General features: G+C 46.8%; 1 protein-coding gene across 4 annotated transcripts; it reads left to right on the forward strand.

Moving 5' to 3' along the window:
• Positions 1-15828: 15828 nt before the first annotated feature.
• Rnf144a (ring finger protein 144A) lies at positions 15829-137057 on the forward strand. Of its 4 annotated transcripts, XM_028893745.2 has the most exons (9): positions 15829-16022; positions 41126-41307; positions 94289-94434; positions 108866-108970; positions 109136-109196; positions 115805-116012; positions 119773-119920; positions 125485-125574; positions 133043-137057. In XM_028893745.2, the coding sequence occupies exons 3-9, from the start codon at positions 94300-94302 to the stop codon at positions 133172-133174; spliced, it is 879 nt and encodes a 292-aa protein (XP_028749578.1). In that variant the 5' UTR covers positions 15829-16022; positions 41126-41307; positions 94289-94299; the 3' UTR covers positions 133175-137057. The 4 variants fall into 4 exon arrangements, with proteins under 4 accessions (XP_028749578.1, XP_037054077.1, XP_037054076.1 ...); XM_037198182.1 differs by lacking the exons at positions 15829-16022; positions 41126-41307 and adding an exon at positions 50833-50918; XM_037198181.1 differs by lacking the exons at positions 15829-16022; positions 41126-41307 and adding an exon at positions 67166-67223.
• The last annotated feature ends 151301 nt before the right edge of the window (positions 137058-288358 follow it).

Below are 288358 nucleotides of genomic sequence, written 5' to 3' on the forward strand. Positions count from 1 at the left end.
TTTAGGAATTTACTTGAAGTCAAGTTTTGGAATGTCTTGAATTGTTTCAAATAACAGGAAATTGTCTTATTTTGACTCTGCTTTGTGCTTGTTAAATTAAGGTGACGTGAACTGAGGCTTGAAATAGAAAGAAACCCTGCTTTTTGTGATACTAGAGAACTGCAGTTCACAGGGTCTTTGAAACCCTCAGATTCTATCATCTGAAATGAAATTTAAGAGAAAGAGTACACTCAGCAAAGTCTCAATAGCCAAGAGAGCTCAAGTTTGGTCATCTGCAAAGAATACCTCAGCGCTGAGGATGCCTACTCTTCTCAGGCAGAGAAGGCAGGGAGAAGTGAGAGGAGAGAGGGGATCACAGGAAACACAGAGCAAAAACAGAAGCTGGAGAAACCAGTGAAGGGGAGCCAGAAGCCAAGATAATTTACAGTGTATTTGAGCTCCAATAACGACTGACTTGAGAATTCTTTGTACATGACCTTGTAGAGTGATCTTGTTTGCTGCCTGGTTCTTGAATGCCATGTCTGGGTTTTCTCAGCCTCTGGGTCAGTTGTACCTGACACAGCACAGGGTGTCTCTAAATATTCATATTGTAAATCAAATGTACAAGACATGTCAACTGGAGCTACCGAGCCTGGAAAAAATGTAATTCTTGCGATGGAAAGGGAAATAAATCTGTAATTGTTTTTTCTAAGAACACCAAAGACATTACAAACAATTTTTAAAACTACTTTTGTGATCTCTATGCAATAATAAATGAGAAAATCTCACTTAAATACAGGAACAAGAGTTTGTGCAAACGTGTGCAATTCTAAATGATTGAATTCAATAGCTCCATCATTTTATTATGCAAATCTGTATACGGATGGATATTTTGTGTAAGTACTATGTCTAGCTCACATCTCAGTATCCTATGCACACACAAGAGAAAGTGTGTCATTAAAAATAGGAAAATACAGATATAAACACATGCATTTTTGCATAAAGAGTTCTAATGACCGGAGGGGTTGGTTTTTAGAAAGAAAAAAATAGTAATTTGTATTTATTCTTTGGGAATTTCATGCATGCATTCAATATATTTCTACACACTCTTTATGTCACCACTTCAGCTCCTGCCAGGTCCCCCACCTATGGCCCTCTCCCAACTTGATGTCCTGGTCTGTTGATTCTTAAATAATCTAATGAGTTTAATTTGTGTTGCCCATATACTTGTGTATGTGACCCATCCCATTGGAGCATGGAAAAACTGCCAAGGGCCATACCCCTAAAGAAAATTGGTTCTCTGGTCCCATCAACTGTCAATAACTCTTCAGCTAAGAGTGGTCTTTATAATCCCCCATCCACACTGGAATGTTGACTGGCAGTTAGGTCTTCTCTAGGCTACCACAACCTTGTGAGTTCACCAGAGCAATGGTTGTCCTGTCTAAACATCTCCCCAGTCTTCCTTGATCTCTGGCTCTTACAAGCTTCCTTCCCTATCTTCTGAAAATCTCGCTAAGCTTGGAAGGGAGGTGACAGGATGTAGATGCTCTATTTATGGGTGAGTGTTCACGGTCACTTGTTCTGTGACTGTAATTTTGACCAGTTATGAGTATTGATTTTAGCTATGTCTGCTACACAAAGATGCCTCTCTGATAAATACTGAGAGCTGCTGCAATTATCTATGGGTACAGAGAGATATGGTCAGAAGTTAGTTTCATGCTATGTTCTTTTTAGCAAAATAAGGGTGGTAGGTTTGCCCCTAGGGTCTGTGAGCTCACCAGCCATGGGATCTTTGCCAGATTTACAGTATCAGGCACGTGTTTCCTCTTCCCTCCTTGTAATGTGCCTTCAATCTAATCAGAAAGAGGTCAGCCACCCCCATAATACTCATGCCACTATTATATCTATTGGGATATCTTGCCTGGTTGGCCATTATTGTATCTTTCATGGTTCACTGCTGCATAAAACAGTTAGTTGACTTTACTCTGAAGTAGCTGGCATAGCCCCTTCTGGGACCTTGAAGTTTAGAAAGAATGGAGGAATCTTCTAGGCTAATGCCTGCCTGATTTTTGTTAAGTCCTGTTGTCAAAATTTGTGGTTGTTTCAGCACTAGGGTCTTACCGTGAAGTTCTTCTGGACAGCTGAGAACAGTAGCCATTGGCTGTATTGATTTAGGGGTTCCTGCAACCAATAATTCAAGGGAGGATATTCCACACCTGGCACAGGGCTTTGTATTTGGCAACTATGTCTTCTGGGCTGCCTATTATAACTCATAAAAAGTAACATACATATATATGTATATGTGTGGACTTTTGTATATGTATGCGTGTATATATATGAGTGTATGTGTTTGTATGACGTTTTTAAAGTTGCAGGTTTACATATAGCTTTCCCAGGCATACTTAGTATACAAAGTTTTTGGTATTAAACCTGTATTTGGACATTATTGCCATCTCCTTTGACAGCTTTGATGACAAAGTCAATTGATAATTTTAAAAGTTGAGTAAAATGTAAAAGGAATAATTTGTCAGTTTTCAGTGTCCTTAAAATTCGTGAGGAACAAGGCTGTGGCCCTTCTCTGATGATGTCATTTTTGTGGTGACTTCCACAAGGTGGCACAGAGCTGGCTAGCTCTGCTAGAAACTGTGTGGCCTGCAGAGCAAGAAATGGTAGCTGTGCTTGAGTTGTGGTTCAGTTGTGGTTCAGTTGTGCCTGCCTAACAGACAGGAAGCCCTGGGTCTGATCTCTATCTTTGCATAAAACCAAATGAGTGGTTCACACCTGTAATCTCAGCACATGGGAGGTAGAGGAAGAAGGATATTCACAATTGCACAGTTAATTTCAGCTACACATTAAGTTTGACTCCAGCTTGAGTCACCTGAGACCCTGTCTAGAAAAAAAGAATAAGAGAAATATTTGTTGCCTGTTCCTTGACAGGAAGAAAATAAATCACTAAAAACTTTGCAGTGGAGATTCCAGCAATGTCTTGATACAAACCCAAGTGACAACCTTCTCCAGTCCTTTCAGAGCACTATTCGGATGTTCAGGGAAAGCTCCCCTTATTTCCTAGGGGACCTATTACAGAAGACTTCACCTGTGTAGTGAAAAGTGGGGAGATTCCTCGTACGGTGGCCACTGTTGGGTGGCATGTCAAAGATAAAGATAGCAGCTCTCCTGATCACAGCTGAAGGGGCAGGAGAAGGAAGCCGGAGGTCCTCATCAGAGAAAATTGCCCAATGAAGTTACCTTTCACCCTGAGGTAGACAGTCAAGGCTACCTAGATGAACTGGACCATTCAGAGTCACCCCCAAATGCATGTAATTTGGATGGGAAACATTGAGTTCAGAAAATGTAAGGTGCACACATACTGTAGAACACACAGCAGAGTGTACACTAAGTAGTGTATGTTAATGAAACTAAAGTTTGATTCTGTCTTCCACTACATGGAAGACTCCTGCCTTATTCTGGAGGAGAATGTGAGAATTTCCCACGAACTAAAATATCACTGGAAAGCCAGCAGCTCAGAACACCAGAGGTGTCCCGAATGAGCACACTCTGAACACATCTGCTGTGCCCAGTGCCTTTCTGATGGTCTTATGGTCAGCATGGTACAACCCTGGCTTCACATGCCAAGTTCTCTCTCAGCTCAACCCAAGGCATTAGCCTGGACCTGGATTGTTGTTAGCCACCACGAGGTGACATCCCAGGTAGCCATGCATCTGCAGATGTCATGAGGGTGTCACACCCAGTAGAGACCCCACTGTGTGGTCTGGCGTGGGTTGGAGGGCTGCACTGTGACAGCACACGGTCACCTCCACTCCACACTGTCTTGGGTAACACAGAGACTGCCAACCCCTCCACTGCAGATGGACCTTGACAATGGGAGGAAGTCTTGTTGTCCCCTCCAGACATCACCCCATGATCTCTGAGGCCATTGCCTCCAAAGGAAAACCCGCCCTTATTTTAAAAAAGGAAGGGAAGTCACACTTGCTTTCCTCTTCTTTGTTGTTATTTAGAACTTTTGGATTTATGACTTCTGCTGATATTCCCAGCAGAGGACAGAGGATTCCATTCCAGGCTCTGTTTTTTGTTTTGGTTTGGATTTTTTGTTTTGTTGTTGTTGTTGTTGTTGTTTTGTTTTGTTTTGTTTTTTTAATGAGCTACAAAAGGAACCAAGGGCTCAGTATTGACCTTGGCATTTTGAGAAACATTTGTTACAACTTTTGCATTTTGCTATTTTCAAGTTAATCAAAGATAAATTCCAGCAATTTTGTTTATTTATTGTCAATTTGAATTTTATATAACCTAAGAGGGAAAGTAACCATAAAAATGTTCAGTTTATAGGTCTAAAGTTAAAAAAAAAGAAAGAAAAGAAAAGAAAGTTACTTTGAGTATAAATTGTCGTGATTGGCTGAGGATTTTAGCAATACTCCCCCAATAAGCTGTCTGATCCCCACAGAGTTGAAACACACATGGGCAAACCACCATTAACTTCTGTCAACTGGATAACTAACTGTGACTCAGTGTGTACCACCTGCTGCCCTACAGGATGTTCAGTGTAGACACACAAGTGTGAAGACCTCCTTCCTGCCACAAAGTTGGAAAGGAAAGAATCAGAGGAAGGCAAATGGATAGGATGTGTTGGGGAACTTTTGTCCTTGGCCCAGCTCTCTGCCACCTCAGTAGCCTCTGTCTTATCCTGTCAGGAGAAGCCTGTCACATCGCACACGCACAGCGGCCATTTGACTGAGACCCTTCAGATCAGCTTCTCCACAACACCGTGCCCACAGTCCACTCTGCTGTGCTCTATGCTCTCACGTACCTCAGTGCACAATGTCTAAACAAACTCAGATGTCTGCACTTAGGGGAGGTCTGTCCTGCTGCCACCCTGCACTGCACTTAAAAGTACACGTCCTCGGGTCCCAAGGATACACTTCATTTTGTCTTGGTCGGTCTGTTATCACAACGACAGCAGAGAGAACTAAAACAGAAATTGTGAGGTCCCGGGAAGCAGGGCCACTGCTTTGATGAGGGCGATCACGTGGCTGTAGGGCCTCTGGAACAGCAGTGTGGGGGTACGTGGAAGGGTTTGGAACTTTAGGGTAGAAAAGCTGTTGAATACTAGAAGCAGAGCTTAATGATGAGTTATTGTGTGAACTGAGAAGATAAGAATGTTGAGAGGAATGTAGGCAGGATGGCCTGGTTAATGAGATCTCGGAGGGGAGCAGGGATTCTACCAGGAATTGTGCTTAGGGACCTTTCATGTGGTGCTATGTTTACCCTGCCTGTGCTCTGAGTACCTGTGTGAAGTCCTGGTGAGAGATGGTGAATGAGTTTGCTTGACAGGGAGAATTCAGGACAGGAGAGCTGTGAGGCTGTGGGGCCCTTATGATTGCTGATGGGTGTGGGAGGGTCCAGCCCACTATGTGGGGCCACCCCTGGACAGGCAGTGCTGGGCTGCATAAGAAGACAGGATGCTTAAGCAAGCCCTGGAAAACAGCCCAGCAGTGTTCCTTCACCACCCTGCCTTAGTTCCTGCCTCCAGGTTCTTGCTCTTTGTGAATTCACTGCTCTACATGTCCAAGCCACCCTTCCCATGGGCAGGAGTGTGTGAGTGGGAGGGATGGAGTCAGAAGAATTCAGAATCCTGCTCAGTTCTCAATACCTGTCTGTTGACATGATTGGGATGCCAGAAATGAGTTTATATGAATAATCACAGTTGTTCTAACTGAAAATTAAACCATAGGAAAGGATACCAGTTTTTACCCTCAGAGTCCATCCTGGATGTTGGAGTGGAAGGTGAGACATGGGCATTTATTATGGTGCATTTTCTTGCTGATTGATGTAGGAGGGCTTGGCTCTCTGTGGGCAGTGCCACTCCTGGGTTGGTAGTCCTGTGTGCTATGAGAAAACAGAGTAAGCCATAAAGAGCAAGCCAGTAAGCAGCACCCCTCCATGACCAAATTCTGCTTCCAGATTCCTGCCCTGTTTGAGTTCCTGTCCTGACTTCAGTGATGAACTATGATACAGAATAGTAAGCAAAACAAATCCTTTCTTTCCAAAGCTGCTGTTGGTTCTGGTGTTTCATCACAGCCATAGAAACCCTAACTGAGGCAAAAAGGCAATCTGGCCTTTTCAGCTTTAACTACGAGAGGCATACAGCTCTGCAAGAAAGCACAGACAAACCACCTGTGCACAGGGCTGAGACTGTAATCCACAGAGGCACGTGTGAGAAAGATGTTTCACAGATAAGAGCGGGGAGAAATAAATGGGTGCTTTGTGTTTTCTTTGAGAATTTCACTACGACTGACTGCCCTCTTCTTCTTCTTCTTCTTCTTCTTCTTCTTCTCCTCCTCCTCCTCCTCCTCCTCCTCCTCCTCCTCCTTCTTTTTTTAGATTTTATTTATTTATTATGTATACAATGTTCTGCCTGCATATATGCCTGCAGGCCAGAAGAGGGCACCAGATCACATTATAGATGGTTGTGAGCTATCACATGGTTGCTGGGAATTGAACTCAGGACCTCTGGAAGACCAGTGAGTACTCTTAACCTCTGAGCCATCTCTCCAGCCCCAACTGCCCTCTTCTTATTTTGAAGCTTTTTGCTTTATTTTTATTGGAGGTACCAGTGCTTTCCTGGTTGATCTGCTGGTTTCACACCAGGAAACCTCACCCAATGGGCCATGCATGTCATTACCACTGTCTGTCCTAAGACTTCTGCTCTCTGCTTTGCAGTCTTGGACTCTTTACTCAGAAGTAGAGCAAGAGTTGACATGCATCTCACAGAGCCATGAGTGAGAGCATCTGGAACTCCCTGGGAGATGCTGTTCATGGCCCCAGCACCTGATGATGTTGCACGAAGGGTGTATGTTTTACACTGTCACAGCTCCTCTAGGATTCTCTACAAAACCCAAGAGACGCTTTGCCTTTCATGATGTGGCCATGAGGATGGCACTTGCACAGCTGCATCCTCCCGGTGATGAGGCTGCCTGAGTCCGTCACTCTAAAACAGGAGTTTGAGTAGAAGAAGGTCACCATCTCACTCTGAAAAAGCAACAATGGCTGTGTTGGTGCATTCCGCCAAGGTCATGGGAGCATGGGCAGGAGGGACTCTGTCGGGAATGTGGAGTGTGGCTGGCTTGGTATAAAAGCACTTGTGCCTCCATAGAACATTTCCCAAGGAATCTGAAATGAGACCCAGTCAAGGTCAACATGAGAGGAACCAGTTCCTTCTCTCTACCCAATAGTCTCAAATTGAAAGTCACTATGCTCTCTAGCTTTTTGTCAGCTTGACACAAGCTAAAGTCATCCGAAAGAAAGGAAACTCAACTGAGAAGAATGCCTCCATCAGACTGGCTTGTGGGCAAGTCTGGGGGTCATCTTCTTGATTTGTTGATTGATGCGGGAGAGTCCAGTCCACTGTGGGTGGTGCCAACCCTAGGCAGGTAATTCTGGCTGAGCAAGCCATGGGGAGCAAACTAGTAAGCAATGTTCCTCCTTGGCCTCTGCATCAGCTCCTGCCCCGACTTCCCTTCATGGTGGACTATAAGTTGAAAGATGAAATAAACCCTTTCCTACATAAGCTGATTTTGGTTAGTATTTTATTACAACAATAGAAAAGAAAACTAGGATAATTATGTAGTCAAAAGCCTCTTGCTGTGGAAACAGTGCATGAACTTTACTATGTAACCTAAACAGCGTTTCAATTGCCTGTTTCCAAAAGCCATCAAGAAAATGCTGCTGCAATTCCAGTCTCTGCCACTAGAGGGAACTTAGCCAATTGATTCCCTTGAGTATTTTCCAGAAATTCTCTACTTTTTAATCTACTTTTCCGTATTTGATGATTTTTTTTTTCTCACACAAAATATTCTTACTTCACTCTAATTCAACTAATACATGCTTGCGTGTGATATGGAACAGGACAGTTTCCTGTACTTTGTAATTTTTAATTTTTTTATTTGAGATGGGGTCAGTCTATCTATGTGGCCTAGGTTTGGGGGAACTCAGGAGCTCCCTATGAGGGACACATCACCATGTCCAACTTTTATATGATTTTGAGAGAGAGTGAGTGTGTGTGTGTGTGTGTGTGTGTGTGTGTGAGAGAGAGAGAGAGAGAGAGAGAGAGAGAGAGAGAGAGAGAGAGAAATGAATCATGTTTCCCCCTGAGGAGTTTAATATTACCTAAGCTAAAACGGCCTCCATATAATCAGCTTACATGTAAAACAAATCTAGTTAAACCCGGGTGCTCTCTTTAGGGATGAAAGCCCCCAGGACATTGGCTGATGCTCAGTGGGAGATTAGGTCATGTGATCGACCTTAATGTAAATTTGAAGCTGAGGCCAAAGCTCCTGCTTTTTTCTCCTTGAGGGGAACTGTATTTCTCTTAGGGAAAAAAAAACAGTATGAGCCAAGTACATGTGCTAAATGAGGTACTCTAAATGCACCCAGCTGCTTCATCTATCCTGATTCCACGTGCATGTGCAGGATGTGTGTGGCCTCTATGCTTAAAACATTCAAAAACGTTTTTAAAGAGGAGAATAAGAACATTCCATCATGAGAGTCAAAATCAGCTTTGGATTAGATAGTGATTTTGCTTACTTCTTTAATGAAACCTGAGTAGTTTTTTTGGTGAAACACATGCTTTCTCCTGGGAAACTGGAAGAGACTTTGATTTACATTCTTACCTGTTGCCGACACATGTTTTGCGTGAGATTAATGTCCCAATTAGGATGACAATCCTGTGACTGGGATTTTATAGTAGAAGCTGAGAGGGTAGGACACAAATGAGCACACTGTGCTGGCTGGTTTTACATCAACTTGACACAAGCTACAGTCATCTGAGAAGAAGGAACCCCAGTTGAGAAAATGTGTCCGTATGACTGGGCTGTAGGCAAGCCTGTGGGGCATTTTCTTAATTAGCAGTTGATGGGGGAGGGCCCAGTCCATGGCGGGTGGTGCCATCGCTGGGCTGGTGGTCTTGGTTTCTTTAAGAAATCAGGCTGAATAAGCCACGGGGATCCAGCCAGTAAGCAGCACCCCTCCATGGTGTCTGCGTCAGCTCCTGCCTCCAGGTTCCTGCCCTGCTGGAGTTCCTGTCCTGACTTCCTTCGGTGAACAGTGATGTGGAAGTGTGAGCCCAATACACCGTTTCCTTGCCAACTTGTTTTTGGCCATGGTGTTTCCTCACAGCAATAGAAACCCTGAGGCAGCATGTTTATGGGGGCATTTTTCCATTATTAATGGATGTGGGCAGTAGCAGCTGGTCCTGGGTTTATAAGGAAGCCTGAGCCAGTGAGCCAGCGAGCATTCCTCATCGGGTTCGGCTTCAAACTCCTGCCTGAGCTCCTGTGCTGTCAGTGATGGACTGTGGCCTGGAAGTGTAAGCCATATAAACCCTTCTCTCCCCTGAGTTTCTTTTGGTCACAGTTGGTTTGTCGGCAACAGAAAACAAACTCGAATTCCTGGGCTTGGAGTCTGCACGCTTGGGCATCAAACATAGTTACCCACTGGGCCATTCTGCCACCCCAACTAGCCACATGTTTAGGAAACCAAACAATTCGTGTCTTGGAACATTCAGACCCACGGCAGATGAAAGGACCAAAGGAAACACCAGCACCACCACCACAAATGCTTAGAGCAGACAGCGATCCAAATGAAGCACTGCAGGGGTTTCCATGGAGTCCCAGCAGCCTTGGTCCCGGTCTTACCCCCATAATCATAATCCCCCAGATCTTTCCATTGGCAGGTGGTGTCCAGGCCTTGTGGATAGATCCTAGTTCTAGCCTGCCTGCCACTGTGGTCTAGTAACCATGAGGACATGTTCCCGAGCCTCCCTTAGCCATCTCCCTGGGGCAAGGGGAGCTTGCTTCCCTGACTTAACTCAGCTCAGGTCTTTGAGGAGGAGTGTAAGACAGAGGTTGACTGGCAAGAGCTCCTGTGGAAAATGTGAGGGGAAACAGGGGGCCTGGATGCATTTCTGTGGAGCTCTGAACCCCATGAAGCTCTCTGCTTCAAGGCAAGGAATGCTGGGTAGGCTTTGACTTCACCAGCAGTGCCTATTGGAAGCATCTTTGGGTGGGGCAGTTTCCTTAAGCTCCCTATAATGCCTAGGAGGGGAGTTTCCAGCATCCAACACCACAGCCAGCACTCAGGGCCTGGAGTGCCTGGATTCTGTCTGTGTGACATGAACACAAGACACTGGAGCATCCATTGCATTGCAGAAATCTAAACCAGTTATATATAATGCAGGGCATCCATTGCATTCTTCAAAAAACTCACTCAAACCTGGGTGTGGAATACCATATGATGTCTTCTTGTCTTTATTTTGAACCTTAAGGGTCATTTGCCATGGGGCAGTGTCCACTGTGAATGAAATTGGGGTGCTGAGTTGTCAGGGGGCACAGCCCTGGGGTCCTTTCCTGCACTCTCTTCCTGTCTGTATTCTGTCTGGACTCCTTCCAAATTCTAATATTTGAGATGGTAGCTTCTTTTTTGGAGTTTAAGATTGGTCGATGCGACTTGCTTAGCATTGTGCTTTGTTTCTCTCTAGAGACATGAGTATGTACAAATCAATGCTGCTCCAAACTAGTATACGACAAATGTGTTAGTTTAGACCAGACTGTGCTGCAGTGATTTCTACAGCTTAACACATATGACCTTCTTAAGGAGTAGCCAGAGAACCATTGACTTCTCTGGGGCTCCCACGGACTCAGTATAGACAGCTAAAAGGCCAATATGAAGAGTTCAGCGAGGTTGAGCATTTCGGACTCTCCTCTTTGTCTTATCCAGAAGTGCAGCTCCTGTGTATGTATACCCAAGAAAGGAGCTGTGTGCCCTAAGGGCAAGAGAGATGGAACCCAGAGGTGAGACTTTAAATCTCTGTCACAGCCAAGTCCACCTACATCGAATGTAATTTAATTATGCCTTCTGAGTTGAGAAAGCCTTTAAATTTGTCAAGCCACAGGGGCCAAATTCTATTGATTACTCTGGAAAAAGCAGTATAATAAAGAGCGAAAAGATGACTGAACAAGCCAAGAACCTTGGGTAGCAGCACGCTGATGCCACTACCTGGCAGAAATCTCAGAACTGGCCTAGGCTGCTTTGTGCTTCAGGCTTTCATAGGAGTGATGAAAAGTCTGAGCAGAGGTGTCTCTGTTTTATATTTTGGCTCTAACTACATTCTACAGCATTTGGTTTTGAGACACACACAGCTAGGGAAGGCAGGATCCATAGACTTTTCTAAACAGGATCCCACGTGCCTACGCTGTCTAACCAAGGGTGACCTTGAGCTTCTGATCCTTCTGCCTTTACCTCCCAACTACTTCTGGTTTATACAGTTCTGGGCATCTGAGCATGCTAGACAAGCACTCTACCAACTGTACTACATCGCCAGCCCCCACGTAACTTCCTTTGACAAATATGTATTGAATGTCTGGAACTTTCCCTGTCGGTACTGAGAATGGCAATGAATAAGATACACCACGCCTCCATTCTGGAAGAAAACCAGAAATAGAAAGGCCTTGTTTTCATTAACAGCTCAACCTTTTCACTAAGTTTCATTTATTTTCCTGCCTTTGGGAGACACTTTTATTTTTATTATCACACTTCCCCCCTAAATTTTAGTTACACGTGGGCATGTTCCAGGTGCTCGCCTTAGCTTGCTGGGTAAATTGGTGTCTAAAAAGGACAAAATTTATCATCTTACAGTTTGGAGGTAAGTCTATTAGCTAGACTGGATTTTCCATAGAAACAAAATCACTAGAAAAATATTCTATACATTTATACACACATATAGAATAAAGTCCATTTGTATCTATATAATTATATCATATAGAAGTTCAAGATCTAGTGTGTACATTAGAATTGGCTCTGATGACTATGAAGAGGAGGGCTCCTAAGATCTCTATGGGCAAGCAAGATGCCTTAGAAGCTGCCTTTGAGATTCAGTCTGAGCCCACGGGCTGGAGAAGCAGGATAGAGTTACATGGATAATGGGGAACAGGCCAGAGTGACTCCTGGACTCTGAAGTTCAAAGGGCAGGAGAAGATGGGCGGTCCATGCCAGCAGAGAGCAAACTGGTGCTTACCTTCCATCCCCTTTCAGCCTTCAGTGGGTTGGACCATGCTCCTAGGAGGGGTGGGCCTTCTTTATCTAGTCTACTGGTTCCAGGGCCAGTCTCTCCCACAGCTCCACAGACATCCAGTAGCCCAGGCAAATTGACACAGGGTGTGCTATGCTAGGGGTTGGAAGTGTGAGCTGCAGATGTGGGTGGGGCTGGCTGCCCAGGCACCTGCTCCGGGCCCTCCCTGTCCTCTGATAATTTACCCACGTCATCTTTGAAATGTCCCAGTTTGCAGAAGGCTCTCCCATCCCCAATGCATAGCGCCAGCCCTGAGGAAGTGTGAACTCGTATTCTGGATTTCCTCATTTCCTAAGGACAGCAGTCATAATGGACAAGGACCAGCCTACTCTGCCCTGACTGCCTCTTAACCAATGCCCCCTGCCTGCTGTCACCCTCTCTGCCAAATGCTCATACTTTGAGGTATTACACAAATTTCTTGAGGGCCAGGGTGGACACAGATGCATCCGTGGCAGTGTGGCTAAAGGATTGCCACAGAGAAATGGCTGCTCTACCCATACCTTCTCCAATGTCTTCTACTTGGAGAACAGTATCTCTGCCTTATGTGCATGTGCACCACAGATAGCTTTTCCTGAGATGTCAAAGCTGAGCAAGAGGCAGGCTCTGAGGCAGGTGTGGGTGTGGCCCGAGAGTCTCAGGAACTTCCGTTCTTCCTGAGGCTTTGTACCCCTGGGGTATGCAGTGTCACCTGAAACTGCATCCCGCAGAAAAGCACACTGTGCCCTTGCTTCTGAGTGCCTTTCAGAATGAGACTAACAGGCCCAGATGGGCCAAGGGTGGGACATGGTACCCCCTGCCTCCAGAAGCATGAAGTCCCTTGGGATCCTGGGTTTCCCTGAGGAGAAGCTGAAAGAGGAAACGACGCCCAACGCTTCACTTCCCTCTAGACACCGAGAGTCAGCTTAAATAAAAATATCAACATTAAGCTGACGCAGGAGGGCACGTGTTTGAGAGAAGCCTGGGTTAGATTTTGAGTTCCAGTGCAGGGTTAGACTGTCTCAAAAGAAGAAAGAAACAAATCGAAAGAATGTGAATTCTATACTTAGAATGTGCGACCAGAAGTTTAAACAAATTGCATTGTCCATTTTGTTCTTTTTTTTTTTTTTCTTTCTCCTTTTAACTGTAAGCCGCAGCTTTAAACTTCCTTCAATTGTGTCTGGGAGAAAGCTTCACAATGGGTTTCCATTGCTTCGGCCTCTAAACCATTTTCATAGGCACTGGTGCTCTGGCCCACTCCCCCTCCCACTGAGAGTGATCATAAGGTACCTACCCAGTGATCAACAGACCCTATCAGTAAGGTCTTTCAAATACGCCCAACGTGAACACCTTGAGAGGAGATGGTCAGTCTTCCCCTGGCAAGGGGCTGGACTGAAGAGCCACTGTGAGGGTGGAATGGCCTGAAGAGCCAGGCAGCTTTCTGGGTAGAACGGCATTAGCTGCTGAGAACTCAGAGGAGCCAGCTTCATTCATTATGGAGCACGTTTTACGCTCGGGCTCTGTGTGGGACTTCATGGAAAGATTCTGTAGACTAGTGATCTAAGCTTCGGAGTCAATACCCAGCACAGGCAACATGGTAAGTACCATAATCCACATTAAAAACAAAATACATATATACATATTTGGAGATCCAGGGATTCAGAGAGCATTGGAAGATTCAACAGGTTTCACAGAGAAAACTGGAAATGCGCTGCACACACAGTCGGCTGCAAACCCTGATTTAGTGCCCGTGCGGCAGCCTCACTCCATCTCTCCAGCGATAGTTTCATTAGCCAACACATCAGGTCACAGGAGTGAGGATGCACAGTGACCACATAAGCACTGGTCGGTGTCGTCAGCGCCATTTGATGATGGTGGGTTTTCCACCTTCCCCCAGACATTCACAGGCAATGTGTTTCTAATCGCTCATGTCACGGACAGCACAGAACACCCCCAGTACACCTGCTTCTCCTTGCTGGGAGCTTCCAACCTCCCCAGCAAAACCTCTCAATCCTTCATTCATAACTTTGCTCCACAGCCAGGCCTGGGGAGGTGTGAACACATTTCTCTCAGAGCTCAGGCCTTCGGGCAAAACTATTTCCATCTTCCAGTGAGAGGCCGAAACAACAAAGTGCCCTTGTTAGGATCCTTCACACTGCGAGCTTTCTCGGACAATGGCGTTTATACAGAGTCTGGCACGGACCAAGGCGCCGGGAGGCCAGCGCGGGTCCTTGTTTTGTTTAATCTGACTTTGGCTTATTCGACATAGGGTCTCCCTCTCTAGTCCAGGCTGGCCTTGAGCGTGGGACCCTTCCGCCTCAGAGCAGAGCTCAGAAATGCTAGGCTTGCGTATATGAGACACCTCATCCACCAAGCGCATGGTTTTGAAGACTAGAGACATTCCACACAATAACTGGTGAGGATGTGGGCGTAGGGGCTCAGGACAGCTCATTCAGTACAGTGCTTGTCACCAAGCCTGAAGACCCATGTCCAGCATCCATTTAAAAATACAGGTGAGGTGAATGCCTGTCATCCGAGCCCTGGGTAGTGTGGGTTGATCATGGAGACATGAGGGCTGCTGGAGCTTGCTGGCCAACCAGTATCGCTGAATTAGAGGGTTTCAGGTTCAGAATATAAGGAAGAGATAGAGGTGGACACCCCAGTATTGACCTTTGGTGTGCATGCATACCCATAGATACGTGTGTAAGCACAAACGTGCACACCCAGATGAGAATGTACCAGCCAAAGAGAGACTGTACAGAGCTTTAAAATCCTGTTGCGGGGCAGGAGGGGGGTGACCAGAAAAGTCAAGTTAGTTAATGGAGTCTCTCCATTCCCCCAGCCAAACGGTACAGTCCACGGTTGCTTGGGTCCAAATGCTTCGCCTAACATCTGAGTAGAGGGAGTGTGTATTGGAGTGTTTGTGTGTTGTGTCCCCCCCAAAGGGACTTCTATAGTTAACTCTCACCCTCTGGCATTCCCAGAACCTTCCAAAATATCCCTACCAGCTGGGGGATCCAAATAGTCAAAACACTTCCGTGTGGGGACTTTTCATTTCAGCCATCATACATACTCACAGGCTTCGTTCATGTCTGCACGTTCACCGTGGATTTAACACATGAACTTCCAGGAACTACCGGAGGGAGTGCGAAGACAAAAACTTAATGGGGATCCCCATCCAGTGGTGGATCTCAGGTTCCAAGAGAAAGAATTGCAATGTCGTGGCCGCTGCTTGCCATAGGTGTGCAGAGCCTCAACCTCAGGCTGCAGGTTGAGGCCTCTTCTCCATCCATCTGCTTCCAGGTGTGAGGGTGAAAAGGTGATGCTTGTCCGTGGGCTTACAGTCTTCATCGTCAAGTACTCACGGGCAGGATCATCAAGCAGGTCCTGGCAAGCCCAGAGGCTCCAATTTACATGGCCGGACCCCATCCCAGGGTCCTAGATGCCCAGGTGAGGGATATTCCCAGCTCCCGCCTAGCAGCGTCAGGCTGCTTCACGCATTTCTTTCTAGCTGCTGGTACTTGTTTTTATAGTATTGAAGCAGGGGTCCACCTTCCCGCGGCCTCTTTGCATCCTTGCTTTCCTCCAGGGCATCCCCATCAGTGAGCTGACGGGGACCCTCTGGGGTTGCTTTAGAGGGGACTACCCGCCGGTGCATGGACGTTGCAGCACCTCTGGACGGCAGGGGGCGCTGGCGTGCGAACTGGCTCTGCCTCCCGCGCCCGCGCTTAGTGCGCGCTCGCGCCCCGCCGACCCCGCGCGCAGTTCTCGGGGCGCAGGGCGGGGAGGCATAAAGGGCGCTGCGCTGCGGGGCGGGTTGCGCGCGGGAGGCTGACGGGGCAAGCGGCACCCGCGAGCCGGCACCGGGCGGGGCCATCGCAGCCGCGCGCAACGAGGCCGAGCGGGAGCCCGGACCGCGCGGGACCAGGTGGGTGACGCGCGCGTCCCCTTTGTGTCGGCATCGCCCGAGCGGGCCGCGCGGGACGGGGCTGTGCGGGGGCTGATAATCGGTCCCCCCCCCCAACCCCTGCTGCCAGGCGGTGACCCTCGGACTCCGGAGCGGAGGTTGGAGGGCTCTGCTCCCAGTGTCCGCTCGGGTGGCGCCCGCGTCCCCCTGGCCGCTTGCACTTGGGGATGTGCGCCGCGGGGCAGTCTCCAGCCGCAGGCGCATGGTGCCCTGGGCTGGAGTGGCCCGGGTGGGCGGCCGTCTGCAGGCCTTGGGTGGACTCCCGCCGCGACCTGGTCGTGGACAGGGTTGAGGGCGTGGGGGAAGGTCGGGTCGGTTCCAGCTGGCAGCGGCAGTGGCGAGTACCCCGCAGTGCTCGTCTGCGCCTGGCCGTGGTCATCGTCCTCTGCTGGCCTCTGGCCCAGGAGTGTCTGTGTCCCTTGCGCCCCGCCCGCTCTAGAAAGTCCCCTCAGGTCTCGCGCATCCCGCGCTCCGCAGCGCTCCCGGTTTTCTACACCATCTGTGGAGCCCAGAGATCTAATCGCTCGTGCTAACAGGAGGCTTCCCGGCCGCTGGGCGGGAAGAGGCGACTTCTTCACCTTAGGCGGGTCCCTGGTGGTCGTTCCTAAAGTTTGCTCTAGCTCTTGTTTGGTCTCTTTTTCAGAAGACATTTAAAAGGATGCTTTTTTTGGGGAACAGTTATCTGCAGCCTGTGTGGTGGTGCGGGGTCAAAGGCCGGGTACCGACGACGAGTCAAGGCCCTGGAAACCCTTCCCAGGGTGCCTGTGACCTAGGATGGAAGGACAGTCCCATCTTGCTTAGGACAGTTTTAGGAAGGAAGTACCTTCCAGGAGTCGGTGCCTGGGAGACAGCTCCTTCTCAATGACGCTGGCGAGGGTGAGAGTTTAAACTGCTAAGAGATGTGTAGAAATACAATGCCAGATGGAAGGCAAGGTGGTCGCAGCGCCCTGGGGTGAGAGGGCAGAGCCTTTCTAAAGGAGGGACGTGGGGTCAGATGACCCATGAGGCATAGCCAGGGTGGCGGGAAAGGCCCCAGCAAAGGAATGCAGAGTGTGAAGGACCTTTCCTACGGGGTTGCCCCCTTGGCTCCCTCAGAGCCCAACAACTTGCTCCTTATGCCTTGTCAGTGATACCAGAGGTCTGTCCCCCCCCCCCCCCAGTTTCTTCCACAGTTTTGCTTTTGTTACATTTGAAAGACTGCTCAGGAAGTATGTCTGGAGGGGTTTTTGAATTGCAGGCCAAGACTCTGGACTTGCCTCTGTGGAGTGGGAACCGTGGGTGGTCTTTCAGGAGACCAGCAGACAGTCCTCACTTGGCTTCCGAATGGCTATAGCCGTGTTGAAGAGGGAGGCCTGGGGCCGGGTGCCCCTTGTGGCCTCTAGAGCCAAATACCAGCCTTTCCCACACATACCTATTTCACTCGCCAGGGATCCATGTGAGCCTCCTGGGAAAATGGGTGCCCGTAACTCAGCGAGAATAGGAGGGAAATTTTCCAGACCCCACACAATTTGAATTCTGGAGTAAACATTTTGATATAAAGGCTCTTCTTTAGTTTTTGCTAGTGAGTTTTTGTAGGCTCTCCAGCTCAGGCTGGCCCTATGTAGCTGAAGATGTCCTGAGCTCCAGTGAGCACCCCTGGAGTACTGGAGTTAGTGGAATGGACGGCTATACTCAGTTTATGTAGTATGGAGGTTGGAGCCCAGGGCCTTGTGAATTGTGAATGCTAGGCAAATACTCTACTAACAGCCCCTGGCGTTCATGTTCCTAAAGATGTTCCAGTTCTCATGTTGATCCCCCCACCCCCACCCCCATCGAGGGGAACTGCTGAAGGATGAACTCAGAGGCATGAAGCAGGAGTCCACAGGCCACGAGCAAACGGAAGCTCTGGACAGTCCTGTGCATGTAGTTTACAAGCATCTCTCAGAACTCCTGTTTGCAAGCTTGCAGTGCCTGTTTTCCAGTCTGTTCCTAGACGACGTGGCTTCTCCTGGGCCTTATTGTGGCTTGGGACTTGGAAAAGAAATCACACACCGTGTTACAGAAGCTGCGGTGTTCAGGGCTAACGTGCCATTCTGCTCGCAAGCGGTGGTAGGGCCCCACGCCAGGAGCCACGTTGCCTGACTGAGAAGGCTGTTTTTTCCACTGTGGTTCCTCACTTGGCCTTGCTGCCTCCTTTTGTTCAAATATCTCCTCTGGAAGGCCTCTTTCTATAGTGGCAGAGAGAGCTGGAAGGAACCTGTCCTGAGCCACTAAGGGTTACAGATAGAGACGGGTCCTCAGTCCTCCTGTGACTCTGAGGGCACTGTGGCTGGAGAGGAGCAACCAGGTGCCCTGGCTGCATGGGGCTGTGGTGGATCTGGCCTGGAGTTAGTTCTTCTGAGCATCTATCATCCTTTCCCTCGTCTCTTATTGGAATAGGACGGGGATGTGTTTGCTCTCCTGAGAGCCTATGATCTTGAGCTGTTTGGGAGATGCTCATCTGACCTAGAAGCACCTCTAGTCCCCCCGCCCCCCGGGGTGTTTCCATATTGAGGCTGGTTGAGAGGTGTGTGGAAGGCTTCTTAGGAAGGCAGACTGCTACATCTCTCCTGGGTCTTGGTGGAAGGTGCCCTTCATTCCTTCTAGGCTGGAGAAGTTATTTGAGGCTAGTCTCAGTCTTTTGTTTCCCAAACGCAGATACACATGGATACTTTTTCTTAATTAGCTGGAGAAATTAATTGAAGCCACTGCTCACATGTCTGCAGGGCATTGGTTCCCCTCGGTGTTTCCACCCCACTGTCTGACCTTGGCAAGTGTCTGCTTGCCTAGATGGCCCCTGTTCCCGCGGGAGAGCCCCAATGTGTTGACCCAGATGTTCTCCTAGGTCCAGTAGCAAAACTGCAGTAGTATTTTCTAGAAGAATTGATGCTATAGAGTAACCTACTACAGATGCATCTGTTTGCGTGGACTTTTTACAAGGAAAGGGTGTATTTTTCACTCCCTGAAGGGTGGCTGTTCTCCAAGGCTGCAGGGTGAGTAGTAAGCTAGGGAAGATGAAAGGACCTCCTCGCTCAGCAGAACTGGGGAAGGATTCCTCTAGAGCACTTCTCAACCTGTGGGTCTCGACCCATTTGGGGGGTCGAATGACTGTTTCCCAGCGGTTGCAACCAGATATCCACACTGTGATTCATAACAGCAGCAAAATGACAGTTATGAAATAGCAATGAAATAATTTTATGGTTGGGGGTCAGCACCACGTGAGGCGCTGTATTAAAGGGTCGCAGCATGAGGAAGGTTGAGAACCACTGCCCTCGAATATGAGTTTTTAAGCTGGATGCAGCATTAGGGAAGAGTCTGCTTCTAGAGTCAGCTTCCTGTTGGCCTGAAGTCATGTGTCAGCCGGTGTTTGATTGGGCACTCTATGTTGGATGCTGGAATGGGAGGAGACAGGACTAATGTCCGTTAAGCCTTGGTCATGTACAGGCTTTGAGCATCATATGGACCATAGATGCAGCTCTCACAGCCATAGGACAGGTATATATGGTCTACTCCCACCTAGTCCAAGATCTCATGGGGTACATGTGGAAATCGGGCTCAGAAGTCTGCAGAAAATGAAGAAAATATGGCCTCCATCTACGGTGTAGATCAATGTGGTAGACTGTGGTAGCATCATAGGCTTTGGGATCAATGTGGTAGGCTATGGTAGCATCATGGGTTTGGGGATCAATGTGATAGGCTGTGGTGGCATGGGATTTGGGATCTTGGGCCTCCAGCTTTCCAGCAGTGGTGGCTTTTTTTTTTTAAATCTGTTTTCTGTCCCTGTGTTAAAACACCATGACCGAGTCACTTAATGAAGAGAGTTAGTTTTAGCTTATGGTTCCAGAGGGATAAGAAGAGTCCATAATGCATGGCAGCAAGTGGCAGGCATGATTGGCCAGAGCAGGAAGCTAAGAGCTCACATCCCCAACAGCAAACGGAAAACAAGGTGAAATGCAAGTGCTGTGACGCTTTGAACTACCTAAGTCCCTTCTAGCGACACACCTCCTTCAGCAGGGCCACATCTCCTGAATGGCCTCCAAGAGCTCCAGTGACTGGGGACCAATTGGTCAAACGCCTGAGCCTATGGAGGGCATTCTCATTCACACTACCATGTGATGGCCACTAGGAAAGGTCTCAGAGTCTGACATGCGTGGGGCTGGCGGGCTCTGCTGGGTTGTTACCTAACTAAGGACCGTAAGCATTTGATACAATGTTATGCTTCTGGGAGAATGTGCTAAGCTTTCAAAGAACGAGTTTTCACACAGTCTCTGCATCAGGGCATGCTTGGGTTTGGGGTGGAAATACAAGAAGAGGGGGGTGGGTCTTGAGGATGGAACTGTTTGACAGATACATCAAACTAGGTTGTCCCCTGACCTCCTGGGAACTGGCCAGACAGCCCATCTCAGATTGTGGATCTGTTACCTGACCAGTGGCCTGGGAAGCTCACAAATTCTGTTTACCACCCGCCCCATCCCTATTATGGGCTTCCTGCACCTTCTTGTAAAGGTGACTTCCTTTCTGGAATCAAACACTGGATTTCTATATCCTTCCCTGGGCCTCTTTACACCCTCCCCAGTGAATCTGCTGTCATCCCTTGAAGGAAGCCAGCCTGCCGTCAGGGGCCCCCACTGTCCCTGAGTCCTCACAGGACTCTGGGAGGAGGAGTTTCCCTTCACAGAAACATTCAGTGCTTGGCATCATTAGCCTCCTTTTCCATATTTCCCTCTTAAAAAGGAGCATCACAGGTATCACTGGGCTTTCATACGAAGCTTTGTGCTGGTCCCCTGATGTCCCTCAGCCTCCTGTCCACTTACTCCTGGTTATTCCCTGCTCAGACACCTCCAGCAACCCCATGGCCTGTGCGGAGCCCCTGGACCCCTGGGTTGATCAACCTGTATGGTGATATAATGTGTACCCCAATAAAGCTTGCCCGGGGATCAGAGGACAGAGCCAGCCACTAAATTAGACATAGAGGCCAGGCAGTGGTGGCACACACACCTTTAATCCTATCATTTGGGAGGCAGAGATTTGTCTGGATCTCTCTGTGAGTTCAAGGCCACACTGGGCTACATGAGAGAAACAGAACCAGGCAGTGATGACACACACCTTTAGTCCCAGGAAGTAATATGGTAGGACACAAAAAGGTATATAAGGTGTGAGGAAACAGGAACCTGCTGTCTTGAGGCTGAGGATTTTGTAGAGGTAAAAACTAGTGGCTGGCTGTTCTGCTTCTGTGATCTTTCAGTTTTCACCCTGGTATCTGGCCCTGGGTTTTTTTTTTTTTTATTAAAAGACCATCTAGGATTCGAACAACATTTAGGTCCCAACATGGGGCGCGAACCCACGACCTGAGATTAAGAGTCTCATGCTCTGTGGACTGAGCTAGCCGGGCTTTGGCTACAAACCTGTAATCCCAGGGCTGATCTCTCAGTAGCTGCCGATTTGGACTGTTTTGCTGCCGTCTGTGTCAAGACCAGACTTCAAATGATCTGCCCGCAGATAACACCTGTTTCCTTATCTGGAGAATCACTCATGTCTTCACTCTTCCTGACACTGGTGTTTTGCAGAGAAGGAAGTGGAAGTACACAGAGAAGAGGCAGGACGACAGAGCTAAGGCTCAGGCCTAGACCCAGGCTCCCCTGGGCTCAGAGTTCCTGTAGCCCTGGCTCCCCTAGGCTTATGTCCTCCTAGGCTTACATTGCCCGAGGCTTAGCCCCCACCCTCCCTCCTCCTGTAAGGTAGATTTTCCTCGGTAGCTACTTGATGACAACTTTCCCTCAGAACCCTCCGTTGCATTTATCTGTTGTGATGATCTGTGTAACTTATTTCCTTTACTAACCATCAGCACTACAAAGACAGGAACTTACTCATTTGGGAACCCCTCCCCTCCCCACGGCCCATTGTACTCTTCCTGCTCTTCCAGGCTATGAAATGATTGACAGTACTCCAGAGCAGCTCGCTAGTTGGGGTCTCTGTGGGTAGATCGTAAGTGAAAACCAGGATCATTGAGCTGTCACTCTCCAGGGTGACCACAGCACATCCCATGTTACTGGCCCTTTGTTTGGAAGGTTGGGTTGGAGCAGGGCCAGTCCGATTGGAGCACTGGCTCTGGAGGAAGGGGGGTAGAATCCTGCCAGAATGCACAGTAGAAGCTCTGGGGTCCTGGACTTGGTATGCTGAGTGCGTAGACAACTCCATTCTGACAGGTGCTGAGGGTCTGATAGACACATGCTGCATCTGCAGCCTGAGGCTGCATGTGGTACAGAGGTGTGGCCCTCCTCCTGAGGCATCCATAGTGTACCAGAAGGAGCCATTGGATGAGACTGACACATCAGGTTAGGACTAAGAACTAGGCTGTACTCAGCAGGCTGGTCTGCGGGAAAGTGTTCTGAGGAAATGCTCTGCGTTGGGTGTGGTGGTGGTCTGTACAGGTTAGGTGCGAAAACAGGCGCTCTCTGGTGTGGGCAGGTTTCCATTTGAAAGTGCTGAAGAGATGGGCTGGCATGTGAACCCCAGGAGCAGCAGGGGTAAAGGAGTTTCTCACCCTTATGTATGGAAATCCTTCTGAAACAAAGACCTGAGTGACTGCCTCAAAAGTGGTGGGCTGAGCTGTTCACAGGTGTGCTTGCCAGCCGAGGCAGGAGGAGGGCTTGTGCTCTTCCTTAGGGAGGGAGCTGCCACGCAGACACACTCTGCCTTAGGAGAGAACAGCCTGTGGCCTCTGAAGATTGCATCCATGAACTTGTGCACTCACAAGCACGGGCAGGTGTGTCCAGGACCTGTGCATTGGAAGTGGGCAAGTATGATCAGACGCGCAGATTCATTTTTCCTGACCATCCGCCATGGCTCTTGGTGGGCTGAGCCTTGCGGTGTGTCACATTGAGCAAAGCAAGGGCTTCCAGATGACTGTGGGGCTTGGAAGCCCAGGTAGGGGAACTTGTCAGCTAAAAAGTGTCTATTTCTTCATGACCACATGGCCATGGCCACAGTTTGACACTCCAAGTCCTCAGGTGGGCGGGTCAGAGCTGACTGGGTGTGTGTGGAGACCCTAATTCCTTCTTTGCTGCTTAGAGATGTAACTGCTATAGGCAGTCTGCAAGATAAAGAGACCAGATGTGGCAGGAAATTGAAAAAAAAAAAAGGAAAAGATTCCATCTGTTTGAGGCCCAAGAACCTGCCTTTCAACATGTCTCCCCAACTTCTGTCCTTGCTCTGGGCTCTCCCCAAGTTCCCTGTCCCTAGGCCCAGCATGTTAGTGCTTAGAAAGGAGAGAGAAAGTCCCTGCTATCCTAGGATGAGAGCTGGAAGTTTACACAGAGTGAGATGGGGGTGGGTGGGGGGTTGGCAGCCGCAGGTGATGGCCTGGAATCCAGGCCAAAGTGTCACTCTGGTCCTATGATCATCTTTGCCTCTGCCTCTTGTCATCTATCTGTCCCCATAAGGACACACTGGATGAAGGCTCACCCTGCTTGATGGCATCTTAACCTGCAAAGACTAACAAGGACACATTCACTAATGGCCTGTATCGTGCGCGTGCGTGCGTGGTGCGTGCGTGCGTGCGTGTTGTGTGTGTGTGTGTGTGTGTCCCTGCATGCATGTGTATATGTTCATGTGTGTGCGCCTGTATGTGTGTGTTGATGGATGTGTGTGTGTGTGTGTGTTTATGTGTGTCTGTGTATGTGTGTGTGGTTGATATGTGTGTGTATATGTGTGTATGTATGTGTGTGCTTGTGCATATGTTCTTGTGTGTGTTGATGGATATGTGTGTGTACATGTTTATGTGTGTGTGTGTGTGTGTGTGTGTGTGTGTGTGTGTGTGTTGTGTGTGTGTGTGTGTGTGGTTAATGGATATGTGTGCCTGTGTGTAGTATGTGTATGATGTGTGGTATGTGTGCTGGCTGGTTTTAACTGTCATCTTGACACAACCTAGAAGAAATCCCTTGGGAAGAGAGTCTCAGTTGAGGATTTACCTAGATCAGGCTGGCCTTTGGGCATGTCTGTGGGGATTGTCTGGATTGTTAATTGAGGTAGGAAGGCCCACCCTGGATGTGGGCAGAACTGTTTCGTGAGCTGGATTCTGCACTGCTGAAGAGTGAAGGAAGTCAACTGAGGAGCCAGTGAGGAGGCCGCATGGCTGACTCTGTTCCACTCTGCTCTTGGCTGGGGATGTGGTGTGACCAGCTCTCTCAAGCTCCTGCCCTGCGTCTTCTCTGCCGCAATGGACTGTAACCTGGAATTGTAAGCGGAAATAAACCCTTCCGTCCTATCTGCTGCTTTAGGCCATGGTCTCTTGTTACTGCCACAGAGATGAAAATAGGATAGTATGTACACAGCCTGGAGTGCAAACACACACACACACACACACACACACAAACACACACACACAGAGCGTGCCCCCCCTCCAAGTAACTGTTAGTGTTTGTATGTATTCATATAAGTCACCATATATTTTGGTAACAGCAGAGTGTCTACTAACAAGGACTTGAACCCACAGGTGTCTGTTTTCTCATCACAAGGTATTGGGGGTCAGTGGTTGGAGGCTGAGGTAGCTGCCCTGGTGTCCCTAACAACCAGGCTCCCCTCTTTGCTTCTCCATCCTTAGGACTCAGGATACTGGCTTTTCTTGCACACTGCTCTTCGATGGCTCGCCTCAGCTGTGGGCTTGTGTCTGGATTTCTAGGAGTCACGTGTGTGCCCCATGGCATCTGCCCCCTTCAGTTGACTCTGGTCTGCTGTCGGGCTGGAGCTAGGCTGCGTTAACACAGGAGTTGAGAGGTATGGAGACTCTGCCAGCATGGAGGAGCTCCAGAGGCTGGGGTGAGGAGGCAGAGTTCATGGTAAGAGCCAAGGGTGTGCTTGGCCGTGCTGGGCTTCCATAAACAGCTTTCCCTGTTATTCCTAGAAGAGCGGGAATCCATAGGGGGCAAGGTTCAGGTGGATGTTTGTACAGCTTCTGTGTGCTCGATGTGGTGCCCCCCACCCCCAGGCCCAGTGTGAGTTGCAGAGCCTTTGTATCTTTCAGTTGCATGAGGCCCTCTCCAGGAGGATTTAGTGTGTGTGTGTGTGTGTGTGGGGGGGGGGGGTTCATCTGTATCTTTTCCCACCAAAGCCCTGCAAGTCCAAATGCAGTCTCAACTATTCATTATGTTCGTTTATGTTATTAGTTCTTACCTACTTTATTCACTTGTCAGAAAGTCCCTGGTTCTGGGGTTGTGAAGACTGATTGAGGACTCTATGGGGAGGGTAAGGACTTACAGGGATGTGGGTATGAGGGATTGGTGAGGCCTTTCTATAACAGGTAGGGCATTATATTCTGTGGTGTGCAGAACATGAATTCCTAAATGATCGGCATTTCTTGCATTCCACTTGCCCTCTAGAAATCTGTCCAGCTGGAACCCACAGAAGCCATTTGCTCCAGAGCCACAGCCTGTCCCTCTCTGATGGCTGTGGGGTGGCTGACCCTGCAGGGGTGTCGATTTCCACAGGCTGAGTAACGACCGAGCCCCGCCCTCAGCCAGACACTGTCACATCCTGAAGGAACTGGCTTCATCTGCCTTTGAAATTCCTGCCGGCCAATTGGCTGCCCAGAGTGGCTCTTATCTCTTAATGCTTTAATACTCCCTGGCTTCAGCCCTCTCTGGCTCTCTGCTCTGCTTCCTTGACAGCGACTTTGTTTTCCGCTCTGTCCTGGATTCAGGCAACAGGTCCAGCTCCAGCTAGGAGCAGCAGCTCAACCGGGCCCATTAGCGGCAGATGTAGGCCGTGAGTGGGTCCTGCCTGTCTGGCAGATAGGGACTGTGTCTCTGGGTGTCAGGACCGCCCTGGTGTGGCTGGCAGCCATAAACACAGGCAGATGGAGGAGATGGGACAGCCCTGGAGCCTGTGTGTTGTGGGGCTTGGCAGCTGGCTGCTCTGGCTTGTCCTCTTTGCGCTGTGTGGAACGTGGGTGAACAGTGTGAAAACAGAGTGTGGAGCGCCCGTAGGGATTTCTCTGTGAATCACATGTTGAGATGACTGTATTTTGGCTGCATCGGGTTAAATAAAACACATTACTAATTGGACCGGGGAGATGGCTCAGTGGTGGTTAAAGTACTTGCCACATAGGCATGGGGATCAGGAGTTGGAATCTCTAGATCTGGTTTAAACGCCAGGTGGGCGTGGCAAACACAGGCTTCCCGGAGCTGGCTAGCTAGACTGATTGATTGAGGGACCCCGGCTCGAAGAGGTGGAAGCGTGACTAGAGGATGGGTCTAACATCAAACTTCATATACTCTCATGTACGTGTGACAGGGCCTTCATAGATACATGCACCCACATGTATGTGTTCACACATATGCAGACTTACAAATACCTATGTACACACACCACACACACACACACACACACACACACACGCACACGCACACGCACACGCACACGCACACACACACACACACACACAAAGAAAAAATACAGTACCTAAAATCAGTTGGGACAGTATCCCCTTCTTCCTACGTCTTCTCCCCCACCTCCTCTTCTTCCTTTTCTTGTTCCTCCTCCTCCTCCCTCTTCCTCCTCCTACCAAAAATACACATTCACCTGTGCAGCTGGCCTCCTCTTTCCCTGGACGGTGGCGCTGCTGTGGAAGGTCTGACTGAGACAAGCAAGCTCTCAAAGCTAATGACCTTCTGACTAGGCCCATCCCTCTCTGGAGAAGTCACTTTCCCAGGAATGGGCTGGCTACATGGTGGGTCCTGGTGCTGTGTTTTCACAGATGATTGTGAATTGGGTCTAGTTGACACTGTGGATTCCCACCCAGTTTGGCCCATCTGCGCATGCCTGAGGCTCTACCATGGGGATTTAGCTACTAACTGGGCTCAATTCAGCATCAAATTCGATGTTCTTCAATTTATTTATTTGTTTGTTGTTTTTAGTGTGGAGAGCTTAGCCTTTCCCTTAACAAAACTCCTCAGCTTTGGAATATACCTGACTGCTCCTCACCTTTGCCTCAGGTTGGTTGCCAGGTGACTCAGTTTCCCCTCCTTTCTCTCGCCAGCCCCTTACACAGCTACTGGGAACTTCCTTTTAGCATTCTGGCCTTCTAGGTTCAAAGCAAGTAGTAGCTGTTGAGGGTGCAGGGTAGCTGGTGGGGAGGGCCTCCCCTCCCCTGTGCTTGGCCCTATGAAGGCACACATCCCGAACGCTAAGCCCTCATCCCAGCCAGCTGCTCTGTGACCCAGATTCTACTGTCCTTCCGTGACCCCTGTGCTGCTGACCCCCTTTCTGAGAAGACTTTTTTTTCTCGGTGTCTCTGTGTGCGCTTTCATAGCTGGCCCATATCTTATCCACGTCTCTGAAAGCTCCGGGCTTTGCCTGGCGTGTGCACTGTACCCTGGGCCTCCTGGAGGACCCCTCCTCCCCCTCACCGGCCTCGGTCTTTTCTCACTTTGCATCTGGCTCTGGTGTAAAACTCCTGGCTCTCCCACTTCCTGTCCTGTGCAGTGGCCGTGTGTGTGTGTGTGTGTGTGTGTGTGTGTGTGTGTGTGTGTGTGTGTGTGTTTCCAGCAGGAGTCAGGGCCTCATGGCTTGCTTCCCCAGGTGGCTCTAGCATGGTAAGGACAAACGGGGGGGAAGCCACCACCCCTCTGTTCCCTAGCAGAGAGCTTTGCCAAATGGGGTATTTTCAGAGCCTGAAAATAAACGTATTAGCTCTGAAGTACAGAGAGACAGACCCGGGACGCATGCGTTTTATTGTGTCAACAAAATAGAGCTCGCATGGGACTGAAGTCCAGGTACAGTGAGACAGATTACCCTGAAATGAGGTGCTGCTCGATGTTCAGGGGGTGGTGAGGGGGTCTGGCACATCCTTGCTCTGAACACTGTTTGGATCTGTCTTCCCAGGCAGTGGGGGAGCAGCTCAGATCTTCAGGGAACAGAGCAGCCGATGGGCTCCCGGGACAGAAGCATGTGCCAGGCACACTTAAACATTTCCTTCATAGGACCTTGTAAACCATACTTCAGTGTGCTGAACTTTTCCCTGAACTCCAGGTTGAGCCTAGTGATGTGTGAGTGTCGTCCTAATACATGGGAGCCTGAGACAGGAGAATAACAGTGAGTCCAGACCAGCTCCAGAGTGAACGCTAGGCCAGCTTGGGCTGCATTGCATGGCCTTGTCTCAGAAACCAAAAAGAAAGGGCAGGTTGGAGGAGAAGGAAGAGGATCCATGAGGATCACAGGTGAGGGGCTAAGGGTGTGTGGCTCAGATGGTCGCGTGCTTGCCTGGGCATGATGTCTTTGGCTGGATCCCTAGCTTTGCACACAGCCGTAATCTCAGCACTCAGGAGGAGGAGGCAGGTAGATGAAGAATCCAAGATCCTCCTCTGCTGCTACATAGTGGGTTCTAGGCAGCCTGAGCTCCATGAGACACTGTATAAAACAAAACAAAACAAAACAACAAAACTCTTGCTTGAGGTATATGTTAGTGATTTTCAAAGCCATGCACAGGCATAAACCAACTCCTGATGAGCAAATAAGAAAAGTCACTTAAGGGTCACACAGTCCTAGTGTGTGTTGATTTGATTAGATTTGAATCTGTCGGTGTGGTGTTTGCTTTCTACCCGGTTCTGTTTATGAAGAAATGGGGTAAAGTTACAGTGTTACTGTGGACAGCCACAGTAAAGACCTTGGGAGATAAGATAAAGGTTTTCTTGGTAAAAATGAAATCATTAGTACTTAGAGTTTGTTTTTGTTTTTGTTTTTTAAAGGAATTAGCTTAAAGGAACTTATCTTTTTTTTTTTTTTTTTTTTAATAGATGAACTAGCTCTGCTCTGAGAAGGTGAAATGTATCTTGGTGGCTCAGTCAGAGAAATAAATCTCTTGGCCTGAGCTTGGGGAAGGGCTAGATTAAGGAAGGATGTATTATTTTTCTTTGCCATCTAGCCAGCTCCAGAAACCATGCTAAATGTGGAGAGAAATAAATGATTTATTCACAAATGCTTAATGTTTTCATTTTCGTTTTTAAATGTAATAGCCCCGAATGGAAAACATCTAAATATGGCTAAATAAACATCATTCACTAATTAGATAAGATTTTTGGAGATCGTGGCCCTGGGAACAGGGTTAGCTTATGCAGCAAAAATGATTGTGAGACAGGATTTTGTGTTAAATACGGTTTGGTTTATCAACATGGAAAATTATGCTAAGGGAAAGACTCATAACTCACAAGGAACAGGGTTTTTTGTTTTTTTTTTTTTTTTTTTCTGGTTCTTGACTTTTTTTTCTACTGTGGTTTTGTATTTGGCTCCTTGTGTCCTCACTTGGGTTCAGCCAACCATGGACTGAAAACACTCAGGGTAGGACCTTTTCCTGCCTTGATTTTGCTCTTGACATGATCGCAGAGCTTCACAGTGTATGAGACAGAGTGTAAAGGGTAAAGCAGAGAGGGTGTGAGCTATGTGGGGGTGGGGGTGGGTTCTGTCATCAGTGACTGGGACACAAACACAGCCCTTTCTCTCTCTCTCTCTGCAGGACCCTGGGGAAGTTCTCTTCCTTTAGGGAACCCCCATGTAGGCAAAACCAGGGTTCCTGGCTTCATAGACTAAGTTAGGGTTCCATGGTGCACCAGGATGAAGCAGGATTGGGAATTTACCAGCTGACATCTTAAAGATAGCTCTCAAGCAGGGGTTTTTAGAAAGACAGATGATTTGAATGCATACCAGGAGGAGGAAGGTGAGGTGGGCTTCTCTATAGGTTTCTTTACAATGGGTGTGTATAGGATTCTGTTGGCTCTGGTGCTGGGCATATTTTTTTTTTTCCTCACCTTGATACAAGTTAGAGTCATTTGGGGAGAGGGGACATCAGTGGTGTGTCAGCAAGTCTGGGGCATTTTCTTGATTAATGATTGATGTGGGAGGACCCGGTCTACTGTGGGTAGCCTCCTCCTTTGCAGGTGATCTGGGCTTGTATCAGAAATCAGGCTGAGCCAACCACGGGGAGCAAGCCAGTAAGCAGCGCCCCTCCACGGGCTCTGCTTCAGTGCCTGCCCCGAGTTCCTGCCCCGACTTCCCTCACTGATGGACTGTGAACTGGACGTGTGAGCCAAATAAACCCGTTCCTCCTCACGCGGATCACGGTGTGTGTCACGGAACAGAGAAGCACACCAGGGCCACTCTCCAGTCACATCTCTAACGGTCGCTCGCTAAGGCTCTTTCTCCCCCTTTGTCCAGAAAGGCCACTTAACAGGAAGAGGAGATGTTCAAGGATGTTCATTTGGAAATGGAGTTGTAAGGCAGATTAATGGACATCGTTTGGATTTATGACGAAGAGTAGGAACTCAAGGTCGACACTGCTGTGTCGCACACTTTGCTTACTGTCCCTGAAGGGTGTCCTAGGAAAGTGTAAGTTGTCTCTGTGGGTAATTTGGGCTTTCTGGGCATTTCTGCTGTTTTCTGATGCTGTCAGCTGGAGGTCAGCCAGGCCAGCTGGAGGTCTTTCTCACCCTCTCCCCCCATCATCTTCCTGCCTTTCTCTCCTGCCTCAGCAGAGACTAACAGTTTATGTAAGGACTGGGGCATCTATAGATTTTGGTGTCTGGGAGGCAGAAGCTGGAGCCGTCACTGGCTTGATCCCAAGTGATGGCTGTGTTTCATTTCAGAGTGAAATACGTTATTTTAGTGTAAAGTATTAAACAAATTGTAAATTATACTTTATTTTGTATGTATATGTGTGAATTGGCATGTATATGTGCATCCGTGTGTGTGTGTGTGTGTGTGTGTGTGTGTGTGTGTGTGTGTGTGTCTACAGTCATACCTGTGGAGATCAGAGGATTTGCAGGAAGTTCTCACCTTCTACCATGTGATTTCTGGGGATTCAACTCAGGTCATCAGTCTTGGCACAGATGCCTTTGCCCACTGAGCCAGCCTGCCAGCCCTCTTCTACCAAAAAACTTTTAAATGTAAATGAAGGTTCACCCCAACACACATATGGTATTACTTCACACACGACACGCATTTCAGCAGATGAGCCAGAGGTCTAAGGTAGGCGTTTTGCTGTGGTGGCTTAGAGAAAAATGAGTAATAGACCAGGAAGGAAGGAGCCCCGCTGTTACTAAACCAAACAGCAATGCGAACATCAGCACTCTTTCGGAAGGGCTGCTCGTTGGCTCCCGTGTGGGTCAGGCCCCTGCAGATCTGCCTGTGATGGTGAACCTCAGAAGGGAGGCGGCAGCCTGCAGAGTCAGCATGCATGGCACCTCCCAGTGTGGCAGCTGTGGTCAGGGATTGTGCAAGATGAGACCAGATGAGGTCAGAGAAGAAGGGTCTTGCCCAAGCCCTCGGCCGCAGCGGGACTTACGCGGAGGCCTTTGACTTCCACAGATGTCTCCAGTTTGCTCATCTATATGGTGAGAATGCTACCAGGTTTACTCTATTCATGGGGTTCCTTTGAGGACTGAAGACATCATGCCTCTGAAAAGCAAAGGACAGTCCAAAAGGGAAATCCAAGGTGCCTCTTGGTGGGAAAGAATGAGACTATATCATGTAAACAGTGGGGGGAGCGTGGGCCTGGAGGTTGTGTAGAGTGTTGATGAGAGGTCTATGGGCCCCGGGCCCCAAGCCCTGCACTGCATAAAATATGAGCAAACAAATAGTAGAAGTTAGAAACCACTAACTGTTGTCTTTAGTTTTCAGCTAAAGGTAGAAATCCCTAAATGAACAACACCCCATTCTCTCCTGTTTTTCTGTTTTGAGCCTTGTTTTGTGCTAAGAGTGTAGTGACATCTGTAGCCCATGAATGATGTGTGTGTGTGTGTGTGTGTGTGTGTGTGTGTGTGTGGTGTTAAGATTGCAGTAACACCTGTAGCCCACATGAATGATATGTGTGTATGCACACATATCTGTTTTTTTTCTCTTCTTTTTTGTCCATACACTGATTGTTTCTCACAGTGTCTAGGGGAGCCTAACCATCTCCAGGCTGGGGCTTTTCCTGGGTATCCTTTGGCTACTGGTTTGGGTTTCAAAGCAGGAGCACGAAACTTGGTATGATTTCTGTGTTGTTGTTTTTTTTTAAAATTCATTTGTTTTTGTATTTATGTGTCGCTTATGGCTTAGGATGTTTCATGGGAGCCATAGAGTTCAAATGGGAGGTTATAGATCAACCAGATCAAGTTGATTGTTGGTGTTCTTCAGATCATCTTCCTCTGTTCTGGGTTTTGTTTTGTTGTTTTTGTTTTCTTTTGCTTAGTTTTGTTTTGCCTGCTGAACTTGTCCATTTCCCATGGATGGTGTTAAATCTCTATTTAATGGCGGCTTCTCCTCTGCTGTTTTAGCAGCTTTGCCTTGTGTGTCTTGGCACTCTGTTGTTGAGTGCGTACATGTTTTTATGTCTTCTGGTAGAATTTGCCTCTTTACATTCTGCACCCTGATAGGTCTTGTTTTAAACTCTTTGTCCTTCTGTTTTCTTTTGATCAGCTTTAGCATGGTGCATGTTTCTCCAACCCTTTACATTGAATCTGCTTCTGCAGCTTTTCAGTGAGTTTCTTATAAATAATGCAATGCGCGATTGTCTTCTTTTCACTCTTGTACTCATATTTTAATATCAATAATTTGAGAATTTCATAAATGTATACAGTGTATTTTGATTATATTCATTTCTCCCATTCCTCCCCTTAATTTCTCCTGGGTTTATCCATGCCCTTTATCCTCTCCTAACTGGGTGCCCTCTATTTTTTTTTTTTAATTTAATAACCCAGTGAGTCTACTTTGTGCTGCCCATTTACTCCTCTGTATGAGGCCATCCATGGGAGCAGAGTGGACCTGTCAGGGGTGATACCTTTAAAGCAAAAAAACTCCCGATTCCTCAGAAGCAATCATTATCTCCTCAGCTAGGGTAGGGGCTGATGAACCCTTCACTCTCCATGCTGGAGTGTTGATTAGCTTGGTTGTATGCAGGCAACTACAGCAGCCCTGAGTTCCTGAGTGTGGTGGTCCTGTGGTGTCCAGAAGATACCTTTTAGTCCAGGCCTCCCCAGCCCCTGGTTCTTACAATCTTTTTGATCTTTCTTCATTGCCCTGAGCCCACAGGAATGTGACATGCAAGGTACCATCTGTGACCAAGAACCACGCGGACACTCACTCTCTTTACTTTGACAAGTTGTGATTTTTGTATGAACAGCCACCCACTTCACAAAGGAACTTCCCAGATGAGGTCTGATACCCACATCTTTTAACTGTTTTTTTTTTTTTTTTTTTTTTTAAGACCACTCGTGTTTGAAGTGATTTTTGATATGGTGGCCTGGCAGCTATAATACCTCGTGGATAGCTATTTTCAATGTATTGTCTTTTTCCTTTTCGTTTTTCTGACTTTCCTACTTGAATATGTATGGGATTGCAGGCTACCACTATTAATAGCCCATCATTATACTTAAAAAAAAAAAATCAGTGATTGCCCTATAGTTCGGAGTCTGTATTTATAAACATAACGCCCTTACCGAAAGCATTATGCCACCAGATTGTGTAGAAAATGGCCCTTGCAACAGAGTGTCCATCCTTCCTAGCTCCTGCCCCTATGATGGGCAGTAGCCATGACTCTGATTTCACTTCTCTATGCAGGGCTTATGACCTGGCTTTGCCCTGGCACTTTATTTTCTGATTGTTGTGAGAAGTCTCTGTTTCGAGACTTGCCTGGCTTCTGCCTGTGACAATGGGAGTTTTGACCCTTTAGGTTTCCACACAAGGAAGCTGGTGTCTTTGGTTTCTACCTTCATTGTGTCAAGGTAGTGTCCCATCACAGTGTCCTGCAGCCCCTGGCTGTGATGATGGAGAGGGCTCTTGTCACACAAGGCTCAGAGAACTGTGGTAAGAGGCTGGGCTGTTTGGGGATTTTGAGAATTGACCTAACCTGTACGCCACTTCGGAGAGGCCCTTGTTCTTCTGGCTTTGAGCCTAGCGTTATCACCTCAGAATAGCTCTGGGTCCTTTCACATTGGTGAGATGTTTAAAAGGCTCTATTGACCCAGCGCTTTTTGCTCTGATAAGTGGGCAGTTACCATCTGCATGCTCTTTGCATGGAGAGTTTCATCTTCTGTCATCTGTGGTATTAGATATAACTGATTTAGACACGCAGATAGCCTTGGAGAAATGGAACTTTCCCTAGAAATATGTCATTTCAACTTTAGCTTTTAAACGGAAACTACAAAAGGAGCCAGACTTCAAAGGTTAGATTCTATTTGTATGAACTTTACAGAAAGACGCAAGACCATGGGTACATACCAGAAGATGACTGTGTGAGCGATCTGAGGGGTTTTATTTTAGATTAAAATTTTCTTTATTTATTCATTTCCTGGATATGCACGTATTCGTGTTGGCTGTACCCTCTCACTGGCCTGAGGTCCTGTTTTGAGGTCACGTAGATGATGGTGTAGCTGTATGATCCTGTGAGATAACCAGCCACACTGACTTGTAAACTCTAAAAGCTCAATCTTACATTATGCGAATAACATGAATGTAATACATTAAAAATGCACATGCCGGACAGTACAGAATCACATGATCGATACAAGTCACTTCTCCCTCCTGTCTAGGCCTTTGGTGTTTGGATAGAGAACCATCCATGCCTGCATGGCAGTCTTCTTGTTAGGGCCCCCATCTCTTCCAGCACACATATGTTTTAGATAGAAAAATAATTCATCTTGCTCTTTGGAGAAATTTTCCTCCTGCTCAGCAAACACAAACCCACCTCATTCTTCTTAAAGACACGTCGCCCAGGGAACGGCTTCCTGAGTCCTTTAAAGTCACAGAGTGTTTTATTGTCGCATGTCTCTAAATAAATTAGATTTTTTTTCTAGTGTAGCGTCCCGACGGCAACAAGATTCTTATTTTGTGCCTGCTTCGGCATCCAGTCGGGTAAATCAGTTGGTTCTTTCTGAGCGTCTTGAAGCTTGAGAATCAGTTTTGTTTTTTATGAGTGATTTCTTTGAGTTAGGAGTGATAGTTGGATAACCAGAGGCCTTTCCTTTCAGCAAGATAATTATAAACAAACAACAACAAACCCCAAAACAACTAACCCTCAATTAATTGATATCCAATGAGCCAATGAGAGTGCTTCAGGGCTGCCTTTAGAAATGCATCAGTTGCTTAATTTACCTCAGAGAAGGGCAAGTGTTAAATAGGTCCCTTCAAGACAACTCGAAAGGGATTGCTGTGGTGCACAGGGTAGCTTCCCCATAGACAGGACTCTCAGTGTAGTATGCATACAAACAGAGAGGTGCTTTATTGAAGCCAGACAAGACCCCCATTCATATTGAAGGCTAGAAGCTCACACATGTGGAAACCTCTGCCTGCAGCCGCTGTGAGAACCTCCCTGCCGAGAGCCGGAGTGAGTTGTGATGAACAGCCGCTAGAAGACAGTCCTGGCCTTGGGAATGGAAAGACCTGGGGAGAAGCAGCCGGGTCCTTTGGGTCCTTTCTGTTGTGTGTCTGTGCAAGGAGTCATAGGTCCAGGTCCTTCCTTTTGTAGTCGTGGCCACAAGCAGGTGAGCAGAGGCTAAATGTCAGTATACCAAGTGTGTGTGTGTGTGTGTGTGTGTGTGTGTGTGTGTGTGTGTGTGTGTGTTGAGGGTAAGCAGTGAAAAAAAAGAGAAAGCAAGCCCTGTTCCTCTGTGTGGCCAGGAATGCAAGGGAATGAGGCCCTTCCTGTAGGGCTTTAACTCAGTTTGTGGTATGTTATACAGGGTGTATGTGATCCTTTGTCAGACAAAAGAAAAAATAAGAAGTGGGTAAAGTTTACTGTGCCGAAGATTGTTAATCTCTGAAAATCTAAGGTTGTACAGGCAGAAACTAAAAAGTTCCAAAGAGGAGCAAAGTGTGGAGTCAATTCCCTTTTGGATTAAATTGGCCACTGACGCCCTTTCTCTTTTTATCTGGCGTCCTCTAGAAGAACGGTATGTCTTCCGTCCTGCTCACGGAGGTAATCTTATTATACACGTATTTTGCACTTTGTCTTTTTATTTGCAGGTGTGTCTTGGACATCTTTCCAGATCAGCACATGAAGGGCCAGCTCTTTCTTACTCCTGGGGATGGCATCCTGTCACTGATTCAGCTTCTTACCCTCAGTCACATCTCCCAGTGTTTGCTCCTGCAACGACTCCCAGGGCTGAGACATCATACTTCATCACCCCTCCTGTGTGAGGGCCCCCTGGTCTGGTCCTGTCCCCTGACTTCCTAAAGGATACTGGGCATCGCTTTGGCCACATTGATTGCTACTGGCACCCTATGCTGTGTGTCCCTGTGAGTTGTCATTAGAGGGGTGAGGCACATCCGCACACGTCTATTGTCCTTTCCTCCATCGGTGGCCATGCTCGGATGAGCTCTTGGCAGTCTCCTGACACATAGAGTTCTTCTGTCTGGCCCAGAGCAGTCCAGGGACCCATGCTTGCCACCTGCCTAGAGCCTCACAGGTGTACACATGGTGTGAGAAGTGCTCTGCCACTCCCGGCCAGGTGCTCCACGGCTCACAATGAAAACCTGGGAGCATCTTTGGCCTTTTCTCTTCCTCCCTTTCTTTTCTCTCCTTCCCCCTTCTTTTCCCCTCCTCTCCCCCTCACTGTGCTCTTTCTCCTCCTTTTCCTCACTTCCCTCCCTCCTCCCTCTCCATCCTGACCCTCCCCTCCCCTTTCTCTACAGTCATTTGCTCCGGAAACACTCTTCAGAGCACATCTGGCCACAGCTGCTAGGGCTCCCCCGAGTCCTGCACACCAGCCTTGCTGAGCTAGTTCCTTCTCAGCTGTCTTTACACCCTGCTTCCTCATTTCAGTCAATCTGTTATTGCTCTTCAGGGACTGCAAGAGGCCGGTCTAAGAAACAGCACCCTTCCCGTGCAAGGCTTTACCTTACTCCGTCACTTCCGACTCACAAGCGTACACATGGGCGTGCTTGCACATGTGTGTGGATAGGTATGCCTGGGCACGGACACTGAGAAGGTTTATCAGGCCTGTCCCACCATTCCACAGGCCAACAGATTCAGATTGTCATCTACAGCGTTTACATTTGTGCAATCAAATTACAAAATAAAGTTGAAAAAAAAAAGTCTCATAATGTTTGTAGTTAAGTATGGTTTTGTATTAAGCTGTCCTGGCTGTCCTGGGGCACATGCAGCTCCAGAGCTATGGTTGGATGTGCTGGGAAAGGTGCCAAGTGATGATTCCAACTTTGTATTCTCCTCACAAGCCTGATTATTTTAGTGACTGCCTTTATTTAATACGGCATGATCACATATAACCCTCTTCTATAGAGATGTGCATATACCTGGTGAAAGGAATCAGTGAGATCATTTCTTAATGTTTTGTGCATAAGCTTGGCCTTTTGGGGCTTTTATATTTGTGGTGGCATCCACAAATGTTCGTACGAAGACATGAATTAATTAAACGCTATTGGGATTGTCTGCTAGGAAATGAAAAGTTTCACTCCATAATTTATTATATTTGCTCACTAGGACTAACGGAAGTGAATTTTGTTAATTTCTAGAAGGGTCATGGGAAGACTTGGGGTTCCATGTTGTGTAGAATTCTTTTTTTTTTTTAGTTTATTTATTTATGTATTTTATGTATATGAGTGCTCTACTTGCATATATTCTTGTATGACAGAAGAGGGCATCTGATCCTATTATAGATGTTTGTGTCAGCCACCATGCAGTTGCTGGGAATTGAACTCAGGACCTCTAGAAGAGCAGCCAGTGCTCTTAACTGCTGAGCCATCTCTCCAGCCCCCTTGGAAGGAAAATTCTTAAGATCAAGGACTCCTTGCCCATCACTACACCAGTCATACCTACCTGTCTCTCCGCCAGAGTCCAAGTACAGTTGCGGGACAGAGGGTGCAACCAGCGTGTCCACTGCTGGTGTCCTCAGAGTGGTTATGGAAACTGGCAGGGCTCATTGGATGCACATGGAGAGGGCTGAGCACCCACAGGTCTCATCACTGGCTCATGTTGATGGGTGAGAGGTGCTGGATACTCTGGAGTCACAGTCCTGGCCTGGGGACTGTATACTGGAATATGCATGACAGATAGCCAAGGAAGAGACACCGACACTTTAAAAAAAGATCAAACTCTATTGCTCTTTATGTATTCTCTTCCCTAAATCAGTAAGCCAATGAGAGATAACTTAAAACACCTTTACCACTTACCACCATTAATAGTGTCTCCAGACAACTTAGCTCTAAAAATGCAAATGAGGGGCTGGAGATGTGGTTCAGTAGTTAGTAACTATTACTGCTCTTGCAGGGGACCAGAGTTTTGTTCTTAGCACCAACACTGGGCAGCTCACAACTGCCTGTCACTCTAGCCCTGGGGAATCTGATTCCTCATTCTCGGCTCCATAAGTACATCTTCAGGCACAGGCACATACACATACACACACATACCTGTCCATAAATAACAAAATACATTTAAAATGCAAGTGACTCATCATTATGGAAGGCATCTGTACATAATACATGCATTCTATGTGCCTCATTAGCATATGTTAATTATACATGGTAACAGGGTTCCTTGTGGCATTTTCATACGTGTGTGTGTGTGTGTGTGTGTGTGTGTGTGTGTAATGTATTTTGATCATATTCACCCCATTTCCCTCTCGTTTCATCCCACTCCCACTGGTCTCCTTCTCCCCAATTGATATCCCTTGTACTTCCATGTCTTATTTGTGCCCATTTTCCATGATAGATGCAAACAGGCTTTGTGACCATGAGCTTTGGGAATGAGGGAGCCAGTGGGTTTTGCAGCCTGAGAGGTTTGAAGATCAGGGACACAGGGCTCCTAGCTCTGCACCTGGGTAGTTTTGCAGCTGGCTGGCCTTGGCAAAGCTCTTCTTGATGCAGCTCAAAAAGGCTCCAGTCACCAGTGTGCTGTCTGAGCAGAATGCCTCTTTCCTGATGGCGGTCGCAATGCTATTTCTAGGCTCTTCCTATGTGGGACCACCAGCAGCAAGGTACATCTCTAGAAGGACTGCGTTGTCTTTTGTCTGAAGAGTCAGAAGTTATTGCCAAGTGAAGGCAGAGAATAGACCAGTAGCCTAGTAGTGGCATTTTCTGGAATAGGCGTACTGAAGCCATTCAAGGCCAGTTGCATGCAGGTGAGAGGCTTAGGAGTAGGGGGTTAGGCCTCTGCCGGAGAAATAGAGTGAGTGTTAAAGGCCTTGGGCGTGAGCAATCTGCTTATGAGTGTTAAAAGAGATAGGAGCGTTTGCATGCTGTATGGGAAAAGCCTGATGTCCTAGTGTAAGGGAAGAGAGAGGGATACACCAAAGAGACAAGGGTCTGTCTACCAGGATGCCCCGTACATGGCTGCTCTTAAAGCCCTCATTGAAGGGACCAGGAAGCCTTTTCATACTGGAGCAGGAAATGGCCACTGATGGTTTGTGCTCCATGACTGTAAACCCATCAAAACAAGCACAGTTCCTTCAGGAGTGTTGCAGTCCTGGTGAGCAAAGCCATACTTGAAGAAAAGCAAAAGTTTTAGAAATTCTGGTGCAATCTTACCCTATACTCCTGGCTTCTTCCAGGGGCTTGTGCTTACCCTCCCTTCCTCCCCCCCTCTTTCCTTCCCCTCTTCCTTTCCTCCCCTTTTAAGGTAATAGGTTTCCATTCCTGCCGTCCATAGCATAAAACTCATTGTCTTAGAGTCCCCATGCAGGGGTTCTGAGTATGTTTGCAGATGGTCTTGTGACCGTCACCATGACCTGATTCCAGAATGCTTTCGGTAGTCTCCAGTAACCCAGGACCATGCAGTGCATCTCAGAAAACCAGGCGTTGCCTTTCTCTCTCCATTGATTTGCGTGTTGGGACGTCTGGCCCATGAGTGGTTACATATAATGAAGGGCTCCTGTGCCCAGTGTCCTTTACTTAGCATAGTGTGTTCAAGATTGACCTTCAGGTTGGGGGAAAATGGCTCAGTGAGTAAAGTGCTTGCTGAGGACCCAAGTTCAACCCCTCAGAACACATGTGAAAACCCAGGCATGGCTCTTGCAACCCTAGCACTGGGGGATAGAGACAGAAGAACCACCGGGCTTATTACCCACCAGCCTTGGTCAAGTGGTGAACTTTGGTGAAGTGAGAGACCCTGTGTGAAGTTTTGTTAAGTGAGAAACCCTGTGTTTAAAAAAAATGGGCGTGATTGTGATTTAAGAAAGACATCCCAGGATCAACCTCTGGCCTTCATTACTGTCTGCACAGGTGAGCATGCCTACACCACACACACACACACACACACACACACACACACACACACACACACACTTTGTGTCTTAGTGTGAATCAGTACTGTAGTTCCTTTCAAGACCAAAACAGTTGCATGGTCACGCAACACTCACCAGTTAATGGACATGTGGGTTGTTTTCACCTGTAGCCTAGTGTGGGTAATGCTACTTTGATCATGTGTGTGCAGGACTTAGTGTGTAAATGTCCTTTCATTTATCTCAGGCATTTCCTGGGTCATAGGCCACCCTTAGCTTTCAAGATCTGCAAAGTGTTTCCCAAGCAGGCCTCGCTGCTTCCCACCCCCTACCAGCCCTGTAGATTTCTCTGCATCCCATTGGAACCATTTAATATAATTACTAATGGAGAGTGCGTGCCCGCCTTCACGCTGTTTACCATGGCTCTTGTTTCTCCTAATTCCATTTTTCTCATTATGCATTCTTGAGTTGTGTTTTTTCAACGTTGCTTTTCTTGAGGGGAAGAAACTTTCCATTGGGTGTCTACTATAGAGAGCAACACTCGCTGTCTCCCTGTAGGAATCCTGCTGGGACGGAGCTGGCTGGTTGAGGACTGGAGGATGGTCCTCAGTGATGGGCTGATCTGTTAATTCACTGGTGGCATTTGCCTTTGTTGCCGTCATTGTTTCTCTAGCAGGCTCTCACGTTCTATGGATGCTTCCTGGGCTAAGTTCTCAGACAGCTGTTTACCCAGCTTGGGCTTGGAGACAGAAAGATCATTGTCAACACCTTGCTCCTTCTTAGCGTCTGAGCCTTGTCACCCTACAGCTATTCCTGTGCTGACCTCTCCATTCTCTTGCTCCCTAGGTACCTGGTGCTCTGCTGAGTCTGGCGTACCCAGGGCTCCCATTCTCAGCTGGAGGGGCCCTCGTACAGAGACCTCTTTCTTCTACTTAAGGGAAGAGGAAACCTGAATGCTCACCAGCACAGCGGGACCCCAAGACCTGGCAGGAAGATACCGCCTCTCCTCACCTCTGCCCTTCTCACAGGTACCTTTGGACTCTGGAAAGGAAGGCTTAGAGACCTTCTCTTATCTCTTTCTCACTGTCAGAGTCTAAGTGCCGGGGGAATAGACCTGTCTACCCTTCTTATGCCATGTAGGTGAATTCCTTGCGGGTCTCTCCTGGATGAGTTTTAAGGAGTGCTGTGGATGTACTTACATTACATTTATGCTTCATAATGTGTCGCTCTTTGGCTGCTGCTTATTTTCACAGTGTGAGGCTGATGTCGCTAATCTCATGCTGGCGCTAAGTGACGGGTTTAGAACGCTGTTGTCACTTATGTGACTCACGGGGGCAGGGGTGGTCTCCTGTATTCATTCATGCTCTGGCAACATAAAGAATGAGTTCACGTGTGTACCTGGTGCTCTTCTGACACAGCAACACCAGGGCTGCCTCTTGCTGTCTGTCAGGTGGGAGGTGAGAGGACAGGGTAGAAACAGCCGTGGGAGATACCATCTATAGCTGATGGTGTGAGGAAGTGAATTATGATGCTTGACAGGGCACAGGTGTTGTAGAGAAAAGAAAATATAGGGAAAGCTTTATAAGTACACACACAGCAATTTTTATGGGTGGCCAGGACTTTGTAAACAGGTGGGATTTGAACTCAGACCTCAAGGAGCTGCATGCTTTAGCCACTTAGCATCTGGGCAAGAACATTGCTGAGGGAAACTGAGGTCACCAAGGCCTGAAAGTGGTGCATCCTGGCAGCTTGCAGAGGCTCCGTGGAAGACAAGAGTGTCTCAGAGGGAGCCTGGGAAAGCCAGAGTCAGGCAGGGTCCAGAGATGGCAGGAATCTGGGTTGTCTGACATGGCGGCCATTCAGAGATTTCAGGTCCCATCATGGGAAACCTGTGCAATTTTATTGAAGCAGAGGAGGAAGGGAATCCGCATTCCACCCGAGTAGACTCACTTTGGTGGCTGTGATCAAGTCGACTCGGAGGGTGAAGGACAGACATACACTAGGAGGTGGTCCCAGCCACCAACCACCAGAAGAAATCACTGCGGCATCAAGGCAATGCACAATGGCATCGTATTGTGCGGGCACAGAAGGCACAGAGAAAAGTGGGCAGTCACTAGATGTATCTTGCAGATAGATTCTATAAGATGTCATGAGAAAAAGGTTTATGAAATAATGTCTTCATACAGCTGGCCAGGAGGGAAAGGGGGACTGGGGAAGGTTTGGATTCAGGAAGGAACTGGAACGTTCCTTTTGTAGACGTGTTGAGTTTGTGATGATTCTGGGACGCCCCAGGGAGGATGCTGCTGCACTGGCCGCTCTCCCCAGAGCCTACGTTAAAAGACTGATCCACACTGAGGTGGAATGAATGGTATTCTGACCAGTGGCCACTGCTTGAAGGAATAAGATGTGAGGTGCCCTGTGAGGGAAAAATTTCGAAGTTGAGCTGTGGGACCTTCTAGCTTCAGGAAGAGCATGAGTGGAGGGTTGGCTGGAGAAGGAGATCTACAGGAGACAACCAGGAAGGAAGGGGAAGCAAGAGCTGGCCACATGAAGGCATTTTCAGAAGGGAGCCACCAAGGAGCTGTGTCAGGGGCTCATGAACTGGGTGAGGTGAGTCAGACTGATGGATGCTGGGATCTGAGCCATCTGGGTCACTGGTGATGCCAGTGGGGTGGTTTGGTCTGGTGGCTGGGGCGGTGCTGGCAGGATTGATGGAGACAGTTGGGAGGTGCTTTGAGCAGCCTTGCTGCAGAAAGAACAAAATCAATTGATTGTGCAAAGTTCAGAAGAGTTATTTATTTTTTAGCTGGAAACAGTCTCCCCAATCTGCGTGTTGGGGGATTGACTGCGTCTAATGACATCGTGAGCGTGCTGCTGAAGCCATTCTTGTCTCTGGCTTGAGGAGGCACTGGGGCTTACCGTGGGAATGCCGTCGGGGGATATGTAGCTATGCTGTGTACTGGGTGGAAGAAATCTACAGGTCTGCAGGTGTGTTTCTTTGTGATCTAGGAAGACAGGTCGTCTGCTCTGATGGTTAATATTGACTGTCAACTTGACAGGATCTAGAATCATCCAGGAGACGTATTTTTGAACGTGTGTGTGTGTGTGTGTGTGTGTGTGTGTGTGTGTGTGTGTGTGTCTAGAGTGGATTAATTAAGACAGGCAAACTAACCCTAAAGGTGATGGCATCATTCCATGGGCTGAGGTCTTGAACTAAACAAAAAGGTGAAAGCTGGTTGGGCACTGGCATTTGCAGGCATCTCTCTCTCTCTCTCTGCTTCCAGACTTCAGAGGCAACGTGACCAAGCTACCCCACGCTGCTGCTACCGTGAGCTAAAATATTAAACCTACATGGCCCAGCTGGGGAGTCGGAGGCACACAGTAGTAGGCCACGAGCTGAGTTGCTGTTCGGCTAGACAGACAGGGACAAAAATGAGGGAGAATGGAGCTGCTGGCATGCAGGAGAGATGGGGAGTCTGCTCACAGTGGAGGCTGAGAGATGCAGTGAGAAGGGAACTGAGTCTAGTGATGGGGAGGTTCACACCCTGGGAGTCAGGACTTAGAGGTGGTGAATGTGGGTACCACCTGTGGCCCTATGAGTGATGAGGGACCAGAAATCAAGAATCTCCATGGTACTTTCTCTGAGCCCCAGAAACGCAGGCCCTCTCCTGCCACACACTCATTATTTGTTCTTTAAAAGGCTCTGCTTCGGGAATTTCAGACCCACCCTCCACATACCCACGTTACCAGCTTGCTGTTTTGAGGACAGGGATGCATTTCTTTGCTCAGTCAGTACCGTGGTCAGGTGCATGGTGCCATCAAAGGTGACATTTCAAGGGATATCCCGCTGCCCCGTCTCTTCCTTGGGACACAGTGTTGTGAGCTTGTATCTTCTCTTGACATTTTAGGATCATGGCAGCACTGTCTGCAAGGAACTTACTGGTCCAGAGAAGCAGGCTCTCCCAGCTGTGGGGTTAACCATCAGGGAGCTGACCTGAAAGCTTTCCAAGGCTGAGCGGATTCTGCATTCCGTCCAGCGTCCACCCACACCCACCTCCTAGGACGTTTGTTTAGGAATCTGTCTCAAATTCCAAAAAGTATGAAATGGCTTCATACTCAAAAAAAAAAAAAAAAATTGGGCTAAAGAGGCCAAAATACCAGAAAATGACATTGTGGCCCAAGCAAAAATTATTTGCAAGTATTTAGGGTTGAAATGACATGGTTCAAGATCCCTCCAGATAACCTCAGTCCACATCTGGTAGGGAGTAGTGGAGTGATATATACATTTCTGCTTTCGTTCAGATTTGCTTCCCTCTTCCTCCAATTTGGAGACTAGTCTTCATTTTTAAAAAAGGGGTGGGACAAATCTGGCTGAGAAAGTTTGGCTGGGCCTTGACCACCCTCCCACCTTGGGGACGGCTGGGAGTGAGAGAACCCCATCTGGTTATCCCAGCTCTCCGCTGCTGTGCACTGGGCTTCATAGCCTGCAGGGCCAAGGCAGCGGTGGACCTCCAGCTAGGTAGACTGGATCAGACAGGGTCTCTCACTATGCTGAGGCTTGATGTTCCAGCTAGGATGGTTGGCTGGTGAGCTCCTGAGGTCTGCTGGCCTCTGCTCCCTAACACTGGGGTTAAGCATACCACACCCAGCTTTTCATGAGTGCAGGGAACTGGTATCAGCAGGTGCTTTCCACACCGAGTGCTCTGGCCCTCTGTGTAGCTCTGCGCCTTTCCTGGAACTCACTCTGCAGCCCAGACTGGGCTCAAACTCACAGAGGACCTGCCTGCCTCTGCCTCCTGAGTGCTGGGATTAAAGGTGTGCTCCACCACCGCCCGGCTTTTTCCTGTGGTTCTTTATGTGACCCCATTGCGGGGAATTTGTGGGACATGCTTGCAGATAGACACAGGATAGTGATGGTACGTTTCGGAGCTTCTGTCCAAGCAGCAACCCGAAGAGCAGAAGACCCAGACAGAGAAGCTGGGGCATGTGCTGAAGGAAGATGAATGTGTCCTTCCTCTGACTTTAAAGCCAGAGTTGCTTTTATTATCCCCTCAAGGCCAACAGTAGAGTTTCGTAGACGCACATTCACATTGGCAGGAGTACCGTGCAGCCTTCTCTCATACTCTCTGCATAAGTAACTCCCCACTTCAGCCCCATTTACTATTGCCGCATTAAATATAAATGAGAAAGCCATTAGTATCTTGGCCTTGTCCTATGCTTCAGAGTGGATGGCATAATTCTGCCACTGCAACCTCACTTTAATCCTGACTTTATTGCTTATGATAATCATTGTACGAGTTGTGCCTGGTCATGTATTTCTCAATGTTTTGGGGCCTCTGTCTCTTAGCATTCATATTATACACGTGGAATAGATAGTAAAAATGAAACACTTGAATTCGAAATTTAGGTGAGGCTGCTTCTGATAGGTACAGGTGTAATGGATAGGTTAGAACATCATCTTCTTCCTCTTATATTTCTGGAATGATCAAAGCAGCCAAATGGTCCTCACCAGCATATCATTAAAGAATGTTTGTAATAAAATCACAATCACAAGCTGAATTCCTTCCCTCCTCCTGACTTCTTTCTGTGTATATGGACCTGAACAGTACGTGTTTAAGAGACAAGTCATGGATACAGTTGGGTTATTTATGCAATTCCCATGCAGCCTTTTGATATGTTCTAGTTTTTTTTTTTTTTTTTTTTTCTGTTGCTATGATGAAACACTCTGATCAGAAGCAACTTAGAGGAGGAAAGGGTTTGTCTCAGCTTGCACTTCCTGGTCACAGTCCATCACTGAGGGAAGTCAGGGCAGGAACTCAAGCAGGACTTGAAGGAGAAAGCATGCCACTCCTGGCTTTTTGTGTGGATTCTGGTATCTGAACCCAGGTCCGATGCTCTTCCCCGCTGAGCCAACCCCTCAGCCCGTGTTCTAACTTAATCCTATGGTTCCTTATAGCTGTAGTTATGACCCAGGCACTCTCCTGTCACACATATGTGGGTTATTGTTCGTCTCGGCTGCCACAAGCTCACTACTATCAATATTCTTGTATATCTTTCTCACTTGCAAATGCATTTTTTTTTCTTGATCAAAATGCCTACAAAGGGCATCTGTGCCGAAGAGAGGTACATTAATGATCAGATCCGAGACCATCCTGGTGATTTCCCAAAGCATGCTAAGCTCTATGCTTGCTCTCACCAGTAGACAACCAGTCTCCTTCCTTCAAAATTGTGCTTTAAAAATATCCTGTTGCGTTGTGCTGTGGGGCGTGTTAGTTTTTCCCCAGTTCGTGGTGTCGTGACTGGCATGTCGGCGCTCACCTGCACACTCCATCCTTCCGATGGCTAATGGCCGCTTTGTCCTACTTCTACTTCTGCCCTTTGTCCATTAGGCTGTATCTTCCCTCCCTGACTTGGAACCAGTCTTTATACGTTCTGGAGAGTATTGGTAGTGTTGCCTGCTAAAAATAGCAGCTCCCACTTTGTGCCATTGATTTTCATTTTCTGTGAAGTGTCTTTTTGATGGCCGCACACTCCTGGCTACAGCATGCAGAATCTTATCAATGTTGCCTGACAGTTAAGGGCCTGACGATTAAGGGCAGGCACCTGAGATGCTCTATATCCTGAGGCCCCAAGGTGCTCCTTTATGTTTTCTTTGGACAGTTTTGTAAATTATTGGGTGCTACTTCGTGTGTGGAGGATATTGTGAGCTGGTGTGATTTTTATCCATGGGGGACAAACAGCACACGGGACTCATTGATTAGCCTCCCCACCCCTTTTTCTCCACCAATCCTGATGACATGCTGTGACGGTCTGAATAGGAATGTCCCCCAAGACTCATGTGTTTGAGTGCTTGGCACCTAGGGAGTGCTTGGTACTATTAGGAGGTATGGCTTTGTTGGAGTCGGTGTGGCCTTCTTGGCGGAAGTGTGTCCCTGTTGGGGTGGGCTTGGAGGTCTCAGAAGCTCAAGCTATGCCCGGTGTGGAACAGTTCACTTCTTGTTACCGGCAGATCAAGATGGAGAATTCTCAGCTACCTCTACAGCACCAGGTCTATGTGCCGCCACGTCCCACCATGATGATAGTGAACTAAACCTCTGCAAGTGTAAGCCAGCTCCCACTAAATGTTTTCCTTTTTAAGAGGAGGTGTGGTCATGGTGTCTCTTCACAGCAGTAAAAACCCCGACTGAGAGCACAGCCACACTGTCTTATGTGTTGTGTGTCTGTCTGGGGTTCCTCCTGTCCCTCTTTCTGCTCATCTCCGTGTCACTGTTTCTTATGGTGTCACCGTAGCTCCTGAGGAGCTTCCATATTTGGACTCCAAGAAGTTGTAACCTCCTCCTGGCTCTATGTAGGCCTTTAACGTTCTACAAAATTGCAGAGTTAGTTGATAAAGCATCATAGCATCAGACACAAAAAACAAAGCAAAACTCACCCTGACCTGGACAGCTTTGTCAACCAGACACAGTCTGGGATGAACTGAGAGGGAAGCCCTTGACTGAGGAGTGGCCCAGATCGGCTTGACCTTAGGCAGGTCTATGAGAGCCATAGTATTGATTGTTAACTGATGTCGGTGGGCCCTGTTCACTGTGGGTGGGTGGCCCCATCCCCACCTAGGTGACCTAGCTTGCATAAGAAAGTTCACTCAACTTGAGCAGTCTAGCAAGTGAGCCAGCTTGCAGTGCTTCTTCATGTGTCCTGCCTTGAGTTCCTGCCTCAGCTTCCCTCAATGGTGGACTGGGACCTAGGAGTGTAAGATGAGGGAAGCCCTTGACTCCCTTTGGTCATGGTGTTTTACCACAGCCAAGAGAAAGGGAACCAGAGCACAGCCTACACCAAAGCAAGGACATAAAACCAAACCCAGCAAACCCTACTGAGGAATTGCCTGGCTTGCGTTAGCTCTGCAGGTCGACAAGAACTTACAGCCATTTTTTTCCCCATTGAACTTGCTTATGGGGACATTGGGTCTCTATCATATGCCTTCTTCACAGCTTTGTTTACTTCAATCTTGTGCTTTTGTATAAATGAGCCTTATCCATCTGTGCAGTCTAGTTTTATGTCAGCTTGACACAAGCTAGAGTTGTTTGAGAAGAGCGAACCTCAGTTGAGAAAATATCCCTATTAGGTTGTCTGTGATGCACTTGTTTGGGGATTGATATGGGAGGGCCCAGCTCTCTGTAGGTGCTGCCATCCCTGGGCTGGTGGTCCTGAGTTCTGTAAGAAAGCAGGCTGAGCAACCCATGGGGAGCAAGCCTGTAAGCAGCACCCCTCCATGGCCTCTGCATCAGCTCCTGCCTCCAGGTTCTTGCTCTGTGTGAGTTCCTGCTTTTACTTTCCTGGACGATGGAGTGGGACCTGAGAATCAGAAATTGAAATAAACCTTTTCCTCCCCAAGTTGCTTTTGGTTATGGTGTTTTGTCACTGCTGTGGAAACCTTGCCTGGGACACACTCTGATGTGGAGTTTGTTCCCAGCTGCCTGACTTGGGGAACAGCAGCCGTCAAAGTCTGCCCACACATTCATTGATTTTTTTTTTTTTTTGGCTGACCCCACATAGAATCACTTTATCACATCTTCAGTGTTCTTTAAAATCTGTCTGAAGATTCCCCTACCTATAAAATTCAGTTGTGAATAATGAAATACAGGTTACTCGACTTCATTTTTCTGTTTGTAGTAGAGGAATTTCTGCTGAGGAGGAATGGAAGCAGTGAAGTAATTAAAGCTGATTTTAATTAAAGCTGTGTGTTGTCACTTTTCTCTCTGTGTTTGGTGTACTAGGCTAAGGAAGTCCACACCCCCCCTTTTGGTTTGTGTTTCAGAGCTCTGTCTTCTGTTTTTTATCACAGATGCGTGTTGAGGTTTCCCTCAGTGTGGTGGGATGGACTAGTTCCCCGCCAAGGTTTTTTTCCTGTGTTACGTGACACGTTGCTTATTGTAATGTCAAATTCTCTTGTGTCCTTGGAGAAACATGTTTAAATACATGTCTCACACACATCTGGATTCTATTTGCTCATATTTTGTTTTAAATTTTTCTTCCTTTACTCATGAGAAAGTTTGGCCTATGCTTTTTCCTTTCTCTAACTGATTTATCTGATTTAAGAGAAAAGTGGTTTTCTTAACTCTCAGTTAATCACTCTACCCCATTTCCTCAAAAGATTCTTTTGATGTGATGTGAATTACATGCTCTTGACAGTTTTGTTGGGCTCAGTTATAGCTGAAGCCTAGTGATCCATTATGGGAAGACACTGTTGGGAGCAGCATGTGGGTGCTGGGAACTCAACTCTGGTCTTCAAGATCAGCGAGTCTTCTTGACCTCTGAGCCAGCTCTCTAGATCCTTAGTACTTCATGTGAAATTCACCTCAAGTTTGTACATTTTTTTCTTTAAAACCTCAGAGGGAAGCTGACTTGTCTTTATTGCTGCTGAATGTTCAAGAAGCTCCATGGCTCACAGCTGACTTCATTGTGCAGAGCATGCACGATGGTGGGAGCCCTTCTCGGCTAGGAGGTGTCTCAAAATCATTGTGTACATGATCAATGAAGAAGGAGTGACTAATAGCCAAGGTAGCAGCAGCATTTTGGATGAATTTGAGCTAAGTGGGCAGTTCAGATCTCACTCCTGTGTAAGAGCAGGGGCTTCTGCCTGTGTCTTACACACATGAAGAAGGAACATAGTAATTGTAAGATTGGTAATTTTCTGGCTGGGAAGATGGCATAGTCGTTAAGAGGTTGCCACACAGGTCTGAGTTTGATGCCCCCAAATTTATGTTAAACAAAAGCTTAGTGCGATGGCATGTCTTGTTATCCTGGGCTGGGAGGGACAGAGATGGGTGGATCCATGGGGCTTGCTGAAAAGCCAGTCTAGCAGAACTGGCAAGCTCTGGCTTCAGTGAGAGATCCTGTCTTAAACAGCCAGTGAGAGACCCTGCCTTGAACAATAAGGTGGAGGGTGATGGAGGCACTTGATGTTCAAATACACTCTCCACACCTTCACACACGTGTGCAGAGATGGGTGATTATCAAGTCTAGTTCTGGATTTATTTCATGGTTTCATATTTCCTGTTTTTTTTTTTTTTTCTTTCATCACCATAGAGGGATGTAGCTAGAGTTTTCCTGCCTGGCCCACAGTCAGGACAAATCTTTGTCACCCGCCAGTCCCACAGGCGCTCAGACCCAACCAAGTAAACACAGAGACTTATATTGCTTACAAACTGTATGGCCGTGGCAGACTTCTTGCTAACTGTTCATATAGCTTAAATTAATCCATTTCCACAAATCTATACCCTGCCACGTGGCGCGTGGCTTACCGGCATTTTCACATGTTGCTTGTCCTGGTGGGCGGCTGGCAGTGAGTCCTTCTGCCTTCCTGTTCTTTTATTTCTCCTCTCAGTTAGTCCCACCTATACTTCCTGCCTAGCCACGGCCAATCAGGTTTTATTTATTGACCAATCAGAGCAACTTGACATACAGACCATTCCCCAGCACAGCCAAGTGCAGACCATCTGAGACTCAAGCTTGTGGTCCTAATCATCCTCTCTACGGACCTGCTGGGTAAAGCCACGAGGAACCCAAGAACAGGCTCCCACAGGACATACAGAGCATCCCACAGCAGAGGGACCTGAGACTTTCACCTTCCTTTGAAACAGTGAGTAGTGTATTTGATAAGTGTAGAAACTTCTTTGTTTTGTTTTACTTTCTCCAGTGACTTGAAATTTGGGCATACATCAAGGTTTCACTGCCAGGTGCATTTACGAGGTGCCCATTGGATGGAGTGGGGTCCCTTTCTTCTGCAGATCTTACTGTGAGTTAATGTGCGTCTAAATGTGGAACCATGCAAAGTTCAGCTTTGAGTGAACGGTCAAGATCATTCTGTGCAGTGGTTTCCAGACATTATTTTGGGCATGGCCATGCAGTGATCTTTTCTCACAGGTTACCTTAAAACTAAGTTCAAACAGCATTTTGCCCAGGCCCAGATTGGAACAAACCCCTGTGGCCTGTGCTCAACATGGTCTCCCAGCTGATGCTCCCAAGACAAATTCAAAAAAACCTACAAATTCCCCAGGAACTTACTTTACTCTTGACCCCATCTCAGCAGAGTAGAAACCAGATACAAAGAACTTCACAGGGCCGGCCAGTAGCTCAGAGTGCCTTTCCAAAGCCAGGTACAATGGCTCCTTCATGCAAGGCAATTTAGGAAATGGTTACACTTCCACTTTTATTACTCCCCCTTTTCCCCAAAGATTTGCTTACTTTTTAAAATTTTATATGTTTGCGTGTGACCTATGTGTATGTATGTGCATTGTGTGTATGCCTGATCATGCCCATAGAGGTCAAAAGAGGGTGTCAGTTCCTTGGGACTGGAATTACAGATAGGTGTGAGCTATTGTGTGGGTGCTAGGAACTGAACTTGGGTCCTCTGGACAGGAAGCCCCTGCTGTTAACCTCTTGTTGCTTCTTTAAAGCCAGTCTCCTCTCAGGACAATTGCTCACACTTATTGCAGCCTGGCCCCGGTCACCACAGTTCCAGTTCTGAGTCTGGTGTGTCCTAGACTTGGGAAGCCTTCCTAGTGTCCAGGGATGGGCATGGGGACAAAAAGCTCTCTGGGCTGTCCTTTATTTGCTGGTCCATGCTGGGCTTCTCCCTGTTTGTCACAGGGAGTTGGTTCTTCCCAAGCAGACAGACCACATGCTATTTCTAGGCTGTAAATTTCCAAAGCTGTTTCCCCATCCACCTCTCCAACCACACGCTGGAAAGAGACGTGTGTTTCCAGCTATAATCGGAACACTTAAATACTGGTTAAATTCAGGGGGAATGCAAAATCCGTACATATCCTGACCCTCAACGAGGCTATAAAAATCTGCCATGGCCAAAGGCCCTCTGGGGGCCTTTCAAAATAAGGTGATCCTTTTTAACCTTTTAAGAGCTTATTGGGGGGTGCCAGAATAGCACAGACCACATTTAAAGGGTTGTCTGATTCATAGGGGACTTGTGTCTGACCGCTGAGGAGTCCTGGACGCTCACTGGCAAATTCTTTTCTTGTTTCTATTTTTACTGGAGATGAGGTGCCCTGAAAGGAGATCATTCCATTTGCTGGTAAACTCCTGAGGGTACTCCCTAGCCTTGGGGTCCTTGATATCCAGTGCTGGGACTTTGCCTGAAAGAGGTGTGTCAGAGGCACCCCCTAGGAAGGCCTTGCAACTGTCTGCCTTACTGGCCTCATTTGTTGATGGGTGTGCTTTTGTATTTCAGCCTAGACTTTACAGTATACATCCCTTGGTGGCTTGTGGGAAGCTGCCTAGTCACAGGCGACCACAGTGAGGTACCCTGGACTTCATATGCTTGCTTGGGAGTGTGATTGGCAGTTGAGTCTTAAGTTTGAGAATCTCTTAGACCCAGATTCCCTCTGTTTCATAGAATCCTTGGGTCTGTCTGATGCTCTGTCTGTTACAGTGGTATCTACAAGGTTGCTTGGCTTCCAGCCAAGAACAATCGTCCATGCTTCTAAAGGCATGCATGCACGCATAGAGGGCTCCCCCTCACACGTGATCTGATAGCCGTGCAGAAAATAGACACACCATGGGGAGAGCACAAGACGCTTTCCAGTCAACCCTCACCTTTTAGAGTCTCAGCCTATGAAGCTGCTCAGCTACTTCCTTCTTTTTTTAAAAAAATTATTTGATGGGGCTGGAGAGAGTTCTCAGTGTTTAGTTAAGAGCACTTTCTGCTCTTGTTGATGACCTGGCTTCAGTTCTTAGCACCCACATGGTGGCTCAGAACCATCTGTAACTCTAGTTCCAGGAGATCTGATGCCCTTTCCCAGCCTTTGTGGGCACCAGGCACATGGTACACATACATATATGCAGGTAGAACATTCATACATATAATTTTAAAAAATTACTTGTTATTGGTGGTAGTGGTGATGGTGGTGGTGGTGATGATGCTCTCTCTCTCTCTCTCTCTTCTCTCTCTCTCTCTGTGTGTGTGTGTGTGTGTGTGTGTGTGTGTGTGTGTGTGTCTGTATGAATCTCTGTGTGTCTGTGTCTGTGTGTCTGTGTGTGTGTATCAGGGACAACATTGTAGAGTTGATATTCTTTCCTCACACCTTGACATGGGTACCAAGTATCAGACTCAACAGCAAGAGCCTTTACCCCCTGAGCCCTCTTGCTGGCCCCACAGAATACTCTTAAATGTCAAACATCTTGAGACACCTGTAATTGAACCCATCAGTGGCTCCCAGGGCTGTGTGAACTAAGTTGGACCCATGAAGCAACTCCTAAGGGGCTGCCTCTGCTTCTCTAGGCCACCAACACATTTCGAGTGTCCTCCAGAGACTTCAGTCCACCCTTCAGGTCACAGGACGCTGCTCTGTCTGAGATATACCTGCTCTTCGTACAGGTGTCTGTGGGAAGTGTGGGAGTGGCTTTTTGGAACAGTATCATGAACAAGATGGTTACCCAGCAAGTGGCTCATCTGATGTCCCTTGGGCATTGGCAGAGCTGGGACCAAAGAACATGCTGCACAGGGTGATGGCATGGGGAGTGAGCACCCTGTGTTGTCCATCCTGAGCCTGTTTCTAAGCAGCTTTGCATGGTTTACCCAGAGCTGCCTCTTCATGGTGTGTGCCCGGGTCTGACCAGTACAGCAATCTCTTGGAGCAGCATCTGGACTCAGCAATGCACCAGTTCTCATTGTCCCCTGACATCTGGGAGAATACCTGGAGGTACACCCCGAGGGCCACCTCTTTGCAAACGCTTCTATTTTTAAGTAAAAGAAATGTCTTCACTCCCTCCCACCCCGTTTCCAATCTTAGAACCGTGGATTGTCTTGTAAATTCTGCAGGCCACCACGCACTCCACTCCCACCACCGGTCCCAATCTGTCTGTTTTCACCAGCTCCCTGTCAGAGTCTCAGCTTTTCTTCTGGGGTTACAGCTGAGGCTTCTAAAGTTGGATGTATGCAGACTGGGGATGGGAGAGCCAGCCTGGGATTCCAGGGATATACACATGGATCGCTGGAGGGCCGCTGTCACCATTGCTCCGAAGGTGACAGATGGGAGCATACGCTGTCTTCTCTAGCTACAATGTAGGGAGCCCATATGGTCTCGCCCTCAAAGTTGGGACTTGATCACCACTCTGCTTGGCCTGAGCAGGCTCTTTGAACACGGCTGAGCTGGGCTGTGGTCCCTTGGCACACACGCTGGTGGTGTGCTGAAAGCAGAATGTCAAGTCCGTCTCATCCAGTGGGCTGCTAAGACAGGGACAGGATGCCACAACACACCAGGACAAGCCTTTCTCACGGTCTCACTGTGTCTGTTGGTCGGTGCTCAGTCAGTCTGGCTAAGCAGAAGACAGCGGTATATATCCAATAGATCAGTGTACTCAAATGAACGTTCCAGACCCGGGCATAGAGATCTCCAGCCCCATCAGCATCTATCTTTATCAAATACCTCTTACAACCCGCGGCTGCTCTTGATGTATCACTTCCCTTAGGGAGTTCTTGGCCCTGGCCTGTGGCTCCCGCCTCGTGTCTCTTACACGGGGGAGCATTACCGTGTCACAGCAGTAAGCTCACGGAACTTTAATAGGGTTTTTGTTGTTGTTTTTGTTTGTTTTTGGTATGCCAACTCATAGCCTTCTGTCCACTATTCTGGGAAGGTGCATGTGACCATGATCAAGTTCCTTGATCATCTGATTCTCAGTCTTACAGTTATCTAGGTAGACATCTCTGGGGCTTGAGCTGGAGTAGATGTGGGTTGTTCCCTAGGTTTTCCCTGCAGCACACGGACATACCAGGACTCTTTCATCTTCCCATGTCACACTGTCTTCCAGTAAGTAGACTCACTGTGTCTGGAGGAGTTCATGCTTGCAGCAGCAGGGTATAGTCATTGTTTCTGATCCTAGTGCATCTCAGCAACATCGGCGGGTATTTACTTTGAGTGTTTCTCATGGAGCCTGGGTGTTCACACTCTTCATTTTCCCATGGACTCTTTGGTGGTCTGACATGGGCATCTGAGACACACATTTTCTGACCTCATCCTCACGACAAGCATTTCTTCTCTTAGTTATAAGGATCTCCATCATCTGACAGGAGCCACCTTGCTGAGATGTACTGGTCTAGCTTAAGCTCAGGTCGGCCTGGGCTCATATAACTGCACTCACTTTCTCTTGCTCTGTCCGTTTTCCCCTGGGCGAATTCAATGCAGGATTTACCCCTGGAGGTACCTGCTGTATAAAAGGCATTTATTAACACTGCAGGGCAGGGGTTTCCTCAGCAACCTGGAAGGGACGGCAGGGAAGGCTAAATCAGGACCTGGGTTTGGTGACTCATGTGCCATGAGTGATGTGCTGTGCAGAGGGCCAGGTTAAGAGCAGCCATTTGGGAGGCCTCTGGACCTCTGGACATAGCCCAGGAACTAAGTGCATTCCACTAAGCAGCAGCTCCCAAGTTACTCTTCCAATGATCCTGTGCTTGGGGCGTGCTCTAGGTCACTGCATAAAGCATTTCTGTCCGACCCTTGTTACTACCCTTGAAGCAGACACATGGGTGTGTGTGTGTGTACATTCCCTCTAGAAGGACAGAGGCAGGCCATGTGGCACCTCGGAAATATCTCTCCAGATCTGCAACTCTGAGAATCAGATCTGCAACCCTGAGAAGGTCTGATCGTGGGAAGCCTTAGAACTTTGTAATCTGCTCTTCTAGCACAATCTCTGTGGGTGGCCAGGAAGTGGGAAATGGAGAAAGGAAGCAGGGGGGTGAGGTGGACATGGGAGGCAAACAGGGCCTCTCTTCATACTCGTAGGGAGCTAGGAAACCAAGGATCGTGGCTCGCTTTGCAGGACAGTCAGACGGAGCTCTGCTGCAGCCATTAGGGGAGTCCCCTCAGTCCTGTGGGCTCCCGTGACAACCTATCACTGGGGTCGGGATGGAGTTGTCTGGTCTCTGGGGCCTGCATGTACCTGCCCTGCCCTCATGGAAATCTGTGGGCTCCCGTGACAACCTATCACTGGGTCGGGATGGGTTGTCTGGTCTCTGGGGCCTGCATGTACCTGCCCTGCCTCATGGAAATCATTGTTCTCTCTATTCCCACCCTGCTGATTCTTGGCTCCCTGGAATGCTCCCAGTCTTCACGTTCTGAGATCCTAAGAAATAGTTTTCCTTAGAGATGGGCAGCCCGTCCCTCCTGACTGGGAATGCGTTCTGTGGCCGTGGAACCGTTGGAAAAGTCAATGGAAACAGAGGAGGAGGCAAAGTAAACTCTGCTTTGCTTTTTGCCGGGAGACAGTCTTAAATCCTCTTGTCTCCTTGGAGAAGCCTCAGAAGACATCCATGCCTTTGCGGTGGAACCTGTACAGCCCAGCCAAACCCTCCGAGGTCTCTGGGTCTATTCAGAATTGGTCTTACGGTCTCCATTTCTCATCCAGCCCAGCTGAGGTTTGTCGCTGGCACTTTGGAGGGAACCTTCTTTGTTCCTTGGGCAACCTTAACGGGGAACATCCTGTGGGCCATGAGTGCAAAGAGGAAAGTGAAGAGCAGCATACAGAACATTTTTTTTTTCTCCTCTGAGACCGGGACTCTGGTTGCCCAACCTGGCCTTGAACTCACTGTGCAGCTAAGAATGACTTTGAACTTCTGATCCTTCCTTCAGCCTAAACTTCCTGAGTGCTGGGTTTAGAGCAGTGCATTATGAGACCCGAGTTTACATGGCGTGCGGGGAACCCTGAGCCCACAGTTGCATGCACACTGTGCAAACAATTTCACCGACTGAGCTGTCTCCCCCCCTCCCCCCCCGGACTCTCACGTTAACTGAAGGAGAAAGCTGAGGTTTAGGAGAATTGGTGGAAGGTAGAAGGGTCCCCGCTCACTCTCACTCACTCTCTGCCTGGTTAGGTGTTTACTTCAATTCACCCGCCCCTTAGTCTCTTCACTTGGCTGATGGGCATGTTTGGGTCATTTCCTTGATTGCTAATTGATGTAGAAAGGCTCAGCCCACCGTGGGTGGTGCTGTTGCTGAGCACCTGGGCCCGGCCCGTATGAGAGAGGTCGCTGAAGGAGATGAAAACCTGGAGCAAACGAGTGAGCAGCATTCTGTGCTTGTTTTGCTTTTCTTCAAGCTTCTGCCTTGAGTTCCCTCGCTGGACTATAACCTGTAAGATGAAATGAACCCTTTCCAAGTTGCTTTTGGTTACGCTATTCATTAGAAAGCAAACGCGGATGCGCCTCTTTTCAGGGACACCAGCTCTTGATATTTGGAGTTGCCCCCCCTTGCTTTCCCAAACGGCCCGTTCACTTCCTTCAGGTGGACGGGAAAGCTGACGTCTGTAGTGTTCTTCCCGTGACGTTGAGATTGGCAGTGAAGTCACTGGTTGGTGTGAGGCCGACTTAAACGATAAGGGGGCACGCACATCCGTAGTCACGTGTGCATGTTTAATGTGCTTGTACTGGAGAGCTTTGCTTGATGTTTGGAATAAGGTTCTCGGAGCCCTCCGCTGCCTCCCGGCCCGCGGATTTATGGTTTGTCTTCTGTGCGCCTTTTCTGGTAATTTCTTTTGAAAACAGCCTGCGATGCTTTTGCAACTGGGAAAGAAATAACCAATGCTTTCTTCTCCTGAGGCTACATTAGACCAGCCCACAGTTTCTCATCACCTCCTCTTGCATCATAGGGAGGCCTGTGGTTTCACAGATATTTGGTTTCTGCTCAGTTTATGCATAAATATACATAAATTTGGTCTCCCATTATACACAGATGTGAATGGTGATAAAGGTCACAGGCAGACCCGATCTGGCCAGGAAAGTTCAAACTCATCTGAAGGCAGAGGTCATGGGCTTCTGGATCTCCATGGAACTTGGACCATTTTGTGTTTATGAGATTCTCAGATCCTCACTGAGTATCTACTGTTTCCTGGACGAGTGAGAGTATTTCTCAGGATTCAGAGAGACGAGGTGTAGAGCCAGCCTTTGGATATTTGAACATGCTTGGAGAGACTAGAAAGGTATAATAAGGGTGTAACTAATGTTTTATGTTTACAGCTGATGACATTCAGAGGGTTAAGTCTGATGGTGGATGGTTCCCCCAGGAACAGAGCTGGGCATCTTCCACCACTGTGGGACTTTCTGCTCCTTCTGCTGGAAGCCTCTTCTACTCACAGAGGAGAGCCCTCCTCCTGCCTGAAGGCCTCCATCAGTAGCATGTTTGAGTGAGGCTATCCTGATGACGTCACCTGGCATGCTCTGTCCCTACTCCTGGGAGTCAATGAGCAATGTGGGATATAATGCAAGTACAGAGGTTTTTTTTTTTTTTTTTTTTTTTACTGTGTCTGGTCTCCGCTGGAAATATCACTGTATATCCAGGTGTAACCTTAAAATCCTAATCTTCATGCTGCTTATTTCTTGGTGCTGGGATTATAGACATGTATGGTATACCACATATGGTTTTATGCATGCTAGGGATTGAACTCAGGGCTTTGTGCATACTGAGCAAATATTCTCATCAATTGGCGACATTCTCACCTTCCTGAAAAATATCATTGTTTATTAAATATGCCTAAAATTTTGTGTAAACTGTTGATCTCTGGCTGTAAACTATTGAGTCCTTACCTTGCCACTGGCTTGCAATCCTGGTTAACTAAGGTGACAGGTGAAATGCATGACTCTTCCTCAGCAGCCAGTAATCCATTAGTTATTTGCACCCCTGTTTTGCTTGGTTACATAGGCACCTGTGTCCCTTCATCCTGTCACCAGAGGCTGGGGGATGTGGACCCAGGGCTGGCTCCGGAATTCACTTGGCGAAGTTGAGCTGGTTACAGCTAGAAGGCTTTGTGATCTTTGGGACCATCCATATCTTGTTGACCTCGTGGGAGCCTTTGAATGTGTTGGTCACCAAAGAGGGTGATGCGATGGTAATGGTGATTTTAAGATGTGGATGAGGACTGGAGAGTTGACTCAGTGGAGAAAGTGCTTGCCACACAAACTTGAGGACTGGAGTTCAGATTCCAGAACTGTGTAAAAACCACGCAGGCATGGTGGCAGCCTCTAATCTCAGCACTCTGGAGGCAGAGACTGAGGATCCCTGGGGCAAGCTGGCTAGCTCAATAAGCTGGCATTGGTGTTCAGGGACAGACCCTGCCTGTCTGAATGAAGTAGAGAGCTATTGAGGAACATACTGGTCATTAACTTTCCCCATTCATGCCTCCCTCACACTGTGTGTGTGTGTGTGTGTGTGTGTGTGTGTGTGTGTGTGTGTGTGTACTCACATACATGTGAATATGCATATATGTGCATGAAAATCACACACACACATACACAGCAAAGGAAGGAAGAGGGAGAGGAAGGAAGAAAGATGAAAGGGTGAGAAGTCAGAAGGCCTAAGGAGAGTTGCACCAGCTTGCTTCCACACTTCAAACTTTCTCCATCCACAGAAAGGCTTGATTTCTCTACTTGGGAGTAAGAAACATTGGTGGTTTAAGATGGTCGTGTGAGCATACATGACGATATTGGTCAGTAGTTTTAAATTGGAGTTACTCTTTAATGTTAGCCATTTTCCCCACCCTCCCCCTAGGATGCAGAATGATTGACCATCTGTAGTTGTCATAACTGCCATGTCTTCCCGGCACCAGAGGTGGCTGTGTCCTGAGATTCGATTGGGGTGAATGATAAGTTACCCGTGGTCCAATCACAGTTACTACTGCGTGCAAAGTGGCCACTGTAGACAGCAGCATTTTAGGTGGAAGCCACTGGAACTCACTGCCTTCCCATGGCAGCCTCTACTCCAGCGGTCCTGAAGTGTGAGAAGATGTGGGGGGCACCTTTTCTGAGGGGTCCAGGACTGACTGTGTGACTCAGAATATTTCTGAGCAGTGGGTTGTGCAGCTGGCAGGAAGGGGGTGGCAGGGCAGGCGCACAAGACGCTGTTTCAGGTGATTGCTAGGAAGGTGTGTTCTCCAGGGCAGTGGTTCTCAACCTTCCTAGTGCTGTGACCCTTTAGTACAGTTCCTCATGGTGTGGTGACCCCCAGCCACAAAATTATTTCATTGGTACTTCACAACTGTAATTTTGCCAGTTATGAATTGTGATATAAATATTTGATATGCAGGATATATGATCATGCAAACCCCCCAAAGGGGTTGTGACAGATTGAGAACCACTGCTCCAGTGGGACACTTTCCAGCTTCCTCCAACTAAAGTCTAGTTCATTTGATATATTACTGCAATTCACCTGTCTTAGTTGCTGTTCTATAGCTCTGATGAAATACCATGACCCAAACAGCTTATTAAAGAAAGCATTTAATTAGGGAATTGCTTAACGTGTCAGAGGGTTAGTCCATGATCATCGTGGTAGGGAGTGTGGTCCAGGCAGGCATGGTGCTGGAGCACTAGCTGAGAGTTTACATCCTGATCCACAAGCAGGAGGCAGAGAGAGAGAGAGAGTGGGCCTGGCATGGGCTTTTGAAACCTCACCCCTACCTCAACAAGACCACACCTCCTCCAACAAGGCCACACCTCCTCCAACAAGGCCACACCTCCTCCAACAAGACTACACCTCCTCCAACAAGGTCACACCCACTAATCCTTTCCAAACACTTCCATTAACTGGGGACCAAGCATTCAAGCATATGAACCTTTGGGCGCTGTCCTCATTCAAACCACCATACTACGTTTAAGAATGTTAAAAGAGACTCAGTTCCTCACCCAGAGACACAGCTCCTGTTATCGTGACTTTCTGTAGCTGTGATCGAATAGACAGGCAAAAGAAGGGAGAAAAAAAGGGCTTATTTTAGCTTAGAGTTCCAGGGCAACAGAGCCCCTCGCAGTGGAGAAAGGTGTGGCTACGGAGGGCTACACTTGTTGGTCTCCCTTTGTCAGCGGTCAGAAAAAGCAGAACGAGAACATGAAGTGGAGTTGACTAGAAAACCCCATTAAACTACTTCCTCCAGCCAAACTGCACCTCTCCAAGGTGCCGCAACCAACTCAAACAGTGCCACTCACCGAAGACTAGGCGTTCAAACGCATGAGCCCGTGCGGGACACTGCACACTCAAATCACGACAGCTCCTTTACCACCTTCCTGGGGCTCCCGAGATCGCCCAGTGTAGGAGGAGGAGAGGGCAGCTTAGTGTGAGTTGTGGGGATGCCAGCTCACCACTCCTGCCCGCCCTTACCTTCGGTTTCTTTTGGCCTGCTGTGGGAACAGGCATTTGCTTACATGAGAAGTGTCTCGGGGGAGCCCAGGCTGGGGCAGAATGGTAGCCAGGTCCACAGCTCAGGCTCCTACCTAGAGCATCCTCAACTAATCGACGGTAAAGTGTACAGGCTGCTGCCAATCCTTGCCTCCCGAAAGGGCCGACTGTGGGTCTGAGTGTGCGTTGGCATCAAGAGTCCCCTAGGCTTAAGCCTCTAGTAGCCACACCGGTCGCTCAGAAAATAGCCACCTTCACTGACTGGCTGTCTTTGATGCACTTCTCAATGTCTGTAACTGGGTTCCGTGGGAAACACTTCCCAATATCATCTGCGTACACTTGAACCATTGCGGGCTTCTGGGAGCAGTCCAACTCAGAGCCCTCTGCAGATTTCTTTGTTCTTAAGCATGAAGTGAGTATGCCCGGGAGCTTGTTGGGCACATGATTAAAGAACAGAGAATATGGGTGTCCCTTTAAACTCAAAGCAGTAAACTGGCTCGGTAGGGCTTTTGTTTTAGGTCAGAGTTCTGTTTACAGTTCAAGGAACACAGAGGTTTTCCAGAAATGGGTCTGTGTGTTCTGTAAATTGTCCATACCCCTAGGGCAGGGGGACATGGTTGCCTCTTCAGAGGATGCTTGTTTCTGGGACGCCTCTGAGACCCTTTTAAACTGCACACTCCTGTCCTATGGCCGACCTTCCCGAGGGTATTGTAGCCATGGCTGGAGAAAAAAATGGGATTGTAGATGAAGGCAGAATGTCACTTCCCAAGGTGATGCTGTCCAGGGACGGTCAAGGTCAACATGCCTGGATCCAGCTCATAGCCATCTTGTCTGGCCAGTCCTTCAAGTTCACTCTCCTCTATAGATCACTCTTGAGAAGGGTGGGTGAGGCATGTTCTAGAACATTTTGGTTGTCTTTAATTGCATTAGGAACCCTAAAAGAGAGTACTATGTGAGATGATTTAAGAGTCAGTGTGGAGGGGGAGTCATTTTGCAGAGAGTGCCCAGTGCACACACAGGGCTCAACAAATGGGTCAGCCCGAACCACAGCATGGGCTCCTGACTGGTGTGGCCAGATCTGCCAATTATTCCTTGCTTTCCAGCTTGGGGGAAGCCAGTGATTTATTCTGGGGACACTGAAGAGACTCCTGGAATTGAATGAGCTCTTGTGGCTGTGGCAGTAATGAGGCCGAGCCTGTGAGACAGACGCCTGGCACCGAGGACTGAGCTCTGAGTATCCTTGCCAGGGAGGTGAGTCTGCCCCTGAGCACAGCAAGCCAACACACTTGACAAAAACATTCATTTCCTCCAGTTCTCTAAAATAGCAGCTGGAATGACCTGTCCATTTTTATTTGTTTATCTTTACAAATCAGTTTAGCCACAGTATTGGGGAGAGCAAATGGATTCTTCCGTGGAACAGAGTAGATACCCCAGTCCAACAAAGCGGCCACCAGCATGTCTGAGGATCGTCCTCAGAGTGATGGTCAGCATTCACAGTGTCCTCTGTGTGTCCTAATGCCTGCAGTGGACCAGGGAGGCTGGTCAGTGAGGTCTGAGGTCAGTGACACTGTGGCCACGGCATGACTAGAGAGACCAGCACCTGGACTCAGGCATACCCAGTGACTGTTGCCTCAAAGCACAACATCCCATCGCTACCTTAGGAGATGCTTATCCTGGGGGTGAAGCTCCTGGGGTGACGGCTATGGGAGTGGGGGCAGCCATTCTGGCCAGACCCCATGATCAGGGCCCAATACGTAATAGTATAGCCGCAGCTGCTAACGTTCGGATCCCCAGTGGGGCATCAGTGTTGGTGTGGATGAATTGCAACCCCCTAAACTTCAGGATTCATACTGCAGTCCTTACCGGGGCTTGGGATCTAAGAATGTGAGCTGATTTGGAAGGCAAATCTTGTGGTCAAAAGGTATATGAGGAAGTTTGAGAGCGCATACAGCATATACCATCAGAGAGTCACAGTAGCTCAAAGCATCAGATTGGAAAATCAAAAAAAGACTGCTACTTGTTGAAGGAGGGAAACACAATGTAGGAGACAAGGAAAGGCAAGGACGTGGGGCACATAGTGAAAAAAAGTACGAGAGGCCCCAGACAAGGAATACTGACACAATCCCTGACTCGTGGCTCCCAGAGTGGCCTCCAGGAACGCCACAATGAATTGACAAGTTCCCAATCCCCCCTTTAGCTCCAGGGTCTAGAAATATGGGACAACGTCATTTCTATTGGTTCAAGCCTGTCTGTGATAACAGCAGCACTGTAAGAGACAAAAAGCATGCAGATACCATTTTCCTCATTGTATGGACCAAGGCCCAGAAAATCAGGGGCTTTATGAAGCCTGCAGAGAGTATGCTAGGCACTGTGGGACCCATGCCTAGAAGTTAGCCATATGTCAGCCCCAAGGTGCTGGGGCCAGTTTTCTCCCAATGGTGATCCCCGGGCTGCCAGGTGATTTCCTGCCAACAGCCTTTTTCTTTACTCAGAGTTTGGAACCCCATTTATTATTGTAAAATTACAAACTACACAGAATTTAGTGCCTAGAATTTACTCCCCCGGCTTTCAAAAATCACTCTAGCGAAGTATGTTTGGCATTTAAGAAGCTCTACCCATTTACCGTCTACTGCTCTCAATTTGCGGATGAGTTAACACACATATAGAAATTAACATTATCTGAGGAATAAGCAAATCCATCATCAGCCTTGATTTCCTCCAGCCTCACCAGTGATGTTTTTGTTTTACGATGAAATACTGAAAGGCAAGGAGATGGCTCACTGGGTAGTGTCCCCACACAGGAGGATCCAAATTCAGATCCCCAAAACCTATGAAAAAACAAAACAGGCACTGTCCTTGCCCCTCACTGACGACGCAAGGGTGGTGGTGGTGGTGGTGGTGGTGGTGGTGGTGGTGGTGTGTGATGCCAGGAGAACCATCCCGCCCTTCACAGGAAAACTTGCCCCGCCTCTCATGGGATAGCTGGCCCCACCCATCACAGAACTGGCCCCGCCCCTCACGGGAGAACTGGCCACGCCCCTCAGGAGAGCTGGTCCCGCCCCTCACGGGAGAACTGGCCACACCCCTCAGGAGAGCTGGCCTGGCCTCTCACTAGCCTGCAACCCTACCTGCACAGGATGGTGTGCCTGCGCACCGGAGAGCTAACCCCGCCCTGTTCTGGCCTCCACAAGGCTCTCCTCAGCTGATGGCTTCTGGAGCACATACAGGCGGCGAAGGACTCATGGGGCTACACATTGACCGTGCTCCAGTGAACATATGAACAACACAAGATGGACTTTGTTTTTGTTTTTGTTTTTGGTTTTTTTTTTTTTTTTTGAGGGGAGGGTCACAGGGTAGAGGGAAGGACATGGGGAGACTGTGAGGTGAATGTGATTGGGGCGTATGATGTGAGATTCCCAAATAATAATAATAATCATAAATAAAAGGCACTGTGGTATATATGTACCTTCATACATATGTATGCAAATAAATCAGTACATGCCAAAAAGCATTTTTTTAATGTCAGGCAAAGGTCGGGGAGGTAGGCCGACCCATGAAAGTCATTCGTCAGCCAGCCTAGTCCACCCTGAGCTCCAGGTTCACCATCTCAAAGGGTAAAGGTAAAGAGCAGTCAAGGAAAACACTCAACTTGAGTTTGGTCTGTTGCCTACACGTATGTCCACGTGTATGCGGACACACACGTACACCGATGTACATACACACCCCTAACTCAAGAGAAAAAAAAACTACACAAGAGATTTACTGACATATATCATAAAGCATTATTAGCAATCTTTCTATTAATTAATATTTTAGCACTGGGAATTGTACATCGACCCTTCTGCATGTTCCATAAGACAACAGTCAAAGTCTCGGCATGTGAATTCTGCACACCAGGATCACTCCTGGCTCCACCACACATCCCTAAACATTTTGGGGAGCCACATTTTTTTCTTTGTTTCTTTTAATATGAAGTGTGGCTTCCTAGAATTCCCGGTAACCATAGACAAGCCAACTGCTGCCATTTTATCTAACATTATTATGATTTTTTAAAGTACATGTTTGAGTGTTTTGCCTCCACGTATGTCTGTGCGCTGTGCACATGCCTGGCTTCTTCCAGAGAAGGGGATCTGGTCTCCTGAAACTAGAGTTAAAGATGGCTATGAGCTGCCCTGTGGGTTCTGGGAATCGAACCTGGGTCCTTTGAAAGAACAGCCAGTGCTCTAACCACTGAGCACTCTCTCGAGCCCCTACCTCCTCTGGGCGTCCCACTGTCTTTCTGCCTGGTTTTTATTGCAGACACTGTCATTGGCTGGATTCAGCAGCTGGATTTAGCCATTCACCAGGAAGTCACATGGGTTCCTCTGGGGACAGGAGTGCAGAATTCCCCTGAGCCCCCTCCCATTTCCAAGCCTGGAACCCTTGCCTGGTCTCCAATTGCTCCAGCTGTCTGGTTTCTTGGGACTGGCTATTGTCTTTGGCACTTGGGGCCTGGTCATGGTTGTGGGGAATGTCATGGGTGGGGACGCTGTGGACCAGTCGTTCTACTGGAGATGGTAATTCCCTGTGTGGTTCAGCCCAGACCCAGAGAAAGGGAGAGAAGCAGGGCAAGGTGAGTTTACTCAATGCCAAGAATAAAGTGAGACCCAGAGAGTTCCGTGGGCAGCTGACATGCCAGGACTCCTTCTGCAGAGCCAGTGGCAGGAACAGATAAGGAGACAGGAGTCCAGTTCCCAGGTCATCCTGTGCCTGCTCACCACAGGGCATCCGCATGAGTCCATAGCTACCCACTAGGCTATTAACAAGCTGCTAAGGTCCACTGAGAGAGGCATTGAGGGCAAGATGTGTGAAAGTGCGAAGGTCCAGGAGAGCCGTTCTTTTGTGCTGGGATGTAGCCCAGCTGTTAGGGTGCTCGCCCAGCACGCATGAAACCCTGGGTTCCATCCTCAGCACCACATAAACCGTGGTCGATGGTTGTGTGGCTTCAGAGCTCAGGAGGTAGATGCAGAAGGACAGAATGTTCAAGGCAAGCCTGTGGGCTAGTGAGAGCCCACCTCAGAAAATACAGCAGGATGAGAAGAAAGCTGTGCTTCATCAGGGAACTGTCTTGCTCTCAGCAGTCCCCAAGACCCCAGTTGCCTGTCCCTGCTGATGAGACAAGGGGCTGAACCCTCCCCATTTCAGCTCTGCCTCGTTTTTCATCTTTCTCGCCTTGCCTGATTTTTTTTTCTTGATAGTTTGCAAAGCGCAGGCATGGCAAGGCTGGTTTTATAAGCAGAAAGGCTTGGGGAAGGAGCCCCCTTTTCTACACAGCTTTGGGGGTGAACTGCTCCCCCCATAAGGCTCTTATCAGTCCCGCAGCCTTATGCAAGTGACTGTAAATTAAGCTGATGCCGCGGGAACCCTCCCACCTCACTTGAAGCCTCAGCAAAAGCCACGAGTCAGGCGGATTCTCATCTAGCTTGGTAGTCACAGCCTGCACTTTCATTCTCTAGCTGCCACCTCTCTCACAGCTGAGCCGTGCTCACGCTGAGCGGGGACTGCGAGGCCCTCCCTCTTGGCTTGACATGGGTGCATGTGTTAAGCTGAGTGACATCGCACACGCCGAGGGGCTTGGCTCACCTGTCAAACTTGGGGAGCTAACCTTTCTTGTTGCTGGGAAATGAAAGTGGAAGTGTCATAATTTCCTGTCCTGTCGCCCCGCCCTCCCTTCATTCTTCATGAGGCTTGTCGTGTGGACGATGCGATCTTCTGCTTTGGTGTGACCTTCCGTGTAGGTAGGGCCTGAAGGAATGCAGCCCCAGATGGGTTGTTCTTGTCTTCTTAGCTGACTCTGCCTCCTGGGACTAGAGCAAGGGTTGGGAGGGCTGTCTTGTCAGTCCCCAGTCTTCCCTGCTCCTTCCGTTTCTCAGAATGTGGAACAGTGTGTCTGTGATGGTGTGTTGGTTGCACTTGTCCCTGGGACCACAAGTGACATGGCTGCAGGCTGTGGCTCCTGATTGCGTCCCCTCCTAGTCAAGGGCACCAGATGCGGTGTTGAGACTAAGGACTCGGTTCTTTTTTGTGGTTGCACCTAGGCCCGTCCCTCTGTGGGGTGTTCTGTATGTCCTGTGGGAGCCTGTTCTCGGGTTCCTCATGGCTTTACCCAGCAGGTCCGCATGAGGATGATTAGACATGGATCGCAGCTGGTGGTCTGCACTTGCTGGTGCTGGGGATGGGTCTGTATGTCAAGTTGCTCTGATTGGTCAATAAATAAAACAGCTGATTGGCCTGTGGCTAGGCGGATATAGGCGGGACTAACAGAGAGGAGAAATAAAAGAACAGGAAGGCAAAAGGATCACCTGAGCCGCCCCAGAACAGAAGCATGTGAAGACACTGGTAAGTCACCAGCCACGTGGCAGGGTATAGATTTGTGGAAATGGATTAATTTAAGCTATATGAACAGTTAGCAAGAAGCCTGCCATGGCCATACAGTTTGTAAGCAATATAAGTCTCTGTGTTTACTTGGTTGGGTCTGAGTGGCTGTGCGACTGGCGGGTGACAAAGATTTGTCCTGACTGTGGGCCAGGCAGGAAAACTCCAGCTACACATCCTCCCAGCAGAACCTTCTTGCAGATCTGGGTGTCTAGACAAGGCAATTTTGCATGACGAATGTGATATGGTGTGGTGGTTTGAATAGGCACTCATGTGTTTGAATATTTGATCCATAGGGGGTGGCACTGTTGGAGGCGGGGCCTTGTTGGAGGAAGTGTGGCACTGTGGAGGTAGGCTTTGAGGGCTTGAAAGCTCAAGTCTTGCCAGCGTGTCTCAGTCTTCACTTCTGCCACCTGAGGATCCAGATGTAGAACTCTCAGCTTCTCCAGCACGTGTCGGCCTGCATGCCGCCATGTCCCGCCATGATGATAATGGACTAAACTTCTGAAACTGTAAACCAGCCCCAGTTAACTTTTGTAAGAGTTCCCATGGCCTTGGTGTCTCTTCATGGCAATACAACACTGACTAAGGCATAATGGTCAGCTGTTAGTTAGTCAAACCCAAGTCCTCTCCTGATGGTGGTATAACAGTCAGAACCCCAGGGGTTCTATTATCCAAGAGGCCCAAGAGCTGTGGGGTGTTGGGGGGATTCACAGCCAGCTTCCCTGTGCTTCAGACTCTGACATTGACTCATTTCGTGACATTGGGCTCCCTGTAGGATTCCAGCACCTTAGCGTTCCCATCTTTAGACAATGTGGTTGCAGCATCACAGGGACAGATGGAAGACTTTGCAATTTAGTGGAAACTTAGTAGCTGAGTTGTGGTCAGAGCCGGCTGCTTTTGATGTTCTTGGCTGTTTGCCGAGACTCTCACCAGTAGGGAGAATATTTACTTCCCAGTACCACATTAGGCTAAGGTGGCATCTTAGGCTGCTTGTATAGTCTTAACACTCTTGTCTCAGAGTCACCAAGGGTTTCACCACAGACAGCTTGGGTTTGTTTCCCCAGCCTTCCTCAGTTTCTCCTCTGCACAGTATTACCATTACCGACACACGAAGTACTTCCCTAAGGTGGCTGGACCTAAGCAGGCTTATCCCTTCCTCTGAGAGCCATACGGTGGGGAGTTTCTGTGTCAGGCAGGGTGGCAGTGCAGAGTCCAGTGGCCATGGGTGGACAGATGGGTCAGAATTAGTTTGTGACTGTCTTTATTCTGGGCTCATGGATTTGGAACCCAAACCTGATTTCAGAAACTTGGTGTCATGACACATAAAGACTTACACAGAGGGAAAGGCTTGGGATGGAGGTGTCTTTTTGAGAGTCACTGGTCTCCACCCCATAGGTTGATATCTGGCCCCTCGCCTGCCTTTATAAATAAGTGCATTTGGATTCCAGCCAGGGCATGCGTTACACATTATCTCTGCCTGCTTTTATGCCCGAGCGTCAGGGTTTAGTGGTCCACAGGGTGCTGTGGTTCACAGAGCCAGAAGTATTGACTGTGTGGTCCATATAGATACAATCTGCTGACTGGTGGCCTTCCGGGCACCACTGTCACCAGGTCCTCATGAGCTGAAAAAGATGTGGATTTTAGGACAGACTCAGGTCCGGCTCAGTCCAGATTTGGACTTCACACACCTCTTGAGTGTTGAACAGTATAGAATTCTAGAGGAAGAACAGCCGTCTGAGCTGGGTCTTCATACTTAGAGTGGCTGAGTCCTGACGGTGGGAGTCACGTACATGCTAGTGGCATTTCCCAGTAGAACCGCTGAGAGTGTGGTGATCGAGAGGGTTTAGGATGTTGCCACTGTCAAGGGGATCCTCATCACTTCGTCCGCTTCCTGTTTCAGTTTCCCACCATCAAGAAGTGAGTTTACATTAGTGTGTGGCTCAGGCCTGTCATCCCAGCTGCTGGGGAGGCTGAAGCAGGAGGGTTGGAAATTTCCAGGCCAGCTTGAGTTGCAGAATGAGTTCAAGGCCAACCCAGACAACTTCATGGGGGTCTCTCACATTTTAAAGTTGAAAATAGGATCGGGAGTAGAGCTGAAAGGCAGAGCCTGGACTGCAAGAGGCCGCAGGTTTAATGGGTAGCACCATGCACACCCAGATGCACATGCAGCAATGCATGCCTAGAATAGCAGCATGGGGGAGTGGACACCAGAGGGTCTATGAGGCTTCCCAGCCAGCCATTCTAGATGAGTTCGTTCGTTCCAGCTCAGTTAGAGACCCCTGCTCCAAGAAATAAGTTGGAGACCCACCCACCACTTTGATCTGGTACTGCTTGGTGTCTGAACGTGTAGTATGAACCAGAACTTCAGGTCAGTACATCGTTCAACCCTCATCAGAGAAGGATTAATGACCTCAATAGATGGTAATTAACGAAGGACCCCACAACTAGCCAACACGTAGAGAATAAGGACTTTGGGAAGGCCCAGCCCTAAATAGAATGTCTATATCACACCCCTCCCCTCAAAGGCTCAGGAATCTATGCTGCATAGGAAGCAGGAAGAGTGTAAGAGCCGGAGGCAGTAGGTGTCTGTGGCACCATGCACAGGGTCTGTCCAGGCTGACAAGTCCCAGCATGGAGAGGGGCATGTGGGCATGAGGTCCTAGCCCCAGCCAAGAAGCAGTTGGCATTTGATAGCTAGTAGGTGAAGGAAAGTCACCTTCAGTGGAGTAAGTGACACAGGGCACACTGACCCCACACTCCAGTTCAGGCCTTGCGTCCAGTAGTCCAGTAGTCGACCAGCACAAACTGCACTCCGTGTGTTGTTGTTTGGTTTTGTTATTTCTAAAAGAGGCAACAGGAGACTTGGTAGGTCGGGAGATGGGGCAATGAGAGGAGTTGGTGGAGGGAAGTGAATATGGTCAGAATATATTTATGAAGTTCTCAAAGAATACGTTATTTAAAAAAAAAAAAGAGCTGTGGAATAATTGAGAAAGCCACCTGACATCAGCCTCTGGCCTGTAGCCAGGGAGCCCCAAAGATCTACCTGTCTCTGCCCCCCCCCAGTGCCGGGGTTACAGATCCTACATGCACCCCACACGCCCATGCGTCTGACTTTTCCGTGGGTTCTGGGCATCTGAACTTAGGTCCTCATGTTTGGACAATAGACTTTTTCTCACTGAGCCATCTCTTCAGCCCAACTAGTCTTATTTCTTAATTCTTATTAGAATTTATCTTGCTCCCCCCTTCTTCTGTGGAAGAATTAAACCTCTTTCCTAAGGTTGATGGGCTCGAGTTTCGACTTAGAAATGAGAGATTCTTGCGTCACTGCTTAGCTCTGACAGGGATGAGTCAAAGGCATTGTTCTATTTGACAATAGAGTAAATTTCGGATTTTAAATTAGGAAAAGATGCACAGGAGAGCAGACATACACGGACACTTTTGGAACTCAGAGTTAGCGTAATACTGTGTCAGCTGAACTTGTGATTTATGTAATACCAAATGATGTCTCCTACATTCCTGAAAGAGGCAGACAGATAGAATGATTGGTCACCAGCCTTTGGTTGAATTAAGACAAGTTATAGACCATCTATTCTGAATGACCATAATGGCCATGATGCTCCATTTATTAAAATCTTTGTAACTTCTAGTATCTATGAAGTTCCCCGTTGAACTTCATTAAAGGTGTATATTAAGAATTCTGGCTGATTCAGTCAGTAAATTGCTTGTTGTGCAAGCATAAGGACCTGAATTTAAACCCAGTACCCATATGAAAGGCTTGGTCTAGTAGCATGCGCCACGCCTGGAATCCTGGTGCTGGAGGTAAGGAGGGAGACGAGAGGTTTCCTGGAGATCAGTGAACCTGTGAGTTCACTGTGACAGACTGTCTCAAAATATAAGGAATGATAGCTGAAGTTGACCTCTGCCTACTACATGCATACACACACACACACACACACACACACACACACACACACACACACCAGCACACATAAATACAGAAATGCATAAATAAAAGCTCTCTCTTGGGGATCTTGCTGACATTTGCATGTGACCATTCTGTGCCTGGTCCAGCCCTCCCCACTTTCTTAGGTACCAGCTTCAGTGAACATCTTGGCATCTTGGTCTAGTGCTTACACCAGTAAACACAGCATATACTGCGTATCACTGCATGCCTTGCATCTTTTACATACATGTGTTCTGCAGCTTTCCTGTTCATCTTTCCTTGAGTAGCTGTGGTTGGTGTCATGAGCCTTCTCCTTGAGTTGATTCTAGTCTCTTGGCATTACAAGCAGAGTCACAGTGACTAACTTTGGCCCAGTGCTGAGAAATGAGGTTACTGGGTCAGTGAGCCAATAGGTAAACTTTAGGTAGATATTGACACACTCCTGGGTTCATAGCTCATGTTATTTTGAACCACTCTCAGTGGGGTGTCCCAGAAGCTCATAACCTCACCAACAGTTTCTCTTGCCAGGCATTTGGATCGTTCCTCGTTTGCTTACTGGAAATTGCATCTTCTGGCCATTTGATTTTTTTTTCTGTGCACATTACATTGTTCTGTGATTAATAACCATTAAATCATTACTATTGATTTGCTGATTTACTTTTTGTTATTTGTTTTTGTGAGACAGTCTTGCTTTGTTGCTTTGCCTATGCTGGAACTTTATATGTAGCCCAGGCTGCCCTCAAGCTTTGGGTAGACCTCCTGCCTCTGCTCCCTGAAAATTGGCGTGATAGATGTGCCTTGTGCCTGGTCTTTTAGTTGATGGTTTTTGAAGCCTTGTATGGATTAAAGATGAACATTTTTGTTTGTTTGTTTTTTGAGACAGGGTTTCTCTGTGTATCTCTGGCTGCCATGGAACTCACTTTGTAGACCAGGCTGGCCTTGAACTCAGAGATCCTCCTGCCTCTACCTTCTGAGTGCTGGGATTAAAGGTGTGCATGACCACTTCCCAGCTCAAAGATGTACTTTTGCCTATGATCAGTTTTGCATTGGTTTTATGTTTTAAAAAATCTCATTGGCTTTGAAGTTATTGAAATTTATTTCTACAAAGGAATGTTGCAGAAAGAAAAAGAGTCTCTCTTCCTTTTAATCGGATAGTTTTCCTTCAGTGAGCATGCCTCCATCCCTTGCAGTGACCCCACAGTGAAAGTGGGGCAGACTTTGGAAAATCTCCCCTCAAAGCACTGGCTAACTTTTTTTTTCCCTTGGTATGGTACACACTTCCCTTTTCTGCTTTTTCCAATCCCTTTAACAGGCACATCATACTTGGAGCTTCCTAATATCATAGGAAATGCCTTAAAGAACATCCTCACATCCCTGATTTGTTCTGTAGATGAATTCCCAGGACAGGGGCTACTTAATCATAACATAGAAACATTTCTAAGCCTCTGCAATGCTGCCCATTACCTAGCAAAAGTGTCATTTCTCTGGATTTTATCATCCTCTACTTTTATTTATTAATTTCTTCAAGACTCTAACCAGGTAACTGCAACTTTGTAAGTGTTGGTTAATTTTACAGGAGGCCCCTGGGTTTAGGAGGGAGCTAAGAGGTCAGGTCCTGCAGCATGTGCACAGAGCCTGCCAAAGACAAGCCTGGGGGCCAGAGCCAGGCTTGTTCCTCATGCAGGGTCATCCCACCAAGGCTCAGACGACTGGACATGTGTCTTATAAACATCTCAGTGTATATGGAGCCTAATCACACCGAACCTCCATGTTTCCCGTTGAATGAGCATTTTTGTTTCCTAGAGAAGATGACACCTTTCCCGGGCATATACTCTGCATGTGTGCTCACACCACATGCACCACGCTAACTAGCTGGCACCACAGGTGTGTCCTGCTACTAGGAGGAGGCAAGGACACTCCAGCCAGGGCTTCTCCCTAGGTAGAGAGTCCTAGGGTGTCAAATGAATGTTGTTACAGACCAGTTCCTACTCTGTGCTACTGTTGGGGTACATTGCCGGGCTACAGTAATGGCCGTGAACAAGGCATGTTCAAATCACTAAGCTCTGGGAGAGTCTGACTCCATAATGAGAAACAAAATCAACATGGCGGATTCATAAACATGGGACATCGAGAGTGGGAGGGATGGAGTCTGATAGTCACTGTCATTGGAGTCTGTAGGACAGAAAGACTGATGATAAGGTGTCATGGCACCCGTGTGGCTGTTCGGACACCCCTGGGAACTGCATCCCAGCCTCCCATCCCTCCTCATCTTCACATATGGATCCGCGGACTAGTGGAGAAAGGAAGCCTGCCATCCATTGTTGTCCTGGGGACAGGGAATCGATCCTGGAATGTCCAGAGCCATATAGGTGACCTTCAAGTGGCAGAGGCCCATGGCAGCTGTGAGTGAGGCAGACATGGTCTGGATGGAGTGACCCTGTTATTTTAGAGTCTGTCATTGTGCATTAATGGTTCTCAGGTGGGTCCTCAGGAACACCCGGTCCCACTAGTCTCATTACCAATTTTACAACTGTGTCCTCTCCCCCAGGTGGGGCCTCCAAGCACAGGGACATCTGGCCACTGTTGTAGGAATATTAACCCCAGGTTGAAGTGGGATTGTAAATAATCACCTTTTCTAGACTCTTGTTAAGCGAGTATCCCCAACAGGCATGCATCTAGCCTTGGGGACTGCGCCCAGGCTGTCTTCAGGTTTTCTTGGGAATAATTGGAAATCCACATCTCTGTTTCCCTTAAGGAGAAGTTGCGTCAGTTCATCTGGTTGCGTTCAGTTCCCCTAAGGTTGGTTGGGCTGCACACAGAGCTGCATGCTGGGATGTGTGCAGCTGGCTCTGCCGTCTGAGTCCTGACCGTTGGTCTGGGTTTTGCTTCTCTGTGAATCTTCTCGCTCAAGTCGCGCTCCATTTCTGCACCTGTGTGGACTGTCACCATGTCAGAACTCATTCTGAGTAAGTTTGGTAGTTTGCTTTTCTGTCTGATAGAACATTACAGAGTGTTTATCCCCCAGATGGAGTATTGTCTTCCAGGAAAAGGGGACACAAGGGATCTGGCGTATTGTTGCACTGTGACTCTCTATTGTGACCTTTCTACCTGTGAGCTTGTCTGAACTTGAATTCCCCTCAGCCAGGACCCAAGGGTAGAAGGACTGGAGTAGCCGTGGTGTTCCATTAGTGTAGACTGGCAGACAGGGTCTAACAGGGAAGGGGCTGAGGAGTGTTGGAAAGAGACATCTACGGAGCTCCTAGACAGGGAGGAGAGGAACTCAACTCCACCCTTGGTCAGTCCTTTCTAGGGATGTAGTGTTCTCCCAGCCTTTCTCATGGAGAGGCAAGGATTAGCAGGTCCCCCTGAACCCATGTGTTAGGACAAATGTTCGCTGGGATTGCCTGTGAGGGAAGGGAGAGGACTTCTGTGAGTGTGGTTGAAGATGTTGAGCCCTGGATTTCTAAGTCTGCACCTTGGTAAATTGGTTATCAGCATGTCAAGGCTTCTGCTGCCAGCTGGAGGACTTTTTGATGGAAAGCATATTGCTTTCTCAGAGTGTGACCGCTACAGTATGTCTACAGATGTAGCAGTCAAATAGCAAACACCCATGCGTAAGGAAGTGCGTTTGTGAAAAGAACCCAGGGAGCCTGTAGCAGTGGGTGTGCTTGTCTTCACTTGGTAGACAATGAGTGTAGGAAATGGGCCCGGATTAATGAGTTGTTGGGGGAAACTGTGTTTATATCATTCTTGAACCTCAACATTTTATCTGTTGAGTGAAGACAACTGATCTAAATTTGTCTCTCTGGGATTTACCATGTTCACTAGGAGCTACAAAATAATGAAATGTGAGAAAATACTACGGATAATTCTAAGTGTGTCACGAGATGATAGGGAGCATTCTGGGTTTAGAAACGGGGTGCGTGGTTGTTGCAAGTAAGCGGAGCCAATAATACAGACTGTTACACTTATTTATCGAGCATCACTAACTTTACAGGCTACACCAGTCTCTTCAGCTTCCCTTTCACCAGGTCCTTGAGGTCTCACTTGGAGTTGTAACCAGGGCAACTGCAAGTTCTTTGTTCCTTCCTAATTTTATTACCAATGTGCATATCAGCCAAATCGTGGATCACAGGTCACACGTGGTGTATTGATTACGGAAAAGGCTACAAAGGAGTCAAGATGAGTGGAAAGAGTCAATGCAGGTGGTTAGTGTCCTAAAGAAATAAAAATGATCATAGAGATGTGGGGGAAAGGGCATACAGACAGTGCCAAAGAGGATGGCAGGGATGGCAGGGAGGATTGCCCGGAGCTGAGTCCTGCCTGTCAATCTATTTAGCAGAGGCTGTGAGAAATACGTGGAAGCAGTCACTGACAGAGCTCCAGGTGGGTGTGCCCTACTACACCCTCCTTAACGTGTGTTTGACAGGCTGCTGAGGGGGAGTTGGTAGGTGTGCCCAGCATCTGCTGGCTTAGGCTGTCTGCGTAGATAAATGGCAGCACACTCCACCTTGAGAGTTATTCTGCACATGGGGTAACTCCCAGCAAGCTGTTCTACACGGAATGGATGGGACAAGCCTCTGGTCGGTGTAGGATGCAGTGGCTCTGTGCAGCGGGCCCTCTCCACTTTATCAATGGCCAGGGCCATCTGCTTGGAGGACGGTCCGCCCTCCTCACCTAAGAAGCAGGTATTGCCCAAGGGAGCCTAGCCCTGCTCTAGATCCCGTTAACAAAGGAGAGAGCAAAATGCAGTAGGGTGTTTCTTTTTTGAGAAGTTTCATCTTTTGTTTGTTTCTTAAAAAATATAGGTAATGTCAACACCAGCTCCCCAAGGGGCTTTTCTTCTTCAAGGGGGGGGGCAAATACAGGCTGCTAAATAGGGTGTCAGAGAGTGTCTCTGGATGACAGACAGAGGGGAGGGGCAGAGGGTGAAGGCGGACTGGACTGCTTTCAGCAAAGAGCAAAGAATTAGGTGCTTAAAGAAATGGCAGTTTGGAAATGTGAGGACCTCCGACATTGTGGACATCATGCTGCTGAGGTGACGGGGTTCTTCAAGCTCACTGCACCTTTATTTATTTATTTTTTAAAGAATATATATAAAAAGACAAAGACTTAGGAGTTGGGGCCCCATGGAAAAGAATTCCGTAGCAGGGCTCAGATGGCTTCATATGTGCATGTGTGAGGACTTGACCTGAGTGTGTGTCTGCAACCCCTATGCACAGAATTCATGGGATTCGTGGGAACTGGGGGCCAGCTTGCCTGGTGCTCATGGCTCACTGCTTTTCTGGGCTCCGACCTCTCACCCACTGCCCTGGAGGATGTGAGGGCTAGAATTTCCTGACATGTGTAAGTTCCATTCAGGAAACCTCCCCTGTGCCTCCCCAGCAGCCCTGCCCCAAAACCAGGGAGGGCAGATCCTGGAAGCAGGGGTTAGCAGATTGTTTCGTACAGGGCCAGAGGGTTAACTATTTTGAGCTTTTGCAGACTTGGTTCCTTTGTTTGTGTATGTTTTGTTTACTTGTTAATCTTTAGAAATATTGTGTGTATACTTGTCAGTGTGTGTGTGTGTGTTGTGTGTGTGTGTGTGTGTGTGTGTGTGTGTGTGAGAGAGAGAGAGAGAGAGAGAGAGAGAGAGAGAGAGAGAGAGAGAGAGAGAGAATTTATCTGACCATGGGTGTCTTCTGTATTTCTCTGTCATCACCATCATCATATGTGTGCACACACGTGAGCACATGCCATGGTGTACCCATGGAGGTCAGAGGACAACATTTGGAAGTCTGTCTCTTCCCATCCTGGGTCCTAGGATCAAACTCAGGTTGTCAGGCTTGTGCAGCAAGTGGCCGTACCTGCTGAGTCCTCTTGCCATCCCGGTCTACTTTATTATTGTGTCTTTGTTGGTGTTTTGGCTTGCTAGTATGTCTGTGCACCATGTGTGTGCAGTGCCCTCAGAGGCCAGAAGAGGGCGTTAGATCCCCTTGGACCGGAGATGCCATATGGGTGCTAGGGATGGAACCTAGTCCTCTGGAAGAGTAGCCTGCTCTTTGCTGCTGAGTCATAGCATTTCCGGCCTAGTGCCCCATCTGCATGACCCCAAGTCTTTAGTAAGAGAGGAGCAGCCTCCAGAAGAGGACACGGATGTTCCCAAACCCCTGTAAGTAGCAGAGATGCCCCTGATTCTATCCCAGCCTGCTGGGGATGGCAGCAGAGTTCTTCCTCGGGTTTCTGTGTCGCTCTGGGACTCAGCCTTTCTCACACACCATCTCCTGCTGTCAGCTATTCTTTCAGAGTGTCTGTAGAACAGATCTACTTGCCATGGGCTCTGATTACCATGGTGCCTGTGGGGATACTCTCCCCACTTCCCAGCGTCTTACCTGGACTTGTCCCCAGTCAGCCACTGGGCAAGGCAAGCAGATGTCTTCAGGGATGGACTCCTGTATTAACACACTGTCAATGCATCTGTCTGTTCCTTTCTCTTAAGCTAAAGCTTTAAAGTGCAAGCCCAGCATGTCCAGGGGCATTCCTGTCTATCACATGTCTTTATGATCTTAGTTGGTCACACCCAGGAATGACCTACACTGCTCAGGAATGGGCTCACCCCCTCTAATGAATATGTATGTACAGGTCCCTTGAATAAAATTGCCATGCCTCCTTCATTCCAGAGGACATGGCTGTAGAAGACACTTCCTTTTCCCTTGCCCCCTGGCACGCTTCTAAGTCTTGACTGCTTATGTTACTGTTTCACTCACCGAGCGGCAAACCCACTGCATCTGGTTACGCCTTCGTCTCCCATCAAAAACACCCTTCCCCCATGATGCCTTGTCATTCTCCCTGGTGGACCCACGGCCGGGGTTGTAGTCTCTACCCAGAATTCCATCCCTTTCTGCTTCACCAGCATTTGAGCTGTATGATCTTCAAATTTGTATTATTGCTGTCTATCGTAGAGCGTGAGTTCCTAGAGGGGGGATATGTCTGTTTTGTTGCCTCTCTTCATTTCTAGAGACCGATTCAGGGTCTGGGCCGGGAGAACACTCTCCTGATAGAGTTGTTGGGGTCAGAGTCCTGCCCCGGAAGCCCTGAGCGGGGCTCTTGTCACTCATCCTCAGCATGCTAATTAAAGAGACAAATAATCATGAAAATCAGAGAAAGACTTGTTCCCTGTGGCCACATTGGGAAGAGGCACAAATAAAGGGGTCCATCTTCAGATACCTGACGTGAAGTTTAGGTTCAAAAGAGGGCAAGCGACACCTGTAACCAAGCAGTCCTGGTTGAGGTGTGGTGGTCCTGCCCATTGTTGACTCCTCATTGTCTGGGCTCCTGCAAGGTGGTCTGGGTGAACTGTGAGCGACCTTGAGACCTTGAGAAGACACGTTTCTCCTCAGGCTGGTTCTAGGCATCAACGTTTTCCTTCTCCGGTTGTGAGACTCCTAGGGAAATTCCAGTTTCTTGGGGGCCACTTTTCAATGGGCTATCAGTCGCTTGCCTCTTTTTAAAGTGTTTCTGCTCCCGCCAGGAGGGTTGTACTTTGGAACGATTAGTGGACGAGCACCTTCTGTGGTACCTTCTTTAGTTTTGTTCCACTTTTGTTTTTTATATTTTAACTTGGCACCAAAGCTGTACAAATGGATGGGATGCCAACATAAATATTCCATGCCTGTGGATGCCGTGCGATGTTTGGGCCAGGGGCATCCATTGCCAGTTCTCGTGGTAAAACGCTTGCTTGCTACATGCTTGAGGATAGAGGCATAAGAGCACACAAATGTGTTTGACCATGTTTATATTGAGTATTCCCCTACCTCTGGGCCTCTGCATAGTCCTGAACACATGGTGATGCTGGAAGATAAGGTGGCTTTATAAAAGGGACTGTTTTTGCCAAAAAAAAAAAAAAAAAAAAAAAAAAAAAAAAAAAAAAAAAAAAAAAAAAAAAAACAAAAAACCCACTAACTCTTCCTTTGGGCTTGCAAACAGCCAATGGATTTCCAGCACCAAGGCACAGTTGGCTTCTCTGCCTTCATTTATGTCTGTCTCCTTTGCCCTAAACCTCGGGTTAGTTCTTGCTCAACTCTGCAGAGGTTGCTCCGCAGGTCTCTGCAGGAGACCCCAGCTGCTGCCAGGGTCCTCCTGAACCTGGTGATCTTCCCCCAAGGCAGGAGATGCAAACCTGAGAGCAACTGAGGTTGTTCCAACAGGTAGCTGCCAGCTTTTATTTACAACATCCTGTTCCAGACCCCTGGAGTGGTGCCTAGAAGGCTTTAGTCATTGTCTGCACCTTCTAAGAACAGGAGGCCTTTGTAGACATCACCCTAGACTGCTGGGGGGGGGGGACAGAAAGCAGCCCCCATACCTCCACATCCCACACATTAAGTAATTTCTCACTGCTGTGGCAAAATACTGAATAGAAATAACTTAAGGAATGTGGAGCTTATTTTGCATCACAGTATGATGAGGCAGTTGAGTGTTCTCAACCTGTAGGTCCTGACCCTTTGGGGGAGCATCAAATGACTCTTCCACTGGGGTCACCTAAGGCCATTGTATGATTCATTACAGTAGCAAAATTACGGTTATGAAGTATCAACAAAGATAATTGTATGGTTGCGGGGAGAGGCGCCACAAGAGATGGAGCGGTATTAAAGGGTCACAGCTTAAGGAAGGTTGAGACCAACTGGGGTAGTCCGTCGTGGTGGGTAAGTTATTACAGCAGGCCTGTGAGGGTCTCAGTATAAATTTCAAATTCTCTGGCAGAATTGTGTCAGGTAGACGGATGCTGCTCTGTAGCAAAATAACAGCAAATGTAACAGCCCTCAGGGCCCTCCCCCTGTCATTTGGTCCCCCTGCCCTCAGCCTCCTGATGAGATTTGCCAAGCCAGGTGCTCTGACCAGAGTAGGCAGAGAGTTCCCTTCCACTGTGCTCTGTGGGTGACTCCTGGCCTTGTTTGGCCTTCGTAATTCTTCATCCACAATACCGCTCCAAGCATCCAAGATGCCTAATACCCTTTGCTTAATACCTGCTGAAGAGTAAGTGGAAGAACGACGTGTATGCAAGTGGAGGAGTAAGAGGAGAAGAGTTTGCTGGGCATAGTGGTCCATACCTGTTGTCTCAGAGAGATGGGAGATGAAGGCAGGAGGATCCGGGATTCAGGGTCCTCCTCAGCTATATAGTGGGTCCCAAGCCAACCTGGACTGCATGAGAATCTCCTCCTCTCTCTCTCTCTCTCTCTCTCTCTCTCCTCTCTCTCCTCTCTCTCCTCTCTCTCTCTCTGTAGGAACTGTGAGGTTGCAATTTCAGGAGGCTTGGAAGGCACACAGTGTGGAATGTGAGGTTGACTGACCATAAGAATATATCCATTTGACCCTGACCTGTTAGCTGAGTTGACGTTTTGCAAAGTGTATCTTGTCTTCATCTCCTCTCCCTTTGAGATGACTCCCGCTTTCTGTGAGGAGCATGGTCACATGACTCCAGGGAGGCCAGAAGCAGATATTTCACAGCTCTGAGAAGGTTTTGGCTTTGAGGAATGGAGCCCTCCCCAGCCAGCCTTGCTGGTTACACCCGAGGCCACTGGTTTGTGAAGAAGGTACAGGCGCAGCTCCAGGTTCTCATGGTCACCGGTTCCCAAAGCTGAGGTTAAACCTGAGTTTTTTCTGAGTCTTCTTGGAGTTCTCTCTCACCCTGATTTCCTCCTCTCCACTGGGCTGCCGCCATTCAGTTCTGTTCTTCTCACTCAAAGGACAGAGGAGCTCCCGACCCAGAAATTTCCCAGGCTTGTTGCCCTGGCAGCAGGGGCTTCTGTTCCTACCCAGATGGAAACAACTATTGTGCTCCCCTGCTGGGCTGGCCACAGGCCTGTTCTAGACCACCGCTCACAAACACCCAGTTAAAGGAACCACAGAAGCTGCAGATGAGGAGAGAAAACACCCTTCCCCCACCCTACAAACGGCTCTTTGTGCAGCCCAGAGTGCTCCAAGTCCTATCACTCCGGGGCTTTGCAGAGCTGTGCCCGCCTTCTCCCGTCTCTTTGCATATCTGTGAGCGTGTGCCCGCCGTCGTCACTGCCAATGGAATCGATGCTGAGGTGTCTTCCTGTGACTGCTGAGGGAGTCCGCTAGCATTTGAAGCTGAGGTGATTCTCTCTGGAAGCAGAGGTGATCCAGAGAACCCCCTTCAACCTCAAACATGTAATGACTCAGTGCTTGATGTTTAAAGTGCTGCTCTCTGGTCGCCGAGTGTCATTTTTAGTCTGAGGACCACGAACTGCTGTTGAAATAATTAGCCCTTTATGTGTTCCTTCGCATTTTGTTCCTGGACGTGGGTCAGGGAGCTCAGCTGTCTTTGGCCTTCTGTGGGAAATAAGCCGTGATGATAACGATACCAAACATGAAATTTTTTTTTTTTTGTTTTATTTTTGAGATTGTAGTATTTCATGCTCTCGGAATTCCTTGGTTGCTCATAGTTCTTTGTGTAGTGTTAAAGCCTTGTGGGTTTTCCCTTCCTACTTTGTCATATTGGTTGCTATTATCCTTTTCAGCTCATATTAGGTGGTCACGTTGGTGGGAATTTATGGGCTCTAACATCACTAGGAGACAGTCTCACAGCAAACTCCCTGATCTCTGGTCTCTGGCTTTTACAGTCCTTCACCTCCTCTTCTGCCATGTTTCTGCTGAGCCTGGGCTTCAGGAGTTGATTTATAGATATATCTGTGGGACTGGACTCCACAGCTCTGGATTTTGATTGGCTGTGTTTCTGTATGATGGCATCCATCTGTGTTCAAAGAGACGATTCCTTGATGAGGCAATGAGGACTATATTTATCTGTCAATATAGGAACAAATATTTAGAGGATATATGTTGGGGGATTTATTAAAGCTGTAGGTTCTCATTCTAGATCCATGACTTCACTAGCCCTGGGTAGTCGGCTAGGATTCCTGTATCAGGCAAGATTTCCTCCTTGAGTGGATCTTAAATCCAATTAGAGAGTTGTTGGTTACTGCCAAGGTATGTGCGCTGCTACTGGGCCCTTGGGGTTATTGTGCCATACTTGCTGGTGGTTCACAGATGTCATAGCTGAAGATGACAATTCATTGTTTAGCTCCTTTGGAAGCTTGCAAGGCACCTTCTGGTACCATGAAAGCTAGTCCTTAGGGAGGGGGGACCTCTGGTTCCTGTGTCTGAAGCAATAGAAATTTATCTGCCGCCTCTGGGGGGCCACCAAGGACAACAGTAGTACTCGACCATGCCCAACCGTAGGGGTGTGTTGAGAATTTTTATCACTAATGTTTTGGGAGTCTCTTGGATAACTCTGACCAACAACTCAAGGCTTCTGTTGCCTCGTGTTAGGGTTTTTATTAGATGGTTTGGCCTGTTGGAGGGACCTTTGTCACCCCAAATCAGAAAGTTTTATTTAAACTATATGTGTCTGTTTATATACACATTTAAATGAATTAGAGGGGATTTTTCCGTAAGTAGTTAACAGTTATGATTATTTAGGACTTTCCAGGCATCCTTACTGGTATTTTACATCTCTCCTTTCTTCTTTTGCATTTCTCTCCTTCTTTCCTCTTTATTGCTTCATGTATTTTCTTTAGGTTTGGTTTGTTGGGTATAATATTTTTAGGCTGCTTATATCATGGTTAAGTTTTCCTTTTGCCTTCAATTACTTAGCAGATAGTTTTGCTGGGTATATTGGTCTAGGCTGGCCATGGTTAGCGATTTTGCTGAGTTATATTAGTCTAGGCTGGCTGTTGTAGTATTTTAGGACTTGGAAGGCATCTTTTGACTTTCAAAGTTTTCATTGAGAAATCAGCTGTTACCCTGAGGGTTTTCCTTCATTTGGCACTCGAATTTTTTTTATTTGTTTGTTTGTTTTTCTCTTGCAGCTTTTAAGAGGAAAAAAAATACTTTCAGTGCTGTGCTGGCTAGTTTTATGTCAACTTGACACAAGCTAGAGTCATCAGAGAGGAAGGAGCCTCAGTTGAGAACATGCCTCCATAAGATAGGGCTGTAGGCAAGCCTATAGGGCATTTTCTTAACTAGTGACTGGTAGGAGAAGGCCCAGTCCACTGTGGGTGGTGCCATCCCTGGGCTGGTGGTTCTGGGTTCTAAAAGAAAGCAGGCTGAGCAAGCCATGGGGAGCAAGCCAGTAAGCAGCACGTCTCCATGGCCTCTGCATCAGCTCCTGCCTCCAGGTTCCTGCCCTGCTTGAGTTCCTGTCCTGATTTCTTTTGATGACCAATGGTGCTGTGGAAGTGTGAGCCCAATAAACTCTTTTCTCCTGGAGCTGCTTTTGGTCATGGTGTTTCATCATAGCATAGAAACTCTAACTAGGACAAATACACTTTCTGTGTTATGTATGTGAAGTGTTTTCACTGTGATATGTCATGGAGATTTTCTTTTCCGGTCTTGTCTGCTTCATGTTCTGTGTCCTTCTTGGATCTGCATGGGCGTGTCTTCCCTTAGTTTGGGGACGTTTTTTGCCTATGGTTTTCTTGAAGATCTGGTCTGTGTCACTGACTTGAGGTTCTTCTCCCTCATCTAGGCTTGGTGTTTTCGTCGTGTCCCACATTTCCTGTACGTTCCTTTCCTGTGTTTTGTTGTTTTAATTCCTATCCCTTGCGTATTTGGTCTAGGTTCTCTCTTTAATCTCTAAATATATATTCTGTTTTCTACTTGATTAATTCTGCTTGTAGGACCTTTCCTTTGAGATTCCTGGTTGTTATTGGGTTTTTCAACTCCGTCTCCGTTTCAGCTTGAGTCCTCTACAGTGTTTGTATCGTCTAAGTCTTTGTCATTTTCACCAGCCCTACAGGTTGTTTTTTTTTTCTTTTTGTCGGGATGGGGAGCATCACTCCGACATTAATTCTCCTTGATTTAATTGAGTTGTTACTTAGTGTCTTCTTTACTCTCCTTGAATTCTTTGATGAAATGTATTGTTGTTCATTTAAATTCTGTGTCCTGGGGCTTATCTAGGTAATTCTCCTTGGCTGAGCACAAGCTATAGCGATCTGCTCCCTCCAGCTATGTGCAACTGTTTCCAATTAGTCTGTTTCTATTTTGAATGCACTCATGGGTCAGAAGCCCCACTGTCTAATCCACCCTGGGATGGCCCTCACAGATACACTAGGAGGCTTGGTTTCTCAGTCTCCTGTGAGTCTCTCAATCTCCAGGTCTGAAGTCAAGATTAACCATCATGATGCTTCCTCAAGCTGGCCCGCTGGAGGCTCAGGCTGGTGTTGGACATTTCTCCAAAGGCTGTTCCAGCAGGGTTTCTTTCTGTGTGTGGCTGTCCCTTTGTTTTTATTACCTCCTGTGGGCAACAGCAGCTCTGAAAACCACATGGACTTTTTTTTTTTTTTTTTTTTTTTTTTTTTTTTTTGTGGTGCTGATGATGCAGGTACAGATCCCTGACCACTCAAGTGGAGGGGAACTGTGGTCTCTGAACAGTCCCCTGCCACAGTTCTGTATCAATGTACATCCCATCTAGCCCCCCGACCCATCTCAGTGTCCAGTCGCGGCTGCTGTTCGTGTCCTTGAGTTCCTAATGACGGACCTGTGACCTCACCTGGACAGGTGTGTGTTAAAGGCACTCCATGGCAATGGCTGTCTTTTTAGTGAGTGGTCTATGCCCAGCCCTGAGCCCTGTGGCAGGTGGGCAGGCTCCCTCTTTGGTCCTTTGCTCTTGGGTCTGCCCGGCTCTCCCAGTGCAACACCTTAATTTAGGGATGGGCTTTATGGTGCAAAGCCGTACTGGGGAGCTGTCTTCTTACAGGAGGTATTTCACAATCCAGTTAATCCCCAACATAGAGCCATGTTGCATGTATCATACATTACTCATTACCATATCAAAACCTTAATGAGCGGGATCATTCAAAATCCACTAAGAGACCTATAAACTTTGTTTCCTCTAGATTTTTCAGATTTTAGTGTCATCTTGGGAAAACCCTAGCTTAGAATGTCCTCATTCTTCCCCTTTGAGTCTACATTTCTGGGATGGGGTGGGGGGGCTTTTAAAAATATACTTTATTTGGTACAATTTAGGTTGAGATTGGTAAGTTTGGATCTAGAGGTAGAAAACGGTCAAAGATAGAACAGAGAGTTCCCCAACACACACACACACACACACGCACACGCACACGCACACACACACACACTTCCTCCTGTGACATCTTGGGTTATTATCATGGTCAACAAACCTATGCATTCCTCACTGAAACCTTCACGTTATTCGGACTTCCTTTACCTTAACCCAGAATCCTACCTTACCTTCCAAGGTCAGAGTCACTCACTTGCATGGTTTCAAGGAAGACACTGGCAGTTTTGAGGATGATTGGCAAGACTGGTGAGGATTCTCTAGACTATTTCTGAACACTGTTTGCAGCGTTCTTCCCCCTGTAAGACTGGGGTTGTAGGTTTAAGGAGAGGGCCACGAGGCAAAGTGTCAATCTCACCCAACCCAGTCAGGGGTGCACACTGTCACCTTGCCTGACCTCTGTGACACCCACAGTGTGTCTCCATCAGAGACAGTGTGACATCACCCTGCCTGCCACCCTGCTCCCTGTACCCCTGGGCAGGTGGTCTCTGTGTGCAGCCCACCTGAGTCTGAATTGTGCTCCATCTACCCAGGGGAAGTAGCTACAGAGGCCAGCAGAACTTTCTCACACAAGATATGTGTCTTTTCTCTTTTTTTTTTATTTTGAGACAGGGTCTCTCTGTATAGTTTAGCCTGATCTGGAAGTCACTGCCCTCCTGACTGTCTCCCCAAGTGGTGGTGTGCCAGCATGGACTGTCATGCCCAGCTTGAGATTTGTGTCAGATTCCCTTCAGCTGTTTATCTGTTTAGTATTTTTTTTGGTAGCTGCAAGGGCACTAGTTTTGTATTTGGGGGGTCACAGTTCAACAGCTGCTCAGAGCACTCAGATGTTGGCTCATTGAACTTTTGGATGGCTTTGCACATTGTTAATGCAAGTGGATTGTTTTGAGCATGTCCCTGTTTTGTGGCACCATGGGGTTTTCCATGCATCTCAGAACCCCCTTTTGTCTCTGTTAGAATCAGCCACGTATCCTGTACCTGCTGGTTTATTAAACTGGACCACGTTAGTTATTGGACTGAGGATCTGGGCATGGCATGTATTTTGTATAGAGTCCCATTCCCTCCATATCCTCTCAGCTGGTGTACAAGGAGCACACACACACACACCAACCAGTGTGTGTGCCAGCATGTCACCTAGAAATGCTTCCCATCTGCTTCTATAGTAAGCTGAACTTGAGTTTCTACTTAAGTTCTGTTCTGTTATCCCGGGATCTCCAGCCTCTTTGCCTTGCTTATCTTTAGTCTCCTACCAATAGGGGTGCCTTGAGTTCAGTGCAGATGAGGAAGTGATGAATGAGAAAGATCAGCACAGTTTCTTGAGCAGCCATGTGCTTTTGTGCACACATGTAGAGGACACCAGGGCCCTTAGGGTCTCCTGATCTGTCACTTCCCACTCCATTCCCTTGAGATGGGGTCGTTCACCGAACCGAGTTCCTCATTTGATGACGAGGCTTGTGACCAGGGAAGCTGAGGTTCCCTTTTGGGGTGCTTAGTCTCATCAACAACATAATTTAGAAATAGACTCACGAAGCAAAGGACAGTTTCATTAGAGCCTAAGAGAAGCTGCTGGGAACAAGAGACTGAGAGAAAGAAAGCCCTGTCATTTCTGTTAGGCATGGAAAGAAACAGCTTATTAAGAAAGAAAAGTGTATCCCCAAGAATGGGTTTTCCTGCTGAACTGAGAAAAGTACCCCAAAAGTATCCAGCCAGGTGGCAGTATATTATCTTTCACAGCCTTTGTAGGTCATAGGCTGTGTGTTGAGCATGCACGCCCTGTTCACTGGATGATGCCACTGGAAAGAAGGGCTCTGACTCTTCCACACACTGCCTTCTTTCACATGCTAGTCTTGATGTAGCTGTTTTCGTTCCGGCTCTCCTATCCCCCCAGACTGGCTGGACAGCCATCCCCAGGGATCCCCCTCCAGTGCTGGGGTTACCGGTGGGGACAGGCTTCTTATGTAGGTGTTGGGGACTCCAGGCTCAGGTCCTCATGTTTGTGTGTCAAGTGTTCTTGCCCACTGAGCCATCTCCCCAGCTCCCATTGTCTTTTATATCTTTGATTATTATAATTATGGACTACCTGCCTATGGAGAGCCCAGTCTAGAAGAATGGATCAAAGCACTGACCATTGCATAATCTCACTTGAAGGTAAGGAGAGAAACTGACAGGTGTCATAGAATTCTGATACCACACCTAACTAGAAAGAGTCCTGGTAAAGAGTGGTTGGACATTACTATGTATATTCGGCTCAGTGCCTGGAACCCTGAGCCTGTGTGGACCTTGAGTCAGGTGGATGTGAGTGGGGACTCTCATATGAAATGATGCTGACCAGTGGTGTACAGGCTCTATGGTGAGTCCCTAGCTCCTAAAAACCCCTGACAGAACAGCCTACTGTGGCTGCACTCACCAGTTTCTGACTTAGTAGATCTGGGTTGGAGATTAACAAAACACTGGACAAAAGCAACTCAAGGAAGAGAGATTGTATTTTGGCTCATAGTTCAAGGGTGCGGTCTATGATGGGGTTGCAGGCATAGCAACCAAAGTCACATCACATCCACAGTCAGGAAGTAGAGAGTGAATGCTGGTGCTAATTCTCTTTCTTTGTCCAGTGCAGACTCTGGGTTCATTGAGCGGCACTACCCACAGTTGGGATCTTCCTACCTCCATTAACCTAATCTAGATAATCACTCACAGGATGCCAGAAGCTTGTCAGCTAGGGATGGTGGGTCCTGTCAAATTGATCTCACAGGTTCTCAGGGGCAGCGGCGGCGGCTGCTGCTGTTCTAGAGTGAGAGAGCACCATGGGGCACACATCAGAAAGAGAAAAGAGGAGATAGCTGAGGACTCAGAGACGTCATGGGAGCTCTGTAAAGCACCAGGCACAGAAGCTGAGCACAGGGGGCAGCTAGAGTTTAGAGCAGTGGTGTGTGGGGGATGGCAAGGGAGCTTGATTAGGAGGGAGAAACATGGCCTGGTTTGAGAAGGTCATGAGATAAGGGGAAGATAACAGTGCCCTTTTCTGTCCCTTCCTCAGCTTTGCTTTGAAGATGTTTGGGTGGCAGGGCCTGCAGATGAGTTGGCTCTGGCCGACATTCCCATCAACCTTCTGTGAGCGTGCTAAATGCCTTCCATGGTGGGCCGTTAGTCTCCTTCAACTCTTTCTTGCCCTCGAGTCCATTCCTGTCCCACCACAGTGCCCAGCCCTTTGCATAAATTCAGTTGCACCTAATAAATATCTTGTCCTACAAACATTTCGAATTACTTGAATCATGCTTGTAATTGACCAGACACCCCCTTAAAATAGTCTGTTTGTTTTCCTAGGACTTGACATTCACATTAGGAAAACAAAGACTTTTCTTTTTTTCTTTCATGGTGCCTTGTGATTCCCTTAGCATATTCCTATTGTAAGTTTGCAGCTGTGCAGTGCTTACAAAAATCATATTCATGCCATCCTGTGCGTGCGCGCGCACACGCGCGCGCGCAAAAGCCCCGATGGACTCGCACAATATCGGCATTTTTCTTGTGTCCTGTTGTTGTTGCTATTGGAAGCGTGGTTTTGTGTCTAGTTCAAAGTCTGTATACTCAACAGGAAACAATACAGAAGTGGTAAATCAGATGGGAATCTGACTTCCTTTGAAGTTGCTTATGTGGAAGGGGCAGAGGTAGGGGCAGAGGCTGACCTGTCCCATGCCCAGTGCAGTGGGAAGCCTCATTGTCTAGAGGGCAAGTGGAGAGCATGGACAAGCCAGAGAGGAAGCCAGACAGTTCAAGCCCTCCCAGCTGCTCCAAGGGAGGCTGTAAACAGGAAGAGGAGCCGGGTGCTGAAGCTGGGGAGGGGAGGGAGGCAAGTCTCGGGAACAACAGCTAAGACAGGGTAGGGCAGTGGCCTGAGACAGGCCGCGGAGGATGCAGGAAGTTGCTCTACCCCAGGCCAGAGCCGATAGAGGGTGTGGGTGTGGGAACTCGGGTCTCCGTGGATTCAGTTGAGCTCTACTTGTCTGCATTCGGTAACCCACCCGGGCTGGTGATGTTCCATCTTGTATGGTGATGGGCCATATTGTACAGCTCATGACCAAGCAGGGCTCTGGTGTTTGCTTCTTGCCAAGGTCCCAGCTGCTGGATGGAATGTCTGGAAGGGCCCTTGTCTGGTCCCCTTCTCTGCTGTTATCTTTTCCTCCCCTTTGCAGACTTAAGGCAGACTTGATGGGTTGTTTTTCACGTTCTTTGACCTGACATGTGTAAATGACTCTTGCTTACCAAGCTGGCATTATCTGTCTTCTCGCTCTGCAATTCAATATGTGTCGTGACTGTACATGGGTTTTACAAGAAGATAGGAGGTTTCTGTGGCCTGATATGTGACAGAGCATTGAACCCAGGCCCATTGAATTCCTCCCCGGGGAGTGCCCTGCCACACTGCTTTGCAAAAATCGGGAACCCGTGCCTGTCTGACATTGTCAGCAGCAACCTTTTCCCCTGCCTCCACCATCCAGGACCAAGAAATCAGTTAGCAGAGACTACTCCCTGGGGGCATTTCCAGTCTTGAGTATGAAGTCTACCAGCCCTCAGCTTGAGGGAGTCTTGTTAAGGTTTGTGAACCCTTTAGGACTAGTGGCCCTTCTTAATCAAAACCCAGTCACTTTGTACAGTGTCAAGTATAAACTTGTAAAACAAAATTAGGGATTTAGACAGGAAAAAATTGCAGAGAGCTATAAAACAAGCAAGTAATTAGCAAACTATGGTCTAGGATCTCTAGACCTAAAAAAAAAAAAGGGTTGGCATTTGAATAATAATAATAATAATAATAAACTTTTGTTGTTGTTTTTTATTCTTTTTGCTCTTTTCTGGGGAGCCACATAAACCACACATGAAGACTTAGTCTTACTTATGAATGCCCGGCTTTAGCTCAGCTTGGTTTCTAACGAGCTTTCCTTAACTTTAATTATCCCATCTACCTTTTGCCTCTGGGCTTTTCCCGTTCTCTTAATTCTGTAAATCTTACTTTTGCTCTGTGGCTTGCTGTGTAGCTGGGTGGCTGGCACCTGACGTCCTCCTCTTTCTCTGGCTCTTTCTTCTCTTCCCAGTTTTCTTCTATATATTCTCTCTGCCAGCCCCACCTTTCCTTTCTCCTGCCTTGCTATTGGCTGTTCAGTTCTTTCTTAGACCAATCAGGTGTTTTAGACAGGCAGGCACAGTAACACAGCTTCATAGAGTTAAACAAATGCAATATAAACGAAAGTAACACGCCTTAAAATAATATTTTACTACAATAAACTCAGGGTGTATGGATATGCTCTATATGAACACACTCTCAGGGTTGGAGAGGTCCACAGTCATAGTGTCCTCTTGTACCCCCAAACGCTTAGAAACCCTGAGAACCTCTTGTGCTATCAGCTTTGGCTACATTAGGGCACATGTTTAACTCATCTCAAAGCCTCCACTTCATCCACCTAAAAGTCTCTTTATCTGTGTCAATGAGTCCTTTATACCAATGGGAAATATACTTAGTGCAGAGTAAGTTAATTGTAGCCATTGACTGCCCTGGAAAGCTGCTGGTCCATTCTTGCTGCCGCCCATTCCCTGCCCTGAACGCAGGTTGGTAGCCCTCATTCCTGAGTGATTCCAGAGCCATGTGGCTACTGCCCCCAGCCCCTCCCCTCTTCTCCTTGGGCTCTGCTCCTGGGGCCAGGGCTCCGCATGTGTCTACCCTGTTCCCACAACACTGGTCCTTGTATCTTACTTGCCTTGTGTGTTTGCAGTTTGTACTGGTTCCTTTTGTGTCCTAGATACTTTCTCTCTCAAGGGTAGCTGGTGTCACATCCAGCTGGCCCTGACTGAAGTTTGCACACAGGCACCCAGTGAGCCTTGGCTGACTGAATGTGAGGAAAAGTATAAATGTGTAAACTGGATCTGACACCAACTGCAGAACATGGTGGCATCATGGGAGTGTTCTTAGAGCAGTGGTTCTCAACCTGTGGGTCATGACCCCTTTGGGGGTTGCATATCAGATATCCTGCATATCAGCTATTTACATTGCAGTTCATAACAGTAGCAAACTTATAGTTATGAAGTAGCAACTGTGGTGATATTGTGTCCCCCAATATATTGTATACCCTAATAAACTTATCTGGGGTCAGAGAAGAGAACAGCCACTAGATAGACATAGAAGCCAGACAATGGTGGCACACACACCTTTAATCCTATCACTCTGGAGGTAGAGATCCATCTGGATCTCTGTGACTTCAAGGCCACACTGGAAACAGCCAGGCATGGTAACACACGCCTTTAATCCCAGGACTTCAGATCTCATGTCTTGCTTGGGAAAGACACATGCCTTAAATCCCAGGAAGTGATGGCAGAAAGCAGAAAGGTATATAAGGCGTGAGGACCAGGAACTAGAGGCTTTTAGGCTGTTAGCAGCAATTCAGCTGAGAGCCACTCAGAGAGGACTTAGAGGCTTCCAGCTTGAGGAAACAGGATTGGCTGAGAAGTTGGGGAGGTGAGATTAGCTGTGACTTGTTATGTCTCTCCGATCTTTCAGAATTTACCTTAATACCTGGCTCCCAAGTTTTTTCCATTAATAAGACCATCTAGGGTTTGTGTTACAAGCAACCAAATAATTTTATGGTTGGGAGTCATCACAACACAAGGAACAGTATTGAAGGGCCGAAGCCTTAGGAGGGTTGAGAACCATTGTCTTAGAGTGATGAAGCCACGTTGGACATGAGACATCACAGGGAAGGAGGAAGATGTCTGTATGATCCCTCCTCATCTCACCCTTCCATGGACTGGGATTGTCAACCCCTTCGCACACATGTGCAGACTGAAGTCCACACGGGTTAAGGACCTGCATGGTACTGTTTATGGGTGATAGTTTGGAAACATTAGTTCTGTCCTAACCCAAAGCACACAGGGTTCCGCCCCAATGCTAAGCTCTCTCTTCCTCCTGATTGGACTGTGTGATGGTCAATCTTTATAACTGGGCAGCACCTGGAGCCACCCAGGAGACACACCTCTGGGTGTGGCTTTGAGGGTGTTTCTAGTGAGGTTTTGATTACAGAGACCGAAGCCCCAAATCAGATCAGAAGATCTGTGGTTAGAAATCCCCTCAGGTATCTGTGAATCTTTCTGGGATGCTGGAGCTGTTGTTTGCTAACAGTGGTATATTTCTTTCCTGCATATGTCTTTGTCATTATGTGCACAGCGCTAAGGGGTGAGAGGATACAGCCCTTGCTCTCTGCTCTCACTCGGGGGATGCAGGTCTTCCTGTCTGACTGCCTCATTCACAGTGGGATTTAGATGAGGAAGGAGATGTGCCATACCTCTGCATCAGTGTTCATCTTAAGATGAGAAGCGTCGAGTGTTCAGATGGCTAGAGGTAGTTTTAATGGATGCTATTCAGCTCCAAGCTTGGCAAGCATGAGTTTGGAAAACAGACTACTAGAATCACAAAGCACATATTGAAGTGTCATGGGTACCAAGTGCTTAAAATCAAGTGGCAAGGGCTGGAAGTGAGAATTAAGATCTCCAGATACAGGAATGTGTTTGTGCAAACAACAGGCAATCTCTGGGGGGTGGGATGGATCTTTAGACAGGGGTTGACCTGAGAGCTTGAAGGTCCACCTTTTCCGGCTCCCCATAGTCCTTTTGGATGCCTGGCTCAGCATGAATGATCAAACAGCCAGCCTGGTTAATGCAGAGTAACCACTGTGCAACAGGCAAACCCAGGTGGGCAGGGGACACCAGCCGTAGGTGGCTTGGCATGTGACAGAGGAAGTCCTGCAGTGTGGGGAGCGAGTGTCACTGACGGTCTACTGTACCCATTTGACTCCTTCAAGTGAGCCTGACTGCCAAGCACATCCTCGCTGTCCAGAGCTAAACGTTCTAGAAGATGGGCTTGCTTAAGAAGCACACGGGGCTGAAGGTGTGGCTGGGGTAGCCCAGTGGGGAAACAGCATGCCTTATGAGGGCAAGAAGGGCCTCAGAGATGGGCTTCATTGGGTCCTTCCCCTCAGATGTTTCTCCACCACAAACTGGGGAAGAGTCAAATCCAAGCAGTTGACTACCTTAACCAAAGCCGCTCTTCTGTGGTTGCTAAACTTCACCCTTCTCGAAGGCATTCTTATCAAATGCACCACAGAGGGTTGGAGGGAAGGATGCGGGGGTGTGTGTGGTCCTTTTCCAATTCTGAGGATGAGCACCAGATTGTAAAATTACCCCACACAGACCTGAGGTGGGGACCCCTGGATGAACCTCCCCAGAGGACCTTCTCTCCATCCACAGTCATTTGGTGTCCCCTCCCCAACCATCCTGGTCCCATTATAACCAGGAGGTGCGATTGATTCTCAACTGTGTTTCTGTAGAAGCCACAGGAAGGAAGTCTTGAGTGTGCACGTTTCTCGTTTCAGACTGTTCTGCGATGACCACAGCGAGGTACCGGCCCACCTGGGACCTGGCCCTCGACCCGCTGGTGTCCTGCAAGCTGTGCCTCGGGGAGTACCCAGCGGAGCAGATGACAACCATCGCCCAGTGCCAGTGTATCTTCTGTACCCTGGTTGGTCTCTCTGCTCAAGTAATGCGTTCAAGGAGGTTGTTGCTCTCACGCCCAGACACACCAGGCCACACTGGGCACTAAATTTTTGTGGGAGCCTAAGTGTCTATTCAGACTCACACATAGGAGAGGAATTCTTCAGGCGGGTGGCCAGAGAGGAAGCTTTGTGTGACCATTGCTTGTGGTGTGGCGCCCAAGCCGTCACTTAACCAGGATTGTAGAAACGGGCGGCGCAGTTAAAAACGCGCAACACGGCACACGTTCTTCTTGTTAGACAACAGGCTTTTCCGTACCTCCTGTTCAGTTTAAATGATAAGTATGCACTTGACATGGTGGCAAGGCTAACCTGAGGGTCGTGTGCGGCTATAACATGCGACCATTAGTGCCATCTTTCCCCGCAGAATGCTGAATGACAGTGTCTACCGCTGGAGGTCAATTTTCTTATAATTTCTTGGGCTCAAGTGATGTGTTCTCAACAGGAATATAGAGACTCCTAAACTCAAGAGGTTTGGGTTTGGGTCTAATTCAGACATGATTTTTTTCCTTTTCTATTTTGTTTCTGAACATATATGTGTATGTTTATCTGCTGTGTGTGTGTGTGTGTGTGTGTGTGTGTGTGTGTATGTGTGTGTGGTGTGTGTGTGTGTGTGTGTGGTGTGTGTGTGCTGCATATAGGCCAGAAGAGATCATCAGATCCCTATAGCTGGAGTTATGGCAGTTTAAGCCCCTTGATGTAGGCACTGGGAATCAAACCTGGGTCCTCTGGAAGAGTAGCATGTGCTCTTAACTGCTGACCCATCTCTCTAGCCCCAAACTTAGGATTTTTATCCATCATAAAAGAAACAACAACAACAAAAACTTAGCAGGAAAAAAAAAGAGTAGTTTAAAAATGAAGAAAACGTTGTTGACTTGGTTTTTCTGATTTTTTTTTCTTGGTGCTTAAAGAATAGGAGTGGAGGAAACATTAATAGAGCAGGCCAGAAAAGGCATGTTGACCAGAAGGTGCAGGTGCGATTGTGTGACCTGACTCCGATGTGTAGAGTGTCGGGATGGGTTAGAGTGCTGTGTTTAGTGTGAAGCTGTGCTCTTCCAGCCTGAGTGTTCTCACCAGGGTGTAAGGCAAAGCACAGTAGCACCTGCAAGGATATGATCCAAGCTTCATCGATCCCTTCACAGTGCTTGCGTGCAGGGCTGGGGAGAAGGCTCAGGATGCACAGGGGCTGGGCATGCAAGGCTGAAAACCCGAGTTCAGATCACCCGAGCTCACATACAACCAAAAGCACAGCGTGAGTGTCTGTAAGCTAAGATGGGAGGTGGGGGCAGGAGGGGTCCCTGGAAACGCCTGGGTCGCCTGCCCTGGCTTACACAAAGGAAAGAAAAGCAGTGAAGACACCCTGTCCGAAGCGAGGTGGAAGGTGAGGACCTGGATGTCCTCTGCACACCCCCTCATTCACGCACATGAATGCACCTGCTGCGCGCGCGCGCGCGCGCGCGCGCACACACACACACACACACACGGAACATCAATCATCAAGTCAGGCACCTTAAGTATACTGTTTGTGTTTGTCAGTTACATATTACTACAGCTGGATGGCAAAATAAAGTACTAGAGTGCCTTTAAAAAGTATGGAAGTAGGGCGAGAACCCTCTATAGACGGTTCTTTGAAAAACCCCATCGCTTCTGAACTTGACTGTCATTCTGGCTGCAGAGTGTTGGCAGCTAGCTTCCCGTGGCGTTGAGATGAGAACATGGCTGGAAGTCTTTCCTACCTCCCTGCCTGGGTGTCTTCACTGTCCTGCCCATGGCCTGCATCCTCTGTTTCATTTATGCCTTCAGATCGAGGAGCCTGAGCCTTAATTAACTCCCCGTCTCAGTCCCAGTAGGTTCTAGTCTGCCTCTCGGAAGCAGAAGAGACTTTCTGGTTCATTATGTATCCCCTCAACCCCTAGCTTAGTGCAGGACTCATAATAGCTAATCAATAAAGGCTCAGGACATGAACCAAAGTGATTTGGTCTCCGAGCTCACATTCAAAGACATGTGCCTCATGAAAGCCCCGGGGAAAACTAGCATCAACCTGCTGGAAAGGAAATTGCTTCTGATGCTTTCAGGAGGTGGGGCAGAGCAGCCGGGGGAACAGGAGACTAGAAGATGATGGAGTGGTTCCTCCCCATCTGATTAACGCGGGGCTCAGATCTCAGCCAGTGGATGAGCTAGGACGGGAGCTTGTCAAGTTATGCCGAAAAGTTGGCGTTCTGCAGAGTGCCTTCCAATTGCCCGAAGGGACGTTTCTATGGCTCCCACCAGTCCTCCCAAGCCCCTCTGCCTTCAGGGCTTTGGGGCACATCTACCTGCTTCTCTCCAGTCACCTGGAGCCGTCAGAGCCCCTGCGTGGTCTTTCCTCTGGAAAGACTCGTCTTCCTGCCCCCGTGCCGAGACTTTCCTTTCGTTCTTGTTTTTGTTTCCGTGTCTGGAGAATTCTTATAAAATAAACAAACAGCTCTAACTCACGCCCAGGGCTTCATTTAAGTCGAGGAATGTAAGAAACAGCCATTGTTTTCCTCAAAGACGCCAGGCCAGAAGTACCAAGGAGCAGTGTAATTTTATGGCAGTTGTGATTTTTTTCCCCCACTCCATAGCCATTTTCCAAAACTGAGAATGCTGGAGACAGGCGTCTGGTCTGTGTCTTCTCTGTAGCTCTGGGGTGTGATGTAATCAGGACACCTGTGTGTTGGCTGAGAAGGGTAAGCGGTGTCAACTTGCCATGTCACTTACACATCATCTCCTCTGCTGGGGTCACTGGGGTCACAGCAGTGTGGATAAGCCATCGAGGAGCTAGGACCCCTAATCAGACAGCCAGGAAAGCAGTACAGTTCTGTCACACTGAAGGAAGGCACCCTGCTTCAAGACAGACCTGCGCGGGGAATAGTAATGTTGGATCCGGAGAAGGAAGATGTTTTTTTTCCCACAAGACCCTCTTGATGGCGTGGGTCAGGCTGACATCTGTGGCTGGCCATTGTATGGGGCCTGGGAGTCTCTGCAGAAGGAGTGCCTAGCTGTAGGGCGATGAGTTTGTGCTCCACCACCAATTGGTTCTTTGCTGGTAATTAGGAGCCTGGCAAGGTTTCAGACTCCCAGTCTTCTCTGGTCTTCGTATCTGGGAATGTGCATTGTCTCTGAGCAACGAGATTCAGGAGCTTTGTCTCTTTTCTGTCACTGACAGCTCCTTCCTGTCCCAACCTGGGTCTCTTTGTGGTGCATGTCGGCTGCTCATGTCTGTGACTTATACCAGGACTGGGCCTTTTTACCTTCATCTCAGCAGGGTTTATAAACAGATGCGGTGGCTTGAAGGGTCATTTCATAGCCACATGTCCCTAGATGAAGAGGAGGAGAAATGTTGCCAGTAACTGAACCAGAAGAACAATTCTTTCCCAGGAAAAGACCTAGCCTTAGGACCTGACTCCTGGGTTAGCTAAGGTGGGTCCATTGATTGGTTCAGCCAGGGGCCTGGAAACTGTCTCCAATCTCTAGGCTAGTCTTGCTAGACCTCAAGACCCAGCAGGCAGGGAAGGGTTCTGAAAGAACACAGGATGCTGCTCAGGGGGACAGTCGGAATGTTCCGACTTTAGTATGGAGAATAAATACCTTTCCATACTAAAGACTTCAAAACTCAGCCTTAGCAGCTGCTTCCTCTCTCTACAGCCACAATGCACCTTCATTACTGGGCTCCTCCCACTGCCTTGGTTTTCCTCTTAGCCCTCTTTGAAGCTTCTTGATTCCTCCATCATCTGGAGATGGAGATTTATTTAAACTTATTCTTTCCTTCACCAGGCACTGTGGTTCTGTTTTCTGATCTAGCTCTGCTGCTGTGAAGAGTCTGCCAGGACAGCAGGGTTGTGCACCCCTGTACTTGTAGGTTTATCAGGGTTTGGAGAAACGAAATCTGTCTTGCCATGTTGAAGTCAGCTTGCCCTGGTCAGAGAAGATGCTAGCAAATAGTTTCCAAAATGTTACTGAGCTTAGGTACTGTGGTGGTTTGAAAGAAAATGGTCCCCAATAGGAAGTGGCACTAGTAGGCGATGTGGCCTTATTAGAGTAGGTGTGGTCTTGCTGGAGGAAACGTGTCACTGTGGAGGCGGGCTTTGAGGTCTCATATATGCTCAAGCCATGCCCAGTGAGACAGAGCACTTCCTGTTGCCTGCAAGCGAAGATGTAGGACACTTGGCTACTCCTCAGCATCATGCCTGCCTGCAAGCCACCATGTAGCACCATGATGTTAATGGACTAAACCTTGGAAAATGTAAACCACGCCAATTAAATGTTTTCCGTTGTGAGAGTGCTGTGGTCATGGTGTCTCTTCACAGCAATAGAAACCCTAAGACAGGTACTTTTGTATAGATGCACATCACAGGGAAAACTGATGAGTGTGAACAGACTGTCCTGCCAAATGGAGTTAGGATCCAAGAGCCTGATGGTTAGCCTCACCCTGTATCCTAGTGTCTAGAGGTCAGGCCTCATCTCTGGACCACAGAGGATGCAGATGAGAGAACCAAGGAGCAGAAGAGGAGAGCATCCTGGGGTTGGTCCACCCCGTGGGGAAAGGCTAGGTAGGTGACTTCAGATGCAGGGAGTGAGTTTCTATGTCAAGAGGCTGCAGAGAGCTGATTCCAGCTGCCCAGGGGCCTGAACTGACTTTTGTGTTCTGTGCTCTGAATAGCTTCCTGACTGGAATGGATTCCTCACATTCTCTCACACAACTTATGTGCCACAAGCAGAGCATTTCCATGCTCACCTCAGACTCAAGGTTCTTATAAAACTCCCTCATCCAACTTGACAGAAGGAGTTGGGGATAACACACATTGATGGCTTAGGGTGGTGCTGGTTGGTTTTTTTTAATTATTATTTATTTATTTATTTATTTTTTTTTTTTGTTTTTGTTTTTTGTTTTGTCAACTTGACATAAATCTAGACATATCTGGGAAGAGGGAACCTTAATAGAGAAAATGCCTCCATAAGATTAGCTTGTAGGCAGGTCTGTGGGGTACCAACTTGATTAATGGTTGATGTGAGAGGGCCCCTCTACTGAGGGCAGTGTGCTACCCCCATGTCCTTGGTCCGGGATGGTATAAAGAAGCAGGCTGAGCGATCCATGAGGATCAAGCCAGTAAACAGCACTCTACATAGCTTCTGCTTCAGTTCCTGCCTTGAGTTTCTGCCCTGACTTCCTTCAGTAATGGATTGGGACCTGGGAGCTGTAAGCTGAAGTAACCCCTTTCCTGCCCACGTTGCTTTTAGTCGTGGTATTTTATCATAGCAACAGAAACTGAACAAGACAGAAGTATTACCAGGCATGAGGTATTGCTGGGATGGACCTGGCCCTGTAGCTTGGGAAGAATTGTGGAAGGACTTTGGAACTTAGGGATAGAAAAGCCATCAAGTGTTCAAAGCCTGGAGAGCTTTGTGGGAATTTGCAGGATAATACTGAGAGAGATGCAGACAACGAGAGGCTTGGCTTATGAAGTTCCAAAGGGAAAATTGAGAGTCCCTTAAAGACTGTAAGGGTATTGGTATAATATTTTGAATTCAGAACTACTAAAATGAAACCTCTGTTTTGCTGGGACCATAAATGCTGGTCACCTGTAGCTGAACAATCAGCAGTGATGAAGAAGAGACCAGAATCATTTAATAGAATCTTATGGAAGTGTTTCCTCGGGGTCAACCCACAGAAGTTGTGGTCTAGTTGCAGCCAAGACTGCACCTTGTGCTAGAAGCCAAACTTGGAAATGTGTAAGACTCTTCCCATGTGGTACTGGTTTTGGAAACATGAAGGGGTCATGAGGCTTGTCTCTATGAGAGGCCATTGATGGAGGTACAGCCTCTGTTGCAATATAAGCCTAAGGATTGAAGGGGTTGTGGAGAAAAGTTGAGGCTTGACATGGTTCAGTTCCTCTCAGACAGCCTACGAGAGGCTATAGGCAAAGGCATAGCCTAGTTGTTGTGGAGACCTGAGCATTTTGGAGATGCCAGTACCTTGGCATGATAACCAAGGACAGCAACAGCTATGGAGGAGATCTAGCGCCTAGGAGACAAGCTCTGGATGGCAGAGCCAGAGAAGTGGAGCTCTTCAAGCCCTTTGGAGCCCAGAAGATCATGAGTGGGTCTCACACATTAAACACTGGGCTCTTTACATTGTTGAACCTTGGTTTTGCTTTGGATTGATTGTGACTTTGGCCTAATTCTTCTCTCTTGGTGTAAGAATGTACTTGGATTAGATTAGAGAGGCTTGGACATTAAAAAAAAAAAAAAAAAGACTTTGGATATTGTAAAAAGAGACTGAACTCGTAAAGTGTTTGCATTTAAAAGTTGGGACTTTTAAAAATGGCAATGTTTTATATTATGATACTAATATTAATGTGTGATCGTGGGAATTAGCAAGAAAGGAAAGTTTATAGCTTAATAGGTGATGTGTTTGTGTGTCAAGTTGACAAGGAGTCAATTGTGCTGGTTGGTTTTTGTCAACTTGACACAAACCTAGACGTATCTTGGAAGAAGAAACTTTGAGGAAATGAAAAATTGAGAACATTCCTCTATAAGGCTGGCCTGTAGGCAAGTCCAAAGAGTACTGTCTTAATGATTGATGTGGGAGAGCCCAGCCCCCTGGGAGTGGTGCTGCCCCTGGGCCTGCTGGGTGGTCTAAGAAACCAGGCTGAGCAAGCCGCAAGGAGCAAGCCAGTAAGCAGCGCTCTCCTGTGGCCTCTGCTTCAGCTCCTGCCTCCAGGTTCTTCCTGGAGTTCCTGTCCCAGTTTCCCTGAGTAATGGAAGGGCCCTGAGTGTTGTAAGCGGAAATAAATTCTTTCCTCCCCAAAGTTGCTTTCAGTCCTGATGTTTTATCAATGTAATAGAACACTGACTAGGACAGGGCATGCTGAAGGCCTTCCTGTGTCCCTTCTCTGTTCTGCTCCTAAAAGCCTGTGGCATGGACAGATTTCCTCGTCCTGGTATCTTAGGACCAACAGATGTGGAGGTTATAACGGGCTGTCAGGAGTGTTGCTCAGTACGCCCTGATTTCCAAGTCTGTTCTTCCTATTAGCATCATCAACTTTATTTATTTATTTATTTATTTATTTATTTATTTATTTATTTATTTTTGGGTTTTCGAGACAGGGTTTCTCTGTGTAGCTTTGCGCCTTTCCTGGAACTCACTTGGTAGACCAGACTGGCCTCGAACTCACAGAGATCCACCTGCTCTGCCTCCCGAGTGCTGGGATTAAAGGCGTGCGCCACCACTGCCCGGCCAACTTTATTTTTACATGGGACACTGATGAACTGAAATGGCAAAAGTGAATACACACACACACACACACACACACACACACACACACACACACGCACACGCACGCACGCAGCGCACACACACATTCTCTAAGTGATGCTGCCCTGGCAGCCATGCTGTGCTGTGTCCCACTGAAGTCCGTGTTTTGTCCTGACAACTTCTGCTATGCAGAGCACAGCCCATAATCCTGACTGAAGCAGGACAGTTTATTGAGTGTCCTTAGTGTCCTCAGTTCCTTCCTTGAGTCTTCACTCATAGCCTTGGGGTGCTTTTGGTACGGCCTTCCAAGCTGCCTTGTCTGTGTCCTAATATACAATGTGACGGTCACCAGAAGCTTGGGGATGAGGTTCTTTGTGCAAGAAGAAATGACAGTTCCTGTCCTGGCAGCAGAGCGCCACATGGCCCCTTCTATTGAATAATCACTGTATAGTATACTTGCCACCAGAACCTGAACATCTAATATATAGGTATGCCCTCTACCTATATATTAGAAGTCGAAGAGGGACAGTCCCTGAAGCTCTCATGTCTGGTGTCCACCGCGGCCCCCAAGGAGAGCTGGGTTCCTCTGAGGCAGATCTTCCTTCTAGCCTTGTCTGAACTTGACTGTCTAGACTTTGCCTCTACCTCCTAGTCCTCCTTTGTGCCCGTGGGATCTGGCCGTTACCCGATGACATCTCCACAGATCTCCTCTGCCCTGGAGATTTTCCTTCCCTCTTCCCATCCTTGCTACCAGCCTATCCAGTGACATCTTGTGTGGTAGACAGTTGCCCCGTTAAACAGAACTGAGTGGCATGTCCCAGAGAGGAATGCAGTCTCTCTCCATATCTCATGATGGTCTTTAAGAACATGTTACCCCCCGCCCCATATCACTTTTCCAAAAAATGGAACAAGGAACTTGGGGCTGCTCTGTAGGCATTTTCTCACCCACTGGGGGTCAAACTCACAGTTCCTTCCTACGGCCCACAAGCCCAGGTACCTTCTGACCTGAGAAGGGAGCCAAGGTTACCTTCCTCCTTCCTGCTTTGGGGACAAGTCTGGCCCCTTGTGTTCTTCCAGGAAGCCCGTCTATGACATGTATAAGTAGATCCACCCCATATCCAGTGTTGAGAAGACTCTCTGAACAGTGTGCTCTGTAGTCCCCCAGCCCATTGGCATGATGTAACAAATATAAAACTCCAGGTTTCAGTATTTGGTGGAATGATTGTCCATTGTGTAAAAAATCATGTTTCCCTTGGGGAGCCTGAACAAACAGAGTTGAAGCCTCAGTGTTGCCAGTCTGAGAAATAACATGTGATCATGTGTCATATGGTGAAATGCTCAGACTTCCAGTCTCACCACACAGCCTGTTTCCCCCACCACCACCACACACACAGGATTTGTTACCATTCCACAGGCATAGAGGGTTCCTCTGGCCTCAGCCCCTTCCTCAGGTCCCAGCATACTTCCCTGTTAAAAAACCTGTCTGCGTTGAGCTGACTTTAAACCCCAGATGGGGACAGATCAGCACCTGTACCAGTCAACCCTCAGTCCATACCTTCACTGGGTACTCATAGTTCAGGCCCTCTGTGGACCCTAAAAGGTCTTCTCAGTGGCACCCACAGTCATAATCTTCTGTGTGCAGCCTGGAAGGGTGTCTTAGTTCACTCTTGACTGGAAACCTGTAGCTACAGGCCCCAGATATCCCATTCCCTGGACATCAGAGTAGTCATGGCTACTGTGTAGAGCCTAGAAGGGAAACAGAGGGATGCAGATGCTACCACCTCTCACACTACCTTGTGTGTGTGAGAGTGAGATGTCCTCTGATGCTGGACAGGGGCACTGGGTACTGGATGCTCCTCAGACACCAAGTTGGTCATGTCATGACCAGGATGTCCACTCTATTTTGGACTAGTGAGCTGAGTGAGGCTGGGAGGTAGGAGTTTTTGTTTTAGTAATTGAAACATTTTAAAAAGTAAGGCTGAAGGTAAGGAGTTATAGGAGGCAAATAGGTAACTATTTATGAAGTGTCTCCATAGTGATAGGCGATACCTGCCCTTCTAACAGGGAGGTTATCAGCACAGATCAAGCGATGAATGGAACAGGCACAGAATAACCAGACACTGGCAGCAGACACGCTTGTTAGGTACCCTTGTGCAGTTGAGAGAACTCTTCTTAGAAGCCTTGGGAAGGTACCAGGGAGGTTAGTATCTGTTATTTTTAACAAAATCTAAATGTTGTTTTTAACTAAATCTCAGTCGTTCGATTTTACCAATAAAGACTCAGGAGCCAGATGCTGGGGTGAAAACCTGCTAGGTCAGAGAGGCGGAGAAAGCAGCCTGCTGACCTTCTTCTCCTGCTGTCATCTCAGAAGGAGACTTCTTCCATCCCATCTGAAACAAAAACTCCAAGCGGAGGTCTCTCCCTTCTCCTTCCTGGGCATTTCTCTGTCCATCTTCCTACTCCCTCCTACTCTCTGTTTTTCTTCCTGTCAACTGGTTGCTTGCTCCGCCACTAGACCTGTGGTTGACTTTATTTAATCCTGTTTACAATATTCAAGCAGAAAGCTCTTGTGTGGTTAAAGGTATGTGCGAGGGCTGAGCCACATCACAACTAGAAACAGATTTTTCCAACAAATACCGCAATCTTGGGGTTCACAGTGTGATCAGGTACCCCGGTGCAGCCAGTGGTGATGCGCACTTGACCAGTGAGTGGTAGAACTGGGCTCCAGAGAATGCAAACTACATTTACTTTGGAGACACGGTCTCCCTGTTTTGGCAGGACACAGACTAATAAGAGAGGGGCAGTTTCCTTCTTGTTTTTAAACAGGTAAAAAGTCTGGATTTTATTTTTCTTTCATTAATTTTTCAGAGACGTTCCTATTTTGGAAGCTTTTTGAGTGACACCAGGGCCTGTGGTCTTAGGGACTGCTCTTGCCGGAAGAGACGCGTGGGCAGTTTGCAGTAGGTCCAGGGCCATCCTCATGATGGTTCAAGGTTCTCGTGAAATGGTCTTAAGAATGCTGTGCTCTTCAACCATCTCCTGATGTGCACAGTGCCCGTCTCGGGCTCTGCAGCTCGGCTCTCTGCAGGCCGGTGTGGGCAGCTTGCTGCAGGCTCAGGTTACCAAGCCTTCTGCAGAGACACAGCATGTTGGTGGCTAGGTTCTGGCTCAACTGTATGTTGATCTGTGCAGCACCAATTCCCCACTGACTGGCACTGTTGGGTGTGGATAATAGAAAGAAGAATGCTAAGCCGTTCTGACCTTCAGAAAACTTGCCATCTGATGGAGGAGAAACAAAGAGTTACTTTGCTACTAGCTAGCTCCAGAAACACTGGGAGAGTGCTGACGTCCAGCCATCACCTGGGGCGTGTGTCTCCGCAGCTCGAATGCTGGAGAATGACATTTCCCATGTCTGCCAAGCTTAACCCACACCCTGCGGTGGAAGGCTCCCAGATGACGGTTTTAGCCATTCTGACAAGACTGGTTCATGGGTGAGTCAGGATCCAAACCCAATGGTGATTCCAAGGTCCTTGCTCCCGAAATGGTACTCTTGGGGCACACTGCTTTTGTCTGCATCTACCCCTGAGTGGTCTTTGTAAACCGTGGTTTGTGATTAACCCAGGCCACCCGGGTACAAGCGAGCCACCGTGTCTGGGATCTTGTCATTGCGGTGGTAGTAGCCAGGCAGGCCTTCAGAGTCAAAGCATTCACGGTTGACTAACTGGAGTTCCAGGCCAGTTTCCGTGGCCCACTGTTCCTTGGCAGGAAGCTTCTGGTGGAGTGGGAGTGTCCTGGCCAATCTGCAGAGCTGTCTGTCTTTTCAACTCTTTCAAAGAGTTGGAAGCCACAGTGGAAAGTGTAATGCCTGGAGCATTCTGTGGCCCCGTTCCTGCTCTCCACTCCTTTCCATAGTCCATGCTGCTTTCCTGAAGTTCCTTTTGTCTCCCAAGCCTTCACTGACACCCGGTGACACTGTACCTTGATGTCTTGGTTTGTTTTCTGTTGCTGCGATAAACACCATGACGGGAAGAAGAAGGGATTTATTTCGTCTTGCAGGTTACACTCCATCTTTGAGGGAACTCTGGTAGGGCAAGAACTTGAAGCAGAAGCTTTGGAGGAAGGCTGCTCACTGGCTCATGCTACCTTTCTCACACAGCTCACGCCCACCTGCCTTCCTCTATCCCTTGGAAGTCAAGACAATCCCTCATAGACATGGCCATGGGGCGATCCGATTGAAGCAGTTTTCCAGTTGAGGTTAGCGCTTCCCAAGTGACTAGGTTTGTGTAAAGTTGACAATAAAAACTACACTTTGCCTCTGTGTGTGTTCAGATGTCAGTTTAGTGGATATAGTCTTTGTTCTGTGAAAATTTTTTGATGTAGCAGAGATGCTTCAAAAATGATTGCTTGTGCTATGAGAGCCTCTGTGTGTTTGTGTGTGTGTGTGTATGTGTGTGTGTTATAGTGTGTATGTGTGTGGTGTGTGTGTGTGTTATAGTGTGTATGTGGTGTGTGTGTGTGTGGTGTATGTGTGTGGGGGTGTGTGTATGTGTGTGGTGTGTGTGTGTGTTGATTCTTTGAGATAGTTTTTGCTATATAATAACAGGAACTCAGCGTGTAGCCAGGATGACATTGAACTCATTATCTTCTTGCCTCATCCACTAAAGTACTGGGATTACGGGACTGAGTCACCAGACCCAGTGTAAGGAGTTAATTAAGGAAGATAAAGAGGGGGAAATCAGACAGAAAAGCTGGAGCCAACCTTGGAGTGAGGCACATGTGCCCTCGGGGCTCAGTGCTTATGTTTGTAGCAAATGGCCTTGGGTGGCGATTAATTCCCAACCCCTCACTTTCACTGTGGTAGTGGTAACACCCCCCACAGTTTGGGTTTTAGGACTGTTTATTGATCTAACAGGCAAAACAATGAACAACAGTCTGGTATTTGGAAGGCATTTGATTAAAGAAAGATGATACATATATCAGAAACTGCCTCAGTTCCTGAGGCATGTCCGGGGCATGTCTATTTATTGTAACAGACGTTTCCCTGGTTTTCTGATTTGTGTGTGTGTGCATGTACTCATTTTAAGACATCTTTTTGCCATTAGATTGGAAAACAAGGCTTGTGAGTCATGACCCACTTAGTATCTGGAAGAGGGCCGCGGCTGGTTTCGATGGATGCAGGAGCAGCCACGCTGTAGTAAACAAATCAGTATTCCCATGACCTAATCACAGTGTGTGCTGCTCAGAGATACAATCCGTCGGTCTGCTGAGCTTGCTCTTGGGGCTACTGCCACCCGGGCGTGACTCACATAAGCGAGCCTTTGACCAGTGTAGTTGTGAGACGTCCCGAGGGCACACATCTCACACCTGGTTTAATTGTTGTGTTTCCCGTTTAGAGAGAATGAGGCTGGGTCATTATGTTGGACTCCAGCCAAAGTTGTCCGAGTTTTCTGAGTTCAGTTGGTTTAAGACATTCCAGGATCCTCCAGATTAGATAGATGTAATTATAGACAGTAAGCAATGATCTTGTTGCTAAGGAGTTGGGCTTTTTTACGCCTGTGACTGCGAAAAGGCTTACCACACAGGCGGGCAGATGAGACAACAGCGCCTGCCTACTTAGCTACTATACCAAGATTTGTGCCAGGCATTGTGATATTCTTTATTTTTTTTTTCTGTCAAGAAAGCCTAGTAAGGCAGGCATTCCAATTTTATTATCTAGGGAACTAGGGGCCAAAAGTATCAAGGATGTACCCACCATGGCCTCAGCGGAGGGATCAAGATTGCCTGAGTCTGTCTTGACTCCAAAGACTACAGGGTAGTATTCCCTTTTCACATTGCCACCATGGACAAGGCATAGCACTTCCATGCCTGCCACACATAGAATAGACCTTTACCACGCAGCCAAGTGTCACCTCATAGCAGGTCAACAGTGCTGTCTAGATTGGGGCTGGGGCAGCACTGTGGCCCTGACAGGACTTGGTGATACTCCTGTATTTACCTGGTTACCTGCCCTCTCTTGTCTTGGGAAGGCCTCCCATGGATGACAGTGAGTTTGTTTCTGATAAACCCCACCATCTTGCACCTCCAACACAACTCCAAAGCCTTTCTCATCCACAGGTAGATGTAGGTGGGCCGTGTGCAGAGCCAGAGTCCTCATCCAAGCCCTGGCCAATGCATGAAGCTGAGACTGATGGACAAGGGCCTCTGCTTAGAGCGGTGGTTCTCAACCTTCCTGATGGTGCAATCCTTTAAACAGAGCTCCTCATGTTGTGGTGACCCCCAACCTGAAATTATTTCCATTGCTACTTCATAACTGTAGTTTTTCTACTGTTATGAATCACAATGTAAATATCTGATATGTGACCCCCGTGAAAGGGTTGTTTGACCCCCAAAGGGTTCATGATCCACAGGTTGATGAACACTGCCTTAGCACCCGGGGCGATACTTCGCACATGATGCCAAGTCTCTGGAAAAAAGCTTTGAGAATGCCTCCCTCTCTTCCTTCCTCACTTCTTCCTTCCCTTTATCTTACCATCCTCCCTTCCCTTCCCTTCCCTGTCATATTTGGTAATAGCTGTTTTTCTCCCTCTGGCCCTTACAAGTCTTTCTGCCTCTTCTTCGCCTATGATCCCTGAGCCTTGTGAGTAGGAGCATGGCATGGCTGTCCCGTTTTCGAGCTGAGCACTTGAATGTCTCTTATTCTGTGCACATTGGCTAGTTGTAGCATCACTCCCTACTGAGGAAACTTTTCCATGAAGGTTGAGAGATGCACTTCTCTGTGGGTATGACGGTCAGAACTCAGGGAGCTGTTTAATATGATGTCCACTTAGCAGAAGAGTCATATAGACACTTCACCTCTAGGGCCTATTGACCTAGACAGCCACGTGTCATATGCAGTTCACAGAACTAAGTATGAGTTCCATCTTAATGACAAGACTTTAAATCCAATCAGAAAGCGGTTGATTATTCCTGTAACAGTCATACCACCATTGTCCCCACTAGGCACATCTTGCCAGGCCAGTAGTTAATGTGGTTCCCAGGTTTAATAGCTGGCCATTTGCTCAACACATCACTTTGTCTCCGGTATTTGGGAAGTCCGGGTGTTTACACACTTTTCTTTCTTTCAGTGCCTGAAACAGTATGTTGAGCTCTTGATCAAAGAAGGACTAGAAACCGCAATTAGCTGCCCGGATGCTGCATGCCCTAAAAAGGGCCACCTTCAGGAAAATGAGGCACGTTCAGGGAGGGAACACATGGTTTTGTTGCCTGTGTACGGTGGGCTGTAGCTGGCTTCTCAGGACTCCGTTGTTTTCTGCTTGGCCTCATGTTGGGTTACATTCTAGCCCTCTGCATATGACAATCCTGACGTCTACTTTTTTTTTTTTTCCTCTCTGCAGATTGAGTGTATGGTTGCAGCTGAAATTATGCAAAGATATAAAAAGCTACAATTTGAAAGAGGTAAGTGGCCTGCTGTGTTAGCCAGTTTTGGATCCTACAACAGAAGGTGGATAACATTTATGGAGCTTTCTTTTGGGAGATATGAGTGTACATCATTGGATGGGAGTGAAAAAGGATTCAACAAGGGCTGAAGCATGGTGTAAATTGCACCTCTGAAATAAGGTTGGCTTGGAATCCTCTGAGCCGCTCACAGCCTGGCAGCCTGAGCTTGTGACCTATTTGGCAGCCAGAGGGACTCAGGAGACACTATTTATATACAGAGATTGGGACTTCTTGCTGGCTTAAGGAGATCCCTAGTCCATATTTTTCTTCAGCCGGGTTTGGGTCTAGAGGTGTTGCAAACTCTTAGCTCCTCCCTGCATTTAAAAGACCCAGCAGTGTGTGAGGAAGTCCTGAAGCTCAGTACTCCTGCAGGTACTGCTGCTGAGCACTGAATCTACATTCACCCTACTCATGACTAATTACACCTTGAAGGCTTAGGTAGCAGCGCTCATGAGTTAGTGAGCCTTGGGCCTCAGTGAGTATCCCAGGCCTGACATACCACAGTCCACTGTGATCACACCCATGGCAACTGGGTGACCTCCGTGGTTCCTAACTCTAGTGGTGGTCTGGCCACATCTCCAGCTCCGAAAGCCAACTTCCCCCATCCTGTTGGGCCTTTTACGGACCTCTCCTTACTAGCTCCAGTCCTGGTGAAGACAGAGAGATAGATGTGTGGAGCACTGAGACAGGCTGAATGCCTGCCGGGTGAGCCCTTCATCTTTCCTCTCTGGGGCTCTGCAATCATAAAATGGTGTTTGAAAGAACCTACAGACCCCATTTGCTCTGCTGTCAGGGACTTGAGGTCACCGGCAAAGGGCAGATGGGAGACAGTGTGATGCACGCGGCTCCTGCTGTAGGGCCTCTAGGAAGGCACCCAGTGAGTGCTCTGCCCCTGCAGGAAACTGTCTGTGACCACATCCCCTCTTCCTAGACACTGTGAGCCGGTATCACAGGTCTTCTGTTGAGTCAGATCCCAAGGTGATAATGCTTAGGTGGAAACACAAAATGCAGAGCAGGATGCAGCAGCCGCAGCGGCAGAGTGGGTGTGGATCTGCCAAAGCCTGAGCTTTAAAAAGAAAACAGAAGAAATGCTAGAGGTCACCTCTAGTTGACTTAAAAGTATATATACAAGTATGTGTATATGTACGTGTGTATGTATTTGCATGGATAACTTCAAACGTCAGTCGGGCTTGGAGAGATGGCGGCTCAGTGATTGAGAACACTTCACGGTTCTTGCACAGGTGGTGACTCACGACCAACTCCTACTCTGGTTCCAGGGGGTCTGATGCCTTTTCCGGCCTCCGTGAGCACACCAGGCGTGTGGTTCACATGAATCCATGTAGGCAAACACATATGTATTGCATACGTGCACATAAAATTAGATTAAATGAATCTTTTACGAGGTCAGTAAGGATTTTTGATGGCTTCAAAATTTGTTTTCCAGAGTCTGTCTCTTTAGATGGCGTACATCATTCACACTGGGGCAGCTTACCTTCAGTCTGATGCTGCACAGCATTAAAGAGAGAGCTAGGAGTTCTAAAGTCGGTTAATTTGGATTTCTGAGAACCTCAGACTCTTTTGAACTTGTTTTCATGGGATCTTAACAGAAACTGGGAATTGTTTCAGTCACAGGAATATGAACTTTCTGTGACATCAAATGTAATTCAAAAGTGCAGTTGGATAGGTTTTTCTACCAAATAATTATAATCTTCCTTTCCCTCCCCAGTACTCTGGCTTCGTCTAAAAGATTCTGGCTCTTGTGTCAGAAATGAATCACCTTAACTCAGGTTAGAAAAATACCGAAAACTATTACTAGAAAACATCTTAGCAGCCGAACACTGAGTGAGATTTTAAAAGGATTTGGACTTACTAACACAGAAGTGCTGGCCGAGATGGAATGTTAGAAGTGGGACTTAAAAGATAGCTGTGTACTCTAGCCAGCACCTTGGACGAACCTGGAGATGTGACCAGAAAGCTAACTTGGCCTTCATTCCTTCAAAGTTTATTCCATGGAGGATGCCTTAGGAGGAAACTCATTTAGATGATTTTCTAGTGCTTTTAGTTATAAAGAAGTCCTACAGTGAGTTTAAACTTCAAAAAGCTCTTTATTTAGCCCCGGTGTATCTCAACTGACCCGGCAGCCTGGATTTTCCTTTTAGATTTCCTTTAGATTCTTGGCCTCTGCCCCTGAAGTCTTTGGCCATCTGGAGGTCAGGGAGGGTTCTGGGGTACTGCCCTTGCCTTCTGGAACCTCTGTCCCACTGGGATCACTCTGGCACCTGAGTGAGGAAAGGCTCTAGAGAGAGGTCCACGGAACACACTCTTGTGCATGCCTGCCCTGCAGCATCTGAGTGTGTCTGGAATCTGTCTGGAGGTTTATGGTATCCCAACTTGATCCTTTGGTGCATTAAAAGAAAAAAAAATCTTTGAGTGATTAATAACATGGCCAGGTCCATTTCCAGCTCTGACAAGAACCAGGATCCTCCGTTTGCAGTGTCTTTCCCGCAGGAGCATGCCTAACACCACAGAGGAGGACCAGGACACTAGGTGCATCAGTCAACAGCAGCAGGGAACACATGAGGGTTCTGGTCCCTCAGGATACTTTCACATACCATCTGTCTTTAAAAAGTAAACTGCCTTTATGGAAAATGGTCGGATATCTTCTAATAGAGCTCTCGGGGGTCTGCCTCACTGAGGGTCCTTGAGAAACTCACGTTAAGCTGGTCTCCTGAAGAGAAGTATGTCCTTGGCAGACTGGAGTTCTGACTGGATTCTTTTGTTCCCCCCAGAAAACATTGCTTGCTTCATGTTAACACCTCTCATGCACATACATGTGTGTGTGTGTGTGTGTGTGTGTGTGTGTGTGTGTGTGTGTGTGTGTGTAATATAATAGATATAATATACCCTCTGTAAGATGCAGCGTGGACAATGGGTTATTAGTAGACGCTGGCGACGGGAAAGCTGAGCGACACTTCTCTACGTTCTGAGAGAAGCACATGAGTGCTGTCTGCTCTGAGCTCTGTTACTGATGCCTGCTCGTCTGCACAGCTGGCAGAATCAAGCAGTGGGGAGAACAATGAGAATATTAATAGATTTCTGCCAGGGGTTGGGGCTGCACTGTTGGCCTCACAGCCCACGGAGGATGCTCGCAGTCCGCTCAGAGGCAGATCACTTCACTCTGTCTGCAGGGCATCTCTCTGAGTGACAATCGGCAGGGTCATCTCATGGCCGTGAGTAAAACAGTCATAGACTTGGAGTTGTTACCATGGAAACCTTCCTTAGGTCTCCCCCTCCATGCCTCAGCCAAACGGGCCTTCTGTGATAAAGGTGCAAGGAAGCCGCCTCTCACTGCTGTCAGGGAGTTGTAGCGCAGGGCAGGAAGTGTGTGAAGAGAAGCCTGCCCCAACCCCCACTGATGTCTGGGGATTCCAGAGCACCGGAGGGTCAGCAGGCAGGACATAGGGGTTCCCAGGGTCTGAGACAGGAAGCCTACTCCCAGCAAGGTTCAAATACAGCATGATGTTAAACAGACAGAGGCCTGTGTCCATGTCACATGATCAGCACACTGAGTCCCCGTGTCCCCGAATGTCATTTGGAGTACATCGTATCTGGTCTGGGGCCAGGCTAGCTCCCCCATCACATGCACAGAGGACTGGTAGGTGAAGTGGAACTTATTGTGTGTTGAAGGCAAGAACTGCTACCAGAGAGAATCCTGAGGGTTTGGGGGCCATGGGAGCTCCCTGGGATTTCCTCCCAGCACATACCTGAGGCCTGTGAGTGTTTTGGGGGGAGCTCTCGGCATCCCAAGCCTGCAGGGCAACACTTCTCTATGGCCGCCAGTTCTGTCTCCACACAAGTCCACACATTCATTGCCCATGCACCTCCTTCAGACAGCAGACAGGGGCAGCCCCCCAAGCTGGACAGTAGCCGCTGTTCATTCTCTCAGTTCCAGGGGCATCTCAGAGGTTTTGCAGTATTGTCATGGAGTCCAGGCGGTGTGTAATGCAGGCTCTCAGTCCTGGAGTTCCTCGGGGGTCACAAGCACCATCTCAGGCCCTTGCTCTCCTATCAAGATCCTTTTATACTTTTGATGAACTTACCTTCATATATGAGGCAAGGAGTTGCCTTGGACTAAAGAGTCAGCCAGCCGTGGCTAGTGGACCAACCTATCTATGACCCCCAGCTGCTCTGATTTATGTTTCCTCAGAACCTTCATTTATGGGTGGTAGTCTGCTCTTAACCCCAATAGCAAACCAAGTAGATGTTACAGAAACCCCCAAATCACATGGTCCTTAGGAACATAAATAATCCCCACCCTGCCCTTTACAGAGGTTGGCCGGCCTCTGATACAGTGGGTAAGGTCATTATTGAACTTATACCTGACAGACTTGCTCCTTCAGCACTGAACAGAGTGTCCCCTCTTATTGAGGGACCTGGAACCCATAGAAAGGCACACAAGTGTATGAGGTCAGGACTCTGCAGTTTCAGACCTTGTCACTGAGGGTTTATTTGCCTCACAGTGGGGAGTTCTGTAAGCCCATCACGGTGGGGAAGGCGTGGTGGCAGGACATGAAGTGGCTGGTCCCATTTCATCTGCAGTCAGGAAGCAGAAAGAAATGAATGCTGGTTCTTAGCTCGATTTTGGCTTCTTTTTATTCAGTCCAGGACCCCAGTGCATGGGGATGGTGCTCCCTACATTCAGAAGGAGTCTTCTCATTTCAGTTATAGAAATTTAGAAGCTGCCTCATAGACACGTTCAGAGGCTGTGTGCTAGGTGATCAAGACTCCTGTCAAGCTGACAGTCAGTGCTAGTCATCTCAGCCCTCTGAACTCCCAGTGGGCTGGGTGTCCCATGGAGTAGAGTTCCTGTCCTGTGTGATGAGCCACAACCATGTCTAGCTACCTGGGGTAGGGCCCAGACGTTTGCAAACAAGCACCCTTTGCCTTGCACATTAGCAAACGCCTTTTATACGTTTTCTCATCACAATTCAGTGTTCCCCAGATTGCCTCTCAAGATCAGCCTGCAGACTGCAGAGCTGAGGACCAGTGGCCCACGCAGCCCTGTGGAGATGATCCTGTAATGGGCCATCTGGCTTTGCCGTGGCCCCTGTTAGAATGTTAGCCTCCTGTTGGTGTCTCTTGCCACAGCTGATGAAAGTTCAAAGTCCACTAGAGAGGAAGTAAGTGAGACGCCGGGCTGGCTCACTATGGAGGCCAGCTAGGGACGAGTTATAAATGCAGGTTTGGGGTCAGGATGAGAAGGAAGGAATGCCACCATAGCCTGATTTTAAACTAAACTTCCTGACCAATCCCTTAAGAAAGGCTTTGCAGTAGTTTGGGCTTAATATGCAGGAAATGCAAGCTACTAGTTTTACCCCTGTTTGGACTTGGCAAGAGAATCTGTCTTGGGCCTGTGAATCACCCTATTAGAAGACTAATTTATGAACAAAAGAAGGCACCCAGTTCTGGAAATGCCAAAGCAAAGACCATGGTTTGTACGCTGCCTTGAACAGGTAGAAAGGCAGTAAGACTAAGGCAGCATCCTCCTTCCCCGCTTCCTTTTCACCGTGCAACAAAAAGTTTGCCAGTGTGTGAGCCTGGCACTGGGTGGGTGTTGAGGTTTCAAGACAAGGCTCTCACCTGACTCCAGGAAACGTGTCCTGGTTGTGGTGGGAACAGGGGGGGGCGGGGAGAGTTGCAGACAAGGATCTGGTGATATTGGCACTCAGAGAGACTGGGCTGGGGGAGCCCTTCTCTTCTCTGGAATGTAATGGAACTGGGGGGGGGTGAGATGGCGGCTGTGGGAGCCCTTGGCCTACCAGGTACAACCATGAAAAGCTGGAACCAGCTTGGGGGGAACTGGATGAGCATGGAGGCAGTGTGAATCAGTTTATCTGGAGCGTGTCTGGCTGGGTTACCTGGATGTCCTCCATTATGACGGCCTCAGTTGTCATGCCGGTGTCAGGAGCCCCCCACTCCCCAGAGACCACCAGGTGTCCCAGGAGTCGGAGTTCCTATGCAAAAGCAAGGAACCTTTATTGCAAGCTTGAACTTGGGCTCTCTGTCCGTTCCAACACAGTGATTGGGTCAGGGAGAGCCTCGAGCTCAGTTGGGGTGGGGGTGGGTAGGTGGGTAGGTGGGTGGGTTAAGGAATAAAGGATGAGGGGGGTAGGGAAATTCTGCATTCAGATGGGGGATGAACTCCTGATTGGGCAGGAGTGAGGTAGCAAAAGTTTTATCAAACAGGGATTGGTACTGGCGTCCCTGCAAGGAAATTGGCAACCTTTATACAGATTATGTAAGCTATCCTTAATGTTCTGGAGCGTCTAGTACTTGTTTGTCTCAATTCTGATTGGTCCCCCGCGGGTACAGCTTGTGGCTTTTCCTGGTGATGGTAACGGTGAGGCCTAGTCCCAGGACTGTTCGTCTGCAGCCTGTCATGGCTGCACCAATGTTCAGTCAGGCGTCTTCACCATCAGTGCCCCAGAGGGCCTTCTCCATGCTCCCCGTCTCCGGTGCTTGCGATGTCCCGAATCTGACTTCTGTCTTCCGTCTCCTTGTGCTAGAGGTGCTCTTTGACCCTTGCCGGACGTGGTGCCCAGCATCCACCTGCCAGGCCGTGTGCCAACTCCAGGACATAGGACTGCAGACGCCCCAGCTGGTGCAGTGCAAAGCCTGTGACATGGAATTCTGCTCTGCGTGCAAAGCCCGCTGGCACCCGGGCCAAGGCTGCCCCGAGACCATGCCAATCACCTTCCTTCCCGGGGAGACCAGGTACCCCTACATAGGAGCTGTGGGAGAATGAGTGGGCTGGGAGCCGAGAGCCGGGGGCGGGGAGCCGAGAGCCGGGGGCGGGGAGCTAAGAGCCAGGGGCGGGCGGTAGCTGAGAGCCGGGGGCGGGGAGCCCAGAGCGGAGAGCCGGGGGCGGGGAGCCGAGAGCCGGGGGGGGGCCGAGCGGGGGCGGGAGCCGAGAGCCGGGGCGGGGAGCCGAGAGCCGGGGGGGGAGCCGAGAGCCGGGGCGGGGAGCCCAGAGCCGGGGTCGGGGAGCCCAGAGCCGGGGCGGGGAGCCAGAGCCGGGGGCGGGGAGCCCAGAGCCGGGGCGGGGAGCCCAGAGCCGGGGCGGGGAGCTAAGAGCCGGGGGCGGGAGCCGAGAGCCGGGGGCGGGGAGCGAGAGCCGGGGGCGGGGAGCCGAGAGCCGGGGGCGGGGAGCTAAGAGCCAGGGGCGGGGAGCTAAGAGCCAGGGGCGGGTGGGAGCTGAGAGCCGGGGGCTGGGAGCTGTGGCTGGCACAAGGTAGGCTTCTTTCTTGTAAGTGACACCTGAGAGCATGTGGCCATACATCACTGGCCACAGTCCAGGGTCCACCTCAAGAGTTTCTTTTAGGCTTGTGGTTTCCTTGTGAGAACATTTGCCAGGTACATCGCAAGTCCCTGGGAACGTAAAGACGTGTAAAAACCACTCTCTGCTCCCTGCAGGCAGCGATAGACGCACTGTGGGCTATACACCCGGATTAAGTCCTTTGATAGCTGTGGTTTTTCCGCATCTACCCTCTGTGGGAGGGGATCTGAAATGGGAGTGTAGGAATAAGAACACTGGCCATATAGTGAGTGCTGCTTACAAGGAAGATCACTGGTAGGTCCGTCCACAGGCACCTGAAGTAAGAGCCCCACATCTCTCTAAAATTGAGTCTATTAGCATATGTCAAAACACAACTGAATTTCTTCCTCTTGCTCCTCCCAGTCAGATAAGCCCAGCTGTTTGCTCAGGTAGACTTTGTCAGTTAATTCCATGAACTTTAGAATTCAACGGAGTGAACCATAAGGAACTGGTTATATCAGGGGCATCTCTCCCCAACAAAATGTAGACGGCCGTGTAGTTCAGCTAGGCAAAGTGGCCAGCCATGCTGCCGACAAAGAGACTATCATGACTGCCCTCTCCCTACCCAAAGGGGTCTTCCCCACCTGGTTCCCCATCTCCCTTGTTTTCCCATCCTCAGGAAGATGCCCCCGCCATGCCCCAGCTACAGATCCTCTGTTGATCTCCCAGCCCAGCACTGTCCTCTCTCACTTTACTGTCCCTGGGCCGACAGGTCCGTCTCCCACCATGTTCCTTCCCAGAGCCTCCTTGCTGCCCTTTTCACAGGACTCCCATCTCTTCGTTCAGCTCTGTCGCCAGGGTAGGGTTGGGGTCTGCATCCTTTGCTTTCCTGCTGCAGTTTGGGTGCGTTGACCACCATCCAGGACTTACTGTGTTGTAGGTCACTGTTCCCGTGGCTGATGCTTCTGCTGTCAGGGGCTCTGCATGCTTGACCTTTGACCTGGCATATATCAGGCATTTAATGCAAGCAAAGATCACTGAATTTAGATGTAGGGTTATAGAAGCAACCAGACTCTAGGAAGACATATACCCGCTGGATGGCTGGTTAAAAGTAATCAGCAGAGGTTGATGTCCAGGGAGGGGAGAGCTAGAGGCAGATGAGGCATCTACTCAGGGAAGCAGTCCAGTTGTTTGTCTCCAAGAGTAACCCCCAGTGAGGGAGTGAGGGAGTCCTGCCTCTCAGCAGGAGAACAGGAATGGAGGACCCTTTCTAGTGGAATAAGGAGGCTCCCAGCCCAGGCATTTTCCTTACTACAGAACTTCCTTAGGGACTAGAGATGAGCTTGGACACTAGACTGCTTGCCTAGCTAGCATGCAGGATGCCCCATGTTCAGTAACTACCCCAGTAAATACACCAGACATGATGGCACATGCTTGTCATCCTGGCATTCAGATGGAAGTTGACACTGAGTATCTTCCTGGATTACTCTCCATTATATATTTTGAGGCAGGGTCTCTCAGTTGAATCCAGAGCTCATCGGTCAGCTAGACTAGCTAGCCAGCTTCCCTTGGGGACACCCTGTCCTTAACCTGTCTCTAGTGCTGATATTGTAGATAGATGCCACACCAACCCAGCTCTTATGTGGGTCCTGGGGATCCAAACTCTATCCCTTGTGCTTGTGTGGCAAACACCCTCCCCACTGAGCCATCTTCCCAACCTTTCCCAGAATTTCTTAACCTATCCCCTTCCACTGGTGGACAAAACAGAATCCCCTTCACTCAGTCACACGAGTCTCATTACACTTAGGAAGCCGATGGACATGATCATGAGGAATGTTCACTGCCCATCATCACACAGGTTGTGCTAAGGCATCATTAACTCATGTATATACTGTGGCCCTTTGGAATGCTCCTCCTCCAAGATGCACGCTAATAGTGGCCCCGCCTGACTTCAGCTACTGTGTGTTCAGACACAACACTGACTGACTTCTCTTTCCAGGTCATACTGGTGTGGTGGGTTCTCACATAGTACTATATGTACCCCCATAATCTATAGTCCATTCTCTTGGCCTTTGCCATTTATTCTTCCAGATGTTGTCATGAACATATATATATATATATAAATATATATATATATATATATAAGAGAATAGCCATCTTTTTAAAAAAGGGGGGAAAAGAATGCTATGGGTGATCTTCCTCAGCCATGCCTAAATATCTGTTTTGCTTTTGAAACATTAATTTTAACAGTGTTGACTTCTAGCTAGTTTTTTACCAGTTACTATCTTAGTAACAGTTCTATTGCTGTGAAGAGACACCATGACCAAGGCAACTCTTATAAAAGAAAGCATTTAATTAGGGGCTGGCTTACAGCTTCAGAGGGCTAGTCCATGATTATCAAGGTGGAAAGCAGACAGGCATAGTGCTGGAGCAGTAGCTGAGAGCTTTACGTCTTGATCTGCAGGCTAGGCATTGGACGGTGGGGTTGGAGGGGGAAGAGACTGCTGGGCATGGTGTGGGCTTTTGAAACCTTGAAGGCCACAGCTACTCCAAAGGCCACATGTCCTAATCCTTCTCAAATACTCCCTGGTGGCTAAGCATTCAAATATATGAGCCTGTGGCAACCCTTCTCATCCAAACTACCATAGCTACTCTGCAGGATACTTTCTTGGGCTCACACTGAAGACTGAGGCTTGTAGAGGTGTCTTAGAGCTGTTCTGTGGAGGAGTCAGCGTCTGCTACCAGACTTGAAGCTATAATAACCATTGCACATCCCTCCTAGGTCCTCAGGGATACAGTAGTGACCAGGTAGACCTTCTGAAGCAAGCCTGTACCTTCATGTGTGTATGTTTATGACTGATTTTTTTTTTTCTGACAAGACCAAAGTACATAGAATTTATTATCCACTCTTTGGAAAATGCACACATTTCTAAAGCCCCAGCACCATTCTCCAGGTCCCCCCAGGATAAGTTTTGAGGTTGATATTAGATTTTCTATAGAAATCTAAAGTTAGGTAAGTAGCTGATATTGCCTTTTGTTTTTGTTTTGTTTTACCTTAGACAGGCCTATTCGCCCTGTTTCTTTTGCATTGGCTTTAGTAACCAGAGGTCTGGGGTTCCTGCAGTAGCGAGGTGCTCCAAGGTACCCCCAGCACAGCCCTGCTGCTAGGTCTGTCTTGACCCCCACTGCTGCACGGCCCTCATAGCGTGTCTCCCACAGCTCTGCTTTCAAGATGGAAGAGGGCGATGCACCCATCAAGCGCTGTCCCAAGTGCCGGGTGTACATCGAGCGGGACAAGGGCTGCGCACAGATGATGTGTAAGAATTGCAAGCACGCCTTCTGCTGGTACTGCCTGGAGTCTCTGGACGTGAGTACTGCGCAGCAGCCGTGAGCTCTGGGTTCCGATGTGTGGGAGAGGAGGCTGGGGGCCATGCTGGTGAGCGAAAAGTAGCACCAGGGGGTGATTCTCCTGTGTTCCCGGAGGTGAAGCTTGGTCACTAGTGCTGGGTACGGAAGCTTAGGGCAGGCTTGGGGTTCAGCTCTATAACTGAGACGTGTCAGGGTCTCTGAAAAACACCCGGGCTGGCAGAGTCATGATCCACGTAAGGTAAGAAGGGAATCTGGTTCAACTGGACTTAGCAGCCGGTGCTGGTACAAGCTTCTAGAGTCTGACCCCGGGCAGTTTATTTTCGTCATATTTAAGCACAGTACAATTTGGGAAAATGTTTCCTGGTGTAACACAATCCTGTGTTCTCGAGTATATGTCACTTTTTCTGTGGAGATGGGTTTTATAGATAGGCTGAAGGGAGAAACTAGAATGGTCTCGGTCATGCAGATAGCTCAGGTCCTTTTGCTCCTAACAAAAGAAGAGGTCTTGAATGTTCTAGGGTGTCTTAGGGTCTGGCTCTTTAGGGCCAATCCCGATAAGCTTGGATGTTACAATAGGGTACCCCAGATTGGGTCACAAACAACAGACTTCCATTTCTCACAGTTCAGGTGCTCGAGAGATGGACTATGGCCCCTGGCAGATGGGGACCTGATGAAGGCTCCTTTCTGGTTCTTTGATGACTGCCTCCCTCCTGGGCCATGTTGGGAAGAGCAAGCTCTGGTCTCTCCAATCCTGTCAGGGACTCCATCCTCATGACATCATCTAAACTTAATCATCCCCCAAAAGCCTACCTCCTGACACCACCATACTGGGACTTGGAACTTCCTTGAATTCCCGCATTTGGGTGGTAGAGAGCACATTCAGTTAGTGGAACAGTGGGAAAAATGAAAGTGCACACAGCAAAGCATGCCGGGCATCGGGAAATGTCTGTGCCTCGTCTACAGGGAGGGAAATCTATGTTCCCTTTGCCGTCTGATGTTTCTAGCCCAGTATAGCAGGGCTTCTCCCATGTGCTCTCTGTGCCAAGGCCCTTATGCTGCTGCTGCTGCTGCTACTATAATGGTTTCTTACTGTCTCCCTCTCTGGTTTCCTCTTCGCTGCTGTTATGATAAAATGCTCTGATCAAAAGCAATTTAGATAAGGGTTTCTTTTGTTTGCTTGTTTTGCATTTTAAATTTTACAGAGAAGTCAGGGCAGGTACTTGAAGAATCCGTGGGAAAATGCTCCTTGCTGCCTCACTGGCAGCCAGCCGGGCTAGCTGATACAGGCCAGGGCTACCTGCCTAGGGAATGTCGTTGCCCACAGTGAGCTACAGCCTCCCCCATCAATTAACAATCAAGACAATGGCCCAGAACAGGCCCATGGGCCACTCTGATCTGGGCAAACCCTCAATTAAAAGTCCCTCCTCGGGTGACTCTAGGCTATGTTGAGTTGACAGTTGAAGCTGAGCAGGAGGGCAACTTTCCAAAATGATGATATTATGGCTTTGGTTTTGGGAGAGTTTGACCATGTACACTTTAAAATTCTATCCTTAAAATATCGATTTAAAAATCACCTGTTAGGCATTGTAGTCAGCAAGGGTCCAAGTGAACTGAACTGCCCATCCTGATGGGAGTCTATTTATATCTGTTCTAGATGTGGCAGTGATGGTTAATTTTAGTAGGAAGCCATGATATGCTTAAGGGCTTCATTCACAAACTTAAAATCACAATAAATCATGTCTTTAAGACCTAGTGACCATCATATTATTTTCTGGCATCAACTTGACTGAATTAGAAAACTCCTAGGGCATTAGAGACAAAAATGTTTTTGTTTTGATGTGTGTGTGTGTGTGTGTGTGTGTGTGTGTGTGTGTGTGTGGATTACAGAGAGGATTAACTGAGAAAGGAAGTCCCACCCTGATTATGGGTGGCCCATCCTCTGGCCTGTGGTCCCAGATAGAATGAGAGGGGAAAGGGAAAAGGCCAATCAAGCGCTAGCCTTCCTCTCTCTGCACTTCGAGATCTGCCCACATGTGAACAAGCAAACTCAAGTTCCTGCCATCACGCCTTCCCCACCATGATGGACTGTGGTTCCAAACCACAAGCCCAGTAAACCCTCCCTTCCTTATGTGGCTTCTTGTCAGGCGTTTGAGCAAAGCAAAGAGTGAAGGAACAGTGCAGACCTTATGAAAGTCCCTGGGTGTAAAAGAAATGCCCCCTTCAGTATGCGTGCATCATATTCAGTAGGCCCATTCTGCACCTGGGCAGTTCCCCAGTGGCGGACGATGGGTAACTGTACATGGTATCAGCATGGAGGGAACATCAGTTAAGTGTTTCAAGGAGAGCTCACAGAAGGTGGAAGGGGCCAGATGCAGTTGAGGGAGCCAAGATCATGGTCTTCAGGGTCCAGCCCCCCTGATGGGTTATACTTGCCATGGTAACATACTCCTGGCAGCGTCTGTGAGGGAGGCTCTAGATGGAGATAATTGAGGTTAGATGTGGGCTGGAGTCCTGCACTGAACAGGAGGGAGGAAGCTAAGTGACTGTGGCTACGGTGTGACCCATGGCCTCAAGCTCCTGTGTGAAGCCATGCCGCCTTCACCATGATTTACAGATGTGGTGGTATTGTGTTCCCCAAAATATTGTGCACCCTAATAAACTTATCTGGGGTCAGAACAGAACAGCCACTAGATATAGACACCAGAAAATGGTGGTACACACGCCTTTAATCCTAGCATTGGATCTCTGTGAGTTCAAGGCCACACTGAAAACAGCCAGGCGTGGTAACAAGAGCCTTTAATGCCAGGAAGTGATGGCAGGAAGCAAAAAGATATATAAGGGGTGAGGACCAGGAACTAGAGCCTGGTTAAGCTTTTAGGCTTTCGAGCAGCAGTTCAGCTGAGATCCATTTGGATGAGGACTCAGAAGCTTCCAATCTGAGGAAACAGGATCAGCTGAGGAATTGGCAAGGTAAGGTGACTGTGGCTTGTTCTGCTTCTCTGATCTTCCAGCGTTCACCCCAATACCTGGCCTCAGGTTTGTTTTTATTAATAAGACCTTCTAACAATTCTGCTACATACAGAACCTTCAAACCATGAGCCAAAAGGGACCTCTCCTTAAGTTGTGTGATAATAACAAAGTAGCTAACACACACCGCCAGGCAGGAAATATTCTGGCATATGGTGAGAGCACATTCCAGGGAGAGGCTAATTTTTGATGGCCCACTACACAGTGTGCCATGGAGCAGAGGCTGGGGGTTGGGGGTGACTGGAACGTGAAAGCTGAGCAAGAGTTTGTTCACTGCCAAAGGGAACAGGAGGTGTTGAAGCCAGCAGTCACCAAAGAACCGGACACAGTAAAAGGAGGTGAAGGTGTGTGCCGCCTGACATGGCCGGAAATGCCGGTGAGAGGAGGCGAAGCCAGGGCGAAGTCATGACCTTCCCGGTCTCTGTGTGCGAGGTTGAGGGCTCTGACCTCCGGCGGGCCTGGTTACCTAACAGAGCAGCCATGCGAGGAGTCGTCTGGGAAGTGGGCATGCCCTTTGCCTGTGGGTCAGTGTTATTACCAGAACTGTTAGGATCAAAGCGTGGACTTTGAGTAGCTCTCACAACTAGGCTACCCAGCCCCAGTATCCCAATTAAAGAGACAAATGAGAAGCAGAGAGATTTGTTCAGTGTGGTTGCGGTTGGGAAGAGGAAGGGATAAAGGAGTTCAGTGACACCCCACCCCTCACCCCACCCCCACAGCTCTTATCTTTCAAGTGTCAGCATGAGGCTTAGGTTTAAAAAAAAGAGCAAGAGATAAGACAAAACTTAGTAGCCTTGGCCAAGGTTGGCCCCACCCATCATTGTCTCAGCTGCAAGGTAGCCTGGCAAGTTGTCAGGAAGGTGTGAACTCTTCCCTCATGACACCACCTCCCAATCTGGTCCCAGGATTCAGCCTGTTTCTTCTAAGACTCCTGGGGAAATCCCAACTCCATGGAGATCATTATTTTCCGATAGCTGTATAGACAAAGGGTTTGGGGTGGCCCAAGTGTCTCTCTTTAGAATGTTTCCACCTCTGCCAGTGTGGTCACAGTATCTGTGGAGCGTGGCCGGGGAGGCTAGAAAGCCAGTCTAGCCAGTCTTTGCCACTGGCTTTCTAGGAGGTTTGGATAGCCAGTATCCACTTTCAAGGATGGAGAATAGTAAAGACTTGGAAGCAGGTGATGCCATGTGGCTTGGTGTGTGTTTTTGAAAAGGACTTCAAAGCCTTTTAGAGAGCCACAGAGCAAGGTGCAGTGATAGGCAGATTGGATAAACGAGACAAGTGCACTTAAACCATTCTCTGGGCAACTGTACATGAGCAGGAAAGGGTAACTCAGAGTCCAGGGGGAGCGCTCACAGCAGGCAGATGTGGCCAGAGGAGTTTCAACAGAAACATGCCTGGACTAGAAGAGGCTGTGAGCTCACTCACCTGTCCAGGGAAGGTGAGACAGCCGCTGAACTTCTGCCCCCGGTGGTCATTGTTGGGAACTGCATCATAAAAGCCAGGGTTTGCCGCCACAAGGCCGTGTATTTGGACCCTGAGAGGCTTGACCTTAAGTCAGCAAACTCCAGGGTGGTTCCCTTTCCAGCACCAGAGGCAGAATGGCTTCCCTGCCCCATAGCTCTAGCAGAGTTGACCCGAGAGGCCAGAAGTTGGTGGGTGGGATCCTAGGTTTCTCTGGTTTTCTTGTCCTTTCAGTCATATTGGACACTTTACTTCAAAGGAAGCTTCCCATGGTGGCCTTGGTTATACGAGCAAAGGGTGTTGGCCTTTTGGTGCTGTTTTTTTACCTGTTTCCTGTTGATGATGGACAGTCAGGGCCTTCTGTGTGTGGGGTGGGGTGGGGTGGGGTGGGAGGGTGCAGAGTACCTGTCCCTGATACCCAGTGGTCCTGATACACATTGAGGTCCCTTGCTGGAGGGGTAAGAATCCTCAGAGATGACCGACACAGTGAGCCCTCAGCCCAGCAACCCGGCAGTCTGGAAGTGACTGTCCTAAGAACGCGAGGAGAGGCCATGTGGAGGGAGGCATGGAGCAGACAGTTCTCTGTGCGCTGGGAAGGGATGCCTGCTCACTCCAGACAGGAGGAGACCATGTAGGTAGAGGGTGGTTGCCGGACTGGTTCTTGAGTAAAGAGAAACACTGCAAAATGTTTCTGGAAATCTGAACTGAGGGAGGACTGGCCTGGTGAGAAGCTGGTCTGGTCTCGTGGGATCTGACACAGGCAGGCCCAGAGGAAACTCCATCTTCCTCTGTAGTCATCCGTGTTGGTACAAGTTCCAGAGACAGGCCTTATACCCAGGAGACGCTTCTCTGGCTCAATACTGAAAGCTGGCCCCAGGACTCCCTCTATGGAATGGGGCTAACAGCTCCCTCTGGCTGCTCTGTGAAGAGGGATGGTGGCCCAGAGGAACAGCGTCCAAGTTTCCGCACATTCCCCCGCTGTCACTCTTGCCTGGGTCCACACACTGTGTATCTGGAATATAAAACATGCGGAGGGCCGAGTCCAACATTTTTGACCTTTGCCCTTCGCAGGATGACTTCCTTCTGATACATTATGACAAGGGACCTTGTCGCAACAAGTTGGGCCATTCCCGGGCATCGGTGATCTGGCATCGGACACAGGTAAGAGGGCTGTGCACCTCGAACTTTGATCTCAAGGAAAGTGTGTGTGTGTGTGTGTGTGTGTGTGTGTGTGTGTAGGGGGAGGTTAGAGCTCTTAGATAGCAAGGGTGGGATGGTTCCTTGTGTGTTAGATAATGGGATTAATCCACAGAGTCTATTTAATGATCAAAGGAATTTATTCGGGGGTATACTCTCAACCGTGGGAGATTTATCGTAGGGTCCAGGAAAGCTGAGCTGTATATCCCATGCTGAACAGCTTGGTCCAATATCTCAGCATCCAAAACCACGAGGTAGCCACTGAGGAGGTGTGCATGCATCCCAGGTCTTAAGGGTCCCGAGTGGCCATGCGCCAGAGGCCGGTACCTCAAGGTCATAGGCAGGGGTAACCGCTACAGCCGCCCCACAAGGGGCGGTGCCTCAGGACACGGCTCACACAGCCACCCACTACAGTTAGCACTACTTCTGAGTATCAAGGAGTAGATCCGTGTGTACGTGGAGCAGGGTGGAGAGGACGGGGATGGTGAGGTGCTTGGATTGTGGAAGGACGGATCTATGTGGGTAGTGGGACAGGGAGGATGGGATTAGTCTGGGATTTTAGCAAGGCCGCATCCCCGAAGGCTTTGCGGGATCTTGCAGGCAACTGAAGTTGGAACTACAAAGGGGTTAGGAGAGTGGAATCTGCAATACTTCCTAGCTGTGGTGGGAGGGGCTTCTTTCCCAGGAGGTCACTGTGCCGGTCTATCTAAAGACAGACCCACTCTCAGGACGGTGGCCTAGAGTTGGGGGTGGGTCTCACTGTACGTTTCCTCGGCGCTCCCCACTGTAGGTTGATGGGGATGGAAGTCCACGAGTGTGGGTGTCTGTAGCGGGGCTGGGGGGATTTCCTGTAAAGTGTTAGAGAAGAGCAGGCAGTTCACCCAGCCGCTGACCAGGCCTGATGCCCCCTGCTCACTCCCTGACAGTAATGGGGTGTGAGTTGCTTTGGCGTTCTGCACTTTTTATACAGCGTCTTCTATAAGCATCTGTGTGTGTGTTGGGGGGGGGAGATGTTGTCTGCAGTGGTAGGGTTGTCCACATGAAGATGTGATGGACAGCATTTCAGAGACACACAGGCCATGGGGAAGGGAACACAGGCCATCAGAGATTAGACAGGGATTGAAATGACTAAAAGCAGCGAGCAAACCAGGGCTCAAGGATGAGGAAAGTTACCACAACAGTGACCCAAGTGTGTGAAGTGTGGGAGGCCAGCTCCCACCTTTTAAAGGGTTCCTATGAGGAGGAGAGAGGAATAAGAAACTTTCAGATAGAAGAGAGTGGAGAGGAGACAGACAGAAACACAGGATAGCTTCGGGTGGACCTGGTTCAAAATCCACCAGCCCCTTCTTTGTCTTCAAAAAGACTTTTTATAACAATGCCAAGGGGCGGGGCAAAAGACCCCCCTCCCCTTGCTAGATCAAAGCACACCGCACAGCCAAGGGTAGACCCTTCCAAATACCTGGTGACCACACCCGTGGTCCAGCCATCCCCTTCTGCATCCCTGCTGGGTAAAGCAAGCTCAGATCTCACTGGGAAGCCTCTGTGGGTCTCCGCAGTGAAGTAGCAGAAGCAAAAAGGAAACACCTGGCTGTCCACGAGGGAGACGGTGTCCATGGAAGATCTCTCCCCTCTACCTTGTGCATTTGCAAGCAAGGCTAGGTCCCGTGTGAGGTCCCTGCAGCTTTCAATTTTATCCAAACCCAACACACCACAGAGTGCTCATGACCTCCACAGACCCCTTAATTCTTGTGGTTTGCCTGGCTTGGTGGCTTGCCTGGAGAGGCCCTGTTCCCCTGCCAGTCTCCTGGTTCTGGATCCAGTTGCACCTCCCCCATTTCTTTGGACAGGCTTCCTGTCTTAGCTCTGCCTCCACAGACTTGTTAATGACACAGAGAGACAGGGTTTTATCTTTCATCAATATCCTCATGACATCTTTATTGGGTGTTTACAGAGTACCCAGTAGTATAAGAGGGAAACTTAGGAATCCAGTCTACATCTTTTCCTGTGCTTATGCTCTTGGCATAAAACCTCCTGTGCGCTCCTGCATCTGCATAGCCCTGGCCTTCATGACCCCTGAATCTCTGCTTCCTGCCCATGTCCAGCTCTGAGATTCCATCTGCACTCCGTGCAGCCCATTTAAGCCTTAGGTCTCTGACTCAGATATGTGACTGCCACCTCCCATCTCTCAGGACTAGGCTGCACCTCCATCATTCCAGTTGTTCTCACATCTGCCTTCCCCTCTGGACCCTGCACGTGTCTTGCCTCTTGTTGTACATCAGCCTGTCTTCTCTGCAAGGGTTTGCTCGTCCAGGTAACCTCAATGCCCCGGTCCTCTTCCCAGAGCAAAGAGATGGTGCAGAATGGTTGTCAGATAGTGAAGCATGGACCTTAGTGTTGCTTCGTGGCCATGTCCCCAGCTTCCTTCCTTCAGCCGCTTCAGCATGGGTAGCATGTTTGAGATAGGTTAGTCATGATCTTTGTTCTGGCTCTTCAAGGTCTGTTCCTGCTGAACCGACAGAGGTGGAAATAATGAGCTTGTGGGTTCCCGCCCAGAGGAGGACTGAACACCGGGGCGTGGGAACAGTGGTGACATTCCTTGAGATTCTGGTGGAAAGACAGACAAGCTCCAGTGAAGGACATGAACCTGGATGTAGCTGGAGTTCTCTCCAGTCCCGCCCAGGCCCACAACCACTCAGACCCAAATAAACACACAGAAGCTTATATTAATTAAAAGTGTATGGCCTGATGGCTCAAGCTTCTTGCTAGCTAGATCTTACATCTTAAATTAACTCATAATTCTTATTTATGTTTAGCCACGTGGTTTGGTACCTCTTCCCAGTTCTGCCTTGACATCTTGCTTCTTCTGTGTCTGGCTGGCGACTCCTAACTGAGCCTTCCTGTTCCCACAATTCTCTTCTCTCTTTGTCCTGCCTATGCTTCCTACCTAGCTACTGACCAGTCAACACTTTATTTATTAACCTAGCAGAGCAACACATTCATAGCATACAGAGTGATATCCACAGCACCTGGAGCAGTTGTGTCAGGGGAAGCAGAGCCCAGTGACAGATGGGATGTGGAATGTGACATGTACACAGTGGCTGGAGAGGACATCTGTGCCCTCAAGAGGCCCACACACTCCTATGTCCACCTTGCGGAAATGGGTCCATCCAAGAGATGACTTCTGCATCCTCTGCCTGGTTTCAGTGCTTCTCAAGTCCTGCCGGCCACTGGCCTTCTAGCTGGCTGTTCCCTTGCTGGCCATACCTTCCCATTTGTGATGCTTTGAACAAAATCCAGCAACCCTGCACATTCTAATTGAGCCCGAAAACTCCCTGACAGCTAGGATTCCGGGAGTGCTCCTGTCTGTGGCTCGGGGTCTTGCTCACCTCAGACCTCCATGGCATTCATGATCGACCTCCAGTCTAGGTCTAGTGACCACAGTGTTTGAGGGTGTTGTCCTCGGTGTGAAATATGTTGATTTTGTGGGTTCCTGCTTCCTTACTCTTCTTTGTTATTTTAGCAGATTTGTATGGGGGGGGAGGCTCTGCTCCTTGCTAGCCTTTTATCAGTTTGCTGAGCTTAAAATATTGTACAGTAAATTTTACTCAGCTCCCCCCCTTTGTCAAATGCTCCATTCTAACACAACTGCATGCATGCACACACAAATAAACACACACATGCACATAGTTATACACACAGATTTATTCTGGCTGACAAGGTCTTCTGCAGAGATTAACAGGAGTGGAAGGTGGCGGTGTCTGTCTGACTCTGGTGCTAATGGACAGAAAGACCTTATGAGCTAGTAACTGAGTCTCAGTTGATAATGATAGCTATGCCTAACATCCAACTTTCTTTTCAACATTTAGTGTAAACTCCACCCCTGGGTCGTGTCTATCGGCTTTGCTCCGTCGTCATCCCAGACACAAGCTCAAATGCAGAAGAGCTGGACACTCCTTTTTTTTTCCCCTCACTAGAGCAAAGCTCATGTTTCAGGTCATGGCCATCTGCCAGGAGAGCTCTATCCAAGCTCCTCCTTTCCCTGTGAGCAGCGAAGAGAGACTTTTCCACTCAGGTCTAGTCCAGAAGGCAAAACTCATTTCAGGACATTGGGCCAGCCAGTTTTTGACTTTGCATTCCCTTGTGTATGTGAGGATATGCACGAGGTCCTCCCCACCCCCAGCCCCAGGGTGAAGGACAGGGGTTCCTGCAGAGTTGCTTGATGGACACTAAGATGACCATCTGAAGCTGGAGCAATATGGACCTTGGGAAGAGCATATTGGGTCATAGATTTTGCATCTGTAAAATCAGAACATGGAAAGCTGCATGCAGCGGCACACACCTGTAATCCCAATCGAGACTACAGGGAAGTGGAGACAGGGTCTTGCTGGCCACCCAGTCTAGCCAAATCCATGAGCTCGGGATTAGTAAGAAACCCAGAAAGAAAAATAAAAAGTTGGAGAGCAACTGAGGAAGACACCCAACTTTGGCCAGTGACCTCCACATGTGTTCACATACCCACAAAACTGTGCACACACATAGACATACAAACTTTTAAAAAGTTTTAAAAAGAGTATTGGACTGGCTGTTAATCCAGAGACCCAGTGAGACTCCGTCATCTTAGGCCACTGACATTTGCTCCGTCAGTGAATGACGTTTAAGACACTGGTTCACCTTTCCCTGGCTTTGATGTGGACTCGGTCTTCCCAAGTTGGAATGCAGTTGGAGTCTCTGGGAAAACCACTGACCATGTGCTATTTTTTCTGTCCAGTTGGGTCATCCCAGGACATCTGTAATCAGGAGGACTTGACATGTTCGCAAAGCTTGTGCTCTGACATAACAGTGTTGGCTTATGAAAGTCACATGGAGGCTTGTCCTGCAACCCTCGGTGCTTACCCATGCTGATGTCACCATGTGTGTGACATCACCCTCTGGGGAGCCTCGACCCACCCCTCAATCACCCACATGCTTAGGGCCTGACTATCATGTTCTGATTCATTTATCTAATTATTCTTATCAGTAAAAACTCGGGAGTCAGATGTCATGGTAAGACCCTGAATGATCAGAGAAGTGGCAGAGAAGCAACCAGTGATCTCCTATCTCTGTCGTCCTTCCATCCAAAAGGACCGAGATCCTCTCTAAGCCACGCCCTACTACCTCCTGTGTCTATCTGTCCTCAGTCCTCCAAGACCTCTATGGTTAATGTTGGTCAGCTATTTCTGGCTCCTCCCTTTTATTCAAAGCAGACTTCATTGTCGGTATGGAGCGACAGAATTCAAAGTGTCACACAACAGTGTTCCCCGAGTGAATGTCCGGTTTTGTGTCACCACTTTGTCTTTCTTTTCTTCTGGTGATTTTCACATCCACCTTTAACCAGCTGGCAGTGACTTGGTAGGTCGGCTTACCAAACAGCATGCAAATACAGATAAGGTAGGCTGAGGAGCTGAGATGAGCTGGTGCCTTACTGGAGAGGATGTGAACCTGTGCTCATGGGTTTGACTTTGGAAGATGTGTGGCTCCTTCAAGGCTGACAGTCACCTGCTGTGAGGCTGGGGTTATTAGGAGCTCCAGGTGACCTCACTGTGCAGTTATGGGCCTTAAATATCAGTATGCATGTGGTTTTTTTAAAATATATTTTTAAACATTATTTTGTGTGTGTGTGTGTGTGTGTGTGTGTGTGTGTGTGTGTGTGTGTGTACCTGAGTGCAGAGATAAAAAGAAAACATCAGCTCCTCTTAGAGCTGGAATTACAGGCATTTGTGACCTGCTCAGCATCAGTGCTGAGAACCCAACTCGGGTCCTCTGGAAGGGCAGTGTGCACATCTAAGTGCTGAGCCATCTCTCTAGCGCCCACCGTCTTCCCGTGATTTCAATACATCACCTGACCTGCTTGGTGCAATCCCACCACCAATATTATGTTCATCAAATGAGCGCTCTGGATGAGACTTAGCATCTGCACAGCCTCAATTTTCAATGCAGTGTGATGTCTTTTATCAAACGTGGTCTTATTTATAAATGTGGGCATGTACACGCATGCAGGCACTGTGGTGTGTGTGTGTGTGTGTGTGTGTGTGTGTGTGTGTGTGTGTGTGTGTGTGTGTGTGCGTGCGCGCGCACGAGCGATTTGTTTCCAGGAAAAATTCCAGTGAGGGAATTTTTTCCTTCATGTATGTTTGATGCTTTACAGTGTAGTAGAGCCTTAGAGATTGTTAAAGTCATGTTATTTCTCATCTTGAACACTAGGTGGCAGTCTAACTCCACATTCAGCTCTCAGTAGGAAGAGTGGGGTTGATCTGAGCCAGGCCAGACCTGTTCATTTGAAACAGCCCCACGGGCTGGTGTAGATGTCAGCAGGTCTTCATTTGAGCCTTATACCTAGAGGGGGGGAAAAGACCAAGTTTTTAAAAAATCAAAATATAGCCAGGTGGTGGTGGCACATGTCTTTAACCCCAGCACTTGGGAGGCAGAGAAGCAGGTTGATGTCTGTGAGTTAAAGGCCAGCCTGGTCTACAGAGAGTTCCAGGACAGCCAGGGTACATAGAGAAACCCTGTCTTGAAAAGCAATAATATAATGATGATGATGATGATGATGATGATGATGATAGCAGTCCATATTAAATTTTAAACTCCAGAAAGGCAAGGGTAGCTCGGTGTAATGTCTGATGTCCCATGCCCCTGCCACTCTAGTTCCTTTGTTTGAAGGTTTTGTCCTTGCCCTCTCACATACTAAACCATCTGGGCATCTCTGTCATCTCAACCATTTCCTGTCCTCCTGGAAAAGTAGGTTTCTATTTCTTGGATGGAACTGAACCCACTTCCTGTTGTTAGCCTTCAATGAAGTCTTGGCCTTTCCATTAGATGATGTTTTCCTGGAGTGTCCGGATCTCAGGTGTCTTTGTATTTGTAATAGCTGGCCATTGTCTAACTAATCATGGTTGCTCAAGGAGAAATCAGTAATGAGCTGAATGCATAGGAAAAAAAATGGATGCAGGGCAGAGGGGGATCCACAAAGGGAGAAGAGAAAGCAGGGGAGGGAGAGAAATGAGAAAGGAATACAAGCAGATGAAGCAATGATCAGTCAGAGAGATAGGGAGAGAGAGGGGTATGTGGGTGATGGTTAAAGAAGCAGATGAGTGAGTGAGTGTGTAGATGGTGAATGGATACAAGCATGATTTGGTGGATGGCTGGATGGGTGAGTGGGCGAATGAATGCATAGATGGATGGGCAGTTGAGTAGATGAAGACGTAGGGTGGGTGGGCAGACTGTACGGTGGGCCTGTGGATGGATGGATGGATGGATGGATGGATGGACGGACAGATAGATGGATAGATATAGATGATTAGATGTATAGGCAGAATGGTAGAATCATGGTTTAAACTTCAGGGGGGGATCCTACAAACCAGCCCTCCTCACCTCTCCTCTGTTTCCCTTCTAGGTGGTGGGAATTTTTGCTGGATTTGGGCTCCTGCTCTTAGTGGCTTCTCCTTTCTTGCTCCTGGCCACACCCTTTGTTCTTTGCTGCAAGTGCAAATGCAGTAAAGGTGATGATGACCCACTCCCCACCTAGAGGACTGCGTGATGATGCTGGAACAGACCCCTGCTTCGGGACGTGTGGCCCCCTACCCTCCCCCCCACCCCCCACTAAACATGTTTCTTGCCTTATGTGCCCCTATGAGCTTCAGTGTCCGGCTTGCTGCAGAGATTTCAGGGATGATGTCAGCAAGTGGGCAGAGGCCTCGGGTGTGGTCTCCGGGGTGTGGGGGAGGTGAGGTGAGCTAGAAATGGGTGGGTGCTTCCCACACCTGTGTCTGCAGATACGGCCTGAGGCGGCATCAGCCACATATCAGGCAGTTTTATCCCCCGGCCGTAGACTGGGAGTGTCCAGTGGGAGCTTAGGAGACCCACTCAGACAAAGGGACACCTTGGCTTCAAGATGGCACCATGTTGTCAGGAGAAGTCTTCAAGAATTAGGACTCTCTTCAGCCAGCACCTGATTATCTGACTTGAGAAAATCTCTCCATTTGTGACAACTGTTTTTACTCCTAAAGGCATTTAGTAAAATCCTTTTTAGAAGGCTTTTTCCCCCTTTCTGTCAACTGAATAGTGAAAATCAACAAGGTGCGTATAAACCATCCTATGCCTTTTTTGAAATGTGCATTTTATGAAGTTACAGGTAAATGACTTTTCTCTGGCCTGACCATTTTTTTTTCAGGAGCTACAGAAAGCCTTATGCACACTTTGTGTTTTTCTTGGAACCTGCTGTAATTACTTTTTGAATGCTCTGAGCTGTGTACTGTTATCCACACAGGTCCCCTGTTGTTGCATTTCTTCGAAGATATTGACACATTTAAGAAATGTCTCCAGCTTTACATCACCCCCGCCTCCCACACACACACACTTCTCCAGTTCAGCTCACAGGGCCCATTCCTGCGGTCTCCCTTCTCCCAGGTGGCAGCCAATGCCTTTGAATATCTTCAAACTAGATGTTTTGCTCTGAAGGACTCTGCTCTGACTCCTTGCCCCACTTTTCAGGCAAGGAGAGTTAGAGTCATCTGTCCCTGGGGGACTCTTGGAAGATTGGGTGGGAACTTTCTGAAGTCTTTGCATTGTTCAAATGCTTTACGTAATTTGAAAAGTCATGAGACTCACATCACACAGACCCAGCCCTGTAGTTAACCAGTTTATTCTTGCTAGGGAAAAAAAGGAAGAAAATGAAAGGGAAGAAGGGTGGAGGAGGGAAGGAAGGAGGAAGGACCCTTCTGTTTCATTTAATTATCTGCTGTGGGGAGTTGGTGAATTGGTCTTTCCTAGGCTATGTGTTTCCATGTCAACAAAGTGCAAGATAATAAGAAACAGGCCCTTTGCCAATTGCCTCTGAAAATAGGAGAGAGTCCTTTCTTTCAGGATTGACTTTCAGAGCCCAACATGCTTCCCAGGAGCAGGGTGGAGGTGTGGAGGTTTGCAGGGAGGCAGTGGTCTGAAGGCTTACTAAGTGTCCTAGAGAGGAGAAAAGGGAACCCGGAGTCCTATCATCTCAGCCATTGTCTTTGCAAGCACGTCGCATCCTTAGTGGCTGTCTGTGTGATCCTGCACTTAGGGATCAGTGTCAAGTCCCAGCAAACGCTGCCTGTGCAGAAATGACGTCACTTCCTTTATTTTTAATAGACAGTGAATGAGGTAAGACAACCACAGGCTTCTCGCCCTCTGGGATTGATTTTCTTTATTAAGCAAAAGCCATTTAGAAGCTCAGTCCATATCAAAACCACGCTCAGAAAGTGCTCAGAAAGTCGAAATTTAAAAGTTCACTGACCAGGCGTGACCTCTGAGACCTTCATTCTGGCTGAAGCCTGGCCTTGAGCCTCTGTGGTTAGAAACATGGGGAAAGGTGGCCGGACTTTTCTGGAAAGGTTTGACAACTTTATGTGAACCAGTGGCTGAATTTGAGACCTCAAGCCCGCGATTTGTATGTGAAACCATCCAGCCACCACCCTTTAAACATGCCTTTCTGAGGTGGCAGCCAGCCTGGGCCCTGGTTCCAGTGGTGCACAGGCACACCGTGGTCCTTCCTGCCTTGCCTGACCACTGCTGTCTGTTTCAGGGTTTCATTTGTCCTTGTGGTGGGAGTGACAGCCTCCTGGGAGGCTGTGTTCCCACTCGGCAGCACAGGCTCCATAACTGAAGACGGAGTCACCTGGTATCTGGGACACTTCTGAAGGTTCCCATGCCTCTGTAACCCCACCTACTCACACCTCAGCCTATGGCAATCTTCCTAAGCACATGACTGGACACAGCCAGGAACCATAGGGTTTCTAGGGCCGAATGAGTGTGGACAGAGTATCCCTGTCTGCCCTGAGCCTTTGTATCAAGCCTACTTACTCGTTAGATTTCTTAATAAAGCTAACATGTCCATTCCCTCTAGAAACACCAGCAAGATCACACTGAAATATATAAGCTTGCCTTGTTCCCTGTGGGAGTCCTTTTAGCAGAGACACCCACGTCATTTATTATGGACATTCAGCTTGAACCACATGTGATGTGAACTGCATGTGGAATAGTAACGATGATGGCCCCCCGATGTGACTGGGCTTGCTCTCAGTCCAGGGTAGCTTGAAGTGCTCTGTGAGCATTTGTAGCACCCTTTCTGCTGCTTGGTGTAGGTTTGTCAGAACTGAAAATGGAGTTCCCTGAGACAGACCCTGTTCCCGATGGAAGAAGACTGTTCCGTCCCGAGCTTGTGGGAAACCCTCTTCGTGACAGGCAGTGGGCTCTCTGGTAGGGCTCTGTAGTAGGGCTATATCTAGAAGGGCTATCTCTGCTGAGGGCCTGCTGGCCTGTGGGTTATCTGAGGCCATTGGGTGGCTAACCATGCCGTAGTCTTACGGGGTGTGCTAATCCCTGCCAAGCGTAGCCCTCCAGCCTGTGGCTTCATATGCTCACCAGGGTGATGCCTTCAGAGGCGAAGTCATGATGGGTGTTCATGGAGCTGGGAGCCAGCTCCTGTGGTCGGGACAAAGATGTGGACTCCATGGATTATGGACCACCTCAGCACCTGGGAGTCGCTCAGATTGCAGGCCCAGCGCCTTCCCCACTTCAGTACCTGTCCTGAAGAGAACAAATACTCTCTATAGTGTATTGTTCCAGAAAACAGGTGTGAGACCTTGTCCAGGTTCCCCGTTAAACACGCGCCCCCCCATGGGAGGAAGGATCGTCAGGCTTGAACACCTGACTTCCAGATGAATTCATCCTTTCCATTGGAATTAGAAAAGGGGAAAGGTTATTTTATGAATTAGAAGTGTTTCCCTTGGTCGCCTTTAAAAATTAGGGGATGGGAAAGGACGAGGGAGGACTTATTTTGTATACTTCCTAGATTCCTACAGATTAATAAACATACCTGTGAATATATATATATATGTAAATCACACCGAAATCATCAAGGGAAACACTTTGCATGTATACAATTTCATGAAGGTTTTCTTTTTTTTTTTAAAAAAAAAAAAAAAGATACCAAAGCTTGTTTCTCTCTCACAATGAACCCAAACCCTTGTAAAGTTAAATAAGGTAAAGAGATTGTAACTGGCTGTTGCCAAAAAACTCGGCCAGGAGGGAGGGGCTTATGTTCAAACAATTGCCAATGCCCTGTGATTAGGAGAGCCCGCCCTTTTGGCAGTTAACCCCACCCCCCACCCCGTGGTCTCCAGCCCTCCTGACTTGTATAATCCTGTCTTCCAAGACCCCAGGGCCCTCCAGTTAGGTGTAAGCTGTGTGCCACGTGCCTGACCTTATACTTTTATACTTTGCCTCGGGTGTATTTCAATCTTGTATAAAAAACATGCATGTGTCAGTCATACGCACGTGCACACGTATACATTCTGTATTTGACAAGTGGTGGTAAGACCCAACAAACACACACACACACACACACACACACACACACACACACACACACACACCAAAAAAAAAATTGAGAAAATTGCGTTTGTGGTTTCTGAAACGTGAGTACACTTTGTACCACTAACACTGTGATGTATCAGAGCTGTTCGAATGCCTTTTCCTGTTGTGATTTGTACTTTAGAATCCTATGGAAATGTCGGATTTATAATTTCAATACATATTTTAAATGTATTGTGTCTTACGTCCTCTGTCTCCCCTTCGGAAGGGATTTCTTTTTAAAGATATTTTGGCTGGAATACAGGAGAATTTTTGTAAATCCTGCCTGTCTCCATCTTTTGTAGCTGCTCCATTGGCTGGCCTGAGAATTGGACAATGAGTACGGCGGGAGGGGGGAGGGGAGGAGGGGGAGGCATTAGGGGGAGGAGAGAAGGGGTGTTGTCACTTGGAACACGGCATCTATATGCCGAGGCTGGATTGCTGTGAGGGAACACCGCCCAGAAGCAACTTCAGGACCATTTCGGACCATGGTTGGAGGGGACGCCAGTCCCTTACCGCGGAGAACAGAGGGCGCAGGCCATGCCAGCGTAAGTGTTGCCCGAGACTCTTTACATTTCAACCAAGTCAGAAGCAAAAGAGGGGACCTGCTGGCTGATTTCTGCTCTCTCCCTTTTCATTCATTCATTCATTCATTCATTCATTCATTCATTCATTCAGCTACATCAGGATTTCTCACCGCTGTAACAAATCCGTGACAAAAGCAGCGTAGGTGGGGAAGGGTTTCTTTCAACTCCTAGGCTGAGGGCGTGGCAACAGGCGTGTGGGGTAACTGGTCACATGGCCTCCACCCACAGCCAGCAAGTGGAGTTGGGGTGGAGAGAGAGGCTGGGGGCGGGAGGGAAATGCCGATGCTCAGCGTGCTCTTCCAAAAATCTGCTTCTTGGCCCACATTCGAGATGAATTCCTCCCACTTCAGTTAATTCCTGATAGAAACACCCTCCGAGATTCACCCAGAGGTCTGTTTCCATGGTGATTCGATGAAGACTGACCAGCCCACCAGCCCATGACATCATGTCTCCCACATTCAGGGTGGACTTTTCCCCTTAGTCTGTGGGAATGTCTTCATAGACGCCCTCCCAGGCTCCACTAATGACGGAGCTGTTTCGTGATCCACAAGTCGACAAGGAAGATTAATAGTCACATGACTCTTCCGAGCAGTGGTTGGGACGTCCAGATGGAAGTGTCTTGGAACCTTCTGAGGGCTGTGGGGAAGACTCACGTGTATCTCTTTGCTTCCTTCCTCTTGGTAGTAGTATCTGGCAGCCCTGGGCTTTCTCTAGCGTGCATACGAATCACCCTAGTCTGCCTCCATCTTCATGCAGTGTCCCCGCTGTGTGCCTGTGACTGACATGGCCACAACGAGAAACTCAGCTTGGTCATCGGAGAGACCCTATCTGCTGATCAAGTCACAGGTTCCTGGGGTTCCTCTTCTGGCATGTCCTAAGGGAGTGTAATTCTGTTGTTAACTGGCAGCACAGTGCACGAAACGCTGTACCCGCAAGTCACACCAGGAGCTCATTGATTCAGCTGGGCTGGAGGACCAGTGAGCTGCCGGGATCACCCATCTCTGTCCCATTGCACTAGGCTAGAGACATGCTGCCACCTCTGGCCTTCACATGGGTGCTGGGAATCTGAACTCAGGTTCTCATACTTGTACTGTGGGCACTTTACGAATGGAACCATATCCTCAGCCCCCAGGTAACACATTCTTAACTTCTGTCTACACAGTAGATGAGGAACTCCAGGTGAGGCAGGCAGACTCTTTCCCGTGACAGACTCTCTGGGGATTTGACTTGCTGAGGCCACTGGGCACACAGATCCTCAATTGTAACCCATTTGGGATCCACAGAAGGACAAGAGCCCAATTGTGCTTGCTATTCGAGGAGAACCTTTCAGGGCCGAGAGAACGAGGTTGCCTAGAGCAGAATGCGCTCCTCTGCAGAACTCCTAAGGCATTGTTAGTGCACAATGGATGGTAAATAATCACCGAGTGTTTTTATTAACGACAAAGGAGCAATCAGAGCTGGAGTGAAACTTGCAGATGAGACTAAACTGGGAGTTATAACAAATACCAATTAGGAGACAGAGACAATGAAACCCCCCACCCCACCCCAGAGAGAAAGTTACAACAAAGCAAGTTTCCGGTTTTTTGCAAAATAACCACAAATGCACCTGCAGAGGATGCATACTGTGGGGAAAGCCCAGAGTGCCGAAAGGCAGACAGCGTCGTCGTCCCCCCCCCCCCACACACACACAGCCTTTTTATGACAGGCACGACTCAACAGTACACTTGATAATGTCAGACACAGGGTATCACCCGGGTTCCTCACTGAAGCATCAGTACAGCGAAGCCACCTCTTTTGGGTGCCCTTGGAAAGCTGTGCCCGACTTCAACTGCTCAGGTCCTCTTCTGTGTCTTGTGGGTGCGCCGTAGGCTTCCCGGGTTGTCTCGCAGCTCTCCACCTTTGTCCTCTAGGATCTTCTCAATGCTCTTATGCTTCTGCTGAGAGCCCTTGAAGACCTCCATGCACTTGTGTGATTGAATCATGCTCTTAGAAGACCCTTCCGAAGAGGCCCGCCTACCCACTTAGTGTTCAGTACGACCTGCAGACGGGGGTGGGGGTGGGGCAGATGAAGTGGGAAGCAGTGTCTCTGTCCCCTAGAAGGGGGAGGAGCAGGAGGGCAGGGAGGGGGCCACATATCTGGCTCCTCCTAATATGTGGTCTGGCCTCTGCTGTTGTTCCTCAAATATACAATAGCGTTCCGTCTTCTCCCCATAGGAATTCTACTTGGGGCCTGGCCAAGCCCTGCAGAGCCCCCCTCCCCAAGTTCTCTTGCCTCATGTCTATCCTCGTATGTGTAAGAAAGAAAAGATAGTGAAACGTCTAAAAATAGGATTCATGCTTTAGGTTTGGTTATGACAAGGAGGGGTGACTGGGTCCCCTGGAGTGGCCAGGCTTATGGCAGCGGGAGCTTCCATCCAAGACCCTTTATATCTTGGGTTGGCCAAGAGCCAGAACCAGCTACAACCCGCCTCCACAGTGACCCACTTTCTTCAGCCAAGTTCTGCCCCCTAAAGATTCCAGGACCTCCCCAAACAGCACCAGTACCTGGGACCAAGTGTTCAAGTGGGATCCACTGGTGGGGTTCATTTTACATTCACGCCACAGGGGATAATGAATACTAAGCCATAAGGGTAAAGGCTGAGGGCATCAGCTTTGCATGTGAGAGGAGATCTCATCTGCTCTGTGGAGACTGGAGTGAAACCTTACGATTCCTAATACTTGTGGAGAACTCAAGTTCTGTCTGCTGACCATCCACTGAGTCAACCTGAGACCTCTCTGCCAGCACGCCAGCAGTCACTTCAGATGGATGGAAGGATGAAATTTGAAGAGGGTCACAACATTTTCTCAGAAATCTGCCCACCCAGGGTGGAGGATTAAGCAGGGGTCTGTGGATGGACACGATGCCTTCAGAGAGAAGACCCAGCACAGAGTAGTTTCTGGAGGAGCCGCTAGGAAGCAGAGGTTAAGAGGTAATGGTGAGGGGAAATGAGAGGACAGAAGAGGTTGAAGCCAGAGGTTTGCCATGAGTTTGAGGCCAGCCTGGGCTATGTAGTGAGCTCTGAGCCAGGGGGAGCTCCTGAGTAAAACCTTGTCTCCAAAGAAAAAAGAAAGACATGGAAAGATGGAAGTTAGGAAGGAAGAAAAGAAACTTTGGATTGATTGTGTAACTGGAAGCGCTTAAAGCCGACTTCCTGCTTTAAATTTTTTTTAATGATTTGTTATTTTTATTTCACATGCATTGGTATTTTGTGTGCATGTGTCTGTGTGTGTGTGTGTGTGTGTGTGTCTGATCTCTTGGAAGTAGAATTACAGACAAGTGTGAGCTGTCATGTGGGTGCTGAGACCAGAATCCTGGTCCTCTGGAAGAGCAGCCAGTGCTCTTAACCCCTCCAGCCCCTACTTCCTGTTTTGGAATGAGGTTTTAAAGTCACTATTTAGTGTTCTAAACGTCCCATGGAAGAAGTACTGCTATGGCTGTGTTTAAGGTCTTCAGTTGCTGTCAAGAAAAAAATTGAAGTACTGTTCTCCATGACATGAGTTTTTGAAGAATTATCTGTCTATCATCTGGAAGTTTCAGCCAATTAGAATAATATTCCACCTGTGTCCATTTCCTTCAGGAAGTTGGTTCCCTTGGGAGCAGAAGGGTCCTGAGTCCACCCCTTTGGTTTCTGTAGCATCTCGGCAAATGAGGCACAAATGGCTTCTGAAGAGGTCAATGGAACCTGTGGGATCAACTGGGGCACAGATCTGCTTTGGTGGTGACATCAGTAATTAGTAATTGTACTCTAGTTACCTTGACCACTCCCCCCACCCCCAACCCCCGTCACAGGTGGAAAGACCTTGCCACCTTTTCAGACTCCAGCTTCAATCTTAAGTCCAAATTAACAACTGACATCCAAGCAGACTGGAGCACAGTACGTTCCCCATTCTCCTTGAGCTTGTGCACGTCAATATTATTTTGCCTGGTTTATGCCTCTAAGTTGGTTTATGGTTGCCAGTGTCAGCGGGAAACCCTGACGGGAGCTCAGCTTCCCACCAGGCTTCAGTCGAATGTGTATGAATAGCCCATAGTAACTGCTTCTATTGTTCCTGGAAGACTTCTATTATGTAGAGAGCAATTAATCATTCTGAGGCAGCTTGAGGGAGCCAAGCACACGGTGAGGTTGATGATGGCTTTTTCTTCCAAGATGAACAAAATAAAAACCCCAGCCAAGGCTTTCCTGAAGACGAGCTTATCTCCCGCATCGATCGGCAACATTTCCATGCCAAGGTGGAATTCCATTACCAAACAGCCGGCTTACCAGCGCAGCTGAAGGTTGGCACCCCTGCTGCCAGGATCTGTGGATTCTTGGCACAGCTAGGTGCATCTGCTCTGTGGAGCTCATGATTCAGACCCAGGGCTGAGGCCTGCAGCTTCCTCTCACACTTCCTTTGCTAACAGTATCATTGCCCCCTGGATGATGCAAGGATGAGGAACGTTGCTAGGCTTTGGGTGGTTGGTAGAAGGAGTGCTGGCACTCAGTGCAGTGTCTGCTGCATGTGTTTGATCTTCCCCCTGAAGTGGAGTGCTGGGAAAAACTACCTGCATCTTAAAGACGCATGGATTTCATGCATACGAGTATTTTCCTGCATGTACCGGTGTGCACTATGTGCTTGCCTGCTGCTCCCTGGAGGCGAGAAGATCTCCTGGAACTGGAGTTACAGATGGTTGTGAGCTACCGTGTAGGTGCTGGAAACTGTCTTCTGCGAGAGCAACAAGTGCTCTTCACCACCGAGCCGTCTCTCCAATCCTATCAGATGGTTCATAGATTTTAATAGAATGTGTATAATAACCATCATTTCCCATCTTACTCTGATGTATAAAAAAAAAAAGAGAGAGAGAGAGAAATGTGCCAGATCACCACTAATAAGGAAGGCATCACTCAGATTCAGTGGCTTCTGTAGGTGAGCGTCATTCATCACCCACAGTTCAGTGCATGAATTCTCACCCTCTGGGTCATGGCCATTGAAAAACACATGTGTTTCCCCTCTAATGGTCTTAGGACCCCCCCAACCATAAATTTATTATTCTTGCTACTTCATAACTGTAATTTTGCTCCCGAGTGGTGCCTCAGTTCCTAAGACTGTTGGAAATACATGTTTTCCAGTGGTCGTAACCCACAGATTGAGAACTGCTGGTCTAGTGGTGCCTGTAAGAGAAGGCAAGGTGCCAGGCAGTGGTGGCGCACGCCTTTGATCCCAGCACTCAGGAGGCAGAGGCAGGAGGATTTCTATGAGTTCGAGGCCAGCCTGGGCTACAGAGTGAGTTCCAGGAAAGGCTCAAAGCTACACAGAGAAATCCTGTCTCTGTCTCGGAAAAAACCAGGCGGGGGAGGGAGAAGAGAGAGAGAGAGAAAGAGAGAGAGAGAGAGAGAGAGAGAGAGAGAGAGAGAGAGAGAGACGAGAGAGAGAGAGAGAGAGAGAGAGAGAGAGAGAGAGAGAGAGAGAGAGAGAGAGAAGAGGAGCCTTTGGACTAGAGCATTCCACATATAGAGAAGAAAAAAAGGTTTATTTGGGGAAATCCAAAGCTGCCATGGCTATCAGTCAGGGAACAGAGAGAATAGCAAAAGGCAGGGACAGCCTTGCCAGCTTTAAGGAAACAGGTTGTGGGGGCAAAGGGTGCAAACCAGAGCAGCATGGGGACTTAGATTTATGTTAACAGGGAACTAGATACCCCATTGCCACAGGTAGTTGTAGTTGGCTCTCAGGGCAGGTCAGGGAAATGACTCTTCTGACAAACAGAAGCCCATGTCACAAGTATCTGAGGAATGCTGATTTTAGGCTTTTGTTTATCCGCTGGCGGCCCTGTTTGCCAGGTAGGAGTCCAGCCTGAGCTGAGCCCAGGCTGTCATTTACAACATTGTCGATGGCACTGCCATTTGTGGGCCCCACTTTAACTCAGCAGTCACCCGGGGAGTCCACCTGTGAAATAGGTGACTGGCACATGGGTGATGGCGGGGGTGGGGGTGGGGGTGGCTGTAGAGTTAGTGGGGCCCTGGATTCAATTCATGGAACCTGGGGACTCTTCTCGACCTGAGCCTCCACGTGACCTGAACTGTTGATGTCTCCTGCCTCGGGGCAACCAGGGCACAGGTTCTAGAAAGAGCAGAGGTTAGCAAGTAACTCTAGTCTTGGGCTTGCACTTCATATTTTAATTCTTCTACTTTCTGTTCTTATTGACGGCATTGTTTCATTTTGTTTTGCTTTTCCAAAATGAATCTCAGAACCCAAGAGTTACTGAACACCATGGTAGTGGTTAGGGGTGGTGATGTACATTTTCCTTCCTGATGGAGGCTGCTGGGAAGCCCTGTTGCAGGGATTGTGGGAAGAAGGAGCACCATAAATCAACCCCAGATGTATCTGAGAAAGCAATCACACCCACGTCTTCTGGATACCTAGGAAAAAAGGAAGAATCAGAAAGGGTGTGTTCAATCTCAGCAAAGTCACTGTATCTGTGAGGGGAAGGGCATAGAAGCCCACAGTAGCCCAAGAATACAGACAGGGAGACTGTGCTGTGCCAGGTTTGTGCACACACTGTTATCAAGAGGGTGGAATGTGTGCATGAGAGCAGGGGGTGTGCATGGGAGAGAGACAGAGACAGACAGACAGAGAGAGAGAGAGAGAGAGAGAGAGAGAGAGAGAGAGAGAGCAGGAGGTGTGCACGAGGGACTTTTACCAACAAGGAATAAGCTCAAGGCAGAACAACACTGATGAACAAGCAGAAGAGGGGCCATAATTCCCAGAATTCCCGAGTGGTGGAGGGAGATACTGTGAGTGGAAAGTAGAACACTGGGAAGGAAGCTCTGGACTCTCATCTTATGTCGCAGAGGATGCCTCTCTGGGGTCTTTTTGAATGCATCCATCATCTCCGACTTTAAGGAATTTTTTGATGATCTCGTCAAACTCATCTTCATGGAAGGGGAGTAGAAGCCAGAGGCTGGTATATGAGAAATGGTGGCGAGAGGATGGCCAAGGACACACAGTACACATTCAAATGGATGAATGAAGAATGAAAGAAGTAGATGGATGTGGGATGTCTTCCTATGGGCTGTGAATATGTGTTGCTCCCATTGGTTAATAAATAAAGCTGTTTGGCCTATGGCAGGGCAGGATGGAGCCAGGTGGGAAATCCAAGAGAGATACAGGAGAACGGCAGAGTCAGAGAGAGAGATGCCATTCAGCCACCCAAGGAGCAAGATGCCAGCAGACCAGTAATGCCATGGCCCTGTGGCAAAACGGAGATGAATAGAAATGGGTTAATTTAAATTGTAAGAGCTAGAGAGACAGGGCGGGACAGAGAAAAGTCTCCCGTTACAGATGGATGCCAGGGAAGAATCAGCTTTTTGCAACAACAACAACAACAGTAAAATGAAATGGCCCTGATACATTATAAATGCATGTGCTAAATAACCAGGGGCAGGAGTCTGGAGGAGGTCCTTCAGTGAGGGGGTTTAGGAGGAGGGGGTCTTCCACCATGACCAGAGGGACAGATAGCCCAAGGAGACAGGGGCTGGTGAAGTAAAAAACAGCATTAAAGGAAAGCCAAAGAGTTCCAGCTCCTGACATCGACTCTGTGGAAGCAGAGGTAAGAAGAAGATATGTCGCGTGCAAAATTGTTTAAAACAAACAGACAACGAAGAAGTAAATAAACATACATAAAATGAGGACAGCCATCATGCAATGATTCATCGTGGCCAGCAGGTGGCGCACAAGCACTGTGTTGCAACAGTTTCGAGGCCCTGCTTTGCTTTTAACTGTTTTATTAGTTTGTGTTTGCTTTTTTGTTGTTGTTGTTTGTTCATTTGTTTTTGTTTTCTTCCTTATGGTATAAGACAAGGATTTTGTGTCTGCTCCATCTTACACCCATCGAGTTCCTTTCCAACTTCTTGTAGGATATTTTCTCTGTCCTGATCCAGGTCAAGGCCCTGGCTGGAAGGCTGGGTAGCGGTAGGCAGGGTAGGCCCTCCTGTTCTCAGCTCACTAATTGGAGACCCCAGGACTGGATGAAGCTGAAGCTCATCTGTTCCTGGGGTTGGATTTCCTAGGTGTAGTTCCATCACACAGGAAGATGGTTTCCCCTGAAATAAGAGAATGGGCTGGGTGAAGCCAGGCTTGGAATTAATCCTTCGTAGTCCAGAGGCCTAGGCAGGAGACATGGAAGTTCAAGGCCAGTCGGGGCAACGGAGAAAGACCCCGAATCAACACAAAAGTTAAAAGAGGGCAAAGGATAGAGCCCACTTTGAGTGTTTGCCTAGTGCAGACGAACACACACAATAAACCACACACACACACACACACACACACACACACACACACACACACACACACACATGTGGAGAGAATATATTCAGCTAGGCTTCATCTTTCTAAATAAAGTAGGTATGCTTACCTGGACAACCTTCTTGCAGAGTAGTATTTCTGTGCAGGTCTTGCAGCCGGCAACCGGTGACACGGTTTTCCTCATGTTTGGACGACGATGGTGCCACCACCATCGCCTGTTGGACCCGGGTCATTCTCCATTGCCTGGGCATTTTCAGTTAAGGATTCTCCACTCTTTGTCCTTGGGAACCAGGCCCAGTTTTGACAGCTTTGTTCTGTCTGCACGCAGAATGCCACCAATTTCCTCCCAAATCCAGGTTCTTCCTTATCATCCTGGTCATGATTTTCTCCTCATGCCTCTGTGAGACAGGAGAGGTTGATGTACCTGGAAAACACTTGGAATGAGCACCAGGCCCTGTGTGGACCTCAGCCAGGTGCAGGGGGTGGACAGGAAATGAACCATTCCTCACCTTGGATGTTCAGACGTCGTCGTTCAGAACCAGGGCTGTGTGTTCAGGGCTGAGTCGGAGTGCAAGCTCCGGGATGCTGCACACCAACCTGTTGGCCCTGCTGGGCAATGACATGTTTCCCCATCCACCAGCTTTGCATGCAAGCATTCATTGCCATGAGTCATTCGCCTGCTTCAAGGATGCTGGTTTCTGAGGCACCGTAAATACCGGGACATGAGAAGACGACTCCGCTGGGATATCCTGCTGTTGCTCAGAGTCAGGGTGATGTTGCAGCTGTGCGGCGCGTCTGCGGGCAGGTTCTGTGCGAGGTCCTGGCTGCTGCACACCTTCCCACCCTCAAGGTCTGCCACTCCATCTTGTATAATATTAGAGGGACCAGCCTTAATATTATACATCCCAGGGGCTCAGGAGAGAGAACTACTAACGGCGAGGACTATTATCAGGAAATATAATCTCAGCACACCGAGTTCTATAGTCCACTTGCTTTAATTCCTCTGGCATAACATCCTTTATACACAGCTTCAGTTCTGTTCTCATGTCTAGCTCCTTTCTTGCCTGATTTCTCTCTATATTTATCTACTGTCCCCTCTAGGTTCTATCTTAATTCCTTCATCTAGTTCTGTCCCTTCTAGGTTCTCATCTATCTAGTTCTTTCCCCTATCAGCTCCTCTCTCGTCTCCTTCTCTCTCATCTGGCTCTTCCTCATCTTGTTCTTCCCCATCTGGCTCTTCCTCATCTTCCATCTCGTTCCTCTAGTCCTCTCTTTTAGCCCTTCAATCTAGTTCTTCCCCATCTCAGTTCGTTCCTATCAAGTTCTTACCCATCTAGTTCTTCCATTCTCTTTTCTCTTCTCCTCTGCCTCCTGGAAGTCTCGGTATATAAAGGGAGGGTCCGAGCTAAATTGTGTAAAGCTATTACTTAACGTCCACCTCTCCTAGGCGGTGTCTCCTTGTGCAATTTACCGTAAATCAGGAGACTTGCATGTGGGCTGTTATCATTGTTAGTCCACCTGGGACTAACAATGGGCGCCTACCTGGGTGGTGTTTCCTGTAGTCCTTGAAAATGGCCAAGGGAGATAATCTGATTCCAGAGAAAGCCTTTCCTGAGGCTGTTCTCCAAATACCTGGAGTGTGTATGTCCAGAGAGTGATCAGTCCACACTGTTAGCCTTCTTAGGGAAAGTCAATTGGGAAAACTATGAAGGCACACATGATTTCATAACAGAATACTGTAGCAGAAATCTTAAAAGTTCTTATTAATAAAATCAAACCTGAGGCGAGTATTGGGTCCATGCTGGTAGATCAGAGAGACAGAACAAGCCACAGCTATCTCACCTCACTGGATCTCAGCTGTCTTGTCTCCTCAGACTGGAGGCTCTGAGTCCTCATCCAGAATGGTCTCAGCTGAATTACTGCTCAAAAGCCTGAATGCTTAACCAGCCCAATGCTTAACCAGCCAATGCTTAACAGCAAAATGCTTCTAGTTTCTCGTCCTCAGCTTATATATCTTCTGCTTTCTACCACACTCCTGGATTAAAGGCTGGCTTTCTGAGATTAAAGTGTGTCACATGCTTGCTATTTCAATGTGCTTGAACTCACAGAGATCAGGGATTCTATCTCTGAATGTTAGGATTAAAGTTGATGCCCATTTTCTAGCCTTTGTATCTAGTGGCTGTCTGTTCTCTGACCAGATAAATTATTAGATACAAATATTTGGAAAAACAATACCACCACAAAACATTAATATAAAACAAGTAACACCAAAAACTCCTTGGGATTTGGCTTCCTCTGGAGGAATTCCCTGATTCCTCCAGGTAGTGACTTTGCCATAGCCAGCTGAGTTCTTATGATATATTCCTGCGGCCCGCAGCAACTCCGAGGCTCGGCGGGCTCATTCTTTGTGCTCGTGCCTGTGGGCAGCACCGCTGTTCCTCGCCCTCCGTCTCTCAGCAGGGCAAGCAGCAAGGGTGGCAGCTGCCGCAGCTCCACGCTAGGTGCCAACTGGCAAGCTTAGGGCCAGCCCTATTCAGTCATGTCATGTTTCCGAGGGAGCTCCAGGCCACGGCACTCTACCCTGCACAGGGTAAAAAGGACCAAGGGGAAAACACCCTGCCCCTGACTTGACCCCAGGACCCGTGCTTGAAATCCCACCAATCACTGAGCACAAAATCCCACCAATGCCTGACCTTGCCCCAGAATCAAGTCACAGACCCCACCAATCCCAAGACACCCTGGAAAAGCTCTGCCCCGCCCTCCAAGAAACCCTATATAAGCTCTGTACTCTGTTCGCTTGGATGTTGCTTCTCACCCTAGAGGTGGCCATCCTGGATTTTGTGATTCTTGCAAGAGCGGAGTCCAGCTGTAACAATTTCTCAGGAGTGTAACACTTTTGCTAGGGAAACCCTCCCCTACCGGAACAGAGCTGCTACACTTGCATTGGGACCTTCAACCTCCCACCCCCCCCCCCCACCCCCCCCCCCCCCCCCGCCAGCAGAGCTGTAACACTTGCGGGTGGGGGCAGAGCTGCACAGCTTATAGTAACTTTGGTATTCCTTGGCTGCAGGCTGCCAGGATACCTCTCCATCTGAGCTCCAAGGCTTACACCCTGTCCTTGATAGGTTCCAGCTGCCCCTCATTTGGCCTACTAGGCACAACTGCGGAGCCTGTAGGCTTGGACTGGAGGAACCATCACTCGGGTCTCTGCCTCCCTGAAAGGCAAACAGCACCAGTCAGCCAGTGGGCCCGGATCAGCTTCTACTCAGCAACATGTCTCTGCTCTGCAGGAGCTCCAGGCGGCCACACACCACCCTGTCCACGATGCAGCCTGCTACCAGCAGGCAAGACCTCTGTGCCTGCAGGCCACAGGCAGCCCTGCTGCTCCTCGCCCTCCCCCAGGGCAAGCAGTGCAGGCCAACACTGTAGCAGCTCCATGACATCCAGAAAAGACCCGCTTCTGCAGGAGCTCCAGGGATCAGCACTTCTCCCTGTCACTCGCGCTGGCAGCCCCACATCTCATCAGGAACGACTCTTGTGCTTGCGGCCTGCTGGCTGGGATGCAGCAGTGGAGGGCACAGTTTCGTCGTTCTGCGCTCGAGGCTCAGTCCCGCCATCTTTCCTTTCAGTTTGGTGAGACTAGCCTTTGTTTTTTTTCTTTCTTTCTTTCTTTCTTTCTTTCTTTCTTTCTTTCTTTCTTTCTTTCTTTCTTTCTTTCTTTCTTTCTTTCTTTCTTTCTTTTCTTCTCCTTCTCTCTCTCTCTCTCTCTCTCTCTCTCTCTCTCTCTTCTCTCTCTCTCTCTCTTTTTCCTTCTTAGTTGTTCGGGAGCTATTTGGGGCCCTGCAGACATCCCCACCCCATGTCAACCCTCCGAGCCTCCATGGGTCCTCTCAGACTCCTCTGAGCTCTAAGGCAGGTGCTGGCCACCGCTGCCACCTTTGTTTTCCCCAAGAAATTGAATTGTTTTTAAGTGAGGGTGACACACAGCTGCCTCAACTTTTCCTCTTTGTTGATTTGGTTCTGAGGTCTCCCATCCTTGTCAAGGGGTTCAGAGAGTTCCCCACTCCTTCTTCTCCGATTTCTACTCTTTTTTAGAATCCTTTTGCTCTACATAACTGGTATGTAATGCGCCCCTCCCCCCAGTTGGAAATCAGGAGTGCCAGTGTATCGGTGTAATGATTAAAAAAAGGCAAAGTCAGTACCTTGGCGAGCCCACCAAGGTATGCTGCTTAGCGAGCATGCCCAAGAGTTAATGCAAATGGTTTATTGGGGGAGGAAGGAGAGGGAGAGTGTAAAAGCGAAAGACTTCTCAGAGTGGGGACATGAGAGAGGCAGACAGACAGAACAGGCAAGAAGACAGACATGAAAGGGAAGAGTCTAGCAGACACTTTGAAGGGGTGCACATGTCACATAGCTGAGGGTGAAGAGGCGCCTGGTGGATGATCTAACGGCCTACGAGGCTGAGAGCGGCTGCTGCCATGACGAGAACTAACAGTTGGGATTGTGATCACTGGACAAGAACGGGTTTAACTCTGGAGGGGCTCATCTGTACCCCATCTATATTGAGTACTTTCACAATGCTGGGGTCAGCGAGGACAAGCTCTTTTCTTCCATATGGCTGTCCCTGTAGGTCTACAGTCATTGCTGGTAGACCAGTTCACTGTTTTTGGTTTTTGTTGTTGTTATGATTACCATCTAATTGTTATAACCACCATCTAATGTTTAAAACCCAGCTCTTGAGTCCATTCTCCAGTTCCATCACTACCTGTTGAAGTAAACAAATGTGACCTTTCTTAGATCATTCATTAATTTTCCTTAATTTAATTTAATTTTTAAAAATTTCTTGAGTTGAATGATGTAATGTCTCTTCCTGGTTGTCAATATGACTACATTTGGAATTCATTAAAACTTCCAAATGGCTGGGCAAACCTGTGAAGGATTTTTTGCTTATTTGGGTCATTTTAAATGGGAAGATTCACTTCTGATCCAGATATTTGAGGTATGAAGACACACCTTTAATCCAGATTTTTTGAGCTGTTAGAAACCACCTTGAACCTGGTCCACACTTTCTGCTATCAGCCTATATAAAAGACAGAGAAGAAGGAAGATTGTTGGCTCTTTGCTTGTGTGCTTGTTCTCAATCTTGCTAGAAAGTCCAGTCCTTTCCTGGCATTAGAACCAACTTCTTTGGGGTTCGGGCACATATTGAATACCAGCTCTGACATCCATCCTGAACAACTACTGGATTCTTGGACTTCCCATTCATAGGCAGCCATGGTTGGACTAGTTGGACCACAGCTTGTAAATTATTCTAATGAGTCACCTTTCTATATGTAGAGAGAGATTCATTGTATAAATTCTGTTACTCTAGAGAACATGGACTAATACAAACAATTAAATAGGGTGTGGACCTTTCAGTGAATTATACACCCACAGGCTCATGTATTTGAACATGTCATCTCCAGTTGCTGGCACAGTTTAGGAAGGTCATGGAACTTTTAGGACCTGAAGCCTTGCAGGAGGAAGTACCTCTAGGGGCAGGCTTTGAGAGCTTATAACTCCGCCCACTTCCTGTTCACTCCCTCAGTTCCTTGGTGTGCCTTCAAATGTGATTAACCAGTCCGATGGAACTGTAAGTCAATATATAAACATTTTTTTCATTAAGTTGCTTCTGCTTGTGACATTTAATCACAATAACAGAGAAATACAAAGACACCAGGTGTTTCATTTACATTTCCTCACTAAAGTTATAGGGAGGAGAGATTTTCCCCGACAGTTCTTACACTTATATTCTATATTGTGGAGTTTCACAATTGTGTTGTGTGTTTTGTCTAGATACTGTGCAGTATCAGAATGGAGATTTTTGATATTCACTCTCTGGCCTCTTGGGGAATATTATTTTAAGGTGTATTACTTTTGCTTATGTGCATTTGTTTAACTCTGTGAAGCTGTGTTACTGTGCCTGTCTAAAACACCTGATGGGCTAATAAAGAACTCAGTGGCCAATAAGGAGGCAGGAGAAAGGATAGGTGGGACCGGCAGGCAGAGAGAATATATAGAAAGAGAAATCTGGGAGGAGAGAGGAGAAAAGGAGCAGCCAGAGAAGGAGGAGGACTGTAGGGGCCAGCTACACAGCAAGCTACTGAGTAAGAGTAAGATTTACAGAAGTAAGAGAATGGGAAAAGTCCAGAGGCAAAAGACAGATAGGTTAATTTTAAGTTAAGAAAAGCTGACTAGAAACTAAGCCAAGCTAAGGCCAGGCATTCATAATTAAACATAAGCCTCTGTGTGTGGATTTATTTGGGAGCTGGGTGGTGGGCCCCCAAAAAGGAGTAAACACGATCAACACTGGCCAAAGAATTGTTAAGTGGAAGACTGTTACATTGTCTCATGAGAGGTTTTTGAGGTTGCTTTTGACTTATAATCCAGTATCATAATTCTGTATGTCATGACTATACTCTGAGTACTCAATAAATTTTTTTTCTGTGGTTTAGTCGAAAGCCAGGTTTCAGGACTGTGCTTTTGGTATGATGTCCATTTTTGTGGCACTGAATTAGACCTGTGGCAGCTAGCTGTGGTCCTAGTTTTAATTATTTTGCTTAAGTTTCCTATGTTAGTATTTTGTCTTTTTTTATTTAAATGAGTACTGAGTTAATATTCTGCCATGGGTGTTTTTTCTGTTTATCCATACAGGATCTTTACTTCTTGCTTGTAGGGGGCTGAGGAGCCCAAAGCTTAGGTATGAGCTGGTTTATGCTGGAAGCTTGGCTCTGTCCCAGGTTCACCCCAAGTGAGTTTGGACTGAGCTTCTGTGTTCTAACATGGAAAGTGAATTGGTGGCCCCTCCATTCTGGAACCTTGATAAATAACATGGTTTGCAAAATGCCAGGTTCCCAAAAGACACCAAGGTGGTGTGCAACTTCTGAGGGCTGATGAATCCATTTTTATAAGTATGCTGGGCTCACAAACTGTGGTGATAAATTGTGTATCCCAATAAAGCTTACCTGGGGATCAGAGGACAGAGCCAGCCACTAAATTACCTCTATGAAATCCTCAGCCTCAAGAGAGGAAGTTCCTGTTTCCTCATGCCTTGTAGACCTTTCTGTGTCCTACCATATTACTTCCTGGGGATAAAGGCACGTATCACCACTGCCTGGTTCTGTTTCTCTCATGTAGCCCAGTGTGGCCTTGAATTCACGGAGATCCACAGGTTCTCTACCTCCCAAGTGATAGGATTAACAGTGTGTGCCAGCATTATCTGGCCTCTATGTCTAATCTAGTGGGGTACACAATATATCACCACAACAAACCATCATGGTCAGCTTTAGCAGTGAACAAGTGGCATCTACAAAGGCAACATTCTGATCTTTATGTCTTTGGTAGTTATGCGTATGAATGCTTCTGCATGATGTCAGCGTTTCCACATCTCCATCACCCTTCCTATCTACAGCTGCAGCCTGGGAGTCCTCACCATAGTTGTTGTTTCTTTTGCTTCTGTGGTGTTAAAAGTAAATCTAAGCTGGCCGATGCCCACTGATACACCCAGTTGGCTTTCTTGCTTAGTTGCTGTGTTGATACCACCCCCAGTCCCCCCCCCCCAGTGCCTGTGAGCCCAGTATGCCACAGGGCTGGCAGGCCGGGCCTCAGTCCTGGCTTCACTGGCTCCTGGCCTGCAGGTTGAAATGTTTCTGTACCCTGATATTAAGTTTCTCTGCTGACACAGTAAGCTGACTCAAGCCAAATTAAGAATAAAAGACCAAGTTTATTAGGGAAAATGTTTCTGGGTGATTTTCCTGGCCCCCTAAGATCAGATGGGAGAGGGGACCAGAAAAAAAACCATGTGGCCACCCTGTAGGTGCAGTCTTGAGTAGCTCCAGGTGAGGAGCCTCCTCTTGGCATGCTTTCTGAGAAAGGGTGGGGTTTGAAATCAGAGAAAGAGAGGCTGGAGCAGAGCTTCCAGCTTAAACACAGGTGAGGGCATCTCTGCTCTGATGCCAGGTTGCCAGGAGAATGAAGTAGTATGAAGGGTGGAGTCTCCACCGACACCTCAAGGTACTAGAAACTTTTTCTATCCTTTAAAGTCCAGCCAGAGCTTCACATCATAAAATGCTGGTTTCTTTTTGTCCTAGAATGGGAATGGGGCACAGAGAGATGATGTTAGCACCTGGGTTCCCACATCCTAGAGAGGAAAGTCTGGATTCAGAGGCCAGGAGCCAGTACCCACCTGCATGTATTCTGCTTCCCACATTTGCAGCCTTACGTCTGAGCTAAGGATCTGCATCCACAGACAATCATCTAGATCAGGTTCTAAGACCCACTCTGTCTAATCTAAGGCAGGACACTGTATCAGCTCACAACAGGGCAAGACTGTGCACCAATACAAGGCTTTTTCTGCGGGAGGAATTTTGAGGGTCTCTATCAGGTCTGAGGCTTTGGGAGGCACTGACAAGCTGTTATTTCCCAAGTAATTATGCATTTAGAGAATCTCCTTAGCCTTTCAAATCACAGGACGAAAGTGCTTCTATGCCTGTGCCATCTGAGGCCAAGTGGGGGCTGAAGTGTGACCACAGCTGGCTAGCATGCTTTGGTCCAACTATGCCTTTTCATTGTTGTATTTTAAATATCATATATGCAAAAATGTTTAAAATTGAATGTGCACAGTACTTGCTCCCCACACCACCTTGGATGTTATTATTAGTTCAGATCATGTGCCTGCCATAATCAGGATGCTTGAGAAATATTGCCCTTTCCTGTCTGTGCTTCATCATGATGGATGGAGTCCAGAATTGCACATGTGTGTAGGGGGTGAGTCAAACAGGTCAGTAGGAGCTTGGAAGATTAATTGGGAGTGCAGTTTGGGCTGTTTATATTTATGGGCAAACACACCCATGTAGATCCAGAATATCACACCCCACCATACTGAATGTGATCCTCAGGCCAAGTATACAGCTTTTTTATGACAGACAGGAGGTCCTACCCTGGCCCCTTCCTGCTGGGGCCAGGAAGGGTGCCATGTGCTCGGATGCCATGTTGGGTCTGGTCAAAGGAGGAGAGTGGCAGCATATTTTAGAGAAATAGTTGTAGTCTGAGTGTGAGATATCCTGCACAGGCTCATGTGCTGGAGCCTTCGGTCTCCAGCTGGTATACTGTTTGGAAGGCTATGGAATCTTAGGGAGGTGGGGTCCAGCTAGAAAAATTAGCTCACTGGGGGGACAGACTTTGAGGTTTTATAGCCTAGCCCATCTTCTAAATAATATCCCTCTCCTCTTTCAATTTAACTCGGTGCCACGTGCACCAGGCATCATGCCTTCCCCAATGTGCTGAACTGTATACCCTGAAATCAGGAGCCAAAATAAGACCTTCATCCCTTAAATTGCATCTTGTGACACTATCTGGTCAAGGTGATGAGAGAAGGAACTTGTGGAGCACCTTAGCTGGCCAGGTGGCTTGCTCTAGGTCATTGTAGTCACGAGCAGTGTGGTGGGAAGCAACAGAAGCAGAGGCAAGTAGACAGAGTGAAAGAGCAAGAGGGAGGCAAGGGCCCTGCCAGCGCTCAGGTGTGTATCACTAAGCCCTAGCCTATAAGGAGCCCCAGCTTGCTGCTACTGGTCAGGGGCTACGCCATGACCACTCTGGGGCCGGTCAGGACTGAGGCCAGAGGCCACATGGATGGGGTAGGAAAAGAGCTGAAACCCCCAAAAGAATTGCCTTCCCTCTGAGTCTGAAAGTTACCTGCCTGGTTCAGCTGGAGGCAGCTGTGCCACCCAAGCCAGTCAGTGAGGAGGAGGAAAAGGCTCTTGTGTGGCTCAGAGGTGCCACACCTTTGTCCCAGGGCAGGAACACCTGAGCATGGGGAAGACTGCATTTTGGTACCTGTCATGAAGTGGATAGCAGCCCAGGAGGGGACCCCAGGGAGGCAAGGTCTCATGCAATGGGAACAGATCAAGGGTGGCGACAAATGAGGGCACGATTTTTGTGTTGTTTCTCTTTTTAAAGTCTCTGAGTTTGCCTACTTCAAAAATGGCATTTGGGGAACCTGGGGAGATACTTGCTGTACAGGTGTGAGGACCTGAGTCCAGATCTTCAGGACCCACAATATGCCTGTAACCCCTGGACTGGGGGATGGGGAGTGGAGACAGGTGGATCCTTCAGGCTCACTGGCCAGCAAGGCCAGTCAGAGTCTACTGTGTTCAGTAAAATATCCTGTCACAAGGAGATATAGAGGAGCGTGATAGAGCAGGAAAACTGGTGTCCTGTGCTCCTCTGGTCCTGTGTGTGTGTGCACATGTACATGCATGCACACATTGGTGCATGTGCAGAGAGAGAGAGACAGAGACAGAGAGAAAGAGAGAAAGAGAGAGAAAGGATACTTTTAACTATATAGCAATATATCAATTGTTGTTTAAATCTCTGCTCATAAACATCAAGCCATCCTGTTTTGCTGCTATGGAAGAGGACATGGATTTTCAGCACCAATGGCTTTCCAGGTGGTGAGCAGCTCATGAGTAGAGCACAGATGTGGATGGCTTCACCAGTCGTGCTCTGTATTCTCTTAATCCCCTGGTACCAGTGTCCTAATTTTATTTAGGCTCCCCAAGGTCACAAAAGCGTTAGTTTCTTTTTGAAAGCAACCCATGGTAGTTGTGCCTGTTCAAACATCGCCAGCAGGCAGCTCAGAGCCGTGTGTGTGTGTGTGTGTGTGTGTGTGTGTGTGTGTGTGCGCGTGCGCACGCGCTTGAAGCAGGTGTGCATTTGTGAGAGTGATGTTTACCTGTGCAAACACCGGATTTGACTTAAGGCAACCAGCAACTGTTCTCATCGATCATACCCAAACACCCAGAGAGGGATACCTGGCTGGGTTCTAAAGCATGTGACGGAGGAGGTCAGCCTCTGAGGCATGAGGGGGCATAATTCTTTTCCATTAAGACCTGGAAACATCTGTTCTCCACAGCCCATTTAAAGGCTACACTACACTTTACTAGGTATTGGTTAATGATCGCAGAGTCATTTGCCTTTAAAAACAGGTGCTCTTCTCTGCACTTGGAGCTGGTGTTTGAGGCCAATGGGGGAATAAATGAGTCTCTACACAAAATGTGGGTGTCCCCAAGGGAGCCCCGGAGAGTAGAAACAGTAGAATGTCCAGTGGAGGGTTCCCTCTCTGTCCTGTCTTCTAGCCTCCCTCCTCAAGACTACTGTTGCCCTTAAGTGACAGTTGTGGAGTTTGTCATTACCTCTAGCACTGTGGGATGCCCTACTGGGACACACAGAAACAAGTGCCCCCTGGAGTGGGCCCACTGAAGGCAGTTCCTCTACAGTCTCAGTACTCATGTGTTCCCGTAGACCTGACCACTCCTCTGTGGTTGCTGGGACCACGTGAACTTTAGTAGCTGCTGCCTAATTCTATGGGAGCAGCAAACCCCAACAATATGAGCATGGTCTGGCAGGAGTCTGCAGCCAAGGGCTGCCGGTGGCGGCAAGCCATTGGGCCGGAGACTGGGGATTCCCTTCAATGAGCCGTGCCGTGCTTTCCCAAGTATGTTAGAGCTGTGAGGGCCTCCGTGTTCAGGTACGCCACCATTTTACTAGGAATCTAAGACGGCATTTTCAGGATTCATGGGCTCAGTGCCCGGCTTGGTAGCAGGACAAGTGCCATGTGTATAAAAGGCCCTGGGACCCGTGTCCAGCACCATCACTGCCAACAACAAAAACATCAGATGTTAAGAGTCTTTGATCTTGATGTGCTTTTACTATGGAAATGTTGAATGAGCTCCTACTAAAAGCCCAGTGCTCTGAGCAGTGCATGATGGGAAATCAAGCTTAACGCATTTTTAGAATTTCAACAAGTTTCAAAAACTAATTTAGGCTCATCAAAACTCGACTCCCTGTCTGTATGACTCTAGGCCTCTTACCCTTTCTACCTTGGTAGGGACCGTAAGGGGAGGGGGGGCTTCACCGTGTGGCTCTGGAACAAACATGGACAGCAAAAGTGGCTTCTCCAAGTGAAGGGTATGCAACCCTCTTGTTCAGTGGTTCCCCACCTCAACTGTGCATCAGGGCCCATGGGGCTTTCTTTTCTTGTTTTTCTTCGGAATTCATTTTTTATTATTTTAACTTGTGTGTATGTTTCTGCATGTGGGTATGTGCACCTGAGTCCCGGGTCCCATAGTGTCCAGGGGCATCAGATCCCTAGACTAGAGTTACAGGCATTGTAAGTCCCAGGACATAGGTGGTGGGACCCAAACTCACTTCTTTGGGAAGAGCAATATGTGTTCCTAATCATTGAGCTATCTCTCTGGCCCCCATTGAACTTCCTGCACACAAGGACAAAGCAATATTCCAGAGACTGAGTCATAGAGTTGAGCTGAAATGTATTCACTTCTTGGCTCCTAATGATGAAAATATGTGACCATCATGGAGCGTCATTGCCTCAGTGCTAAGAGAAAACAACAGGTGTGTCACATTAGAGAAACCAATTTGACTCCATTCTGAAGTGGCCAAGTTATTTATTTTCCAATAGCTTGGGTTGTCTATTGAATGTCATTTTTAGATCCAACACCCAGCAACATAAAGCTCCTTGAACTTGAAGGGTGAACATGTGTAATTTTAAATATGCATTCATGTATCATTTATTCAATAATGTTACCGAGGTGCTCTCTGTGCTAGGGAGGGTGCTGGATACAGGGATAAAGGAGTGTGAGACAGTTGACCTCCGTGATGAAGTAAGTCAATGATGGATTCTAATGCAGGACAAATGAAGAGAAACTGATTGCCTAACAATGGCCTCCATCACAGTTGATGAGCATCTCAACCCTGGCAGATGCACAGAGAACCTCAGCTTCAGATCAGGGTGTTTGATTCAGACCACAAATTGACCACTCCCGTGATGGCTCTGCTGTCGTATGAGAGTGTCCAACAACCAGCTCTTTGCTTCCTCAGCCCATTCTATGTCAACACTCATCTACCTGGCTCAGTGCTGCAAAATCTACAACTCACTGTGGAGATATTATCATATATCCATGTTGTGAACAAGATAGCATTGGTTTATTAGTTATTTTTGCCTTTCAGGGTGTCACACCTCTGCTTTGGGCAAGAGGACCTCCTTGTCTCTGACATTATTTCCATGAGCACCTACGCTCGACTACAGCCTTCTTATTGGAAGAGGGAGATTCATGTAAGCCAATAAATGAAGACCACACACCAAAGAGCACCCAGTGCACAGATAACTGTGCCACCCATGAGTGAGCGAGGTCCTTTTTGCCATGGGACCAAACACCAGACAGTGAGGAAGCAGCAGAAACTGAGAACTCTTCTACTAAAGTATACCAGAGCTCGGCATCTGCAGGGGATCGGTTCTGCGACCTTCTGTGATATCACAATCTAAGGACACCTGAATCCCTTGATAAAACCAGCTAGTATTTACACCTAAATCCATGCCCCAGGCATGTTTTAAACTCTCTCTCAGATGACTGCAACAGTGTGACACTGCAAACAGTAGCTCCTTTCTTTTGTCTCAAAGAGTTACAGTTGATCTGTTCTCTCATTGCTCTTCTTTGACTAGTTAATCCAAGGCAGGCCTTATGGCTACTTATCCATAGGAACAAGACAGGGAGGGAGAGGCATGAGAAAGAAGCTCCATGTGTGATATATCCCACTCTCACTGGGCAACAGCAGCAAGAGGAACATTTGTATCAAGTGTGCAGACGTAATGGAGGACATGCTGTGGTTCCAGCCCTCGCTCAAGGCTGCCACAGCTGTTTGGACATTAGAGCTCTAGTGTTCTTCCATATAAAGCGAGAGGTGCAGGTGGGAAACACTGGGTGGGTGGGTAGAGTAGAGACGGGGGTATGACAGTCTGTAACTTCATCTGAGGTTTTAAGGTCTACCCAGGCTACAAGGAGCAGATGGAGAAAACCCACAGCACCTCTATTAAGAAGCATGGGGACACAGTGGTCAAATGTGTACCTCTGGAGGGGCTCAAGGTCACAGCCATCTCCATATACAGGCCTGGTCCTTGATGGTGAGGGACATGCCATTATGTCTACAGACAAAAGATGCTGAGATCTCCTGACTGCGGGTCTCAAAAAGCAGTTGAAGATTAGAGAAGCCTGACTCAGTGTGCCATGTGCCTGGTTCCCAGGGGGTCCCCAATGTCAGCTATGTCTTCCATTCCTTAGAGTCCACAGTGGTGGGAGACTCTGAGCACTGAACGGCCTTAAGGACATTTTCCCAACAGTAACCTTTGGGTCTAAACATCCGGATTCTAGACAGCTGTAGCCAAAAGGCCCTTGCTCTTGGCTAATGGCTAAGGATTAACTAGGTGTGTGTTGGCTTTAAGAAAAAAAAAAAAATGAAACAGTTGGACCATTCCTGCTTTGTGTTTTTGGCTGGCTGCTTCCTGCTTCATAAATCTGGAGAGGGATGTGAGGGAGTCAGCGAGCTGCTCCCTACGTCCCAAGCCTGGCTGTGTTGGGGTGGGGGGAGGCGGCCACAGCACCTCTCTGGACCAGCTGCCGTATCCATCTGCAGCTGGGCCTCTCCGTGATCTACGGCCAGAGCGCTGCGCCCAGAGCCTTTATTACGGCTTCGCAGCAGCTGGTGTGAATGGGAGTGGAAAAAATAAACCAGTCTCTTCCCCAGCATTAGGAAAAATGCTCCCTAACACAAATAAACAAACACTCACCTTACCCCTGCTGCTGAGGACCGAGATTATCCGGGTGTGCTGTGAGACCCTGCCTTGCAGTTGAGTTTTTAACCTCTAGAGCTGATGCATCCAGGTTAGATGAGCCTCCTCCATGACCCAGAAGAGGTGAAAGAAAGTCCCTAGAAAGGGCTGGCCTTGAGTGAAGAGAAGCATCGTCACTTTCACGGAGGCTGGATCTCAGTTTGAGAGCCGCTCTTTGAAATGACAGATGGCAAAAGCCATTACTTAGCTGTTGACACTACTGCACTTTATGGGACCAGTGAGGCGGCCAGGCAGCATTTGAGGGGACAGAGAGCCTGTGCACCATCCAGCCGGTCTTTATTCAGGCTTGCAGAAAGCAAGCCACAGCACGGCCTGTGATGCCTCAGTGGACACACACACACAGTCTCATGCCTCCGTTACCTGATCGGAGGTGTGCCGCACAGCTGAGGCAGGCATACACTTTGCCTCTCCTGAAAGCCTTTCCGGTAGATACTGATCAATGTCAAATGTCTGGTGTGGGCATACTACAGGCTCAGAATGGGTCGGAACTTCCGGCGAGGACAATGGAGCTGTGCACAGCGGTGCTCCCAGCATTGGGGCAAATCCTTACAGTGAACACAGCAGAGTTGGCCAGCAGTGAGGGTCATGAAACAGGATCGCGAAAGACCCAAACTTCCCACAGGAACACTTAAGGGTGTGACTGAAGTCTCCTATACATTGTCGCTGAAAAGAATTATTTTCTCCACGAAGCCTTTTCTAACTAGCACTTAGCTAAGTGATGATTTCTTCTCCTAGGCACCAGTATTTATTTATTTCCACTCAGTACTTCCTAAGGGGTTTAACACACACCCTTTAAGGGCAGCAATAGCATGAATTACATTTCCTACATACATGGCAGGGCAATCATGTGTACACTTGCCTTCTTTGCCTAAATAAACAGCTCTCAGTTGAGTTCCTGGTGAGGACTGGGTGCTTGGTGAGCTTGGGGCAGTCAGACAGACTGAGGTGGGGCCTGGGTCTACGGGATGCCCACCCTTTGGTACTATCTGCATCTACCCAGGTCCTTCTCCCAACACAGTCCAGAGTCCAGTGGAGAAGGAAGGAGGGAGCTAATAGGAGGAACTGTGTTAATGTGAACCCAGAGAACAAACACTGTCCCTGGAAATGGAGCAACAGTTGAGCAGCCCCTGGCTGACAACATCAAACACAATAACCAGTCGTCTTCCCCCCCCCCCCCCCGCCCCCGTGTGTTTTAATTTCACTGTCACAGGTAAAGACTACCCTCCTCCCCAATCAGTGGATTCAGTTCTTCAGCTTTTCATCAACTTCAGTCTGGAAGTGCTAGATAGACGTGATATGGGAAGCCTTAAACTGTGCTCCATGCTGATCAGCTTGTTGGAGTCCACGCCATCCCCCCCTGGGGTGTGAGTCACAGATTCACTCCTGAGCCTAGCATATCCATGCTATGGCCATCACCTGTGTGTCGATCACAGGGCCAGTGTCTTAGTGATCATACTGGCTGTTGGGTGTCACCAGCACTGAGTTCAAATGCCCTTTGCTTTACTAAATAATGAGCCTCAGGCACTCAGGTGTGGTGCTATCAAGTTTATTACAGTGCAGTTTTATAATTATTCAATTTTGTTACCGTTGATAATCTCATACTGCATATTGTGTGTAAGATAAACTCTGTCATAGGTTTGTGTGTCTAAGAAAAACAGAGCATATGAATTTGGGGTTGGCGCTGTTCATGGCATCCCCTGGGGGTCTTGGAACACATCCCCTGTGGATGGGAGGTTACTCTAAGGCAGTGGTTCTCAACTTGTGGGTTGTGACCATTTTGGGGGGCCACCTCAGACAGTCAGAAAACAGATATTTACATCACGATTCCTAACAGCAGCAAAATTAGAGTTATGAAGTAGGAATGAAACAATTTTATGGTTGGAGGATCAGCACAACATGAAGAAGTGTATTAACGGGTCACAGCATCAGGAAGGTTGAGAACCCCTGCTCTAAGTCTTTGCATTTTGATTTGTACTTCAGGAGTGTAGAGCAGCCCTCTCAAAGACATACCCATGAAGAGACCTAGTTGGAGAATGGCATAAGGAAGGATGGGTCAGAACTCATGGAAAGGGGTGTATAAAAAGAGACCAATGGTTTGTTTTCAGTCATACCATCAAGTGCGCATTAAAGACGGTCAAGACTATTGCGGGCTGGTAGGATGGTTCAGTGGGTAAAGCTGTTGCTGCTGAGCCGGAAGAACTGAGTTCAACTCCTGGATCTTACATGGTGGAAGGATAGAGCCAACTCCTGCAAGTTATCCTCTGACTTTCACATGTGCACATGCATGTCACATGAACACACATGGGCGACTCATGAATAAAAATGTTATAAAAAAATTGGAAAGCGCTAATGGTGATAACTATGGACCTTTGTCATACTCTTCCCTTTCGATCCCCGAGTGGGCCCCCTCAAATACTTTTAGTAATTTCTATTGGCTCAGAAGTTGGGATTTTTAAATATGTGTATCCTACTGTGGAGGTCGGGAGTCTAGAGGTCAGACGGCACACCCCATACATACATCTTTCATGTAAAACACGACTTTTAATGGACCCAGAAATTATTATTTTTGCAAGCATTGAGGCTCACTCTCTATACTTGAGGGTTTTGAGTATAAATATATAAGCACATATGCATAAAGTGTGTTTTGAGATGCTGGAATTGAAGCCAAGCATGCTCACAAGGACTCTACCACTTCCTGAATCAAGTCCAGTTTTTAAAGTTTTCCTCTGTGCATTCTCTTGCTTCAGTGAGTGAGTGAGTGCCACTCCTCATTATAGATACAAGCTCACCCCCACCCCGTTACAAGTACCCGAGGAACAGTTTAAAAGGGAGGTTTGTTTTGGCTCTCTGCTTCCGTCTGTGACTTCTTTGTTCTGTGTCATGGTCAAGAATAGCATTTCAACAGGTGAGCATAGAGGAGTGTACCTGCTCCCTCCATTGGCATCCAGGAAGCAGCGAGGGAGGCTGGGGACAACAAAGTTTATCGTTCCAGGGGCACACCCCCATTGATCTGCTTCCTTTAGCCAGGTCCTGCCTCCTGGTTCCCACCGCCTCCTACAATGCTGTCCTTACAACCTTCTGGATTCGTTTCCTTGGCTTGGAGACCAAGTCTCCAATGCATGAACCTTTGTGGATACCTCATGTCAAACCAGGGCAGTTTCCTTCCCCGTGCTCTTCCTCTCGGACTCATCTTTCGCACTGAAGACTTTCCTCAACTATCTGGTGCTTCTGGAATTTCTGTTTAAAAAGTTGAGACTTACCCAGCTAATCGGAGGTCTGAAGGAATCCGTCTTGTTAAAGGGCAAGCATCTGGGCTTTATACGGTGTGCCCTTGGGCCATGCTCTTCCTTTGGGGATCTTCCTGGGGTGTGATGGGAATGCATAGTTAGGGTACTTGTTCTGCTCTGGGCACCTTCATGTGGCCCTCTGCCTTGAACTAGACCCCCACTTCACCAGTGACATTTAAATCTAGAGACAGATTCAGTTTCAATGCAGGACTCCCATCCTGATGGAGGGGGTGTAGCCTCTTCGGAGGTGACTCTGCTTTAGGGCTCTTTGCACAAATGACTAGTTATCCCTTTCATTTCTAGCCCAACTCCTTAACCCCTCCATGGAGCCTGAATCCCACAATGCACCTTCTGTTCTCCCAACATTCATGTCTCTTGGCTTCCACACTGTGGATGCCATGTGACCAGCTGCCTCTCGCTCTACCTGCCACGGCTGGAGCTTTTCCTGCACCGGTGACTTCCTTACTGTGATGTTCCCTCAGGCTGTGAGCCAGAATACATACGCCCTTCCTTAAATGGCTTTTGTCTGGGGACTAGGAAATTACCCACTGCGATAAAACAGACTCGGAGGTACAATCTGGGACAGGTGCTGGCTGAGGAGTCAGAGAGTCAGAAGTGGCACCTAAGGATTAGTAAGGAAGAAGTGGAGCGAGGTCAAGACAAAACCACCCCAAGAAGCGCCCACATTCCGTGCCAGCAGCTGGGGTGGCTCCTGTGGGTGATGAGATTCCCATCCCAGGAAGGAAGGGCGGAAGACACCCAGAGGGCGCAGAGCACTCTTCGCCTTCTGCTGCTTTCCTTCACATCCCTTCCTTCCTGCCTTCTCTCCTCTCCTGGTCTTCCTGATAAGCGCTTTCCCTGCGAGATCCACAATCCACTTCTGTTCTTCCACATTTCAGCATTTGAGACTCATTGAGTGACTCTCGGTTTGAATCACTTTTAGTAACAAGCACAGAGAGTTTGATTTGTTTGAAGCCGTTTTCTTTCCTCTAAATTATTAAAATGAACATTTCACACTAATCAAAAGAAGTCAGTATGTAGAGCAGCCGAAAATGGATAGACAGAGAGATTGGAGTGTGTTCTGATAGCTGAACAGCTTCAAGGTCTGCGTGGAAAGGTGGCTCAAGATGGCCCTATTTTGAAGGTTGGCAGAGCTCAAAAACCTGTTTAAAATAAGAAAGACCTGTCTCAAGTGCTGACTGTGCTTGTCCTGTGTATAGACAGAGTCTGTTTTCTAAATGTCTCAAAAAAAAAAAAAAAAAAAAAAAAAAAATGTCTCAAGTGCGAGGGTTCAGAGCTGTCTGTCCCACCTGGTCCTCATTTCGCCAGCTGTGAAAAGAGAAAGTTGTGACCAGAGAGCTTCCAAGAGATTCACGGCTTTGGCCGGGCACCGAGAAAACAAAGGAAGCCAGGTTTATTGAGTCTCTATTATGTGCAAGCCCCTGCACGGCCCACCTTCCAGACATTTATCTTTCTTCATGCAGGAGTGATGAGGGGCAGGTGGCGGCCTTCCCAGCTTCCAGTGGTGAAGCAGAAGAGAGGCGCTCCCCAAGCTGGAAGGACCCCAGGCCCAGGGAGCAGAGCGTATCCAGGCTCGTCTGTACCCCGCAGCTGCCTTTCAGGTCCAAAAGCATCTGCCAAGCTGCTGTTTCCTCTCGCTGCACACGGCTCCAAGAAAACTCCAGAACCCCAGTGCAAGCTGGGAGGGAAAGCGAGTCTCCTTAACATTGCTCGTCGCTCGTGACAGTCTGTCTTCACTAGCTGGATGCCCAGGGTCAGTTTAAATCCTCAGATGTGCCAAGAACTCCATCTGTTCCTCCATCTGAAATGGGAATATTTTGCTCTTTTTTTTTTTTTTTTTTTTAAAATCTTGATTTGGTCTTTTGGTGTTTGTGTTACAGACTTCAGCCCAGAGGCCAATTATGAGCAAATGTATTAAGCAATATCAGGGAAGGAGTGAACAGGGCTGTGGAAGGAAGATAGGAAGGGGGTGAATGAAGTCTCTATGTGACATCCCATCCAGAGGACCCAGGGAAAGCACATAGTAGCCTGAGATGCTTCAACAGACACAGGTCTCTGGCACCATGTCTAAGTGTGAAGGGTCAAGAAGACACTGAGGGATGTGACAGAAACACCTTGAAGAGACAACTGAAAATGCCGCTGTTGCCATGGGACCACTACTGTTTATTCCTATGCTCATCTTTTGTATGCGCCCCCCTGAGAAGAGAGGCCAACTGTAACACACAATATGTTGGAGTCCGCAGACCTCTGGGGTCTCTCACCCTTTGGCCAAGAAAGCCACTACTTCTTTCCTGCACAAGAAAGTGGATGGCTGCAGAGATATAGAGCCTGAAGTCATCAGGGATGGGGATGCAGGATCAGGGACAGATGGAATGAGTGTGTATCAGACATCACAGGAATGTGGTAAGGACCACCTGGGTTCCTGCTACTCACTGATGTCCAGAATGTCTTCTTCAATTGTTTCATCTGGAAGGTGGAGTCGGGCATGAATATCCCAAGGCTGACGTGATGAGCAAGGGTGCAGCCATGTTTGACTGATTGTGTGAAGTTAAGGTTATAGCCATGATTACTCCAATACGGCAGTTCTCAACCTGTGGGTCACAACCCCCCTGGGGGTCCCATATCAGATATCTTGCCTGTCTGGTATATGCATTACAATTCACAACAGTAACAAAATTCCAGGTATGAAGTAGCAATGAAATAATGTTATGGTTGAGGGTCACCACAGCATGAGGAACTGTATCAAAGGGTCACAGCACTAGAAAGGTTGAGAACCACAGCTCTAATAGCTCTTTTTGACACTGTGAGAGAATCCCTCCCCCCACACACACACACACAAACACAACAGAGGGAAAGTGTTACTTTGGCTTATATTTTCAGAGGGAATTCAGTCTAACCCTGAAAGTACAGTGTTGGAAGGCACAGTGCCCTCATGACATGAGAGTGAGGCAGCGAATGAATCCTCATATGGTAGAAGAAGGCAGAGAGCATAGGCTGGAACCAAGGTGTGTAGACCCCCAAACCCAGCTCCCAGTCACCTATTTCTACCATCTGGGCTCCAACTACTAAGGTCTCCACAGCCTTCTAAACAGAACAGTGCCACCAATCTGTGGGGAGCATTCCAATTTCCAGACGTAAGATGGCAGTGATCTCATAGAGTGGAGGAAGGGCAGAAACCATCACCCTTTCCTTTGGGGATTATCCTTTCCAGCTCTCTGCATTTGTTACTGTTTCTCTGTGAGTGGTCAGTCTTAGTTGTCACTGTGGCAGGGAGTCACATGGGCTGAGCTGTGGCATCCAGCAGAGAATGAAAAGTTTTCAGGTGGCAACAGGAAGGTGGAATCCTGTAGATGGATGCTTGTCCTGCATTGCAAACTGTTCATGAGGTTCTTTGGTGACGCGGACATCCCTTCATAATAAAGTGTGGGATTCCTCTTTTCCAACTTTAAAATTAGACTCCCTTGTAGGAATTTTGTGAGGGGACAGTGGTGGTGGGGATATGAAAAAAGTATTTGTGGTAGTTTGAATGAAAATGTTCCCCATAGTCCCATAGGGAGTGGCATTATTTGAAAGGATTGGGATGCATGGCCTTGTTGGAGTAGGTGTGGCTTGTTGGAGGAAGTGTGTCACTGAGGGTGGGCTTTGAGGTTTCAGAAGCTCAAGCCAGGCCCAGTGACTCACTGTCTCTTCCTGATGCCTGCAGATCCAGGTTTAGAACTCTCAGCTCCTCCTTCAACCCCCTGTCTGTCTGCATGCCACCATGCTTCCTGCCATGATGAAAGTGAATCTGTAAGCCAGTCCTAATTAGATGAGTTGCCACAACATGGTGTCTCTTTACAGCAATAGAAACCCTAACTAAGACAGTATTCAACAAGTTTTGTTTTTGTTTTTGTTTTTTCCAAGTTTGGGCACCCTTGGTGTGGTACTTTGAATAAGAAAATGCCCACATTGGCTCATGCTATTGAACACAATCCTCATCCAGTAGTGCTGTTTGGGAAGGTTCTAGAACTTGAGGTGCAGCCTTGCTGGAAGAAACGTTGTTTGGATCTGACTTTGATAGTTCACAGCCTCACACCACTTCTAGTTCACTCTCCCCACTTCTGTGTGTGTATGCTTGAGACGGGATCTCTCTGCTCCCTGCTCCCACTGCCCTGACTCCCCATCATTAGACATTTTTCCGTGAGTCGCCTTTGGCCATGGTGTGCTTTTCTCACAGCAAAAGTAGCTAATACTTGAACTCTACTCCAGGTTCCTAATCGATACACAGCAAAGGCTGCCGGCTCTCACAGAACCCCAGACCACCTCTGTCTTCCAACTGGCATCTTTAGGGATGAGTGACGCCAGGCGAGCCCTCATCAGGTTCTAAATAAAAGCCGAGCTTCATTTCCTATGATGCTCCTATGATTAAATAGGCTGACAGAAGTAACCCAAGGGGGTGGAAAGGGAAGGGGTTTTTTTCAGCTCGATGTGCAGGATGTAGTCCATCATGTTGGAGGAGAAGTCAAGGCAGTCTGTGCTTGAGGCACTGGACACATGACATCCAGTCAGGAAGCTGAGAGCAGCGAAGTCTTGTGTTCATCTCCCTTTCAAACAGCAATACCCCAGCCCAGGGGATGCTGCCACCCACCTTTAGTGTGGGTCCTCCCACCCCAGTTAACACAGGTGTGCCCCCAGGCTAAGTAAGCCCTCACAGGTATGCATGCCTGGATGCTCTCCCCACAGACGATGATTCCAGACCTCGTTAAGCTGACAACAAAAGAAAAATCCGGAACACAGAGATGCACACTTTGAGGGTCTTTCTTCAGCCGCCTGGGCAGTGGGCCATTTCATTATTCTCTTAGTGTCTCAACTCGAAGTAATTCTCAACCTGGGGGTTATGACCCCCCCTTGGGGGGGTCACGTATATCCGATATCCTGCATATCAGATATTTAATTACGATTCAAAACAGTAGCAAAAATACAGTTGCAAAGTAGCAACAAAATAATTTTATAGTTGTGGGGGGGCGGGGGGGGTCACCACAACATGAACTTGTATTAAAGGGTCACAGTATTAGGAAGGCTGAGAACTTCCTCAGTCATTAATTTCAAAATCCCACCTTCATTAAAAGTTAAGGCGGAGTAAAAGAACTCTTTTCCAAGACAGAAAACAAACTGAACACAGGCCTGGAGGCTGAATGCTTAGGGATGTTATGGTTTCTAGTGTTTTAAGGACGGGCAGGAGGGGGTGGGGTGGGGTGGGGGTGGGGGGTGGGGGGCTGTGCTTTGAATTCATCAGCAAGGTAAGAACAATGGTGGCCTTGTAACCTCTGGGGTGTCCTGTCACAGGGTGAAGACAGAAGAAGGGGGGGGGGGGAGCTCATCCCTGTGTGGCAGACAGACAGGCAGAGCTCAGAAGTTCCTAGCTGTGAATGAGGCGCCTGTGGGATTGGCTTCTCTAGGAGACAGCACTCACTCAAACAGCCTGGCCTTGGGCTTCATGGGGTGGACACACAGCTGGGGTTTCCCAGCCCCCCCTCTTTCTCATGGCTCTCACTAAGAAGGGTCACCTCTCTTTAACTGTGGCAGAGCAAACCCAAAGCTTTGGGTCATGGCACCCCTTAGCATGCTTTGCTTTTCAACACCCCCCCCAAACACTTCCCTTGAGTCCCCTCTTCTGCCTACCCCTAGCCTCTCTTTTGGTTTTGTTTGTTCAGCACAGCAGGGCTTGTTCCCTGAAGAATGAATCCATTTCTCTTTACCAAGTAGGAAACCTGAAAGCCTCCCTGACCCCCCACAGAGAATTTCCTTGGAGAAATCACCAGCTTTGTTCACAACAGCAGGTGGCAGTGTTGCTATAGGAAACCTCATGGCTTCCAGGGCCTGGGCCAGCTCTGAGATATTTTTACCCAAAAGAGAAAAGGCCCAATATGAAACAAAAACTTGGCAGAAGAAATTCCGAGAAGAATGCAAAGCTCCTGAAAGACTGTAAATTACCAGCACGTCCTGACACACTGAGCCCTAGCTTCGAAAGCCCCCAGCTTCGCTTGCCCTCCCACCCCACCCCCACCCCAGACCCCAGGCCTTTTGGAAGAGGTGATCATCCTGATCATCCCGGCTATCTATCCCGAGCTGCTAATGACCTCTCCACCTGGGCAGCACAATTCTGCCCCTTCCCACTAAGCTAAGAAGTTCCCACTCAGAAAGATGTGAAGGAGCTGGGAGCAAATGCCCTCTTGTCTCCTGGACTATAGGCCTCTGTTGTGAGCTCCAGAACTCCTGCCTCAGATCTCCTGAGGTTGACTTCAGCAAGAAGTGCCTGTGCTAAATCTCAGAGTTACCAGCTGGGTTCAGGGACCATTCAGGTGTGAGCAGTGGAGCCAAGAGCCAGATCTTTTTTGCCACCCCCCACCCCCCTGCGGCTTGCAAAGCTCAGTCAGGTGTAGATGGAGGCCTGGGATTCACAGCAACAGTATCTGAGCCTCCTTTCAGGTCTCTGTTTAAAGTGCTGGTGTGTGTGTGTGTGTGTGTGTGTCTCCCTGCAAGTGGAGGTCAGAGGTCAGCCTCAGGTGCAGTTCCTCTGGGCTGTACACCTTTAAAAACAACAACAACAACAACAACAACAACAACACAGGTCCGCTCCATGGCCTAGAGCTCTCTAAGTAGGCTAAGCTGGCTGAATAGTGAGCTCTTGGGGTTTGTCGGGTCTCCTCCCTACTGCTGGGATGGATCTCAAGCACATTCCACCATGCCTGGCCACACCCCAGTAATGGTTATGCAGGTCAGCTCTGCTGTTTTTTTTTTTTTTTTTTTTTTTTTAATAGAAAGTTCACACATCATGAAATATAAACAAAGAGAGTTTGGGGTGAACGGGAAGGCTGCTTATGCTGGTAAACATACACATACAGACCAGTCATAGAATTTAGTACATGATATCTATACACCACAAGAAGAGAAAGAAAAATCAAGTTGGGATAGGCTGCCCTGGTTAGCTCTGATTACCAACTTGACCCAGCCTACAGTCACTGAGAGGAAAGTGTCTACTGAAGAATTTCCTTGATTAGATTAGCCTCTGGGCACATCTGTGGGGCTTTTCTTATTGTGAACTGATGTAGGAAGGTCCAGTCAACTGTGGGCAGACCCATCCCAGGAAGGTGGTCCTGAACATACAAGGCAGCTAGCTGATAGAGACCAGCTTGTGTGCCAGCTAGCAAGCAGCATTCTTTTCAGTTCCCTGCTGTACTTGCTTGGCTGTGGAATGAGTTCCTTGGTCAGAGGTAGCACAAGCAGATCTGTGCTGTGGATATCGCTCTGTATAAATAAACACTGATTGACCGGTAGCCAGACAGGAAGAATAGACAGGACTAACAGATAGGAGAGTTGAGGGAACAGGAAGTCAAAGAGGGACACTACCTGGAGCCGCCGCCAGGACAAGCAAGATGTAAGGTACCGATAAGCCACGGGCCACGTGGCAAAGTATAGATTAATAGAAATGGGCTAAATATAAGAGTAAGAACTAGACAATGATAGACCTGAGCTAATGGCCAAGCAGTTTGAATAATGTGAGCGTCTGTATGTTTATTTTATAAGTGGGCCTTGGGACTGGCGGGACTTGGTGGGACCTGGTGGGACCCGGAGAGAAAAGCTCTCCAGCTGCAGATCTGCCTTGACTTCCCTCAATAATGGACTGTGATCTGAAGATGTAAGATCAAACAAACCCTTTCTTCCCCAAGTTGCTTTTAGTCAGAGAGCTTGACCACAGCAATAAAAAAGGAAACCAGAACAGAGATGGAGGCTGCCGAGTGAGCGGATGGGCAGAAAGTGTGATCATTTTATTGGGTAGCTTGACATCTCCAACCCCTGACAAAGCTGGTTATGAGGTGGGGGTCAGGATCCTAAGTACTATTTGATAGACTAGAGTGACAGTTGATCTTGTCAACTTCGGACTTAGAGTCACCATGGAAACAAACCTCTGGGGGTGGCTATGAGGCATTAACTGCATTAACCAAAGTGAGAAAACCCACCCTCAATGTTGGTAGCACTATCTCCAGGATGGTGTCCTAGAGGATTTCAAAAAGTGGGCTGGGCATCAGCATTTATGTCTTCCTGCTTCCTGGCCGTGGCTGCAATGTGACCAGCTACCTCAAGCTCCTGCTGCCATGTACTGAGAGAAAGTGAGGCAAGATAGACCCTTCCTTCCTTGAGTAGTTTTATTAGGTACTTTGTCCCAGTAAGAGAAAAGTAACTAATAGTAGATTTAACACCCACACCACACTTCCTAAGGATGCACCATGTAGTATATGTAGCTGAAGTTTTCCTGGTCTCACCTGGCTCCTGCGGCCCCATGGTCCCACAGCCACTCAGACCCAAATGATCACACAGAGGCTTATATTAATTATGAACTGTATGGCCTAATGGCTCAGGCTTCTCACTAGCTAGATCTTACATCTTAAATTAACCCATTTCTTTAAATCTATACTTTGCCATGTGGCTCATGACTTAGCAGTACCTTTACATCTTCTCATGGCGGCGGCTGGCAGTGTCTCCTCAGCTCTCTGTCTTTCTCCTTCCTTTCTCTCTAGTTAGAATGTCCCACCTAACCTTATCCTGCCTCACCATTGGCCAGACAGCTTTATTTATCAACCAATCAAAGCAACACATATTCACAGCATACCGAACGACATCACCCATCAAGTATGCCTAAACAGAAGGACCATTTTTATCAAGGGAAGAGAAATTACAGTATTTGTTCACTGAAAAAATGGGCTCTGGACACAGCAGGGAGATTGAACATATGACCTCATAAGGACTGTGGCAGAACGCACCAGACCAGCACTAGTTCATGTAGTGGGTATTCATTCCACCCATGGCCTTTGGGTTCCAGCCCCCAGGGCGTGGCCTCTTGGATAGCTTAAGATCTGGGGAGCACATATTCGGACCCCTTTCTTTCTTGGGCTCTTGGGTGGTGAAGACTGAGTCAGATGGTGTGAACCAGGGTGGGACCGGTTCTCAGCTTGCCTTCTCCTGTATCAGTGAGTTGTTCCCCCATCCAATTCATTAATAAATAGTCCCTTTCTCAGTAATCCATGGATTTCCTGCATTAAGCTCAGGCCAACAAAACCCCATCATGGATGGGGGAGGTGGCAGAAGTTTCACCCATAGCTCAGGAGCTATTGCAACCAAAATCTGCTAGGAGAGAGTCGGTTCTCTTCAAGGGTGTGGACCCTGCTAGGTCACTCATACTCCCGGAAGGCCACTTTACCAAGAGTGTATGTGTAACACAAATTGGACTTGATGGGTGTTAAAAAATAGGGGTGCACAAAGTTGGTTGGGCAAGGAAGGCAGGGTGGGTCTTGGAGGAATTGGAGGGGAGTGAATATGGCCAAAATCCATGTAAAAAATTATCCAAGAATTAATAAAGCATTAAGCATTAATATTCAGCCTTGGGCTAGTCATCTGTACTTCCAGTTGCCAACTTGCCTGCTGTGAGACTGAACTTCCAGCTCTCACTGGTTGTAAGTTGGTGTGGGGGCTACGGGAGAGGAGGAGCATGTGTGCCGAAGAGTGGATGTTGGCTGTGTGGTCCAGTAGGTGCTTGCTCACGACATGAGCAGATTACACCTCAGCTATACTTCTGGATGCACAGAGCTGCATGGCTGTGGCCCTCATAGTCAGGGATAGCAAAGTTGAGCTGTCTCCTGAGATACCTCGGTTCACATTATAGACAGTGTAAAGATTGCTGCAGGAACTTCGAGACCAGTCGCAGTTACATGGGGAAGAATGTGATATTAGTGACTGCCAAGGGCATGGGCGGCGGCGGGGAGTAGGGGGTGGGGATCTGATGGGGGGAGGTTTCTGTTAAGAGTCCTATGCCACTGGGTGGTGGCTGTGGGGCAGCAGCAGCACACACCTTTAATCCCAGCTCTTGGGAGGCAGAGCCAGGTGGAGTGAGTTTGAGGCCAGTCTGGTCTGCAGTGCGAGATCTAGGACAGTTTCAAAGTTACACAGAGAAACCCTGTCTTGAAACAACAACAACAACAACAAAACAAAACACAAGAGTCATATGACTATGCCATCCCAGGTCAGCATGGAAGGTTTGATCCAGAAAGCTGCACTGTGTATGAAACTCTCAAAAAACAAACAAACAAAAAAGCTGAAAAAAAAAAAAAGACCCCAAACCTAAAAATACACACGCTTTCTCTTCCTCTCTGTGGCGCTCCCTGAGCCTGAGGTGTAGGGGTTGTGTTGCAGATGTATTGATTGTGGTTGGGTACTTACTTCACAGTCTGTTTCCTGGTTTTTGACCCGTGATGGCTTTCTGTAATAGTTTCCATCTGATGCAAAAAGAAGTTTCTCTGATGAGGGCTGAGAGCGACACCATCTGTGGGCGTCACGATAAGTATTTAGAATGCAGTCAGGAATTTTATGGCTGTGGGAAAGGGGCAGTCATTACCTGGGGTGCCCGAGATTACGTGCTCTATACATGGCAGAGACACTGTGCCCGTGAAATCTTAGTAGTATGGTTGCCCAAGCAAGACCTACACAATGGCAGCTCCGGGTGGAGCCCCAATGAGAATGAAGAATTACACAGAGAGGGAGGATCAGTCTTCTCTAGGGATGAGCCCTAGATGGGCTATCCAGACACAAATGGTCATCCCTAAGCACATATGAATAGGAAGAACACTAAATGGATGCAGCAGGGTGTGTGTGTGTGTGTGTGTGTGTGTGTGTGTGTGTGTGTGTATACAATAATACTTAAAGAACAAGAGAGCATGAATTTGAGAGGAAGTGAGGGAGACATGGAAGGAGAAGGTGGGTGGGGGAGAAAAAAGTGGATATTACATAAATACAGTATTTATGTGTGAAATTCTCAAATTAAAAAAAAAGAAATATAAAATAAATCCTTCCCAATTGGATTGATATACCAAAGTGAGTTTATTTGACTACCCCATTATCTTGGAGGGAACTAAATACCATTTCTTTTCCTTTTCTGTGTTTTCTATTTTCCCAAGTAAGCATGCAACAATTGTATGATAAAAATCATGAAAATTAATAATAATAATAATAATAATAATAATAAAAGAACAATGTCAACCTGAATTGGAACATATTTTCCTTAAAATAAAAAATAAGCATTTATATTTATGTGTCTCTTTGTGTGTCCCCCTTGAAAATGTATGCCAAAGTATACACAGTGCCTACAGAGGCCAGAAGAGGGCATGAGTCCCCTGGAGCTGGGGTTATAGGAGGTGATCTGACGTGGGTACTAAGAACTGAACTTGGATCCTTTGGAAAACCAGGAAATATTTATCCTGCTTCATTGTAAGACCCTTGAGACAAGAGAAATAAACAAGATTCCTATTGGTCTAGCAAAAATTGACACTTTGTAGAAATCCTTCTCAGATATTAATAGAACAAAGTTGAGGTCTTTCAGATAGATGGAGGCTGCCTTGCTGGGAGGCAGTTTGGGAATCTGAGAACATCTACAAGCCAGTGTGCAAAGATTAATTAGCAGTCTGTCGAGAAGAAGGTCACAATGCTGAATGCCAATGTGCTAATGTCTCTCCTGGTTTCAAAACACTCACACCTTTTGTCTAATTTGTTTAAATCAAGGGGCTCCTGGAGCTAAGAGAGATGAGAGAAATCGGTGTGAGAGAAAAATTCTCACTGACTAAATCAAGCTCTGCAGTGGTGGGAAACGTGCTACCTTGGTGAGCTTCACTGTTGAGCCTCTGGGTGGGTGCTGTGTGGTGTCTTCCCACAGGTGGACTTTCACCTTTAGAAACTGACCTTTCACTCCCATCAAATGCGTGGAAAGTTGGTTGTTGTGAACTTGAGAGTAGATGGTTGACCAAACCTAAATGTCTACTTGAGTCTTGTTCAGCTGTACAGATTTTTCCAGCTGGTCCAATATTCCATAACCCATGGCATACGTCACCAGAAGCCATGCATGAGTCTTCGCTATTTCCATTAAAAAATAGAGCGATTGAGCCGAGTGACCCTGATTGGAAAGATTACATGACCCACTTTAGAATGTGGTGGTAAAACACACACACACACACACACACACACACACACACACACACACACACTTCTGAATTCAGTTCACCCTGGAATTGATTTCCAACTCTTGAGTTAACCTTTGGCTTGATGGATGCGTTGGTAGCATTGTTTTTTTTTTTGTTTTGTTTTGTTTTCCACCTTACTTGATAGGACACAAAAGGCACACATATTTTCTTGTAGATATCTGTTTCAAACAAACAAACAGTCATGGGATAGAAAGTGGGAAATGGCTCAGATACCAACTCCCCCCCCCCTTGAATCTCACTTTTCACACATGACTGATATTCAGGGAGACATAGAGCTACCTAATGAGCTCAGCAGAGGCCTCCAAAAGACAGACAGGGATGGTGGTACATGCCTGCAGTTCCCTTACTTGGAGGTTGAGGCAGGAATATACCAAGTTCTAGACCAGCCTGGGCTACAGAATAAGACCCTTTGTCTCAGAAACAAAAAACAACCAACCACTACCACCCCCAAAACCCAAACAACAGGAGTTGGCAGGAGTTTAGTGTACCAATATTTGTGGGGAGCCCTTTTAGTGCATGCAAGGGCCATGCCAGCCAGGCCCATAACAATTGAGTTTTACTGATTGGGGTTTTATTTGTTTGTTTGTTTATAATTATTTTGTGAGATAATGATTCATGTAGCCAAGGTGGGTCTCAGACTCTGCGTGTAATTGAGAATGGCCTTGAACCTCTGATCTTGCTTCTATTGCCTGGAATTACAGGCTGCAGCACCACGGCTTATGCAGGTTAACTAGGAAAACACTCTACCAATTAAACTACAGACCCAGCTTCCTACTGTGGCTCTACATGGTGTTTTATGCTGTGTTTAGCCTCTCTGTGTGCATGTGTCCAACCATAGCCAAACCCCTGGAAGTCTGGCCAGGTTCTCACACCTTCATGTCACCTCTTTTGGTAACAGGGCATCCCATTCATTCAAGGAAATTCCATGTTTCAGATAGTGTGTAAGGCCCAAGCAGAGGCAGCAGCAATACATACTGTTAATTAACATAATGGGAGAAGTCGGGACCTTTGGCATAGCCTGGGTTCTTCCACAGGCAAGGCATACCTCTCTCTGTGGAGGTTGCTTCTCTACAAGTCCTTCCTCTCTGTGGCCTTTATCCTGCCCAGGCCTATGGTTGCACCCTGATGACTCATTGGTTCATCAGAGATGCAAGGAAGAGCTGGTAGCTTCAGCATCTGCAGGGCAGGACTGAGTTAGCATCAGAGCCTGTGGTTCCTAGCTGGGCTCATTTACATGTTGATTAGAGTTTACAGGCGCTCTGAGTTTGCCAGTGGGCTAGTCCTTAGCTGCATAAACTTTCAGATAATTTACATTTATTCCATTTTTAGAAAGAGCATAACATTTTTCAATTGAGACATTTATATTCTCTGACACTTTGTGTACTTTTGTCACAACCAAATTTCAGGAGCCGCCTTTTACCTCCTTACAACGGTTAGTTCATCTTCATGCACAGCAAAAAACTGGTATCTCTGTGAACTTAGGGTTATAGGGGGATACTGGTCTTTCCCAAAACTTTTTTTTAGCCATTAATTCTTTTGTTCCAGCAGCATGCTATTTATAACTCCAGGGCACAAAGCTTACATTAGGTCAAAAATTTATATTATGTACATTTTGATCCTGACCTTATGTTAAGGCTTTTGACCCTCAGGACAAACACACAGACTTGAGGATGTGGGATTATTGTCCCCATTGTATAGACAAAAGAGCCATGGTGTCTAGAGGTCTAATACCTTGTCTGAGGTCATAGAGCTTGCAAATAGTGGGAGATGCAATCAACAGAATGGTCTAATGTGTGCAGAGCCATCACAGTGAGGCTTCCCATAAAATGTTTAAAACTGACCTGGGAGCCAAGACCCCTAACTTTTTTTTAACTCCAGCCTCTTCTCTTTCTGTAACCACAGTTCTCACTCTTTTGGGGCCTTTTCTAGATCTCATTCCTTTAAATAACATCGTAACTCCTTGATGTATTTCCCCTACACACACCCTAATACTGAACTCCAGCTTCTCTCCCTCCCTCCTCTTTTTCTCTTTCTGTGTGCAATGGGTATGTGGGTGTGCTTGCCTGTGCAAATGTACATGGAGAACAGAAGTTTATGACCAATGTTTTCTGCCATGGCTCTTCATCTTACCTTTTGAGACAGGGTCTCTCACTGAACGCAGGGTTTGCCATGTCAACTAGCTAGCTGGCCAGGGAGCCATTAGGAAGTACCTGTCTCTGCTTACCCAGAGCTGGGGTCACAGGCACATGCAGCTCTGTGCAAGAGACACCATCCCTGTGCAGCTGGTCTATTACCTACTGCACCAATTCCCCAGCCCATCCCCTCCCATTTTTTTTTTTTTTTTTTGAGATAGCATCTCAAGCAGCTTTTGGCCATGTAGCCCTGGATAATCTTGAACTTCTGATCCTCCTGCCTCCACCTCCTCAGAGATGAGACATATCGTGTGCCACCATGTCCCCCTGCTTTTGTAACCCTGGGGGTTGAACCTAGGGCTTAATGCACGCTAGGCAAACACTCTGTCAATTGAACTTCACACCCAGTCCCGGAAACTGGGTTTTCAGATATGTCCACTTGATGGCTTTTGATGAATATTTAAGTCATTTCCCACTGTGAAGTGTCCACACCTGCTCCTCCTTATGCCACAGAACAACCTTCTCTATTCCAGTGACAAGCCACCCTGGCCCTCTCTCAGGTCAAACGCAAAATACCAGTTTTCTTTGACACAGCTCCTGGGAGAAGCCAACCAAATCTGTCTTCAGGATATGTCTCAGTCACTTTTGCATTGCACACCATAACCAAGGTGGCTTTTCAAATGTTTAATTGGGCTTGTGCTTTCAGAGGGGTTCACAGTCCATGGAGGTTCATCAGCAAGCAGCAAGCAGCAGGCATGTTGGCTGGAGCAGCTAAGAATTCACATCTTAGTCTGCAAGTGGGAAGCAGAGAGAGAGAGAGAGAGAGAGAGAGAGAGAGAGAGAGAGAGAGAGAGAGAGAAAGAGAGAGAGAAAGAGAGAGAGAGAGAGAACTGAGAATTGTGTGAGTCTTTCAAGACTCCAAACCTACCCCTAGTGACATACCTCCTCCAACAAGGCCACAACCCCTAATCCTTACCAAACAGTTCCACCAACTAGGGGCCACGTATTTCAAGCATATGAGCCCATGGGGGGGGCACTCTCATTCAAACCACCACAGAATACGTCAACCACCTGAGGCTCTTACCCTTCCATTGGTGGTCCTGACCCAAGCTGCCATCCTCCTCCTTGGATGATAGCCACTCCCTCCCAGTTTGTTTGAGCATCCCCTCTTGCTTAAAGGTGCGTCTCCGACCTAAGGTACAGAGGGGGGCGTCAGGGGCATCAGGATGGGTCTTCTTGCCTCTGGGAGGTCTCATCTCCTGCCATTTGACCCTGGCCTGCTCTGTAGGCCACTTTATTTTTTTGCCAGTCCCCCATAACTCCTTAATCCTCCCCCCTCCCCCCGCCCTTTGCTGAGGCAGATCCATGCCTGGGGCTTTTCACTGCCATTCCTTTCTTGGAAGGGGGCCATCCTTCCTCTCTCTTGCCACAACTCTGCCTACATCTGGGAATTAGAGTCTATCCCTGGACACTCTGGAAGTTGAGTTCTCCCTCCTGGCTGCTCTGGGAGCTGGGGTTACAAGCACACGTCATCTCAGCCAGGTTTTTAATGTAAGCTCTGGGCATTGAATTGGACTAAGGTCCTCACATTTGCTAGGCAAGTGCGTCACCGAATGAACCAGCTCCCCAGCCCTACCTCACTCTTGTTCTTTCTGACAGTGAGAGGTCACTCGGCAAGCCCCATCCTTGGGCTCTTTCACTGTGTACGTGCTCCTTCCTACATCAACCCCCACGAGCATTCCGTGAAGGCAAGGCAGGACCTGTGCTTCTGTCGTTATTCCCAGACTTGCTGGCCCATAAGCCTGTGCTGAATAGACTGAGTTTCTCCCTGAGAAACTTCCACTCACGAGTGACACAGATATCTACAAACAGTCCTAAGCCACCTGAGCGTAGAACAGGGACACAGGTGTGATAAAGGCTAACAGACAAGAAGGGAATGTTCAGAACAGATGGCTCTTGACTGACGGACCAGGAATCTGCATAATATTTATCCTTGCCCAGGGTAGGTGGCTCTGGCTAGTAGGGATGGATGCTTACATCATTTTATTGATCCCTGCCTAAGACCATTCAAGCTGACCCAGTTTAAATGTAGGAGGTGACATTTGTGGAGGAGAGACAAAAACAAATTCCACTCTCTTTTGAGCAGAAGGAAGAATGTGTCTTCAGTCTAGAAAGTGAGGAGAGCTAGGCAGCAGTCAGGGCCCAGCCCTGGAATAGCCAGAGTCCAGTGATGCAGAGTCAAGCCCAGCACTGTGTCCAGTGAAATCCTAGGGTCACATGATCACAGCCTTGCTTCTTGCTCCAATGGATCAGACCATGTTGCTCAAGTGCACCAGGTCGCACCTGCAATCCATCTACACGGAGGCAGGCAGGCCGGGAACACACGCAGCACAGCAGACTACCTTTCTGGAACCTTCCCCAGCTTCTGTTTATGGGATGCACCTCCTGTTCCTTTCCATTTGTTTGTTTGTTTAAGGGACGATTAAATAACCTCACACAACATCATCCCACCTGAGAATAAAATGAATCTGGAGGTTTTTTGTTGTTTTTTTTTTTTTCTTTTGCAAGGAGATAATGAAGTAAACAAACGCCCTTGCCTTCTGCCCACTTCTCAGGTGTGCCTGCTGTCAGCATTCTCCTGCTCCAACCACCTTGCGTCTGAATGCATTTTTACTTTACAAGCATTGTTGGAGGAGCTCAGTGGATCTCAGAGCCCATTTCTTCCAGAAGCCTTCCTTGTGAATTCCGCTGAACATTTATTTGCACAACGAACCCGAGTCCTCCCCTGCAGACAATGTGGATCATTGTCCATCCTTTTACTGTCCGAATTCATTCCACATTTATCATCTAGCCCGGATTTCTATTCTGAGCCCAACAGCCATGTAGACCATTGCACCTGGGTATCTCAAAGGGAGCCATGTTAAATCTGAAGCTGTCTTTCTGCAAGAGGCAGTACCTGCTTCCTTCTAGAATACCTTGTTTGGGTTAGCAGCTGTTTAAACTCCAAAACAGTGTCAAAACCAGATACAGATTAACCCACAAGTACAGCACCCAGTCACATTAGACATAGTTTAATTGCTCTGTAATAAACACAATCAGTCATGTACCCTGGCATCTAATGTGGGCTGGTAGAGACTGTGGCTTCTCCTCTCTCCTATCTCCAACTTACCAATGACCTGTTGCCTGTGGCTTTCCTTCCAGCCTCAGGCTGGTCTGTTTCCTCATTGACCACAGTCAGTACAATCACTTTCTAGCCTTAAAAGATGTAAATACATAGAAGTCATGTGTTAAGTTACAGCAGACATGCTTTGAGAGAATTAGGACCAGGCAGAGACCAAATACCATCAGAGGAATATAATAGGCCATCAAGGGGCAGGCATTGGATGACTGGGTAAAAGTGGTTCGGTTTTCAAGTTGCAAGGTCACATTGAATGTTGCCGTCCCAGCTCTGTTGAGACAGCCATAGATCTATCCACATATGCCCATGGTTTCAGTGAAACCTTCACTGGAAGGGAAAGTCAGAGGATATTCAACTCTCTTCGGGTGACTACAAGGAGAGCCGCTATGGTGGTTTGATTGAGAATGTCTCTCAGAGGCTCAGTACTGAAACACTTGGTTCCAAGTTGGTGGCACTGTTTAGGGAAGTGCAGCCTTGGTGGAGGGAGTGTGTCACTGGGGGTGGGATGTGAGAGTTCATAGTCTCACCCCTTCCAGATTGCTCTCTCTGCTTCCTGTTCACTTTTGAAGACGTCAGCTCTCAGCTTCCCGCTCCAGCCACCATGTCAGCCTCTTGCTGCCGTGTCTCTCTGCTGCCATGATGGAATCATAGGCCAATGTAAATTCTTTCTTTCATACATTGCTTTGGGTTAAGGTATTTTCTCATAGCCACTGAAAAGTAAGTAATGCAGTCACCTACTTAAATGTCTAAAGGTGAAAGCAAAAAGTATTCTTCCTTGAGACTTCACAACCATAAATAGAGCCTCACATAGGCTTATATTTATGTTTATGGTTTATGTTTCTTGTGAATGAAAAATGTCAAGTCAGAACTGGGTGTCCCCAGCCACTGGAAAAAGCAAGTGCAATTTGTCTTCTGGAGGGATCCACCTTGTTAGGTCCCACCTCAGATCTACTCAAAGAAGATATATAAGCATAGGCACATTCAGGAATTGCAAAAGCAATGTTCCAATGCAGAGGAACTCATACACCCAAGTCCTATGATGCCCAAGGACTCAGGCACCAGAAGCCGAACTAAGATACAGCGAAATAACCCCATAAAGATGGCAGAAAATTGTCTTACTGCTTCCAACAGTGTGTGAACAATCCAGAGGTGTGTTTATTTGATAACAGTGAAATCCTGACTCACGAGGACCACATCCTGCTTAGCAAACCCATAGGTGCTACCACGGGGGCAGGTCCGTGGCCCCAGCAGGATGCAGTGAAGTTCTGAGGCTCTTTCTGCGCTGCTGCATTTGTTTCCTGGCGTTCCTGTTTACTACAGTTTAGTCTTAAAGCACCAGGTACGTCAGCTCATAACTCCACAGGTTGGAAGTACACGTTGTCTCAGAAGAGTTCTTCCTTCCCAGTTCACAAATTCTGAGTGCAGTGGTCAGCGGCTCAAGTTCTGTGAGAAGATTATAGAAGAACCTCTTTCTAAGCTCAGTCAAATTGCTGGTAGAATCTGTTCTCTCTCTCTCTCTCTCTCTCTCTCTCTCTCTCTCTCTCTCTCTCTCTCTCTCTCGTGGTTAAGGCTACATTTCCTTCCTTGAGGGCATCTGAAGGACCACTGATAATTCCAAGTTGCCTGTTTGCATGGGGACTCCAGCATCTCCAAGACAGCAGAGGATTCTGGGATTGTTTGCGTCCTATCCATCCCACCTCTTCACGTCTCCCCATCTGTGGCATTTCTCTCTCATTTCCTGAAGAAGAAACTCAATCTCTATCTCCCTTTCTGCTCCCTCTCTCCTTCCCTCCCTTCCTCTCCCCGCTCCCTCTGCCTTATGTGAGTAGACTGGGTCCATGTAGATGACTGTGCTAGCTATGGTCTTCATCTTATCTGCAGACCCCCCTTGAATCTTCTCTAAAATATTTATAGACTTTAGTGTTTCGATATTTTATCTTGGGGCATATCTTTATGCCACATGACATTAAGGGAAATTAGAATGTCTAATAGCTACAAAATTAGGGAAATAAAAAATAGGTTTATTGCAAATATGAGTGTAAAAACAAAAACACTGCAGTAATTGAAATAAAAAATCAATGGTTGGATGGTTAGTGAAAGAAGAGTTAGAAGTGGTATGGTTGAGAGAAAAATGGGGGTTATACAGGAGAGCAAGATGGAAGAGAAGGTTGCTGGCAGAAAAAAATAAATGACTTTTGTCAGAGTTCATGAGGGAGAGAATGGAGAGGGTGGGAAAAGAAACAATGTTTATTCAAGGACACACTGACTGGGTTGTTCCACAGTTCTTAAAATAAATCAGTCTTTACAGCTAGAAATCCCTGGAGACCCCAAGCAAGAATAATAAAAACAATATAAAGAAATTCTTACACAGAATATATTCTAGTGAAAGTGAAAAATAAAGATAGGAACAAAGAGATCTTCAAGTCACATAGGCTGTTGCCAAGGCTATTGGTTGCTGTCCACAAACTGCTGGTAAGGGTCTATTGCTGCGGACACCGCCTCTGCAACTTATGGCATATGGAGAAGTTGAACTGGTATCTGAATAAAGCCTTCACCCTATGGACTATTGTTCACGGAACTGGAATATACTCTGCATGTTCCCAACAGAGAAAGGTAAACACCAGCTCCAGCCACAACCTTTGATCTACGATGGTGACCTGCCTTTAAGTGCAATGGTGGCAGAAAGCTTGGGGGCTGACCCACAGACACAAGGTTGGATTTAAGGCACTCTCCATGAGATGGAGCCAATACCTGACATTGCTTGGGTGACCAAGAACCTGAGACTAGACAGGCCAGGGACCTAAGGGAAAAACCAAATTCTACCATTCTGCTGAAGGAGCCTAGCAATAAAAATGATTTCTGATGGCATTCTACTATACCCATGCATCGGTGCCCTGCTCAGCCATCAGCAGAGAATCTTCCTTCTGTAGTAGATGGGAACAAATAACAGAGATCCACAGGTAGACAATGTGCAGAGAGTGAGAGACCTTGGGACACTCAGCCCTCCATGGGACGTCTCCATCAAATCCCACCCCCCCCTCCCAGGGCTTAGGGATTCTGCAGGAGAGGAGGCAGAAAGATTGTAAGAGCCAGAGAGGATGGAAGACATCAAGGAAACAGGCCTCATAAACACAACAGTGCTGAGGCACATATGAACTAACAGAGACCGTCAGCACCCATGGGGCCTGCACAGATCTTTGTCAGATGGGGGTCTCAGTGCTGAGAGGAGAAGAGAAAACACACCCATCCGTAACCTAGAAGCTTTCTCCAGTTGATAACCACTTACAAATGAGGAATCAAATTTCTCTAATGGAGTCTCCCTGGTGATACCAACCACTCTCAAGGCAGGCCCCATGCCCAGCAGTAAATGGTCAACAAAAAGAACTCAGTGCCAATTCTGGAGGTTCTTTGTCTCATAATGTTTAGTCGGGGCATTTATTTATTTGTTTATTTTTGTTTGGTTGTTTTTTTTGTTTTGTATTGCAGGTCATTTGCATATACATTATGGCTTCTGGTTTTGTGTTTTTTATGGGATTTCTGAGTGTCTGAACAAGTGTATCTCTGCGTCTATATGTTTTTTGTGCTTTTTTTCTTTTTCTTTTTTATTAAGAAATCTATTCATTTTACATACCAACTACAGATCCCCTCCCTCCCTCCTCTCACCCCCCAGTCATTCCCCCTCACCCCAACCCCCATTCCCACCTTCTTCAAGGCAGGGCCTCCTGTGTGGAGTCAGTAGAACCTGATACGCTCAGTTGAGGCAGGTCTAAGGCCCTCCCCCTGGAACAAGGCTGTGTAAGGTGGCCCACTATAGGCTCTGAAAAGCCCCCTCATGCCCAAGGGATGGATCCTGATCCCACTGCCAGGGGGCCCCTTAAGCAGATCAAGCTACATAACTGTCTTGCCTATGCAGAGGGCCTAGTCCAGTCCCATGGAGGCTCCACAGCTATTGGCCCCTTGCTCATAGAATCCCACTTCTCTCTCTTTCGACTGGAATCCTGGGGCTTGGTCTGGTGTTTGGCTGTGGGTCTCTGCATCTGCTTCCACCAGTTACTGGATGAAGGCTCTATGATGACAGTTAGGGTATTCACTAATCTGATTACCAGGGTAAGCTAGTTCAGGCACTCTCTCCACTACAGTTAGTAGTCTAAGGTGGGGTCATCTTTGTGGATTCCTGGGAACTTCCCTGGCACCTGGTTTCTCCCTGTCCCCATGGTGTCTCCCTCTATCATGGTGTCTCTGTGGCCTTTTTGCTTCTGTCTGTTTTGATGTGTTTGTTTTTGTTTTAACTTACTCTACTTCACTTTACTATTATTTTTTAGATGCCTGTTTGCTTTCTAACAAGAGACAGAATGGATGTGGATTCGGATGGAAGGAGAAGCTGGGGGGATCCGAGGCATTGGGAGAGGGGAAACAATAATCAGAATACATTGCATGAAAATAATCTATTTCCCATAAAAGAAATATAGAAAAAAAGAAATAAAATGAAAGGTAAGATTAGGTTTACCAAAACAGCAGTTTTCATACCTGACTTCTCCAAAGGCCATAGTGGAAGACTCTCAGAGTAACAAGAGAACATAAATATCAAGGAATGATACACACACAGTAAAAGGACCTAAAGAATGCACAGAAAATATTCAACATGGATATAATTTGGACATGTCTGTCCAGCAGAAAATGACATTTCTGAAAGGTGGAACATAGGAAGAAGAACGATTGTCAACCAGTGAAAGGTCTCTGACTCACAAAGGGCCTAATAAAGAGGTTGGTGAGAGTGAGACCCCACTGTAGGTGAGAACCTACACAATAAATACCAAAGATGAGTAGTGAAGAAACCGGCAGGAACCAGAATGAGCGAGAGTCGGTTTGCGTCAACAGAGGCACAACACAGTACCTTTTACATTATTATTTATTCTTTCATAATTTCATGCATGTGTTTATCATATTCCCCCCATTATCCCCTCTTAATCTCTCCCCCTTCACTGAACTCCCTCTTCTCAAGTTTCCCATGAAGCTATTATTAACATCTTAAAGAAAATATTCCTAATATGTTGTAGAATAGTTTATGGCATAAAATGGAAGAGAATTATTAGAAAAAGTAAGATCTCAGTTCTTCTAATGTGGAAGTTAAATTAATTTTGTCTCTGAACACTTATGTATGCCAGTGAATTCTCTGCTGATGGAATGGGATGTGTTAGTGCCAAGCGAGCCCTGGGGGAAAAAATGACAAAATGAGAATGTAATGGTATCAGTTCCTTTTTTGCTGCTGGGAAGAAATACCATGGCCAAGGCAATGTGTGGAATAAAGAGTTTGCTCTGACTTATAGTTCCAGAGGGTAAGAGTCCACCGTGGCAGACGAGCCTAGCAGTGATGTCATTCAGCAATGCTGTGCCTTCAATAACCTCCCTGGACAGCATCACTAACTTGGGATCAAGTGTTCAAATGCCTGAGACTGTACAGGAAATTTTTCATTCCAACCTCCACAGTAACCAATCAGTTGTAAGGTCAAGGGAGTCATGAAAAAGCCGAGAGTCACCCAGTATCAACGAGTCCATACAGAATCTGTGTGTGTGTGTGTGTGTGTGTGTGTGTGTGTGTGTGTGGATGTGTGTGTGTGTGTGTGTGTGTGTGTGTGTGTGTGTGTGTGTGTGTGTGTCTGTGTGTGTTTATATTAACATAGCTGGAAGTGAACTAAAATGTTCAGTTAAGACTAAGACTAACTTATTGGAGTTGATCCAAATTGCTCTTAAATTCTTTAAAATTTATTTTTGTGAACATATGGGTGGGGACCCATGCCATAGCATATGTGTAGAAGTCAGAGGACAACCTAGGGAATTCAGTTCTCTCCTTTCAGTGCGCATGTCTTAGAATCTGACTCGTGTTCTGGCTTGTCAGCAAGCAAGGTATCTTACTAGCTAAGGCCCTATGTCTTAGTCAATGTTCTGTTGCTGTGAAGAGACACCATGACCATGGCAACTCTTTAAAGGAAAACATTTACTTGGGAATGGCTTACAGTTTCAGAGGCTTAGTCCATTGTCATCATGGTGAGAAGCATGGTGGCATGTAGGCAGACATGGTGCTGGAGAAGGAGCTGAGAGTTCTACATCTAATGGGGCCCATTTTTATCCAGACCACTATACCCTACAATTGTTTTTTTCATAGAGAAATGTGTTCTGTTTATAAGAAACACATCTGGAATAAAGCAGGGCAAGATGGTGAAAGTGAAGGCAAATATCTCTCCCAGGCTGTGTTTGAATCTTTTTTTCTTTTCTGTTGGTTGATGGATGAAGTTAGGCATTTCCAGCCTGTATTGTTCAGGAATGGATGAAATCGAGTTACGTTCTAAACAGACATGCAGAGCGAATGTTGCCATTGTCATCTGCCTTGCAGAGAAAATGTTGATTGTATAATTGAGATTGTCTTCATACAAGCATGCTCAGCCGTGTGTAAACAGTATCTGGACCTTGGGCTGCCACTCGTCTCCAGCAAACTACACACATCACAACCGGGACATGCCACTGAGTGAATCTAAACTTGTATTCTGTGTGTGCCATAAAGTGTGGCTCTGAAATGGTATTAGGATCCACTATTGAAGGTAGGGGAAGCTGTTCATACAGCAGAGATCGGACGCTTACCAGCTCTGCCGCAGTCTCAGACAACGCAGTCACAGCTGATGCTTGCTGGCAAACACAGCCACAGTGGACACACAGGTTCTCAGGCTGGTAGAGACTGACTAGCTGTCAGACAGGGAGGTGCATCTGAACTCGAAAATGTTCTAGTTGAATTTGAAAAGGAGTTTCTTAGCTTCTAAAAGTACAATTACATTTTTAGCCAAATGCTGGATTCAAACAAGACACTGAAGTGAGTACGAGATCACCATGGCCCACCTGAGCTGCTAAGAAATTGTGCTGTGTCCTCAGGGGTTCCTGGAACTTCAGGTAAAAACACACTGTGGTCCTTACAGATTATTGAACAACGTGGAAACTTTAGATTTGGAAGAGTCTCTGGAAGAACAGCAACAAGGCTTCTAAGCCTCTCCACTTTAAAAAAAAAAAATCAAGCCACCAAATTTTTGTTTTTACTTGTCACAAATAAAGTTCGTATTACTTCCCATTTTCTTACATAACACATATGATAAATAAACACAGAAATTTGTTGGGTAAATAATTGACTTTCGTATATCTGTGAGGTAATAGGGTAAGCTTGTAAGGCCAATTCAACACCATTTACTCCTAATATCTTTATATTCTGGGCTTTACAATTGGGAAGGTGCCCTAACCCCTCAATGCCTGACACTGGGTGCTGGAATAGCTATTATCTGCCAGCCAGGCTGTGTCCGGAAGACAGTCATCAGTGACTGTTGCCTCTTTTGATGGTGATTTCTGAATAACAGCTATTCAGGAGCAGAGTCCCCTGGCCCTCCCTATAGCCTGTCCTTCCTATGTATCTGCTGTGGGCTTGTTATCCTCTCTTCATGCATATAGTTTTTCGTGTGTGTGTGTGTGTGTGTGTGTGTGTGTGTGTGTGTGTGTGTGTGTGTACATATGTGTGGAGTCCAGATAGCAGCTCCAACTGTCACTCGGGCACCACCCACCTTGGATTTTGAGATAGAGTCTCTCCTGGCTTGGAGCACTCTAAACAGACTAGACTGGCCAGCCAGGGGTCCTCCTGTCTCTTCCTCCCCAAGGCTGGGTTGTAAATGCCTGCTACTGTACCTGTGTTTGTATGAGGGTCCTGGAGCTGGAACTCAGGTCCTTCGGCAAACAAGACAAGCACTTTGCTGACTGAACTATCCATCTTCCCAGCAAGCCCACATCACTCAGATCATCATAAACCTACCTTCTTCTTGCCCTTCACATTTTCTACAGGCCCTTTCCTTTGTATCCCATCTATCAGCTCACAAACTGTTGATACTAAAGTGTGCTCTGTGACTGGATTCCTCCCAGACTCTCAGTTCCTTGGTTATCTGAATAAAAACTGGCTGCCTCCAGCTAGCATGCCAAGGCAGCTCAAATTCAGTATTTTCAAACTTGATCTCATGGGGTGTTTGTTTCTGACTACTCTCTGAAACACACCGCTGTCTGTTGCTGACCAAAGCCAGAATCCTCTGCATCAGGGTCAAATCCAGCTCAGAGCCTATTGCTGACCAAAGATAGAATCCTTTGCATCAGGGGGCATATCCAGGGCTGATTTTTTAAGGCTCAAGGACTAAGAATGATATAAATCTTGAAAGTGTTTGCTTAACAGAAAATACATTGAAAGAGAAAGAAAATCAAGAAAGAGTCCAAGTGGGGATTGCAAGGGATGAAATACTTGCTCTCTGGACCGTGGTGGAGAGGGCTCATCCACTCCCAATTTAGGCTGTGAAGGCTCCCATGGCTACTGCTTTCTGGATGCTGTTTTCCTTCCAGGTAATGTGGTGCTCTGGAAGAGAATTTCAGCTCAAATAAGATCCAGAAGGAAAGATGTTTGCTGAGGTTAGTGGCAACCATGCCCAGCCACAGAGCCTAGAAGGTGATGTCAAGTGCCAGGGCAGGAAAACAAGTCATTGGGTAGGGATGGGGGAGTGAGGAGGGTCAGATGAATGGCCCAGAAATGTAGACCAGGAGAGCGTAATGCTTATCCCCTCTGTGACTGTGATTAAAAAACAAACGAACAAACAAACAAACAAAAAAACCCAAAAAACAAAAACCCACTCTGACCAAAAGCAGCTTTGAAAGGAAACGATTTAGTTCAGCTTACACTTCTAGGTTACTATCCCTCACTGAGGGAATTGGAGGCAGGAGCCATGGAGGAATGCTGCTTGCTGATTTGCTCACTCACAGGTTCATATTCAACTACCTCTCTTACACATCAGAGGCCCACCCACCTAAGGATGGTGCCTCCCCTAGTGGGCAGCTGGTCTTTCCCATGTCAGTCACCTAGACAATTCTTAAATTGAGGTAAGAATTAACTAGCAGAGTCCCTATGAGACTGTTGTGGGTTTTCCTTGACACTTGGATTTTCTTTCCCATGTGGACACACTCTGTGAGACATTGTCTTCCCTGGCTTCACTGAGCATCTCACCCCTGTTGAATGGATGCTCTGATGGCATCCTCGGTTTCAGTGCAGGTCACTGCTGGTTCCACTTTTCATGTATGTGTGTCCCTTCCATGTTAGATACCACCATAGACTCGAGTTTGTGTACCAAGGGATTCCAAACTGGAGGTGATGTTAACTGGGACAAATTGTTAAAGATCACTAGAGGCAACACAAATAGATAGGAAAGATGGACACATTCAAGCTGTCCCAAATGTCCTCCTAGGTCACACTGGTATTAAAGTTGTATGTATAGAAGGAGCATTTATATATCATATCTGGAGAGATGTGAATTCCATTTGTGTTTTAGTCTGCCTGGTGACATGTTATATTTGAGTGCTGACCGACAGCTTTAATGGTCAATATCACACAGCTTAGAATTGCCTATGAAGAAAGTCTCACTGAGGGTTGGCTACATTGGGTTGGTCTGTGCACATGTCCATGGGAGTTTATCTTAATTAGATTCATTGGTGTTGGAATATCTAGCCACTGGAGGTGGCAGCATTCCCTAGGCCTGGCACTGAACTATATGAGGCTGGAGAAGAGGAGCTGAGCACAGCAAAGGAAGAGCATGGTGTGTGTCTTCACTTTTCTCTGCTCTTGACTATGGATGAAATTTGAACATCTGTCTGAAGTGCCTTCCTTGACTTGCCCACAAGGATGGACCGTAACCTCAAGCTGGAAGCTGAAATAAACCTCTTCCTTATACCTTGGTTGCTTTTGGCCAGGATGTGTTATTACTGTGACATAAATGAACCCTGAACATTGACTACATACTCCCAGGATTTGAGCTAGCTGCCACAATAACCCACTTAGAGCTACTTTAAAGGGGGTGGCCAGAAGCCAGTGTTCTCCCTGTATACATATTGGATGCTTTGTGGCGAGCTGCCATTTTTTTGGTGGGTTGGTGGGTGGGGTGAGAACAGCAGAACAGAAAAGCTCACCTTAGAAAACAATCACCTTGTTTGAGTAGTTTACGCCTGAGTGAGCCTGTCTATGAAGCTATAAATGGCTTTCTTCTTAAAACTGCCTGAAGGAATTCAGTTTAACAGATTTCCCCCCACCCTTCTTATTCCTCTGGACAGCTGGATGTAAAGTTTGTGTCTTCGTTGTTGACAAACTTGGTCATTTTCCTTGAACTATTCCAAATATTCTGGCATTTCCAGAAATGCCCAGGTGTGAAGCAGGTATGGAAGCAAGTTTTTTCCTCCCTCAATTTAAAATAAACCTGCGAGGTTTTCACATCAAACAATCCCAGCTGCTGTGATATCAATGTGTGTGGAATTATTAACAGGAAGAAAAGTGCTAGCTACAACCTTTGGAGAAAATTTGTCTCAGGCAAGAACTTTCTTTGAAAGATTGTACCCAGCATGGAAACATTTAATTCCCCTACAGTCACACTATGGGGACTCACAGAGGGTGCCATCAGCAATAAACAAGGAGATGCTGGCTACAGAGCCTTGGAATTACCAGCCTGAAATACAGAGAGGGAAATGACAGGGAAGAAAAGAGCTTTATTAGCCTTGTCTCAGCCTTGGTAGAAAAGTACAAGATGAAAATCATGTGTGTGGATGGGTTTCCATCTTAAACTGGAGATCTTATGTACAGTAGGTCATCAAGAAGTCTTCATGGTGGAACTGGGCAGATGGTTCAGCTGGTTAAATTGGATCTACCCAAAGAAGGGAATATCACTGGGAATGGTAACTAGTCTGGCGAAAATGTGAAGATATTTTGTTAGTTTTGAAATGTTTCTGAAATATCCTGGGGTGTTTAAATAATGTGTCTTGGGCTTTACAACACACATGATACAATGTTCTGCAAGAAAAAAAGGTGGTGGGTGGGCTGGGGAGACCGTCCCATAAATACAGCACTTGCTACACAAGCACAGAGACCTGAGTTCACCCCCCAGCACCCTGTGAACAGCTGGATGTCCTGAGCCAGGAAGGGCCTTCTCCTAGAGAAGTGGAGGCAGCAAGTTCTCTTGGGCTTCCGGGCTGGTCAACCATACCTAACCTGTAAGCCCTCAGTCCTAGTGAGAAATGCTGTTACAGAAGCAAGACACAAAGTGACTGAAGAAGAGCAACATCCAAGGTTTTACATTGGCTTCCAGGAAGGCTCATGTGCACCCACTTACACACACACACACACACACCACACACACCACACACACACACACACACACACACACACACACACACACACACACACACACACACACACACACCACACACACACCCCACACACACACACACACACACCACACACACACACACACACACACACACACACACACACACCACACACACACACACACACACACACACACACCACACACACACACACACACACACACACCACACACACACACACACACACACACACACACACACACCACACACACACACACACACACACACACACACCACACACACACACACACAGACACACACACACCACACACACACACACAACACACACACACCACACACACACACACACACACACACACCACAAAAACAGATGAGAAGGAATAAACAGAAGGATCCCATGCTTTGTTTGCTGTCTCTTGACCCAATACACATTACTTAGAGTTAGACTGTTATAGTTGCACATGCAAATTAAAATTGAAAGGAGCCACTATACAGACTATACCAAAAAGTTGTCCTGATAAGCAAGATTGATGGAAATCATACCCTGTTGAAGCAGACTGGCAGAAATTGTGTAAAATATAATTCATCTAAGGGAAGGTGAAGGAAGAGGAACAAGGAACAGAAAAATCAGTAAAACAAACAGCAATACTACACACTCAGCCAAAGGGTAAACATCCCACTAAGTGTAAATGGTCTTAGCAGGCAATTAAAAGACCGAGACTGTCAGAGTGGAGAGAAATCCAGATCCAGCTCTATCCTGCAGGACTGATAGTGTTTCAGTGTGGGTGAACAGACAAGAGTGACAGAGTTGGAGACAGTTATAAGACAGAAGTAGAGGGAACTTATATATATTCGTGTTATAGTCCAGAGGAAGAAAAATGATTAGGAAGAAAGAAGCTCTTTTTCATCACAGTGTAGAGACAAAAATCGCTGAGAGAATGGAGTAATCTAGAACCCTAGCTAATCTACCTCAGAAGAAAGCTTCAAAAGTGTGCAGGGACAACCAAAAGAATGAGTGACAGATTTGAATTGTTTCTTTCCTCAGAATCTGACAGAAGTTAAACATGCTGCTGTCTCCCTAAGCCTCTGACTTTGTGAGAGAAGTGGTGTGGTCTCATGCAGATCCACCAGTTCAGCGCTCACAGGCTTGAACGTGCACCAGAACTATTTGTTTCCTTGCCTGACCCCCAACAAAGAGCGTTTAAGGAGGGAGACAAGGAGGAGAGCACATTTGGATCCAAGCCTTCCCAGGAGTGTCCGGGATTCACTGGTATGTGAAACAGCCCAGGGGTTGCATTCTGTCCTCACACAAAACCTGTTGCTAATTAAAGATTTAAGAAATACAGCTGGAGAAGTCATAGCAGCCCAGATGGCATTTCACGGAACCTCTGGTGAGGCTGAAGGCCGACAGTAATTCTCCATGATTCATTGCCCAGGTGGGACATGGGAGGCTTAGCCCAGCACACTCCAGGTGGAGAAGTACACCCAAGGACAGGAGACTCATGACCACACAGATGGCAAACCCAGAAATCGCTCAGGAATGATGCAGCCCTCAGCTCCAACCACTCTTGTCTCTGACATGGTGTATTTGTTCACTTGGTAATGGAGGAATGAGAAGGGTCATTATTCAAGCTTCCCATGGCTTTCCTAGTTGACTTGTTTAGCCTCCTTATATAACAACAATAAAACAAATATGTGATTCAGGTTTCACTATGGAGAGAAAATTAGTTTAGATTTATGGAATGCAATATTGACCAGAGTCTGGTCCATGGAACACCAATTCTTTTAATGATTCTGGAATAATATGTCTTAAAACAAGCAAAAGGAGGTTGGTATCACAAAACATTAATTAAAGAAGGACCAAGCATGGTGGTATATACCTGTAATCCCAACAGCAATCCCAACAGGAATCAGAGGCAGGAGGACACAGTGAACAATATAGTGAATCCCAGGTCAAGGTCAGCCAGGGTTATAGAGCATGATCCAGTCTCTAGCCTGCTCCCAAATCTGGGATACCTTGGTGGCTATAGTGCACACCATGGACACATGAGGACCAGAGTTTGGGTCCCCAGAAGTGATGAAAATTGTGGGGGTTGCAGGCATATCATCCAGCATTGGAAGGTGGAGACAGGGGATCCTTGGATCAAGCTGGCTATCTAGACTAGTCCAATCTAGCTATAGATTCAACCAATAGACCCTGCCTCCATGAATAAGGTTGGGAGAGGTCAGAGAAGACTGATAAAGATACTCGTTGCCAACTTCAGACCTCTGCACATAAGCACACACATGTACTCACATACATGGGAGCACACAGACACATACATCGGCAACATCCGTAACCAAAATCCCTACTTCCCAAACAAGAACAAAACCCCAAGTAAGATGAGAAATGGAGTATTTGTTTGGGATGAAAATATAAATAATCACAAAGGTTTTAAACATTAGAAATTTTAGTCTCGGGCTTTTCTAGGCGATATTTTGGCAACTGACCAGATGTGCTACATAAAAATTCTTCCACATAAAAGAACTTCACCTTCCCACCACACCTGGAAACATGCCCAGCAGTTTTCAGGGTCAGTGGGATGGAGGAAAGACTGGACATTCTGGATCTAGCTATGCCAGGCTCACGTTCTTGGTCAATTCCTCTGGCCCCACAAGCCTTTCCAAGGGGCCAAGGACTAATTATCATGTGTCCTGGGCTTTGTATTGCTGCAAGAGAACACCAGGCCAAAGAGCCACTTGGAGAGGAAACGTCTTTGTTTTTTTTTTTTTTTTTTGCTTTCATATCACAGAGACCATCATTGAAGGAAGTCAGGGCCGGACCTCGAGGCAGGGACTGGGAGGCAGGAGCTGATGCAGAGGCCATGGAGGAGGGCTGCTTACTGGCTTGCTCCTCATGGCTTGCCCACTTTGCTCTCTTGTGCATGAATCATTTCAAAATCTACAAAGGGACCACCTTCCCAGCGGTGGCACCACACATAATGGCCTGAGTGGTGTCACATCGATCATTAAGTTACAACAGCACTCCACAGACTTACCTACAGGCCAGTCCTAGAGAGACGTCTTCTCATTGTGGTTCACCGCTCTCAGATAACTCTAGTTTTTCTCAAGTTGACAATGAAACTAGCCCAGCACACAATGGAACGAGGACATACAAACACCACAGCGACATCTAATATCAAATGGCAACCTTAAAGTCAATCAGATGTAATTTGTAGCCACGGACATCTAGTACTTTATTTAAAATAAGCCACAGGGCACATTACCAGATGTGTATAAATCCTCCAGGGAAATTCTGGAAGCCTTACTGAGATGTTGGCCTATCTCTTAGGAGGCCAACCTGCTGCCTGCAGGTTGTCACTCCCTTTCTGTTACATGGTCTCACCGAAGCATGCTGGTTTGGGGTTAAAAACAATGTAGGAATTGCATAGATTTTCAGTGCAATTCTGGGGCAAAATAAATGCTGAAAATGATCAGCCGAGAGTCTGCTTTCAGCCAGCAGCAGGAGAAGCATGTAGCAGCGAGTCCGGAAAGACCTGACATCCTGATAACATAGTTTGATTTTGCTCAAACGGCCCCGGTGCTAGCTGACAGCAGACCAAGCCCATGATTTTCAAAGACAGTCCAGGAGAACAATCAAACAAGGCCCGGAGTTCTGGGCTTCAGAGTAGTCCAGATTCAAAGGATGGGATGCTTTGCTGGGATGATTAGCCCATGACGATTCATACATATCAGGGTGTGTGGGGGTGGGGTGGTGGTGGGGGGTGGGGAACATAGCCAGAGAAGTGTGACTGGGGATGCCGGAGTGAAATGAAGCCCAGGAATATCGAGTGAAGGGAAATGAAAGCCATCGTAGCAGCGAGGACTATTAAACCACACACACACACACACACACACACACACACACACACACACACACACACAGTCCCCTGAGGGAAGTGATGGAAACCTTCTTGCTTGAGCCATTTCAAAATCAGCAACGCAGCGAGGGGGGCAGGCGACACACGGACTATGGGGAGCAGTCTGGTGCCGGCAGGGAGCAGACATGATGGTTGAATAGTTCTTTTTTGGTCTCCCACTTCCACATTCTGTGAAATTGTGTTGTGGCTAAGAAACAAGACATCCTGCACTCCAGCGGGATGTTCTGCAGCAGAGAGCTGGAGAGAGAAGAAACACAGTAAAACATTCTGTCCATCCTTCTCGACGCTTTTCTAAGTTAAGGTTTAAGGTGTGACAGGAGGTTGGAGTGTAGGCTGGAGTTCCTCCTCCACCATCTTCGACTGGGATGTGTTTTTGATGAGTCTGGAGACCAGAGGAGTGCTGGTCAGATAGACTCTGTAGGATGCATGTGCACTTCTTATGGTTGGACTTGGTTTTATCCCTTGGTCTGCATATAATACTCAGGAGTCCAGGCAGGTTCCTCTGTATTGAAGCTACAAATCCCTTCTATACACTAACCCAATGCTGAGTCTGCTCCTGAGGGCTGCCAGAGGGACACATGTTTAGAGGAGAGGCCTGCAGGTGCTGTTTGAGGATTTGGAGTCTCTCCTTCATTGCCTTGATCATCTGTTTATGTTGCTGTGGATGGTAATTCAAATCCTACATTATTCATGCTGCTCAAAGGACTCTGGCCTCTGTAACAGGGGTGCTTTCAGATCAGTGTGTGTCCTTTTCTACTTCTGACCCTATCATTTTCATACATGTATGTCCTACAACTGTGACGTGCTCCAGGATTGTCTTGTGTATTCTCATGTGAATCATACAACCATGACATGGTCCAGAATAGTCTTGTGTGCTCCCTGTCTTTGTTCTGGAGACAGAGACTTCTTGGAGGAGTCCTGGTTCCTTTCATATCAAGAAATTCTTACAATTCAAAACCTAAAGGTCAGCTGTGCTTATTCATGCCCAGATGTTAAGATCCTCTCAGTCGACTGAGGGTACATTTTAAATTTGTGTGTTTTTATCCAGACATGTCATCTCTGTAGACATGTTGTTCATTTGTGTGGGTACACAGGCAGCATCTCTCACATTCACTCACACATAGGCTCATGGGTTCATTCTAGTCTTTTCATTGGTCTGTATACACACACACACACACACACACACACACACACACACACACACTCGCTTATAAGTGCACACAGAGGCCAGGGAGAGTATCAGATTCCCTGGCACTGGAGTGAAAGTGCTCTTAAGATGCCTGATGTATGAATGCTGGGAATGGATCCTTGCTCTCCTGCAAGAGCAGTACATGCTCTTAACCACTGAGCCCTCCTACATAGTTTTGCAGTTGTCTTTGTTGGTGTTTCTATTGCTCTGGTAAAACACAATGACCAAAATCATCTTATGGAGAAAAGAATTTATTTCAGCTTATCTATCCACACCACAGTCCATCATGAAAGGGTGTCAGGGCAGGAACCTGGAGACAGGAGCTGATGCAGAGGCCATGGAGGAGTGCTGCTTACAGGCTTGCTCCCCATGACTTTCTCAGCCTGCCTTCTTATCCTCCCAGGAACACCCGCCTGGGGTGTACACCACCTTCAGTGGGATGGGCCCTTCCTCATCAATCATTAATCAACAAACTGTCCCATAGACTTGCCTATAGGCTATCGGTGGTGGCATCTTCTCATTGGAGGTTCCCTCTTCTGAAATGACTACCTTGTGTCAAGTCCACGGAAAACCAACCAGCACACCATCCCTTATCTTCCCTTTTCCTTCCGGCAGTTCTGTTATAAACATGCCGTGTTCTTTGTCATGTCCTCACGTTTCTGGAACATTCTACCTTCACCCCTTGCTGTTCTCCTTCCTTTAAAAAAAAATGAAGACTCTGCAGTGTCTATTGACATAATAATGCTAGTTTCCTTGGATGTTTCTTCTTGCTTCTCAACTTCTGAAGGCCATACTCCTCCGTGACAATGTTTTGGGCTTCTAGCATGTACATTTTATTTAGAGTTTCCACTCTTCTGTTTGTTTGGTTTCTTAAAATGTTTTTAGATTGATTCGTTTTATGATATGTCTATGAGTGTTTTACCTGCATGCTTGTATGTAGAAAACATCCACACTTGGTAGCAACAGAGATCAGAAGAAGGCCAGGATACCTAGGGCCCAGCATGACAGATGGCTACGAGCCACGGTGTGGGCGCTGGGAACCAGGCCTCTATAACTGTTGAGCGTCTCTCCAGCCCCCACACCCACCTGTTGCTGATGTTTCCCTGTTTTCCATTTGATGGCTTTGTGTGTCACTCTGTTATTTTAACTTCTTAGCCTGATGTCCTAAAGGCCTGCCATACTTGAGTCTAGCTCCAATCTTTGCTTCGGTGCTGTGAGCTGTGTTTTCGTGTCCTTGTACATGCCTTATACTTTTATTGAAAGCTCACTATGATGCCGCATAAAAGAAGCTGAGAGAGGTAGACCTTTGCATGGGGTTCCATGCTTCTCTGGCTGGAACTCAGGTCACACTTGCTGTCTGCACAGCTACAGGCATCAGGAGCTCACGTTTTCTCCAGTGCTCTAGTTTCTGACTGTCCACGTTTCTGTAGAGGCTCCTTATTAAACGCTGTCTTGGACTTGCTGTGCAATCGTCTGTCATTTTCCAGGTGACTGATGATGGTAAGGCATAAGGGTCGTGAGGGGCGTGAGGGGCGTGAGGGGCATGAGGGGTGTGAGGGCCGTGAGGGGCGTGAGGCATTTCTTACTATATTCCTGTGACCTGACCTCAGTCTCTCAGAAAGCCCATGAACTGGGCTGTGACTTTTGAAAATAATTTTTACTCCATTCACATCCTTAGTCTATGTAGGAGCGGACCTGGAGGGGCCTGAATCTCCTTGTGTCTCCCCCCCACATGAGTTAGACTAAGATCAAACCCAGAGGTGTCCTGCTGGTTCTTTTAGGCAATCCTTAGTCAGGGTTTCTCTGGGCGGTTTTGAACATAGTCTTTCCCCTCCCCTGCCTAAACATGGGAGGGTTCCTTTTCAATCTCACATAGTTTATTCTGGGCTAGGGGGTGGGATGGAGGTAAACACACATGTGCCCGGGTTCCTCCTTGTAGTCTAGACATAATGGGAGTTTTTAGCTTTCCAGGCATTGTGTACTGAATTCATAACAGTCTCACAAGTTCAACTGAAGTTTTCCTCTCAGCATAACACAAAACATCATTATTCATTAGAGATGAATGTGCATTAAGTACAGTTATACTGAAAGTAATTTGTATTATATATATATATGCACATGCATAAATGCCCATATATATAATCATATATGTAACAATTATGCATAATCACCTGCATATGGTTCTATGACATGTATATGCCAAAGAATTAATTTTGACATGTGGGAAAAGAAGAACTATTGTTGCAGCAAAACGCAGACTTCTCTAAGTCATGTGTTCTTTGTTCATCCTGCCCTCTATCGTCATGTGACCCTCCCTTCCTGTCCTTTCTCTGTACCTACTCTAAGAGCTCTTGAAAGGCTCCATGATATTCTCGGCATTCTCCTGGTGGTTACGATGGAGACAAGTTGTCTCATCCGGTGCTTTTGAAAACAACTGACTCTTTCAGAATCTAGGGTATTTTTAAATTCACTGACCATCTTTTCACTCGAGGGAGGTGTATTGTTCTGTCTCCTTTGTTCTCCCATTTGAAATGCTGCAGTTTTGAAAGGCCGACCTCGGTCTTTCTTTCTTTCTTTCTTGTTGCTTATAAGGGAACAGGCAGGAGCGGAGCCTTGCTGCAGACCACTCCGGACCCGTGATGCTATCCTCTCACAAAGTAGCTAGCTATCCTATTGTGCTTGAATGGGTTTAAAAAATAATTCATGGTTCCAGAAATATTAATCAGATGAATATTCATCGTGTAGCAATGTAACCAGGTGGAATTTATCAGGAGAGTGCTTGACCTGAGGGAGACTTCTGCACAAGGCAAAATGCAGAAAAATACTCTCAAAAGAATTTAAACAGACCCAGTGCTTTTCATTTTACTTGCTTAATATTGGTGAAGAGGATGGAAAGAGCTGTTGTTTTCTGGCTGTGACCGATACCCCCATTTCAAATCTCCCATCCTGTCTTTGTTCAGCTTTGTAGGCACTGGAAGCCAGTAACACATACCCTCTTGTTTCAGTTTTGTTCAGGCACACCACTACCCAGCTCCTGGACAGCCTGGATGGCTGGTGACCTTGGGAGGGAATCAATGTCATGGGCACTGCTGACATCTTATCCGCCCTGAAGTTTTGGGTCAGGGTCGTATGACCCTTCCACTGAATATGGGTAAACTGAGGCATGTGTGACACACTGTTTTGTCACAGTTGTGGCTGGTGGATTGAATTATTCAAGTCAGTGCAGACCTCTTTCCACTCCCTAGTCTGGCGGAAGGGCTTACGATATGGTAAGGATCCCAGATGACTTGGAGCTAATGCTAAAGCATTTTCTTATAAGCTACAAATGACAGACCCTCTGCCAATCAGCGCCCTGTGTGACAAAAAATTCCTCCAGAGCGTTCTCACCCTCTCTCATCTGCCTGTGTGTCCCACACTGCAGTGGATAAGAAGATTTAGGGGATGGCCAGACACGTGTGACTCATCTACCTCCTCGTTGGACTGCGGGGACCTGTGCTTTGTCACTTGTTGGGACATTAGTACAGGACTAGTACTCCAGAAAGTTCAGTGTGGTAACTCTAAGACAAAGGAAAACGATGGGATTCCCCACTACATTTTCCGTTCTAACTGCTGTCGATCTCTGTCTGCTTGTTTTGGTTTTTGTCTTACTTCACTACTTGCTTTTCTAACAACACAGACTTAATGCTGATATTACTCCCCCCTCTTACTTACCAAGCGATGCCCTAGTCCATGAGGCAACATAGGTCTTGGGCTCTGTGGAGAACAGTTGTGGATGTAGAGTATGCTGTGAGAGATTCGGAAGAGGGAGGGGAAGGAAGTTGCTTTTTCATGTTTCTGTGCCCAAGACCTTGAACAACCTAATCAACACTTGCTCTCTCAAGTCCCCACTGTCACTTTCCAGCCAGATATGTCGTGTGGGATCTCACCTTTCAGGCGTGGCATGGCTATTCCTGGCTTGGAATGGCAATCACTGTACTTATCCACACAAACCCCTCACAAGATACGGACCATTGGTATAGCAAGAAGGGTTTGTGAGGCTTACATGTGGTGTATGGGGGGCTCATGAGCTGTATGAGGCCCTGTCCATCCCAGGGACCCATTTTTGGTAGTATAGTTGCCCCCAAATTACCCATATGTAGATGGATGGAGGAATCTTTCCTACTCACCTGTTTCCAAATAACCAGTCAGCTTAATATTAATTACAAACTGTTTGGCCTATGGCTCAGGCTTATTACTAGCTGGTTCTTACATCTTAAATTAACCCATTTCTATTAATCTATGTACACCACATGGCCGGCGGCTTACTGGTACTTTCACATCTTGCTTCTTGGATGGCTCTCTGGTGTCTCCTTGACCCAACCCTCTTCTCCTTTGATTTCCCACCTGGCTCTATTCTGCCTTGCCATAGGCCAAAGCAGCTTTATTTATTAACCAATGGGAGCAGCACATATTCAGAGTACAGAAAGACAACCCACAGCACCCATGCTAACAAGAGTAAGCCCAGTAAGTTCACTGGTTCTCCTGTCCAGAGTTGAGCAAACTTGTTTCTTTGGTCTTCATGGGTGTCCTGTCTGGAATGACCAGACATCTGTTCACATCTTCCCAAGAAAAGTTAGCATAACACATATGTAGAAATAGGTTTTTAACATTGGAAAGTGTGACTGATGGTCTGCATTACACGAGGAGGCTGTAATGTAAGGACAGTAGCTTACATTTATTAAGATATTATAGATGGTAGGAACTATGAAACAAGAGCCTTTGGTCTCCTGGGAACCCCTTTTGAGTAGGATATCTCATGTCTAGTCACAGAAGAGGGAAGAGCAAGTGAAGATCCAAAGAATTCGTGTGTCTGGCCCAAATTTATACTTTGTATGGAAGGCACAGGCAGGATTTCAGTTTCAAAACTGCTTCTCACATACTGGATAGCACGCTCAAGGCAACATGAAACTACATCAGTAGATTGGATGGCTGAGGCATCCGACGATGGTTTAGAGGACAGCTCTGTGTCTGTTGATTGAACCCATCTGTGTGGTAAACTGGCCAATTGTGCCTGCCTTCCGTTCTTTGTGCCAGTGCAGAGTGGGAGAAGCCTCTTTCCCCTTGCTGACCACTTCAGAGTCTTTCCTTTGGTTGCAACATGGCTTACCTTGCCATGATGTACTGGAGCCATGAGTCAAATGAAGCCGTTCTCCTTTAAATTGCTTCATTCATGGTTTCTTGTGACAGCAACTGGAAAATAATCAGAGGCAATTCATCATTTATTACTTGTTTATATGATGTCCATTCTACATCATGTCCATTCAGTGCCCAAGCTGATTGCAGCCACTCGGGTAACAGTGAAGCCTGTGACCCAACCCTGGAAGGAGTGTAGGAAGACTCATGACTCATTCCCCTGGCATATTAAATCTTGGGCATCAGGGTCCAGAAGCAGTTAAAGCCAATGACCAGCCAAGACAGTGGGTGAAGGGTGTTTCCTTCAAAGAGGATTCTTGCTAACTGAGGATGCAATTTTAAAAAGATATGAATGTATGCAGAGTCTACTCTGTGTCCTATATCTGCCAGTATAAATGAAGCAGGTAGGTTTCATGGATGGACATGTCCTGGGTCAGGTCCCTGAAGTTTCAGCCTTACACTAATTCTATGAGAAGACACTCTTCTTTGTGGTCTCACGCTTACCTACCCATCATTTTGTTGATGACGATTACATTTTCTTGCTGCATAAAATGCTCTGTGGGTTTGGGCTTAAGACCTAGCAAGAGTTAAAAATAATCCACACATCGATCAAACCCAAGAAGAGAGTGAAACGGGAGTCAGGGGGACAGCAGCAGAAGGAACAGCAGTTCTCCTGTGACTGATGCGACAGTCTTGCTCCCATCTTTAGACCCCTCCTTAAGGTCCGTTTGCATGCCAGGTACAGCTGGCCAGTTTGTCATGCAAGCACAGAATCCCAGAGCTTTTACAAGAGAACCCTTCCTTTAAAGTCTTCCTGTGTAGTTCCAAGACCCAGGGAAGCAGACCTGTTTCCCCAAGTGTTGGGGGTGGGGTTCCCCACTGCTCTGCAGACCCTTTATCTCTCTCTGGGGAAGCTGATACTTTGAACAGTTCAGCTCCCCACATATACCTCTAAGATCCACAGCAAAGACACAGTAATGAACTGATTTACTCTCCCAGCTTTTGCTTGGAGACAGGACCCAGTGACCACCCTGCTTCCTCAAGGGAAGGAGACTTGATCGGCCTTGGATTCCTGCTGGTGTCCGGTGAGTCGACTCTCAGCCCTAGACTTGGCCTGTCTTACTAGAAATTCACCCATGGAGCTTCTGTTTTGCAGACCAAGGATTACATGGGTTGATGAGATGGAGAGTTTACACACATGTTTAGTCCCAAAGTCAGCAGAACCGAAAAATCTGTTTTTCTAGTTATTTCCAAATTCCTTAAGCATTCTGTGGGAAAATATATTTACCACAGCTAATAAGACTCCGTCTCTCCACTATCATTACGTTTCTGCGCAACATCTCCAGTAAGAGCACTCCAAATTATCCCCCCTCAGCTCCTTCATCTGTTCAGTCAATAAGCGGCATTTTATTGCTTTTATGAATTAAGCCCTCTGCATCCAATCATCTTGCACACATCTGTACAGAGACAGTCTAGGGAGCTTTTGAAAAGTCAATCAGAGGAGAACAGCTTTCACTTCATGTGTTGGGCTCCTCTCTCTCTTTTTATTTTTTTTACTTTTAATAAAGTATTTACACATGTTTGCTGTGCCTGAAATGGAAACATGGTGGTGGCTGTCGCTGTGGTGGTGGTGGCGGCGGCGGCGGCGGTGGCACAGAGTACAGGAGAATGGTCACAGGCAAGGTGATGGTGGCCTCTGGGTGAGGCTGTTGCTGTGGATGCTGGCAGGACTAAGGTGGAGGTGACTCTTGCTGTCTAGTGGATGATGCCCATTTTCCTTTCCAGCCGACTTTTGTGAGTTCTTCAGAGTCAGTGAGAAGAGGAGGGGAAATGTCCAGTGACATCAGGGTACTTGGGGCGAGCTCCCCACGCAGGGACAGGTCTGTATATGCCACCTGATGCTGACTGCTGTAGTGAGATGATACAAAAAAACAAATCGTGGAGCTAGCAAGATAGCTCACTTGGTACAGTACTTGTCTTGCAAATAGGGGAACCTGAGTTTGACCTCCAGAGCCCATTTAAAAAGGCTAGGTGGGTATGGTGTTCACACGTGTGGGAGGAGGAGACAGGTGGATCCTTCATGCTCCCTGGTCAGTTAACAGAGCCTGCTCGCCAAGCTCCATGCTAGTGGGAGACCTTGTCTGAAGAAGACAGGTGAACGCACCCCAGGGAAAACCCACACACTTGTCCATGTGCACAGGTGCACCTGCACACACATGGGTGTTGCACACATGTGCACAAACACACACAAGAAAGAAGAGAGGAGAAGGCAGACAGTGCTACCCAGGGCTGGTATGTTGAGTCTGAAATCTGAAGGGGAAGACTGGGTCCAGGTGCTTCCAGAAGTCTGAGTTCACTGAATTCTAGAGACCTGCAGTGTATTTATTTCAGTCCTTTCTGTTTATTTGTGCCTCCTTTTTGTTTATTTGTATAGTTTGGATGAATTTTCACTATGAGTTTTAGTGTGTCTCAGCCTGTGTGGTTTTTCAGGGCACTTAGGCACCATATGCCTTTGTCTGTTCTTCATGTGTGAGAGGGGAGCCTTTCTTGTGTGAGTTTGAACTCCTGGGGCTGCTGTGTACCTGGTGGTGGAGAGGGCAGAGCAGGATGCACAAGCATCAGAGAGGAGGAGGAGCTGAGAGGCAGCAAGACCAAGGCAAAGATGCAGAGGGAGATCAGGGACCAGGAAACCGTTCGATTGGTAATCTCACTTCCTGGAGAGCAGTCTGGGGCAGAGACAGGAGGTGCCTTGTTGGGAGAAAACCTCAAAAGATGTGTCACTTGGGGGTTCTTTATTTCCAATTCTGCTTGTCTATCTTTGCCATTGATGGGTTGAGCAGTTTCCTTCTATCTTTCCCTCTTCATTCTTTCTTTTCTTCCTTTCTTTCACTCTCCTTGCCTCCTCCCTTCCTCTCTCCTTCTTCCTCCTGGGATGGGACTTATGGTCTCTCATGTGTAGGTAAGCACTCTACCCCTGAGCTACATCCCTGATTCCGAGTGTTTCTTTTAGGCAGGGCACTGATGCTGTGCATTGCCTCCTACCACAAGAAAGAGTCAGAGAGGGAGTTTGGGGAGAGGGGCAGGAGGGCGTTTTAAACAGTGAAGGGATCCAGAGTAAAATGGGATATGAAGGACGCTTGTTGCCTTCTAGACTGCATCTTGATAGTTGTGGTAAGATCATGCAAGAACCGGGATGAGAGAAGTTGGAAGAAAGGACTAGAGGAAAGGACTGAGAAGAAGGAAAATGTCCAGGCAACATGAGTCTAACGTTTTCCCCATATCCACCAAGGAGAAAAGCAAAGGACTATTTCCATCTTTGAGCTCATTCCTCACTAACCAGGAGTACAGAGGCTCATGTCTAGTGAACACTGGTCTATGACTCCCTGCCTTGGTAAGTGATGGACATGCAGCTATTTATATGGATAGGAAGCAACACTCTGAAGTCCACATAGAGAGAGGGTTGAACATTTTTGGAACTCTCTGGCTGCTCCCTGACAGCTTGAGAATAGCTGTAAATCCAACAAGCACCCTTGGCTCAGGAACCTTTGCAGAGAGATTGTTTGGCCCCCAAATCCCTGATCTCTCTGCTGTCTTTGATGGAAGATATTTAAATCACTGCAACATCAACCCCAGTGGTAACTTTTAAGGAATTGCAACCTGCTTTACATTGAAAGGAAGCACAAGGTTTCTGTACACATTCCTGCATTGCGAAAGTCAAGGTTCGTTGTTGAACACAGGGCACAGACAGGGATACATGCGCTTCATTTTGCCACACATATTAGAGGGATGGAATTTACCAGGAATCTGAGACCCTCACCATTTCCTAACAAACAGGAGGCTCCCTCGGGCAGTGTTCAGATGGGCTACCTTCCTTCTTAAAGTTAAAGGTTGCTTTGACTGATACTAAATGAATTTTTTTTGTAACATGAGAATGCTTCTGTTTGGACTGCTAATGTATCATTACCTTCATTTATTATTTAATGCTTTGTAGTTCTATCCTAAAAATAGGCCAATGGGGAGTAGTGAGGTATCCTGCTTGTTTTACTGTTATTTACGGTGTGACTAGCTAGAATTGTTGTGAACATAGCATGGACCCTTAGACTCCCATGGCTGCAGATGTCTGGCGTTGCTGTTGGACACAGTAAGTGGGAGAAGTCTTGTCTCTTTGTCACCATGCACTGCCACACAGAAGGGCTCTCCAATGAGACTCTCACATCAGGTGTCTCCGGTCTTTGCCCAACTCAGTCGCAGCTGCTTTTTGATAACTTCAGACTTACACAGGTATTCTAGGCCATGCATGGCTGTCAATGGTTTGCTTCCCACTGTTTGCTCCTTGTCCTCTGGAGATGACTAGAGTTCTGCTGTGGTTTGTTGGATGTGTGTGTTCTGAGGGTCACAAGGCTCCTCTGTCCTGCCCGAAATTCCCTCATTTCCTACAAGTCACTGAACACTGGCTTTAATGGATACAAGTCCTCTGAGTTCTGGCCATGCCTTGCTCTTTTCTGCACATCACTTTCTATCCCCTCTACACTGTCTTCACCTGGATCCCAGAACACCATCACCTATGACTTCTGCCTCTCTCTCTCTTCTCAAAATGTTTGTTCATTATATTTTGTATGGCTATATGTATGTGCCTGGGTATATGTGTGAGAACCCTGTGTTTAGAAACCTGCAGACATCAGAGGAAGGCATAGGAGCCCATGGACTGCAGTTACAGGTCTTTGTGAGCTACCATTTGACTGCTGGGAATTGAACCTGGGTCTTCTGCAAAAGTAGTCAATGCCCTTAACCATTGAGCAGCTCCTCCGATCCTCTGCTCCTCTGTTTGAATCTCTTTCTGGTCTCCTTGGACAGATCCTGCTCATCTTCCTGACTCCAAAAAGCTAGGGAACTCTCAGCTTCAACCCATGTTTTGTTTCCTGACTTCTGTTGCTAGCTTCATGATCTCACACCACCCACAGCTTTAATTACCAGCTAGTTAGCAATGACCTCCAATTAACATTTCCGACTTGGATTCCTGTCTAATCTCTATGTTTCTGTATTTAATTGCCTATTTCAAATCCTTCCCACTGTGGGCCTTATTATGATCTCCAAAAACATATGTTGGGATCCCATGAGCAGGGCCTTGTTGGGAAGTAGGGTCTTTGCACACGTAATCAAATTAAGATGAGGCCACACTGAAATAAGGTGGGTCCTACCTATTTCAGTGACTGGTAACCTCCTAAGAGCGAGCTTAGAACATAGGCACAGAAAGAGCATCATGTCACATAAGAAACTGGAGTGGTGCATCTATAAGCCAAGGGCTCTCAAGAGTGCTGGACACCATTAGCAGCTGGATGAAGCCAGGAACACTTCTTATCTGGAGCCTTCAAGGAGAACATCTGGATTTCATAATGCCGATCTCTAAAACTAGGAGCTGATAGTTTTTTTTTTTTTTTGAAGTTCAAAGATACCTCAGACACTTTTTTATAGTAGCCCTAAGAAGCCAAGAGGGTCCATATTCCAAATCCTGAATTTTTGTTTTGTTTTCTTGAGATATGGTTTTATGTTATAGCCTATGTTGGTCTGGAACTTACTATGTAGCCCAGGCTAGCCTTAAACTCAAAGTGATCTCCAGTTTCAGTTACCTGGGTGCTGGAATTGCAAGTGTGAACCACTGCACCTGGCTGAAGCCTGATAGCTTAACCCTGGCCCCACTCTCCTCATTTTGGGCGTAAGAGTATTGCGTATTATTCTTGTTTCTCTGGTCAGGAGTCTTGGTGTTACATCTCATTGCTCATTTGGGTTCTCATGGGAACTCTTGTGTGTGTGTGTGTGTGTGTGTGTGTGTGTGTGTGTGTGTGTGTGTGTGTGTTCCTGTTTGTACCTCTTGATGTATGTATGCACGTGTGTGGGGAGACCAGAGGTTCGTGTTGGGTTTCCTTTCTAATTGCTCTCTACTTGCCCTGTTTTCGAGGTGTGGTCTCTTGATGGTCTCTGGCTCCTGCTGATTTGTTTAGACTAGCTGTCCAGCAAGCCCCAGGGACTTTCCTGTCTCTGCCTCCCCAGTGCTGGGCTTCCAGGCATTCACCGCCATGACTGGCTGTGTCCTTGCGTACCAACCCCATCCTCTTTCCTGCAGGGCGGGGACTTCACCCACGGTGCCATCTCCACAACCCCAGTTGTAGGAACTCTTGCAGTGTCTCGCTGCTCTCATCTGGTCAGTGTGGTTGTTGTAGCAGCTGGTGGGCAGTGCGTGCCCTGCTCTGGTCTTCCTGTTGTAGAATATTATTTTAAGGTGTGTTACTTTTGTTTATGTTGCATTTGTTTAACTCTGTGAAGCTGTGTTACTGTGCCTGTCTAGAACACCTGATGGTCTAATAAAGAGCTGAACAGCTAGTAGTGAGGCAGGAGAAAGGATAGGTGTTGGGGGGGGGTATGTAGGAGGGGGTGGCAGGCAGAGAGAATATATAGAAGGAGAAATCTGGGAGGAGCAAGAAGAAAGAAAGGGCAAGAGAAAAAGGAGAGGAGGATGCTAGGGGCCAGCCACCGAGCTACCCAGCCACCCAGCCAGCTATGGAATAAGAGTGAAAATAAGACACACAGAAGCAAGAGAAAGGTAAAAGCCCAGAGGCAAAGGGTAGATGGGGTAATTTTTAAAAAAGCTGGCTAGCTACAGGCCAAGGTAATGCTGGGCATTCATAAGAAAGAATAAGCTTCCGTGTATGATTTATTTAGGAGGTGAGTGGCGGGCCCCCCAAAAGAGCAAAACAACCAACTACACACTCCCTTAGGGCAGTGCACTAGCAGGTACTCCCTCTCCCCCAGAGAACTCCCCCCTCTTGCTTGTTTCTTTGTTCCTAACTGTCTTCCTTCACAAAGATCTCAGCTCTACAAAGGTGAAGAGCTTGGTCTCTTTCTTGGCCATGTTCTCGGTGCTCGTCAATGCCTCGCACTCAGCACACACGTTAGTCGAATGAACGATGGCCTCAGCACCCTGTTTAGATTAGTCATGTCTGTCAGCTCGGTTGTTCTCCTCTCTGCTACCTTCCCTTATGGTGCAGAGCAGCCTGGCCTGGAGGAGGTAGATCATTATCAAGGAGGGTGCTGTTTTTTCATCACTTTGAAATCTTGGCTGGGAAACAAGGCTCAGGCTTCCCTATCTGAGGAGTCACAGGAGCCATCATATTAGAGAGTTTAACCCACAGGAGCATCGGGAGCGTCTGGTCCCCTCTTCCCGTTTAAGATTACTCCAGCTTGGACCAAGTACCACAGCTATGTGGGACATCAAGATGTCTTTGTGGCTAGAGAACCTGAGAAGTACTGAGCTATATATAGTAAAACCGAAACTCTCTCCCTGACGACTTGTGTGAATAAATCTCTGGGTTCTAGGATTTTTTTAAGGCCGAACTAAATTTCCATTTTTCTGACCTTGCTGTTTTTCACCCAGCCCCCAGGTTATTTTCCCGCTGCTCAGATATAGTCAGGGGACTGCACTCTTCACCAATGAGGTTCTGTGGGGTGGCTATGACTGTGAGCGTTCACCTTATGCCTTACACGGTAAATTGCAATTAGGGGTTCAGCAAGTGTTTATTTATTAAATGCTCTTTACATCAGCATTACATTGTGCTCTCAAGTTCATTGAATAAGGAAAATGGAAACTTGGCAGTTGGGTCAACTGCTTATGCTCCTGACTCTGACAGGAAGCCTGCCTGGCCTATCCCAGACACAAACGAAGGAGCAAGATGAGCAGGACCAGCCAGCTTGTGTCCTAGGCTAGCTTTGCCCTGTGGCCTCATGGGTTGCTTCCAAGCAGCCTGGTTAGTTGTCTCTGGGTCTCCGACACGGAGATCAAGAACTCCAAAGGCTAGGTAGTTGACTGAAGTTCTCAAGGCTTTCAGAGGCTGAGACAGGGTGTGAAGTCAAGTCTGTGAGGCACAGAGACATCGGTGGTGATATATTATGTCCCCCCAATATATCGTGCATCCTAATAAACTTATCTGGGGTCAGAGGACAGAACAGCCACTAGATACACATAGAGACCAGAAAATGGTGGCACACATGCCTTTAATTCTATCACTTGGGAGACAGAGATCCATCCAGATCTCTGTGAGTTCAAAGCCACACTGGAAACAGCTAGGCATAGTGACTCACACCTTTAATCCCAGGAAGTGATGGCAGAAAGCAGAAAGGTATATAAGGTGTGAAAACCAGGAACTAGAGCCAGTTAAGCTTTTCAACTTTTAGCAGCAGTTCAGCTGAGATCTATTCGCATGAGGACTCAGAGGCTTCCTGTCTGAGAAAACAGGATCAGCTGAGGAATTGGCAAGGTGAGGTGGCTGTGGCTTGTTCTGCTTCTCTGATCTCGAGCATTCACCCAATACCTGACTTCAGGTTTGTTTTTATTAGTAAGACCTTTAAAGATTCACGTTACAGCCATCTACTCACAGATGGAGACATTTCACAGAAAGATACTTTAAGGAAAGGCACCTATACTCTTCTGCTCGTGGTACCATCTTGTCTTCTGGTAGCTTGGGATCTGGCACATCTTCAGAAGGCTTCCATGTTAAAGATGCTGTCAGTTAGGCAGAGTTGCTCTGATCTCATGGTGGATCAACCCATCGGTAGATTCAAAGTATGGTAGACAACTACTGGGAGATGATGGAGATTACGGGCTGAGTTCTAGGTAGAGAGCAATGGTCAGCCATTAGGGAATGCTCCTTTGAGTGATTTATCTACTTCTTGATCCTTACTGTGTCTACTATTTCCTGTCTTAGTCCCCATCTTCTTCCTGGTCACCAATAGAGATGGACCTTCTTTGCTCTTTTAATCCCACTTTTGATGATCTGCCTCACTGCAGGACCAGAAACACCAGAGCCAGTGACAATGCACTAAAAACCCTGAAACCACAAGTCAAGATAATTCTTCCCTCCTTCATATTTATTTTCTCAGTTATTTTGTCTTTTGTGACATATTAACACAGCTTCTGTCTCGAGACACCTGCACACATTTAAAGTCAATGCTCATCCAAAGTGTTCTAAGGACTTTCCTCCCCCTTCTTCCTGTTTTTCTCCCTTCCATGCCTGGTATCCAGCCAGAGAGAGTGAGAGCTATGTATGCCTGAATGTTTAAGGCAATATTGTTCTGAAAAAAAAGGTCAGATTCACAAGTAATGCAAACATCCCATTGTCCCTTAGTAGCTACAGCAGCATTATGCAAAGCACAGAGTAAATAACCTTTGAGAAAGTGAGTGGTTGCCAATAAGGAGAGAAATTTAGTTCCTGAAGCTAAATTTCAGAGAAACAAGGATTGAAATATGCACAGGATGGTAAAGTGCATATGACCGTTGACTTGGGCATCTGTTATGGTAGTTGAGCCATCTGGGAGTCTTCCCACCCTTCCTCTAAGTGGGCTGCATCTGAGCACGATGAGTTAGAAGACAGAGCTCTGACCTAGAGGCCACAATAAAACCATGGCCAATATTCTCCACGATCTGCCTACACATATAACGGTGGCACAGCCCCCGTGTGCTACTGACAAAGTGTTAAGCAATTCCCTGGTTATTTCCTAGGTCTCTGTGGCACGTCCACCAACCATAGAACTGAAGCAGTGAGGGAATGGATGACATGCCACTGCCAACCTTCCTCAGAACCAGCAAACTAGAAACCAAGTCACAGCCAGCAGTTTAGCTGCAAGAGAGTCTTGGAAATGAGTCTTTAAGCTTCCCAGACCTGGCATGACAGAAAGTCTGTGGGTTGGGTTGAGACAGAATCTACCTATTTCCCCACAAATTTCAGAAAGATCAAATAAGCAAATGAATCAAAAATGGCTGCTATATGTTTTATATATGTATATATATGCTATATAATGTATTATATAGTAAATGAATGAAAAATGGATGCAATATGTTATACATGTATTATAAAATGTGTTATATAGCACCAACAGAATACATGCCAGATTATACATTCAGAGTGAATGAATAGCATATTATGAAACACTGACCATTTCTCCCTGGTTCAGTTTGTAATCCTCCTTTTATAGACAAATGTTCAGAGAGCTAAGTTCATTTACCCAGGAGTATTCTGCCTGGATTTGAACCTGATCTGGCTACCCACACAGCTTATTTCCCTTTTACAATATCAAATTGCCTTTCAGCATCTGCACGAAGAATGAAAGGATTCATTTTGGTTGTTGCTAAGCATGGCCACCTCCCCCTCCTACACTCACCTGTGTAGGTTGTGTGCTGGGCACATCTTAAAGGCACCACCAACTGGACACAATCCAGATCTGTGCAGTTCTGAGTATGTAGAATATAAGACTCATTCTATATAATTGGTGTCTTCTCTGGGGGGCTAATTTTGCTCATCCTCTCCCTGACTCAGAGAGATGGGCATTGAGATGTAGAAATGAACGTGCTGCTGTGCTCTGGCTGCATTCACTGGGGCTGAGGTGAATCCTCTTACTGAAGCCTGTTTTTGGAATCCAACAGCTTTGCACTCAGGAGCAGAGTGCAAATTAAATGGCATGGAATATTCTGTGCATAATGAATTGGACATCTCCTATTCATCCTGCTGATCCTTAATGTTTTTTGAACATGCACCTGAGAATTCTGCATATTTTCCCTTGAAATCTTAGAATAAAGAATCTGGGAACAAAAGCAGAAGGGCCATAGCTAATGTGAGTCACACCACATTTGGCATCCATCTCTCCCATTTCCCACCCCCACCCCCACTTCTGGAGCCTTTCAGAAATGGAGAATTTCCTCTGATAGTGGGTCTCTCAGCTCAGATTGGAAAAGCAAAGAAAGCTGGGGATTCCGGGTTCCATTTCATCAGCTCTAAGGAGGGTTGCAAACTGTCCTGACTGGGATACAATACATGCAAGCTCATGTGCACACACATACATGAACACACACATGCACACGCACACGCACACGCACACACACACACATGTACATGTACACGCACATGCACATGCACATGCACACACGCACATCTGCTTTTATGGCCTTCAAAGGTGGACTGGTAGAGACATTCTGCTGTGTTTCAGTTTTCCTGTCTGCACTGAGGTCCTGGAGATCCTCTGTGCAGCCTTCCTCTGGCATATCTAAGACCCACTTTGAACTTCAACAGCACTTTAATCTTACCTTTGCCCCAGTTCCACTTTATTCTGCTCACAGAAACATATGGGGAGCCAAGGACATGAGATGAGGTGGTTTTCTTTTTTTTTTTTTTTTGGTTTTTTCGAGACAGGGTTTCTTTGTGTAGCTTTGCGCCTTTCCTGGAACTCACTTGGTAGACCAGGCTGGCCTCGAACTCACAGAGATCCGCCTGCCTCTGCCTCCCGAGTGCTGGGATTAAAGGCGTGCGCCACCACGCCCGGCTCTTTTAACCTTTTTAAGTTAATTTTTTTCTGTGTGTATTTCTGCACATTTGACTATATGTGGGCACATGTGTGGGAAATGCATGCTCACATGTATACACATGCATGTGAAAGCCAAATGTTGAGGTCAGCTGTCTTGCTCAGTTGCTTTCAACCTCATCCATTGAGGCAAGGTCCCTTACTGAGTCCTAGAGCTCACTGGTTAGACCAGCCTATCTAGCCAGTTTGCTGGGGGGAGGAAGGTGTCCCTTCCCTCTGATTCCTGGAGGCTATGATCTCAGACAGACCACCACACCTGCTCAGCATTTACCTGGAGGCTGGGGATTCAAACCCTGGTCCCCACACTTGCTTGGCAAGCACTGTATCTGCGAAGCCATCTCCCTAGCACCATTGAGTAGTGTTTCTAGAAATCATACTATATGGTAGAGGGATCCAGGCAGAGGTGGTTGTCTGCCTTGCTCTTGGTATTTTCTTATCCTTTCTTACCAGGCACTATTGATCCATTGCCTTCCTCATTGTCTTCCAAGTAGATACCCTCAAATGCCATGCATATCCCAGGGTTCTGGGTCTGGAAGTTCATTAACACGAACACACATGTTCCGCTGAGTGAAGCTGGGCCCCCACCCCAAGCACCATTTGTTTTCCTGGTCTTCCACTGTTTTCCCAGCAGACTAGATGATAGTCACTTGTCCAAACCTACATTAGGATTTCCATGCCTACCAGCCTCATCCTCGAGTAGGAAGAAACACGTAAGTGGGAATTATGGGAAGATCTTCATGTTCCTGCCAATTACATTGGGCCTTAGAAGGTGCCTTGGTTCCTTTCTCGCCACTATTAGTAAATATCTGATAGAGACAACTTAAGGCTGGAGTGGTTTTGGCTGACGTACATGGTCTCAGGGGAGTTTCAGTTTATTAAGACGGGGAAGCCTGACAGCGAGAGAAGTTGGCTGCTGGTGGGACTGTGAGGTGGACGCTGGTCATGTGATGGCAGGCAGGAGGCAAGCATACAAGAGCCCTAGCGATTCATCTGTCTCCACCTCCCTAGCACTAGGGTGGAAAATACATGCCATCGCGTCTGCCTTATTTTACAGGGGTTCCTGGACTCCAACTCAGGTCCTCAGGCTTACAAAGAAAACACTACTGTGCTTTTTCCCCAGCTTCATGGATATCAATTTAATTGGCTAGAATGTGGTGGATCAGCCAGTTAGTTGGTTACAGTTGACCTATTTTTTCGTTGGCTGCAGGGACTCCTCCACAGGCCAAAGCTCTATCGCTGACTCAACTCAGTCCTGGTTTGGTCTTTGGCCTAGGGAAGGTGGAATCCACATCTACAATCACTCACAGATGTTATCTAACATCTCAAAAGCTGTTTCTCAGTCTCCATTGGCAAAGGTCTGAGCATGTGTAAGCAGAACACGGCTTCCTGCTGAAGTTGAAATGATTTTAGCTCATGAGTTTGGAGGTTTTTGTTCTATATTGACTGACTCATCATTCATGAATCTACGATAAGGAAAAAAAAGGAAAATAAAAATTGCTTGCTTGATAGAAATTAGGAAGCATATGGATGAAGGACAGAGTATATCCTCCAAAGGCATGCTCCCAATGACCTATGTCCCTCACATAATGATGAGTCCATCATGGGTTAATTCAGTATTAAGAGTAGGGTCCTTATGACCCAGATACTTCTCAATAATGGCACCAGCTAGAGACCAAGTCCTCAACACACAATCTTTTATAGGGTGGTTCATATCCATACCACAGCAAGGGGGTACTGAGCATACCTTGAGGGAAAGGTTTGGGGGAAGTCTGCAGTGAGGGAAGCAGCTGAAGAACTGTCCATCAGTCTAACATTCCCCCTACCCCCACGTGGGGAGTCTCCATTCCAGACATGTCACAGAATGCAAAAAGCACATATTCCGAGTGTGAGACTGACCTGGAACTTCTGCTCTGCCACTTACAATGATGTCTACCTCACAAGGGTGTGTGGAAGACCAGGGAGCCAGTGTGTTCACTCACAGGGAGAGTCAGCAAGTGGTGCCGCACACTCATTGTTCCCCGACCCCCAGGGATGCAGTGAGGCCTGAGCCAGTTTCCCCCTGGCTATCTCCAAATGGAGGAGAACTCCCTGCGAGAGACCATGCAAAATGAAGTGTTGTGATTTCATACGGGGTTTGTTCCAGACACACCGCTGTGATGAGGCATCCAGCTGGGGCGGGGGGGGGGGGGGGGGGGGGGGGGGGGGGGGGGGGGGAGGGGGGGTGCCTGCTATTGCAATAATCATACACGTCCTTACAGCTCATCTGGAAGACAATGACTGCCAGCTTCAGGATTTCTTCTTGCTTCTGAGCATGTTAGGTCTTAAGAGAGAGTATTCTCTGTATTAAAAATAAAAGCAGATTGAAGATTGAAGAGGACTTGTGTCTGAAAGCATTTGCACATGGGAGACTCACGAAGCAGTCTTGATGGACTAATGTTGAAGCTGACAATTCACGGAGTGCTTTGAGCAGAATGAAATGTGCCAAGACTCACTGTCTCCCCACCCGATCTTCCCCTTATATCCTGGTGCCTTGGGTGTAATCCAGCATCTCACAGTTTTGCTGGGAGGGCGATGTACTGTTGTAAGTGCCTTTCAACAGAAGCATTTCTCAGAGAGGATCACCAGTCCCAGCCATGCTAAGGAATGCAGTTTCAGGCCTGTCATGTCAAAGATGAGTGTGGATGGGACGTTAGCTCAGTGCAAAGTGTTGGTTTTTGTGAATGTGAGGGCCAGAGTTTGGACCCCCAGCACTCAAATAAAAGCAAGGTAGTTGTGCTGAACTTGGGAGGTAGAGACAGCATTCGTGAGTTCCAGGTTCAGTAGGAGACCAAGCCTCGAGGATAAAATGGAGAGCGGCTGAGTTGTGACTTCATAGCCTCATATGCCCTAGCCCTGGACAACGCCAGAGTCCATGCCAGTTTTCAGTAGAGAATATTCTGCATTTCCAGTGCAGATCATACTCTGTGGTTCACCGTACCCTGGGGTGTGCCTACTTAGAATATTATCAATATCTTTCCCATCTCTTAACTTTTTGTCTTTAAATTTTTTATTCATTTTATTTTATATGTATTTTGCCTGTATGTATGCATAGGGACCGTGTGCATGCTTGGTGCCTGTGGAGGTCATGTCAGACCTCCTGGAACTAGAGTGCTGGATCTCTGTGAACCACCAAATGAGTGCGGGGAATCGAACCCGAGGCCTCGGCAAGAGCTGTCAGGGAGCCATCTTTCCAGCCCTCAGCCTTTTGTCATCAGCCTTACTTGTTCAAAACCTAAGCATTTCTCCTTCATTTATTCTCATTACTGCTGATTAATTTTTAAAAATAGTCTGCTGTGTCCTTCATTTGAAAAAATTGCCTAGGCACACAAGAAGTAACACACACACACACACACACACACACACACACACACACACACACACAGAGGCCGGGGAGAGTACACAGGAGAGTATACTCATTTCTCCGGGTTGCATTCGCTGAGATGATCTGGAAATAGAGACAGCACCACCGAGTCAGTCACCAGTGCTCAGACCTTGGCTCTTACCCAGGTTTCAAGAGGAAAAGGAACCAAGGGCTCCACAGACAAAAATCTTAGATTTGAGGATGCAGATGAGGCTGACCCCCCCCCCCTTTTCTTTTTTGCAGTGCTTCAAAATTAAAAGGAGACAAACACTTCACAGTGGCGGGAGAGTGCCACCATGGCAAGGGAGCCAAGAGAAATAATTCTGCATTTCCATAGCTGCAGACATTTGAGCAACACAAATAAACTAAGTGTTATTGTGTTGTAAACACAAATCCTATTAATACAAATAAATAAAAAAAGAAAAGGCCAATCTATAAAATATCAGGTAATTTATCTAGCTATGGCATCCTCTCTAAGACAGCGTACTGTATTGTACATTGTTTAGATATGGGTTAGTGTGGTCATCTCTGTCCAAGAAGCACAGCTGGGAACAGATTAATTTTTGTAGCAGAAACCTGATGTCCATGACCTCAGCTTGGAGATCACTGCCAACTCCATCAGTAAGTCCTGTGATAACACCCACACTTTTCCTGACGAGGTGAAGATGGTTGGTCATTTCTGTTGTCTTCTCCCAAGAAACAGAGCCTGGTCATGAAGAAATCAAGTCAACAAAATCCCAGCTTGGGGACATTTTGTACCATGCTTGCTCAGTGTTTCTCAAAGACCATGGAGGCCATCAATACTGTGGAACATCAGAAGGACATCAAGGATAGTAAAAGCCCAAGAAGACACAAGTCAATCCATGGGTATCCCTTCACTGGATCTAGAAACAAGAGTTGAAATGACAGCTAAGATTCGGCTGGGGACATGGTTCAAAGCGCTTGCCATGCAAACCCAGGGACTGGTGTGCACCCTCCACAATCCACACAAAACACGAGTACACAAAAACCCCAGTGTGCTGGTAAGCTTTTTTCATCTCAGAGCTTGGGAGCCAGAGAGAGGCAGATTCCTGGAGCTTGGTGCTCCAATCACCATAACCTAATTGGTAATTTCCAGGTCCCAGTGAGTGTCCCCATCTCAAAAACCAAGCTAGAGAGACGCGGATGAAGCAATCCAAAGTTGACCTCTGACCTCCACCTACGTGTGTTGCTGGAGGGCTTCTCTCCAGGTTCCCCAAGCCCCACAGTCCCACAATCCACTTATAAAATAATCACTCAGACGCTTATATCACTTATAAACTGTATGGCCGTGGCAGGCTTCTTGCTAACTGTTCTTTTATCTTAAATTAACCCATTTTTATAAATCTATAGCTTGCCACGTGGCTGGTGGCTTACCGGCGTCTCTACATGCTCTTCTCCTGGCGGTGGCTGCAGTGTCTCTCCTCCTTCTTCCTGTTTCCCCAATTCTCCTCTCTTTGTCCCACCTATACTTCCTGCCTGGTCACTGGCCATCAGTGTTTTATTTACATAGAGTGATATCCACAGCACTTCCCCTTTCTTCTTTTTTTAAAAAGGAAGGTTTTAACTTTAACATGGTAAAATTACATATAACAAAACAATTACCGAGCAAGAATTATAGTTACAATATTAAAGAAGATGTCCTATCTATCTTATATTTGTGAGTTTAAGGTTTTATAGCTAACTTATCTTTTATCATAACTGAGGAAATTACGACTATCCAGTCTTCAACCACATCAAAGACCTGAGAAGGAACATAATGGTACCTGAGAAATGGTAGATGGATGCAAGCAACTTTCGGGAATCTTGCAAGAGTAGACCAAGACAGCTGGCAGCCTGGACAGTCACCTAATGTTTTTCAGCATTGTTGGTGCATTCAAATTGGCTACAGCCTAGAGTATCTGACAGACCATTTTTAGAAGCAGGAATTTTAAGAGACCATCTTACCCTGTCTTGGCAGAGTACAGTGGTCGCTTTCCTTGTGTCCCACTTGTCCAGAAAGGACAGCATTGCATTTGTACTGTCAGCCATCAAGGCAAGGGCAGTTCTTTGCCCAGTAGGCCATTTTGTGCCAAAAAGACAAACTTCCAAATGGAAATGTCTTAGAAGCCCAACATTCTCTCGGGATCAAATTGGTGCAGCCAGGAGCAATTGTGTCTCACGTCAACAGAATTCTAAGTTATTTAAATGCCATATTCTCCAGGTCTTTGAAGTGTTTGAAGATTACCTATCTATCTGAAATATATCTATGTATACCTAGAAGACTTAACTAACATGGCTACAGATATGATTATCATAGATGACTAATTATTAATCTATTTTTTAATTATCCATTACAATTTTAAATGAGTTATATAAACATAACACCTCAAACAAGAATAGAAATATATACATATATAGAGAGAGTATAACAAAATTAACTTCAAGTTTGTATCAATGAACCAAAATTTATACCAATGTAAAACATTTTAAACATAAACTAAAATCTATACCAATGTAAAACATTTTAAACAAGTTATTTTTTAAAAGTAGGTTCATTAATCTACCCTTTTATCTTATCATCTCCATATCCTCCTATGTATCATATCCCCTTTTCTTTTTTAGAAAGAGATCACATTTATAATCAACCTGTTTTAAATAAAAATATTGGTTTTTCTCTGTCCCACACCAGAGGGCTCTTCTGATTTGGGACACAAGAATCCCTTAACCATTTTTTTTTTTTAAAGCAATATGTCTGGGTTTAGAGGGGGAGTGAGCCAATTCCACCTCTAAAGCCAGCTTGGTATATTTGGGAATTTGGGCGTAGCATCTCTTACTACTTCCTGCTGGAGGGGGGCGCTGTATCTTATGGGGATGCAAAGAAAATTTTAGACCTATGGGGTAGTCCGTGAGGCTGTATTGTGTGAACCAGTTGCCTTGAAACCGATCTGGATGTTGGATCATCTGGGCCATGGTGTCATCGGAGTCCTTTCAGGGGGTCTTGGCTGGTGAAACCTGATGTATCTTAATCTGGAACAAGTCCACAGCCTCTGGCTTTCTGTGGAAACAAAAGCAGAACCTCTTTTCCAAAGTAACATATCCTTATATCCAAATTTTGAAGTCAAGGTACCTTTAAAATATACATTTTGGCATAACTCAACAGGTTTTGTAATCAAATGTTTTTCTTTAGTTATGAATATCAAAGAGAACATAATCCAGATTCTCTGTGTGGTAGCCATCTTTATGTGGCTTATGTTTTATATTACCTTGAGTCTTGAGCCTGTTGCTTTAAACTGTACCATTGTAAGCCTGAAACGGCGCTGTGGCTGCTGGCTCCGCCCACTTCAGCTTCCCAACACGGCAGTGGTACGTTTTCTGCCAGCTCTGGGAGTCATCAAGTCTCAGAAATAGTGGGTCTAAGCTTTTATCAAAGCAGCGTGTAGCCCAGAAACCCCCCCCTTTTTTTTTTTTTAAATACTAGTAAAGACTAAATCTACCACACAGCTTAATTTGCCGCTGGCAGATGCCTCATTTCCGCCATACTGCCAGTCAAACGCACCCGCCAGGAACCCGCCAGTGTCCAAACTTGCGTTTTGCCACATCTAGCTGCCCGTATGAGACAAGAAGCAGGAACCTGGTTTTGGCTCTGTTTAGAATTGGTTATTAAATATTCTCAGGTTTAAGGTGGAAACTCGAGCCGTTGGGCGCCATTTGTTGCTGGAGGGCTTCTCTCCAGGTTCCCCAAGCCCCACAGTCCCACAATCCACTTATAAAATAATCACTCAGACGCTTATATCACTTATAAACTGTATGGCCGTGGCAGGCTTCTTGCTAACTGTTCTTTTATCTTAAATTAACCCATTTTTATAAATCTATAGCTTGCCACGTGGCTGGTGGCTTACCGGCGTCTCTACATGCTCTTCTCCTGGCGGTGGCTGCAGTGTCTCTCCTCCTTCTTCCTGTTTCCCCAATTCTCCTCTCTTTGTCCCACCTATACTTCCTGCCTGGTCACTGGCCATCAGTGTTTTATTTACATAGAGTGATATCCACAGCATACGTGTATGTCCACATGTACTGAAACACACAGACACAAACACATCACAGACACACATTTTTAATATAGCTAGAGCTATGGGAATAAATGAGAACCCTTAGTTGATCATAGTAATAATGATACACCAATCTGATCTCATTATTGTTACTATATGTAATACCCTATTGTAAGATGTTAGTGGCAGAGATGGGACATCTGGAAATTCCTTGTACTGTATCAGAATTTCTCTAAACAGTTCATGCTATGTTAATATAGAATTTTTAACAAAATGGTGCTTTATTTTCTGGTCTTTTATACAAGCCTGGCTTCACCTTAGTCTAAGTACTGCTGCTGTAATAGTGAATGGGAGAGAGAACATCCCTGGCCTGGAATAGTATATTCTCTACTGGGACAGATTTCTCGGGCTTTCTTTATATTGTCATTAAATTTGGATCTGTGCTCAAATTAAATTTGCATGAATGCTATTTTGAGACATTCCCTTCCCTCTGCCATTCAGAAACTTCCTCAGATGTCAGGCATGACAAGAAGTGAACATGAATGTAGACAATGTCTGCCGCTGAGGCTCCGCCAACAGTTGATTCAAATACCACGCGTGTTCCACTCGCTGAAGCGAAACTGTGATTGTTGATTGAACACAAATCCTACTTCAGGGGGATTTCTCAGGACTTAGCCCATAAAAAGGTGCCCACTGACACCTTCTCAGCAAGAGGAAGGTAGAAGGGCAAAGGAATCAACATCATCAGGAGGCTGAGAATGTTCCTATTTGGCGGAGTGCTTGCCTAGTGTCCATGAAGTCCTTGGTTCTATTCCCAACATCACACACACACACACACACACACACACACACACACACACACACACACACTCACTCACTCAGCATGCCTATAGTATCAAGAATGGGGAGGTGGATACAAAAGGATCAGAAATTTAAGGTGATGATCTGCTACAGAGGCCATGCTCAGATACAAGAAAGTTTGTCTTAAAACAAAAGCAAAAAAGAAACCCACCAAAAAAACCAACCAAACAAACAAAAAACAAAAACCACAGGTGCTGATATGAACATATCAGCAAGTATAATTGTCTGAAGCCCTTTGGCATAGCCTTCAAAGATGGTGACTCCATAACAAATTACAATAACAGATGATCATAGGATCTTCTCATCTGGCACTCTGTCATTGTTGAGTTACTATGATAAATAACCAAAGTCATCAACTTATAAAGAAAAACCGTCTTAATTTTGGCTCACACTTTTAGAGGATTCAGTCCACATCCAATTGTCCCTCTCAATTCCGGTCTCATAGTCAGGCAATGTGTCAGGGTTGAAAGCACAGTACAGAGAGTTACTCACCTTCTGGTCAGACACCAAATAGAGAAAGAGAAAGGTCTGTGGTCCCAATGACCCATTTCTGGGAGTCACACCTCCAGTGCCCCCAAAGACTTCCCACTAGAACTCAGCGCTTGAAGCTGGAATCAAATCCTCTATCATTTGCAGGCCTGTGGGGGATGCGGGGTGTGGAGGACACAGCATTTCAGATGACAGCCGTGGGAACCAGAGTGATGTCGAATGACGTTGGACAGAGACCAGCTGTGTACATTGTATCTGCCACAGTGGCTCCTGGATGAGTAGTCGTTTTCTGCATGTGACTTCATTTAAACCTGTGCCTCTCCAGACTCATGCTGATCGATGACCTCCTTCTTTAAGGAGTAGGATTGCAGTGTGATGTCAATGTCGTGTTTCTCAACACCCATCTCTTGATGGATACTTAAGTTGACTTTACGTCTTCATGGTGCTGCAGTACTTACTGTGGGATGTGGAGATCTTCAGCAAACACCATCTTCCTGCCTGCCTCAGTCATCTTAACTCCTCCCGTTTCCACCAACAGCAGAAACGGTGTCCCTTCTCTTTCAGCCCCTCATCTTTGCTTGGACTTATTATATTTTTGGTCCTTATAATTGTGGCCAGTCTGGCAGGAGGAAGGAACTATCCCATGGTGGTTTTAATTTTCATTTCTCTGATGGGTAGAGACAGGGTGTCTGCTTTATATGTGAAGGGACACTTATAATTAGCCACATAGATTGCCCATTTATATGGAGAGCAAGTCTCATTTTGTGAACAGCCCCTAGCCATGGTGGGACATGTGCTCTAATTCTGTACTGACCTTTACAAAGCTCATGCCAGAAATAAGGGGGGTGGTTGGGTTTGGAAATGGATGGCACATGTGCTGTCATTTCCTGGGCTGGTGACTTTGTGTCTTTGTTGTGTTTTTCTCATAATCATCAAGGTCTCAAACACCTGTACCTCCATTCCCACTCACATGTGTCCTCCTGATCCATGATCTTCTTGTACCACATTCACCCTTCATGATGAGCATGGGTTAAGTTGGCCATTTAAAGAATATGTTTCCCTATACACACCATCTTGGAGCCATGCTTCTGAACAGAGGCATGGAAGAAGACTGCAGAGCAGTATAATTTTCATTTACGAGGTGTGAGAACAGCAAGGGGGCTTTTGGAGTGGGGTGCATGCAGAACAGTGACAAGCAGCGATGTGTAGATAGCTCCAGTGATGTCTTCTGTCTGATAGAAGAGACTTGTTGACCTCACCTAGGGACAAAGAGGAAAACATAGATCCCAAAACCCACAGGAAGAGATTTTTTTTTTTTTTTTTTTGATGGACAGTAGTCACCTTGAAACTGAAACAAAGCTGCTTAATGACTGTGCCCTCTTTGGGGACAGTTAAACAGTTTGCACATGAACACTGCTGGAGGATAGGACTTGTCTGGAGGCAAGCAGCTGTCAAAGCCAGTGTTTGTCAAGGAAGCCCGAGCAGCATCCCAGTAGAAGAGAACCTGTCTCCACCCTACAAATGCTCCTGCTTCTCAATGCCCTAGGATCTGTACCACTAAAGACTCTCTTAATTGTCTGAGCCTCCGTTGAGAAATTCTCCGCTCTCATCAAGAGCCATTCACAGGGCATATTTCCTCCAGTGTCAACATGAAGAGACCTGAGTGTGGGACTAGGAGGCGCTTTCCAGATGTTGCCTCAGCCGCGTGAGAGTCCAGAAGCATCCGGTGGCTTGCTGTCATAACAGGCTGGACCCAAAGATGGAATTGCGATGAACGTGGTGAGTGCGCAGCTTGGTGTGGATTCAGCTTCACTGTGTGAAAGGAGAGTCTGGAGTGGGAACTCCAGAGGGAAAGAGTCAAAATATTCACTGGAGGGGAGGATTGGAGCTGTCACTCATCCAAACAGAGCACCTAATGTGCCCTAGGTTCATGCTTCTCTCTCTCTCTCTCTCTCTCTCTCTCTCTCTCTCTCTCTCTCTCTCTCTCTCTCTCTCTCTCTGTGTGTGTGTGTGTGTGTGTGTGTATACATACATGCATGTGTATGTGTGTGTGTAACATACATGCATGTGTATATGTGTGTGTGTGTGTGTGTGTGTACATGTATGTGTTTTAGGGGAAGGATACATCATGTGTACGTGGATATTTTCTAAGGTTCTTAGTAGTGTTAGCTCTTCACACCATGAGAACCAGACTCCAGAGCCCTGCACCATTGCTCTGCACCTTATGTGTTTGTGTGACCTGACAGACAGCCCCCTTCTTAGGCCAGGTGAATGTGTTCACCTTTTCCTTCCCTGTTAACCACAGATATGTGGTATTTATCAACAGATTAGCTGTTGACACTTACTATTAACTTAGGTTCTTATAAAAAAACACTATTCAATTAATTCAGCATATTTATGAATGCCATCCCCATAGCAGGCCCTGGTATAAATGCTGACTCCATCATGACAAATAGAAAGGATTCTAGCCCCTCTGGAATTTGCAACATGTTGGGGAAGATGAGAGGTGCTGTGTACAGTTAGAAGACACTGCTGTGTCTTCTACACTGAGCATTTGAAAAAATGCACTCAGAGATAAGAGCCCTGACTTCTGAGTGTAATATTTTAAGAGCTCTCGCCACATTTACTGTCAGCAAGTTAATTTGGCAGGTAATAAATTAGCATGATATCACGATTGAGCCTGCATTTAAAAGTCTGACTTCCCTGAAATATCCCAAGTACACATCGCGATGGAATTCGGTTTCAGTAGCTAACAGTCAAAGTTAATTTGCAGGAAACCCAATTACATCTTTTCTTCTGACAGCGTTTCACACTGTTCACAGACATCGGGGCTGACCGACAGCATTTCCTATGCAGCTGGGTGGGGGGGCTCCTCTCAGGAGGGGGTCAGTGCGAAGGCAAGGGTCTGCTTCAGCTAGAACCCTGAGCTCCGGGACTGGCTAGAGGTGTGTGGGGCCATGGGGCCAGAGCAGTTACCGAGGATGAGCCCTAGACCTGCAAAGGAAGGGTTCCTCACAGAGGGCGCCGTGATGGTCAAGACACCCAGTGGAACTCCCCCAGAGCCCTTTGGCTTCTGCGCCCATCAGCTCACCTGGAGCTCTGTGGCCTCTATACCCTTTAGAACTTTCTCCTGAGTACCCCGGACAGAGTGCTGGTGGCCAGCAGCAGGATTGCGGATTTGTGATGTTTTCCTGTCTACGCAAGGGGACAGAAGCGCATGAAGCGTTTTTGACACTGACCTCCTGGTATGCTGCCGTGAGAGACGAGAGCTACATCACACGGCAGGAAAGACATTCCTTTAAAAGCGAAGGCAGATTATATAAGATGCTAATGGCTTCACAGAGAATTCCTTCTAATTTTTATATTTAAGGATGTGTGTAGCATGGATGACGGGGGGTGAAAAGAATGCTGTGTGGTACGCCCCAGATGAGCCCACAAAGGAAGGGCTTAATCAATGTGGCACCTTCTGTGAAGTCTTAAAAAAAAAAAATCCAAGTACAGTACATTTCCCTCCCCGCCCCTCCCCGCCCCTCCTCACTGTCTGCTTCCTTCCATTTTGAGGCACCCGCCGCCGCTGCTGCTCGGGAGGGCGGTTGCTTTTCAGAGTGTGCCTCACAGGCCTTCCCTGCTGTCCACATGGCCTTCTGCGCGAGTGCTGAAATCTCGTTGTATTTTTCCGCTGCGTCTAAATAGAAATCGTTCATTCAAATCTTATTCAACTTCCTAGATATAAAATGCGGCACGTGGCAAGGGCCCAGCGCTCTCTGCGGTCCGATGCAAATGTATGCAAATTTCTTCATATTAGAATCATTGTCTGGATGTCATCCTCGCACGGGGCACATCAAAGCCATATGACCTGATTTTTGCACCTGCTGTTTAATTAAATTTACAAGGCAGACACACTCTCCACTCCCACTGTTACACAAATCCGTCTTTACAACCACGGCTTCTAATTTACACGGTAGTTCACTGCTGAGTTTTTTTTCCATCCATAGCTGCCCAACTGCTCTTTGTTAGACTGAAGATAAAAAAAAAAAAAAAAGGAAAGAAAGGGGGAAAAAAAGGCCATCATTTGGGCAGATGGATTAGCAGAAATATTAAAAATTAATTTTCTTTTCCCATCCAAGGCTTGACTTTTAAAGCTTTATGGGTACATAATCCACATACAGCAAATTGCATCTGTTTAATGGCTGTATGTTGAGGAGTTTGGCATGGGCACACACCCATGGTATTAGCTGTGAAGATGCAAGGAAGGACATGAATCCATGCTTTAGAGCAGTCTTAGGTCTGTTGCCCCCCCCCCCTCGTGTTCAGGAGCACAAGTGGCTTCTGTGCAGTTTGGTGGCTCTAATTATGCGGAGGGTGAGAGTGATCGCACACTAGGGTGGAAAGGGAGGAAGATCAGAGCTCTAAAGGCTGTGGGTGTTTTCAGAGAGAGCTTCATTAGTGAGAGTGCTGTCCTGTGAAGTTCTCCCTCGGCGTGGGTCCTGGGTACTTTCATCTCCACATCTCAAGTATCTAGACAACAAGGAGGGAGAAAACAGGAATGCTGGGTCCTCATGGCTTCCACCCCACAGCCACAATGCCCTCTTCTCCCTCCAAGAGCCCGTGGCTAATGTACATACGGTCTCCCAAAGAGGCTAGTCTGACAGGGGAGCTGGGGAAATGTTTTAAGAAGTTAGAAGGGGTGAGAAAATACTTCTATGTCTGTTTTACTAATTCTTCCAGGCTAGGGACCTTGGTAGTAGAATAATGCCTCCTTGGCTACTGGAGAGAAAAATAAATTGATAAGACATTCTATTTATGTTCATCCAGTCTGAAATCTTTAAGACCCTCAAAGCGATCATTTTAATGACAACTTGAAATATGGTTTTCAGATAAAGGAACATGAACTTCTGAGAGCAGACCCATAGGTGGCGCCACACATTCACCAAAGCAAGGAATGCTGCAGTGAAGTTTGGAAAAGGGGGCATAAATTAAAACCTTGAGCTGCACTAACTGTGGGACATATGGGTTGCGTCCCAGGCCTGCCCAAGAATAACTTTGAAGAAAATTTTGTTTTCTGGCAATACAGATGCTAACACACCACAGAACCTTTAAAAAGAATAAATATGTAGATGGCTCAGAACTTTCAGAATAATTTAACCTTCCCCCAAAAGTTAAGATAGGAGCATAAAAATAAGATAATATAAGCTTTGGTGCTCTGCCTTGGGAGGAAAAAAGACAGTTTGGTGACCATGATGCTCGAAGAACAGTTTGCCAGTTGGCATGCTGTTAATGGTGCTTTATTGGGTTAACCTCCAATGGAGAGGGAAAGAGTAGTGTGTCTCAGAATAAGCCGACCCTCGATGAATAAATAATATAAAAATAAGATCCTGTAGGTAGGAAATGCCTGAGTTGCTAAATTGTGATTTTTCCCCCTCTTCTTTGTTCTGTGGTATGAACTGTCTGCTCAGTTCTGGATCAATCGTAACACATCGGAAGGTGTTGCCTGGAGCAGTTTCTCACAAAGCAGGATTTACCAGCTCATGATTGTAACTGCAAGCACAGCTCTAAGATATTAGCGTCTGAAGGAGAAGCACGCCTTTAATACTTAAATGTCCTGATTGGTCTTTAAAGTGACCGGCTGCAAGTTAGAAGCAACGGGCATGTCTGTGGGAGCCGTGATGGCCAGTGTCACTCTTAACAGAGGACCTGCTTGCTTGAGAGAGGACTTCTGGAGAGATGTACTAAGGGCACACAGCAGAGGGTTATGTCCAAAGTTAATGCCACTCAGTCCCTTTGACTAAGACCTCCCCTGTGTGATGGAGTCTTCCAGAGAGCGGGAAGGGTCAGATGGCCCCCTTGACGTGTTCCTCAGTAGCTTCTAATGGTTGGTTAATGGCAGCAAGACTGGTTTCCATTTGCCCTTAAATGAAAATGGTGCACGGAGTGCTGGAGATAAGGTTCATGGGTTAAGGGTTAAGAGCACTTGCTGTTCTTGCAGAAGACCCAGGTTCAGTTCCCAGCACACATGCAGGCATCACATAACCACCTGCAGCTCCAGTTCCAGGACATTTAATGCCCTTTTCTTGCCTCTGTGGTCATCAGGCATTTATGTGGTACATATGAACTCACATAGGCTCACACATGTACACAAAATAAATGAATCTTTAAAAGAGAAAAATGGTGCAGATGCTGAGAATGTGGCTCAAGAGATAAATTATTTGGTGTGCTAATGAGAGGACTTGAATTTGAACCCCAGCACTCAGGTAAAAAGATGGGCTCAAGGGTGCCTGCTTGTAACTCCCAGCTAGGGAGGTGGAGATAGGCAGATAGATCCCTGAGGGTCACTGGCCAGCCAGCTTACCACATTTGGTGAACACCAGGCCAATGAGAGATCCTGCTTCCAAAAGCAAGGTGAATGACCCCTGAGAAACCACAGCCAAGACTGTCCTCTGGCCTCCACATGTATGTAACACATCACCATGCACAAACATAAGCATATACATATACATACTCATGCACATATACACAGAGATGCACAATACCCACATATGAACACACACAGATATACCATGCATATATCTGAACACACACACACACACACACCTACACCACACACACACACACACACACATACACATACACATACACACACAGACACAGACCTCAATGCTTTCTATAATGGTACACTTAGCTATGCTGATTGTCTACCCAAAATAGACAAGCCTAACAAGACCATTTCTAATATGTTTTAGTGTTTCAGCCTTCTACAGACAGAATACACCTACTACAATGATCAGGAGTCCGATTATTGCAGTTTGTTTTAATTTTTCCATTCATTACCTTATCACATGCAAAATTCAAATGGAGACCAAAACTTGAATACTTGAATGTTACTGTATGCAGTGCTTCGGGTCACATGGTTCTTGATGAACACAGGCATATTTAAACAAAGGCGTGTGTGTGTGTGTGTGTGTGTGTGTGTGTGTGTGTGTGTGTGTGAGAGAGAGAGAGAGAGAGAGAGAGTTATCAGTCCCTGCCACATATAGATACATGCATATGTGTGTATACATACAATTGGGAAAAAAAAGTCAATATGTACTTAAATCTGAGTCTCAAGGCAAGAATTGCCAATACAAATCTCTTGATTAGGGTATAATCTAAGCAGAACATTACATTTTCTCTCTCCCGCCAGGCACATAGTCTGGAATGTATAGAAGGGTGATTGGTGGGATTTTGTTTTTCTTTACCATGCTTCCCCTGATGTACCTTCCAGGTGCTGACCGCTGGCTGGTGTTAAATGAAAATGCGGTCTTGTCTTATGGCGCTCACACTTCTATTGCAGAGACAGAGGAAGCTGAAGAGATGGAGGTGTGATCCTGGTGGTGTGAACAAGCCCTTGCTGTTGCAATAAGTGGCTTTTTCATTTGCAACAAAGTGAAACAAAATCAGTTCTTTACCAAGTAGCTGGAAGGGTTAAGTAAGGCCAGCATTCAGAGGATTAGACACTTGATGGGTCTTCGCAGGACTTCACTGGATTGAGGTTCACTCTGTGTCTAGACTCCTCACCTATTCTGTACATCTTTCACAATGAATTCAATCACTCCAGAAACCCCCGGGGTGCCCCAATGTCACCTCCACTTTGCACAGGGAATTGAGAGTTCCTTCTTTCTTGGGTGTCTTTTTCATTCTGTTTAGGTTAAGATTTTTTTGTTGTTAGTTAGTTTGCTTTGGTTTTTGGTGTTTAAACCCTGTTTCACTACCTGCCCATAGTCCCATGCTAATTTGCATAGCAATATCAGGCTCGACCTTGGCCAGCCCCCTTCTCACCAGAGGCCCTGTACTTGGCAGCTAGCCATGGCGGCTGTACTCACTTCTGATGGACCATGGAGTCTGCCTGTCAGAGCAAACTCTTGCTCTAAGTGAGACCTCTTGGTGATGGAAGTCTCTCTGGTCTCCCCCTTTCTGCCACCCAGCCAAAAGTCTGTAAAGTCATCAGGATATAAACACAGTCCTGGGCATTTTGCTAAGGACACACCTGAGCATAATTCAAGGAGTCATGTGGTTCCTCGTCATAAAAGGAGAGATGGGAGGTACACCCCACTTGCAGTTGGCTAGTAAGGAAAGTGACAAGGCACCAGGAGGGGCAGTCACCACCCAGGGGTGTGGGACATGGGGGTACAGGCTGATATGTGGCCAAACTGGGGGTGATAGGCAATAGGATACTGGGACATTGAAGAATCTCAGATGCAGTAGGAAGGCAGGCCAAGGAAGCCTAGGTTTTGTTTATCTGCAGGAAGGCTATCTAGTAGGATGGTCCCACGTATGACAGTGTTGGAGATAGCCCCTCTGGCTGCCACAAGGAGAAAGATATTGTTGTGATTTCAATGCATGAAACAATTCCTACTGTAGCACTCCAGCATTCCATCACTTTAATCACAAGTGAGCGGAGAGTTGTCATGTACCTCCTCAGGCCAATAGGAAGTCTGGTGAGGCAACACCCATGAAAACTCTTCATAAACTGCCGTGCCCAGGGAGCAGACATGAGTGGCTGTGTATGCATCCCTCAGCCCTCACCGCATGTTCACTGAAGGCAGCAGGCTGCCCTTGCTGTGACAGCTTCCGCATGATGCTTGCTGAGGATATAGGATGGGGAAGCATGGCAGATACCTGGTTGATCTTGTAAATGGGTGTGAGGTGGAGCCGATTGAATGGAAGAACATTCAAAAGAGGAAGTGGGACTTTGGGCCTGCAGCATCCAGTCGGGCTGTGCATAGACACAGAGTGAGCATTCTGACTATAGACACTGGATGACCGTGGCTATTCCACTGATAAGGAGACAGTGAAAAGTGTTACCCTCCATTGTGAGTGGGTAACAAGCAGGTGATGTTGGTGCTTCTAGTCCCATGTAGTGGCTACTGTGTCAGTACAGAAAGACAGATGGACCCCAGGTCCCCAGGATGGTTCTGTAAGACAGTGAAGAGGTGCTTCCATGTGTACAAGCACAGCTCCCTCTAATCCTTGTCTCTGAATGTTCATGTGCATGTGAGAAGGAAAGCCACCCAGCTCCAGGCCTCTGCCCTCTCTTTAGTTAGGGCCTCACGGTATTCAACTCAATGGACCAAGTCTTAGCATCTTCATCACTAAAGTGGATAATCCCATCTTTATGGTAGATGATGGGGGCTGGGGGGTTCAAGAAGACTGTACATTTATCCAGTCAATCAGAGTATGATCTGTTATAGTTCTGAAGTTTCTTATTGACTGGAAAGATTCCCTGAGGGAAAGGACCATCCTCAGGCATCTTTGGATCTCTGGCCTTTACTCCTACTTGATGACTGATAAGTCTTTTTCCAGCATCACTCTTAGAAGGTGACTTCCAGGTGCTTCTTAGACAGATAGTCTACCAATGAAAAGGCTTTAGCAGAATGTGTTGAGCTGGGGCCAAAGGCTGCTTCTGTTGGGATGTGGGGGAAACTCAAAGAGTCTTGCTTTGGGGAGACTCAACCTGAGATCCAACCTTGGTTCCTGTACCTGCTATTGCTGTGGAAGGAGGAGCCAGTGTCCGGGAGACTGTATCAGGCACACTGCAAAGACTTAACATATTTGTGGCAGGGGGCTGTGCTGTCTGAATGCTGGGTATTTCTGTCCTGTTGGTCAATGCATTAGCTAATCTTGATTGTCAACTCAATGGGACTTAGAGTCACCTAGGAGACACACCTGTGGGTGTCCGTGAGGGTGCTTCTAAAATGAATGAGAAGGAAAAAGTGAGCTGAGCATGAGTATGCTGTCTGCTCTCTGAGAGTCGAGGCAATGTGACCATCTGCTTCAGGCTTCTGCTGTCACGCCTTCCCCGCCATGATGGCCTACACCCTTACACCGAGGGGCAGTATTAACCATTAACCCTTCCTTCTTCCAGTTGCTCCTGTGAGACAGTTGTCTTAGCATTCTGAAGAGTAGATAATACAGTCAGCATCTTACCCAGCAGTACTGCTCCAATGGGTTGTGCTCTGAGTACCATCCAGGGCACCAGGACCCTGGTCTTCTATAGGATCACATGGCTCTGTAGAGTTAAGGAGACTATACTGGATTTGAGTTCTGCTACCTACTCAACTCAGCTATCCTCCTGAGGAAAGCATCTGGCTGATGGCCTGACAGGTATTAAACCCTTTCCAGACAGCCCTGGGCCTCATGGGAAACCCAATGTTAATAGTGTCACTCAGTGAAACTTCTCTTTGGAAGGCCCATTTTTATTTTATGAATAACCTGCCTCCCCCATTGTCCTTACCAATCAGTCCTCACACAGATCTATAGAGAGAACAAATTCTCTTTCTATCATGTGGCAGGATTTTAGTATCTCAAAACTTTTCTTTTCTGGGAGGTATTGCAAGGAATTTCATGGACTTTATTGTCATGATTCAGACCGTACACATTCCTCTCTCTTTCCCTCTCCCAATTCCAATGAATGAGAAAAGAGGGACTCCATTGTTCACTCTAGAAAACAAGCAAAACTACCAGGCAATTGGAGCCTGGGCCTAATCTGTCCCCTTGGTTCCCCATCCTTGGGGCTGTCTCATCTGCTGACAACTGGGTAGACATCTCCAGACTTTTGTCTGCCTCTGGCACGTATTGGCTCTCTAAGAGCCAAGAAACACCTACAGAGGCTCTGGAGCTCTCAGGAGCCCATTGTCTGCAACTGTCATGAAAACCCTCCTGTTGTGGAATATTATTTTAACTGAGCAAAGATGTGTTACATTTGTATATGCTGAAGAATATTACTCTAACTGTGTAAAGGTGTGTTGCTTCTGTTTGTGCTGCATTTGTTAAATTATAAACAGATGTGTTGCATCTGTTTCACCTTGCCTGCCTAAGGCAGCTGATTGGTCTAATAAAGAGCTGAACAGCCAATAGCTAGGCAGGAAAAGGATAAGTGGGGCTGGCAGACAGAAGGAATAAATAGGAGGAGAAATCTAGACTTGAGAGAAAGAAGAGAAAAAAAAAAACAAGAGATTAAGGAGGGACAGCGAGCGATACACCTGGTGTAAGAAGACAGGCAGATGCCAGCCAGCCAACATGAGAAGCAGTGAAGGGGAGATACACGGAAGGAAAGGTCATAGGACCCGAGGCAAAAGGTAGATAAAGAGAAACAGGTTAAGTTGAAAGAGCTAGCCAGAAGCTAGCCTGGCACACCCTCCCACAGAGCTGTCTTCAGAGTAGCCTGCTGTGAAAAAGTAGACACAGGGTGGCCTTCAGAGGAGGCTGGGCATCTCCTTGTCCACACCGCTCTAAAGTTTGTTTGAGCTACCTACACACATGAGGTGAGGATATATGAGATCTCTGAGCTGTGAAGAAAGGGAAACTCTTTTTGTTTCTTATTCAAAATAATATTTTTACTAATTGAGAATTTTCTACATGATGCACATTTCAGATTCACCCATCACTCCTCTCCATAATTTTTCTAGTATCTGGTCTCTCTCTCTCTCTCTCTCTCCCAACTGTTGTCTATTTTTTTTTTTTTGAATGAACCCATTGGTTTTAATTTGTGCCACTCACATACTCGTGGATTTCCGGCTATCCACTGCAGCAAAGTCAATCTGCCAGGGACCATACCTTTAAGGAAGCTGCCTTTCTCCCCTAGTATCCAATGACTGTCAGTTGCTCCTGAGCTTTGGGTGGAGGGGTCATGAGCTCCTCCTCTATTCTCCAGGCTGGGATGTTGACTGTCTTGTGTGTGTAGTCACAGCTGCTCTGCATTGAGTCCATAGAGCAGGTATAGCTCAGAGGGGAGTGCTTGCCGGATATATGACTCAGTTTCTACCTGTCCTTCTGGATCCCAGCACAAACTTGAGAGAGCGAGGTGTACATACCAAAGCTAAAAATTTTCCCAAGAAACTCGTTGACACACCCTGTACATTTTCACACCAATATGTTCCAGTGCATTGTGATGGTAGCTACTCACCTCCAGCCTCCCCCAGTTGGAACCTCATGCATAAGGAGGCAGCTAAGGCTGCTGAGAATCGAGACTTTGATGGTGCTCTCCTTTCTCACTGAGAGCACAGGTTGCGAGGCCAGAGGACCTCTGCTGATTCAGATGAGCAGGCCACTGTTGACTCTCATACTTGACCTCCAGGCTGCCATCCTGCAGTCCGGAGCTGTTAGAACTTGACGCCTTCAGTGAACTCAGGATCACTCATTGCAGAGACACATGGCAGGGTACAAAAAAGATCCAGAAAGTAGTTGTAACTACCGTTTACTCAGGTTCAAGAGCACATTAATCCAGGTGATAAGTCCGGCAGTAGGCTAGTCTCAAGCTGGAGGCTGTGCCTGGGTGGAGGAACAGGACTCCAACACTATGGTTAGCCGGCGGGTAACCAGAGTCACCACATGACTCAGAGTTGGAAAGAAGGGCTACCACAGACAAGGAGTGGGGAAAGCAGGTTTGTTTGGCTTCCCATGAAACTTTCAGAAGCAAACAGCCATCTCAGTGCCAAATACCTGCTCGTCGGAGGCTTTCAAAGCACAATAAATAAGCTTAAGTTTGAATAATATGATTGCAATGTGCACGTAAGGTCATTAAAGCAGTGTGAAGCTGGGGATTTTAATATTAAGTGCCTGACTCGAACAATTGCTCACAGATGTCAGAGGAGGGCTGGTGCTTTTGGTTTTTTTTAACTCTACGGATAGAGAAGGGCTCATGGATGAGTTTGTAGAGGGATCCTCGGGTAGGACAGGGATTGGTGCAAGGAAGTTGTTACTCCTGGCTGGGACCATGCATGTGCCTTCCCATTGCTTTTCTAGTCTCAGTCGTGAAGGGAGGCTAGCCTTGGGCTTCTTTGCTGTCTTCTCTGGAGCTTCCTTGTTCTGCATTGCAAGTGCTGGAAGATTAAGTTAACGATCTCTCCTGCGGCTGGTAGTGGGGGCCCCAGGCCTCCTTCCTGGCATCCCGCCCCAGTTATTTTTCTTTGAAATAAAGAAACAGGCTGTCTGACATCAGGTGAAAACCTAGGTGCCTTGAACAGCCTCAGGTTGGAGAACATCTTTGTCTCCGGTGACAGATGGGTCCCATAATACTCCCAGACCTCTGGCTCCAGCAGCACCCCACATGTGACATCAGCAGTTCTGACACTCTGTCATCCATTCCCGTTAATGGATGACAAGACCCAATCAGTCCAGCTGCCCACCCTGTTGGAGAAGCCATAGAGAGCAAAGATAACACTTGGTTGCCTCGGTGACCTGATTTTTGTCCCCTCCCAAGATGCTTCAGCAAGCATCTCTCCCCAGCATACAATCCTTTGCGTTTGTAGTTGCCGATGATGTTTGAGTGGACCCTGGGATACCATTTATCAAATCTTTATTATTTTGGAATCCTGGCAGGCACGCTACATGTTGACTTTACAGTGTCAGCAAAGCACAACTTTGTTTTTGTTTAATGCAACTAAATTTGCAGGAGGTGTGTTTGTGGGTGACTCTGCAGGAAAGTATGTCCTATTTTTGTATAATTCTGTATGTCAGGTTGTTATTCTCCGTTCTGTTGTTTATTGGGCTCTTTTCGTCTTTTATTTTTTGCTTTATTTTTTATTCCTTGTAGCTTTGCAACTGAGGCTTGTGTCAATTTTAAGACTCTAGAATTCTGTTTATATCATAAACTTTCAGGAAAGAGTCATGGAGCTGTTTGTAGTAGAGACTGCTCCTTTGTGGGAAACTCGGTGTCTACTGTCTTCTAGTCCTTGTCTATGGAAATGATAGTATTACATAGTTCCTAGAGTGCTCTGTTTCCCAGTCTTTCTTCCAATTCAGAAGAGGCTAGTTCCTGAGCTCTGGAGAATGAAGAGCAAGAGGGTATAACCTGTGACTTTGGGAGCTACAGTTTCAGTGGAGGAGGTAAGCTCTTCTCTCCATCTGCCACCTCCACCCTAACCCCACATGAATGTATTTCTTGGGCCATGATGATGAGGGTGGTACCCGAGAGATGGCGGAGCAGTGGTCTGAGGACACCTGGTCCTGACATGCCTAGGGTTTACCCAGGCAAGTCTGCACTCTTCTTTTTCATGGGGGAAATCAAACACTGAAGCCCAAGCCATTGTTTGCTTAGGGTTTGTGCTACATGGACGTACCCATAATCTTCGCTACTATGTTGCTAGCATTTCAAAGTTACCTTTAATTTACCAAGAGCAGAAATACCTCTTTCCTTCTTCATCCTCTTCATCCTCCCACACAGGGTCTCGCTACATAGCCCTGAACTCACTTTGTAGACCAGGCTGTCCTTGAACTCACAGAACCCTGACTATTTCTGCCCCCTAAGTGTGTGCTGCCATGCCTATGTAGGATCTGTTTCTTAAACAAGACTAAGCAGACTGTCTCCTGCTTGTTCTGAGGAGATCATGGCACCTCAGGAGAGTTGCCTTGCAACATTTTGTTTTCCTTACCACTTTGCATAGTCTTCCCTCTGTCTCTCCTTCCCAGTTTATCGATTGCTTCTCATCTGCCAGTGGTTACACCTTATACCTATGGCATTTTAATCTGGTCAGGAAAAATGGCATTTACATTAACAAATTCATGTAAACACAAAGAAGGGTCTAGGAAGATCTGGCATTGAGAGGCAGGCTCAGTGTGAATGGCTTGGACAAGGAATGGAGACCTGAAGGACAGATGTCTACCTTGGTGAAGGAAGGGCAGAAAGACTTCTAAAGGGAGAATGGACCACATGAAGATCCTGAGATTAGAGCCATACAGAGAAAAGAGAAGGCTGCAGGGCAGCTGCTGTGTGTGTGTGTGTGTGTGTGTGTGTGTGTGTGTGTGTGAGAGAGAGAGAGAGAGAGAGAGAGAGAGAGACAGACAGACAGACAGAGAGACAGAGACAGAGAGACAGAGACAGACAGAGACGGGGAGCAAGAAGGAAGGAAGAGAGTTGAGATTAGCGAAATATCTATACAGACCCAGTGGCTGACCATTCAGACTCTGAGTCAAATGATCATAGTTCTGGGAGTCCTCTTGCCACCTTGAAAATTCAGACTTCACTCTGGGAACCACAGGGAACTTCGGTGCAGTGTTAGCCATGAATCTGGCCCACTTACTGGTACATTTCACTGCTATGCTGTTTGCAGCAGCCTGTGGAGTCAGTGCAAGGATGGTGAGCACGGTTGGTGGGGAAAGTCCTTGAAACCTGCCCTGTCTTCCTGGTGAGGTACCGGGTGGTTGTCCTTCTGCCCCGAACTCATTCTCTTCGTTGGCTTGCCCACCTCTCCTCATATTTTCATGCCAGTTGCCCAGCTGTGTTCACAGGCACCTGACTGGAACAAGCCACTCATTTCCTTCTCTGAAATGTCCTCTTCCAATCCCCACGATGCATTCACAAACTGCCCAAGAGATGTTGCTCTCAGTGACTCTCAGCAGCCAGTGTTTCTATTGTCATTCCTTGTTGGATCCACTTAACAGAATACTTAAAAGTTTAATGGTACCTTGTCCTCCAGTCTTTGGTGGCCCCTGTGAGCCCAGGGGCAACACTTCCATGTCACATTGTAGATAGCATCAGGGAGCACATGGACAGGGCTCACGGTGGCCAGGAAGCAGAAACAAACAGACAAACAAAAAGATGATATGGCCCCAAGTTCCCAGTATGCAGAGGCCCCAATTAGACTTGGTTTCCTCAAGTTCTCAGCAAATCCCATGATAGCCCACCCACTGAGATTGAGCTTTGTGGTGGTATTGTGTTCCCCAAAATATTGTGTACTCTAATAAATTTATCTGGGGTCAGAGAACAGACAGCCACTAGATACAAAGGCTAGAAAATGGTGGCACTCACACCTTTAATCCTAGCATTCCAGAGATAGAAATCCCTCTGGATCTCTGTGAGTTCAAGGCCACATTGGAAATAGCCAAGCATGGTGACACACGCCTTTAATCCCAGAAAGCCAGCCTTTAATCCCAGGGAATGGTGCTAGAAAGCAGAAAGATATATAAGGCGTGAGGACCAGAAACTAGAAGATTTTGGCTGGTTAAGCATTCAGGCTTTTGAGCAGTAATTCAGCTGAGACCCATTCTGGATGAGGACTCAAAGGCCTCCAGTCTGAGGAAACAAGACCAGCTGAGAAGTTGACCAGGTGAGGTTAGCTGTGGCTTGTTCTGTCTCTCTGATCTACCAGCATGGACCCCAATAACTCGCCTCGGGTTTGATTTTATTAATAAGAACTTTTAAGGTTCCTGCTACAGGGCTTCATTGTGTAACATCCAAAGCATAACATAGTTACTTCTTTGTAGCATATGACTACTCCTACTATGATACTTTGTTATGTTTCAGAGGACGTGAACAACATGACATCACAGCATCCTTTGGATGATTCTGTCACCTTGCCAAGGAATGGCTCCTCAATCAGCTTGTTGACTTCAGGCCATTTTGTTCTCTGCCCCTTTGAAAGCAATTGGTGTCAATTATCGATGCCAGCCTCCCAAGTGTGACCTGAGAACGCCAAGAAAAGTCTGGGAAGAAGAAAGTTATGTTCCCAAATTAAGAGAAAAACCCTACAGAGAGGACAGCAGAAGCCAAGAATAAATGATAATTTCAAAAGTCAGATGGGCAGTTGATAGTTGCTCTAAGTATCTGTGGGATTGTGATTTGCAAGCTGGTAATGGGATAGTGTCCATTTTATCAAAGAACCAAGCAATGCAAGAGATACGGATACCTCGCACTGAGGGCTGTGAAATTTTACATAAAGGGAAATAGGAGATAATGAAGATCCAGCCTCTCACTTTGCTGATGTATAGGGAGCTGGAATATGTGTAGAAAGAATAAGGAATAAGTAGAGCTAGTAAGACTTCATGTAAGCGGCAAGACCTTAATTTCTGTAGTGTTATACAATGCTTCTTGCATTAACATTTGATATGCAAACACCTCATACAACAAGCCCTACGCCATCAGAAAAGACAATTATAGTTTTTATTTTCTTGCCACTGATTCTAGCTAGAGCCTACAAAGTTCCTGGGTACTTGGAATTAGTGACTTGAGTCATTAGGCCTAGAGGAAACAGGATTTTGTGCCCCCCCAAGACTCTGGTCACATGTTTATACATTGATCAGTGTTTCATCTTGTGTGTGTGGTTCTGTTTATTGGCATCTTTGGGGGTAGTATATGTATTGTGAGCTGCCGCTGGCTCACAGCTGTCGGTCCTGTAACCAGCACATGTGTTTTCACCTTGGGGTACATCGGTCTTCTTGCACTTGGACACTGTAGATGCTTCCCGCACCAGTCAGCTTTAGTGGTCAACTTGAGACAGCCAAGAGTCATCTGAGGAGGCAGTCTCAATGGAGGATTTGTCCCGATCAAATGGGCCTTTGGGCATGGCTTTGTGGGGTTATCTTGGTTATTAATTGATGTAGGAGGGCCCAGCCCACTATGAGTGGCATCATTCCCTGGGATGTTTAAAAAAGCCAGCCGGACATAATCCTGTGAGTGAGCCAGCAAGCGGTATTCCTCCACAGTCTCTTCTTCAAGTTCCTACTTTAGTTCCTTCCCAGTTTCCCTCAATGATGAACCATGACAGGGGAATAGAAGCCTATAAACTCTTCTCTACCTGAGTTGCTTTTGGTCATGGTGTCTGTCATCACAAGATAAGGAGACTAGAACATCTTCACCATTGCACTAATGTTCAGTTTTAAACAGTGGTACCACACAGACTTTAATGATATGCAAGCTGGAACTGGAAGGTGGAGTGAGGCTTGGTTTAATCTCAGCCAGGAACCTGGGTGTCAGTGACTTAGCTCTTTCGCTGCTCTGTATGCACCAGCAAATGATGGGGGGGCAGGGGGGATACAGCAAGGTGGGCTTTGGGGTCCCAAACAACGTTTCAGAAAGTATGGGAATTAATACTACTCCCATGGCAGTGGGATGCCCGGAAATAAAACTGGAAGACCACCAAAATGGGCATCTATCCTGGGTTCTCTTCCTAAATGTTTGTGGGACCATGTGTCAGCCATACTCTCTCACATCAGTTACAAGATGGAAGCGTGGCCAGCATTGCGATTTGGTTGACTGGAAGTCACGATGATGACACTTTGGGTCAGGAGGAAAAAAAAGCATATTTTATGTCAGCAAAAAACAGATTTCATGACAACAGATTTGTATGGTGTTTTGCTCAAGAGACAACACATTTGGTGATGCTCAGGAGATGAACAGGTTTTCAAAGCCATGGTCGTTATGTGTTTTAGCTGGTCTGGGAGGGTTTCCTGCTAACATAACCAAGTCTGTGAAACCTGGTGTAACTCTCTGCTTCTTATCTATCTGAGAAGCAATTGCTTGAAGGTTTGTGGGCTCTGAGGACCCAGTGCAGCACATACATGTCATGAATAATGAAAAATATAATATAGATGACTAATAATATTTCAGGGATTCGTTCACCATTCTTAAGCATTTCAAGATACTGTCTCCTGAAAATACCCCTTTGGAGTCATTGATACCATCAATGACTTGTGTCTAGGCACTTGTGTCTAGGCACATTGTATCACTGAGAAGTTGTCTGAATTATCCAAAGCCACACGTATAGAACAAAACCTGGGGATCTGCCACTGTACTGCCCTACCTTCAAACACACAGTGGAGGCCAGATGTATTTCCCCTGAGGAAGCAAGAGAAAGACATATGATTAGAAACTGTCATCCTGTCAGCATCCTCTGACAGAGAAGGATGCCCAGTAAACACCTGCCTGACTGTTCTCATTGGCTGGCCATCACAGGCATGTAAATGTCCACAGAGGAAAACTGACAGAGAATGGAGCGTGTTGAAGTCCACACAGGGCTCTCCCTGGATGAAGTGTGAAGATGGCACTTGACTGGTCTTCTTACATGAGAAGAAACACTTGAATACTGTGTGAACTTTTTAATTTGTTATAGCAGAAAGGTCGTAGAATTTACTACAATCCCCACTATAAAGTGCGAATTGTTATGATAATGCTAAGTGATCAAGACCACCAAGGTAATGTGTGGTACCCAATGCATTGGCTGTTGCCTTCATCAATGCCAGCATAGAGGAGTGCCTACTTAAATCCATTCTGCAAACCAGAAAACCGCTTTCTCACAGACAAAGATCTTCTAATTTAGTCTCATGAGACATTCTTCACAGAAGTTAAAGGGACCATTTTTCTTTGTAGATCTAGCTGTTCACATTCACTCCTGGGCTGAAGGAATGGTTCCTGCCACAGTATGTATGGCTTAGTAAGTAACCTGGTCCACAGAAACCAGTAGGACACACAAGGAGCCCTTATGCTGTCACTGAGGAAAATACTAAACACCTCCCTTGATATTTCAAAAACAAAAACCAAACAACAAAACATACCTCTGAAAAGAGTCACAAATCAGGCTGTCCATTTTAATTCAATATCAGATTTTATTTTTTCATGGGAAAAAAGTTCTATAATACATCCAAAGATGTAATTAGCCTGTTTTCACTACTTGATGCCTAACTCAATTTCAGTGACCTGGGGAAGTTTGATGTCAACTTCTCTTTGTTCTTCTCTCCCCTGGGTAGACTTGGACCCTTTGTCTTCATGTCCTGGACTGTGGTTTCCCCATCCCATAAATCAGGGAAATTGGAGATCAGTAACTATGGGGTTTAGCCAGTTTCATTATTAAATTCTATAAAGCTGTGGAAGCTGGCCCTGGTCTCTAATCTCACTCACAGTGTATTGTAATGTCACAGTAACCCAGGTGCAGTCACAGTGATTCCATCAGAGAGGACACAAACAATGCCCAGCCTGGAAGCTGGGTATCAGCCCAACAGGTGTTTGTTTGTTTGTTATTTTCAAGATCCAGTTTTAGAATCTGCATTTAAAGCCGCAGTTCCATTAAAAAGGCTGACAGAAAAGCAGTCTCCTGCTAGAACCAGTCAGTTAAGCGAGCAAGAATTAAATATCCTGGGATACAGTGAGCAGGGCTGGTCGTTAGGGGATCTGAGGCTTCGGGGTTGGGAAGTGCACAGGACAGACTTTTTCAGAAGATGAGAGCCCTATGGGAAGGAGCCCCATAGCTCCCGATTCTCCCCAATGATTCCCGAGTGACAGCGGTGAAACCCTGATTAAGGAAGGGGCTGCTATTTTTTCCAGTGCTTCCCTGGAAGCCAGCTTCCTTGATTAATGTATAGGGCTCGTCACTGGGGAGGTGTGAAAACATACATTATGCTTTTCCGATGCTAAATATACACACCTTTAATCTCTGTTATCCAGCCCATGGAAGAGCCCACCAGAGAAGAAAATGCACACTGCACATAGGAGCCTCCTTCTCCCCAAATTCTTACCCCCTGATTACTGATTAGAGAAAGAAGAAAGAATAATAGGATGCTACAGGAAAAGGCACACATCCGAACTATGGATCAATTTCCATATCACTTCTCTCAGGAATATGAGACACGTCTATATATTTCAATTAAAGTATGAAACATTTAAGTAAATCCTATGAAGGTCTGAGTCAGCACCTTAAAAATAATTTTCTCTTTGTTGAAACCAAACACAAAGTGATTGAACCGACTGGGAAGGGTGGACCTCATGGGTCTGTATCAATCCACCATTTGGAGACCCTGCTCTGACAGTTGTATTTGGTAAGGAGAGTACTAGAGGGAATTCATAGAAACTAACATGCTTGTCAACAGATGAGGCACAAATGTACGATCCGAAGCTGTTTCTGGAGTGAGCCATTTGGGGAACTGCCACACGGCTTGAGATATCTGAAAGAAAATGTAGGCACCACGTGACAACTTTAAATAAAACATAAATGGCTTTGCTAGCAGGGATGGTCTTACTCTTGCTGATCTAGTAGGTTTCCCAGAAAATGGTATTTTCTTGGGGATTAAATACAACTATTCTGTGAATACAAATCATGCTTCTAATTAATTACTGATTGAGTCAAGCGAAGTATAGCCATGTATTTGTCTTTTGAAATACAATAGAAGAAACATTTGTGGTTTGGAGGCTCACCTTATCAAAAAGAGCCTCCCTTTCCATAGAGAAAAGAGGACTTTCTGTGTGGTCAAAGATAAAAGGCCGACCAAGTCGGATATTTGAGGGGACCTTGTATGTCTTGATTTTCTTTCCTAACTCAGAAGGATTTGTAATTAGCTGGGAGCGCTATGTCCCATTGTTGCTATGACTACAGCAAGACCTCATTAGGCCCTAGGGCTGAGAAAGAGCAGAGGGGACAGAGCCCTTGACAGACAGATGCTCCCATGCAGCGCAAGTGCAGCCAGCTACTCCCCAACCACATGAGCAGAAGAGGAGCTCGGGGAGGCCAACTTGTGTTAATGTGTAAAGTATTTTAAAAAACGAAGTCCACAAGATTGTCAGCACACTGTTACCTTTGACCTCTTCTCTGTCCTTTTTTTTTTTTAATGCCACATGCTAATTTGGCAGGTGTTCTAGCTAATTCAGTATTGCTATTGGCTCCATGGAATCTTTCTGTTCCAATCCCAGTCCCGAGGTCCCAAGGCCGAAGATTGTGTGGATGATTTCACAGGTAGATGAGCTTGTCCATGCTGGAAGTTTTTGTGGAGAATCTGGTGAGCCTGTCTGAACATCTCCATCTCTCTCCCTCCTCCCTTTCTCTCTGTCTCTTTCTCTGTCTGTTGAACGTGTTTGAGTATGAGAACAGCTCGAACTCTAGGAGCTCCACACTTTTAAACAAATAGAACTAACATCCCAGTCTGACTTTGCCTATCATGTTCCTGTTGGATATGAGTTTAGGATTGTTCTGTGGCTTACAGTTGGAAGGGGAAGAACAGATTGTACAGGGATGGTGTTGGTATTCAGGGTAGATAATGAAGGAACAGAAGAGAAGCTTTGACCGATTCAGAGCAACTAAAACGGAGAATGCGGCGAGGTAAGGGGCGTGGTAATAGTGGGTGGTAGATGATTGCCATAGTGTCTTTGGCTTTTCTTCTGAGAGTCACAAAAGAAGCTTTGAGCATTTCCCTGTGGAGGATTATATTGTCATGATATAAGTAAATCACATGCAGAGTTAGATACTTTGGTCACATACATTGCAGAAAAAGGAAAGTCAAATTTCAGCACTGGAAATCTAAGAATGTGCAGCTGTAGTTCCAGAATGGAGCCCTTCATACATAGAAAACAAAAAGACAGACGCTCAGTATCTTTTTCTTCTGTGTGTGTGTAGGGCTGTGGGGTGGACATAGTGTGTGGGTGTGCACATCTGTGTATGTATGTGTGGAGACCAACAGTCACTGTGAGGTGTCTTCTCCATCATTCTTTACCCCACCCCCTTTTCTGGCATAAGGTCTCTCACTGAACCCAGAGATCATAGATGTAGTCAGACTGGCTAGTGAGTTCTGGCAATCAATCTTTCTGTCTCCACACCCTGGAGTTGGAGTTACAGCTGTGTACGGCCACCCTGGAGGTCTAAACTCGGGTCCTCATGAATGCACAGTGGACGCTTTACTGACCAGACTGTCTAGCAAATTCTCACTAATAATATTTTCATGCACACTGCTCTTACCCACCAATCCATCCTTATAAATTCACTTACGACAAAATTTATATTGAAATGATACCTATACAAGATTATTTATTAAAGCATTGTTTATAATAAAATATTGGAAACAACTTATATTTCCATGAATAGATAGTGATAGTTAAAGATAAATTAGATGGACTGGTTCAAATGAGAAATGTCCCCCATAAGCTCAATTATTCAGATATTTGGTCCTCAGTTGGTAATGCTGTTTGGGGGATGATAGGAAGATGCAGCATTTCTGGAGGACGTGCATCACCAGGGGTGGTTTGAGAGTCCGTGGCCTCACCCTGCTTCCCATTTGCTCGTTCTGCTCCGTGTTTGCCGTTGAAGAGGTGATCGCTCACCTTTCTGCCCTGGCTGCCCTCTCCTTCCTCTCTTCACCCCAAACCAAAACAAACTCTTTCTTCCACAAGTCACTTTTCACCTCAGCAACAGGACAGCTAACTCCTGCCTGACAGCTGTCCTGAATCTCAGCGGTAGAGCCTGGGCTGAGTGTTAGAAAGTCCTGCTTCCAGTCTCCAGTGTGCCCTCTCCCCGCAAGGAACACAGGTCCCCATCAACAGGATAGACATCTCTGTATCCATTAAAAGTGCTCAGCAAGTTTCATATTTCCTATTTGGAATGATTTTAATACCATAAAAAAATTTTAAGAACTAAGTTTGTATAATGTGCTATTACCTTAAAAAAAAAATCAGTGTGAGCCAGTGAGGCCTCTCAGTATGTTAAAGTGGTTACCATGGATGCTTGATGGCCTGAGTGGAATCCTTGGAAGCCACAGGATGAGAGGAAGGGATCACCTCCCACAAACTATCCTCTTATCCGTATGCATGTAGCCTTGGCAAGCACAACCACAGACAACCACACACACACAGACACATACACACACAAGCACACAAGCACACACAGATACACAGAAACATGCCTACACATAGACATCACACAACACACAACACATTCAATTAATTAGAAACAAATAAAAAAGAGCTTGTTCATTCACTTGTGCATGAGTACAATGCTTCTGGGAGCACACACAGGAAGCTGGTAAAAGTGACTTTGCCCGCTAAGACATGAGCACAGTATGCTTTTCCTTGATTTCCTCATTCATGCGCTGTGAACACTGGGTCACGTTTTAAAGTATGAGTCCTACAAAAGTGGGCACATCAGCTAAGGAGAAGTTCCGCTTGACTCACTGGACTTAGAATTTGCTTCTAAGTAGCTGGGAGCCTCAGGAGTATCTTGTTTCTTCTGTTTTGTTTTCTGTAGCGTTTCACTATTTCTTTTGTGATTTTTGTAGCTCCACCTACCAGTTTACTAATACTCTCTTCAACCCCGTCTTGACTGCTACAGTTTAGGATATGTTTAATTTCTATATTCTTGATTGGAAAAAAGGTTCTGTTGGATTCTTTTAAGTTGGCTTCATGCTTTTACACACTGTTTCTTTTTTTAATAGAGTTTTTTTGGAAAACTTATTTTTAAACTATTCATTTGGCTTATGATACCTAGGTTCATGTCTCATTATTTCCAGTATGTGAGCTGCTCAAGCCCATCTTTTGGTATCTTCTGTTATGAATACTTAGATACCTCTTCCTCCCCTTCCCCCTACTCATACGTGTGTGTGTGTGTGTGTGTGTGTGTGTGTGTGTGTGTGTGTGTACACGTGTTTGTGTTATGTGCAAGGTGTGCACTTATAGTACGTGGCTGTGATTGTACAGGTGTGCACACGCCTGTGTGAGTGCATGTGAAAACTGGGGGAGGATACTGGGTATCTTCTCGATGTCTCCTCATCCCACTTCATTAAGAGCATCTCTCACTGAACTGTATGCTTACTGTTCGGGTTATCCTGGGTGGTCAGTGAAATCCAGGGAGCTCCCTGAAGCCTGCACCTAACACAGGCACTTACAGTCATGCCCAACTTTGTATGTGGCTCCTAGGAGTTCTAACACAGATCCTTATCTCACAGAGCAAGTGCTCTTGTCTGATGGCCCATCCCCACCCCCTAGCCCTGTGCATCCTATTTTGTGCCTTAGTGTTGCCCATGTTAATATGGCTTGGTGATCAAGCGGTCAAGTCCAGCCTCCCCTGCCCAACCTCCTCCCTCCTTCTCCAGCCTCTGGTTCTGACTGTTCGTTAGTCAACTCCATGCTTTTCTTCCTAAATGTCTACGCATGGGGGAAAGCATCGCGCACATTGTCTGCTCATGTCACTTAATAGAACGCCCTCCGGTGCCACTCATCTCACTGCAGATGGTAACTTCTCAGTTTTGTGATTTTGCTCATAAACTCAGCCTTCCAAAGCCCCAGATCCCATCCTTTCTCTCGTGTGGGAATCCACATGGTAGGGCTGGATGACTGGTTGTCTATTTGATTCTGTCAAGGGTATCCCCATAAGGGAGATGGGTTTTTTCAGTCCAGACCCTGTGGAGCCATGGTTTGGTTTCTGGGCATCAATGCCGAACAGAATTCAGTTCCTTTGAGAGAAAGAGACAAACCCTTTGTTTCCTCCCTTTGGAGACATTCTTTGTTTTCATTTCTCTCAATTAGTAGCCCTTGGGAGATCCGGAGTCCTCAATGAGTCCCCTTCAGTTCCCACCCCAACCTCTCTCTGCCTTGTGACTTTGACTCTTTTGTTTGTAGCAGCCATAAAACTTCAGTCATCAAACATTGGTGGCCTAGCAAGTGTTTCAGACTGGAGCAGCCAAAGCTTTGGGCCCCCACCCTGTGGCCTTCATTGACTTCCTTAACTCAGGTAGCAGCTTTTTCCTTTCTCTTGTGATACCGACTATTCATTATGTGAATTGGAGGCACCTTTAAGACAGGTAATCCATACCTGGGGGAAGATATTTATAAATATGCAAATGACTCAAAGTATGGTTCCCAGAACTCAGAGGAACCCCTGCATATGAAAGAACCTAGGGTGGCAAAGGGAACAGAGGTAGAGAGATCTTAATAGTGGCTAAGGTCACAGGGGGATGTGGCTTCCAGGCCTGTGAACTTTGCCTCTGTGCTGACTGGGATAGGAATCCACTGAGCGATGCGGCAGAGAGATGGCGTGTCCTGAGTCATGCTCTAAGCTGATGATCATGCATGGTGGTAGGGAAAATGCAAAGCAAGGAGCATAACTGTGAAGTTATTGCAAATAACCCAACTAACGGGGGGCGGTTCAGCCATGGTAGAGGCGGCCGGGTGCCATGTGTTGTTGGATTCTTTGTGTGCTTAGAAAGAGCAGACTTTCTGACAGACTGAACACATACTCTGGAAAAAAAAAAAAAAAAAAAAAAAAAAAAAAAAAACAGAAAAGCCGAGGTCCAGTATATCCAGTCCTTCCTCTAATTTAATCAAAACCCAAATTTCTGTTCTTCCTTCCAAACTTGCTCTACCCACCCCTAGTCATCTCTCATTTTGATGTCTGGTAACTCTAAACTTTTAGTTGTTCAGGCCTGAAATCTAGATGTGACTTTGACAAGTTTCGGATCTGAGTCTGCTTTTAATCATTTGACTTACGTTTTATGGGGGAAAAAAGAAAGAAAGAATCAAGTTCAGTTCTACTCCGAAGTGAGTTTATATTTCCTACAACCATCCCCGGCGGAAAGGAATCAGCATGTGTTGTGGGATTCTTATTTAAATGTTTATAGTCTGCCATTTTCTTCACACCAAGGCCCCAGCAGTGTAAGTCAGCTAGGCTCACACAGGTATTGTCTATTCCATCTGGTCCTTGGCGTTCTGCAGGCAGGCAGGCCCTGGATGGTGCAGGAGCTGATCAGACGGGCTCACACAGGTATTGTCTGCTCCATCTGGTCCTCTGCATTCTGCAGGCAAACCCTGGATGGTGTAGCAGCTAAAAGTCCATATGGTCTCAGGTGTAGCCCCAGGTAGAGCATATTGCGGCATGCCAGTCTGTGGGCCTTGAGGCGGGAGTGACTGCTGGGAGGCACGCATCTGAGTGAAGTGGCCACCGCTGTGCCCAAATCAGAGGGCAGAAGGTGTTCTTGGCTCCCGTGATGCTTTGTACTTCCAGGACCGGTTGGAGACCAAGGAGCCATCCTGAACTGCAAATGTCATGCCCAGGCAGCATCCAGAGAGAGCGCTGAAAATGTGCTACTATTCTCTGCCTGCTCTCCACCCTACTGAATCAGGTAAGGGTTCTGATACAGCGTAGAAGGAAACTGATGAGCCTGGGCTCTCAGAGTGGGGTCTCTGCAGTCTGGTCTGTCCTCCAATATCCCTAGCTGTGATTTAGGAGTTTTGTTCTTTTCTTCACTTCTAAATATGGAAGCAGCGACTGTCCGCCTTGAATGCCACTGCACTTGTGTGACTTTGAACTTCATCAGCTGAACCAGGATACAGCGAGTAGGCTGTTCATTCCTTGAGGGACTAACAAGGTTATCTTGGGGTTTAATCTTTGCATTCAATTATGAAGAAACCAACAAAAGATAGTGTGTTGGTCCATTCTTACTGATACCAGGAAATATTGTGAAGTGCCTGTAAACCACAGACCTGTCTCACAGCTCTGGAGGTTAGATGTCCAAGTTCAATGTACCAGCAAATGGGCACCTGGGAGGTCTCAGCCATAGTTGCTCACTCCTTGCTATGCCCTAATGTAGGAGAAAAGTGAGAGATTTCTCTTGGGAACTTTATAAAGAGAACAACCACAACAACAACAATAATAGCCTGTGATCACATCATCCCAAGACACCTACTACTAACATCACATGGGATCTAAGATCTGAGTGTATAAATCGTAGAGGCACAGACATGCGTTGCTATAGAAGTTTTCAAAATGGGGTTGATCCTGTCTGCCTTCTCTGCCCACTGCTCACTCCTGACAAAGATGCAGCTTTGGTTCTCTGTTCACTTGGGTTTTCTCACTTTGTTATTAAGCCATTCCATGCACATATCTGAATCCATTAATTTTTTGAAGCTATGTGTTGGGCTGGTCAGATGTCTTATTGGATAAAGACTGAGTCCTCTCTCTGGGGCCCACGTGGTTGAAGGAGGGAAGTTGTCCTCTGACCTCCACATGTGAACTGTGACATGCTTGCCATTCTCCTCAATAAATAAACCAGTGATCCTGGAGTCAGCTTTATAATGAAATGTCCAGATAATGGGAATTTGATCACACTTTTGGTATGAAGTTGGTTAGTTCTTTCTTTTTTAAATAATACTTGAAATTTAATTTAACCCCACAAGGCAAAAAAAAGTAATATATGCATATTTGTGAACAATAAAAGGGGATCAAAAAACTTATCATTTTCATAGATTATTATGAATCCACTTGCTATTTTTATTTTTTTATTTTTTTATTTTTTTATTTTTTTTTTTTATTTTTTTTTTTTTTTTTTTTGGTTTTTCGAGACAGGGTTTCTCTGTGTAGCTTTGCGCCTTTCCTGGAGCTCACTTGGTAGCCCAGGCTGGCCTCGAACTCACAGAGATCCGCCTGGCTCTGCTTCCCGAGTGCTGGGATTAAAGGCGTGCGCCACCAACGCCCGGCTAACTTGCTATTTTTATATATTTTTGTATTTATGAAGTTTCAAGTAGAATCTATGTATCCCAGGGTGAACTCCAAGTTGCTACCTAGCCAAGTATGACTTTGAACTTCTGACCCTCTTGAGTGCTAGAGTTACAGATGCCTACCACTAGATCTAGTTTATAGGGGACTGAGGACTCAAACCCAGAGTCTGTGCCTGTTGGAGAAGCAGTCTACCCATGCAGCCACATCACTGTTCCCCCTCCCTGAAATTTGCTTTATAAAACTCTACCAGTTCAGTCCCAACCATGACCAACATCAAAGCCATGCTGGGAATGTAGCCCAAGTAGTAGAGTACCTGGCATGCATGAGACAGACAGTTTGAACTTGGACCCATTGGTACACACTCTTAATCCCAGCACTAGGGAGGTAGAGTGAAGGAGACTGGAGGTTGAAGTCATCCTTGAGTCCATAGTGAGTTTGAGGCCCACCTGGGCTACTTGTACTAAACAAATTTTAAAAATAATATTTACAACATGGGCAGGAAGGCATGTTCAATGTCATTCCTGTAGTTTTACTTAGATTAATTAGAAATTGTGATTTAAAAAAAAATAAGAGAAATTATGGTTAAGCATAAGAGTACAGTTGTATAGCTCTGCAAGGAGTTGTAGAATACAGAAGGAACACCAAGGGCATGCGAGATTAAGCCTTCTAAAGAGCTAACACCAGTCATTTTGGGTATCCACTTGTCAGCCTAGTGGTTGGTATGTGCTATCCTGCTCTGTCAACAGATGACAGTCACAGTTAACTTCCAAGTAACAGTAGAGTCGCCTTTGGGGTCAGACGCTTCGTACCTCTGAGCATCCTGAAGTTGACTGGTATTATCTTTAACTTCTCAGGATCATCTGCCTGTGAGGCCATTACCAATTGAGCACTAGGGTGCTCATATAATAGAGAGACTCCATGGATAACATCATCTTATCTTGATGTTTTTGTCTACGCGGCAGAGAAGAACACTGGGGTTTCAGTTTCTTCACCCAATACACATCTGCAAAGTTGTGTTGTTGGCTCCTTTGGGCAGGACAGAGCTGTAAGGAATGTGTTCTGTGTCTCAACTTCATCTCTTGTCATCTGTGTAGATGTTTTTTTGGGGGAGATCTCTTTCATTTGAGTGCTTAGATAGATAGATGTATCTCCCCTCATGTCTCTCCTCATGTGGCCCCCCATGGCGTTGTTTGCTTCATGGGTCTTTCTTACCTAGAAACAAGCATTGTCTTCCCAACCGGGTGTGATTCACCCCACTGTAATACTGAGGTGTTCCTTACCACCCACCCCAAAATGGCTTCCAAGAAACATGTGTTTTTATACCTCACTCTGAAATGCATATTTTTGCATGCATATTGCCTGCTGTTTAACCTGTTCATAGTTCAGACTCACAGTGGGCATTTCTGGATATGCTTTGTCTGGAGGACTGGCCCTCAGGGCCTAGCTTTAGGCTCTCGCCTGAAGCTCTGTGGTAGCTAAAGCTTAATTGGCTTTGACACACTGTAAATGGCTGAGATAGCAGCTGTTTGGAGAAGGGCACGATGCCATGAAGCCTTCTCCTATAAAGAAAGGGAGGGCTGAGCAGCACTGTTATCAAAGGTTTGCAGGCAGCCATGCAAAAGGGATGCCACATTGGGAAAGGCGGGGAGAGACGTTGCTGGCTGTGGCCTGGGGTTTGGGATTTGTTCACCCCAGGTCCTGATAAGGGCAGTGTCTGTACCACACTTCATGTCCTCTGCAAGTGTGCAGAAGGTCACTTCTAGTTCTGAGAATACAATCAATAACTAGTGAACCCCAGAGGATATTTCTGGACAGGGGCTTAACAGAAAAGGGTGGGGTCTGGGTACAAAGCACAGCTACATAAGCAAGGGGGCTTGAGTTCAACCCCCAGAACCTTTTGAAAAACCAGACACAGTAGAGTTACCTACAGTCCCAGCATTAGGGAAACAGGCAGGAGGATTTCAGGGTTTCACCGCTGGACAGCTAGTGTAGCTGCTGAATTAGCAACTCCAAACTCGGTGAGAGACCCTGTCTTAAACAAAAATGCTAACATTACCCCAGCTTGAAGTTTGGGAAGTGAACTCTTGCTGGCTGCCTTGCCCAGTGTTGACTGCCCTGTTATCCTACCTTGATGGTGATGAATTCTTATCCTTCTGGAACTGTAAGCCCATAATACACCAGTCCTTTCTGGAAGTTGCTTTGGTTGTGGTATTTCATCACAGGACTAGAAAGGTTTTCCACACCCTGCTGGAGACATTCTTTGCTTTATCTTGCCATCCTTTCCAGCAAGGGCAATGCCACACACACACACAATTTGATGATTAGAAAGTGCTTGGCATCTCATCCTTACTGTAGATGCATCAAGGACAATGACAGGCAAGCTCTTGGGAAGACTATGTCCTGACTTCCCTACTTTGTGACTGGAATCTTTGGGTACAGGACTAGGCAATGGGCAGAGCCTGGGGATGAAATAGATCCCAACACAGGGAAATAGTGAACTGCAAACAAACAAAAACAACAAAAAGACCGGTTTTTCAGAGACAAATTCCAAATACCATACATAACAAAAGCAATCTCAGCTCCTCACAACCAGAGGCACAGATGGGACCAAAGATCTCAGCATATCCATGTGTCAAATATTATCCTCATAGCAGAAGCAACATTAACAAGCTAACATAAAGAATTCAAGGATGGAGTACTAAAAATGAACCTTAAAACAAGACAGACATTTCTTTTTATATTTATAACTATCTCAAGTGATTTCTTAAGTTTTTCTGTAGGGAACAAAAATAGAAACTTGAATAATATCTATTACTTAAATTTCTCTCTGGATTGTGACTTCCATGAAGGCAGGAGTTCTTGTTTGCAGAGTGTCCCACTGTCCTATGCACTACATGTAGGCACACACATTCTTGACAGACATAGTGCTTGAAATAGTGTAGACCTCCAATTGATTTTCAAGTGGAGTGGCTTGTCCCGTTACTTGATGATGACTAAGATGTTGCCACAAGAGCTGCAGTGAGAGCTCAGTTGGTAAATCACTTGCTTTGCAAGCATTGTAACCTGAGTTTGATTTCAAGAGCCAACAAAAGCCAGATATGGTAGTATCCACATATAATCCCAGCACCGGAGATGGAGAGAGAAATGGGGTTCCCTGGCCAGGCAGACTAGCCTCCTCAGCAGGCTTCAGGCCAATGAATGACTCTTGTCTTACAAAAAGGTTGATGGCCCCTGAGGAGTCATCCTTGATTTCTTCCCCTCTGATCTCCACACACATGTACATATATGCTTGCACATCTGCACACATGTATTCCTTCACACACACACACACACACACACACACACACACACACACACACTCCTATACAAAGATGTTTCTATGGAACAAAAGTCTGGGTGATGTTGTATAAGAGGTATACCAGATGTCCTCTTCTTGTCTCTGCTCCACTTTGACCCAGTTTCTTGAGTGTGAAGGCCAGAGATCCACATCTGTTGGCTTCCCCAGTTACTTTCTCTCTCTCTCTCTCTCTCTCTCTCTCTCTCTCTCTCTCTCTCTCTCTCTCTCTCTGAGGCAGGGTCCCCTCACTGAACTTAGAGCTCACCAGTTGAAGATTAGCCAGGCACTGAGTTTCTGTTTCTTAGGAGAGAGATATATGCCACGATTATGGTACATTTGGAATGAAATAAAGGCTGTCTTCAGGACTGGCAAATGCATTTCAGAAGTAAAAGCATGGCATAATTGTAATTTTTGATGTAGCATGGGACTCTTAGAAGAAGGAATAGCTGAGTATAGCCAATAAACTATGTAAAGCGGTGTGTGTGTGTGTGTGTGTGTGTGTGTGTGTGTGTGTGTGTGTGTATGCACACATATGTGGATGTTGATGTTCTCTGTAAAAGTGTGTATATGTGTAGGTAATGCACACATGTATGCACATTCCTGTGGAAGCAGGGGGACAACTTCAAATGTTGTCCCTTAGGCTCTGTCAACCTTTGTTTTTTTAATGTGGGTTTTGGAGGGGTATCAAACCTGGATTCTTGTGTTTGCAAGGCTAAGCTATCTCTTTAGCCACTGACTTTTTTTAATTATTATTTTTGAGACAGAGGTCTCAGTCTGTAACTTGGGTTGGACTCAAATTCCCAAACAAGAGTGTTATGATTGCAGGTGACTCCCACCACACCTGGCTAGCCGTGTGGGATGGCATCAGGTAGACCAGAGGCAACAGTGAGGATTTTACTCAGCAGCCGTTGGAATGCGAAGCCTTCATGTTGACACAAATCTTCAGTGTGAATTGAAATTGAGAAAAATCGACCCTGTCAATTCACTTCAAAACAAACAAACAAACAACAACAAAACACAGCTGAACCGATTGTTCGGCAAGAAGCCAGAACACACAGCAGTCTTCCCACGTGGGGTCAGCTTGCTGGAGGTGTTACTCACTCTCACACACTGTCTCCCTCAGAGTGCCTATTGTGTGGAGGGCCTGGAAACTTCCTTCTTCAGAAATCAAACAAAACAGGTTTCTGCTTGTTTGTGTGGGCAGACTGGGTGTTAGAAAGAAGCAACACAATGTAAAGAAATTGCCATTCACTTGGATCTGGTGGTTCATTTGTACCTGCTTTCAGTGAGGAGGATGGGAAAGTGTCCTATCGTTGTTATCAGCAGGGAACACATTACAGGGTCATGGTCACCACTGTTTACCTGAGCAACAACTGAAAAAGCTGCATCCTGGGCTTCTGTGTCTGTTCCAACCCAGCAAAAGCATTCAACACAAACTCAGATGTAGTGACACTTTGTGTGTCCAGTCTATTTAAATTTGCCCTGGAAAACCAGAATTTGGGGAAGCTGGGAAGGTCTTTAGTTGATTAAATGCTGCCAAGAATCCACGTTTCCTTTGGGAAAGCAAAGATGGCTGACTTGGCAATAACAATCAGATGCAATGTGTGTGTGTGTGTGTGTGTGTGTGTGTGTGTGTGTGTGTGTGTGTGAGAGAGAGAGAGAGAGAGAGAGAGAGAGAGAGAGAGAGAGATGCAATTATATCTGAATTTTTAGAAAAAAGAAATCAAACTCCAGCCATGAGATGATTCTGTTTCTAGTAGAAACAAGATTTTTAAAGAATACTTTTCAAAATAATGATTTAATCAATGGGATAATAATCACCCCATTGTAATAATTTCCTTTTCCTCATACCCCAATCCTCTTTTCGAATTCTGTACAAAGGGACTTCCTATCACACTTCATTGACAAGGCATTTTCACTTCTGTCAACCCCATGGTCCTTGACAAAGTGTGTGGTGGCCCACAGAGGCTTCTCAGTGAGACCTTACTCAGGGTCAGAGAATCTGAGCTTGCTTTACCCAGCAGGGCTGCATAATGGGATGATTTGGCCAAGGGCATGATTACCAGGTGTTTGGAAGGGTCTACACTTGGCTTGTACAGTGTGCTTTGATCCTGCAAGGGGGAGGTCTTTTGCCTCTCCCCTTGGCATATGACAAAAAGCTATTTTGAATAAACTTCTGGGCAGCCGGGTATTGACCCAGGGCTCTTCTGAAACTATCCTGTGTCTCTGTCTTTCTTATCATCTCTTTCTATCTTTCTACCTAATATTTCCTCATTCCTCTCTCTACCCAAGAACCTTTCTAAAGCTGGGAGCAGGTCGGAGCTGGACTCTAGTGGACTCCCACAAAAGGGAAATTATAAAGGTGTGAAATCTGGAAGGCTGAGAGAACTGGTGAGAGATTGGCCTTCCTGTTCACTTGCTGCACTTCCTGTTCACTTGCTGCACTTCCTGTTCACTTGCTGCACTTCCACAGGGAAGGCCAGTTTGAGTTAACTAGCATCTGTGGTGGGAATAAGGATGCGGGAAACAGTGCGATCCTTTCCTTTAATGGAAGGAAGAGGAGCATCAAACTCTATCCAGAGCTTGGTCAGAGAGAATGACACGTGCCTGGGTATGGGCTTGGTAAAAGATTTCTGTGAGAGATGATGTCCACACTCATCCCGCATGTTCCTGGCTTACACTCACAGAACCTTTGCCTGCCAACAGTTTATGTAGTTATTTTTTGTGGTACTAGTTATTGACCACAGTGCAGTGTGTGATAGGCAAACACTCTTGTTCCCAGCCTTTTCTTCAGCCACATGTATGTAATATAAATGAGTCTTAAAGAAAGTGTTGACACAGGGGCTCGATGAGCTGTTCAGATGGCTTTGAACTCTAGCTTCCTGGCTGACCTTGAACTTATGACCTTCTGGTCTTAGCCTTAACCTCTTGTGATACTGGGATTATATTATGTACCACCAGGCTTCGAAACATTTTTAAAGGGTAAAGAAGTTGATAAATGAATAACAATGCAGGGAGTTCTTTTTAGTTTATACATTACAAAATTATCAATTGCTGCTTTAGAGAATAGGAACTTTTTTTCAGCTCAGCCAGTAGGCTGCTGCACAATCATTTAAAAATTATATCAATCAATCAATTAATAAAGAAATAAAGAGTTTTGTTTTTGTTTTTCTGACACACTCTTGCTACATAGCCTGGGCTGGCCTTGAACTCACTATGTAGACCAGGTTGGCCTCAAACTCACTGTGATCCACTTGCCTCTGCCTTCTGAGTGCTGGGATTAAAGGTGTGCAGCACTGTGCTCTGCTTAAAAAATTAAAATGTCATTTGCTTTAGTTTTATGTGCCAGATGAGCTATTAGCATAGATAATTTGGAAATTATTTTCATAGCCCAAATATGAAATTTCCTGTATGTAATAAACATAGTCCAGTTAATATAAATAAAACAAAGTTGAATTCTGCTTTAGCAGTAATACAGTGAGAATAAATAAGCTAAGTGAAAATTCATGTTTACAAAAAAAGAATAGATTTCCAAGGTGCTGAGTCTGTTTTCTACAAATTAAATGTCATATTTGCTTATAGAAAGTCCTATTCATTGACTGTTGGTACCAGACAGCTGCCTTGACCTCACCAATAAAGAAAAATAGTCTCTGTTAATCAGAATTATTCCCAAGGGAGATATCATTGTCAGATAATTCTATCAAGATCTTTGCCATCTATATTTCTTATATAAAACAGTGCTGACATGGAGAGACCTAGGGCAGAGGCTCTAGAAGAACAGGGTCAGGTTATGAATATTTCAATATTCTTATTGCCAAGTTAACTTTAGGTCATCTGGTAGTAAGAAATTAGAATGGCAGGATAGACATACTATCTCCATCCTGGTGAGATACATTTGAAGGCATTAAATTTTTCTGTGCCTCAGGTTCCCCATAAGGCAATAAGTATAGTGATACTTATTTCCCTTTGTTTAGGACCTAACATGGTATAAGCAGAAGACACTTGGGTACATCTTCTCTAGATCATGGTAGAACATTCATGGTGCATTACCTGATTCTTAACATACAGTTCTTAACAAACCAGCAAGGAGGATGACTAATTTACAAAAGGAAAAAATGTAAAGACAAGAGAGGTTGCATAGCTTGTTGAGTCATTGGGCTGGTATAAGACATAAAGATCGCTGAAGTAAATTGTCTGGTGTCATAACCAACATTTTCAAGTCATAGGTAAGGTTAATGCTGCTGTGTGCAAAACAATCTCTCTTTGCACCTCCTGGTGGTCAGTCCTCATGGATTACATCTGAGGAGAATTTTGGGGGGAACATGATCACCAGCCAGCCTGTGTAATATTGATATATATATATAAATCAGTTGTATCAGTTACTTGTCTGTTGCTGTGATAAAACACCATGACCAAGGCAACTTATAGGAGAAAGAGTTTATTTGGGCTCATGGTTTTAAAGGGCTGGAGTCCATGATGGCTGATTGAAGGCATGACAGTAAGAATAGCAAGCTGGAGGTTCACATCTTGAGCCACAAGCATAAAGTAGAGAGAGCAAACTGGGAATGGCGTGGGGCTTTGGAACATCAGATTCCCACCTCCCTCTGGTTACATACTTCCTATGGTCAAGCCACATCTCCTAAACCTATCCAAATGACATCACTAAACAAGGACCAAATTTCAAACCTCTGAGCCTGTGTGGGAGGGGGCATTTTCATTCCAACCACCACACCTATGCACATCCAAATAGACAGACACCACAGCTCTTGCTGTAAATATAGAATCAGCAGAGCATGGGAAATCCCCAGGTCAGTATCATGAGATGCTGGGTAGCTTAGCAAAGGGGATCCTGGGTGGGCAGTAGCCTTGAGCGAAATAGGAGATCACTTAGAAGAGAGACCCAGGGACTTCATGGGAACTGAGGCAGCTGAGCCCTGCATGTCCTTCACAGGACACAAGGAGGTTACTGATATGTTTCACTGTTTCATCTACAGTAATTGTGATGGAACCTAAGGAGTGGAGGGCAATATAGCTTCTTGAGAAACTGATGAGGAGAACTTTGAGGTGGTACCTGGAAGGGGGTGCAGCAGTAATCTACTTGCTCTGATGCAAATGAGAATGTTGGTACTATGAGTTGCACAGTGGCATAGGACAGACCCTCTGGTACCTGGCCTAGAATATCACTTCTGCCCTCCAGTACAGGCTGGTGCTATGTTCAGACACATCCTGCCTGGGACCCAGAGCTCTTGAGCTTGGTCTTCTCTCTGAAGAGACACCTCTCTTTCCCCGCCTCTCTGCACCTTTGTATAAGACATTGTATGCTACTTCATTTTGATTATGGATTTGATTTAGAGTAAGAAGCACTTGGGTCATTAGTGCGGCACATTTTTAGATATATCCAAGGAAGGAAGATCCATTCCAAATGTGGATAACCCCAACTCATGAGCTAGAGTCACAAACTGAATTAAAAAGAGAAAAAGGAGAAAACTGACCATTGTTATTCCCTTTCTCTGCCTCCTGGTTGGTGTTGCGAGCCATGGATTAAGCTGTTCATGCCTCAGTGCCTTCTCCACTCTGAGGGGCTGTATTCATTTGAATTGTGTGCCCCAGTAAATCCCTCCTCCCATAGTTGCTTCTGGTCAGGGGTTCGGTCACAGCAACAAGAAACATAACTCATGCTCATATGCAATGCTCCTGATAATAACCCCCAACCTGGTTGTCTCCTGGTTTCCTCCTGTCCTCATTTGTAATCCTCCAGTTTCCTGAACATAATCATCAGAGTCTCCATGTTAGATACTCATGTGCCCCACCCCCATTTAGATGCTCCACGGTCATTCTATGGTCAGGACAGCTCAGGGAGAGAGGTGGTGGTCCATTTCCAATGGTTACAAAGAACCGCCCACACACTTACATCTATTAATAAGTAATTCAACTTTCTCCTGGAAGAGTCTCTACCACGCTTTGCAATGGATTTGTAAGGTTTCCTGTGGGTGGTTGAGGCCAGTTTCACAGCACAGATTATTATTGTTATTGAAGTACAGGCAATAGAATGCTGGGCTTCATGTGTGCTGGACAAGTGGCCCATCACTGACCATGATCCCCAGCCAGTCATTTACACATTAAAGCCAAAACCCCATAATTAGCAAACACATAGGACAGTGCCCCGCAGTTTCAGGTTCTAATACCCAGGCCATGCCATGGTTCTTTCTTTCTTTCTTTCTTTCTTTCTTTCTTTCTTTCTTTCTTTCTTTCTTTCTTTCTTTCTTTCTTTCTTTCTTTCTTTTCTTTCTTCTTTCTTTCTTTCTTCTTCTCTCTTCTTTTCTTTTCTTTTCTTCTTCTTCTTCTTCTTCTTCTTCTTCTTCTTCTTCTTCTTCTTCTTCTTCTTCTTCTTCTTCTTTCTGTTTGGAGCTCATTTACCTCAAAGACACTAAGTAAAGAACACTGTCTTCTACAATCAGGGCTTTTTCCCCAGGCCACTCTTATAGCAGGCTACAACACTCATTTTTTTTTCCAGGATGATCTGGCCTCCTTGTATTACCCTCCATATGTGTTGAGAGAGAGAGGATTTATTCTGAGGGAAAAAAGAAAGATGCAGAGGGTGCTTTTGACATTTTAGAATATGTGCTGGGAAGGCTTTGACATCTGTGACCTCAATAATGGAAGGTTTCACCATGCTGTGAGGGGCGGAGGGCAGCAGGCAGCTCCTGTCAGCGAGTCAGGATTGATAAATTCGTTATCTGGTGCTCTGTCAAAATGCTCATGTTAGCTGGGCGTGATCTCTCTCACACATGGAACACGGTTATGCCATCTGCTCACTTTGGAAGCGTGTAGTGTACTCTTCAGCCCATCTCCTATGCCCAACTCAGGGCTGTGACTCACCCCAACATAAGGTGATTCGTGGGTACAGAGGTGCCAGGCTGTAGCCCTCAGGAGCACAGAGTTGCTGGTGTCCAGCTGCGGGGCTGAGTTCTGACAAATCACTTTTGCCGCACCCACCATCCACTCAGGGGTGGCGGGAGCCCTGGTTGAGTGCTAATGTTTTTATAATGTGCCGCCTTTGTGCAGACTGGGAGCAGAAAGCAGGCTGCTAAGTGCTCTTTGTTTCTCTTCAAACAAGGGTCTTTGAAAAACTTCCATCAGAGCGGGACTGGTGGCTGTGCTTGGCAGGGCCTGAGGGCCTGAGGTGTGGGTGTTCTCTCGAGCCACTCCGGCTGGCTGTCAGCCATGGCGCTCTTGTGCTGCACTCAGGAGGGGGGAGGGGACATGAGGCTCTTGATTAATGGGAAAGTCCTTCAAGTGCTCTGTCTTTCTGTCTGCGAAGCATCGGGGCATTGCAGGGGAAGATGAGGTGGATTCCAGGCTGTAATTAGCAGAGTCAGCTCTGGCCAGTGCCACGGGCTAGCAGGCTGGAACTCCTGGAAGGGCCAAGGGTTCCAGAAGCCACAGACGTGGCTCCCTACACGCTCTCTGCTTTTCTTTTCTGATCCTCGACTTTTCCCTCAGTAAGAAGGATTGTGTTTTTGGATGCTGGTGATGGAAAACATCATGACATTGGCTTTCTTGAAGCTTGGCTCTTAACTCCGAAAATGTCGGTTCCTTCTCAGTTCAGACATCTTAAGAGAAGAATGCTCATGGCACAAAATTATGTATCAAGTTAAGAGGGTAACATTCTCTGCTAGGTGACATAGTTTTATTCCATGTATATAATTTATGAGGTGACCCTTTATTCTGAGCTTCAGATCTTAATCTGCCATCGGTCCTTCTGGGGACAACGGCAAATGTGCTACAGAAAAGTCTGGCTCCATGGCTGGAGAGTCAGCCCGGCTGATAAAGTGCTTGCCACACAAGTCTGAGGACCCGAGTCTATGCAGAGAGACCACATCAAAGGCCTGCCATCCTGTGGACGCGTAATCCCAGTTCTTGGGAGGCAGAGACAGGCAGAGCCACAGGTCTAACTGGCCAGCCACGTGAGCCTACTTGTGAGATGCAAAGCCAATGGGTGACCCTGTCTCAAAAAGCAAGATGGTTGGAGCCTAAGGAGTGACAGCAAAGGTTGACCTTACATATACATACATATCTCTACACACACACACACACACACACACACACACACACACACTAGCATGGTTGAGAGTCAGAGACCTGAGACCTTTCCTGGAGCCCCTTGGAGCTTCTGCCTCCTGGCTTTAGTGTTCTGAATGATTGCTGCCTAGACATACTCTCTGGACCAGGCAGGTCCTATATTAATTTATTGCTCATGGAATCACAGCACACCTCCATTCTCTGCCAAGGGCTCAGGTCAGTGTTTTCCACTTTGCTGGACATCAGTACTGTCACAGCTCTGGGCTCTGCTGTCACAGTATGGTGACAGGTAGCTGCTGGTGGCCTGTACGCCAATGGCTGTCGCTCTGTGGCAGTGAAACCTTCCCTTTCACGTTGGGTCATAGGCTGGATATGATGATGACATTGCCCTGCTGCTCCCTGGAGGACTGTGTGGTGCCTGTACACAGGCCCAAAGCCTGTTTTTCCTCATGGTCCTTTTGAACGTAAGAAAACCCAAGGCTGTCTCTCACTTCTCCCTGATAGGGCAGCACATCTCAGTTTCCAGACCGCTTTCTGGCTCTATCAGGCCATGTGTGTTTTGTTTGAGGAGACAAGATTCTGGCATCTTACAAACCAAGGTTTATTATGACCAAACACAAAAGTTCACTTAGAATATTTTAAAGGACTTATTGTCTGTGGCTTAGGGACAAGAAACTCTATGTCCATATGTCCATGAGAGAAGGGAGTAGAATGTAATAAGCTTTTTTTAATTTTTTTTTCTTTCCAAGACTGTAGGAGAAGTATTTGTGTTTTTACGGCACCCTTAGTGATGTGAAATATCCTGAAGGAAGATGGAGGGGTTCTGGATTTCTTGGCCTGAGATGGGGAAAGGGTCTGGTTCCACTCACAGTGGCCTTGTGAATTTGCCCCTGATAGGATAGTTAGAGCAGCCACACTGAACAGGAAGTGTGGAGTTCTAGGCCAAAAGAATCTGACTTCAAATCTTGTCTTCATCACCCCATGTGTTCATTCAGTGTGGAGCGGAGGGAACTGACAGCAATTGGGGTAAGGGTCTTTAATCACGAGGAAGGCTTGGCTGTCCTTCGGCTCTCCTTTGGTCCTCTGGTTCCCCTCTCAGCCTTCTGCTGACACAGGAGTCAGGATGAACAGGTGTTATCTCCCCTGTTGACTCCCTGTGAGCCTGACATCTAGGCTGTCACCGAACACCGCTCTATGGTTCTTCTGTGCTCTGTTGTACTGCCATGTGGTCTCCAACCATTTGGGGTTGGGGGTGGGTGGGGCTACCACTGCCCAGTTAGGATGGCCAGCCCCCAGAAGCAGCTGAGGAATGGACCTCCTTTTCCCAGTACTGGCTCCCACAAAGGGTCCTGAGGTATTCTAAGGAAAGCAGCATTTTGTTTTGCACAGACACCATCTCTTACTGTTTCAGATTGTCTGGCTTGGCTCTGCAGTTCTGTTTGGAAAGTGACTTCTGAACTGCCCTTGTCTGCTGTCCCCAGGATCCCAGGGCATTCAAGGTTTTTTTTTTTTTTTTTTTCTAACATCTCTGCAGAGATAAGCATTGCAGCTTTGCTTACAAAGTCTCTCTTTCCTGATCTCTTTCTCTTTCTGCTTTCTGTGTCTCCATGCCTCTCTGCTTTTCTCTCTGTCTGTCTGTCTGTCTGTCTGTCTGTCTCTCTCTCTCTCTCTCTCTCTCTCTCTCTCTCTCTCTGTGTGTGTGTGTGTGTGTGTGTATGCAACCTTTCTCAGAGGCTCTCTTGCTTTCTTTGACACACTGCAAAGAGGCAAATGATGTAGGCAGAAATGGGAAAGGATGGGGTGGCTGCATCCTGGACCCTAGTTTGAACCATTGTTTTGGTTTTGATTCCCACTGGCTCATGTGTTTGAATGCTTGTACCATGGTACACTGTTTCCTTGGAAGCAGTACCCAGAATAATCTCCCCCTCCCTGAGGTAGCTCCTGCCAGATGCTCTGTCACTGTGACTAGAAGACAAACACAGTTGGCACATGTTAGGGGCAGGCTTCATCATGCCCTGAGCTCAGTTCACACCGGCATCCAATGAGGCACATTCCATCTTCTCGCATTGCCATCTTCCGTTGCTCCTAAGGTTCTTTAGAAAGAGGAATGCCGCTGAGTTCCAGGGAGCCCAAGAAGGGAATTCCTCTACCTGTTGACATCCCCAGCTCCTAGCAGAGGAGATAAAATGAGTATGTACTTTACCAGGCAGTTGAGCCCTGAGGTAAAACTGCTGGCCCCATCTCTAGTACTCCTGAGGCAAATGGCACCAGCTGACATGCAGGCTGGGCTCTGCTCCAATAGGCTTCCTAAGGGAAATGCACACTGAGCCCTCATGGGTGTCTCCTCATGGGTGCTGCGGTGCTGGTCTGTGAGCTGGACTGTGGGGATCTGGCCGTTACTCTGATTTTCCATGGTTACATGGTGCAAATGCTGTGGTTTGTAGGTACCATTTTTCTATCTTCTTCTGGGACCGCTCCGTTGTGAACGTCACTTCATAACCTCAGGACAACTGACTGAGTGCAGGACACTCTTATTAGTAGAGCTGGTCTCATCGATGACAGGGACTGCTCTCAGCCAACACCAACATGGAGTGGGAGGCAGTAGTGAAGAAGGCCAGTGAGTCCAAGGTCTAGTACACATGTAGGAACACAGAGCGATGTCACGACCAGCCGAGTACACTGGAGTGCTAAGTGTGACGCCACGAGGCCCCCGTGCATCAGCTGTGATGTCCGCAGCATTGCATGTGGTTCTTTGGGAAGATAACTCATTATTGAAGTCAAATATGTCCAATTTATCTGCTTAGCAGTGAGCAGACTTTGGACAATGCAACGAGCATTTTCCCAGGGTCATTTTTCTCAAGTCTGAGTGACAGGTATGGTACAATGTAGCATGAATCTTAAAAGTTTTTATCAATAAAATCAAACCTGAGAGCCAGGTATTAGGGTGAATGCTGGAAGATCAGAGAAGCAGAACAAGCCACAGCCACCTCACCTTGCCAGTTCCTCAGCTGATCCTGTTTCCTCAGACTGGAAGCCTCTGAGTTCTCATCCAGAATGAATCTCAGCTGAACTGCTGCTTGAAAGCCTGAAAACTTAACCAGCCAAATGCTTCTAGTTCCTGGTCCTCACGTCTTATATATCTTTCTACCTTCTGCCCTCACTCTCTGGGATTAAAGGCTCACTTCTTGGGATTAAAGGCATGTGTCACCATGCCTGGCTGTTTCCATTGTGACCTTGAACTCACAGAGATCCAGAGGGATTTCTGTCTCTGGAATGCTAGGATGAAAGGCATGAGTGCCACCATTTTCTAGCCTCTGTATCTAGTGGCTTTTCTGTTCTCTGACCCCAGATAAGTTTATTAGGGTGCACAATATTTTGGGGACCACAATACCACCACAGTACAACTTTCTGTGTCATTGTGAGGGGGAAAGTGTGATGGGCAGGGAGTGTGAAGGAGTCAGTCATACAGAAGGAGGTCCATCTTAGATGAACTTTGAGGCATGTTTATGAGTTCATCCAGAAAATATTTGCCTCTCCAAGAAGTGAGAATGCACAGGGTAGATGTAGGACTCCATCAGCCAGGTGGAGAGATGGGAGGAACAGAAGGTCACTAGGGCTGCTCAGGGCCAGACCACGAGCTCTGACATCAGGTTAAGGACGTCTACTTGGTCCTGCTTGCATTTAGAAAGCCATTCTTTCTGCTGGGGAGATATGACAGTTTAGGAACAGTTTGTGAAGATTTGTATATTATGTGCATATTTTAACTCCTCCCTTCCTCTCTGCTAGCTTCTTGCCCAGAAGAATGTTGTCAAGGGGGCAGAAATGAGCTGTGTGCATTTTCTGGCTTTCACACATCCTCAGTACTTTTTTGGGGGGAAATGGCTTGTATGAAAATAGTAACTGGGGATGAACCCAGTGCTGGCCAGAAAAGAGGGGGTTGGGGCCTGAGTGATGACTGGGTGTAAAGCAGGTGGAATGGAAGAAGCTGCAGGGGTAGTGTGTGTGTGTGTGTGTGTGTGTGTGTGTGTGTGTGTGTGTATGTGTGTATGTTGTGGGGTGTGTGTGTGTGTGTGTGTGGTGTGTGCATGTGGGGTGTGTGTGTGTGTGTGTGTGGTGTGTGTGTGTGTGTGTGTGTGTATGTGGGGTGTGTGTGTGTGTGTGTGTATGTGGGGTGTGTGTGTGTGTGTGTGTGTGTGGTGTGTGTATGTGGTTGTGTGGTGTGTGTGTGTGTGTATGTGGGGTATGTGTGTGTGTGGTGTGTGTATGTGGGGGGGTGTGGTGTGGTGTGTGTGGTGTGTGCGTATGTGGTGTGTGGTGTGTGTGTATGTGGTGTGTGTGTGTGTGGTGGGTGTGGGTCTGGCGTGTGGGTATGGGTGGACATGTTTATAAGGTGTGTGTAGATGCATGTGTGTGTGAGAGTGTAGTGAATGTGGAGTTGTATATGCATGTGGGAGTATTTACACGTGTGGATATACTTTGTGTCTCAGTGTGTATATATGTGAGTGGGGCAGAGATGGCAGCCTGTGCCCATTCTGTGTGGATATTGATTCCTAGTGTTCCCAGCTTAGGCTGGGCCCACACGAGCAGATCATTGGTACTGAGGCATCTTGCCTGGCCCAGGCGCTCAGCCCATGCAGGTAGCTGATGGTCTCTAGGGGTGTTTCTACAGTATCGCATTTGACCCTGTCTTTTCATAGGGCTTCTCCTATGCATCTTGGGGGACAGATCCTGTTAGCACCAATGAGATCCCTGAAGCAGTGCTGGGAAGTGCCACTTTGGTGTATAAGGAGGTGAAGGTCATAAACACATGTAATCCTCTCCCTCCACCCCGACATTTCACACAGCTAGGGAAGCAGTGAGTAAGATCAGGGCGACTAATCAGTAACACACAGGTGCAGACTTGGGGAGCTGCCAGGTCAGAAGGACGCCATGGGCTGCCACAGAGCCTTTGTTAGCTAGAGAAAGTCCCTGCGGAAACACCCCCACAAAAGCCTGCTTGTCAGCTCACAACAAAACCTCAAAGGGAGAGTGAAAATTACCACAATTCTTAAAGGAAAAAATCCAAATTATGGGATGTCTGGAGGAGCATCAGCAGAGGCCTCTTGTCAGGGCTCAAAGCCCCTGGGAGCTACCTTGTTCTGCTGGCATCTTTGCTTTCTGGACTGTATTTATGGTGGTGCAGTGGGTGTTCACTAGGGACTCCTGCAGTTAACTTGCAGAGAATGGTCAGGGGAATGGAGCATGTGAAAGGATTCTGGGACCACATTTGCTGATCACCTTCATAGGCTGCTGGACTCTTCCGGTACCTGAGCCTTTGATGTAGGGGTTGATATCATCCCATTTGATGGATAAAGAAATAAAGGCTCAGAGAAGTCCAGGAAGTCATCCATGGTCATAGTGAGTGGTCAGTTTAGGGCGGGAACCATTGACCCCAAGTTTTATGCTTTTTTCCCATTCACCATCCTGTCCCATTAAATTTTTCTACATAATATTCAGAAGAAACAAGATTTTTGTAGAGTTAGGTGTTTACATGTGCAACAGCTACCTGTATACCCTTCTGTGGAGATGATCTGAACAACAGATGAAATGTTGAGCAGTGTTGTGTGTGCATGTGTGTGTGTGTGTGTGTGTGTGTGTGTGTGTGTGTTTGTGTGTGCTTGCACAGAAGGCAGAATTAGATGTTAGATATCTTCTTACACCACTTTCTATCTTATATTTTGAAATACAACCTCTCACTAAACCTGGTGGTCACCAATTGGCTATATTAGCTGACCAGTGAGCTCTGGTGACCCTCCTGAGTCCAGTGAGTTCTGGTGACCTTCCTGAGTCCAGTGAGCTCTGGTGACCTTCCTGAGTCCAGTGAGCTCTGGTGACCTTCCTGAGTCCAGTGAGCTCTGGTGACCTTCCTGAGTCCAGTGAGCTCTGGTGACCTTCCTGAGTCCAGTGAGCTCTGGTGACTCTCCTGAGTCCAGTGAGCTCTGGTGACCCTCCTGAGACCAGTGAGCTCTGGTGACCTTCCTGAGTCCAGCTCCTGCCAGTCAGAATTGCAAATGGCCTGAGACTCATCTGACTGTCTCGCATGGGTGCTGAGGCTCTGATCTCAGGCCGTGACACTTGCAGAGAAGACCCCATCCCTGGAGGAGCCACCACCCTGATGCTCACTGTGGCTTTCATTTGGGATGGCTGTACTGGTCCATGATCTGAACCTCTTCAGATGTTGTCTTTGCACTGCTCAAGTTTCCTCCTCATCGTTCCTCACGTCCTCCTTTGTGTCCCAGTTTCCTGTCTGGGGCTGTCCTGAGAGTGTGCGCCCTCAGCTCTGCTCTGAGGGAGGTAGTCGTCATTTTCTGTTAATCTGTTTGTTACACGTTCCGTCCGAGACTGTGAGGGAATATTGATGAGTTTGTTGACTGAGTTCTATGTAGGGATGCTATGACAAGATGCTTCAAAAATGAGTGTGTTGACTGTGTTTGTCAGTTTCTTCGGTGTGTATATACCACCACACCTCTGGGGAGGTCAGAGGACAATAGGAGGGAGTTGGTTCTCTTCTTCTATCACATGGGCCCTGGGGGTCAAGCTCAAGTCATCAAGTGTGACAAGAAGTGCCCCTAACCACTGAGCCACCTCATTGGCCACAAAATGAGTGTACTTATAATACTAGAAACTACTCTCTTACAATTCTAGAACTTTGACACCTGAAATCAAAGTTCCAAGATGTCTCTGGAAGTAACTTTGAAGGCTTTAGTGAAGTAACTTTCATGTTTATTCTCATGTCACAGCCCTAGCCAGAGTCGCCATAAGTTAGGATTTACGGCAATGTGAATTCCAATCTCCGCCTGTATTTTAACACACACTGGTCTCTTCTCTCTGTATGTATTGGTGTAGCCAATTCTCCATGACCTGTGAAAGACACCATAGGGGAATTTAGTGCAAGCCCCCATCCAGCATGACTTCTTCTCAACTAATGTTGTCTGCAAAGACTCCACTTACAAACAAGATCACGTCCTGGGGTTCCAAGTGGAAATAATGCAGGGCAACACCCTTCAAACCAGTAGCTGACAAATGTCACAGCGTGCTTCGTCTCTTCTCTGTTCCTGTATTTTTCAAGGCTGGCTTTTTGATTTTGTACATCTGTAGGGGTTTCATCATTCCACTGAAGTTACCAACATGTTCCTGAATTTCGTACTTGTTTTTATTAAAACCTCTAACAAATCAATGACAACTGCTTTAATTTTCCTGAGTGACAGTCCCCATTTCCACATCCTAAATCTGATGCTGTTGATGGCGTTGGCTCTTGGCTATGTTATGTTTTCTTGCTGTATGTGGTCCTCATTTTTGGTTGTAACCAGGCATCTTCTGTGAAATCGTAGAGACTGACATATACACATTCCACGCCTGACAAGAAACACTCCTATTTTACCTCTAATTCTTGAGTGTGAGGAATTGAAGACTGAGAATTTTGACTGAGTGTTTGTTAATGTTGGGAAGTGATCAGATGGATTATGGAATGATATTTATTACATTTTATTTATCTGTGTGTGTGTGTGTGTGTCTTTCTTTCTGCATGTACTGGGAGGACACACAAGCACTATGGAGCCTGCGTAGAGTCAGAAGACAACTTGTGAGAACTGGTTTTCACCTTTCACCCTCCATGTTGTTTACAGGGACCAAACTTGGGTCCAGTAAGCACCTTGATCTTCTGATCTATCTGTCCAACCCCTGGAGTAGTACTTTATTTCTGAGCGAGCTGATTAATTGACTAGGCTAAGGGAAGCCTAGTTACCTGATGGAACATCATTTTTTGATATGTCTGGGAGAGAGCATAGATAATCCAGAAATGTGATAATTTGGATTAAAAGACACCTACCTGATCCTCCCAGTATAGTGGATGGTATTGCTGCTGCTAACTTTTTCCAGGGTTGTATGTAAATCTCCTACTACAGACAAGGCACCACTGACAGACCAAAAAGTAATAATATCCAAGTCTTCCTTGGTCAACTAGTGAGTTTAATTGGGGTGACTTACAGAAACATGGGTAAGGAATTACTTGTAGAAACATAGCAGCTTATGGACAGCTACCAAATTAAATCATCAATATATATATCATGATATATATATATATTCATGATATATATATATATATATATATATATATATATATATATATATATATCATGGAGGGTTTAGGATCTCACATGCTATCCCATGCTCACCTCCTAAGGCATCCTTGTTCATCTCATGAGCTGCTCCTGCACTTGCTCAGAGTTCTTCATGAGTCTCACTTGAATCACCTTGTATAAACCCTCTCCACTCCACAAGGGGATGCCAATGGACTTAATCTTTGAGGGTCTCATAATCCTAGCTGTCTTGATTTGAAAAGGACATCCATCAGGCTGTTCCTGGAGGACAGCATCCCACTTTAATCAAGCTGTAGAGCTCCTACATGGAATCTGGAGAGGCAGTAAAAGGACAAATTTGGTCTCTGTGTTTGTCTGAGCTGGGACATCTAGCCTTACCTGGCTTTGGCTTGCCATGCTCCTGTCTTCAGGCTTGGACTGGCCAACACCATTGGCATACACAGTTCTGCAGCTTGCAGATGGCAGCTTGTGGATTTTCTCTAATTTCATGAGCCAATTCTCACCATTTTCAAAAACCACTGTATCCTATGTATCTACCAGCTCATCAATCATCTATCCTATTAATTAGCCTTGTTCCTCTGGTGAGCTCCAGTTAGAGAACCCCAATCAATACAGTATGAAGAAAGAAAATATTGAAATGTGAAGCAGGTTGGAAATAGTGGAATGGTGGAAATGGTGGGAAACAACCGGTGTTTGCAAACTGCTTTTAGCCTAGTATGGTCTGTCTGGAATGTTTGATAAATACATTACAAAATAAATATCCCAGTGATCTGGAGTTTATATGGCCAACAGAGACATGCCTTTATCAAATTGCTTTCTAATTAAAGAAATGACACTCATTTCCCACTGAACCCCATTTCAGGAGAAGAGAATGTGACTGGGCATCCTCCATCTTCTACTTAGAGACACACTAGATTAATAGGAAATGCTTCATGCTCCAGTGTGAGAATGAGTGGGAGGAAGGAAGCCTCTTGACAATTGGAGCTGGGTACAGGGCACCAGGCTCTGCTCTGTTTGGGGGATTCTTCCTAATTCTCTTCTCCAGGAAGCCTGGCATCTTTCTACTGTTCTTCAGGAACCCTCATGGATGTGTATATACTTCAAAGTTTATATTGTAAAATTAGTTTTTGCAGTCCAGTGCCAGGCATGAAGTAGGGTGGGTAACCTGCATCTTCAGAACTCCACTTTGTTTGGAGGAGAGGAAACAGACTCATCAGTCAGGAAGTCTGGCTTGTCATGAGCTGCAGAAGGGACAGAATACACAGCATTTTTTGGTGCCTCCTATGTTCCCAGTGACATGGGTGTTTTCTTTCCTTCATGTTAATGTTGTAAGTATTATTGTCCACCACATCTGCTGACAGTTAAGCTGAGCTAATGATAGAGATAACTGCCTTGCAGTTGGAAAGATGAGGCATAAAGACATCACCTCAGCTAAAGTGTTTATTCCTTTTAAACACCCAGGTTTTATCCTGCATGTTGCAAATTATAATCTCAGACAGGCTCTGCACAGAAAGTCTAGCACATGATGGGCACTTGACAGTACCCCAGTGAAGGCAGGAACCAAGGAAGTGGTGGCTCCGTGAGCCGATTTACACTCTCCAGTGCAATATCAGGATACATGATGACACACTGTTTTGCCTTTTATTTCCATATTACCAATGTCAGCTAAGAAGACAATGTAAACCAAAGAGAACCACTTATGTTCCAGCTGGAAGCAGAGAAGCTAATGATAAGGCAGGCTGGAAGTGTTCAAAAGCGAAAGTTATTTCAACAATTTCTCTGCAGAGTCTTGCCCATGTGTGAGGTAATTAATGGCCTCTTACAACAGCCACCCAGGTGGCCCCATAAGTGCACTATTTGTGGGGACCTCACAGAGAATTCTTTTGTGGAGGGGGGGGGAGAAATCTCCCTGCTCCCCTCTTGTTTCTTGTTTTTGTTTTTCTATCCATTTTCTTTATTCAACATCCTTTTTGTATATCCAAAGACAACAATGTTTTAGGCTCAGGATAAGAAGATGGAAAGTCAAGGTCTACACTCGCCCCCACCCCAGAAGCTTCCACAGACGGAGCAAGGAAACCAGAAATACATATCTCAGATATATATATATATATATATATATATATATATATATATATATATATATATTCTGCATCTTGGCATTTTTATGGGCAGAGCAGGGACTGTTCTGCCATGGTGCTGGCGACACTCTCCCTTCTGGCTCATGCAGTCTTTGTTTTTGGCTCCTGAGAGATGCCCGTCTGTGTGTGTGTGTATATGCGTGCTTGCGTGTGTGTGTGTGTGTGTGTGTGTGTGTGTGTGTGTGTGTGTGTGCGTGTGCGTTTTAAAGTGCGATGAACCGCACACTGAAGTTCTTTCTCTCTGCAGATTTTGTAGGTGTGACATCTCAGCCCACACAGCCCACCTGCTCCAGTCTCTCTTTCTTCTTTCACAACTGGTGTTTGGAACAGTGGCGGTGCTGACTCTGGAGGAGTTAGCAAAGCATGAGGCAGCCAGGGAAGCCTGGGGTACTCAGTCTGTGCACATCAATTTGGAGCCAGCTGGCCATGCAAGGATAGCGAGACCACCTGCCCATCAGAAAGAAGGTCCCAGGTCCTGGCATGGCCACTGCTGGGGCCTCATTAATACACAGACAAGATTCCGGAAGCATGGGTGTGTTTAAGAACAATGCAGAGAAGTGAAAAGCCTTCCTAGGGTGCAGGTGTGTTTAATACCGCAGCTTTGTCTTTGAAAGCTTTCAGGGGAAGTTTTGGTTATTTCTTCCCCCATGTGTGTACATATATGTGTGGTATCCATGCATAGATATGCATGTTCACATGTACATGTGTGCATGTATGTGTGAGAATGTGCATACACACATGGAAGCCCAAGGTTGATGTTGAGAATCTCCCCTGAGAGGTCTTCCATCTTAGACTTTGAGGCAGGTTCTCTGGCAAACTCTGACCTTTCTGGTATGTCTGGCTTTGCTAGCCAGCTTGTTCCAAGGATTTCTCGTCTCTACCTTCTAAGACTGGAATTACAAATGGGTCACCACACCTAGCCAGGATCTCTGTAGATACTGGAGATCTAGACCCAGGTCCTCACTCAGATCCTCTCGTTTTTTGCAGCAAGTGCCTTAACTACTCAACCAGATCTCCAGCCGCCCACTTTTTAAAGAGAGGTGACATGTTGTGCCTTAAGTACTCATCCAGATCTCCAGCCGCCCACTTTTTAAAGAGAGGTGACATGTTCCCTGGCATCTGCACAGCCAATCAGAAGGACACTCTGCTTAGCTCTGGGATCCTAGTAGTGATCTATTGTGCTTGGTAGATGTCTTAGTGAAGGTTTCTATTGCTGTGAGGAGACACCATGACCATGACAACTCTTATAAAGGGAAACATTTAATTGGGCTGTTTGACATTTTCCAGAGATTTAGTCCATTATCATTATGGCGTGGCATGATGGCATACAGGCAGACATGGTGCTGGAAAAGGAGCCAAACTAAGAGTCCTACATCTTTGATCCATAGGCAACAGGGAATGAACTGAGACACTGGGCAATATCTTGAGCATAGGAGACCTCAAAGCCCCCCTCACACTTCCTCCAATAAGGCCACACCTCTTACTAGTGTTACTCCCATTGGGGGCCGTTTTCATTCAAACCACCACAGGAGTGAACACAGGTAGATGATGTAGGATTTTCCCATATGGAAATTTGTGAGGATCTCCCTCTCTAACAGCCATGCTGTCCTGTTTGGAGGCCCTTGACAATGTCTCCCTGTCGTGATGACTGTCCTTCTCCCTGGGAGTGAGGAGTTCCTGACTAATATCCAGGATTTCCTCCTTGCTCCTGCTGCATTACTGACCATTGTCTTGTCTTCTCTGGACTCCTGTAGCAGCCTCACAGGATGTCTGCTCTGTGGTGTGTAGAAGGATTTCTGCTCTTGGTCTGGGAATAAGTCTACATGCTCTAGGCTACCACAACTCAGCATGGCTTTGCCACTTGCAAGAGGTCGGTGAAATGAAGGCTAAAGCAATCCCTATCACTCTGAGGGGAACTTTAGGATCTAGTTTAACTGTTGTAGTTATTTTTCCTCCTGCCAAGGAGCCAGCAAGATTATAGATAGTCAACATTCAGTCACCAGAGATCCTAGAGAGAATTTGTCAATGATGAGCAGCCCAGATGCAATGTAGACAACTACCATAAGGTTCACGTGAAGCTTCTGTTGATGCCTACCTGGACCAGTGCAGGTGCTGAATCCTGCTGGACCTGTCAGCCATGAAGACACTGCTGTCTACTCCCCTGCAGCTACACCCAGTACTAGTTGATACAGAGATGGTTTTACCACATACATTGATGCCATTCAATAGCCTGACCCAGAGCTCACAGTTACATAATTCTAAAAATCATGATCAAGCATTCTATAATCAGTGTTCTCTGTTCTCCCAGCTATCTCAGCAGTAGATTTAACAGTGTGTAAAGGCATAAAGCAGGCACCAATAAAGCAGTAAAGAAAACAGCCTGGCCCATTACCATGTGTGACTCCAAGTGATGCTCAGTCATGATCCACCCATACCCATTCTGTTACCTACTGACCATGGCTGCTTTCGGGCTGTTTGCACTGACAGGTAGCTGTGCAAAGACAGAACACCTTCCACCTGCTTCTTTACAGAAAACATTTGTTAAAAGAATATTTTGAACCTTTCAACTATTTTGACAGTCAAAATTTCAAAATGCGCCGGGCAGTGGTGGCGCATGCCTTTAATCCCAGCACTCGGGAGGCAGAGGCAGGTGGATCTCTGTGAGTTCGAGGCCAGCCTGGGCTACCAAGTGAGTCCCAGGAAAGGCGCAAAGCTACACAGAGAAACCCTGTCTCGAAAAACCAAAAAAAAAAAAAAAAAAAAAAAAAAAAAAAAAAATTTCAAAATGCATTCAGTAGGAAGGTTCAAGGTTGTCTGTCTCTACAATGGTAGAGTGGAGTCTTTAAGTACTTAGCCAACCACAGTCCCCTCTATAGTGATTGCTTGGGATTGGGATGTTGCTCACTGTTTCCTGGTCTTCTGATTGCTTGCATTCCAGCACTTTCCATAGTCCCCTTTCTAACAAGGACTAGGATCCACTGACCTGTGGAGCTGTAATTAATAGATTTCTTTTAGTCTAACCCTCTGGGACGATAAGCCCAAACAAACGTTCATAAGTTGATTCTGGTCATGCCATGGTGTTTTATTACAGCAACAGAGAAGTCACAGAATCAAGGAGGAAACATGTAGCTTGGCTCATTGTCTCAGAGGGTCCAGTCCATGGTTGCTCATTGGACCTGCGTGCTCAGGTAGCAGATTGTAAGCACAGGAGAGGGCGGCAGCTCATAGTGCACAGTGTTCTAGGTTGGTTTCTGTTCTGTGACAAATGCCTTAAAAGGAAGCAACTTTGGGGGGAAGTAAGCGTTTGGGTTGTTTGGAAGTGAAGGTCCACGGTGGGGAAAGCAAAGCAGGCATTTAAAGTGTGGCATCCAGCTAAAAGCAAAGATAAAATGCGTGCATAGCCCATGTTCTCTTGATTGCTTGTGCACGCTCAGCTAGCTCTCTTACTCTTCTTCCACAGTTCAGGGTGCAGCCCTTGAAAAGGAACCCACCACATTCAGAGTGAGTCTTCTCACTCCATTAAGAATCAGCACAATCCCCCTCAGACATGCAGATGAGCCCGGGGAGCTAGTAATTCCCCACTGAGCCTCTCTTCCCAGGCGACTCTAGGTTGTGTCAAGTTAACAGTTAGAAATTAACCAACACTGCCTGGAAACAGGGAGAGAGGGACAGGGCGGGGCGGCAGCGGTGGGGGGCGGGCGGGGGGGGCGGTGGGGGGGCGGCGGTGGTGTGGAGAGATGGAGGCAGGCAAGGGGAAGGGGATGCCTCTCGGTGATCTACTTCCTTCAGCTAGGCTCCGTCTACAGTTTCTGGAACCTTCCCAAACAGTGCTATCAGAGAGATTAAGTCTCCACCACAGGAGCCCCTGGGTGACATTGCCTGTTGAGACTGTGATACTCTCTGTCTTGTCTGAAGATCTGAAGTTGTGAGACATCTGGAGATGTCCTAGTGGTCAGACACACCTGCCTGGGCTCCTTTCTGAACCCTCTGGGGGCCTCGTGAGCACAGACTGTTCACACTGGGGCGGGGAGGGGGGGAGCGCGTCTCTTTCACTAAATGCTCCAGGCTCTTTTCCTCAGACACAGAACCACCTTGAGCTGGAAGAGAACAGAACTTCTAAACAGTTCAATTTTTTTTTTTTTTCACTAGAAAAGCCTAAATAAGAATACAGGAAGTGACCTCCAGGACAGGAAGTTGGTGCTGGCTTCAAACTTGAATGTATATTGTATTTATTCAAAGAACATTTAAATACTTCACAAAGAAGAATCCTAAGTCGGTATGTTTGGATCTCCTTGGGTTGGGATGCTGCACACACACTGAGGGGCTTCAAAACTCCCCCAACTGAGTCTCACATGTACACAGAGCTGAGAGCCACTGAGCCAGCTAGTGTTCAGCCAGGAAATTATACACAGGTGTTCTGCCCCAAGGCTTATCATGAGTAATTACGTTTGTTGTTTTTTTCAATTTTTTTTCATAGTTTGACAGTTTCATACATTTCCACAACAAATTTTAGTCATTTTACACCCCCATTCCCTTCCATCCTCCCCCTACAGAAGCCTCCCTCCCTTCATCTCAACAAGTCCCTGCTTACTCCCAGGCCTTGTTTTTGTATGTAGCCCATCGAGTTTAATAAAAATTACTGGTCTGAGCATGAAGGGGAGGTTATTTAGTTCTCGCAGGGATTTTGGAGGAATGTACCACTATTATTCTACCCAACGGTCATGCCATCAAATTTCTACATATGAATATTAGTGTTTGTGGACTAATCTAATAGTTCGATTATCTTCTAAGTATTTGTGTGTATTAATATTAATGTTGATGAGTAGTGCCGGGCTCCGCCTTCATCTAAGTTGCTTCTTTCCGCAATGGACGGTGGGTGATGCAGGAAACCAGAACTGGGCAAAGCGCTGGTGAAATGTCCAGTCTTTACAACAGAACAACATCAGCCCCTCTGGGGCTCAGGGATCACAGAGGAAGAGGGGCAGGAAGAATGGAAGTGATAAAACTGGGGAGATAGCTACTAACTACTCTTCAGAGGAGGAAGGACCTGCATTTTACATGCAACAATGCCAGGAAAGAAAAGGCCAGCTCATGTGCCCATACTTCAGTGACTCTCTTTTCCTCCCCCAGCATTCTCACTTTTCCCAGCATTCATTATAACTTTTTCTCAGATGAACCTGGATAATCAATGGCTTCTTTCAACCACCTCTTAGAGACATCATGGTGTGTTTTCCTCTTAACTCTTCCCTAAATGATAATAATAATAATAATAATAATAATAATGTATATATTTTGTCACCAAGCAGAAAAATTTGTAGATGTTTGAGGTCTTTGTGTAACACTTTCACTGCCACATGCCACCCACACCTTGTCATGGGTGTGCTGACACCACAAGCATGATCTAACCTGACTATTTGCAGTCACCCACAGGCACACATCTCTCTGTCAGCCTTACAAGCTGTTAGGCATTAACACTAGACAAAAATAAGCCTTGAAAATGCCGTGGCCTTTATCATTTTAGCTGCTGTTAAACTTCCCGGGTTGAAATGAAGTATGTTAGACAACAGGGTTTGGGGAGAGCCAATGAGAGCCAGTCATTGGTGATCATCACCCAGTCTGGCAAAAGGCAGCCGACGGACGCCATCCTTCACGTGTGTCCACAGGAATGAGGGCTGTGAGGAGGGCTGGAGGGCTGCTTCAGACTCCAGAGCTCTTCCTGGGATTTGTGGGAAAGCATCATGCCAGTTTGGCTCCCTTCCAAGGATTTTCTGCTGTCTCTTCACTCTCTTTTTCCAAGTAAAAATACTTTTCTGCTGGGCTACACACTAAGGTATTTCTGAGACATCAAGGAGTAGGAATGACTGACTTTCTTTTGAAAGGAGTAGGTAAATCTTTCTCTGTGGAATTTGATGTTGAACATCCATATTTAATTATGCTGCAGTTGTGTTCACATTCCCATGACTTAATAATTCAATGACCATCATGATAATAATTTGCACCGTATACTATTTCCACGCCAAAAGATTATCTTTTTTGGACACATGTCCCATAATTCCTAAGCATCTTGGTGGATGTCTTCAGTTTCTGCTCCAGTCGCTTTTCCAATTCATCCCAATCCCAGCATTCACTGTCTTTCACTCATTACTGGCATCTGGTTGGCCTACTCATCTGTTATTTTCTTGAAGGCAACTGTGTCTTATGATACAGCGCAGATTTCTGAGAGAATGACCACCAGCAAAGGTCCACGGAGCTGAACTGGGACACTGAATAGAGTCTAGTACATTCCTGAAGCACAAATTGATGAGTTACTGCTCTGCTGAGTACTGCCTGTCATCTGGTATATTTGTTTGCTTTACTGCCAGAACAATGTACCACAGACTGGGCATTGGAAATGGCAGGGATTTATCATCTTCCAGTTTTGACAGCTGGAAGTCTGAGGTTGTGATTGACAAGGTTGGTACCCACTGGCTCTGAGGAGAACTCTTCTGCTGGCCTCTTTCCTTATGTTGTGAAAGATATGGTGACTTTCATGTTCCACTGAAATCCTTGTATACTTCTGTCTCTAATTACTTCCTCATCTCCTCTTTTTAAAATAAGGATGCAAATGCTATTGGATTAGGACCACCCTATAGACCTCATCTCACCTCCATTACTTGTGAGGAAACTTTCTGCAGAGAAAGGGCACATGTTTTATTCTGATCACTGATACCTTGGCATAAATGCTGAAGCACAGAACTAATTTTATCGCTCACCACTTTCAGCCTCTTGTTTGAGATCATTCCTTGTTGGCACTTGGAGTCCATGTGCTGTTCTGACGTCCTTCCATGTTCCATCTCATGTTGTCTGGGTGCACAGCTTCCCTCCTTCAGGGCCCCTACTCTCCGTCTTCTAGTGAATGAGGCCTTTGAGCCCTCCTTCTCTTCATGGAAGACAAGGACCTTCTTTCTAGCCATTGTCTACTGAGTGTAGGTGAGTGTTGATTTCCCTTAGCAGTCGGTGAGCTTCTGACTTCAGAGAATGTCTCTCTTCCTTAGTCTAGCACAATGTACTGCCATGAGTTAATGTGTGCTGGTTGAAAACATGAGTAAATGAAGCTAGCCTTTCTAGATATTGCACACTGTTAGAACAACCAAGTAGAGTTTCTTCAAAAGGACCTATTGGCTCTTTTGATCTATATGACAAGGAAAGACAGTTGAACGAGATTCTGACAGCATTAAACCTGCGTCCCTGCTGACCATCTTGTTGGCAGGGGTGACTCTGACCTTGTCCCTGACCTTGCTGGATGGGCAGACCCATTTTCTCTCTGTCTTCTCATTGTTGTCTTACATTAGACCATCAGCAGGTAAGCACAGCCGCTGAGTGTTCAGGCCGTGTAATGAGGGTTCTGTGAGTCCTGAGATAATGGCATGCTGAGTGGAAGCAGATGACTGTAAGCAATATGAATAATTTAGAGAAGTCAGAGATATGGGCTCGCTGTGTGTAGTGTGCAATTAGAGCAGGAGCGTCCACCCCTGGTCAGTGTCCAGCTTTATGTTTGGCAATTTCTATGAACTTGGAGGTTTGCCTGGTGTGTTTATTGTCATGTGTGTATTTACTCCTTTGGTTCACCTTTAAAGCTACTCTTTTTTCTTAGTATTCTAACATAAGTATAATTTTGTTATTTACAAGTGCACTGTAAGTAAAAATTTAGTAGTGAGGCATTTGGCTTATGGATGTGATGATCCTGAGGGGGTCTGATGACCACTGTTTCAGGAAACCAGGATTGATCTCCAGGATACCTACGGGATCCCTGGCAGGTGGACACAGCCATGGAAGGATCTGGAGGACTAGGAAGCAGGTCAACAGAATTTACCCATATAGAAGGAGAAAGAAAAATATGAAGGAAGAACAGACCTCCCAAGATTTCTGGAAGAATACCAAAGAATAGAAGCACCTAGAAGACCAGCCAGAATAAATATTGTTTATGACAAAATGCCTGTCACCAACAGTGTAATGTAGAGTTTATTCTGGATCAGAGTTTGAGGTTACAGTGAGACATAACAGGATGCTGTGTGAGCAGGAGGCTGAGGAAGCTGATCACAACCCACCCATCCTTAGGAGACAGAAACTTTTCTCTCCCCATTTTATTCAACCTAACACCCAATATCCATGAAATAGTGCCGCCCGCTCTAAGGAGCATAGATAATCCCTTATAGACATGCCAGACTCTTCTCCTAGGAAGATCTTGTCAAGTTGACAATCAGTATTAACATCACAAATACAAACTAAATGAAGCCACATATACATGCATGTATACAGAGACGTGTGTGTGTGTGTGTGTGTGTGTGTGTGTGTGTGTGTGTGTATACAGGGATGCACGTTTAATGCTGTCAGAATCTTGTTCAACTGTCTTTCCTTGTCAATATAGATCAAAAGAGCCAATAGGTCCTTTAGAAAAAACTCTACTTGGTTGTTCTAACAGTGTAGATAGATAGATAGATAGATAGATAGATAGATAGATAGATAGATAGAGATAGATAGAGACATTCACATGCACACACACAACACTGATCGTATTCATACTGATGTGTATTTTGTAGCTTCAGACTTCCGTTTACAAAATATGTATTTTAATTTATTACCTTTATTTTATCTGGTGTGTGTGTGTGTGTGTGTGTTGTGTGTGTGTGTGTTTCCATGCCATGGTGGTCAGAGGACAACTTTCTGCTGTCTGTTCTCTCCTTCCAACATATGGGGCCTGGTGATCAAACTCATATTCACAGGATTTGGAGCAAATGACTTTATCCTCTGAGCCATTTCATCAACAATATAAAATAATTTTTTTTAAAGATTCATCCAACTATTAGGCACTTGGTTGCTTACAATTTTTATTAGTAGTTTTATAAACACATCTCTATTTATGTCATCTAAACTTTGTTTTGAGTATAAATGTTTAAATATTACATATGGATCGCAACATACTGGCTTCTCATGAGGTACTTAGGGTAGAATGATGTATTCTGAAATATGTCTTAAAGTAAATCTTGACCCTTGGGGTGAGTCTTGGTGTCTTTTAGTTTAGAAGAGCACCAACAGGTGATCAAGGCTTCTCTATGGAATAAGTTATAAACCATTTTCTAAGAGAAGGACAAAAATCTTTTCAATCAGAAAAATGTAAACAGCAGCTGTAAGATAGCCTGTGTGCCAAGTTTGTCTCTGAAAGAGTGGAGACAATCGTGATGCCTGCCTGGGGAGGTTTCCCTGAGGGCTGAGTTAACACCTGTAAAACTCACAGAACGTTGTTTGCACACGTGTCGGGAAGATTAGGCACACTGTCTCATCTCCAGTTGTCCCTGTTGGCTGGGAGAGGTCAGAGGGCTCCTGCCCTGATTGTGGCCGAGCTCTCTGTGGTCTTCACGCTGATTCCCGACACATCCTCCTCTCACACAAGCTGGCTCTTGATGAAAGTCCCCAAATGCTGGTACAGCCCGGTCAGTGTGTTCACAGTGACTCACATATAGTCTTTAAAGACAGAACTATTCTGTTTCACACCAGAGCTCTGAACTTTGTCCTCTCCTGCCTTGTGTTAATTTTATTGCTTCTTCTGTGAAGAAGCCATGACATGAAAGATAAGAGGGGAAGGAAGCTGTGTTTATGGATGATTTCTGAAAAGGTCCTCCCTTGCTGGAACGTTCCTTGGAAAAGGTCTTTATGGACTTCAGTGTGTTTACACATAGAAGAAAGTACCTCAGAGGAAAACTTACCCCGTCGCTGAGAGAGGTTCCTTCTGTTGTTTTCTAGCCTTTCACCCCAACCATGCAAGACATGGTGAGCTGCCTGCATGCCGCACTTCATGGGTAGCACAGACTGACATGACTCTTCTTCTGTAGCCAATGCAACTTTTCTACAGCCGAGCTCAATGGAAGAGAGAGAAGTAAACTACAGTAAAAACACCGAGAAGGGAGTTATGGGAAACTTTTCTTTGCCTGTGATTCCGGGGATTGATGATATTGAATGCAAGGCTCTATGAGGAACAGACACTCTCAGCCACACCCCAAACCAGCCTGGTTGGATTAGTCCTCTTGCCATAGGAAAGGGCAGGGAGACACAGAGCTGTCCTGCCACACATTCACTTTCTCCGTTCTGAAGAGTATGGTGAGTGTAATTTAACTCAGATGATTACAAAAAAAATAACCCAATTATCTGGTTTTCAACTTGAAAGTAAAGAGACTCTAAAACACTCTGTCTGAAGGAAGAAGAGGGAGACAAAGAGTTCAAGTGAGGTGTCCCTATCAGAGACTTCAGAGTTACCATGGGAACTGACAAGGATGTATAGGCAGAGCCAGTGTCTTGAAAAGTGAGGACATAAGCCCCAAACCACGCAAAGAGCATACAGATAACTTATCCGGTGACACAGGAGCTGGCTCCTCCTAAGTGCACTTGGTAAGTTGTCAAATGAGTCCATTTCTATTGATCATGGAGAGAGCACTGTTGTTCCCACACACTTAATGGTTTATTGCAGTATACAGTTTCTGTAAGACAAAAGCTTCTCCAAACAATGGAAAATGTAATGAAATAAGACATAGCTAATAATTTAATTTCTGTAGACAAATATGCATGATCAACATGCTTGTGTGCCCATAATGAATAGTAGTCTAAAAAAATGAAGACTATTTGTGTAAGAATGGAGAAATTGATTCATGTGCACATAAACTTCCTGCTTTGCAGACCATTAGACTCCATATGGCTTTAAAAAATTAGTTGCACTAATTAAAAAAACCTTTCTTTTGAATGATAGATCTTATGAATCAAGTAACTTGTTTGCCATGGACACTCCCAATGGAGTGAATAGCAGAGACATTTTTTTTTTTTTAAATGCTGACACTGAGAGAATGATCTCACATGAAGTTCTTTAGAGGCTGAGGTGTGCCAGGCATTGGGGCAGGATTATGTGGGTGGTGAACTCTAAAAAGGCAGGGTCTCAAGCATGTGTATTTAGGTCAAGGATCTTTATCATCTTAATATGGACAATGCCATAGATTGATTGATCTCCCTGAAGCTGAGTAACAGTGTGGAGTCTGACATTGGGTGTGGCCATGTAGTCTTGAGCAGAGGCAGGGCATGGTGAACCAGACATGAGTGGGCTCTTACAGTGGAAAGCAAGAGAGAGGAACCGAGTGAGATGCTGGGAATGAGAAAGAGAACATGATGGGGATACAGAATGAGATGGGGGGGTGGTATTTGAGAACAATGAAAGATGATGCAATATATCGAGAAGAGTGGTACCACTCCGAGAAACACAATGCTACCCAGAGAAGGACGGCCTTATACAGGGAAAGTATGGGATTTTATCAGGAACAGGATGTGAAACCCTGAGTACATTCCACTGATTGCAGATATGGCATCAGGTCCTTAAAAATATAGCAAGGAGATGCTATGGATGGGACCAGAGCTCAGCATGTGTTCACAGGGGGCTTCTTCCTCCAGACACACACCCGCATTGGCACCAAAAGAACTGGATATGATGTTAACATGGAATCCTGTTAGTGCAGCCCTAGGACCACCTTGGCGCATCCTGGCCTTCTGAGGGAAAATTTCTTTAAGTGTGTCTGTTAATCCAGAAAAAAATGAGGAGGGCTAGAATGATGGTTTTGTGGCTAATACTTACTGTTCTTGCAAAGGACCCAGATTTGGTTCCCATCACCCACACAGTAGCTTACAATCATCTATAACTTCAGACTGAGGGATCCATTACTCTCCTCTGTACTCTGCGGGTTCCAGGCACACACATGATGCACAGACATACATACAGGCAAGCATTCATACACATAAAATAAATCTTAAAAAAAAATCTCCAGGGGCTCAATGGTTAAAGAGTATGTACTGCCCAGGAGAGCTTCCACCTCTGGTCTCTGAGCACCTACACTAAATGCATATCAACACACACAGGCACACACATCTATACATTAAAATGTCTACAATTAAAATATCAAAACTAGGGCTGGAGGTTAAGAGCTCTGACTGCTCTTCCAGAGGTCCTGAGTTCAATTCCCCGCAACCACATGGTGGCTCACAACCATCTGTAATGAGATCTGGTGCCCTCTTCTGGCCTGTAGTCATTCATGCTGCAGACATAATAAATAAATAAATCTTTAAAAAAATTTAAAAAAAAATACCAAAACTAAATCTTAAAAAATAATCAGCCCATCTGCAAAACTCAACGATGGTAGAACTAACCAACCACCCCTCAGAACAAAATGTGTAGGGAAGGGCATCCTGTATCACCTCCAGGGAACAGGATGGGCCCACAAAGACCTCCACACCCATCTGTCCCAGGCAAGGGTCATTGCCACAATCTTGAACTAGTCTGCTTCAAACATGACTGCTCTTTTGTCTACTGGTCTACTGACATGCAGGTCCTAATAGAGGTATGGTACTGACATCATCTTCATATAACATAGTATGATCAGGCACACTGCATGACCCTGTGCAGAAGTCAACGCTCTACCAGGCACCCATGGGATTATTCACAGCTTCAGTCTAACACTTACATGAATCATCTACTATGCTAATGCTTACATGCTAATCAACTGACTGGGTACTGACTAGAAAAACCACAGGAAAATGGGACCACATTCTGCCCTCAGGAAGCTGATCATGAACAGAGGCGTCTGGTGTGGAGGTCAGAGGTCCACATGTGGAAAGGACCTTGAGGGTGGGAAGAAAACCAGCTCAGCTTTAGGAGTCTGAAAGAGCTTCTGCGAGGCAGTATCTCTGAAGCAAAACTCTAGGGTCGAAAGCAATGCCCATGGATATCAACTAGCTCAAAAGAAAATAAAAGCTGCAAGTGGTGATTATGCATGCTTTATTCTGCCAAAGAACTTCAGAACATTTTCTGAGCTTTCTTGCTTAGTCTTTATCATGGACACTAGTGGGAGAAGGTGGTAGGAGACTCCTCTTTCCTATTATTCAGTCATATACTAAGCTGCTCTTGGAAATAATTCTGGGTTTTTTTTTGGGGGGGGATAAGGCAAGCGGTGGCTAAGTAAACTCAGAGCACAGGCACATGGGAGGGATTGGAACACTGGGTAGGGACTGTACTCCATCAGATACTCCTTAGGGGTCTGCCCACCCTGAATCGTTCTGACACTGGGAACACGTCTTGGAAGATTTATACAGCATTGTGTTTATTATGGTAGTGTGCTCGGATGCTGACTAATATTGTTACAATGAGCTAAGATCTGATGAATATGAGTAATAATAGCATATTTTGGCAACAAAACAAGAATGCAAGATTTCTAAGTGTTTATTCTATCACCGAGAAATGTCTATCTCCAGAGGACAGAGAACTATAATGATTTTGACCTGTGGAGCCCATATGGCTATAATGAGTTTGGATTCATTATGTATATATTCAGAAAAATATGTTTATTGATGGATAGGACAATTGTTTGGATTTTAATAGTCACTATAATAACAGCAACAGTGTCCTCTATTCATAGAATTGCCAGTTGTAGCGGTGGATTAATCTTCTCATGTCCCCCTTTTCTGTTACCATATATTATCCGAAAATTAAAGTGAATTCAAGTCTAAATTCTTCATATTAGAGAGCCAAGAAATTAGCATGTAAAATGGTAAAGGAGTTTACATTTGCCTACTTATTGTAGAAAATTTAAATATAGGCACTGAACTGTAGGCTCATTTTCAAAGCAAGAAGGGCCATAGATGGGCTGCATAAAGGGGCAGTGTTCCTTGCTGTTAGAAGAGACAGGGCTGTGACTGAGTCTTCTGATGGCATTCTAGCTATTTCTGCGAAGCAGCCAGACTCGTAGACATCTTCCAGTTTCATTATTACATTCAATTATTCTTAAAACAAACATAAAGGTAACTATTTGACCCAGTCGTACAGAGAATTATGAGATTCTGTTATTTGTAAAATAAGAAATAAAATCACCTGTTCAAATAGGCTTTTACTAAAGGAAGGAATGGAAATAAATGACTGAAAATAAACTCATAGTTCAGCATGCATATCATATGTGTTAGATTGTTAGAAATATCCTAGAAATTTTATTCCTACCTTCATGGTACTTATTAAAGAAAGGAAAGTTATTTAACATTTTCAGAAATCTGATAAAATACATTGTTCACAAGAATCACATGGAGTAGAAGCATAATAACTAATTCTTGGATGAATTGCTCTAATCTCAACACACTTCCCCACGTAGAAAACCCTATCACTATCAGTACTATGGGTTTATGTTTCAGTTGCTGTTCTATTGCCGGGAGAAGACATCCCGACCAAGGCAAGTTTTAAAAGGAAGCGTTTAAATTGGGGCTGGCTGACAGTTTCAGGGGGCTAGTCCATATCATCATGGTGGGGATCATGTTGGCAGGCAAGCGGGCATGGTAGCTAAGAGCTCACATCTGATTGTCAAGATGGAGGCAGAGAGAGAGGGAGACTGGGCTTGGTGTGCCCGCCCCCTGTAATACACCTCCTAATCCTTCTTAGTCCAACAGCTAGGAAGCTGGGAAGTGAACATTCAGCTCTATGATCCTGTGTGAATGATTCTTATCATATACTCCCATGGTTTATAATAGGAAATTCCTTTTCAGATCCTCTCCTCTTAGTGTCAGTGGCCTAATGCTTAAGAGTAATATGGACAAAAACATTCTGTAAGAAGCCACAGTAATTTCATTTGACTTGAAAATATAAAAGTGGAAATTTTGGAGAAGTGGTTGGACAGTGTATACTTCAGCCATTGTGGGTGGATCTTATTTCTCAAAAGTAGATATAATCTGACTGACTTACAGCAGAGATGGAGCTTGGGTTCTCAGCTAGGCTTCATAGGGGTTGTATTCAGGACATTTATAGGCTTCGGCAGTCAACGTGCTGAGGAACAGAATTGGTGTGGCCTGAGGGAAATGTAGGTGTCTGTCTAGGGCAGGTGTCTAAGCAAAGCTTTCGTGAGGCTTCATTGATGTTCAGAGAACTGGACAATCAAATCCTACAAGTTCTGTACCATAGCATACGACAGAAGCGATGTCCATCTAAAAATATTCAAAGCTTTTCTTACAAAACATTTATAAGAAGTCAGATGCCTCAATCACATTATATTTTAAGAAATAAAAATAAACACTCCTTAAAGCAGTGGTTCCCAAGCTTCCTAATGCTGCGACCCTTTAATACAGCTCCTTACATTGTGCTGACCCCAACCATAGTTATTTTCGTTGCTACTTCACAACTGTAATTTTGCTACTGTTATAAAACCTAATGTAAATACCTGTGTTTTCCAATGGTCTTAGGCAATCCCTGTGAAAGGGTCCTTGGACTCCCCAAAGGGGTCAAGACCCACAGTTGAGAAACATTGCTTTGAAGACACACATTAATGTGTATATATTTCTGTTATGACCTATGACACAAAATGCTGTTAGTATACCCATTTTTTACTATGACTCTCCAGGTTAGTTTTTATTGCCAACTTAACTCAACCTTGAGTCACTTGGGAATAGGGAGTCTCTATTGAGGAGTTGCCTTGATCAGATTGGTCTGTGAGGCATATTGGTTTAAGGATATTATATATAATTATAATATTATATATAATTTTTAAAAAAGT

This window comes from Peromyscus leucopus, chromosome 22 (assembly GCF_004664715.2).
Source record: "Peromyscus leucopus breed LL Stock chromosome 22, UCI_PerLeu_2.1, whole genome shotgun sequence".
Taxonomy (NCBI): domain Eukaryota; kingdom Metazoa; phylum Chordata; class Mammalia; order Rodentia; family Cricetidae; genus Peromyscus; species Peromyscus leucopus.

What these genes read in the sequence shown, in the direction of transcription:
- Rnf144a (XM_037198180.1), top strand. Translation starts at nt 87,992, where the DNA reads ATGGATCAAAGCACTGACCATTGCATAATCTCACTTGAAG. An exon ending in GCCACCTTCAGGAAAATGAG is followed by an intron (nt 108,971 to 109,135) that starts GCACGTTCAGGG and finishes TCCTCTCTGCAG; the next exon opens with ATTGAGTGTATGGTTGCAGC. An exon ending in AAAGCTACAATTTGAAAGAG is followed by an intron (nt 109,197 to 115,804) that starts GTAAGTGGCCTG and finishes TCCTTGTGCTAG; the next exon opens with AGGTGCTCTTTGACCCTTGC.